The sequence below is a fragment of the Polypterus senegalus genome, chromosome 9 (assembly GCF_016835505.1).
Source record: "Polypterus senegalus isolate Bchr_013 chromosome 9, ASM1683550v1, whole genome shotgun sequence".
Taxonomy (NCBI): Eukaryota; Metazoa; Chordata; class Cladistia; order Polypteriformes; family Polypteridae; genus Polypterus; species Polypterus senegalus.
Window position 1 is genome coordinate 178,110,942 of NC_053162.1, and position 288,358 is coordinate 178,399,299.

General features: G+C 43.5%; 8 protein-coding genes and 1 long non-coding RNA gene across 16 annotated transcripts in view; 3 read left to right on the plus strand and 6 right to left on the minus strand.

Annotated features, from left to right (window-relative positions):
• The first annotated feature begins 5,526 nt into the window (after positions 1–5,526).
• bud13 (BUD13 homolog) lies at positions 5,527–23,371 on the plus strand. The gene is given in 12 exon segments (XM_039764403.1): positions 5,527–5,682; positions 16,020–16,110; positions 16,420–16,504; positions 16,664–16,709; positions 16,808–16,993; positions 16,995–17,224; positions 17,378–17,487; positions 19,925–20,021; positions 20,461–20,587; positions 20,680–20,870; positions 20,964–21,045; positions 21,141–23,371. Coding segments are annotated over 12 exon segments (1,455 nt in total). The 5' UTR covers positions 5,527–5,566; the 3' UTR covers positions 21,235–23,371.
• Positions 21,404–27,190, minus strand: si:dkeyp-69c1.9 (stabilizer of axonemal microtubules 1). The gene is made up of 10 exons (XM_039764404.1): positions 26,756–27,190; positions 26,543–26,655; positions 26,328–26,467; positions 26,015–26,240; positions 25,819–25,941; positions 22,518–22,749; positions 22,074–22,215; positions 21,823–22,005; positions 21,591–21,733; positions 21,404–21,502 (listed from the first exon to the last, which is right to left on the minus strand). Exons 1-10 carry the CDS (start codon positions 26,800–26,802, stop codon positions 21,424–21,426), a joined length of 1,428 nt encoding a protein of 475 aa, XP_039620338.1. The 5' UTR covers positions 26,803–27,190; the 3' UTR covers positions 21,404–21,423.
• A 7,305-nt stretch (positions 27,191–34,495) lies between these two features.
• Positions 34,496–44,648, minus strand: LOC120536062. Of its 3 annotated transcripts, none has more exons than XM_039764405.1 (10): positions 44,352–44,648; positions 38,838–38,877; positions 38,692–38,751; positions 38,478–38,615; positions 38,353–38,399; positions 36,990–37,143; positions 36,771–36,917; positions 36,572–36,692; positions 36,371–36,483; positions 34,496–36,292 (listed from the first exon to the last, which is right to left on the minus strand). In XM_039764405.1, exons 1-10 carry the CDS (start codon positions 44,363–44,365, stop codon positions 36,182–36,184), a joined length of 945 nt encoding a protein of 314 aa, XP_039620339.1. In that variant the 5' UTR covers positions 44,366–44,648; the 3' UTR covers positions 34,496–36,181. The 3 variants fall into 3 exon arrangements, with proteins under 3 accessions (XP_039620339.1, XP_039620342.1, XP_039620341.1); XM_039764408.1 differs by lacking the exon at positions 44,352–44,648 and adding an exon at positions 44,077–44,326 and having other exon boundaries at positions 34,499–36,292; XM_039764407.1 differs by lacking the exon at positions 44,352–44,648 and adding an exon at positions 43,422–44,070 and having other exon boundaries at positions 34,500–36,292.
• Positions 44,649–58,030: 13,382 nt separating this feature from the next.
• On the minus strand, positions 58,031–117,843 carry kmt2a (lysine (K)-specific methyltransferase 2A). Of its 2 annotated transcripts, none has more exons than XM_039764410.1 (36): positions 117,533–117,843; positions 110,166–110,238; positions 77,935–80,972; positions 77,631–77,808; positions 77,305–77,539; positions 77,148–77,212; positions 75,954–76,334; positions 75,800–75,873; positions 75,571–75,696; positions 75,380–75,493; positions 75,151–75,297; positions 74,964–75,059; positions 74,751–74,871; positions 74,554–74,667; positions 74,291–74,475; positions 74,009–74,179; positions 73,821–73,931; positions 73,125–73,198; positions 72,832–73,013; positions 72,633–72,739; positions 72,410–72,547; positions 71,977–72,135; positions 71,781–71,898; positions 71,607–71,685; positions 71,371–71,528; positions 71,158–71,289; positions 67,045–70,528; positions 66,897–66,965; positions 63,719–63,795; positions 63,510–63,635; positions 63,359–63,433; positions 63,105–63,279; positions 62,692–62,799; positions 62,503–62,586; positions 59,710–59,839; positions 58,031–59,624 (listed from the first exon to the last, which is right to left on the minus strand). In XM_039764410.1, exons 1-36 carry the CDS (start codon positions 117,764–117,766, stop codon positions 59,349–59,351), a joined length of 11,214 nt encoding a protein of 3,737 aa, XP_039620344.1. In that variant the 5' UTR covers positions 117,767–117,843; the 3' UTR covers positions 58,031–59,348. The 2 variants fall into 2 exon arrangements, with proteins under 2 accessions (XP_039620344.1, XP_039620343.1); XM_039764409.1 differs by having other exon boundaries at positions 72,832–73,016; positions 117,533–117,842.
• Positions 117,844–134,601: 16,758 nt separating this feature from the next.
• Positions 134,602–147,908, minus strand: atp5l (ATP synthase, H+ transporting, mitochondrial F0 complex, subunit g). The gene is made up of 3 exons (XM_039764411.1): positions 147,756–147,908; positions 142,315–142,475; positions 134,602–134,779 (listed from the first exon to the last, which is right to left on the minus strand). Exons 1-3 carry the CDS (start codon positions 147,817–147,819, stop codon positions 134,681–134,683), a joined length of 324 nt encoding a protein of 107 aa, XP_039620345.1. The 5' UTR covers positions 147,820–147,908; the 3' UTR covers positions 134,602–134,680.
• Positions 147,909–151,307: 3,399 nt separating this feature from the next.
• On the plus strand, positions 151,308–155,103 carry LOC120536065. Of its 3 annotated transcripts, XR_005635008.1 has the most exons (6): positions 151,308–151,480; positions 153,712–153,882; positions 154,302–154,353; positions 154,446–154,499; positions 154,884–154,944; positions 155,035–155,103. It is a non-coding gene; the product is annotated as an uncharacterized LOC120536065 (long non-coding RNA). The 3 variants fall into 3 exon arrangements; XR_005635006.1 differs by lacking the exon at positions 153,712–153,882 and having other exon boundaries at positions 151,313–151,480; XR_005635007.1 differs by lacking the exon at positions 151,308–151,480 and having other exon boundaries at positions 152,725–153,882.
• Positions 155,104–170,602: 15,499 nt separating this feature from the next.
• Positions 170,603–197,821, minus strand: ube4a (ubiquitination factor E4A (UFD2 homolog, yeast)). Of its 3 annotated transcripts, none has more exons than XM_039764413.1 (20): positions 197,710–197,821; positions 186,267–186,420; positions 186,010–186,177; positions 185,817–185,929; positions 182,518–182,670; positions 182,274–182,433; positions 181,988–182,190; positions 181,700–181,891; positions 181,293–181,605; positions 181,087–181,213; positions 180,678–180,985; positions 180,456–180,588; positions 174,815–175,002; positions 174,625–174,725; positions 174,392–174,505; positions 174,118–174,292; positions 171,579–171,759; positions 171,343–171,490; positions 171,072–171,229; positions 170,603–170,898 (listed from the first exon to the last, which is right to left on the minus strand). In XM_039764413.1, the coding sequence occupies exons 2-20, from the start codon at positions 186,373–186,375 to the stop codon at positions 170,763–170,765; spliced, it is 3,180 nt and encodes a 1,059-aa protein (XP_039620347.1). In that variant the 5' UTR covers positions 186,376–186,420; positions 197,710–197,821; the 3' UTR covers positions 170,603–170,762. The 3 variants fall into 3 exon arrangements, with proteins under 3 accessions (XP_039620347.1, XP_039620346.1, XP_039620348.1); XM_039764412.1 differs by having other exon boundaries at positions 186,010–186,180; XM_039764414.1 differs by lacking the exon at positions 186,267–186,420 and having other exon boundaries at positions 186,010–186,180; positions 197,710–197,796.
• Positions 197,822–202,443: 4,622 nt separating this feature from the next.
• Positions 202,444–218,253, minus strand: LOC120535023 (Na(+)/H(+) exchange regulatory cofactor NHE-RF4-like). The gene is made up of 8 exons (XM_039762525.1): positions 218,239–218,253; positions 214,016–214,080; positions 209,089–209,300; positions 204,900–205,107; positions 204,681–204,817; positions 204,405–204,609; positions 203,962–204,158; positions 202,444–203,885 (listed from the first exon to the last, which is right to left on the minus strand). The coding sequence occupies exons 1-8, from the start codon at positions 218,244–218,246 to the stop codon at positions 203,799–203,801; spliced, it is 1,119 nt and encodes a 372-aa protein (XP_039618459.1). The 5' UTR covers positions 218,247–218,253; the 3' UTR covers positions 202,444–203,798.
• An 11,564-nt stretch (positions 218,254–229,817) lies between these two features.
• adamts13 (ADAM metallopeptidase with thrombospondin type 1 motif, 13) overlaps positions 229,818–288,358 on the plus strand; it is a 66,363-nt gene continuing 7,822 nt past the window's right edge. Inside the window, exons 1-25 of the mRNA XM_039764415.1 lie at positions 229,818–229,950; positions 233,989–234,055; positions 236,419–236,558; positions 238,655–238,738; positions 240,477–240,601; positions 241,090–241,236; positions 241,361–241,495; positions 243,385–243,535; positions 244,333–244,437; positions 244,517–244,668; positions 249,120–249,183; positions 258,327–258,453; positions 258,710–258,858; positions 265,437–265,557; positions 265,641–265,721; positions 271,631–271,812; positions 274,151–274,286; positions 274,381–274,510; positions 275,548–275,727; positions 278,040–278,219; positions 278,450–278,654; positions 279,198–279,306; positions 279,589–279,718; positions 280,372–280,551; positions 286,704–286,880. Of these exons, the coding sequence (XP_039620349.1) occupies positions 229,879–229,950; positions 233,989–234,055; positions 236,419–236,558; positions 238,655–238,738; positions 240,477–240,601; positions 241,090–241,236; positions 241,361–241,495; positions 243,385–243,535; positions 244,333–244,437; positions 244,517–244,668; positions 249,120–249,183; positions 258,327–258,453; positions 258,710–258,858; positions 265,437–265,557; positions 265,641–265,721; positions 271,631–271,812; positions 274,151–274,286; positions 274,381–274,510; positions 275,548–275,727; positions 278,040–278,219; positions 278,450–278,654; positions 279,198–279,306; positions 279,589–279,718; positions 280,372–280,551; positions 286,704–286,880 (3,329 nt within the window). The 5' untranslated portion in view covers positions 229,818–229,878. The remainder of the gene's footprint in view (positions 229,951–233,988; positions 234,056–236,418; positions 236,559–238,654; positions 238,739–240,476; positions 240,602–241,089; positions 241,237–241,360; positions 241,496–243,384; positions 243,536–244,332; positions 244,438–244,516; positions 244,669–249,119; positions 249,184–258,326; positions 258,454–258,709; positions 258,859–265,436; positions 265,558–265,640; positions 265,722–271,630; positions 271,813–274,150; positions 274,287–274,380; positions 274,511–275,547; positions 275,728–278,039; positions 278,220–278,449; positions 278,655–279,197; positions 279,307–279,588; positions 279,719–280,371; positions 280,552–286,703; positions 286,881–288,358) is intronic.

Below are 288,358 nucleotides of genomic sequence, written 5' to 3' on the forward strand. Positions count from 1 at the left end.
AAAGCATCAACACTCAGTTTCATTCAAGGCTTTACCGTCCTTCCTTTCATAGACATAAAATAAAACACATTTCCTCTACATGTCCAATAATAATAGTAAACTTGCAGGAACGAGAAAAGCACAAGATGAGAATATTTATGACAAGAGCCTGGACATCAGGATGAGAATGTGCCTTGTCACCCATTACGTGAGCTCGTCTGCCATCCCTCGGTTACACTGGCACACGTTACACTCTGGAGCAAATGCAATGGAGAATATCAATCAATCAATCAACATTTATTTATATAGCACATATTCATACAAAAAAATGTAGCTCAAAGTGCTTTACAAAATGAATAGAAAAATAGAAGACACAATAAAAATAAACATAAGTCAACATTAATTAACATAGAATAAGTAAGGTCCGATGGCCAGGGTGGACAGAAAAAAAAAAAAAAACTCCAGAGGCTGGAGAAAAAAAAATAAAATCTGTAGGGGTTCCAGACCACGAGACCGCCCAGTCCCCTCTGGCAATCTACCTAACATAAGTCAAACAGTCCTCTTTGTATTTAGGGTTTTCATGGAAGGACCTGATGATGATGGTCACGTAGACTTCTGGCTTTCAGTCCATCAATGTTGGTGCATCAGGATGCTTTGAGTAGGTGGTGGTGGCGCAGGCCACCGGAAAAGAAACAGAAGAGAGAGTTGGGGTCAGTATGGATTTTGGAGCCACTGTGAATAGTTATTATGAAGAATTGAACATACAGAGTATCAGTATTAAGTTAAAGTGAAGTTATAAAAGGCCATGTTAAAGTAATAACATGTAATAAAGTAATACCGACAATGTACACCTTCAGAAGTGGAATAAATCGACTGTATACGTAGAACATTTCAGATAAACGATGAATTTTGTTAATCATAAACAATGCAACATAACTATTATATGTGTTGTTACTTTTTATTTATACTCACCAAACGTTACAGATCTACATGGGAAATGAACACAGGTAATATGTTTATAATCATTCTCACTAAAAGACACTGTCAAAATATATTAATGAGAAAATTGAGACACATTGGCCTTTAGGAAATATAAAAAAGTGTGTGCGCTGTCACTTAGGACAGAATGCATTGTTAACGTGACGCACTCTCTACTGACACGATGTCACGAAAAAAAAGAAACAGTGCAGTCCATGCTAACTCAAATCCTCCTTGATGTTTGACCTAATGATTAATTGTCAATATCAAATCGATAAAATCATTTTAAGAAGATGACAAGTCTGCTATAGTCAGTTTAATCAACGCTACTTTTAAAAAGTTTCCTTATACAGAATATAAAACAGAATCTCAATGATACGGGACTCATGAGTAGTAACGAATAATATGTGACACTGAGAAATTATAATTCCTAATAACGGGAACAAGTAAAACTACGACTTCCTAAAACGGACACTGTAAATGTAGGCATTTCAATAAATAATTTAGGAGACTTGTGTGTGCATTTCAATATCGATTTAAGAACTACGTAGGCCACCTGTTGTACTATAAACGGTAGCTCAAGCAGCACTTAACAGTAAATAGTCTAACAGGACAATGACTGACTGAAACGAAGATGCTGCGCCGCAACAATTAAGGTTCACACTGTCGTTCTGCATGTTTAGAAGGTTGGCTGAAACTGTTTATAGCGAATTGTCCCAAGTTGGAAGTGCCATATAGCGATCAGACACGAAAAGACACATTTAGGCATAATGGACAGTAGTATATTTTTCTACAATACAAATTCAGTACGACACCTGGGTCTCCAAACACACAAATATGAAGCTTATTACATTTTACAGTGAAACTCTTTACATACACAATATAATTAGGCGTGTGCCACCTGCCCGACTACGGTGGCCCAACCTTCCCTCGATAGCTCGATTCGCTCACTATCCGTCCAAGCTTGTTAAATGGAGGAATAGAAAAAAAACTTTCACAAGAGGAGGATCAGCGACACGAACCTGAGCGACAACACCACTGAGCCACCTAATCCGGATAATTAACGAGCTCTGCACAACTGAACTACTACTACTGTTCTTACTGCGGCGGATGAAATATGTTGTTTGACATATGCACGTTAAAATGGTTTAATTGATACGAGAGTATCATTGTTGTATTCTCCTAATGAAGACGAAAAAATTATATGTATAGATGTATACTATATGACGTACGGTTTTGAACAAAATTAAGTGTTCCATAAAAAGGTTGAACGATTTACCTAATCTTTTCATATATATATAAAGTTAATATATGACAATATATCTTTGACACTATGTATCAGACAAAGGAAATCACAGCAATCCACAAGAACAATAATTAATTCTCAGCAACTACCTGAATTGTAGCTTAACCATATCAACTGAAATGTGTAATGTCAATACGAATTACAAAATATAACTAGAGAGTTAAGTGTCAGATAGACTCTCAAAATTAAGAGGTCAATGCCTTTCAGTGTGCTGAGGCTTTACAAAGATTCAGTAACCAGTGACCATGTCTGCTCGAAGCCCTATCATGATCCAATCTCGGTACTACGCATGTCTGAGGCTTCTGTAGCCGCGTCATCATCTCAGTAGTACGCATGTCTGAGGCCTCGGTGCCCTGTTCAAAGCCTGTCATGACGCAATCTCATTTGTATGCATGTCTGAGGCTTCAGTAGCCTCGTCATCATCTCAGTAGTACGCATGTCTGAGGCTTCGGTAGCTCCGTCATCATCTCACTAGTACGCATGTCTGAGGCTTCAGAGACTCGTTCAAAGCCCGTCATGACGCAATCTCAGTACTTTGCGCAAAGCTTCCACTCATTATTTATTCAACGAGCTCCCGTTTGAAGTACATATGGCATCAACAGAGTTAAAAAACTCAACAGAATTCCCATTGAAATGAAAGTTTGTAGATGATCAATACATGTTAAATGATCGTGCCCGATAATACGTTGTGGCAAAAAATACAATTATAAATTATACATCATACAAACGCCGACTTGTTGAATGCATAATGCTGCAAAGAAGAGCTTTAGCAATACGGGTGACGACACATCTCTCACTATAATACTCTCCTAAATATCCATTCTTCGCCTCATGCAACGTTTTCATGCAACACTGAAGGTATGTCATATAGTATACATCTATATATAATTGTTTTCGTCTTCAGTACATACATACATGTATACATTAAAAAACATACATTATATACCACCCTCCTGAAAATAGTAGTAGTGCGGCGGTAGCGTTACCGCTTCATACTAAAGCATACGTGGGTTCGGGTCCCACGTCCACCCTCTGTAAATTATGACCCAAAAGAGTCTGATTTTCTTTTTTTTTTTTTTTTATTAAACAGCAAATTTCAGCGTGGACCGGAAGCGAGCAAGGCGAGAACACTAGTAAAGATATATCAAATGGAAATGTGAATCTTGTTTTATGTCTATAACAAAAAAAATATTTGAGTAACGATTTCAACTGTTTTTGTAGTTGTTGATGGCGGGTTTAAATTTTTAAATATTAAATTAATAAGGTGGAATGTGTTCTTGCTTTGAGTGTTAATGTGTTAGTAACTGGGATTGCGCCTCTATTACTGGAAGATTGCTTAGGAATGATACAGACTGGACAACTATGTGTTTTAGGAAATGTTTTATTATTGCACTGTGCTGTGACAAAAACTTTTACTGATCACCTGTCCGGACCTTGAAGATGTGTTCACGAGGGAGGGATGCTGTTGTTAAAAGCAAATGTTTTTCAACAGCAGGTCCAGATGTGTTTATCCGCTGCTTTTTGTTGCCTCAGCACTCAATCTTTAATGCCGACCTTGATATGTGCACTGCTCACATTGGAGTGTCCCGTGTGTGTCGGTGTGCCGGTGACTGATCTGCGCCGTGTCTCTCAGCCTCTCTGATGTGCTCCGGATTGACGCCTTTGAATGTTTGGTGCAGCAGAGCAAATTCAACCTGATCTACCACAGTGGCTTTGTTATCACCTTATTCCAGCGTTTCTCAACCTTTAAGTATTTGCGACCCGAGTTTTCATAGCAGTTTTAATCGCGCCCCCAACATTTTTGAAATGTAGATGCATATTTGATTATACCTACTTAAGTTTTATCGACATTTATCTAACTCTATACAGTATTTATTGTTCTATTATCAGAATGTAGTTTAAGTTAATTTGTTTTGGTTCCAACAGATGTTTTCTTTTTTTCACATCTTCGCGCCCCCTTTTGTTACTTCGCGCCCACAGGTTGAGAACCACTGCCTTATTCAATGGAGGGGTTCATGGACGTCAAATGGCAATGAATAGAAATGGATTAATATAAATACGTGAGCTGCCATCCGCAATTAGACATCACATTTTGATGATTCCCGAACAGATCTCTTATGTGATCCTTCCACAGTATCTCTCAAAATTATTTAGTTCAAATTGGTTATAAAGATTTCAATTCTGATCCTTTTTTATTATTGTTAATTTTGATGAGTCTTTAAGTGGGATCGAACTCGGGCTAGCACTACGTTCAGAATTTGAAAAGCAACCATCTTAGTTAATTGTGCCATTGACGGCGTCATTTCGTTGTAGCTAATTCGTTATTTTCGTGCTCCACAAAATATTGTAAAGTACTAATAAATGAAATATTTCAATACTTGATCGAATAATAACAACTGATTTAAGGATTTCACCTTTTCTTTCTCAAATGTGCTTACCTATATCATGGCAAAGTACAGGGATAAACCATTATTTTCCGTCTACTCCATTTTAATTAAGTCAAACCAAGGAAAACATTTAAGGCTATTAAATGTGATCTCAAGAAAAGATGAGGGTTAATTCTAATACTAATAACAGGAGCGATTATAATGATACAGTGCAAAGGTAAATACTAATTGAAAGAGCCGGGAATCCATGCGTGAGGCGTCTTATTTTAACTCTTGCTAGCGTATAGTGCATTCTGCTTGTCGGCGTTAGTTATTTATATATTGATATTTTTAGACATCAGACACTAGAAGTTGCTGACGAACCCTTCTCTTCGTTGTCAGTCTGTAGCAGCGAAAAAATAAAAGCAATAAGAGTTATAACAGACGTCATTGAAGTGGATCATGAGTTTGTGTAATGTTAATGAAAATGGCCAGGAGGGGTCACTAAAGAGGTGAGTGTCAAATGCTTCGAAGCTTCGATACGATTTCCGACACAATTGCTTCAAACGTTTTGATGCTTCATGAGGCTTCACTCCGCCCATCACTATCTGAAACAACTGACTCTCTTGAAAACTTTGGCCTTGAGGGCGCCTCTCGAAGATTTGTTAGCTGTCTTGCAGTCAGTGTTACCAGCATAGATTCCCCGCTACTGTATAATAAAATATGAGGTACAGATAATGTCACAGAAGAAATAAATACCGAAACAGACTTCTTGTCAGCTTTTTAAATAAAGATTGGACTGTTTGAATTAGAACTTCCGCCCTTTTGTGTTTGCACGCTCGTTACCTCGGCGATGAGGGCGGAAGTAGTGTGACGTATCCCTGCTCATTAGCCAACCACGACGGAGAGGTGGGATTGCAGCATTTCGACGATCAACATGGCGGCAATGTCCAAGGCTGAGTATCTGCAGCGCTACATGACCGGTGGAGATGAGAAGGAGAAGGAGAAAAAGAAAAAGAAAAGGAGTAAAACTGTTCCAAGCGGCGGGAAAGGGTGGGTACTTTTTTTTTGGCATCTCTGGGTGTGCTTCTTAAAGTCAAAACTAACGAGATAGTCTCTCGCCAACAGCAGGTACAGTAGCAAAACACAAGAGCATGAGTGGAGATGACAGCTTTGATTTACAACCGTCGTGAAAGGTCGAGTTTGTGTTTTTATAGCAGAGCAAGTCCATGTCACATTAACAGATTTTACAATTTGTTTTCCGACTGACCATCTCTATTTTGCTTCATACTTGCTGAAAATGTTATTGTACTCATAAGCTAGTGTGCAGAATTGTAGGCGTATTATTATCATTTTTATTATTCATTAGTTTCCGAGGTAAGGAGGCTTTTAAAAGGGGACGTGCCCCGAATTGTACTGTAAAACAAATGCTACTAAAAATGACAATACTCCGTAAGTCATAACTTTGGAGCTTTTAATGCTAAATGCATGACATGTCAACGATTGCTCTTTAATGTCAGATGTCTTTAATGTCTGAAATAGCGGGTCCACAGAGGCAAATTTGACAATTTACGGTTTGCTGAAAATTGTATAAAAATTAGTTTCATGCTTTTATGGCAGCTTCGTCCCTAAATGTCTCCACAGTAAACCACGTTTCAGATTTCAGTAGGTATTGTTCATGTTATAGTTCTTCTTTAGCAACCAGCTGCCTGTCTGAAAGAAGGCAAACTTTTTAATTTGTGATGCAATAAAAATTAAATAAATGAATAATTGCACGCAGGGCCGTCTTAACAGCATTACAGGCCCCCAGGCAACTGCCGAGCGTGTCCATACGTTATAACACGGCCCTGATTGGACGTCTATATTTCAAAGGCATATTGGCAATGTAAGACAAAGTCAACCATAAAAAGAATCAACACCACGGAAAGAGTCTGCTTTAACTAATGCGTAAATGCACAAAATGTGAAGTTGGTACCTTGACCCAAATTATATGTATTTACTGAGGTATCCACCATGGCAGTTTACCCTACAAAGAGAAATACAAAGTGCAGATATATACTAGTTGTAATATAATCACAGATCTATGTGATACAATTGTTAAAAAAATATATATATATCTATCGGTGAATTCATATATGTGTTTTGTGTCTAAATTGTCATTGTTTTTATCTACCTTAACGAAAGGACAAGTGTCTGTCTGTCTGTCTGTCTGGTTCCTGTGTCTCTGTCATTCCAACAGATGGCCCATCATTAACATTGCTTTTGCAAATCCCATAGCAAATGACATATACTCAGCAAAAAAAGAAACGTCCCTTTTCCAGGACTGTGTATTTCAACAATAATGTTTTAAAAATCCAAATAACTTGACAGATCTTCATTGTAAAGGGTTTGTTTTCCATGCATGTTCAATTAACCCTAATCAATGAATTAACATGCACCTGTGGAATGGTCGTTAAGACCTTAACAGCTTACAGAAAGTAGCCATTTAAGGTCACAGTTCTAAAAACGCAGGACACTGAAGAGACTTGTCTACCGACTGTGAAAGATGCCCAGGGTCCCTGCTCATCTGCGTGAACGTGCATTAGGCCTGCTGCAGGGAGGCATGAGGACTGCTGAATAAATTGCCATGTCCGCACTGTGAGACGCCTAAGACAGCGCTACAGGGAGACAGGAAGGACAGCTGATCATCCTCGCAGTGGAAGACCACGTGTAACAACACCTGCACAGGATCGGTACATCCGAATATCACACCTGCGTGACAGGTACAGGATGGCCACAACAACTGCCCGAGTCACACCAGGAACACACAATCCCTCCATCAGTGCTCAGACTGTCCGCAATAGGCTGAGAGAGGCTGGACTGAGGGCTTGTAGGCCTGTTGTAAGGCAGGTCCTTACCAGACATCACCAGAACAATGCCGCCTATGGGCACAAACCCACCTTCACTGGACCAGACAGGAGTGGCAAAAAGTGCTCTTCACTGATGAGTCACGGTTTTGTCTCACATGGGGTGATGGACGGATTCGTGTTTATCGTCGAAGGAATTGAGCACGTCTGGGACCTGTTGGATTGCAGGGTGAGGGCTAGGGCCATTCCCCCCAGAAATGTCCAGAAACTTGCAGGTGCCTTGGTGGAAGAGTGGGGTAACATCTCACAGCAAGAACTGACAAATCTGGTCCAGTCCATGAGGAGGAGATGCACTGCAGTACTTCAAGCAGCTGGTGGCCACACCAGAGACTGACTGGTACTTTGGATTTTGAGCCTCCCTTCATTCAGGGACACATTGTGAAACATTTGTAGTTTATGTCTTATGGTGTTGAGTCTTTTAGTGTTCATACAAATATTTACACATTAAGTTTACTGTAAGTCAGAGGACGTTTCTTTTTTTGCTGAGTATATAACAGAGACATATGCACTGCATTTTCCATTCTAACAAGTGGCACATCACCAGCACTAGCTGTTTCGAATCCCATAACAGAGACATATCTATTGCATGTTGCACTCCAGAACGCGAACACCGAAGTCTCTATTAATTAGTTAGACTGCTAGCATGGCTATTTCTGCCATGTTTTACTAAACACAGTTCTACAACTTAAACAAACCACAGAAAAAAATAAATAAATAAATAAACAAAAGCTCCACAAGATGGTCAGTCGGGAGGCCTCTGTTGATTTCCTGTAGATTGACCCAGCGGTCTTTTCTTTCATCGTGTTTGTTTTATGTACCAGAAGTTTCTAGTGCTTGTATTTTTCAAGTTATGAGATGTTTCTGGATTTTGCACCAGTGTTTATAAAAAAACAAATATAAATATATATAGGGAGTGCGCTCCCCTCGACTTGCTTGTATACTGAATATAAAATCCTACTAATAACCCACAAAGCCTTATTTAACCTCATGCCAAACTACATCAGTGACCTTCTCCATCACTATGTGCCTGTCCGCCCACTAAGGTCCTCTGATTCTGGCCATCTTGTTGTGCCCCCCACTAATCTACACTCCACGGGTGGCAGCAGGGCCTTCAGCTGTATAGCGAGTGCCCAGACTCTGGAATGACATCCCGAAATGAATCCGGTCAGCTGACTCCATGAATTCTTTTAAAAAACAACTCCAAGCTCATCTGTTCAGGAAGACGTTTAGCTCTACTTGACTTCATTCCCCTTCTCTCAGTTTACCTCCATGTCAAGATGCTCATGTAACCTGTGTGTGTGAGAGTGTGTGAGTGTGTGAGAGTGTGTATATGTGTGTGTGTGTGTGTGTGCGAGACCATCAGTTATGTTGTCTGTTAGGCTCTCTCTGAATTCACTGTCTTAATCTTCTTTATTTATTTCTTTGCTTTGTACAATGCTATATACTGTATACCCTGCCATTCTTTCTTATATTCTGTAAGTGCCTTGTGCATGGGAAAGGCGCTATATAAATAAAATGTATTATTATACTGAGATAGAGGAAAAGGTCATCAGAAGCACTTCCAGTTGGGTAATATTTCTCAAATCTCAGATCTCTTTGTTTCTCATCCTAACTAATTGATAATATCGACACACCATCATTTATCTCTGTTTATAATCAAACTTTATATTAAAATGGTGTTTTCGCACTTGGGGAGGTTGAAAATAGTGGTGGAATTTTTTTCTTGATTACATACGCATTACCGAGATTACGTGCAAAGTAAAAAGTATTTCAGTCACCTAAAAACATAGAAAACACAATACTGTATACTATTTGTCGCGATAAACTGCTATAGGTAAGACTGCATTTAGCTACATTTAATTATGATAATGATGGTGGAAATAAAAAAATATATACAACAACATTTATTTCTATAGCACATTTTCATACAAACAGTAGCTCAAAGTGCTCTACATAATAAAGAATAGAAAAATAAAAGACAATAAGAAAATAAAATAAATCAACATTAATTAACATAGAATAAGAGTAAGGTTCAATGGCCAGGGGGGACAGAAAAAACAAAAAAAAAAACTTCAGATGGCTGGAGAAAAAAATAAAATCTGTAGGGATTAAAGGCCACAAGACCACCCAGTCATAAAATGAAATATGTACTTGTAATATTTTTATACTGTATTGAGGATGACTTGTGTTGTTTTGTCCCCCTTCATTTTGAGACCCATTGCACACACAGCCTACCTAGAAAGGGGTCTCTCTTTGAATTGCCTTTCCCGAGGTTTCTTCCATTTTTTTTTTGGGAGTTTTTCTTTGTCTTCTTAAGAGAGTCAAGGCTGGGGGGCTGTCAAGACGCAGGGCCTGTTAAAGCCCATTGCGGCCCTCCTTGTGTGATTTTGGGCTCTACAAAAAATAAATTGTATTGTGCGGCACGGTGGCGCAGTGGTAGCGCTGTTGCCTCGCAGTTAGGAGACAGGAGTTCGCTTCCCGGGTCCTCCCTGCGTGGAGTTTGCATGTTCTCCCCGTGTCTGCGTGGGTTTCCTCCCACAATCCAAAGACATGCAGGTTAGGTGGATTGGCGATTCTAAATTGGCCCTAGCGTGTGCTTGGTGTGTTTGTGTGTGTCCTGTGGTGAGTTGGCACCCTGCCCAGGATTGGTTCCTGCCTTGTGCCCTGTGTTGGCTGGGATTGGCTCCGGCAGACCCCCGTGACCCTGTGTTCGGATTCAGCGGGTTAGAAAATGGATGGATGGTTGTATTGTATTAGCAGGAACACAGCAGGGACGTAGCAGCTTATTGTTTACATGGCATGTTCAATATTTACATGTTATGACTAAGATGATGATACACAAATGAAAATAAAATGATTAATAATTATTGAAAAGAATATACGTTCTATTTAATACAGTTTTTAATATGTACACATTTATATTTCCTTGATTCAAAACATTCAGATGGTTATTTAAATAAAATGCTACTTCCAGTCGAGTAATTTTTCTCAAATTTCATATCTGTTTGCTTTTTATCATCATCAAAATTTGAATCACCTATCTGTAATTGTAACCAAACTTTACTTGAAAATCTGCACAAGTATTCCATGAAGTACCGCGTCCGGTAAAAGTCGATAGGATTCCTTGCCTGAAGAAGGGGCCTGAGTTGCCTCGAAAGCCTCCATATTGTAATCTTTTTAGTTAGCCAATAAAAGGTGTCATTTTGCTTGGCTCTTCTCTACATTCACTTGGGGTACGAAGATCCCCATTCGGTGATATCTTGAATGTTGTTTTGGCCGTTTAAGTCAGAATTTTATTGTACCCTGCACACGTGACACAATGATAACTGCTGTGTCAATGCAGATTTATGAGAGCAAGTGTTCTTGGGGAGCTGTGCCTTTAAGTGGGGCTTGTAAGGATCCAACACGGCTTATGGGAATTTTATTTTTCTACTTAAGACAATTTAAACCAGACATTAAGGGACTTTCATTAGCTTTTTTGGCTAACTAAAAAGATTACAATATGCAAGCTTTCGAGGCAACTCAGTCCCCTTCTTCAAGCAAGATTTAATTAATTACATTTTGCCTGAAGAAGGGGCCTGAGTTGCCTCGAAAGCTTCCATATTGTAATCTTTTTAGTTGGCCAATAAAAGGGGTCATTTTGCTTGACTTTTCTCTTATTTTTGACATACAGCAGGTGTTCAAAATCTCACTTGCTGAGGGCGAAGTGTTTCCTTAATTAACTGTCAAACAATAAAGAGACACAAAGTGAGCCAGCACTTGACCAGCTAGCCTGTGTCCATCGTACAATATCTGAAAAGAAAGAAAGGTGAAGTTCTCAGTAGTGTTGATCTGCTCAGCTCCATCAAACATTTTGATATTTCGTTTAGAAACAAGAAAATCAACGGCTTTGAAAACGTCTGCTGTGGCAGAATGAGAGCAGCAGCACACCATGGAGGTAAATAATTGGGTTTAATTAACAACAGGAATCGTCTTCTAATTAAGAAACTAGTTGGGGAGAAATAGGTTGGAGTTAGCAGGCCATCTGTTGGCTCACATCACGTGTCATTTTGGTTTGGCTGCCATTTAAGGGGAAAAAAAATCAATCAGTTTTTAAAAACGCAGCAATTAAAACAAAAGGATTAGAAGTCAATTATAACAGCAGAAATTGGTAACATATAGATAGATAAATATCATTTTTGGTTTAAGTATCACTTTACGTGGGGGGACCCAAAAGTAACCGGAAATATTTTTAAAACGTGTTTAATTTAATTTTCTGTACAAACTACAATTAGTCTCCTTCAAAGTACTCTTCATTGGCGGAAATACATTTATCTAACCGTTTGTTCCATTGTTCGTTTTAATGCTCTGATCGTTTCTTGTTTTACCTCTTCGACGTCAGCAAAACGCCTTCCTTTCAAGTCTTTTTTCATCCGAGGGAACGAAAAGAACTCACACGGAGCTAAATCCGGCGAGTAGGGTGGGTGGTTCAGGGTTGTCATACCGTTTCAATAGCAATAGTTTCTGTAACACTTTTTTCAAGAAGAAAACAAAATTTCACTGCCGCGCGTTGCTCACGCTAACCGGCCATCGTAAAAAAACGACGCTTGCACAAAACTGCTTTTACAAAATTCACTGAACACAAGCACGACCTTCCAGACCGATGGCACTTGGCAGACTGACTTGTGAGGAGTGTAACGAGATCGCCCAGGGCAGGGGTCCTCAATCACGGTCCTGGAGAGCCGCAGTGGCTGCAGGTTTTTGCTCCAACCCAGTTGCTTAATAAAAAGCACTTATTGCTAAAGTCACACTTCTGCTTCACTTTAGTGATTTTGAGCCCTTTTGTCTTAAACAGCTATTTTAATTGCTCCTTATTATCAATAACATGCAAATGACAAGAGAGAGCAGCATTTCTCCATTTCGCTTATTTACATTTACACCTGTGTGTATTTATCTGCACTATTGGGTTTAATGAAATACTTGGAAGAAAAATGAAGAGAAAAAAGTGAAGGACTGAGAATTACTCGTCCATTTTAGCCTTCAAATCATTTGCATGATAGAAAGGGAAAGAAAATCTAGGATATGAGAATGACCTGACATAGCAGAGTGATTTTAATTTCATAGCTTGTTAGTGCTTTATTGGCAAGAATTGCTTTCTAATTAAGCAACCAGGTCAGAACAAAAACCTGCAGCCACTGCGGCTCTCCAGGACCGGGATTGAGGACCCCTGCCCTAGTGGCCTAACCACGTACTACAAGTACCAACCTAACAACAACAACATTCCGGTTATTTTTGGGTCCCCCCTCGTAATTAGAGAATTTCTGGTAGACATTTGGTGTACACAGTAAATGAATTACTGTACCTGCCTGCTGGTTGAATGAATAAAAAGTGCCTTGTAACTTGATAAATACAAGTCATATGGAGCAGAAATTCTTCTTCCTAAGGGCTCGTTTATACTTCACGCTCTGAACCATACGCACACTCATCATGGCTGCCACGCGTTCCCAGTGTTCATTTGACAGTCTTCTCAGCACGTCCTCAGAAATGAACACGACGCGTTTCTGAGTTGCAGTACAAGCAAAAAGTCGGGGGGTGGAGTGTGATCAAGTCGCAATAATAATAATTCTTTACATTTATATAGCGCTTTTCTCACTCCTCAAAGCACTCCGCAATTGCAGGTTAAGGGCCTTGCTCAACAGAGCAGGGTCCCTATTGGCATTTACGGGATTCGAACCGGCAACCATCCGATTGCCACTGCAGATCCCTAACCTCAGAGCCACCACTCCGCCTTTGAAGGGCTTCATGTCCACATGCTGTGTTTAACAACACACTAATTATTAGCATTTTGAAGTTATAATATGTGCAACCAAGAAGGCATTTGGGATTATGCTGCTTATAATGGCTTGGAAACCAAGTGTGAGGACAGAGTCTCTGTTTACTATCTACATGTGACAGAAAGCCGCTTCGAGGATCCTCTGGGATCGATGTGCACGCTTCGACAAATGGCTCGATGTGGAAAAGCAACATGTCAACATACAAATGCATCCGTGGTGCTTTTATATCCAGGCATCGCATATACCCCAAAGTAATGAGGCGATACATTTTAAAAGTCTCGCAGCAGCATCAGAATGTACGACGGCGTATTTTAACCACAGAGAAAATCATTAAGGACACAGTGAAGAGGTCTATTTTGTGATTAAACTGGAAATTATTTTGGTTTTAATCTCGAAATGTCCACTTTAATCTCGTAGTTTACTTTATCATTAAAGCAGACCGTCGTAAACGTCATCTTAAAACCGACCCGGATGTTAATCGCTACCTGCTGCTCAGGCTTCTTCCTGACCTGACAGCAGCTATCGGCACACAGAACACATCTCATTTATGATATTCCAGCTCTCTGCACATTTAGAATCCTTAGATTTACACTTGATATCACTTTCATGACAAAATGCATTAAAGTATGTGTGTTACATTTTATAAATAAGTTATTAACTCCATTTAAATAATAAATACTGATAATAATTACACACCCAGTAGCAGAGCGGTCACTTCCTTTGTGTTCCCTGCCTGGAGTTAGCATGTTTTCCAGGTGGGTTTCCACACTGGGCTCCAGTTTCCTTCCAAAGACATGAAGTTTTGGGGATTTGGTGCCGTTAAAATGACGCGTGTGTGTGTGCGTGTGTGTGTGCGTGTGTGTGTGCGTGTGTGTGCGCGTGTGTGTGCGTGTGTGCGTGTGTGTGCGTGGTGTGCGTGCGTGTGTGCGTGCGTGTGTGCGTGTGCGTGTGTGTGTGCGTGTGTGTGTGTGTGTGTGTGTGTGTGTGTGTGTGTGTGTGTGTGTGTGTGCGTGCACTTGAATTTACCTTACGATGACCCGATGCCCCATCCAGGGATTTATAAAGTCAAATTCAAAGCAAACTTTATTGTCATCTCGACCACATACAAGTATACAGATAGATGAAGTTGCGAAGCTCAGGGTCCACAGTGTAAAAACATGAAGTGCAATAAAAAATGTAATTAAAAATAGAATTAAAATTTAAACATAAGACAAGACAAAGTAGTAGCAGCAAATTATATTTACTGTTTCTTGTTTCTTTCTTGCACCCGATGCTTGCTGGAATGGACACATCCCCGGATTGATAGATTTTCTCATTAAACATCCTTATCAGAGGTATCGTGGTAAGGTGTCCTCGGAATTTAATGGGACGTTAATGGCAATTCACAACACAGCGAAGCCGAACCTGTTCTCGCCGTGTACTGCCACCACCAGGTTGACATAAAGTACGCGTGTGCACGAGTATAAACAGTACAACGCTGGCGTAGCAGTAACGTCCACTGGAGCACGTCTCGTGTCACGTGAAGTGTAAACCTGGCAATAAGGCTACGTTGAAAACTGGCGAGACGATGCAGGTCCTCTCCCTGCTCCCTCTTCACATCTGGGAGCCTCTCGAACCCAACACCATCGATAGTTATGACCGAATGAGCTGACTGATGGCGACCGGTCACCCATGGAGCAAGGGGATGGTTTAAGAAGGGCTTTTATTGAAAAAGAATTGGAACAAAACCAAAAGCAGCGTCCACAGTGCAGTGCTTAAAACAATCCATTAATAAATAATCCATAAAAACAAGTGAATAGCGGGGGATAAAAACACAAAATCCATTAAAAGCAGAGGTTTATAATGCAGTCACTGGCTTCTTCGTGTTCTTTTCAGTATGACGCCAGCCCACCTCCTTCTTTGTCTCCCCGGCTCACCCATAACTCGCGCAGCCGGCAGAGACGCAGCAGCCACGATTTTCATGCCCCCCGATCCCAGACTTGGCTGCCTCCTCACAGCGCAGCCAGGCCATCCGAGGTCGGCGCTCCTCCCGTCATCCTTCACACACACACCCGCCTGTCATTTCTCGGATGCCTGAGGAGGTCATCCCCACTCCACAGCCCCTAGAGTGCCACAACCTACACTCCATCGTGGGTCCCCTGTTCTTGCTGCCTTTCCTCTCTAGGTGGTCGGATCGTCCTCACCGACTCCTTTTCAGCCGCCTCTTAACCTCAATTCCCTTTCTTTCTATTTTTTCCCCTCTCCATTATTTCTCCCTCCTCACACTCGCGGTTCTCAATTTATACGTGGGGACGTGGCACAGGTGTGGTGATTAGCATCAATTTCCGGACACGGACAATTCCTCACCTGTGCACTTAAGTGGAAACACCCGCGCCAGCCACACTACCACCACGCCCTCCTCCTTAAGCCACAAGTGCGACGATTATTTATTTTAAAAGGCAATGAGCTGCAGACCTCACTTTACCACAACTGGCATGCGTCCATTTTCTTTTTTGTTTCAAGCAATCCTGGATTCTTGGATTATCATTTTGTTTTCTGGCAGTTGATCTGCTTTTTAAAAATGTTCATTTCCTGGGTGTGACAGAAACGTTAAACACATTCTCATTCTCTTCGCTTCAACCCCATTGTCTGTTATTAACTGTTCTCTCTCCCAATATTTTTTCTGTTGCAGCATGAAGATAGTGGATGATGATGTAGACTGGAAGCGCTTTGTACCCGTCGAGATGGATGGAAAGGTTGAAGAAGAGGAGGAGGCGCCTGTGGTAAGCTTATCATTGAGGTGTCTGGGGTTTCCTTCCTCACTGACATTTGTGGAAGATTTCTGTAGACTGGCTGTGGAAGGTCACATCGGTTACTCGCTGGTTTAAAGTATCAAATTCTAGAAGAAGGGCACAAGACCCTCAACGCTGCTCCCCGTTTACAATGCTAACTTGCCTGCAGGTGGTGTAGCTCAAAAAACCGATTCTGAGTTTAACAGAATCGCAGCAAAAAGTTCTGCAAATGGACATATTTTGAGCAGCTGATCTCGGCTCCTGTGCTGTTCTTCATCAGTGTGTTTGTTACCTGTACAGGTAGCTGAAGTTGTAGATGAGAGGCCAAAAGCAGTGAGGCTATTAGAAGAGTTCAGGAACAGCATGCGGTGGAAACTGCTAAGTGGTAAGTGCTTGGCTGAGATGAAACTTGCTCAGTTGTATTGTGTATTTGTTGCTTGCATATATTAGACAATGAAAGAAGGTTTCTAGAGGACAGTTTAAGGCTGAAACGTTGTATGCCAGCGGTGCTACAAAATCAGACTTCTTAAATCTCTCAAAGCAGATCAAATGGAAGACTCCAGAAATGCTGATGAAAGCCAAGACTCGAGGTAAAAAGTGTGCAGTTGATGGTTGTGTGTTATTAGCCTCTCCTGTAGGCTTTCTTATTTTTGCAGACTCGTATGTCTCAGAGGTGTTTATTTCACAGCTCAGGAGTCAGTATACCGAAGAGGATGCAAGGTGGTCCTAGAGTTCAACATCGGTCACCTGACGTTTCAGTTTCTAATAGAAGCCGCCATGATTCCCCAGGCCTGTCGCCTCCGAGGAAAGGCCGTCACGACTCCCCGGACCTGTCGCCTCCGAGGAAAGGCCGCCACGACTCCCCGGACCTGTCGCCCCAGGAAGCGCCGTCAAGACTCCCCGGACCTGTCGCCCCCCAGGAAGCGCCGTCAAGACTCCCCGGACCTGTCGCCCCCCAGGAAGCGCCGTCAAGACTCCCCGGACCTGTCACCCCCCAGGAAGCACCGCCAACACTCTCCGGACCAGTCACCTCCGAGGAGTAAAAGTGAAAAGCAATCTGCATACAAGGTCAGAAGGCCCACTTCACCACAACGGTTACAAGAAGGCAAGTCTTATGATTGTCCGAGGCTAATTTTGCATTGCATAGTTTGTGTTTGTTAAATTTTTAGTCAAATGTAAATTTTGGGTGCATCCAGAATCACAACAGTCACCATCTCCTTTTCTAGGTTTCTAACCTTTTTTTGCTCATCTTTTGCAGCCAATTCTAGTACTGTTACAAAGAACAAACCAACTGAACATTCACCCATTAGACGGAAGTCTCGCTGGTCATCAGAAGTGGTCTCTGCGGACTCTTCAGCCCCTCAGGAGGTAAGTGAGACAGAGGTGTGTATTAGTGCAGTGCTCTTTATGTTTGTAACCTGACAGTCGGTGTGTGTATACACTTTGATAAACACAAAAAAATGCTTTAATGTCAATGTCTAAAAAAAGCCAAATTAAATCCACTGGGATTCGATGTTCCAGTCATAAAATGTGAAATCTTCCAAGGGGAGGTGGTGGGGGAGAGTCTTTCTTTTTTTTTTTGCCGACCCACTCATCTGGAACGACGGTTACACCTCCGAGACCTGCTGCCTGGCAAACTGAGGAAAATTAAGACCACACAAGCCGTACCTCTTCCAATTATTTCCCTAATTTGCGATCAAATAGGCTAAAAGAAAAACCAAAAAGTAGGTAACTTAATAAAGTGAAAAAAAAATATATATATATATATATATATATATATATATAATATACATACATACACAGGTGCTGGTTATAAAATTAGAATATCATGACAAAGTTGATTTATTTCATTCAAAAAGTGAAACTTGTATATTAGATTCATTCATTGCACACAGACTGATGTATTTCAAATGTTTATTTCTTTTCATTTTGATGATTATAACTGACAACTAATGAAAGTCCCAAATTCAGTATCTCGGAAAATTAGAATATCAATTAAGAGCAATGCAAAAAAAGGATTTTTAGAAATGTTGGCCAACTGAAAGGTATGAACATGAAAAGTCTGAGCAGGTACAGCACTCAGTATTTAGTTGGCGTGGATTACTGCAGCAATGCGGTGTGGCATGGAGTCGATCAGTCTGTGGCACTGCTCAGGTGTTATGAGAGCCCATGTTGCTCTGATAGTGGCCTTCAGCTCTTCTGATTTGTTGGGTCTGGCGTATTTCATCTTCCTCTTCACAATACTGAGTCTGAATACTTTCTGTACCCACTGTATGTGTATGCGTGTATATATATATATTTGTGTATATATATGTATGTATGTGTGTGTGTATGTATATATGTATATGTGTATATATATGTATATGTGTGTGTGTATATATATATATATATATATATAATGTGTATATATATGTATGTGTATATGTATGTATATGTTGTTGTGTTCTGAGCAAATTTAATTTTTTTGTAATGTAGCCAAGTTACGTTTAACACTAACATTCACTAACACTGGCCAAGACACTTTACTGTAAATGTTACAAAGCTTGTATCGCAATCCATCGGGCAACATCCGACCACATAGGCGTCCGAGGTCCCATAGGAGTTGAGATATCCCAATTGGAGAACGCGACGTAGTGGATATAACTGGATATAGCGGTGTCACAGCTTAACGCACCCAACGCGATTACAAGTGCTCAATTGCACTTTCTGTCGTCATTTTATTGTCATGGGCAGCACCACCCAATCTCACATTGTTGTGGTGTGATCTCCCTGTACAGTATTTAATCAAAACGGGCACCCTACAGTATGCCATATAGCTTTGCTAAATACCTTAAACAGAGTGGCCCACCTGCACCGAGACGAGTCTTGTCTCGTCTGCCACCCAATAGGCGGCTGCGATCATGTCGCCTGCATTGAGGAGATGTATTAACGAACAAGGGAGATCACTTTCAGCATCTTCTGTAAATGTGAGTACCAGATTTGGTCAGTTTTCTCCACCACGTAATGCAGTCGTCTCAGTGGAGGTTGGCCACTTTTTCGTGGGCTAACCTGTATAATATTGTATTCGCGCAACATCCAAACCGCATAAAGGCCTGTATAACGGAGCATATCGTAGACGTTACGCGGTGCGTGCCTATAGTTTTATTTAGCTGTGTTGTTGTTCACACATGGCACATACAAAAGATGGTTAAGTCCGTTCAGTCGGTCTTTCTATAATTATTTTGGAGAGGAAAAGAAAGATAACTTCAAATTTGTACGAAGTTGTCAAAGTTGGTTTTTATTACAATTTTAATAATCTCACAAATTCTTCAGACATTCGAACAACTAAAAAAAAAAAAAAGACCCCGTATCTATCACCTTTGACTTCCATGTATCTGAAAACTATTTAACACAAGTGACCTGCCCACAAAGCTACAGGACGTTGTCCCTTGTTCTGGAATCCAAATTGCCCGTCCCCAACGCTTATTTTCCTCCAGCTGCAAAGTCGATGCCTCAAATAACGTGAAATAAACCGCAAATAACATATTTTTAATAACTTTAAATCAGATTAGCATTTCAATATGACACAGCCACTCTTTCTCCCAAACAGCCCCCTCTCTTGGCCTGTTAGGTGACCCTCTGAGTGACACAAGTGCTGCTACACGACTCCAATCCAAGCACTGTGCGCCCACATCCGACACATACGGCCGAAGCCTGAACATTTTCAACGAATGGCGCCAAGTTGCATGCAGTGACTTTGAAAGGCATGGATGCCCTTACACTGCTCCCTAGTGGCCACTTTTTGAACTAATGTTGCCTCTTTTAGCAGAACAGTCGTGCAGCAGGGCTGCTGTCGTCGGAGGTTCGCCAGAAGGAGAAAGAGGAGAACCGAAGAAGAGAGCGGGCTGACAAAGTCCTGGAAGGTGAGCACCCTGGTCCTGATAAAAGTCGATTCCAGGTCTTCTGAGAATATAATTTACTTTGTGTACGTTAGCATGTGACTTTGAGGCTCTGCTACTTAGAAATGCGTGAAGAGCGTTCAGTGTGTAGGGTGGCTCAGTGGTAAGCACTGCTGCCTCACTGATCCATTGCTCGGAGTTCATATCTCACACCCAGATGCTGTCTGCATGGAGTCTGCACGTTCCTCCTGTGCAGGAGACGTGTGTGTGTGTTAGGAGAGTTGGTAACTTTTATTTTGTTCCATTGTGACTGTGAGTATTTTTGGGTGGTCCTGATGATCCAGAGCTGATTCCTGCCTTGCACCCAGTGTTGCTGGGACACACACTGGCTAAGCAGGTTTGAGAAAGTATCATTATATTTGGCTTCTCTTCGCTTCCTTTCATGTAACTTTTTGCTCGGCAGCGGAGTCCCAACAGGCAGAGACTGTGGTAAGGGACAAGTCGGGCAAGAAGAAAGTCATTGACCAAGAGCAGGAGGAGGATAAGGAGAAGGCAGAGAAAGCTGAGAAATACGCCCAGTGGGGGAAAGGGTAAGCGAGTCGATGGAGGTGAGCCAGATGAGTAGACGAGCTTTGTTAAGGGGCATACTTGACTAAAGGCACTCGACGTCTTCCACGTACAGGTTGGCACAGGGCAGAATGCAACAGTACAACATGGAGGAGGCCTTGAAGGAGTCCCAGAAGCCTCTGGCACGCCATATCGACGATGAGGACCTCGACAAGATGTTGCGGGAGCAGGAAAGGGAAGGAGATCCTATGGCTGGCTTGCTACGCAAAAAGAAAGAGAAAGAAAACCAGAAGATGGGAATAAAAGGTAAGGAGTGTTTAGGCTGTCGTTCCAGTCGGGGATGAGATGGGTCTGTGCGCTTGGCCTGCTTTGCTCACGGTGTCTCTCACCTTCCTCCAGAGCGGCCAAAGTACAAGGGTCCGGCCCCTCCGCCTAACAGATACAACATTCAGCCAGGCTACCGCTGGGATGGAGTGGACAGGTGAGCAGTTTTTTTTTGGTTTTTTTAAAGAGGGTCCTATCGTGCCATCTGTCTTCTAGCACTGTTGGTTGCTCACTCGTGTCTCCCCCTTCCAGGTCCAATGGCTTTGAAAAACGGCTCTACAGCCGCATGGCAGACAAGAAGGCGACCCAGGAGATTGCGTACAAGTGGAGTGTGGAGAACATGTAGTGGCAAGTGGCTCCCGTTCCAAGGGAATACGGGTTCAGGACTCGGAGCTGAAACAGTGGACATGTAGACATTTTTTTATGTCAAGATTACTATATATTTTTGTTTTTTAAAGCAGTTGTTCATATTTAAAGGTCGTGTTTGTCGGTAAGAAGCACAGTTAGTACGCACAGAACGAGGGTGGGCTCCTACTCATGCTGGTACGTTTTCTTTCAACTGCTGCTTCTGCTTCATGAATATCTGGAGCTGACAGGGTGGTAGAGAAATGGGCCTAAGGAAAGGGGAGAAAGAGAGTAAGTTGGTCAGGTGCCCCTTACGCTCGGTGGCATGATAGGTTGCCATCCTCATCCTGGGCTCACCTGTATGTCTCCTTGTGGACAGTGGTGAAGTCATGCTCCCCTTGAGCCTCCACTGGCTTGTCCTGTGGTTTGCAGCTGGGCACCATCTCGCCATGCTTCTGGTAGAATTGGCACCGATTGGTAGTCTGGCGCTCAAAGCTGCCCTGTATTTAAAATGTCGGCAGCTATTTAAATACACAAAGTGCCAAGATACTGGAGTGGCGCTTTCACACCCTGATATCTCCCCACTCACCAGTGGCCGCACGTAGGTTCCATCATATAGGTCTCCATGTCTTACGTGGGGCTGGACCCCCCAATTCGGGTAGAAGATCTTGTTGGCAGTAGTGTCGTCAAACTTGCCATTTGCTACTCGGAGAGCCGTCCGGGGTCGGTTGATAGACTCTGTGAGAGCCACTGGCATGGACTGAAAAGCAAGCTGTAGAGAGCAAAGTTCATTAATAATTAGAAAAGAGGCAAGTAAGGGGAGAAAGTCGGAGGGCCTACCTTGGTGACGGTGTCTCCATCAAAATGGCCTCCCCGTTCCCACTCGGAAAGCTCCTCCTTCAGCCGTGCTGGTGCGGGCCGCTTATGCTTACGCGTATCCCAGCCTCTGAAAACCTCTCTCTGCTCCGTCCTAAAGTCACCACTGCAGGGATAGAGGATAAAGGATCGTGAGCCGAGACCACCAGTGAGAGGATGTTGCTTTGTGCAACACACATAGGCAATTCCCTGAGATGTCAGGTGACGAGGGCACCGTCAGAAGTGCAACCCTTTTGGCAGGCACTCTCCTGAATTTGCCTTTCTGTTTGATACTCGGCATAACTTAGCAGCCCCTCTCAACCGAGATGGCACAAGAAGGTCTTTGCTTTGAAACAAAAAGCACACCTCCGCCACTCCATGAGCCACACTTGTTAAAAGCAGGACAGGCACTGAGAAGCGTTCACTTACTGGAAGCTGTGGTTGATTGCCAGGTTATCCGCTGGTGGGTAGGCTGGCCTGCTCTTCTCAGGGAGGTACTCCTGAATGGGGTAGTCGGCGCGATACTTGGTGACAGTCTCCATGTGCCCCCCTCTTATCAGAGGCTCATTCTCCGATGGCTTTGGTCTGCCTATCACCCTGGCCTTCTCCAGGGGAAGAGGCTTAAAGGTGATCTGGTGTATGGTCTTCATGTCCTGGTCCCCTGAGCAAGAGTGGACTCGGTGAGCGGCGATGCATCTTTCTCATTGTAAATATTTATACAGCCAATAAAAACATTCCACATTTTCCTCACGTGGTCCGTTTTTGCCGACAGGGAAGTGCAGGGAGAGGAAATGAGAAGGTGAAGATGGGAGTCTGTGATCAGCCCGGTGAGTGGAAGTGTAGTCTGCCTGTGCTTCATACACAGGGCTGTGAAAAGCATTGGCCCCCTTCCTGATTTTTCTCTTTTTGCTGATCCATAATAAACAAATTTAGTATAATGTAAAATAAGACAACTTGGGTAAACACAGTGCACAGCTTTTTAAATGATCATTTGAGTAACTGAAGGAAAAAAAAGCTCACCAACACCAATCTCACCCATGTGAAAAAGTAATTGCCCCCCCATGCTTACACTTTGGCTTGGCTGTGGAGAGACTTCCAAAATTGTTTTAATTCAGCCACACTGGAGGATCTTTGACTATGAACTGTTCATTTAAGGCAGTGGTCGGGGAACCAGGGGTAAATTACCCCAATTGGGGTAAAAGTGATATTTTTGGGGGTAATAAGGACTCAGTAAAGACATAGGTACATAAATAAATAAAAAGCTTGTTTCTTGTTGCAACTTACATTTTTCTTCCTGATCTGTTAACGTGCTAGAAAGTGGCATATCTAAACGAACGCATCTCGTAGAGCAAGTCCACCACTGCCAGCGACTACAATAATTGAAAGTGCCAACACCACCAGGGAGAGACGACTCGAGCGCTTACATCACGATGCCGCTTTGCACGTCGAGACCCTGCTGCCGTAGCCTCAAATAGATTCGCTGCAATATTTTGCTGAAAAACTTCGACGATCAAGGTAAGACAGTGTTGTATTATCACTTTGGTGGCCGGTGATACGTATGTGGTATCATGATTGCGCCGACCGTTGGTGTCCGGTGATACGACGTACTAACCACGTTTTTATCAACCGTTTTTGCTCCATAGCACACCTCGATCCTTATGCATATTTCCTTTTTGGTTTTGGAAATTCAATTAAGAGTATTAGAAAAATAATTTATTGACGTCGTAATCTATTTTTTTTTTTTGCATCGATCTACATTGAATTTTGAAAACGACTGATAAGACTGTATTTGGTAGGAAGTAAAAGTTTTTTCTTAATTTATCGCGAACAATATTTTTTATAACTTTTTGAAAAAAAATTGTGTGTTTTTTATGCAGTCCCTATTACCGCATAAAACCAGTTTTGAGTGTATTTCGAACAGCAAAGTTGGAAATCCGATGCAGGGTGATACATATGGGCAATGCGCAAGCATTTTTTCATAAAGATCCCTAATTTTGATGTCATTGTTGCAAAATGAAACAACACCATTTCGCCAAGTGAATGTTGTTCTTTTATTTTTTTTATTATTAATCCTTTTATTTTTTTATTATATTTGAAAACGAATTCAATAAATAATTTGATTTTAAAAACGATTTTTTTCCTTTCAAATCATGGGGGTAACGAGGACTTAAATCAACACATTTTGGGGTAATGAGTAAGAAAGTTCCCCGACCCCTGATTTAAGGGCCCAGCGTAGCATCTCAAAGGGGCTCAAGTCAGGACAAAACTCCCGTTTTGTTTTCAGCCACTCTGAGGTTAACTTGCCGCATAATAAAAGTGCAATTGAGCTTCACATCGCCGACCAGTGAGTGGACATTCTCCAGAATTGTCTGTATCTGTGCTTCCCTCGATTATGGCAGGTCACCCAGTCCCCCCACCATCACATTACCTCCACTACATTTGCTTGGGGGTTTGACTTGTTAGCTGTAGGCCTGATGTAGCAACACACATCTTGCAGTACATCCACAGATCATTATCCCAAACGTTCTGAGGGGTAATCGAGGTGTTTCGACAAAAAATAATGGCAGACATGTTTTTATGTTCCTCTTGTTTGCCAGTGGCTGTCAGCTTCCAACTGTGGATGCCAATTTTGCCCAGCGTCTTACTAATGGTGGAGTCATGAATGCTGACGCTAACTGACCCAAGTGAGGCTTACGGTCCCATAGATGTTGGTCTGATTTCATCTGCATCTTCCCGGAAGAGTTTCCTATGCGCTTTTGGAGTCGTTTTACTTGGTGGGCCACTCACCCCCGTTCTAAAATTTCTCCATTTGGTGCTGAGAGCTGTCACGGTGGTTTGCTGACTTTGCTTTGTAACCCTTTATCCTGAGGGCGGTATGGTGGCGCAGTGGTAGTGCTGCTGCCTCGCAGTTAGGAGACCCAGGTTCACTCCGCTCCTGCGTGGAGTTTGCACGTTCTCCCCGTGTCTGCGTGGGTTTCCTCTGACAGTCCAAAGACATGCAGGTTAGGTGCATTGGGTATCCTAAATTGTCCCTGGTGTGTGTGCCCTGCAGTGGGCTGGCATCCTGCCCAGGATTTGTTCCTGCCTTGTGCCCTGTGTTGCCTGGGATTGGCTCCAGCAGACCCCGTGACCCTGTGTTAGGATATAGCGGGTTGGACACTGACTGACTGACTGACTCTTTATCCCGACTGATATATTTCAGTAACTTTCTTTTGCTCGAGGCCTGGTGTGCTGAGTGTTGAGACGTTCACACCAACTTCACATTGCTGGACGGGTTCTACTGGAGTGATGCTTCCATTGAGTAGGGCTGGCACAACCAGACTTGGCTTTGTCTCATTTAATCCCTCGGCGTTTAAATTTGCCTCATTGGTCGACTGAGCGCCGACATTTTCACACAAGTGGTTTGGGTGCTGGAGAACTCGACTGATTGTTTTAGAATGGTGTGTTGTGTTTACTCGTATTAAATAAAATTTGTTTGGGGATGAGAAAGTGTTCAGTGTTACGAACGAGCAAAATAGGGGACATCGGGAAGGGGGCAGGTAGTTTTTCACAGCACTGTGCCACCTCACTAAGTGGAGAACCAGCAGAGGGAATTAAAGGTAAGGAGACTAAGGGTTGGTGTAGAGTGGGGGTGTCAGGGGGGCACTGGAGGGGATGGAAGCTGTGAGTGTATTGGTGATTAGTGGGCGCTTGAACCCCCAGACCCCAAAGTCCCCCTGTGCTCCCTTACCTTCGTTTTTGAGGGTGCCAGGCACGGCCTTGATAAGTTCGGGCTTTGATCCCATTTTCTTCACAAATTCTCTCTGTGTGGTGGTCATCATCGCCTCCCTCTGGCCAGGATAGAGCAGGCAGCCTGCAGTGGGCACAGGGGTTACCAGTCTGTTGTTTCCAAGTAACTTGTTGGCCACAGTCGGTGCTCTACTCACCCACGATTGCAGGGAGCTCCCCATAGCGACTTTGGGGTCCCCCCGGTGGCCCACGAAACATCTCCTTGTTGGTGGTGGAGTCGCAGAACCTGACGGAGGCAGCAGGCACCTGGACGTGGGTGCGAGGCCTGGTGACCTTCACTTCCTGGAGCTCCTTGCTGGGGAAATCCTGGCTGTATGCGGTCTGGCCTGCAAAAGGCTCCTTAGGCGGCTTGTGCTTCTCCCTCTGTGGAGCCCGAGAGAGAGGGGGCAGAGTGAGCGGGACCCCCGTGTGTGTAAAAAGAGAGAAAGAGAGAGAGCGGTTAAGACTCACCTGCATGAAGGGTTGTACCCGCTGCGGCTGTTGCTTTTGTGCCACAAACTCCCGTCGATTAGTTGTCTCAAACTGCATGGCTGGAGGATTGGGGTGCATGGGGGTACGCAGGGGCCGCTTGCTGCTGCGAATCCGAACATCTGTAGGTCAAGCAGAGCCAGGGTGAATGAGCAGTTGGCATTACCCATTCCGGCATGTGGGTGGTCAACTCTTACCGTGAGGCTGGGTGAATGTGCTCTGGTAGTGGGTCTGTTGGCATGGAGTGTCCTCATAGCCCAAGGTCACGCTGCTGTGCTTCAGCTTGCAGTCCTTGTGGTGTTTGTGCCGCCTGCAGGGAGAGAGAAAGAGAGAAGAGAAATGAGCAGAGAACGGACAGGAACACGTGTGTCTGTGTGCCCAGTAGCCCGTGCCCACTCTGAGCCACTCACCCGCAGTCGCACAGCTCACACAGGCACGTCGGCTCAGGACGCTCCATTAGTGCTGCACTGTTTGCTGGTTGCTAGGCCCGGACTTTTTGTCTTGCTTGTCGGTTGCCATGGTGTGGCGGCATGTCTTCCTTAACAATGGGCAGTTTGCCTCGGGCGCAGCACTGCCAGCTCAGACTTCTGTGTTACTTTTAACTCCTTTCTGGCCGCCAGTCCGCTCAGTTTATAATGGCGGTGGAGGGGGCGGGTCGCGGTTTAGGTGCCACCACAGCAGGGTCTGCATATAGGATGGATGATGTGAAAGGCACTATATAATGGACAGATAGATGTGAAAGTGCTGTATGATAGATAAAGTCACTACATGGTAGCTATGAAAGGAGCATATAATAGATCTATAGATATAAAAGTACTCTAATAGAGGTAAAGGCACTATCATAACTATAAAAGCGGTATATAATGTAATAGGACTATAAATGAATATATAATATATGTAATAGGACTATACAATAGATAGATATGAATGGAACTATATAACAGATAAAAGGATAATTAGACATGAAAGGCCGCATATCGCTATTATATATCAAATGTACCGGCTGCTTGTCTGTATTTCTGTCCGCTTTCCACGAGAGAACGACTTATCGCATTTAGATCGGTAATAATGAGAGCTGGTCTCGGTACGACAGGCTGGTGTAAGAAATGCGGGTGACATAAAGTCCAAACGACTGTAAGCACGATCAGATGTCTGGTCACGGGAGGTGCCGCTATTAACTCCACGGTGGTACAACTTTCTTTGTAACTCCCTTTCCAATATTGAGGTAAAGATTCATTGCAAGCACCATCTGAACTCTGAAAGTACTTTAATTCCTGTTGCTGTGGTTTTTCCGCAAGGACGCACAGCATTAATGGCTCAAGTGATAAGAGAAAAGGACAAACTATTCTCGCAACGTGCAGCAAGTAAACAAAGGAACGAAAGACGTGCGAAGCCTGAACTTTCACCCGGAAATATGTAGGACAAGTTCTACAAGTGATTTCTAATATTCTGCCATTAGAGGTCGCAATTCAACCTGACAAAGGACTTTTTTGACAATCGGGCTTTTTTTCCCCTATAGTTTCCTTGAACGTTTCGTTTGATTTTCCGACTTCTCTCATCACACTGAGTATCAGAGTTCGCTTGCGGCGCCGATTTATTTGCGCGAATCCGATTGGCACGCAGCGGGCCGAGGGGCGGGGCCCTTCTCACTCTCGCCCCAGCCTCGGGGCGTGTACCTTACATCCGCTTAGCTTGCGAACGAGAGAACTACTTGACTACGGAAGCTTATTAGGGCCAGAGTGAAGAAAAAAAATATATATATATGTCGAGAATAAAGTCGAACAGGTTTCCATCCAAGGAGTTTTTGCGAAAAAATATTTAGCGCTTCAAATTTTTTTACCGATGTAGCTGATGGAAATGCTAATTATCGATAAAATGTTGTACATGTCGACATATTTTTCCGTTTAACGCATAGATTCCATATCGATACTTCAGATGTCGCAAAAACTACATTGGAAACACTTTTTTTGTCGGAAAAAAGGCTTTAACGCAAATAAATGTCACATGATACATTTTCATCACGTGCAATCAAAACGAGAATGGCGGAGCGCTTCGTATGGTCTGATGAAGAGCCTCGTTATTTGTCGTGATGAGCCAATGCAGTAGCGGATAGGCTGGGTCTCCTGCTGCTGAAAGGGGTACCGGAACTCCCTCCACATCAACTGTAGCCTGGGGGAGTCTCTCAGGATGTCTAAATAATACAAAAACCGCAAAGGTAATTTACTGTGCCGGTCAAAATATTTAATGAACCGTGTGTTACATTATCTAAACATTTTTTTTCTTATTATTAAATGGCAGATGTTTTAGCATATATGAGAAATTCTCTCCTTAATATCAACTTTAGTTTTTTTTTTATTAAACGTCGTTATTTTGTATTAATTCAAATTTCAGTTTTAATTAAAAACCTTAAGGGAAGCAGGTTACAGTACTAATTCAGTTGTTATCGCACTGAGAAGGGATGTTGAAAGGTAGGCTCACCTGTACAGATCCGATGCCGCAAACACAGCTGCATCATGGGCACTTCCAGGAGTGCCAACACAAATGTCTCGTATCTGTCATTACAAGGGCCTGGAGAACAACAGACGGCCACCCTTTGCGATTAAAGTAATCGCGGTAGCCTTCCGTCGGGGGAAGAATAGGCACATGCGTGCCATCCAGCGCACCGTAAATCTGTGGCACAAGATGCACCAAGGAATTGCGGTATGCAATTTCATTGGCCTCCGCTACAGTCGGAAGTCTGATATAACGCCGCGTTAATTTTTCTCAGCTCATCGCAGGGTGAATACGAGCAACACATACACTAGCAGGGTCAATTTAGCAGAACAAAACCCCACATCCTACATGACTTTGAAAGGAAAGTGAAGCACGCCGAGTAAACCCACCAGAAAAACGTGCAAACGCAAGGCAGGGAACACCCGGGACCCTCTTTACAGCGAAGCAGCAGCAGCGCAACCTCCACGCCACCGAGCCCTCCACGTGTTCAATAAATGCTTTGATGCAATTCATCATGAAAATGATATCAAGTGTTCATTGGGCAGTATTATCACGAAATGAATGTCTTCTGTGTGGCGATCGCTGTTTGCGCCTCCTCTTAGTGCGGAGGAAGTCAGTTTAAGAAGCGCGTAGCGAACACTTAACACAAAACATTTAATGTGCTACATTAGTTATGACGGAGTTTGAGAAAATCTAGTAAATTAAACATTGATTTTAGGATGACGTTCTACTTTAATTACAAAGTAAACTACGCGAATAAAGTCAACATGTCCACCTTAATCTCGACATATACTTTTTTTTTTCATCACTGTGTCCGTTTTTTTGTCTTTAAAGAATCTGCTTGAACATTCCGGTGGATTTTGCGACTTCTCTCATCACACTAAGCATCAGAGTTCGTTCGTTATTCGCGCTATTCCGTGACAGACTCTGCGGGCCGAAGTGAGGCGGAGGAGGAGGAGGAGGAGGAGGAGGAGGCGGCGACGTGACGTCAGGGGCGGGGCCCCTCATCACTCCCGCGCCAGTCTCTGTTCGAGTCGCTCGACCTCTCGCGACGTTTTGGAGTCCACTTTGCCCCCGCTTAGCTAGCGACACCCGTTTGTTTGTTAAAGTCAGTCCTGTTTCACTACCAGGAGGGCTGAGCTGCGGCGGACAGCAAGTAGGCCTAATAGAGAAATATAAATGTACCATCATATAATAGATGTAAAGGCAGTATATAATCAATATAAAGATACTATATAATAGATGTAAAAGACACTATAGGATTGATGTGAAAGGCAGTATATAATAAATAAATATAAATGTACCATATAATAGATGTAAAAAAAAAAACTATATAATGAATGAATTTAAAGGCACTACATGACAGATATAAAGATAGATATAAAGGTGCTGTATAACAGACAGATGTAAGACACTTTATAGTGGATATTTAGACAGACGTAAAGGCACTATATAATAGACAGATAAGTAGATAGAAAGAACTTTATGTGTTCAATGGGGAGTGTAGCTATTGCAGAAAGACTAGAAATGTTTATAACCTACAACAGCAGCCCCCAATACATCCAACATGGCTAAAGATTAGAGAGCAGTCCTAGTTTTTCTTTCTTTCTTTCTTTCTTTTCTTGTATCAGAAGCAGCAGATCAAGCCAGAGTTCCAAAACTACCAATAAATGAGCACTGGCAGGAGATTTGGAGACGACACAAGAATACGTCCGTCCGATGAGTCGACCAAAGGTTCGCTGCGTTGATTTCATCCCCGTGGGCCTTTGTAGGGCACGGCGGGCACTGGTGCAGGTGGGTTGGCATCTGTTCTTCACTGCGGTCAGAGAGGGTTGACGTTGCTGGAAGTCTCCATCTTGTAAAGTTAGACCCCCCAGAGCACAATCTGATGAGAGAACATCCCACCATCCATCTAGTATGGTGGTCTGGAGGGAGGCGTCCAGGTAGAGGGGGCTGGTGTCGTTCTTTCCCTCCAAGCTGTAGCAGTCGCACTGAGGCGTTATCCAGGCGTATTGCTGTTGGTGTAAAGGAGCCCCCCCATTGTGTTTCTTGACACATCTGCTGAATGAAGTGTTGGCTGAAAGTCCTCCATGTTGGTGTGGTGATGTGCAGCGTTGGTCATAATGGCACTCAGTTTTGCTATGGCCTCCAGAGGGTCCAGTGTGTGTGTCCCTTAGCTGTCTAGTAACTTAGTTTGCTGATTCGGTGGTCCCTTCTTGTAGTGATGTCACCAGGCATCACATCACACCGGCCGTCACAGAGTTGTAGAAGATGTGCAGGACGTCGCTGCTCACATTAAAGGAGCGCAGACTCCTCTAGAAGAAGAAGAGTCTGCTCTGTGTTAAGAGACAAGCCCAGCCTGTCATCGATGTGGACCCCCAGTACTTGTAGGAGTGTCCCTCCTCAACATCTACAACATCTACCAGACATGGAGGCTGTTTGGTGCGGTGAAAGTCAATAAGCAGCTCTTTGGTTTTGCTGATGTTGAGTTGCAGACAATTCTCCAGTGTCTTCCCCCCTTTATACAGAATCATCTGAGACCTTCTGCAAGTGACCTGCTGTTATATTTCTGGTCTGAAAAGCAGACAGGTCTGCTCCTTGTGGTGCGCCAGTGTCACAATGGACCCCACAGGCTCATCCTCCTGTATATCTCTGAGGTGTCCCCTTAACTGGGAGGGCTGGATGGTACTGGAGGTCAAAGAACATCATCCTGACACTGGCCAACTGTGAGGAGCAGACAGATAAGTAACCGCACGCCACCAACTGTTGCTATGGATCAGTGAGGCTTATAAAGTCTACATAATGGCTGCTATTGTGGCAACAAATGACAACATCTTCAGGACGACACATTTTATTGTAAAAGAACTGTCGCCTACACTAACGCGTACGTTTATTGCAGCGTTTTGATGAATCTGAGGTTATAATCTTAGGCTGCTCGATTATAACAATGACATTTCATGACAATGAAACCGCAACCGTAGACGTTTAGTCAAAAATCATAATACTAATAAATATAGGGAGCCCATATAAAAATGGGAATAGCTGCGGAAGAACATGAAGGTAAAGCAGCAGCCTGCTGAAACTGTGAACTGGAGGCGCGTCCTCAGCGGACAGTCGGCGCTCAAGGCTGCGGTGCCTTCAGTCAACCACCAGATGTCGCTGTTTTTAAAGCGCTGAAATGTTTTTTTCGGCCCAATTCGGAAGAAGCCACGAAAGCTTCACGGAGCTCTGACTGCGTTCGCGGCCTCTCAGACACTGACGGTCAATCGGGGAAATAAAATCGCACCTCAGATTGTCCGAGTTGGGACGTAACGCTGACCGCTCCCTTTAGGGGCTGCAGGTGGTTGTTTCTTCATTTGAAGTCGACGATTGCCGAGGAAGCTCTTATTGCTCAAGTGACATTTTTCCGCTTCATTTTAGTGGTCTCACTTGGTAAGGTAAGGTCCCCAATTGCCTGCTCATTTCACTCTTAAATCGCTGCATTCCCAATTTCTAATGGCTCCTTTTTAGCAATAAGATGCAAATCACAAAGGAGCCGGCAGATCATCTTGTGGATTCATCCTGCACTGTCTGGTTTAATAAAACACTTAAAATAAAAATGTGACAGACGGAAAATGATCCGTTCTAGGCATCAAATCATTTGGATGATATCCTTGGAAAGGAAAAAAAAATCTACGATGCCAGAACCTAACATGGCAGAAAAAGGAGCCATAAAATTAAATAAGGCCTGAGATTGGCAAGGATTGGGTTTCTAATTAAGCAATTGGGTTGGAATGAACATCTGTGGCCCTCCAGGACCGCCGCTGCCCACCACCCTGCCTTAGTCGGATGTTTCAAATAAAATCTACAACCTGGTCAACCCAACCTGAAATGGCATTTCATTGGCTGAATTGTATTTGTAGCAAAGTGATACTCATTTATTATATTAATTTTATTCTCTTCTTCTTCTTCCGTAGTTATACTTATTTTTAGATGGGTCGCTGTTATTATTTTCTTTAACTCAATTTCCCTAAAAAAAAGCTCTTTATCTCCATTTGCTTTAATTAACAAAAATACTGTACAATAAGGTCCTTTATCAATATCCTCCAAGCCCGCGTCCGTCTCTTCTCCCAGCTCCAACTCACCGGATGTCGCAGAGCAGTTCATTTGGCACCAGGAGTCGTTGTGATGCGGGGCCCTGCCTGATGGGAGTTCGTCTGTCCGTCCGTCCATCCGGGTCAGTCAGAAGTCTTACAAAGTAGCGATTACTGATTCCAACAGCTCCCCCTTTCAGCACCCACAGAACCTACCGGCACTGCCCCACTGGACTACAGCTCCCATGATGCCCTGTGGGTATGCATATGTGGCAGCCAGTGTGCTGCCATCGGGCGTAGGGGATTAGGGGCGCTGCTCTGAATACTTCATCTCCCCCATTCCTCAATTACATTGGCCTCCCGGCTGGGTAATGAATGGTACCCCCTGTCCCAGTCGCGCTGCCAGCTCATGCCTCCTGTCTGTTTCACTTTGTTGTAGTAAAGGGAGACGCCAGACTTTTCGAAATGTGTCCTGCTCTTCTGGCCGGTGGTCCCATCTTGAAATAATCAAGAAATTCACAGAATTTGACATGTGGGTCATAGTGTCGTAAGATACACATTGATGGGTGGTCTGTTCGTAACGCTGTTGTCTGGCCAAACGTTTGTGGACGCCTGACCATCACGTCTCTGTGGCTCTTCTTTCCATTTCTGTTTGCAGTGCATCAGTGGCAGTTTGTGCCCACTTGTGAGGTCAGGTGCTGCCATTGGATGAGACAACCTGGCTACTCCTAATCAGCCTGACAATTTGCTCCTGAGCTGTTCAGGGGGTTGTGGTAAGGGTTCTGCGCATGGCTTTATGGACCACTGGGGGAACACAGTCATGCTGGAGCACAACAGGACCGTCTCCAAACTGGACGTGCACACTTGTCTAAAACGTCTTTGTCTGCTGTAATGTCAACAGGACCCTTTACTGGTAGCAAGGGATCTGACCCAAACCCTGCCGCTGACCACAAAGGGGGGGAGGGGGGGTCGTGTTCTCCTGGGATCACCCAAGCCCAGCGAGTGAAGCCCAACTCATCACTCCAGAGTCCAATGCTGTACGCCGGTATTACGACCCACCCTGTGCCCTCTTGTTGATGAATGACGAGCTCAATTGTCAGAGCACAGGTGGGTGAATGGATTTTTTGGGGGGGTGTGGGGGGTCGAGCGCAGTCAATAGAGTGGTGGCCCCACTTCACACCCCCACTACCATTATAGCGAATTGTATCACGTGACCAACTGGTGGCAGCCCGTAGCTTTTGCTGCTCGACACTTTCGCTTCACAAAAACGGCACTTCTGCAGTAACTGAGAGGTGCAGATCGAGTGGATCAGAAATTTTACTTGAAGGCTTGTGACAAAAAGGTGACATCCTGTGATGGTGCCACCTTTAAAGTCACGGAGCTCCTGGTCAGTCCGATCCGATTTCCGGCAGTGGAGTTCACGTGGCTTCGTGCTGATTTGAGGTGCCTGATTAACAAGGAAACACCTGAACTCATCAGAAGGGGGTCCACACCCTGCGTATATTGTGAGGCTGAGGTGGGGGTCCGCTGGTGCAGAAACCTGGCATGCATAATTGCACCTCTGGACTGATCACCGAGATTGTAACGGAGGGCAGAAGAAGTTGGTCTGCTAGCGCTTAAACAGAGTGGGCGGGACATAGGAGTGCCTCGGAGCCTGGGTGGGCGGGTCTACATGTTTGAATGGCAGAAGTGCACACATTTAAACAGAGTGGGCGGGACATAGGAGTGCCTGGTGGGTGGGTCTATATGTTTGAATGGCAGAAGTGCACATCATTTACAATCCCGCACAGGCGTAGCGGCATTGCTGTAATCTATAGTCCAACAAAAAGCTCCGTGCTGGGACGATCCTGTGGCACCACTGGCTACTGAGTTTACTTCAATTCCCAGCAATCTGCAGGACCGCACAGGGACCGACAGGTAAAAGACCCTCGCTTTAAAAGGAGCTGCTGTTAAACTTCAGACTTCAATGGGAAACCAACTAGTCCAGGCAAAGGTGCGGCGTGTTTGAAAGATGCCAGTTCAAGTATATGTCATGAGAAACGGCTTTTCCACGTGCTGCTTGCGTGTTTTTATTTGCAGGCTCCGCGTGTAACATGATTCGTATGCCTGTATATCTGATTTCTTGAGTGTTCCGTAGTGCCAGAGCAAGATGTCAGTTTTCAGGCCATATGGCTCCCCGCTTACAGCAGGGCATTTCGAACACACCGAGCACGAGCCTGTTAATACAGAAGTGTGGAGGCAGGAAGAATAACGACATGTATTACTGGAACAAGAAGAAATAAACAATGGAATCGCTAAATCTTTAACTATTAATAGTAATAATACACTTTATTTAGCGGGTTGGATAATTCAAGGATTGATAGATCGCGCCTTTCCCAGACTCCTTATATTTTTCATCCCCAATTGAAACAAATCTGCCAAACAAACAAATCTGTTTTTTTCTGACTTCAGAGGACATGCGCATTATAACAATCCACCACCGCACTACCCAAAAGGTGGGGTCCCTAACCTCTGGAACTCAGTCAGTCATTATCCAAGCCACTATATCCTAACACAGAGTCACGGGGGTCTGTTGGAGCCAATCCCAGCCAACACAGGGCGCAAGGCAGGAAACAAACCCCAGGCAGGGCGCCAGCCCACCACAGGGCACCTCTGGAAGTGGGGGTTCCAATTCTGTTGCACGGCAGAAAGATGGAGGTGCACCTCTGGAAGTGGGGGTTCCAATTCTGTTGCACGGCAGAAAGATGGAGAATACATCTGGTCAATTACCCAGTAACAGGCACCAGTCAGTACAGAAAGTAACTGGCTCAGTTGCCAATCAGTAAAAGATGGGCCAGTACTAAAGTGACAGTGGCAGTGTGCAAAGTGATGGCATCGCATGGGGACTGTAAACACAAGTGTGCATCATGAGAAGTGCTGGCAGGATGGCATTTGTTGAATTAGGCAGCAGTTGCAATTTTGTTTTGTCCGATTTAGTCAACTGCCTCCTCAGCGCCACCTGGTGGATGTTTTACGGTTGTGCCACCTCCTCAGAGACATGCTGTAAAATCTCTCCGCTTCCATCGTCACCTGTCTTATCCAAGAAAGCAGTGGCACAGCCTCAGACTTTGGATGGTAGAGCCTGTGATCGCTTTTGGCCTCCATAACAAACAAACACACACACACACACACACACACACACACACACACACACACACACACACACACACACACACACACACACACACACACACACACTTGCAGGGCATCCTACTCGTCTATTTTTGTCCATCAGCGGCCTTCCATCATGACGTCCATTTGCATGTCCTTCTCGTACTCCAGCCAGTCTTCAGCGTCCTCCTGCAGGGAGCCTTCCAGCCGTGTCAGCATCGCTTCCAGTGCCTGAAAATGAAGACAAGTGAAACTAAGTGAAACTGGGGTGGGGGGAGGAAGAGGAGGGCATGAAGGAGCGAGACGTACGACCTGAGAAAACAGACGACGATGGTAGCGTCGGATTGGGCGGTTCTGGAGGGTGGTGTCCCGCAGTAGGCAGGAGGCGAGGTACTGGTGGCACAGGAGCTCTAGCATGCAGCCTGTGGAGAAAGGATGGCAGAAACGTGAGAACGGGCAATCAGAGAGAAAAAAAAAACAACAAAACCAAATCGACATCCACTGACTAACCGTCCAGAAGTCGGGCCGCCTGCTGCTTCTGGGAGAACAGGCCGTCCTGGGCAGCCATCAGGTCCAGCAGTCCATCCATCTGAAGAGAGTCCATCAGCCTATTAGCAGCGCAGCGCCGGACCTGAGTGAAGACACATGAAGGTGCATTGAGATGAAGATGAAGTGTAAAGTGTCAGGCCAGTGCTATATCCTGGCATACCTGTGCCAGTTGCTGCTGGGAGGTTGCAGAAGTGTGCTCACTCAGCGCCAACCTGACTGCCATCCTTACTTCTTCCTCCACAACTTCAGGGATCAGGTCTTCTTCTAGGAAGGTGTCCACTGCCAACTCATCCATGGCTTCTTGCACCTATATACCAAATATAGCAGGGTGAGCTCAGTGCCAGTTTGACCTACTCTCAACCCCATTTCCCCAACTTACCAGTGCAGGTACCAGAATAGAGACTGTTTCGCTCACAAGCGTTGATGTGCAGTCGTTCAGGGCCGCCCGGGTTAGGTGGCTGTCCACCAGCTGTGCAAGTTCAGCACGGGCATCCTGGTCCCGAGGTACGGCTGGGAACCTCTGCAGATGTTTCCTATGAGATAAAAAATAATAAAATAAAAAAGATGAGAAACTAAAGGGGAGAAGTGACGAGCTGGTGAAGGAAATGAAAAGGAAGAAGGTTATGTCTGTATGTGAACTGGAGATCACCTCTACCCTGTCCCTGTCAGGTGGCACAACTTTGTGGAGCACAAGCTGAACTAACAGGGGGCATCAATGGAAAGAGTAAAGACAAGGGTGCCAGTTGCCAGAGTGGGCACCTGCTGGTCCACTGGTTGCCGATCCCAGTCTTGGAGCCCCTCTGTTGGTGCAGGTTTTTGTTCAAACCAGTCAGCAAGCCCAGTACGAGCCATGGCATACGACAACAAAGACTGAGCAGCTCGACACCAGAAAACTGAAAACCAGGTTTGCTAAATTTTTATTGGATGGTATCGAGTGTTTATGTAAGACCCTGGCACCCCCCCAGCTACTCTCAAAAACCCCTCAAACTGCACTGAAACAGGCAGGAATTGGCTGTCCGCTGCCACTTGAGCTACAAGTTTGCCGGCTCGCAGTGTAACGTGTCTGGCGCCCAATGGCTGATGCAGGCTGCTGACCTGGTGCCGTTAGCTCATTTTCGGTCTTCGCTCTTGTGCAGGAAGTCGGTCAGTTCTTCAAATCTGAGAAGGGAGCGAATGCAGGAGGAGGTCATCGTCACCGCTCGTATGCTGCGTGTGTTTAAGTAGACAATGTAGTGTCTTTACTACAAATGTTTAAAATGAGCCATCTGTTGGAATGACAAATGCAATGCATATGTCTGTGTTATATGCCATTTAGCATGGGATTTATAAAAGCAATGTTAATGTTTCTGTTGTGCCATCTATTCGAATGACAAATGCAATGCATTCATTTATTACAAATACTTGTGATGCGCCTCCTGTTGGAATGAAGCCTAGTAACCAGACAGACACAAAGACAGACACATCCTTTTATGAAGCTGGATATTTGTTGCATGCAATATATTGTTTGGTGCTTGTGTATCGTTTGCTGGTTTGGGGCTTGTACAATTAAGAACTGTCACACATGACAAGAAACTTGAAGTTGGTAAACTTGGCACCAAAGCCAGTGAGGAGTTGTGTCATACCATCTTCTAAGATGTAGAAAGCAGGTGTGGCAGGCACTGTGAAAGGCGCTATATATAATATCTCTGGGTATGTTTCCTTCCACTTTATTCATACTAAATAAAAGCGAAGGTGGCACTCACGCAAAGCGGCGCTGTCCTTCTGCTTGGGTCTTGTCCATCCCAGAGACCTGTTAGTGAAAGACAAGATACGGGCTGGTCACACATCTCTGTGGCCGGCAGAGTCATCAGAACTGAGGCAGACATACCTGAAGAGAAGGCCGTGAGAAGAGCTCGGCTAGCACATCGGGAATCAGCTCATCCACAAGCATGTCGGAGATCAGGGAGTCCACCAGGCTGTCTGCAAAGTGCTGGTCTCGTGTGAAGTGTTCATAGGCTGCCTTGTCCTACAAGAGAAGCCAATCTCAGTCCCATTTCATAAACCTGGGCATCGACCTGCCTGCCCACACCTGGAACACTCACCCTTTGAGCTGCTGCTTCTGCTGCTCTTCTTCTGTCCTTTGGCTCCATTGTAGTACCCGTCTGTAGGGAAACCAGCACAACGATTTCAGTCCGTAAAACTCAACCAGCACTCCCAGAAGACAGTTGTCCACGGGTGGACTACTCACCGGTCGGGATCCTCTTGCATGTCCTCCTTGCACTCGTACCCTGTGGAGTACAGAACAGAACTGCAGCATTCAAACACTAGGTACATACAAGCAAGCAGAAGATGGTGCATTAATGTATATAAATTACTTGGATAGGAATATAAGTAAAAAGCTGGATAAGTTTGAAGACAATACCAAACAAGGTGTAGGGGCAGATATTTGAGAATCCATTGAATCAGCACAGAGGGACTTGGACAGCAGACAGGCAAATTTGTGGACGATGAAATATTAATGTCAGTAAATGTAATGAACAGTAAAAACACGAGGTTTGAATACACAATGGGTGGTCAGAAAATCGAGAGTCCACCTTATGAGAAGGATTTAGGAGTCATAGTGGACTCTAAGGTATCGACTACCAGACAGAGTTCAGAAGCCATTAAGAAGTCTAACAGACTGTCAGGTTATATAGCGCCTTGATGTGTGGAGCACAAGTCACAGGAGGTTCTGCTCAACCTTTATAACACACTGGTGAGGCCTCATCTGGAGTCCTGGGTGCAGTTTGGGTCTCCATAAAGACATTACAGCGTTAGAGAAGGTCCAGAGAAGAGCGACTAGGCTGATTCAGGGCTACAGTGAATGACTGAGGAGGAAAGATTAAAAGAGCTGAGCCTTTACAGGAGATGAAGAGGAGTCCTGACTGGAATGAGTGCAGCGGATCAAGATGGTGACTTTAAAATTAGTTCAAGAACACGGGGACACAGCTGGAAACTTGTTGTTATGGTGTATAAAATCTGTACATTTTGGTTTCTATTATATTTTGTTCAAGACAAGACAACAGATGAACTAAGACAAATTAAAGCAGGTTTTCTTCCCTTACACCTTACTTTTGTTCATAGCTTAGTGCTAATTTGGTTTATTGCCTGGGAAAGGATGCTGAGCTGGTACCTCAGGCTATTGATCATTTTATGGATGGACATCTGGAACAACAAAGTTTAGTTTATAGCCTGGGAGTGCTACCTCAAAGTACATCAAAGGTTTTGTTGTGTGGGAAAACGGACAGTGAATTAATTCATCAATCATTTTGACAGCCAGCCAATCGGGTGCATGTGTTGTGAAACCAAGGCTTGACATCTCATAATAAATATGCCTTGGTTTGGAAAGAAGAGGAGAGAAGCAAAGGGAGGAGAAAGAGAAGAAAAGACAGAAGAAGAAAGAAGAAGAGGAACGGACGAAGACGGCCCTGGTCGTCAGAAAGGCATCATGAACATCGATTGCTAAATCAAACGCCTCCCTGGGACATTCATCCTTGTCATCTGTAACTTTTTCGTAAGCTTTTTCTAAAGACTATATATATTCAGACTTTCCTATCACTACCTATTTTCTAGTATTCTTTGTTCTTGTGGTATTATTATTATTCTTGTAATCAATACCATGCTGCTTTTAACTTTCAATGCTTTGTCTTAATGTCTAGAGTGATTGAAGTAATAAGTTAGATTTCTTTGAGCACCTGGTGACAGCCGGATTTTTGCCATTATTTCTGTGCTGCGAGGTTTATATGGCTGAGAGTGAAGAGCGCTACTCAATAGAAGGGACAATACGATAAAGAAGGTTTTCTTGGCTGATAAATGGCCTATAGTCAAGAGTACTGAGTCTTTGTATGTTTAAATGTATTCTTGTAGACCAAAAGTAATATTTAGGTCTGAGATATCACTAAAACATCGTATGTTGTTCGTGCCGAAAATAAGTAAGTCTCTTGAAGTGCTGAATGACAGGCTGTTACTCCTATAGCACTTGTGTGGTTCAAAGTGCTAAGGGTTAATCAGCGTGTGTGTGTCATTCATGGAGCACTGTTGTGGTTAGGGTCTGTGTGTGTGTTTACCTATGTGTGTGTGTGTGTGTTCATCTTAAAGTGCAACAGTAGACCAACCCGATAACGAACTTGACGAGAACACTTACCCTTGAGGAAACAGGTAAAGGGCAAGTGGAGGGAAATACCACGATAATACACTTGTTAAGGGTAAATTTCACACAAACATTAGGACATGTTCCTTCACATGGGGAACCACACACACACATGGAATAAGGGACCAAGTAGTGTCGCAGACAGTAGGACTTTAGGGACCCTCAAAACTCAGCTTGATGTTATTTTACAAGAATCCGTTGGATAGGACTGTCAAGCTTTGTGGAGCTGAATAGCCTGCTCTCGGCTAGACAATTGTAATTTGGAGGGCCACAGCAAGGGGTCTGAATACTTCTAGAAATGACAGATTTCAGTGTTTGATTTTTAATAATTTTGAAAACATACTTTCATTTTGTCATAATGGGTTATTGAGTGGACAGAGATCATTTGGTCATTTTTTTTTAATCTAACATTTAAAATTTAATCAGTACAGTAAAGTGTGCACAAAGTGAAGGGGTCTGAATACCTTCTGAATCCGTGGTCTGTCTGTCTGTCTGTCTGTCTGTATATAACATTAGAACAATCCAGACGAGACTTGCTGGCCATTCAGCCCAACAAAGCTTATCCACTTATTTCTTCCAAAAAAAAAATCAAGTCGAGTTTTGAAAGTCCCTAACGTATAAAGTAAAGTAAGTCCTTAAATATATATTACACAAACACACACACACTAGCATTCAAAAGTAACTGGGGAGGAGGTGCAGGACTGTGCTGCATGGAGAAGGTTGATCAGGCACATCTATCCCACATACAAGTGGGAAAAGATGAAGCGGAGGAAGACCTCAAATTTTCCCTGTGAAGCATTTTGTACAAAAATTCACTAAAGATGAGGATCTTGTGTTCTCTTTGTAGAAAGGCACAGCATCTCCTAGGCACTGTCAGGATGTTAAAAAGCTACAGCAGGATATCTCGACGTTTATAAGCGGTCAATAGTATAGTGACTTCATTTTATTTTATGAATATGTGCTGGTTAGATTTCTGAATTATAACATAACTCTGGAGTACAAGGGCGTTGTACCGTGCTAGCCATTATGGATGTAGTGAAAAGTTCAGCAAAATGACACCTTTTATTGGCTAACTAGACAGATTACAATATGCGAGCTTTCAAGGCCCCTTCTTTGGCTTGCATGTTGTAATCTGTCTAGTTAGACAATAAAAGGTGTCATTTTGCTGAACTACTCACTACCAGGGCCGGATTAAGACGAAATTGGGCCTGATGCCGCAGCACAATAAAGGCCTATTTTTTCTCGGCATTGGTGCCTGTGCATTCGGCACTCACCGTACAGACACACTCGGACCCACCACTTGTGACACAACCAGCCAGCCTTTATTGAACATGAATAATAATAACAACGTAGTATCGTAACAACTCGAGATTAACATCAAACTATGTAACATCAGCATTCAATAGCAATTGTCTGAAAAGTGCACTTAATGCAGAAAACCTAACAATGAAATACACAAAATGTCGCAATTCTCTTACGAAACAGAGTAAGAAAAAATGAATTTGCAGAGACATTGGGTCAAAGTGACTCAGTTTAGGCTCTTGTGGGTAAAAATTTCTCCACGATTTAAATGTCATAATAGACCAGAATCCTGTCGAGGATTTTAAAAATTCTAAACATCCATGCGGGGCCCTGCGGGCCGGCTTTTAGTTTTACCTTTACAGATAGCCATTTAAATAGCCATCGATTATTACTATACAACTAACTTTCAAGGTGAAAAATTTACTACGTGGCACTTATTGAACAATAATAAAGTGGCAAGAATCCCCAAGATATTGCAAAAAACGCAGCTAAATTACTAAGTGAACTGTTTAACGTAAAATTGATAGCATTAACTTGAAATCTTCAGTTAACAACAAACACAATGGCGTTATAGTTACATCACAGCACAAAGAACAATAGTAACTGTATAATAAGTAACGCTGTGTCTAGGCGTCTGAAAGTCGGACTCCAAATTTCATTCTTATTTTGAGGTTAATATAGCAAAAGAAAACTGTTCAGCTTCTGGAAAATTCTCGTCTGTTTTCATCTGGGCCTATTTCAGGAATGGGCCTAATGCTGCAGCATCAATAGCACCCACCTTAATCCGGCCCTGTTCACAACAGAACTCTGGGAAAGCAGTTTTTGCTGGGGATGTAAGATGTAAGTAAAACTACATGATTCTCTGCAAATAAAAAAGCCATTAAACTTATACATATCTGTAATGAATTCTATTTGTAATTAGTGGCCGTTTTAATTATGTTACTTATTATTTTCCGGCAGTTTGCTTAAATAGAGCTTTTGTAAACTGTAATTGTTTTGATATTTAATAATTACATAAAAAAAGACTCCCTTCTCACACTCGCGTTTTCTTCAACATGGCTGGCATTCATGGAACGCCAGCGGTGCCATTATGAACAGTTTGGACAGCCACAATTGTGCCATTTAGGAATTGGTGGGGGGGGGGGCTTTGGGGGGCGGCCTGTAATTCGTGTCCATTATAGTTCGTTAAAAAGCGCAGTTCGAGTTTTAGGAACAGTAAATAAGATACGCTCCATTGCAATAGAATTTGATTTTTTCAAATGTTCTTTAAATACAGATAATTAAGTAATTAAAAACACACAGAATGATTATAAAAAAAGATTAAAAAAGTAAACTTCTGACCTAGCTGTCCCAGTCCCAGTCAGGCGCTATACAGACGGATTGCTGTTGGTGTAACGGAGTTCCCGTCGCGTTTCTTGACACTCTTCTGCCGAATAATTTGTTAGTTGAAAGTCCTCAGTGTTTGTATTCGTCCAAATCTTTGCGTTTGGGATGCTTTAGGGATCGTCAATAGCCTACCAATAATAATCGTTATACCGAAATATCCACAAAATATTGGATTCTACTCATGTGAGGCTAAGACGACATCTTCCCCGTATTCGCCACGTTGATGCCAGTATACAGTTGACATCTGAATCTTCTTAATAAAATTAAAAAAGCGGACAGGAGGAGTACGGACTGGGCGGGGTATGAGCGCTACTTACAGTCAGACAGCCACCAATCCCAAACCACTCTGGCCATTAACCAATAATACACGAGCTTCGAGATGACTGGGTGTGGCAATGACAGGTGGCTGTTGCAAGGTTCAGCGTATTGCTGACATCGATTATTTGAAGGTAGGAAAAAATGTATTGTATGAAATTGTATGAAATCCAATTTCCATAGGGAGGCAATTAACATGAAAGACACCCCACGTGTTATATTTTTGTCCCCGCGTACTTCTCTCCCACGTTTCCCCCACTACGGCCCTAATGAAATTAGGCGGATTCCCTCTAACCTGGCAATCCCTTGTGGTCAGTGACATCCGGAAGTGAAGCATCAGAAGGCGGGCGAAGCTCGCGCATGCGCAGTAAAGTTGCTGTGCACCTCTCGCCAAGTTGCCATAGTGTTGGAACGCGCGTGTAATCGCTAAAGCCGCGTAGAACCTCGAGTTGAAGTTGCGACGCTCGATATTCGCCATCACCATATACTGGAGTCTGTCTTGGAATTGTTCTTCACACGTGCCAAACACAACGTATTGTTACATCTGCGAGGCAGCAGGCGCTCACTCACCTGCGGCCACTCATTTCGTCGCTGATTCGTAGTTGGCCCGCGCTGGGCTGTTACCGTGGAAACATATGCTGGCTCCGCCCTTGCCTCCGTTCTACTTCCCTGGTTTTGAAGCGCAGGTGTACTAGTGATGGGAAGTTAGGATCATTTTACCGACTCGGACCTTTGAGTCTCGTTCAGAAAAATGAACGAATCTTTTTTTGAGTCATTTCCTCTTTCTGGCTAAGACTGCATTGGTTAAGCTTATGGGGCTGCCACGTGATGAACGAACGACTCGAACCCGAAGACTCGAGAGATGAACTAATCAATTCTGTTTCCGGCTCAGACTGAGTTGGTTAAGCTTATGGGGCTGTCACGTGATGAACGAACGACTCGAAACAGGTGAATCAATAATTCCAATACAGAAACTATAGGAGGTTGCGCAAATGCGCATGCGCGACTGACCGAATCACTCCCACGAGACGACTCGTTCTTCCCGAGTCACATTAAAGATCGTTCAAGAACGACCCATCACTAAGGTGTACATTGGAAGAAAGCGGAAGACTGGAACAGAAGTATTTGTGTTTTTGTAATTGTAAGTTTTTACGATTCAGAACAACGCGGCAACGCTGGCACATTACGAATCTTTCTTACTTCCACCACTTCTTGCATCTTGCATTGAATCTCGCCTGAAGAAGGGGCCTGAGTTGTCTCAAAAGCTTGCATATTGTAATCTTTTTAGTTAGCCAATAAAAGGTGTCATTTTGCTTGACTTTTCTCTACATTCATAATGGCTAACACGGTACAACACCCTAGTACTTCCACCACCTCCGTAACGTATTCTGTGTTTGCACATTCTTGTTCGTTTTCAATGCTGAGACACTTGTCTGCACATTTATGACATTCCGCGTCAACTACTGGAACTCTCTGCTGGCAGGTGTCCCATCTAAGCTGTCATCACAGCTCCATTTGGCTCAGAACTCGACTGTCCAAGTCGTTACCCCGACCCGCAAAAGACAGCACATCACTGCCATTCTGTTCTTCTCCATCTCTCTGCTCCTGTCCGCCCTCAAAGGTCCACCAAATCTGCCCATCTCGTTGAGCCCCAACCTAACCTGCGCTCTAAGGGTGACCGAGCCCCCAGACTTTAAAACGAGCTCCTCGAATGACATCAGCCGACTCGATTCATCCTTTCATAAAAACAACTGAAAGCTCATTTGTCATTTGTTACTCTGACTTTCTATGCCTTCATTAAGTTGACCCTCTCTGTCCAGATGCCCAGGAAGATTTGTGCTTGTACCACAAATTATTGAGGATTTTCTTGTCATATTCTCGTTTTTGTGTTTTGTTCTGGTTTATTTTTCTTTTATTCTATTTCAGTGTTTGCATATGCTCTATTTAATAAAGAGATTTTTTTGTACCCAACTTTGTATATGCCGTCGTTCTTTGTGAATGTCTGTGAAGCGCTTTTGAGGATGGGAAAGGTGCCTTATAAGTAAATTATTATTAATATTAAAGTTTGTTGACCTCTGCCTGATTTCTGAGCAGATTTGTTGTGCTTGTGTTCTTGGAGGCTTCTAGCCACAGTTTGAATACAGAGAGACACTCATTGTGTTCCCATGCACACATAATCGGGTTGAAACGAATAACCTGGTAAAGGCAGAAATCTGGTTTCTTTTTTTTTTTTTTTCCTTTTTTCCTTTTAATTAATTTTATTGCATTCCAAACAATCAAGTTTTTACAAAAAGAAAAATTGAGTTAAGAACAAATCGATCGAGAGAGAGAGAGCAAGCCAAGCGGCTTGAAATTTAAGACCTGTAAACATACCCAAATTAATAAATTCTCTGTGCTTTATTAGATTATTTTAAAATATTACTGATTAGATCCTGCCATGTTTTGAAAAGTCTGTACAGATCCTCTAACTGAGTATTTGATTTTTTCCAATTTCAAATATACTGCTCAAAAGAATTAAAGGAACACTTTTTAATCAGAGTATAGCATAAAGTCAATGAAACTTCTGGGATATTAATCTGGTCAGTTAAGTAGCAGAGGGGTTGTTAATCAGTTTCAGCTGCTGTGGTGTTAATGAAATTAACAACAGATGCACTAGAGGGGCAACAATGAGATGGACCCCCAAAACAGGAATGGTTTAACAGGTGGAGGCCACTGACATTTTTCCCTCCTCATCTTTTCTGACTGTTTCTTCACTAGTTTTGCATTTGGCTACAGTCAGTGTCACTACTGGTAGCATGAGGCGATACCTGGACCCTACAGAGGTTGCACAGGTAGTCCAACTTCTCCAGGATGGCACATCAATACGTGTCATTGCCAGAAGGTTTGCTGTGTCTCCCTGCACAGTCTCAAGGGCATGGAGGAGATTCTAGGAGACAAGCAGTTACTCTAGGAGAGCTGGAGAGGGCCATAGAAGGTCCATAACCCATCAGCAGGACCAGTATCTGCTCCTTTGGGCAAGGAGGAACAGGATGAGCACTGCCAGAGCCCTACAAAATGACCTCCAGCAGGCCACTGGTGTGAATGTCTCTGACCAAACAATCAGAAACAGACTTCATGAGGGTTGCCTGAGGGCCCAAATGTCTACTGCGCCCTGTGCTCACTGCACAGCACCGGGAGCTCAATTGGCATTTGCCATAGAATACCAGAATTGGCAGGTCCACCACTGGCGTCCTGTGCTTTTCACAGATGAGAGCAGGTTCACCCTGAGTATATGTGAAAGACGTGAAAGGGTCAGGAGAAGCCGTGGAGAATATTATGCTGCCTGTAACATCGTTTAGCATGACTGGTTTGGTGGTGGGTCAGTGATGATCTTGGAGGCATATCCATGGAGCGACTCACAGACCTCTACAGGCTAGACAACGGCATCTTGACTGCCATTAGGTATCAGGATGAAATCCTTGGACCCATTGTCAGACCCTACGCTGGTGCAGTAGGTCCTGGTTTCCTCCTAATGCACGACAATGCCCGGCCTCATGTGGCAAGAGTATGCAGGCAGTACCTGGAGGATGAAGGAATTGAAACAATTGAATGGCCTTCACGATCCCCTGACTTAAACCCAATAGAACATCTGTGGGACATTATGTTTCGGTCCATTAGGCGCCGCCAGGTTGCTCCTCAGACTGTACAACAGCTCAGGGATGCCCTCATACAGATCTGGGAGGAAATGCCACAAGACACCATCCGTCGTCTCATTAGGAGCATGCCCCGACGTTGGCAAGCATGCATACAAGCTCGTGGGGGCCACACAAGATACTGAAAAGCATTTTGAGGAGCAGAAATGAAGTTTTTGAAAAAATGGACTAGCCTGCCACATCTTCATTTCACTCTGATTTTAGGGTGTCTACACAATTGAGCCCTCTGTAGGCAGAAAACTTTTATTTCCATTAAAAGACTTGGCATCCTTTTGTTCCTAAGACATTGCCCTGTCGTTATTTGTATAGATATCCAACTTCATATTGAGATCTGATGTATCTAATGTGTTTCTTTAAAGTGTTCCTTTAATTTTTGTGAGCAGTGTAGTATAACACATCAGTTTCCCACGGACTTAAAAGAGGAGAGTTTGGGTTCTTCCAGTTTATCAGAATAAGTCTGCGTGCCAAAAGTGTAGTGAATGCAATCACAGTCTGTTTGTCCTTCTCCACCTTAAACCCATCTGGAAAACCCCAAACACAGCTGTTAATGGTTTAGGAGGGATTGTGACACCAAGGCTGTCTGAAAGGTAATTAGAAATTTTCTTCCAGAATGATGTTAATTTGGTGCAGGCAGAAATCTGGTTTCTTAATAATCTGCATTTACGTACTGTGACAGATAGGGGGCACTATCGCTCCCTTGAACCCTCAGACTTGACTCCAGACACAAGATAAAAGTCCAAATATTGGCTTTATTAATACTGCACAGTGCACAAAGCACCCTGCTCTCACAATACACTAATCAATAAACCAATCCTCCACTCCCGGGCGCGTTGCCAGCCTTCCACCCAGCTCAGCTCCTCGTCTAAGAGTTCCCACAGTCCTTTTATAGTTCCTGACCCGGCAGTGTTTCCCATCCTTCAGTCCATGATTCCTTATCACTTCTGGGTCAGATAAAAAGTCCTTTTCTTCACCCCGGAAGCACGTCATTCCTCTTGTCCATGTGACTCGGATGTACTTCCAGGTCGTAGGGCAAATAATCTTTTCTCCTCCCTGCAGCTCCATCTAGTGGCCCCTGTGGTATCCAACAGGGCTGAGGATGAAAACTCCACTGTAAATTCGTCATTAGATACGGGGGTCTTCCCAGACTGTCTTAAGACTGCTGTAGTTAAACCCCTTCTTAAGAAACATAATCTTGACCCCTCGGCTCTTGAACATTTTAGACCCATCTCTAACCTGCCTTTCTTAAGTAAAGTTCTGGAGAAGGCAGCCATTATGCAGTTAAATGACCACCTAAATAAACCTGCTATTCTTGATAAATTTCAGTCAGGTTTCACAACAAATCACAGCACAGAAACGGCACTCGTTAAAGTAGTAAATGACTTGCGAGTGAATGCAGACAGAGGCCGTCTATCTGTTCTCATCCTCTTAGATCTGAGTGCTGCATTTGATACCATTGATCACAACATTCTTAGAAATCGCCTTAGTCAATGGGTGGGCCTCTCTGGCAGGGTCTTAAATTGGTTTGAATCCTACCTGACAGGGAGAAAATATTTAGTTAGTTGTGGTAATTATACTTCAAAGACCTCTGATATTCTATATGGTGGTCCACAAGGCTCTATCCTGGGTCCGCTGCTCTTCTCAATCTACATGCTTCCGTCAGGTCAGATTATCTCAGGGCACAACGTGAGCTACCACAGCTATGCTGATGACACACAGCTGTACTTATCAATAGCACCTGATGACCCTGATTCTATTGATTCACTAACAGAATGTCTGACTTGTATCTCAGAATGGATGAATAGTAACTTTCTCAAGTTAAATAAAGAAAAAACTGAAATCTTAGTGATTAGCAATAATGGATACAATGAGGCTAATAGAAATAAACTGGATACATTAGGATTAAAAGTCAAGACGGAGGTAAAAAACTTAGAGGTAACCATTGACTGTAATCTGAATTTTAAATCGCATATTAATCAGATCACTAGGACAGCATTTTTTCACTTAAGAAACCAAATCGTAACCTCAGATCCTCAAATGAGTGTCTCCTTAGAATTCCAAGAACAAAACTTAAAAGAAGTGGTGAGGCGGGCGGCCTTCTGCTGTTATGCACCTCAAATCTGGAATAGCCTGCCAATAGGAATTTGCCAGCTGGTACAGTAGAGCACTTTAAAACACTGCTGAAAACACATTACTTTAACATGGCCTTCTCCTAACTTCACTTTAACTTAATCCTGATACTCTGTATGTTCAATTCATCATAATAACTACTCATGGTGGCTCTAAAATCCATACTGACTCCTACTCTCTCTTCTGTTTCTTTTTCCAGTTTCTTTGTGGTGGTGGCCTGTGCCACCTCCACCTACTCAAAGCTTCATGATGCTCCAACAATGATGGATGGATTAAAGGGCAGAAGTCTACTTGACCATCATCATCATCAAGCCCTTCTGTGAGAATCCTAAATCCAAAGAGGACTGTTTCATTTATGTTAGGTAGAATGCCCAGAGGGGACTGGTCAGGTGGTCTCATGGTCTGGAATCCCTACAGATTTTATTTTTTTCTCCAGTTGTCTGGAGTTTTTTTTTGTTTTTTCTGTCCCCCCTGGCCATTGGACCTTACTCTTATTCGATGTTAATTAATGTTGACTTATTTTGTTTTCTTATTGTGTCTTTTATTTTTCTATTCTTTATTATGTAAAGCACTTTGAGCTACTGTGTGTATGAAAATGTGCTATAGAAATAAATGTTGTTGTTGCTGTCCATAATTCCCTGCTGGTATTCGGGGCACCTCCATGCTGCAGGGAGGGCTCCACCTGGCGGTCTGGGGGTATTGGCCGGGATGACCACAGTACGCAAGTACATTTCTAGTCAAGCTGGCATTTCCCATTACTGTCTGGCAGGCTCAGGCATCAACTGAAAGTTTATACCCGCTCCTCTTTGCAGAGTTCCTTCAGCTGTGTGAATGCGTTTGAGGGGAGTCTTGCATGTCAGATCGCACCACAGCATCTTGCTGGGATTCACAGCCAAACTTTGACTTGGCCATTCGTCCTTGGTGGAATTTCAGGTGTGTTTTAGGATCATCGTCATGTTGCAAACATCTAGTTTTAGTCTTCTGACAGATGGCCTCACGTACCCTCTGGTGCAAATAAAGAACTGCTAGTGGATTCTGAGATGGTGATCTGCCTGAACCCTCATGAAGCAAAGCAACCTCAAACCAGAACATTTCTACTACCATGTTTTATGGCTGATATGAAGTACTTCGGGTTATATGGTTAACCCCATTTGTGTTCTGGTACAGTAACCATAGAAGTCTGCCTTTGCCTCCTCTGTTTCACAAGTCCTGGTCATTTCCTAGGTGTTCAATGGCAGACAGTCTTCCCAGATCTTTTCTGGTCTCTTCATAGCTCACCTACCATGTAGATCTTATTTTTGCAGTCTTTCTAATGGATGGCCATCATCAGTGGCAGGAGCTACCTTGAAGGGGGTTGGGGTTAGGGGTCCCATGATGAAACTCCTTTAAGCATCTTGAATTCTGTTCTCTGGCTGAACTTGCTGGGACAACCTGGCATGGACAAGTCGGCAGCTGTTTGAAATCTTCTGGAAAGTGGAATGTGATTTACAGTTACTTGGACAGCTTCTTAAAGTCTCTCCTGTGGAAGTCAACCCGGACACAGGTTCAAACACAACACCCAGTTGATTTACAGAATAAAGTGTGCACAAATCACCAATACACAACACAATCCCTCTCTTTTTTTCCTCTGCCGCCAGTCCATCCGCCTCCACTCCTCTTCAGGCTTTGACCTCGTCCTCCCGACTCTGGCCAAAGAATGGTGGGGACTGGCCCCTTTTTATAGGGCACTCAGAAGGACTCCGGGTGCCCAACAAGCTTCTTCTGGCCACGCTTGAAGTGTAGCCAGATAAGGCCCCGGAAAGGTCCATGCGTCCCCTGGTAGTGGCCACAGGTTCCAACATGCCCTGTGGCCCCACTGGAAACCAACGGGTCTGCCCTTTGTTGGCCAGGGGGAGAAACTGTCCTAAAAATACTCTACCCCCAGTCCTTTCACACTCTGGGCATCCCGGCCTGGTAAGGGTTCCAGGCACCCGCCACACTTGCCAGACTCCTAGTCATCCAGATCCTTCTTTCTGAAGGTCTCCGGCATGGCATGGTCATAACACACGCACACCTCAAACTCGCAACAACAAACTAAAGATCCGAGGATTAAATACGACAAGAGTCACACAGGATCCTCTGTCCTGTTCATCTAATCATTCTAATTTGAGATATTTGATGTGCATATTGGACGGCACGGTGGCGCAGTGGTAGCGCTGCTGCCTCGCAGTTAGGAGACCCGGGTTCGCTTCCCGGGTCCTCCCTGCGTGGAGTTTGCATGTTCTCCCCGTGTCTGCGTGGGTTTCCTCCCACAATCCAAAGACATGCAGGTTAGGTGGATTGGCGATTCTAAATTGGCCCTAGTGTGTGTTTGTGTGTGTCCTGCGGTGGGTTGGCACCCTGCCCAGGATTGGTTCCTGCCTTGTGCCCTGTGTTGGCTAGGATTGGCTCCAGCAGACCCCCGTGACCCTGTATTCGGATTCAGCGGGTTGGACAATGGATGGATGGATGATGTGCATATGGTACATTTTCCTCTTGTTTCATTTTTACTTAAATCATAAGATCAACTACAAAATGTAAATGTGTCATAATGTTTATGTTGCTTTTATCTAAAGATACCGTTTGAATGAAGACCAACTCTTTATATGCCACAAATGTTAAAAAAAAGGGAATTGCAAACAGTTGCAAGTGAAAAAGTAACCCACTTCATGAACGGAGCCTCACATCCACAATAAGGTTTTGGATGATGGGCCTAATAAACAGCCACACCAACTGCTGGGCTTTGAAGGTTCAAAGACTTGAGCTTCTCCTGGCAGTTGCCTACCTACATGCCACACTCTGCCCATTTGTTTCTCTGCAGGTCCCTGCTGTGGTTTTTAACACATTACAGTAAACCCTCGTTTATCTCGGTTAATCCGCTCCAGACAGATAAATGAATTTCCACGAAGTAGGATTCTTAATTTATAAATCTAATATTTTCGCAGTTAGAGCATTGAAAACCTGTTTACGACCTTCTAAATACGTGTTTTTAACATTATTAGAGCCCTCTAGACATGAAATAACACCCTTTAGTCAAAAGTTTAAACTGTGCTCCATGACAAGACAGAGATGACAGTCCTTTCTCACAATTAAAAGAATGCAAACATATCTTCTCTTCAAAGGAGTGCGCGTCAGGAGCAGAGAATGTCAGAGAGAGAGAGAGAAAAGCAAACAATCAAAAATCAACAGGCGATGTTCGGGCTTTTAAGTATGCGAAGCGCCTGCGATAAATTGGCCACAATGAAGGGATCAATGTGAAGGAAGCCTTTCAGCATTTTGTAGAGGAGCGTCCGTATCTTCTAAGCAAACAGCCCTTCCGTCAGGCAGAGAGAGTGAGAGAGACAGAGAAAAGCAAACAATCAAAAATCAATATGGGCTGTTGTGCTTTTAAGTATGCTGAAGCACCGCGATAAAGCGGCATTTTGTAGAGGAGCGTCCGTATCTTCTAAGTAAACAGCCTCTGTGCAAACAGCCCCTCTGCTCACACCCCCTCCGTCAGGAGCAGAGAATGTCAGAGGGAGTGAGAGAGACAGAGACAAGCAAACAATCAAAAATCAATACGTGCTGTTAGAGCTTTGAAGTGTGCAAAGCACCGCGATAAATCAGCCACAATGAAGGGATCAATGTGAAGGAAGCCTTTCAGCATTTTTTAGAGGAGCGTCCGTATCTTCTAAGCCCCTCCGTCAGGCAGACAGAGTGAGAGAGACAGAGAAAAGCAAACAATCAAAAAATCAAAACGGGCTGTTGTGCTTTTAAGTATGCCGAAGCACCGCGATAAAGCGGCATTTTGTAGAGGAGCGTCCGTATCTTCTAAGCAAACAGCCACTGTGCAAACAGCCCCTCTGCTCACACCCCCTCCGTCAGGAGCAGATAATGGGGCCAATCATACGCCGCCCTGATGGTATTGCATGATGGGTAAGTATCTGCCTGTATTTCTGACAGACAGAGAAAAGCAAACAATGAAAAATCAATACGGACTGTAGGCGCTTTTAAGCGGCGCGCGGGAAGCATATCGTATATCATTAAGGATTTTTAGTTAATACGTAATACGTGCTCTGATTGGGTAGCTTCTCACCCATCCGCCAATAGCGTCCCTTGTATGAAATCAACTGGGCAAACAACCTGAGGAAGCATGTAACCTAAATTAAAAGACCCATTGTCCACAGAAATCTGCGAACCAGCGAAAAATCCGTGATATAAATTTAGATGTGCTTACAGTTAAAATCCGCGATGGAGTGAAGCTGCAAAAATCGAAGCGCGATATAGCGAGGGATCACTGTACTTATAGAAAATGCTTTCATTTACCAACCGGAGAATGCAGAGAAGAACTGGAGGAGCACAGGCGTGTCCAGGGGGAGCGGGCATATCCATTTTCTCCTCAGTTTGGAGGGGCACTAGCTTCTACATTATTTCAGAATACGTTCCAACTTTTAGTGATGCATTTGAAATGAAAATAAAAGTACAGGCTGCCAGGAGAGCCCTCAAGGTTTTTAAGAAACGGTCCAACAGTGTGTGTCCATTGTTGTTACACCGCGTTCCAAATTATTATGCAAATTGTATTTAAGTGTCATAAAGGTGAAACATTTTGTTTTTCAATTAAACTCATGGATGGTGTTGTGTCTCAGGGCTCTTTTGATCACTGACATCAATCTCGGACACCTGTGATAATTAGTTTGCCAGGTGAGCCCAATTAAAGGAAAACCAACTAAAGAAGGATGTTCCACATTATTAAGCAGACCACCATTTTCAAGCAATATGGGAAAGAAAAAGGAGATCTGTCTGCTGCCGAAAAGCGTGAAATAGTTGAGTGCCTTCGACAAGGTATGAAAACCTTAGATATTTCACAAAAACTTAAGCATGATCATCGTACTGTTAAAAGATTTGTGGCCGACTCAGAACATACACAGGTTCGCGCGGATAAAAGTCCAAATGAGGAAGGTTTCTGCCAGCCAAATACATCAGATTAAGAGAGCAGCTGCTAAAATGCCATTACAAAGCAGCAAACAGGTATTTGAAGCTGCTGGTGCCTCTGGAGTCCCGTGAACATCAAGGAGCAGGATCCTCCACAGGATTGCAGTTATGCATAAACCTTCTAGTTGGCCACCCCTAACCAGTGCTCACAATCAGAAACGGCTGCAGTGGGCCCAGAACTACATGAAGACTAACTTTCAAACAGTCTTGTTTACAGACGAGTACCGTGCATCCCTGGATGGTCCAGATGGATGGAGTGGTGGATGGTTGGTGGACGGCCACCATGTCCCAACCAGGCTGCGACGTCAGCTAGGAGGTGGTGGAATCATGTTTTGGGCCGGAATCATGGGGAGAGAGCTGGTCCCTGAAGGTGTGAAAATGACCTCTGAAAAGTTATGTGGAGTTTCTGACTCACCACTTTCTTCCAAGGTACAAAAAGAAGAACTGTGCTTTCCATAACAAAATCATCTTCACGCATGACAATGCACCATCTCATGCTGCAAGGAATACCTCTTCATCATTGACTGCTATCGGCATAAAAGGAGAGAAACTCATGGTGTGGCCCCCATCCTATTGAGAACCTTTGGAGCCTCCTCAAGTAAAAGATCTACGAGGGTGGGAGGCAGTTTACATCCAAACAGCAGCTCTGGGAGGCTATCCTGACATCCTGCCAAGAAATTCAAGCAGAAACTCTCCAAAAACTCACAAGTTCAATGGATGCAAGAATTGTGAAGCTGCTATCAAATAAGGGGTCCTGTGTTAATATGGAACTTGACCTGTTAAGATGTTTTTGATTGAAATAGCTTTTGATTTCAGTAAATATGACCTCCTAATGCTGCAAAATTCAACAAATGACCATTTTCAGTTCTTTGCAACCTATAAAATGTTTTGAAACTCTGTTGTGCATGATAATTTGGAATACAGTGACCCCTCGCTCTATCGTGCTTCACTCTATCGCGGATTTTAAATGTAAGCATATCTAAATTTATATCACGGATTTTTTCGCTGGTTCGCGGATTTCTGCGGACACTGTGTCTTTTTAATTTATGGTACATGCTTCCTCAGTTTGTTTGCCCAGTTGATTTCATACAAGGGACGCTATTGGCAGATGGCTGAGAAGCTACCCAATCAGAGCACGTATTACGTATTAAATAAAACTCCTCAATGATATACGATATGCTTCCCGCGCGGTGCTTGATTGTTTGCTTTTCTCGGTCTCTCTCTGCCTGACGGAGGGGCTGTTTGCCTACAGGATACGGATGCTCCTCTACAAAATGCTGCTTTATCGCGGTGCTTCGGCATACTTAAAAGCCCAAAAGCACGTATTGATTTTTTGATTGTTTGCTTTTCTCTCGCTCTCTCTCGGACATTCTCTGCTCCTGATGCGCATTATTTGAAGAGGAAGATATGTTTGCATTCTTTTAATTGTGAGAAAGAACTGTCATCTCTGTCTTGTCATGGAGCACAGTTTAAACGTTTGACTAAAGGGTGTTATTTCATGTTTAGAGGGCTCTAATAATGTTAACAGGGTGGGAGAGTTTATAAGGGCTTAAAATATATAAAAATAACCATACAAACATATGGTTTCTACTTACGGATTTTCATCTATCGCGGGGGGTTCTGGAACACACAACCCCCGCGATCGAGGAGGGATTACTGTAGTGCATTTTAAAGTTTTTCATTTTTGAAAAACATACTGTTAACATTAGGAGGTTTGTCCAGTAACATTCAAATTATACTCTAAATAGCGGACCCGCAACGTAGTATACGCCGCATATTTATTTATTGATGGGTGAACACTTCCTGAAAGACACAGTTGTCCAAATGGGGTGGGTTTGAGGATACGACTGTGAGTGAATGAAAAGATGGAACTCTGGAGAGAGCAACATACAATTGTCCGTGACTGAAAACTGGTTTTGGCAGATACAGGCATATCTTTTTTTATTAATTGTCATTGCAAAGGCGAATCAAACAGGAAATTGTCTGCGTGTAAAGGTAAAAGGCATTTTTGAATCTGATGGGGTCAGGGATATCCGGGGAATAAGGACAGTTTGTGAGGTAGCAGTGATAGACTTAAACTCCAGTACATTGCGGTGAATGCTGGTAACAGAAAGTTTTGTGCCATTACAGAGACCTCTTGCTGGCATGAGATTTCTGAAAAGCATGATGACTGAACCAGAGCCGCTACTCCTCCGCATCGAGAGGAGTCAGATGAGGTGGCTCGGGCATCTGAACAGGATGGTTCAGGAGGTGTTCCGGACACGTCTAACCTGGAGGAGGACCCGGGGAAGACCCAGGACGCGCTGGAGGGACTATGTCTCCTGGTTGGCCTGGGAACGCCTTGGGATTCTCCCGGAAGAGCTGGAAGAAGTGGCGGGGGAGAGGGAAGTCTGGGCCTCTCTGCTTAAGCTGCTGCCCCGCGACCCGACTCGGGATAAGCGGAAGAGGATGGATGGATGGATGACGACTGAACCAATTTTAATTTTGAGTTTATGCGGAGGCATGCCAGTGGGAGTAAGACTGTTAAGAAATTCTTCAGGGAATGAAAGTTGATCTGCGGGATCGTCTGTGATGATGGAGTCAACGCTGGTGAAAGTTACTTCGTCGGTAGGGATAAGTTTCAGTACTTGTTCATTAAGGTGTAGCGAGTCTTCGTTGGTGACACTTAATATAGCTCGCATACTGAATTGTTCTGGAGTGACAGTTGAGAAGTCGATGCCTGGAGAGCAAAGGTAGACGCGGGAGGAGGGTTAGAGTTGGCGGGCGGGGCTTTGTCGTGCGTACCCCATGATGCGGGAGGAGGGTTAGAGTTGGCGGGCGGGGCTCAGTTGTGCATACCAAATGGCCAGGCGACTTGGTCGATTATATATATAAATATATAGAAAAGCAGCCGGAACCGAAAAGAACAATGAAAAGTCAACGTGGCTCAGAGGTGCATGTGGACTGTAGCAGAGACAAAAGCGACTGAGGCTGTGTTTGGCGAGGTGTTGCGTGCGGCACATGAGCAGGTAGTGCGCATGCATCGAGAGCGAGGCTGGACGCGGGAGGAGGATTAGGGTTGGCGGGCTGGGCTCTGTCGTGCATATCCCATGGTCGAGCGACTTAGTCAATTATATATATATAGATGGTTGATGACTCAAAAATTATGCTGACTGCCACTTGCATCAACTATTTAGGAAAATCAGAGAAAAATATCATTTGCATAATAATTTGTAACACCGTGTAAATGACATGGAGATCTGAAGTTACCTACCGTGTTCGCTGTAACGCTAGTCTTGCATGATGACGGATTTATTTTGTACAAAATGAACCATCAAGCAGCTTCCCAATTGTGTTCTTCCTTTCTAGTTGATGAACAGATTTTAAAGGTTACCCTTGGCATCTACCTAATCAAACGCCCACCAGCATTCAAGACAATGAGTAACGAGGAGGACACGGGAACACCAGACAGGGACAGCTTTATTGTTCATTTGAACTGAAATGAGAAAGGAGCGCAGCTCAAAGAGTTCAGAATCCCTGCGCATGCACCCCGGTCTTAATTGGCAAAATGAGGAAAAGAAAAATACAAAGGCTAAAGAAAATAAACATTTATTGTTACAGGTATCAAATTTGGCAGACAGAATACCCCCAAATACACTGACACATATATATATATGTATGTATGCACAGGTATACACACGGGGGGGACATGTGTATGTAGGTGTCTAATTGGTACGGCAATAGAACTGGCTGCACACAAGACGCAAGAAGTGAGATACTGGAAAAAGCAGCAGAAGCAGCAGGAACACAAAGTCTACGGCGGCCAAGGAGAATCGAACGCCGCACATACAGCATGTACGGAGATGGCATCTCCATGTCAAGGAGTGTGAAGTGAGATCTGGTCTTACACAGCCCGTCGCACAGTCACCTACCATGCTATTGCTTTCAAAGTGAACAAAACAGGAAAAGTCAAACAAGAAGCCCTTGTAAGTCAGTGTGCCCAAATTTGGGAGGGCAGTGGCACCCAGCACCCTACTCGGATGCCAGGGTCCAATATACATTCACCTAAAGATGACCTTGCCCAGGTGGACTCACCCCCTCCCTGCATAACCCGTTGACGATTCACCTGGGAAGGCGTAGAAAGCTCCAAAAACAAGGCTGCTCTGCGGCCAAGTTTCTAAGAGACAAGTTCAAACTGGGGAAAAAAGCGGGGTTAAAGTTCATTCAAACTCAAGAGAAAGAAAAAAAAAAAAACAAAACAAAAAAGTGTCAAGACTAAAACTGCCCGCTACGTAAACATGTTCTCTCTAAAAGAAAAAGGGTAATAAAATAAAATTAAAAAAATTACTCAAAATAAATACAACTCACTTGTTAAAAAAATAAAGTTCTCATAAGTGCTTTCCACAATTAAGTGCTTTCTGTCTCATACAAAAATATACATATTTACATCTTCTATTAAAAACACAAGCATGAAACGCAAAGCGGAACTAGTATGGAAGGAGTGACGTGCGGGAGCAGAGCCTCAGGATACCCTTTTCCCACTGCGGTCTCTTAGAAAGTGGGGCAGGGCAAAACAGAGCCGGGTCCACACATCTACCTATCAGTTTCTTTCTCCTCCTGGGTCAGAGAAGTCAAAGGTCTCGTGCTCTACAGCGAGGTCAGGCTGTCTGGCTAGCACTGGTAGCCAGGCCCCAGTACCAGAAGTTCACACAAATTCATGGAATATTACCAATTAAAAATACCAGTGATGACAGAGAAATGGGCGCCAGCGTAGCACACTTCAGTTGAGGAAGCGACGGCACTTCTTGGCTCCACAGTTACAGGGCAGCTTGTTACTGGCATCTTCGATGGGGAACTTGTAGTCATAGGTGAGCTCCTCGCCTTGGTAAATCTTGCGCATTGCGAAGATAACTATGTGCTTCTGCCCATCCACATGGATGACTCGAGAATAGCAGTTGGGCTCGCAGGAGTGGTTAATGAAGCGAGCCGCATTGCCATGCATCGTGGCATCCACTACCTCATAGTCATCAATGCGGAACATATAGCAGCCAATCCCCTGAGGAAGATAGAAAGAGCAGGATAAAGCCCAACATGCAGGAGCTGGTGGACTGGCACCAGAGGCCAGCAGACCTGTATCTCACCTTGCTGTCATAGTACTTCTCCCTCTTGTCAGTCAAGGAAGCGCGAATCACATTTCCAGAATATTCAATCACCATTTCTCCTGCGTCGATATTCCTCTTGCAAAAGAGACCTCTACCATGGATGGCTGACCTGGTGAAAGGTTGAAAACAACTTAAGATGGTAGGCAAGCATAAAGAACAAAAGCGTAACTTCATTTTATTAAGGGCTTTATTTTATTACAGGGCTCTTCACCATTGGTGGTGGTTTAAGTAGATACTGTAATACTAAGTTTCTAGCTCAGGGGGGCCGAGATCAACATAAATAAATTTGATGAATATGAAAAACTGTCTTTTACGTATGCCAACTCTAAATGCTGTAGATACTTAAAAGGATTAGTGAAAGCTTCTCGGCATCCCATTGGGTTAAAAGAAAAACATCTGTCGCTCTGTGATTACCGAGTAGCATTCTGGGAGTCTGGTCTTTAGAGAAGACATGGCTGACATCTAAAATAAGCCATACTGTGCAGGCAAAATCAGCATTTTGGAACTGCAGACACCATCCACCTTAAAAAAAGGACAAGTGTCTATGTATCCATCCATTTGCTTTTGGTTATTCCTACAGACAGCGCATCACAAACATTTGTAGTAATAAAATGTACTTCATTTGTCATTCCAATAGATGGCACGTCACAGATATTAACACTGCTTTTATGAATCCTATACTAAAATGGCATATAACCGAGAGATACAGTATGCATAAACAGGAGTTATTCTGAACAGCATGGGTTCAGAAGAGGTTTGGTCGTGTTTTACTAACATGCTGGAATTCTATGAGGAGGCAACAAAAGGATACGATGAAAGTGGAGCTTATGATATTATTTATCTGGACTTTCAGAAATCATTTGATAAGGTGCCACATGAGAGGTTGGGCATCAAATCGAGTTCAGCGTGATATTTTTAGATGGGTGCAGAATTGGCTCAGACACAGGAAGCAGAGGATGATGGTGCAGAACTGGCCAATGTTAAGAGTGGCGTTCCACAGGGGTCAGTGCTAGGGCCGCTGCTTTTTTTAAATATATATATATACACATACATACATACATATATATATATATATATATACACACATATACACACATATACATACATATATACATATATACACATATACATACATATATATATATATATATATATATATATATATATATATATATATGATTTAGATAGCTGGTTAAGTTTGCAGATGATACCAAGATAGGTGGATTAACAGATAATATGGAATCCGTTATATCATCACAGAAGGACTTGGATAGCATACAGGTTGGGCAGATTTGTGGCAGATGAAATTTAATGTCAGTAAATGTAAAGAATTACACATAGAAAGTAAAAATGTGACGTTTGAATACACAATGGGCGGTCGGAAAATCGAGAGTACACCTTATGAGAAGGATTTAGGAGCCATAGTGGACTCTAAGCTATCGACTTCCCGACAGTGTTCAGAAGCCATTAGGAAGGCTAACAAAATATATACAGTAGCACAATGTGTGGAGTACAAGTCCAAGGAGGTTCTGCTCCACCTTTATAATGCACTGGTGAGGCCTCATCTTGAGTACTGTGTGCAGTTTTGGTCTCCAGGCTACAAAAAGGACATAGCAGCGCTACAAAATGTCCAGAGAAGAGCGACTAGGCTGACTCCAGGGCTACAGGGGTTGAATTATGAGGAAAGATTAAAAGAGCTGAGCCTTTACAGTTTAAACAAAAGAAGATTAAGAGGTGACCTGACTGAAGTGTTTAAAATTATGAAGGGAATTAGTCCAGTGGATCGAGACGGTTATTTTAAAATGAGTTCATCAAGAACACGGGGACACAGTTGGAAACTTGTTAAGAGTAAATTTCGCACAAACATTAGGAAGTTTTTCTTTACACAAAGAACGACAGTTCAATTCTGCCTGTGTTGTAAATTGTTAATTTTGCTCAATTGAATTGCAACAAACTATGAACTACAAATTACAAAAGCAATTTACAGTGGCCTTGAGGGAAACTTGCCAAATTGCATTCTTTCTTTCTTTGTGACCAAACATAACTTATGACCTAAACACATTTGTGTATTCTCTCTTGTTTATCTGACTGTATCCATACATTCTTTTTTTTCTTTCTTGTAATTTATTTGGTACTCTTTGTTTAAGCTGATCAGACATTTTACAACTAAACAGTAAAAAAAGTGGAAACAGCAGGAGACTGCACAGATGAAGTATGACGATTAAAGCTTTTAGGCACAGCCATCCGTCACTATGATAGCTAGCCACTCATATGAGAGTAATGTCACGAGGTTCAGAATCCCACATAGGTGTTTGACATAAACAACAGCCAGAGTAATGTCAAAGGAAGGGATAACCATTACACCTGGGTGTCAAAGAACATGTATTAGACAGATTGCTGAATCTACAAGCTGCCCATGACAACATACTCATTGACATTTCTGATATTCTTCCATTTTCTGGTTGTGGATATTTTTTCCATGCTTTTTTGTATTGCTTTTCTCAAAATATTGGCTAGCTACATGCCATTATAAACAAATATTGATTATTAACTCACTTATTCAAACGGCACAAGTGTCACAAATCAAAATATGGATTTCTTAAAGAGGCAAAATTAAGCCAGATTACCTGGACACGACATCTCTGCACAGGCAATCAATATTTTCAGCCATGTGAGCACTGTCACCAAGTGTGGACTGAAACTGTGACCTGGTGCTTCTTAGCCATTATGCCACATCTCCTGTCCTGGAGAGAAGCAGCTTTGATAGTTTACCTGTAAACTCCCACAGCCTCCTTGGATGTTTTCTTCAAGTGCCTAAAGCGCATGGGCATGGGCAAATCCAAACTTGTGGCTCTCCTGCTCAAGGGGAAAAAAAAATAAAATAAAAATAAATGATTGCCATTGATTCTGCAAAGGTATAGTTTGGTGCCGGGTGTTTTAACCACAGGATGACCAACTAACCGTGCAGATTTTAGTTGTACTTCCTCTTCCTCTTCATCATTTGGACTGTACTCAGGTGGATGCCGATGTCGAGATGTGAGAAAATTAAACATGTCAAACATGGATCGCCTGCATGAGTAAGAGAAGTTACACTCTGAGAGCAGTGTCATAAAAGAAATCCCACATTGAACCTATGCTCCTATTAAGGCCGTGATTATGTGACATTGTTAAACTTGCTAAATCCAATTTAAGGGATCTGTATGGATACAAAAAAAAATCTCAGTATCCATGCAAAAAACATTTTTAGCAAGATTTAGACATAGTGCTTTAAACCCTCCTGAATAAGGATCCAAAAGAGATTTTTGTATGGAAGTAGTTAAGATGTTAGGTAATATAAAGTATTACGACTGCACCAAATAAGCCCATCTATATACCTCTGGTTTACTTCAGCTCTGGCTGCACCATGTGGGTTTAGGGGTGGCTCGTCAGACTCTTGAGGCTTATGGAAGCGAAACTTGTATTTCCTACAGTGTTTAGTGCCATACAGCTGCTCAATCAGAAAGAGGACGGCATCATGAATGACACCCAGCATGCGGAGGCCACTGACACCTGCCAAGAAAATGACAAGCTCTGTAAGAAATGACCGCGAAACACTAGTCAGCAAACAGTGCGTAAGAGCAGTACTAACCTTCAAAGGACAGCTGCCGAAGGCGGGCATTGGACCTTGCTTCTTGGACCTTGTCAGTCAGAGATTTCCATGCATCTGCAAAGGAGATTTGTGATGAGAACATGTAGATGTAGAATAAGGCACCTCTGCTCCAGCAAACCAGCAAACTCACCCTCAATGCTCTCTGAGCAGACCTTGAAGCCGCCATCATCACTGCAGATCTCAAACATGAGACCTTTTATTACCTTGTGATGATGATACTGTTTGGAGGGAGAAGCCTCGTGATCTGCACGGGCCCCTAGGGACATAGCAGAACAAGAGTGTTACTTTTCATGTGCATCAATATTGAGAAAGTTGAAGACCATTTGGAAGACTCCTCACCCAACTCCTGGATCTTCCCTTGCTTTCCTTTCGCATTTTCTGTGGCTTCTGGTTCCTTCAGAAGATTTTGGATGTTTCTGCAACAGCAGATGAAATGTTAACTGCTATATCTTAAATGAATATTCCACCCAAAAATTACATGCATCCGTTACTCAACTCATGTGGGTTGTAGTGATGGCCAAGAAAAATGTTCAATCTTATGTTTTCATGGCGAACAGAGATAATAACAAAAGCTTCTGATAGTATAGCCATCTATGGGGACCACCACTGAATAACAGCAAACAATATTAATACAGTCATAAAAAAATCTCCTGTTACATAATCCACGTCAGTTATCCAGCTGTAAGCTTACAGCATCTAAAATGCACACATTTTTTGTTAAAATAATGTCAAAGAAATATTTTCAGAACACTGCGTGAATAGAAAGTGATGTCAGTAACTTGGATTGTTTCCATGAATCCAGCCTTGGTCCTCATAGATGGCTAATTTACTAGAAACTTTAATCTCAAGTTTTCATAGAGAACAGTGATATAAACTTTTTTTCTTAGCCAACTCTACATACTACCTGGGGTAAGAAAAATATAAATGTCATTTTTGGGCATATCATTCATTTACATTCTAATTTCACTGATCAGAGAGGACACGTTCACTTTTAGAGAGGCAAGAGGGTAAAACAACAAAGATAAGATGACAAAGAAGTACTGGAAGTGCTTTCAAGTGTAGTGTCCCACATCGATGTAATAAGGACTAATCACAATTACTTTTGAAGGTAATTTAAGGTCCACATTCCACAACATCAAATGCAGATAAGAAATGCTTGTTAGAACTGCAATGCTGGCATACCTGGACTCAAGCAGTCAGTGCCTGGTACACACAACTGACTTTTGAGCAATAGAAACTCACTCTCAAGCAGAGGCATTTATGTGATTAAAAACTAAAAGATAAAGGCCATACCAAAGGCTTCATAAGGAGGCAGAATTCATCATGGCAGACTTTTGAATGTGTACTTTTGTGAAAATGAAATGTGAAATTGGTTGTGCAGTGATTGCAAATGGATACATTAGTAATCAATGGAAGTCAGGGTCTAATGCAGAGAGACAGTAAACTACAATGACTATAACAAGGCTATTTGAATATATGTGGCTTTGAAGTGAATGAACTGCGTGTGCACAGATCATACAGGAAAGCTAACATTATTTCAGAGGTCACAAGGAAGGTACAGAACTAATGACTCAAAGAATGATTTTCAGAAGATACGGTAAGACTTTGAAATTAATGCAAACAGATTAATGAATTCTGGGAAGATAACTTTAAAATATTAAGAATGTTATTATGTTATCTATGCATAAGTTTAAGCTCAGAAAAGAAAAAAAACTAACCAGTGTGTATATATGCTTGTGAGAAAATATGGAAATTAATTGTGAATGCTTTGGTGTGCTGGACTGGTAACATCACTTCAACTAAAGCCCACCGAATCAACAAGCTAATTATAAGTGTAGGCTCAGTTATAGGACACACTTTGGACCTTTTGGAGGTAGGAGGAAATTAAAACAAAACGGAGTGACGTTATGAACAATTCTGCACATCCTCTCTCTGACACACCAACACTGAGGAGTTTCAGTCAACAAATTAATCAGCAAAAATGTGTGAAGAAACATGAAGGGGGGCGGGGGGTCCTTTATACCAACAGCAATAGGTCTGTATAGTGCTTCACTGGGAGTGTGACAGCAAAGTCAGAAATTTTCTTTCTTTATCGTCATTCTGTTGTGTGTTCAGAGCAAAGTATGTGTGTGTATTTATTTAAAAAGCATCTGTAAAAAGGCAAATTTCCCCCTGTGGCAAATAAAGTTCAATCTATCTGTCTACATTCAAAGTTTTATTTGCTACATTCTTATAAAGGTGAATGTAACTTCACTACTGAAGGGAAGCTGTCAGTTGTCCGACATCAACCAATTTCCTCTATTAAAAATAGCCATGAAGTTCACCCAATAATGGGGAAGGATTTTATAAAGCATTTTCAGAGATATAATAACTGCCAGAAAGAGAAGACTCTGTCAGATTTGCCATCTACCATCCCTACACTCCCAAGCGTCACAAACCTGGCTTAAAACAACAAAGACTGCAGCAGCTAAAGCTGTAGCTAACTGATATGAAGCTTGCTGTGTGACCGACTTCAGTCATTTAGGTTGTATGTTTTTCAAACCTAACATTTATGCCTGATTTTTCTGCAAACAAACAGGACTAATAATTAAAATAAAGTTTGGGTATTACCTCGCTGAAGTGGTCTTGTTGTTTGTTGACATTTAGCAATGATTAATGAGTTAACATAACAAGCTGTGTTCATACAGGTTACGTTCTTTCAGCAGTAGTGATCACAGTATGGACAGCCACATTCGTGACTCAGCAAGTGAAGGCTTTCAAGCAAACCCTGGGCTTCTGTTAAAATATTTGTGCAGCCCTTTCAGAGACAGCTATCAGGATGCAGGGTGCCACATCCATGAATCCAGACAGGAGTACAGTTCTTGAAACCATAGGTTCTTAAACTATGGGGGTCACGTGTTGTTAGATTTTGGGTTGAAGACCTGCCGTTCACAACTGTAATCAAAAGCGTATGGTTTGTGGAGGGTTTTGCAATGGGTCTCTGTGGGTAGTTTAAGCAAACGCCACTGCTCCACTATGACCTGCATCACCAAGGTGCAATGGGATGACTGTTGGTGGGGATTTTTCAAGGAGAAACAAAAAAATCGTGATAACTGTCGGCTAACCTATCATCGATCATTTGAAATATAAAAAAAGACAAAACTGGATTGTAACAGTGACTAATCAGGTGTGCTTTTAAATGCAAGGGGATTCAGATGGTAAGGATACTGAGCAAGAACCTCTTCTGGCCAGTTTCCTATCCTTGACAAATGTGCCTGAAACGCTATTAAGTGTGGGAGTTCAGCCTCCCAGAAGTCTTCTGGACAAACATAATGGATACTCCTGGATACTGAAACTCAGGCAGGTAAGGACATGGACAACAAGTGCTCATGAAAGTGTAAACGTATGACAAATGTAGGGCTCCCAAAGAGTGATGACTTGCAATAAGCAAATAAAAATACTGAAATGACAGACTGAAATGGATCATACAGAAGAGGAGTGTGACTTTTGGAATGAGAGGTTAAAAGGGCATACTCACGATTTTGGCTCGTCCTTTTGCGGAGAATCACTCTTCTCTGTGGAATCTTTCATGTTGGGAACTGGTTGGCTGCAGATTCACAAAAGAAATGGGTTACACTGGTAGCAAAATGACCCCAAAGCACCCCAAGACCAGACAAAGATAGTACCTGCTGCTGGTCCCTGCCTTGATGTCACTCTCATGCTCTGCTTTGGCAGTTTTGTCCTTAGTGTGGCATGACTTGAGCTTCTTGCTGCTGCCTTTATCCGGAATGGGCTGAATACGTTTGGATTTGGGCTTTCCTTTGGTAGTGGCTAGAGCTTCAGAGCTCTGTGGCTGCTTTAGAGAAACCAAGGTGCTAGCAGCTGGAGCAGAGATTTGCATGCAAGTTTGGGTATTCTCCTGTGGCAGGCTACTTGGCAGAAGGGGGCAGACACTATCCAGGAGTGGACTTAACTGCTGGCACTGCAGTTGGTACTGGCCATCTTGCTCTGCTGAAGAAGGAAGGACACAACCACTGCCGCTATCTGCTGTTGCTGAGCTGCTAAGAGGGGAAAAGTTGCTGGTGCTGGGCTGCAGCGCAACTTGTTCGGAAATTCCCAAATTTTGCTGGCTAGCTTTTAAGAGTATGTTGCCTATGGAGCTACTCAGCTCAGTGGAGCCCAAGGGTCCTGGATTTTGCGTCACAGCAGGAGGCATAGGAACCACATTAAGCATTGACTGGCCAGGCGTCACAAGGTGCGATGAGGAGGAGTCCTGGCCAAGGACAGCAGGTGGTGCTCCCAGGGATGACACAGACTCTAAGTACATAAGACCTGACTTGGGCCGTTTGATAATGTTGGGCACTGTTCGGTGGCCTGCAGCTGGATTGGGCACACTGGCAGACATTGGTGAGGAAAAATTAATAACCGTCATGTTTGGCATAACTTCTGTAGAGGTTACTGCAGTTGAGGCTGCAGAGCGTGCCGGTTTCTTTACCTTGCGCGGCTGCAGTCGTGAAATTGGACGCTTTTTACCGTGGCTGGCACTGGTTACTGGTGGAGAGCTGCCAGTGCTAGGTGGCAAAACAGCAGATGTATTAGCAGCAAGGTCTGAGCGCTGACTGGAATCGGACACCAATATAGATGTATCCCCAATTAGAAGGCCAGGTGCTGAGCTCGGAAGGCCAGGCTGGAAGGTGGTCTGGGCTCCTCCAGGAAAAGGGTGAAGTTGAGAGTGGTGGGTGAGTGGTAACAGTGGTGAAGCAGCCATTCCAGGACTCAGGCCAGCTGCAAAGGCCATTGCATCCATTGGGGGTGCCAGCTGTATCTGTTGAGTCACACCGTTGGGAAGGGTCTGCAGGACGTAGAGCGGCTGCATATGCTGGTTCACAACAATCAACTTTTCAGTGCCAGGTTTGAGGTGCGTGGCTGAGGTCTGAACTGCTGTGCTAGCTACCTGGGCTGTTCCTACATTTTCTGTAGGGCATGTCAAGTACTTCTGAACAGTTGGAGAGGTAGGGACCTGCAGCCCAGGGGTTCCTGAACTCCTGGCTAAATCCTGAGTGACTGGTTCTCCCACTTGTCCGCAAGCCGGGCTCCCCATGTGCTCAGTTGTTCCTTGGCCTTGGATGAAGTGTTCTGGGGTCATGTGCCCATCTGAGGCCTGGCTCTCTCCACCCTGCTGGAGCTCGCTGGGGGCTGAAACAGGCTGCTTGTCAGAGTTCTTATCTACGGAATCGTCACTAGCCAAAGCCAGGATGGGTCGTTCAGGGCCCTCTGTCATTAGGCCACCATGGTTTTGATTGGTTACAGCTGGGCTACGGGTTGTCAAAACAGAGAGGTCAGAGGGTAGTTCCAGTGGAAGCTCAAACTGCTCCTCCCCTGCTATGGTGGCACTAACTCCACCCTCCCCGGGTTCAGCAGAGGGCAGCGGCTGGGGAAAGTCCTCAAAAAGCCCCATGTCTTTTCCTCTGTTTCCATCTAGCCCAAAACCTTCATCCAACGAGAGCAGCTCTGAGGAGGATGACTCGGCTCTCTGGCCCAGAGTCTGTAGGGATGGCGTGTTAAGTACAAATTCCATGATGTCAGAGGGAAGAATGTTGCCACAGTCATCGCTGTTGGTGTTATCAGAGTCTGACTTCAGTAGTTCAGCATTGAGGGACAGCTGAGCCTCAACACCCCCTAGAGGCAAGCAGTCCTTCTTGCTGGTACTACTGCCTGTAGGTTCCTTAACCCTGGGCTCACTCCCTTCCATGTCCATCTTTTCCACACGGGCCTCTTTGCTCTTCCTCTTACTACTGGTTGGAGGCACTTTGTTTGCAGAGGTGGAGGTGCCAGTGGTGCTGATGCTAGCATCACTCTCAGAGCTATCGTCCACTCCATCCAGCTGGCCAATCTGTGGCAGCCCCATCTCTCGTCTTCTACAGCCGTCATCAAGCAGCTCCTCCTCCAAGAAACGGGCACCACTAGGATTAATGACTGTGCGAGTGAAGCTGTAATAAAAAGAGTCTTCATCTTTGCAAGGAGCACCCCGCAACTCTTCTTCCTCCTCTTCACAACTTCCATCCGAGGATGAGGTGCTAATGTCATCCGCCCCATCTACCTGACCCTCTGCCGAGCGCCTGCTCACCCCTCCACTGCTCCTCTTTTTGTCCCCACTGTTGAAGAAAGGAATGTCCTCCTCCCCATAGGAGCGGACACCATAGAAGGGTGTGAGACCAAAGAACATATTAGATCTGGCACGGGCACTGCGGCGAGGATACCGCCGTTTCACAGATACATTGCCATCATCCTCCTGGCACTTGTTGCTGTGACAGAGGTCATCTTTTTGATAGTGACTCTCCTGGTGTTCGTCAGATGAGAAGGGGATGGCACATGGCAGTGAAGAGGAGGACTGTAGGGGTTTGCTGCTATCAGAATCCATCTTTAAGGGTGTCAGGGTTACCTTGACTGTGCGCTTCCGATTGGGCTCTGGTGGTTCCGGCACACATCCCTCCAAGTTGCTGAGTTTGACATCTGGTGAGGATGCACCACCAGACTGAGGTGGTCTTTCCTTTTCTTTCAAGGTCTCTCTGGATGCCCTCAATTTGCTGCGCTTGTCTTTGCTGTTGTGGGAACCTGGAGTGCAGGGTGCAGGAGGAGAGTCATCAGGCTGCCTGCTCTCAGTTGCTTTCCTGCTCCCTTTGACTGGCATATTTGATGATCGATTAGCAGAGAGCTCCTTGCCAGAATTCAGGAAAGCTGCACCAACATGTCCCCGATCTTCTGCTTCATCTGAGTTGACATCTCTTAGAGGTGCTGCTTGGACAGGCTCACTAGCCATCATCACCCTACCTTTTTCATTCCTTGGGCCTACAACTTTGGCCACTGAAGGAGGGGATTGCTCTCCAGTTCTTGTCCTTTCTGTCCCCTCTAAATGGCCAGCTAGGCGCAACTGGTTCTTTTGGACTGAGATAGGGCTTTGAGGAGCACCTTCCTCTTTTGGAGGAGAGGAAGTAGCTGGTCGTGATACAGGGCTCACTAGGTGCTGTGGTGTAGAAGTCACATGAGTCTTAGCAGGGCAAGGAGTAAGAGAGGATGTGCTATGTCGTCTAGAACCAATTTTCTTCAGACTTGAGTTGAGTAGTGGGTCTCCAACCGTCACAATCTCATGCATCACTGGCGTGGGGCTTCCTGTGAGGAAACAGAAAAACAAATTGAAGAGGCTCACCCCTCCTTCCTACCCTCATAATCCTGGTAATCAATCACATGTCAGGACTTAAAATCCTTCCTATTCAGTTGTGTGCCAGCACCAACCACAGTTCATTTGCGTTCATGAGTGGAGAGTTGCTGGACGGTTGTATGCTGGCTGCCCTGCTGATCAATGTAACAAAAAAACCATGAAAAAAAGAAAGCATATGTTCATGATCCACTGTGGTACTCTAAACAAAGGACCACAGAGAACTGTAGCACCTTGGAGATCTCCAAATATAAGCTTAGGGTTATTTTGGACATTTCAAGTACACAGGAATGGGTGAGAGCTGTGGGTTTTATTTGCCTGTTCACATTATTCCCTTATTTGCGGAGGTCAGTCTATTTGTCTTCCAGTTTCTGATACAGTTGTTTGACTCCCTTAAGACGGCAAGTATTGTTTCCAAATTTCAGTCATAAACAAAGCCTTGAAATACACTGCTTTATAGTATACATAGTTTCATAAAAAAAGACTTGATATACAATACTTTTTGAAAATCTTAACCTACACTTTCAATTAACCTATTAGAAAAAAATGCAAAATTGCTTTAAAATTGAAAGATAAGCATTACCGGCTGATGGTAGAGGCCTGGAGCCTGGAGAGCGAAGCAAGTGACCTGTTTTCCTGTTCCAGTAAGGCCCACCTGCCACTTTAAGGGCTGGCTTCTTTGCTGCTGTTGGCACAGTGGCAACTGGCAGATTATCTGTGGCAAAGGAGCACATAAATTACTTTCTGTTGTGCAAAATGGAGAAAGGTCATGTCAAAAATGCTTGGCAAAACTTACCTGTGGCTGCTGGGCTGTGAGGGATGGTCCTGTTGTTCTCATGTTGAACAGTGCTGTTAATGTCAGGTTCCATCACTGGAGGGCAGCAAACCACAATCTTGCATGTGTATACACAGCGCTTGCGAGCATCCTGTGTACTCCAGTACACTCGTGAGCACCTGCAAAGACAAAACGGCATAGCTAAGAGTAGAAAACGGCATCAGTGTCTGCTTGGAATTTAGCAGGTGACAACTTACTGATAGCCAACAGGGAAAAGCTTCTGCTCACAGTCTGAGAGGCTGGTTAGAATCCCAAGGCAATCAATTTTCATGGAGCCTGCAAACAAACATGACACAATAATGAAGCTTCTAGACACCAGGCCGGGACTAACTGCTATGTTCAACGTAGAGTAGGAGGATGGGCACACTCACCTATCATTACTCGTATATTCTCTGGCTCCAAGCCATTGAGAAATTTCCTCCTCAGACTGATGCCTTCAAAGTCAACTAAAATCCGCCGACTAACCTCAAAGCCAGAGTCAGAAAGAACCTGGAAAGAGCAAGCATAATGAGGCAAGCAAAGCTAAAAATGAAGGGCATGGCCTGTAGTCAATGGATAGACACTCACCTCCCCTTTGACTAAGTCACGATGCCGCTGGCAGTAGACCTTTTTGTCCTCCAGGAAGACGCAGTTCTTTAAGCGGGCACACATAAAGTGGTAATTGCTGGTGCAAGATGTTAGGCAACAGCCAACTGTGGCACCAGGACGCTGGCAGTGCTCACATCGCTGAGAAAAAAAAAGGAAAAAAAAAAAAGATAGGTGTGTCGAAATTAGCTTTTCTCACAACCACAGTTCCTTAGAACACCATACTATCAATAAAGGAAATAATTTCCTTAGCACTGGAATTAACCCACACCTCTGTTCAAACAAAGAGGGGAAATAAAGCTGAATTTTAGCTGCATTTCTTCCTTTCACTCTGACACTCACATCTGACTTGCTCCAGGTACATCTCTCCTCTCTGCAACACAACGCCTACAAGATAATTTGAGAAAACACTTACCAGTTGCTTTCCCCGCACCACTGCCATGTGCACATTCTTCAAAGAGCCATCATCATCTTCAAAAACCTCTGCTGACCACAGGGCACAGTTGACATGTGTCCACTCATTCTGGCCGATATACAGCAGCCGGCCACCATCCTGCAGGAAAGGAACAAAGCAAGGTCAATCTAAATTGCTTTGTCTGGAGTAGGTGGTAGAGAAAAGCACTGTATTTCACACTCACATTGCTGTTGTCGTCACCATACTTCAAACACAGCACACACTGCCGGTCATCGTCCACTCCAGGTGGAGGGGCTAACTCTGGACTCTGCTCACGACTCCTATAAGAACCTAACAGCAGTGAAGAATCACAGAAATTTCAATACTATACCTACATGTGGGCAGAGAATGCAAACTCCTACAACCCTATTGCCTTTTCATACCATGTCCATCTACTGGAGAATGGGTCGCTGAAGGAGGAGACAGAGACTCAGTGGCTTTGGGAGCTGGGATGATGTTTTTCATGACAGGGAGTAGTTCAGGCCTGCTGCCTTCTTCACGTTCCTGCAACTGTGCGTAGTTATGGTCCAGTGAGGGGGGCAGTACCGCATTTGGGTGAAGACAACTGCTGTGGGACAGATAGTAGATTAAGACTGTTAGCAATAGTCACAGTACCCCAAAACAGCTTTTTTTGTATCAACCAAGGTGATTGACTCTATAGCTTAATTTCACTTACTTTGAAGAAACTTTGTTTGGTTCCCAGAATCTGGATTCCCTGACATTGAACCACGGAAAAACTCTCTCCATTTGCTGCAACGTGGACAAAAAAATGAGAGAAATGAAGATGATAAAGCAAGATATTCAAACAAACGACTTAATGATACCGTACCTCTTAAATAAATGAGGACTCCCACCATGCAAAATTGTTACCCATGGTCTATACAAAAGCACTAGAAATGGGCTCTACATAAACTGTCTGACACTTTTACGCTCACCTTATGCAAAGCTTCACCATTCCACCCACAATCCAAGGACCCATATGAAGTATTTGATCTCATCTGCCACTCTGAACTTTTTATGGACCTAAGCATTCCAGACTGATGGATGCATATTGGCTTTGCCCTGATCAATGTACAGTATTCTGCTAATTAGGACCTGCACATTTTACTGATTTGTACAAATTATTAAAGTATCTAATTGACCCAAATAAAGGACTTAATTATGGGCATATCAGAAACAAACTAAACAAGATTCCAATGCTCCCTAAAACCACACAACCAACAGAAAGCCAGAGAAAAGACTTGAGCACACTCAACATTTTCTACAGAAATAGGAGATAAAACAGGGTACATCAACAACTGTGGCCATAAATCACTAAAACAGAAGAAATCCAGTAATCAACATATTTACTAACTCCACCCAACAGGCTCACCCGTAAGAAGAAGGATTTCACCATGCTGTTGGCCTTTTTGTTCTCAAGTTGCCCCCCATCACAGTTTATTGCAGTCTGGATAATTTTGACAATGTCATCACTGAACTCCAGCTGTAATGGAAAGAATTGGATAAGCCCGTTTGCAGTGACAGGATGCCTGAGGAGAGGCAAAAAAAAGTTTCTCTTACCACTGAAGCATACTGGCCCTGATCCATCTTCTTCTTGACACCCTCCAGGTCAAGGGGAGACTCACACTGCGGGAGAACCTCAGTAAGCACTGGGGGATCCGGACCCTCAGGTGAGCTGCGGGATGGCAGTGTTTCCTCTGTTTCTGGGTTCAGCTCAGGTGGCTTTACTGACTGTGGGGGTCCGGGTGGAGAGAGGGGTGGTGAGAGAGAGAGATTGGGAGAGAGTCAATTTAAAGTGATACAGTAGACAGAGGGTCCACATCTCTCAGGTTTGGGCCTTACTTGTCGATAGCGCAACAAGTGCGTAGTGGTGCGAGAATTCAGCAATGCAGTGAGGACTCGGCGCACTGAACCCTGTAGCTCTGTCTCCAGGGCTGTTCTCCACTCTGCTGGGTGCTGGTCAGTGCAGTTGATGCACATGTAGGCGATGTTTTCAGGCAGATTAGAAAGCATTTCATACATTTCATCTGGAAAAGTGAAGCACATTCAGAGACCAGAATAGCAAGCTGGACCAACAGCTTCCTTCCCTTGCACCATATGCCCACCTGTTAGATTTTCACACTTGGCATGTACCCAGCGATCACATTTGCCACACTGCATCATTTTGCTTTCATAGTCATCATCATCATAGCACTTGTCACACAGAGGACAAAAGTTTCCTAAGAGAGGGAGAAAAGGCATGAGAGTCCTTGGTAGATGACAACCAGAGAGACAGCAAGGTTCAAAACCAAGGGCATCTCACCTTTAGCAAAGAGTTTGGCACACTCGTGGCACAGAGAAAAATCATGAGACCACTGTGCATCCCAGCCTTTGCCTGGGGTTGTGGCACCACAGCTCTTGCACCGAACACATTTCATACACATCTGCATAGAAACACAGGACAGGCTTACTTATACAATGTGTCCAACCTTGCAGGTTACATCAATGATGGCTGGGAAAGGTACTTTTCAGTTACCCAAACTTTCTTCTTCTTTGATGGGCGTGTTGGGTAGTTGGGACCTAGACATTCAGGATGGTAGCTGTTCCGGCACTTTGTGCACTCCAGGAGTTGCTATGGTAAAGCAGACAGAGATATAAAAACTGCCTCCGACAAGAGAGCCCAACAGTACTTGGAACAATACAAACTAATGCCACCTGCCTACCTTTGCCGCCTGCTGCTGGCGTGCACAAACATAGCAGAATTTGCAACGCCGGCAGCACCAGTTCTCTCTTTGCTCCTCCAGTGGGCGCTCATTCTCCTCCAAACAAAATGTGTGAAAGGGTTCACAGCAAACCTGACAGTAGACAAACTACAGACAGCAGAGGGACATGTGGTCACTGAAGCCAGTTGCTAGGCTGGTATAAGAACACCGTATAAGAACATTAACTCACCTCTACATGTCCACTGCTGGCACACAGGAAACACACCACTCTTGGCATGATTGGCACAGATGTCAGAATGCTCAACCCTCCCAAATCCCAGATGTTTTCTAAGCTGTAGTCTTCCTGCAGGAAGATGAGCACAACATCAGCTCTTTGCACCTGCACCAGCCTAACGTCCGCCCAAGGCACCAGATACACACCTTAAAATCCACTCTGATGCGATGCACTCCATCTGAAGGCACCTTGTGTTTGGTGTTGTTTTCATTCGAGGAAGGGCCCAACACATTTAAAGTACTGTTCTCGGCTTTTGAGGACAGCAACTTTTCCTAAAGGGACATTTAAAAAGAATATTGGGCCTATATTCATGACAAATCAAAGTGCATCATGTGAGTGTGTTACGGATGCAAGGTATTATCTGGAATCACCTACCTTATCCTTGAGCTTTTGCTTAGAGGGCAGGGTATACCGAAGGATTTGTTTCTTTAGCTGTTTAGCCTCAGAGCCTGGAAAGAGGGGCATCGAATCAAAGCAATGCAAGCTGTGGTGTCCTTAACCTTAACTCGACAGATGTTGTCAGACTTACCAGTTTCTGCCGCAGGCAAGACCTTCTTGACTTCACTGTTGTTTGCTGTGCAGTTTTCCACATCCTCATCTAACGATTCTGAGGGCTGTTCGGGGTCAGCACTGGTCACTTCAGCCGGAGCTGAAGTTTGCTGCTGCTTCCGTTCTTTTCGAAACGTGGCAGCTGGAAGAGCTGTGTCTTGAAGTGTCACTGAACACTCTTGCTGGGGGGGCATTTCTTCCAAGGGGACAGATTCAATCTTTCGGAGAGTCGGCTCCTCTCTGGTAATGGTGGCCAATGGTGTCACAACAGTTTTTTGGTTGGCTTCACTGGACTGGCTCTTTGAGAGATGTTGAGACTCTTTTTCCTGGACCCGGTACTTCTTTTTTTCCTTCTTAGATGCTGAAAATAGAAAAAAAAATTTAGGGTTCAAGCAGAAAAAAAAAAGAGTATACACTGGGATATGTATATGTGTGGATGTGTAATTTTTTACAACTACAGGCACACAGAGACTTGTTCTGATCTAATCAGGTATGGATGCACAGGCACAGAATCCACAGAAATGCACACTCAGAGATTCATTCCAATTCAAGATGGTACACTGACTCAGACAGCGATTCTTCCATGGATTCACATTCAAGCAGATATGCCAACGTGTGTGGACATAAGCTTTTATGGACCCGCCCAAAATTGTGAGGACACAGATTTATGTGGACTCATAGTCACAGAGTTTCTTGCTTACTATTGTAGGAGCAAATTGTTTTACAATCCCAGTGATTCATGAAGACACACTTTCACACAGGAGAACACACTTGCACAGAATTAGACAGACACACACGCAAGATTCCTACAGACCCAAGGGAGATTTGTACCCCTGAAAGAAAACAAAATTAGTATCTGTCAAATCTGTCACTTTTTATACCACATTCCTTTAGAATCAAGACATGAGAATTGTTAGAAATGCAAAGATTCCCACAGAGGCAAATACATGCAGAAGTCAAGATTCTGGACTCGCCTCAACACAAAACCACCCCATACTTGCACAGATTTTATACACACGGACATGGTAAGATAGAAAGTGTATAAAATACGACATTACCCCAGGCATATAAAGACACAGGCGTGTTAAAAAAGAAATCCTAGAAGTGAATCTCTTTGTTTTTAAATATTTATGTATGTAGCATTAAATGCAATCAGGGAGCAGGACTCACACACCTTTGGCCTCCTTCTGTAGGAACGCTTTTGAAGGCATCCACTGTAGGTTCTGACATTTCCTCATCCTGTATATGGGGAGGAAAGCAAAGAAGATTGTCACACTGTCAGATACTGGCACCACAGAAGGTGACCACTGAAGTCAGTCAGAGAGCCCTACTTGCAGCACTGCTTCTTTATATTCCGTCCCCCAAACTTTGGCTTGTCCAAGCAGTTGGTGCAGACCCCACAATCCTCGGGAACTTGGCAGCCGGGACATTGCCCACAGCGACGGGACCGACGGCCTTTTTTAACCAGGGGTTCCTGAGGGGTCTTGTGGCGGGTAATTGGTTTCAAAGGCTTATTTGGAGGCGCGCTGGGTTCTGCCTCCTCTGATCCTGCAACTGATGATTTATCTGGGAAAGAGAAAACACTGATCAGAGCACAGCCCCCTCACACAGTGAAACATTATAAAAGCAGCAATGTGGCCAGGCAGAAGACACTCACCATCATTTCCCATGGAAGACAGGATTTTCTCCCTCTCCTCCCAAGGCAAGGCACTAAGGGTGGGCATGTCATCTGGAAACACAGCTCTGTTGCGACCCAGAGCCACTGCAGCACGACGACACACGTGTTTTATGCGAGGACCTTGTACGGACGTCTCAGAAGAATCACTTTCTTGTCCCTATTGACACCAAACACAGAGAGTATGTGATGAAGGACGTTTGTTTGGCTTTGGCATTTAAACTGGGCCCCATGATATAAAACATCTCGTTCATTTAACAGAGACTCAAAACAGCAGCTGCCTCACCTGTGCTTTTGGCTGCTCACTCAACTTCATCGATTTGCTCTTTTCGATCTTATACAGCTGTGCCTTGGCCCTCTTCAGCAAACTTGCCACTCTTCTGTCAGCCACTTGCTGCTTCTCTGCCTGGGCCAGCATTGAGCCAAGGGAGGCAGCGGTGGGTTGTTTGGCAGCTGGAGCTGCTGGCTGGGGGATTGACTGACTGGCAGAAACTACAGGCTGGATGCCTCTTTCCTCTTTACTCCCACTGTCCAATTCGAGGGGACCCCCTCTACTCTTTCTGGAAAGTCGATTTTTGGCAGCGGCAGCTTCTGCTGGCTCAGATGCAAGGTTCCCTTCAGGGTCTGTGGACACAGACTTTTTACGGCCCAGCTTCTTCTGCGTAGGTGACACTGCAGCTGTGATTTCTTCGCTTTCTTTGCCTTCCACAGCACCCTGGGCGTCAAGGACTGCACTTCGACCTTTTTTCTCACGCTCTTTCCGACTGCCAGAATCACGCTTATTCTCTTTCTCTCTCTCACGGTCCCCTTCAGTCAGGGCTTCTCTCTCTGTCTCCTTGCTGCACACCCTCTCTTTGCCACGCTTGCTCACAGGAAACAATGGGTACAGTGGAGAGGATGAGGTGCTGACTCCTGATCCATGTTTCCGGCTGCCGCCAGGCTCTGCCACTCCATCAGCTGGAGAGAAGCTGCTGAAGGCAGGCGAGGTTAAGGCACTAGAGACCAGAGAGCCAAGAGAGGCCTCGGGCATGGAACTGGAGTGTTGAGCCAGTGGCGAGAGCTCCCTGGCATTGGTGCTGTTCTGACTTCCTGATCGGCTGCTTCGTGTCCGCATGGAGTGAGAGGGTGAGCGGGGCTGGGCTGGCAAGGGACTGAAGACACGTCTTTGCCGTCGTGACCTGCTAGCAGAAGAGGAAGAAGAGGAGGACTGCAGTGGGGAAGATGAAGCTATTGGACTGCCTTTGGTAGAGGACTGTGGAGAGGGAAGGGTGAGAGACTCAAAGATACGTGAGTGGGCCTCACTGGGAGTGAAACGAGGTGCACGAAGCAGTGGGCTGCGCTTATGATGCTGGCTCTCAAAGCGCAGGTGGTGATGGTGGTGATGGTGATGATGGTGATGGTGGAGGGGAGAGAAGAGGCGGCCAGATGCTGCTGCTGCGCCGCCAGGGGCAGCAAAACCTGCTGCACCTCCTGAAGGAGGAGGCAACAGGCCAACATCCTCAGGTGTCAAAGGAGGAGGGCGTATGTTGTCAAAGATGGGCTTGCGTATAAGGCCTTCCTTGGCATATTTAGCGGTCGAGAAGTATGGAGTCTCAGAACGGGAGTGCTTTGATGAGATCCAACGGAATGTGGGTTCTCGAAGAATTGACTTGCGCTTTTCTTGCAGTGGGGAGACCACCGCTGATGTGGGCAAAAATGGAGAAATAGTATGTGGAATGATCCAATGAGGGTGGTGGGAGTGATGCTCCACTAAGCCAGTGGCCGCAGTAGAGGCAGAAGCGGCAGGCTGCGTAGGCAAAGAAGGGGCAAGCAAAGGCGGGTGTGGCGGGGAAGAGGAGGAGGAGGCTGTTGAAGAGGCCTGTTGGGAGCCTGCCTGAGGTGGAGATGCAGCAGTTTTCTTTGCACTCTGGAAGCGACGGCTCCGCACAACCCGTTCCTCAAGTCCAGGAGGTGGAGAGAGGGGCCTGGAGACAACATCACGCTCTCCTGGTGAAGAAGGTGAGCCCTGAGTGCCCTCTGAGGCTTGGGAGTCTGTAGAAGTGTCAAGGCTAGGGCTACTGGAACGACTGGACTCCCCAGAGGAAAGCTGCGAGGAATGCTGGGACACAGCACTGGACTTTTCGCTGGAGCCACAGGAGGCTGCACTGCTGCTAAAGCGTCCATTGCTGGCGCAGCTGCTAGCTAAGACTCCACTGGTGGGTGGAGGCGGAGGAGGGAGAGGCAATGAAGCAGGGGGAGAGCTTGCTGCAGCTGCAGAAGATGAAGAAGAGGAGGAAGAAGAGGAGGGAGGAACACCTGATGTTGCCACGGTCTCTAATCGAGCCACTTTGACATGTGGAGGTGGCGACACAAAGCTTGCCTCATCCTCAATGAAGCGCTTTGGAGTCTTAATGATACGTGAGGACACAGTGCTGACCACGGGCATAATGAACTGACGGATGCTTTTCAGTTGTGTCCGCCTCCTCCTCGCTCCCGGCTCCACACCAACTGCCACCCCAGTGGCTGCTTCCTTTTCCATCATTTTCTTCTGCGCTCCTTTTTTGGCGCGCTGCAGCAGTTGCTTGGCGATGGTGGCATCAGTTCTTTTGGTAGGCGGGACGATGCGGACAGGCTTTACACGCCGTGGGCTCTGCCGCACACCCACAGAGCAGCCTCGTCCAGTCCTGGTGGGGGAGGCAGGCACTAAGCATGGCCCAGAGCTGGCAGGAGAAGGGGAGGATCGCAGTTTGGAATGCTGGTCACGCTCGCGGCGGACCCTTGAAATCTTCTGCTCTGTGCCAAATGTTGCTGCGGTTACCACAGCTTTGAGACGCTCACTAGAGGGAGGGCGGCCACGTCTTTTTTGGGTGGCAGGCATGGAGACTCCCTTTCGGCCCATGGCTTTGAGGCGAGGTTTGAGCGCCGCGAGTTTGACAGCACGGAGCCGCTTGATTTTGGGAATGCGGCCAAGTCTGGAAGTTTCATGCTGATGGACTGTCCAGTGTAGCGCCCGCTTGGCCAGCTTTCTTTCCTTAACATCTTCCTGCACTTCCTTCCTGGGTGATCCACCAACACTCTGCAGAGCCGTTTCCCGCTTTTCCTGTGACCCCAAAGGGCTGTGAAGATGCTGGACATCTTTTGAAGCACCTGAGGTAGGGGGTCTTCCTCTTCTCTTCTCACCTAAAGCAGGAGGGCGGCCGGGTGCTTTCTTTCTCTGAGGATGCCTGACAGCAGCAACATCCACTTTACTGGAAGGAGAGTCCAGCAGAGCAGAATTTCTTGGAACTTTAATGACCCTTGGTGGCCGTCCTCTGGGTTTCCGCACTTGCCGTACTCTACCTGAAACTGGAGACAAGCAAAAGTCAGTCAAGAGCATGTGTAGACAGAGCCTAAAATTGGCTGGGAGGAACCACAAACTGCTAGTGTTGGGCTACCATTACACATATGCGCCAGAGGATCACCAAATGAGCTCATCTAAGGTTTGTGGTGCCACCCCATGACAAAAGAAGGCGCTCCCGCTAACAGTCTTGTATCATTTTTACCCTTCACAGCTTCAAGTAACTGTCCCTTGATGCCCCAACTCCTCCAGTATAAAAGGGAGATGTTCCCGGAAGATGGTGTCTCATTTGGACCTGACCACACTAGACATATTGTCTTTATAGAATGCCACCAGAACAATTTAGCTGGCATCAAGCCGACAACTATAGCACAATTGAGAATGTGTTTGGTTTTGATGCTTTTTTGATTGAATTAAAATAAGGTTTTGCCCAGCTGGCACACCAACTGATTCTGGAGTCTTCTTGTCTAATCACTCGCCCTTGCTACACTAGACTCACAGCAACCAAAAGGGTCTTCTTCACTCATACGTGACATGGGTTTGGTATTTTTTTTTTTTTTTTGAGTGTAAACAGTAAAACATTAAGCAAGCTAAACAAGTATACGTTTTCAAACTGAATTTGGACTAATTTTATATGTAGTACACAATCTGGCACAGACATACGCCACTTGTCTTCCAGTGGCATCTGAATACTTGAATCAGCAGTGTCTGGTAATAAGGTGAAAATATTATGAAAAATGCTGTGGTTAACAACACCTTGCAGTTTTTGTAAATGACACCAATTCTAGTTCAATAATCACCATGACTGTCATTTAGGAAATGATGGGAATATAACTCTTATCATTGGCACCGAACCCTGTAGAAATCCAGTGCATTCCAAAGAACGTAAGAAATTTGACAAATAAGAGGAGACCACTCAGTCCATCAGGCTCATTTGTTTAACTAATAGCTAAGCTCTCCCAATAACTTCTCCAGGTTCTTATTAAAATATCTTATTATAAAATGTCTCGGTAGTTTGTTTCTGTAAAGAAGTGCTACCTGGCTTCAGTGTTAACTGGAAGTTAAAAGGGGAAATGCATTTATGTCCCCAAGTATATGATTCACCCTTAATCTGAATGAAGGAGGGTTTTAAATACCTGGATTAGGACCCCACACATATAAGACTTCTTGCAGCAGCCTGATGTTATTTGACATTACAAAATGGCAAAAGCCCTTGCTTATTGAGTAGATAATAAACTGTTAAACTGTTGACAACAAACAGGATGGACAGTATCTGGTACTCTGTGCCTTTCACCAGCCAAAATAGCAATAGGCACCAATCGGGAAATGGTGCATATTTTTAAGTCTTTTAGAGGTACACTGACGCAAGTACTTGAACGTTCATTTTCCATTCTAAAAATAGTCACATTCCTCCATATTTTACTCCCACTACTAGATTCTTTGGTCAATTCTAAACAAGAGAGAAAAGGTAACACTTCTGACCAATCAACAGCTTTCAAATTTTACAGGAGAACACACAAAGTTTGTTTGTCAACTCCAAATAAATAAAACAAAATCTTGACTATTAAAATTCTGAAATCTTAAATCTAAAACTAAAATCGTACAGCTTTCAAGTTATACAGGAGAACACACAGTAATTTCTTTAGTCAGTTCCAAACAGATAAAGTAGGTATTAATAGAAAAATCTAATAAAAAAAATAAAAACACTGCCTCTATACTGTATCCTTTCCTTTGTATAGATTCAAAATGTTTTAAATGGCTGGGAAACAAACCCACAAACAGACAAAAACATTCTGTATGTATCCTCAGTACAAATTCGAGCAGCTTTCAAATGTAAATGAAGGAGAACATAAACAAGACTGACATTTACTCGATTGTGGTCAGCAAAAAAAAAAAAAGAGAGAGAGGCACGAGAAATCTCCATTAGTGCTGCACTTGCTTGGGTCTGGGGCTGTGAAGGTGTTGCATTTGTGTGCACTCTAAAGGATGCCACTGCTTCAGACAGTACAAAACATTAGTGGTATTACCAGGGCCGTCTTAACACATGGGCACGCTGGGCAGTTGCCCGGGGGGCCCCATGCTAATCTTTGTATGTTGTGACTTGCTGTCAATAAATACTATACCAAACTATAAATATCTGTTATTGTGTTACAAGTGGACATTGGTATTCGCCTCTGATTTAGTATCACATAGTTTAAAATGTACCACAATGCACTTGGGATTCCCTTTAAAATGAAGGATACCAAGTTAAGCAAACATATGATGGTGTTTTTTAAGTTATTCTTATTAATTAAGGATCAAGTTCTGCTTTTGTGTGCTCCAATTAGGGTTAGGTTAGGGAAAAGCAGGGTCCTCATGGGCTCTCTCCATATTGCTCATACTCAAACTGACTGCTTCTAGTTCCATGGGTGCCCAGAGATGCACGGGTTCTGGTTAGGGTTAGGGTTGGGGTCAGGGCCGTCTTAATGCATGGGCACGCTGGGCACAAGCATAGGGGGAAGAGAAAAAAGACTGAAACGTAATATTTTGTGCAAGACAATGCTGGACTGGCCTCTAATCCACTGTTTGTTGCTGCCTTACTTTCAAGACTGCTTGTAATGAGAGCTCCAATTATGTTAAAATAACACAGTGGGGTCTTAGAGAAGTAAAAATATTTGGGATGTAGTCAGCTTTGTTGAGCTTTATGTGAAAGGTTATGAAGCTGCAAGAAAAAAAAAAAACACTGCAAGAATTTAATGAAAATGTGCTACAGACATCTCAGAACACTGTGATCACTCTTTTCTAAAATTAAACTCCACAAAATACCCCAAATTATCCAACAAATAGTTGAAATAACCAAAACTCTTTCCAAGAATATGTCAATTATATATCCTGATGCAAAAAATAAAAAGAAATTTGTTTGAAATAGTGTGAACAGTAGCAACAGCCAGCCTGACACGGATACTCATTTCTAAGTTTTGTGGAGAGTGAAACCTGATATAGGAAGAGACTTTACAAACCAGAAAAGAGAAAGCATGTAATGAAGGTCAAAAATGTCCAGCATATAAATCTGTGATTTTCGCAGCAGCATACTGGTGTCAGTCAGTTATTATCCAATCCACCATATCCTAACACAGGGTCACAGAGGTCTGCTGGAGCCAATCCCAGCCAGCACAGGGCGCAAGGCAGGAACAAATCCCCGGGCAGGGCGTCAGCCCACCGCAGGGCACACAACCACCAAGCACACACTAGGGACAATTTAGGATCGCCAATGCACCTAACCTGCATGTCTTTGGACTGTGGGAGGAAACCCACGCAGACACGGGGAGAACATGCAAACTCCACGCAGGGAGGACCCGGGAAGTGAATCCAGGTCTCCTTATTGCGAGGCAACAGCGCTACCCACTGCGTCACCGTGCCGCTAAGTGTACTGGTGTGTAATATTTTATTATCCATCCACCCATTATCCAACCCACTATACCCTAACTACAGGATCACGGGGGCCTGCTGGAGCCAATCCCAGCTAACACAGGGCACAAGGCAGGAAACAAACCCCGGGCAGGGCACCAGCCCACCGCAGGGCACACACATCCACACACCAAGCACAATTTAGAATCGCCAATGCACCTAACCTGCATGTCTTTGAACTGTGGGAGGAAACCCATGCAGACACGGGGAGAACATGCAAACTCCATGCAGGGAGGACCCGGGAAGTGAACCTGGGTCTTCTAAATGCGAGGCAGCAGCGCCACCACTGTGCCACCCTGCATGCTGGTGTGTAATATTTTATTATGTTAAGTGAAATGGAAGAATTACAACATGATAAAAAAAAAAATATATTCTGCTTCTCGAGTATTACTGCAGTTGAGGCAGACACCTGCACAAAAGCAGAAAAAGTGATGCCTACAGAGGAAGAATCTACCAGAGTGATATCAGTCATACAAAAAAAAAAAATCAATAACCTTCTAGCATTCTACAGTTCCTAGCTGCATTCAGATGGAGGGCTTCCTTTTTGATTTACTGCGCTTGGAGACTCTCAACCTGACATACACGCATCACTCCAAGAGTGGTCAAACTGTGTTCAGGGATGCCTAAAATGTGTAAATCTATCAAAGCTGACATTCTGACAAAACCACAATCACTTCTGTACATGTATTGAAACTAAAAATGTACTTCATAGGAGTGGTGCAAGAATAATTTATCAACGCTCAGATGACATACTGTACTATTGAATTGCTTGTAATGTAATATTAATGTTGGTATGCTATAACCACAAGGCAAACGACACTCACACTAAAATACACACACCTGAATGATGCGCAAGTCCTGTTAATGCGAAGCAAGGGAAGCATCAACATAGCATTCACAACCCTCTAAGGAGTACGCTGCTTGAGGGACTGTATGATGAATAGTTATGCAGTCGTCTCAATTACGGAATTATCGTCTATCTGTCAATATAAGAGATGCACTATTGGACTCCGAACTTAAATTGCGATTGAATGAAGGCCTGTTATTTAGCACAGCATGCTCTTGCTAGAGCGGCGGAGAAGACTATCCGTATTACTTTTTAAATAAAGTGTAGCAATCTTTAAAATTGTCAGTTACGGAGTAATTCGCATTTCCTTCGTCATTTAGGTAGCATTTGCCATCTTTGTCTCTTTGTTCAGGTTCAGGTTAACCCTACTGGCATGTAAATGATAAAGTCGGGAGTCAGTCAATCATTTTCTAACCCACTTACTTGTACAGGGCACTAGTCCATCGCAGGGTGAACAAACACACACCTCACCCACACACTAGGATCACCAGTTCTCCTAACCAACATGTCTTTGGCGTGTGGGAGGAAACCAGAGCACCCAGAGGAAACCCACACATGAGGAGAACATGCAAACTCCAGGCTGGAGAAACCAGGGACACAAACCCTGGTTTTCTTCACACGAAGCAGCAGTGCTACCTCTGCACCACAGTGCTGCTCTTAGAGTGGAAGAATTATTATCAACAGCACATCAGACAATGCGAAAATATCTATATACACTATATAATAAAGCACTAAGGTCTGGGTGTACAGTCCCTCAGAGAAATGGGATTGGTCAGTTTGGCTTTGTTGATGCGAAGAAAGAAGATGTGAGAGTGTGAGATGCATCAGGAGGCGTATCAGTGCATGCTGAGAGAGTCGCGTTCAAAGATGGAAAGTATAAAAATGGAAAGGATGTGAGAATAGCACCTCGAAAACAATGACAGAGGCCGAGAAGCAGGCTTTACGGGAATGTGCTCAAGAAATGGAGCGCAGAGAGGTTCTGACACAACGAACACTGAGGAGAAGCACTGAAAGTACACATAAGGGTAACAGCAAATATTTTGACATTATTCTCTAGGCTATCGTAGACAGGTACTGTGACTAGTTTATATATAAAATGTTAAGAGTTGTATCCGTTCATCATGCAATTACTTACAAACCACTGGGAGTTGCTCTTAATTTAAAGTATATGACGTGATGTGCATTGGTACAGCCAAACAATTAGCTATAAGAAAGACTCAACCGCCAATCAAATGCTTGACAGGGTGACAAGGCAGAAAGGAAAAGTATATAGGCAACATCTGCTGGGCATGGGGCACATTGCAGAGGTAGATCATAAGAAGAAAAAAAAGAACAAAACTAGTGCCATCTGCTGACCACCACATAGTGTAGTATCTATACTAATAAAAGGCAAAGCCCTCACTGACTGACTGACTGACTGACTCACTCACTCACTGACTGACTCATCACTAATTCTCCAACTTCCTGTGTAGGTAGAAGGCTGAAATTTGGCAGGCTCATTCCTTACAGCTTACTTACAAAAGTTAGGCAGGTTTCATTTCGAATTTCTACGCATAACGGTCATAACTGGAACCTACTTTCGACCATATATACGGCCATAGCCTGCAGCTCGGTCGCCGTGTGAGACGGAGTTGCGTCCCGCATCATCACGCCTCCCACGTAGTTGAGTGCCTGCCCATATAAGGTAAATATTCGCAAGATCACACAAGAGAGCGGCTCACGTGAACTGACTGTGAACGCAGTACGTAGAGAACAAGGAAGAGCTCCAAAGAGCGCTGAACAAAAAATGCATTACACAATTGAGAAGGCAGCAAAAGAATATGAAGCGAGTGACGCATACAAGCGTATTCATAAGTGCAGCTACTGCGGAAACAAAGCACGGTGTAAACCATAAGTTTAAATTAAGTTCATAGACACGCTGCCGCTGACATTTTTAAAATTGCTGGTGAAGGACTGTGCTTATGCAAACGAAGATGAGATGGTCAGGGATAGACTAGTGTTTGGCACAAACTCAGCAAAAGTGCGACAGAAACTTTTAAATGCCGGGTCTGAGCTAACATTAAATAATTGCTGGTGAAGGACTGTGCTTATGCAAATGAACAAAAAGCAAATGTCACGTTATTTTCAAAATGTTTCCTTTTCTTTTTCATAACTTCTTTAATACACGTCTTCTCCACCGCGAGGCGCGGGTATTCTGCTAGTACAGAGTACAAGTGAGACAAAGATAAACAAATGCCTGTTTAAAGTGACCGGTGCTCGGGTGTTTGAAATGTGAAAGAAAAAGAGAACCACATTAGACAATTATAAACTAGAAGGTCTTTTATTATAGTATAGTATATTGATGGATTCAAGGCCCTAAGTCATGAATAATCTTGTGAGTTTTCGAGTTGCTAATATAAAGAGTTTATGTCCCCCTTCCCATATCCATTCCCCTCACATCATAAATGGCTGTATTTCAAACAATAATCAAAGCCGGATACATATTCTTTGGTTGGTGACCAGAGAAATGATTAATTAGTCCTGATCTAATACTTGCTGTTAAAAGGGAGCATTTCATTTGGCTCCTGTCCCAGTTCATCAGACTGAGTTTGCTTTGCTTATCTATACAATAACAAAGCTAGCCTGGTCACTTTAAAATATATATTTACTGCATACATTTGTCTCAACCTTTCACCTCTAGCCAAGGCATTGCAGCAGCAGACTTGCGTTATAGCAGTTTTAAAAGGAATCCAACATTTCAGCCGGGTAAAACAAAGATTATGTACTTTAAGGGCTTTTAATTCTATCTGAAGTATAATTCAAAAAGGATTCCTATCAACAAATAGAATAAAATTCCATAATGGCCATGTGATCCTTACGATCAAAAAAGAGACGGATACACACCATTATTGCCTGAAAAAAGAATGAGGGCAGCAACCATATTTACTATCAAGCCAAATACAGGAGGCACTTCACTGATGGACAAACAATTAGTCGAGAACAACTGAGAACAGCTAGCACCTTTATCTTGGTCTTAAACAAAAGCTTATGGCGTGATACGTGCTGAGGACACAACACATTGGAGAAGTGATGACCGCCACAATGTACTCAGGGTTCACGTCTTTCTGATGGCTAACTGCTCAAGAAGGCGACATGGCAGAAAGGAAAAGAACACTGGCAACATCTCCTGAGTGCAAGGTGCATTGCTGAAGAAGAACAGCGGCGACACCAGTTGAGCATAAGGTGCATTTTGTTGAGCGTCAAGTACAAGAAACAAAATGCATGAACAACAAAGGCAGATGAATGTCTACGCAAACTGACCTATGCTCCTGACCTCACACCAAACCGATTAGTCCATCCATCCATCCATTATCCAACCCGCTATATCCTAATTACAGGGTCACGGGGGTCTGCTGGAGCCAATCCCAACCAGCACAGGGCGCAAGACAGGAACAAAGCCCGGGCAGGGCACCAGCCCACCAAAGGGCGCACACACACACACACACACCCCAAGCACACACTAGGAACAATTTAGGACCGTCAATGCATCTAACCTGCATGTCTTTGGACTGTGGGAGGAAACCGGAGCAGACACGGGGAGAACATGCAAACTCCACGCAGGGTGGACCCGGGAAGTAGACCCTGGTCTCCTAACTGCAAGGCAGCAGCGCTACCACTGTGCCACCGTGCCGCCTCAACCGATTAGTCTGATCGCAAAATACAATGCTATACACTGTGATGGCGTTAAAAAGAATTCCAGCAGCGACACCTTCTGAGCGTTATGCCAAAATGACTTCCAGCCACATACAAACCAGCACACACAAAATGGAAATATTCAGCTTGCTCTCTGTGAACTACTGGAGGCCTAGGTGTTTGCTAGTCATGGTGCATTACTGCAGAGTTCGAGGATGGGTTGACTGACCAGTGGCCTTTGTGCAAATATAAACTAAATTTTGTTTTTACCAATTTATTCCAATTCTAGTAAATTAACTTATTTTAATAATTTAATGTAAATATTACTCTGGCAAAAGGTCTCTATATACATAGTACATATTGTGTTTTCTGTTCAGCATTGTGTTTTGTGGCCGATAATCCTATACTGTAGTTAGTAGCTTTAATTTCATAAACAGAGTAGACAGGAATTCTTAACCCTTTTGGCCCAGGGTTTTCTGTTTATATGAGAAAATTTATTTTGTGAGATATTCTACCTTTGGGGTGTCTAGGAAGCTCAAAAATGAAAAACACAAAAAATATATATCACTATAATTATACAATAGCTGCCAAATACTTCAATACTATTTGTTTCACTTCCGTGTTTTGTGGACTGTACGCCAGGCTCTCCAGCCTGCGCTAATAGTAGCATGCCTGGTTCTAATGGCTGCAAGCATACCTGTGCTTTACAAAAGCGGCTGCATATTTATGTACTAGTAATAGGATGTCAGGGCTGAAAGGGTTAACTTGTATGTTCAACCATCATGAAGCAATTTGCCACTATATTAGTAACTGTGTGCCATGCCCTCGGTATCAGCATTTGACTCTACAGGAGAAGGACACAACCATAAAAACCACAAACACTAAACTATCAATTGAGAAATGATTCTGTTTACTGAAAATGAGCTGATTTCAAACAACTGATATAAACTAAACAAGTTGCGGCACACAGCTTGGGGTAGTACCCATCCGGGATGCCCAGGAGGACAGGAGGAGGGCTTGTGCCTCCTCTAGACCACGAGGGGACGACCGCCCTAGTTGCTCTGGGGACCTTTGAAGCTCAGCCCTGTAGGGGCCCGTGGTCACCACCAGGGGGCACCCCAATGCCTACATAGGCCCTGAGAAGAGGATCGGGGACACCCGGAGTGCTTCCAGGTACGCAGCTGGCACTTCCGCCACACTGGGGAGTGCCGGTGGAAGGTTGTCGGGAAGCACCTGGAGCACATCCGGGTGACTATAAAAGGGGCCGCCTCCCTTCATTCAAAGCTGGAGTTGGGTGAAGAGAAGGACAGAGCTTGAAGGAGAGGAGTGAAGGCGGCCTGAAGAGAAAGAGGCGTAGTGTGAGACCCGGACTTTAGGGGAGTCTTGGGGGTTTGTGTCTGCACTCATTGTAAATAGAACTGTAAAATTAACGTGTGGTGGTGTTTTAAAACATGTCTACCTGTCTGTGTCCGGGGCTTGTTCCACAAAGTGCAGGCAATAACACAACCTGAATAATAGAATTCAAAGATGAAATAGGTACAGCTTAATAAAAACATAACTAATTAATAAAGGGAACTAAAGGATACATAATGTCATTTAATAGAAATGTATGCCTTGTTTATTTCATCACTGATAGGATAGGATTCTGCATTTTTGTTGTTGCTTAGTAACAATTTAGTTCTCTCATATGCCAACTTGTCTCCCTGTGTGTGGGCTCTTATTCATCACAGTGAGAACAACAGATGTAAATGCCATAATGGATAGACAGACATCCCTGTCAGGTTGGTTGCCGGACCTTTCCCAACCAGGAGGTCATAGCAGAAGGACAGAGGGACACTGCTTCTTGGAGCCATGTATTCCCAACATACATAGAGTGGCAGGATCCCTCTGGTGAAACACCCATGTGTATATCTGCAGGGGTTGTAGTCCTGATGGGCAACCCTATTGAGGTAGCTGGGTGTCACCACCGGAACACTATCCCTACATCAGGGGGCTTCTGTCTGGCCTGGAAATACTTCCAACCTGCAATGCTGTGGCACCGCAAGTACTGCCGGGTCTGACATAAGAAGCCAGCTCATCAGCATCTGGGAGTCGCAGTCAGGAGGAAGAGGACAACACTCGATGAAGAGTGGAAAGAGATGGAAAAGCATTGATAATCTTATACTAGACAGTGTGGACCGACCTGAAAGCCTATCAAGGTATCTTTATAAAATAAAACAGATTTATTTTAACGTGAAGCTGTGTCTGAGGCAGTGGTGTCTGGTGTTCGGAGTTACTGGCACCCCCAGAGTCCACACAGAATACACTTCACATATAGAGGATATCTGATCTTACAGACATAAACAAAAACCCCTTACACAAGATATACAATGAGCCTACAAACTTTTCTTACTCAAGGTTTTGATTGCCAAAGTATTTCCTTAAAAATACTCCTATGAACCTTATCTCCAAATGATATTGTATCAGAACCAAACTATTCTAAAATTAGTGACTTCTATTAAGAGATTTATACTCAAGTGTCTATAATGGACACATCCTGGAAAGATACTGTTATTACTGCCTGTAAAAGCCTGATAGTAGCCATGTGAACTGGCTATACTATTAACCTCAGCAACCTGATTTAAAATGGTTTTAAACCTACTAAAACACACACACACAGAATAACTGACAATTTTTCACTGAAGGGTTAAAAATGGATTAAAAAAAATTTAAATTCAGCTAAAAAAAGTTCACCATGCTAAACAGGAGCTGAGGCAAGAGTGTTATCAATCTTCATAGAAAAGGAGCTCAACTTCAGTTTTTATCCCATGCATCCCCAAAACTCTGCATATGTGATTTCCAGGCTTGCTGATAAACAGCTTTGTAGCTACGACAACAACAACATTTATTTCTATAGCACATTTTCATACAAAAGATGGAGCTCCAATTGCTTTACAGGATGAAGAAAGAGAAAAAAGACAAAATAAATAAGAAAATAAAATTAGGGAACACTAATTAACATAGAATAAAGGTAAGATCCAATGGCCAGGGAGGACAGAAAAAACAAAACAAAAAAACTCCAGACGTCTGGAGAAAAAAAAAAAAATCTGCAGGGGGTTCTGAGACCAGGAGACCACCCAGCCAGCCCCCTCTAGGTATTCTACCAAACATAAATGACCTCAATCAGCCCTCATGGTATTCAGGGCTCACATGGAAGAACTTGATGACGGTCATGTGGACTTCTGGCCTTTAATCCATCGATTTAGAGACATTAAAGTGCTTTGATCGGGTGGTGGTGGCGGCGTAGATTGCTATGCTGACATTGTCATCCAGAGTCCTTCATATTGCATAGTTCAGCAGTCAAGCACAGTGAGGATGTGAAAATAAAATAATCTGAGTCTTAACAGTATAGGGTGGTCCAGATCTAAATATGCAATTTTCATTATGCTATAACTTATTAAGTTTATTACATAGAGAATTCACAAAAAATTATTTTTGTTGCCGATAGATGGCAGCACCTGCCCTGCATTCCAAAATGGCGGGGAGACGGTGGTCAGTCGAACAGCGGGTGCGATGTATTCGCTTTTTCATAATTGTATAGTGTAATTAGATCTGGACCACGCTGTAGTAATTTCATCCAGGGCAGCAGCCATCACACGGGTAGCTTGCATTCTAATGTGACAATCAGTGTAGGAGCTAAAAGGGATCCTTACTCTGCATGCTGAAAAATAGACACCTTGATAAATTTCAGTGCCTTGTGACTTTGCAACAACGAAAGAAAGCCTGAAAAATAACACTCCAGTATTAGTAACTACCAGACGCTTTCATTTCTAAGTCAGAGGTAATGAGACTGAAGGAACACAAAAAGGTCTGGAGACCAGGGTGTGTGGCTTCTCTTCAGATCCCCCGTTTCACAGTGGGGGACATTACTGTGAAGAAGGAGGAGGATGGTAAATAGATTTCTTTGCCGCCTTTCTTTTGGCACAAACTCCAAAGCAGCTTGGTTATGTGGGCCTTCTGGGGGCATGCTTTTAATAAGGACTACACATCATAAAAATGACACACTTGAACCAGCACTGGTTGGGACTGGAATTTCTTTGATGTTGGACGTTCAGCACGCTTCCATTGTTTGAATTGTTGCTTGGATTCTGGGTCATAGTGATATAACCAAGTTTTATCCCCCAAGTTATAAAACCCTTACTAAATTGTCCTTAAGAGTGTTGGATATGGAGATGCTTCATTTCAAGAGTCAGCAATCTAGGCATTTTGATATTTGATTTGATATACTTTATTAATCCCCGAGGGGAAACTGTCTTTTTGCATTGGTGGGTCAGAGCACAGGTTCAGCCATTGCACAGCGCCCATGGAACAATTTTCTGGTTAAGGGCTTTGCTCAAGGGCCCAGCTAAGTAGGATCCCTTCTGGCAGTAATGGTATTTGAACCGGCAACCTTCCAGATACCAGTGCAGATCCTTAGCCACATAGTCACCACTCCTGTGCATCCAACATGCACAGAAATTGACCACTACTAATTGTTCATGATCAATGAATTCAGCTGACCCACAACCAATCTATGTAGTGTCTGCTATCTCAGGTAACATCACTCTTCTATTCTACATTACAATCTGCATCACATCATCAATGTTGAAGGTCAGCCATTCATCGAGTCATTTTCAAGAAGTGTCGGAATTCTGCAGCCTGTCTCTTAACTGTGGTATATGGAGAGGATTGTTCATGGTGTACACTGACTACAATGAATTTTGAAATGCATATTATAATCTTAATATTTATAAGTGGTAGTACGATACCTGATTTTACACAAAATCAAACAAATGCCTGCTTCTATAAAAAAAAATTCAAGATGTCATGGTCATAAATACCTCACAAGAGAGATGCTTGGAATGCTCAGACAAATATAAAGGATTGTGTGATAGTTCAGCAGAAACAAACAGCAACCGGGTCTGAGGATTTCAGCTACAGAAACTCAGAATACGTAGGCTGGATTAGGCAAAGACTTCAGATCTGTACCGTGGATTTAAAACTAACAATCAAACACTCTCCTGTTTTGCTAGCACAAGGCTTTTAGGCTTAATTAAGATCAGAAAGAGTCACAAAATGTAGGGCAAATTATCTTTCAACACATGCCTGGTGTCTATTAATATGAATCCATATCTTGATCCATTATTTTTATATCTTAAATATAAATGTCTACGCTTGGAAATGTGTGTGTCTGTCTGGCCCGGAAGTGAAAGGTGCAGTTGGAGTAAGGGCTCTGCCTCCAAGGAAACAGAAAACTCGCTTAACTGCTAATAACACAAGCAAGGCCAACACGTCAGCAAAACGAAACCTCCGAAGAAAGACAAAGTTGCTTAGACACTAACATCGCCAAAATGGTATCCCTTTTACTAATGCACAAACGATGTTAGCACGTCAGCAAAACTAATCCTCCTAGGAGACAGATGCCCAGAGTAGTTCCTTTCAATTACCTGACATCTCTACATTTCAATTTTTTTCCGATGATTTCAATAGTTTCTAGGACACCGTGCTTTTTACAGCAAGGGCTTACACAGCTAGTATCATATAAGAGTGTAATATTTTGCAGGTAAAAGGAACAACTCCATTTAGCGGAAGGGTTTGAAATTCTGCCAAAAGGATAATATATGAGTCTATCAGTTGACTTAAAACTCAAAATTATTTCTACCTTGTGGCTATAACTCTCCATTCTATTATAATGTAAAAGAGGAGGAGATTTACTGGATATAGCATGATACCTTCAGAATTCCAAAATCATCCTTACTTTAATTTGCAAATTCAGGTAAAGATTAATATTTATACAGGGTCCCAAGCCTTCATCTGAAATACATTTCAGAATTCACAATTTATCAATTTCAGGAACAGTAAAAATGAACAACGTGCTCAACACTGACTAAATGCACGTAATGTATGGTGCCTCGTTCTATCTGGCATATGCTGCAATGGTTACTTGTAGCAACATCTCATTATGAAACTCTATTCCCAGAAATATGTCATGGACTCCACAAAAAAAAAATGACTGGAATGTCTCTCAGTAGATCACAATTATGCCACTACATCTAGACAGACAGTGTGGCGTTGAGGTTAAGACTTTGGACGTCAAACCCTACAGTTGTGGGTTCAAATTCAGCTACTGATACCGTATGACCAAGTAAGATACCTTGGATAAAGGTGTCAGCTAAATAATAAATATAAGAATGCGGTTTTTGAGATTATATAATTTCAAGTTCTATATGAAAGGGCTGAATGCTAATGAGAAAAAGGTAAATGGATTTTAAGGTAAAATAAACAAAAGTTAAACTTAATCATCATCATACATCAGACTGCACATGTGAGGCTTTACACATAGCTTTCCAAGTCTTCTTGGCACTACTCTCGTTAGCTGCTGATGAAGCTCCACAAGAAGTGTTTGAAGTTTTTTTTTTCTGAAGGAGGCAATGAAAATCCTGCTCAGCACTCCTCTTCCTTCTTCGCTTTTAATTAAAATGCACCTCACTTCAAAAGATTCAGCCACAATAAAAGAGACTTCTCATCTTCTCAGAGTAAAAAATGGTAAGTAGGTAATTAACATATTTCAAGATAGCTACAAGGCAGTTACTTCAGAACAGTTAGCTTACTGGTACTTTATGCCATATTATTTTTGATTTTAGGTTAGAAAGCTGCATTAAGGGCAAAACTACCAACATTTTATCTAACTTAATAACATCTCCCAGTTATGTCTTGTGGAAGAAACAGTTCTACTATACAGTGGATTCAAAAGGTATGCAGACCCCTCCTTCACTTTCTGGTTGTGTGCGTTCTGGAGCAGATGAGCTCTCTGTATTTGGCTGTATTCATCGATCCCTCAATTCTGGCCGGTCTCCCTGTCCATGTTGCAAAGAAGCACTCCAAGAACATCATGCTGCCACCAAATGATATTGGGCGGGTGAATGAGCAGTTCCTGGCCTTTGCAAGACATGGTGCTTGGATTTGTGTCCAATGAGTTGAACTTTTGCTCATCAGACCAAAGAATCTTTTTTCTTTTTATCTTGGGAGTCCTTTAAATACTGTTTGGTAAACTCCAAGCACGCAGTCATATGCCTTTTACTCAACATTGGCTTTTGTCTAGCCACTCTACCATAAATACCTGATTGATGGAGTGCAACTAAGATTGTCGACCTTCCAACAAGTTCTACCATCTCAGAAGAGGACTTCTGAAACTCTCTTAGAATGACCAGTGGGTTTTTGGTCACTTCCGTGACTAGGTCCCTTCTTGCCCAGTTACTCAGTTCAACTGGACAGCCAATTTTAGGGAGAGCCCTGATGGTTCCAAACTTCTTCCATTCACAACTATTGATGCCACTCAAACACTCAAAGCTTTACAAATGGTTTAATCCCCACTGCCCTGATGTATGCCATGGAGTTGAAGCAGAAACCTGAAGAACCTTTAAGAAGAATCTGGAGGAGATATTAACTATAAGCTAAACACATGGACTTGATGGATTGAATTTCATTGTCTTGCTTGACAAATTTCTTATGTTCTTATTACAGTCTATACACAGGTACACATGTGCCTTTCAAAATAATGTCTAGTCAATTCACTTCACCACAGGTGGACTCCAGGCACGTTCTGGGCACATCAAGGACAATTAAAGCAAACAGGATGCACCTGAAAAACATTTGCATTGTTGCAGCAAAGAGTCTGAATGCTTTGATGAAAAAGAGATTTTACTTTATTTTTAAAACATTTTCAAATCTTTTTGAAAATACACTTTCGCTTTGTCATCATGGGATATTGAATGTAGAGTGATGGTCAAAAATGGCTTATTTATCCAGTTAAAACAAACACAATAAAGTGTGCAGAACGTGAAGGGGTCTGAAGACTTTTTGAATCCACTGTATCTTTTAGTGTTTGGTCCAAATTAACCGTCATATGGTCAGGGCTTCCAAATAACCTTAGATTGCAGTCCTGAAGTTAGTGCTATGGTTGTGTAATGCACATTTTTTAAAACAGTAACCAATGTTGTAATACATAACTTCTTGGTGCTGTTCATTTAGATGAGCAATTTCATTAGGTTTTTAATTTTAATACTTTCTGGGATATATTATGGGCCTGGCTCTGGAGGTCTCTGAAATGATCTTATCTACCTATAGTAGTGAAGACTTTATTTTACTGTTTTCTAAATATAGTCACCATAAAGCCATAAATTCTTTATTCTGGGCAGTATTTGTGCATCTTCTAGTATGATTTCAAATTTAGCCACCATGTAACCATTATAGATGGAAGGAAATGCATTTCTCTTCTTTATATTTGGTCTTTATGAGACCTTTTCGTCTGAAAGGAAGCTGAAGAAAACCTCTTCTCTTTGCATAGAAGTGCCCCACAGGACTGTGTCTTTACACCACTCCATTAACTGCTGTACATGAATGACCGCAATTCCCACAAAGATAATAGCATTGTTGTGGGTCTCCTCAAATATTATGAGGAGCTTATTTAAAAGAGCAAAGTAATAGAAGTGACAAAATTGTGTTGGCTGAATATGGTTTATGATTTTAAGAACTGGTGTACGTTAAGTGAGGAAAAAGATTCTTCAATTATTATACATCAATGGACATAGTTGGCAATTTCTGGTTCTCTTAAACAGAAGTTTAAAATTTAGAGAAAGTTAAAGAAATCTAGAGCATCACAGGAACCAGTAACCATTTTCTATAAGCCCATTACTGAAAGTGCTCTGATCTTCTCCGCCACAAGTTGTTAGGGTAAAATTCTTTGCAGAGGACAGAAAACAGCCATGGAGTTTCATATGCACCGCTTCGGAAAATTAATGGTTGTTACTTCCTTACTGTAGACTCATTCTAACTTTTCAGAGAGAAGCATAAACCCATTACCCCACCCTGCTGATCCCTGGTAAACTCTCCTTCTGCTTGATCAACGAAGACAAGGATGAACAAAGTTCAAAAAAGTAATTATCCACAAGCCACCAGATACGTAAATTAAACATGTTGGGCTGAAGAATGATCCATAATAATTTCATGATTGTGTGTGTGGTTTTATAAAATTGGGCACTTGTGGGCTGTTCAGAAATAATAGTTACAATTGCTCTTTTTTTTTTTTTAATCTCTATATATAATCTTCATTTGGATCTTGATCTTTGTCCACGAATGAATTAGAAAAAGCAGCACTAGATGGCAGTAGAGAGACAGCTAAAACATAGGCATTGCATTAAGAATCTCCTCCAGGCTTATACTACTGAAGACTGCAGTACGCCAGTCACACCTCAAAGCACAGACATTCAAACTAAACAAATTGCTGTGCTTTAAATTAACTAAAGAGATCTTCATTTAGATCTTGATCTTTGTTTGTCCGCGAATTCCACGCATGTGTAGACCACCTTCCAGTTTAGTGCATTGTTGCTACTCACGGCTGTCAACAATGTGCGAGATTGGAGAAAGGTTGAGAAGAGATCACGAGAGGAAACGACAGCGTTGTGAAAACGAGACGGACTGTGAACGGACAGAAGCAGAAATGCTCCTCCACCACCACATAATTACGATTCGGACAGTGATTCCGAGTAGGCCGTTCCTATCAAATCAATGTCCAGGGGTTTTCTTTTGTAATGTTGTTTCCCTTATAAAAAATCATAATGCTGTGCGATGAATGGCCCAGTTCACGACTGGCAGCCGCGTTTAAACAGGGAGCCCTTCACAGACAACTTTAACACGTGCAACATAGTTGGGCGTACATGGCTAGTATATTATATACTTCATTAATCCCCAAGGGAAAACTGTCTTTATGCATGACTGTTGGCGGTCAAAGCACAGAATCGGCCATTGTACAGCACCCCTGGAGCAACTTTCAGGTTAAGGGCCTTACCCTTATGTTGTTGGTTTGATGTGTAAGTGTCTCTTTCAATCAAATTCCATGTAACTGATTTAGAAATGGCAACAAAGTATATATACTGTATGATACAGTTGTTTTTCACAAAAATATTACAGGGAAAAATTGACAGTCATGGTTGGATACTGTACTTTGTGTGGTGAATTCCATCTTACTTCACATTTGGAAAGGGATATTTTGTCACTTTCTATCCCAAAGCAGTTTTCTCCCGTTATCACAGAGCAATGCATGCTTCAGTCAGATGTGAATTTGCTTTCAGTACATGCCAACTTAGACACTAACAGGTCTTCAACCAGATCACACGGAAAAAGCATTTTCTCATGGGTGTCCTCTTATCATGAAACTAAAGCAGACATCACAAATTAGCAATGCTTGATGTTAAAGCCAAAAAAAAAAAAATCTTATCACATCTCAGCAACAGGAAGAAAAAAACCTTTAATTTAATACATTTTTGTACCATGTTGTTTTATTTAGCCTTAATACATCATCTGGTTTATGGAACATCTCTTTTACCACAACTGTGTATAAATCAAATCTATACAAACTTTTTCTGAATCTGTATTTTAAGTTTTTGGGTGTAGAGACAGAGTGCAAAGTGACACAGTGGCACAGCTGACTCATGGGTGTGAATTTCAAACCTGATCCTTGCCCCTGTACAATTTCCATGTACTTTCCATATACTGTACATTGCATTCAGACATGTCAATTCTTATTTAAACGTGTAACTGAACTACTCAGTTTTATGGTATTTATAGTTTTGTTTTTTTAGGAACACTTAAAGTGAGAATAGAAAAAAAAGCATGCTTGGCACATATCTTCCCATTAAATACTTGAATTTCAAATACTTTCTGGACAGTTAGGCCTAACACCACACCAGGCAACTGTGAAGAAACAGAGGACCTTAAGAGTTTTGTCCTGCATGATAATGAATACAGTATACCGTATGTCTGTGTCCCTCTGTGTGTGCTACAGGAATATGGACAGGATATCAGGACGCTGCTGAGGACGTCCAGCTGGGAAGGCTAAAGGTAGCATTGCTGCGTTATGCAGATGATGTTGTCCTCTTTGCGTCATCGGACTGTGACCTTTGGCACGCGCTCAAGCAATTCACTGCAGAGTGCGAAGAGGCTGGGGTGAGGATTAGCACCTCCACGTATGTTTAAAAAAAAAAAAAAAGTGTGTGAATTGCCCTCTCCACGTGAAGCAGGAGAACAGAACAGCTGCCTTTAATGGAGGATATCAAGTATCTTGGGATCTTGTTTACAAGTAATAGAAAAAAAGGGAATGAGGAATCAACAAGTAGGATTGGAGTTGGAGCAGCATTTCTACAGATGCTGTACCAGTCCATGGTGATGAAATGGCAGCAGAGTCATTCAGCATCCCTGTCCTTGTCTATGGTTATGAGTAATGACTGAAAGAATCAGATGGAAAGCACAAATGAGGTAACTTTGCAGGGTGGATTAGCGGACACTCTGATAACTTGAGACGCTCAGTGATTAAAGATTGCCTCAGCACAGAGTTGCTGCTCCTCCAGATTGAGAGGAGCCAGTTGAGTTGGTTTGGGCATGCTGGAAGAACATCCCCTGAGCGGCTCCACTGCAGCAGACCCAGGAAACACTGGAGGGATTGTATCTTTCAACTGGGAATTCCCCAAGAAAAGCTGGAATCTGTCGCTGGGGATGGGGAAGTCTGGGCTGATCTGTTTGACCTGCTGCTACTGTGAACCTCAACAGGAAAAGCAGTTTCAGAAAAATGAGACCAGGACATGAAGTGGATTGACGTTCCTCTTCTTCGTTAATGTATCTGGTAAGTAGGAGGTCAACAGGGCAACTGAGGAAATGTCCAAAGAATCACTTGAGTCAGAGGATAAGAAGATTTCTTCTACATTTGCTAAAGTTGCAATATTGATTGGGCTTTGAACAGAAATGTGTAAAACAATTTGCTCACATAATTGATGTTTTGATTGGGTTTGAAAATAGACAACAGTGTGCTACCTTTTATATAGCCACAGACTGGAATGGAAGGTCAGCAAATGCCAGATGATCTTTGACTTGGGCTTCATTTCCATGAAATGAATTGTGGAGGGATTATAATTTTTGATTGTTTTTGGGTTAATGATATCAACACAAGAGTAAGTATACAAGGTGATTTAAAAAAGTTTTACAACCGTGAGGGGCCTAGGAACCAATCACATACCAATTGAAAGAGGGGGGGTCAGAGTTTCTGACTGTCACCAGAAGATGGCTACCTTCAGTCTGCAAGGAGATGGCAACCACTGAGCAGAAAGCGTTTTGCTTCCTCCACTTCAATAAGAGTAAATCCGTCATAACTGTGACCATCGCGTTTATGTTGCCTGTACAGCTCGAGGAGGTCTTATGGAGCACTTGTAAAATTACATAAACTTTATGCTCACCTAAACCATTTACAAGTTACTGCATTGTGCTGTAATGATTTATATGTGAAATAAATCATTTTGAAATTGGATGAATCTTTTTGAATAACCCTGTACTTTCCAAATGTATGTGTCAACAACACCTTTTACAGTCAAAAGCATCAGCCTTTGTGCAAAAACTAAAATATTCTATGCATGTATTATTCAGATGTTTACAGTAAGAACTGCCCCACATGTAAAGTAAACAGTGAGCACCTGGATTACACAAGTGCTTATAACCAAGTGCACTGGTTTAATGTTTGCAATGTTGTGTCATGACCTTTTAGTAAACAATGCATTTAAAGTGGCTATAAAACAACTTCTGCCAACATTTATCACAGAAGATACTCCAACTCACACAGCCATTTACACAATGGCAAAGAAATGCAGTGCTCAAAGCTGCAAGTTACTTTTTGGTTATGCATTTATTAGGCCAAAGTATGGCTACCATTCAAATATACACTTGGAATCCTCACAAAGATTAACAAATGCATTAAATGTTAGTTTCAGTGCTGGTTTATACACAGTTCTACATTTTGAATGCTATAGCTTTTACTGTAATTAACCCACTTCTGACATGAACATTTTCCATTAAAGAGTCATGGAAAGCCACTGCTGGTGGTATCAGATACAAATCAGAAGCCTGCCCTGACAGAAGGAGGACACACCACCCAGATAAGCCATCCTCACATTTTAGGGTCACCATTCAACCTAATCCTAGAGTCGCCAAGTCTGGTCTTGGAGGACCACTGTGGCTGCAGGTTTTCATTCTAACCCTTTTCTTAATGAGTGACCTGTTTTTGCTGCTAATTAACTTCTTTTGAACTAATTTTAATTGACTTGCTCTTGAAGACTCAGACCCCTTGTTTCATTTTCCTTATTTAGCAGCCAAACAATAATGAGATACAAAATGAACCAAAACAACTGGTGTCCATCATACAATATCTGAAAATAAAGAAGGATGAAGGTCTCAGGAACGTCGCTCTGCTCAGGCACCCAAAACATTTTAACAGAGCTCCTGGAAAGAGAAAATCCAACAATTTCAGAAATGTCTGCTAATGCACCACGAGAGCAGCAACAAGCCACGTAATTAAAGAACTGGTTTAATTAACAACAAGACTCGGCACCTGATTAAGCAGCTGCTTAGAGTGAAATTAGTTGGAGTTTGAAGCCCTGACTTAGTTGATCTTCTGTTGGTTCCCTCACTTCACAATTCAATTCTGTTCGGGTGCCATTTAAGGAATGAAATGAAGCAATTCAGAGGAATGATGAGGAAATTCAGGGGAGCAAATCTTAAAAAAGCAATTCAATTAAAATTAATTCACAAGAAGTTAATTAGCAGCACAAACAGGACACTCATTAAAAAAGAAAGGGTCAGAATGAAAACCTGCAGCCATGGTGGTCCTCCAGGACCGGACTTGGCGACCCCTGACCTAATCTGCATGTCTTTGAAAATGTGCAAGAAAAAAAATGGTGGAAAATGAAGACATGGAGAGAACATGCAAACTCTATATTGACAAAACTGGGCACTTCAACTGTGGAGCCAGGAGGCAATAGAGCTAACGACAGCATAATCATGGAATAGTTTGACTAAACAATTAATAACTTTTTAAAAACTACAAACATTTAAATGCAAATAACACTGTCATAGACTGCTATCATGGTGCCAGAAGGCTAGTCGAGCGTGGTGTGTAGTTCAGTGGCTATATAAATAATCAGTTCCAACATTTCTTCACTTGTGAGCTGCTGTGATGTAAACTGGTGACCCCAGAATGCTACACACTGCTGTGGCCCGCTTCTATAAACGGGCAAAAAAAAAAAAAGCGCCAGGGGTCAGCAAGTCTCAACACATTTTGCTTGACAGAATACATTCAGTTCAGAGAGTGAACAGCCTCGGGAGGTTGTGCAGTGTATTGTGAACATTTCACAAGTCTTAGGGTGAATCTTAGAACATAATCAATAGGCCTATCTGAGCATTCTGTTCTAATGTTTGTAGACCACCCTGAGGAATGCTAGAATGAAACAATTCCAGGTGTGACAGGTGTTACTGTGACCTGTGTGACCCTGAAGGATGTTAGTTTTCCCTATTGCTTAGGCGACCGTACCGGACTGTGCATTAACAACTGAAGGACCGCTATTGCTGACGCAGAGCTGTTAAAATGCATTATTTTTTCTCTTTCATACTTTACCATATTTGTGCTAAATCCACCCTAAAAGTTGATGTTGTTGAGATCCCTATACCGATTCGCATCACTCTTTTAAAGATAAATTGCCTGCTTTAGTATAGCAGCACACAAGAGTTTAAACTTACAGAAAAATCTGTGTAAATGACAGGATGTATTGGCCAGAAAGAAAAATAGTCAACTACAGTCCATGAGCAGCACATGGGGAGAGAGTGGGAAGGTGTGCGGGTCATTACGTTACCTGGTTCACAGCACAGCACAGGCCCCCTAACCCCCCCCCAAATTGTCAAGGCAGTGTGCTATTGCTTGCCTCCCTTTCAAATAAATGGGAAAGCTGTGCATTCACATAGTTATGAAAGTGACAGAAGCACTTATTCACAAGGCAATCCAAGTTAGTCTGCAAACTGAAACCACAAGGTGATCACTGGCCTTCCTAAAACATTTGCACAGATGAGAAAGTACGTAGTAGCCATCACTTATACTGTAAATGCCCAAGTCAGTCATCCTGTGAAAGAAAATGCAGAATGAAAAGCGACAACTGTCAGAAAGGGTAGGTCTTAGGAGTTATTAGAACTGTATATTTGGTGGACACCTTTATTCAAGGCAACACACAACACTGATACTGCACAAGAGTCTAAGTACATTTATGTTTATTTTTTAACACAAGCACTGGCAGGTTAATGCACTTGCTAAAGGTCACAGTTTATTTACCACTATTAACATGAAACAGCCAAAAACAGGTCCAAAATAAATACCAACTGTGGACATACACAATACATTAGGCATCTCGGCATAATTAAGGAATAAAGACACCAAATTCAAAGGTCAAAAAGTCCCACAAATGAAACATCTGAAGGTCTGACTGAAGCTAAGCACCACAATGACGAGCACAAACAAACGTTTCATTGTTTGTGTGTAATGAGAAGTCAAGCAAAATGACATCTTTTGGTTTACACTTCTCTCTACCATGTCCTGTTCTTGCAAGTTAATCTCCATACACAGGCCACAGATGAGGTAAGCACTGGCACATAATGCTCTTAGGGAGTCCGATGCATGTGATAAAAATCAGGGAAATGCAGATAGCTGAACTGTTTTTTGATTTCCCAGTAACTTTTTAGTCAGTATTTTCTCTTAGCCTTGAGACAAGTCACTGATTTTATACTAAAACTGAACTCCATTCACCCATTTTAGTAACGCTTGTTTTCATGCATAGTTGCGAGTGCCACAGCCTGCATCCTTGCCAGAAATGACAAGGTAAAATAATCAGCCGTACATTAAAAAGATAAAGATATACATGTGAATTACAAGAGGTTATACTTAGGTGAGAAGGGCAATATGAAATTTTATTTCTGTCATTCACAGGTAAAAAAAAAAAGATTGTTTACTGCTCTCTCTAAACAGCTGCAAAACAGTCTGCATTTGTGATGCCACTGCTCTGTTCAGTCTCTTTGGTTTTGTAGTGAACTAATAGTATAATTTGCATAAATATTTTCAAGCTGAACTTCTTCTTTCGGCTGCTCCTGTTAGGGGTTGAAAACAGCGGATCATCGTCTTCCATATCTTCCTGTCCTCGTCATCTTGTTCTGTCACACCCATCACCTGCATGTCCTCTCTCACCACATCCATAAACCTTTTCTTAGGCCTTCCTCTCTTCCTCTTCCCTGGGACCTCTATCCTTAGCATCCTTCTCTCATTATACCCAGCATCTCTCCTCTGCACATGTCCAAACTAACGCAATCTCGCCTCTGACTTTGTCTCCCAACCGTCCAACTTGAGCTGACCCTCTAATGGCCTTATTTATCATTTTCAAGTTGAACAATGTAATTAAAAGGATCAATGAACCAATTAACTAAATGCTAGGCAGGAGCTAGAAACAGGGTACTAAATGGGGAAAAAAAAAAAAAAAAAAAACCCACACACAATGGCCAGGGTAGCCCGTCATGACCAAAGCTGCCCATCACTGATTCAGGCTTCTCAATCCTCTGACATAAAAGGATTTAATATGTACATTGTTCTAATGACTCTTAGACAGATCTACACACACACACACACACACACACACACACACACACACACGTATATATGTATGTATGTATGTATGTATGCATGCATGCATGCATGTCTGGGGCAGCACGGTGGCGCAGTGGGTAGCACTGCTGCCTCACAGTAAGGAGACTCGGGTTCGCTTCCCGGGTCTTCCCTGCGTGGAGTTTGCATGTTCTCCCCATGTCTGCGTGGGTTTCCTCCCACAGTCCAAAGACATGCAGGTTAGGTGCACTGGCAATCCTAAATTGTCCCTGGTGTGTGTGTGTGTGCCCTACGGTGGGCTGGCGCCCTGCCTAGGATTTGTTCCTGCCTCACACCCTGTTTTGGCTGGGATTGGCTCCAGCAGACCCCCAGTGACCCTGTGTAAGGATATAGCAGGTTGAATAATGACTGACTGACTGACTGACTTTGGCCTGACTCTGAACACAATTTATATTAGTATATTAGTGGTGGTAGCTACGTACAGACATTTATCTAAAAAACAATAACTATTAACTTAAGGCTGGTATCTTATCAAAGAATAAAGAAGTGGAGAATACCAGTCTAGAAACATGAACCAGAAACTAGAACCAGACTGACAGCCATTTTGTTCCATTCCAATTAATTACTCTAAAAGAGTATATTTGTGCTTTTTTCCAGGCACTTCTCTGTTCTGCACACACAATATCCATTTTCTTCAATGCTCCAGTATCCTACTAAACAAATTATTAGGAATACATGTAAACCTGCTAATCCATGCAAATATCTAATCAGCCAATCGTGTGGCAGGAGTGCGATGCATACAATCATGTAGATGCAGGTCAGGAGCTTCAGTTAATGTTAACAACAAATAGGGAATAGGGAAAAAATGTGATCTTGATGATTAAGACTGTGGCATGATTGACCTTATGAATGAAAGTTCTGTGGAAAACAACTTGTTGATGACCGCGATCAGAGGAAAATTGGCAGAGTGGTTTGAGCTGACCGAAAGGTTATAGTAACTCTGATAACCTCTCTCTACAACTGTGCCTTCTGAGATGTTTTCTTGTTCGCCACAACACGTTGAATCATGAGGAAGATGGGCTACAACAGTGGACGACAAGATTGGGTTCCATTCATGTTAGCCAAGATTAGAATGCCAAGGGTGCAGTGGTCACAGGCTCTCCCAAAACTGGAATAAGACTGGAAAAATGTAGCCTGGCCTGATGAACCACAATTTCAGCTAAAGCATCCTGTTAATGGGGTCAGAATTTCACACAAACAGCATGAATCCATGCACCCAACAATACAAGTTGATTGTAATGATGTAAGGATTTTTTTCTTGGCACACTTAGGTCATTGCTTGAATGCTGCAGCCTATCTGTGTATTGTTGCTGACCACAGTTTACCCACCTTCTAATGGCTACTTCCAGCAGAATAATGTCACAAACCAAAAGTCATCGCAAAGTGGTTTCATGAACATGGCATGGAGTTCAATGATCTTCAGTGTACCTCTCAATCACTGATTAAATACAACACTTGTGGGATGTGGTAGAATGGAAGATTTACAGAATGAATGTGCAGCTGACACATCATCAGAGTGTGTGTGATGCAATCATGTCAAGGTTGTAAAGTATTCTGAATAATTGGTAGTTTTCTTAATGGACTGAATTTTACAAATTGTGTTGAATAATGTGCAACAAATGCTACCACTTTGTGTAGTCCAGTGTATTTTGCACAGAAAGTGTATATCATACATAACAAAACTCATACAGACAGCTAAGGTGAGAGTTTTAAAAATGGTATACTGCAAAACGATAATTTGACTGCAGTCTTATCATCTGCACAACACAGACTGATCATTCAGAGCCACAATATCAACATGAGCTACTTGAAAGTGTTTCCATTGACGCAAATTCTACTTAGGGAGCGAGAATCAAGCAAGCCAAGAAATTTCACATGTAATTTTAGCGGGATTCTTCAAAGGGTACTGAAAATCCAACAAGCATGTTTGTGGCCAATTCCTGTTGCTATTAGTATCGCAAATTACCTTCACTTGAACTAATTTTCTGAACCTGCCTAATCCAACATACACTCACAATGGGCCAAAGTGTATACTGGCAACACTGGATGGGAGTCAAGCGCAAAAGGTGGATGGGGTGCCAGTACATTCATACTTGGTTAATTTATTGTTGATAAACAAGCTATCCTTAATATCTTTGCAATGTGGAAAGTAGTCAGTATACAGTGCACACCTGCACACAATTGGAACTTACAACTTTTAGGCCAACAGCTATGATGTGATAAATAAGAATTATTATTTACATTTAAATAAAGCTTTCTCACTACTCAGAAAGCTTTACATAGACAGAAAGGGAACTGCTTCAACCACCACTAATGTGTCTACCTGGATGATGCGACAGCAGCCATTATTGCACCTGTATGCTCAGCACACGTGAGCTATTAAGACAGTGAAGGGGTGAGAGAGATAGTTAGCCAATAAAGGGCACGGGATGCTTAGAGGGCCAAAATGGACAAGGCCACAATAGGCAATTTAGCCAGGACATTTTGGGATAAACCCTACTCTTTTAGATGCCCAGGGGTATTTACATGTTCAAAAAAAAAAAAAGGATGGCGCCATATTTACAGCACAGTATCCACATCACTGCTCTGTGACACTGCTTAAGTGCCCCCTGCTGACCTCACCAACATCTCTTGTAGCGGTAATCCTAGCAATATCTAGATGGCCTCTCATCAAAAGTAATGGCTAGTGATCTCAGGACTCTGCTGCCTGCAGTTTACATCTGTTTAATAAAGTATATGACAAAATAAATTCATTGGGTAAAAAAAATGATACATTAAACCAATGGTTCTCAAACTGTGGGGCGGGCTCCCCTTGGGGGGCGCAAAGTAACAAAAAGGGGCGCAAAGATGTGAAAAAAAGAAAACAAGAATCGAAAATATGAAAAATACATCTATTGAAACCAAAACAAATTAACTCAAACTACATTCTGATACTAGAAAAATACATAAAATATGCATTTATGATATATCATTAATTAAAAAAACGAACAAATTGGTATTAGTAGGCTCCTTATTAAAAAAAAAAAAAAAAAAAAAAAAAAAAAAACCTGCGTTATTAAAACTGTTATGAAAACTCGGGTCGCAAATACATAAAGGTTGAGAAATGCTGCATTAAACATACTGGCTCTAAAATAAAATTAACCCTATCTGGGGAATGTGAATTCAAGCCGATTCTAACAACTCGGGTTGAAAAAGGTGCTGTAAGGCTGCAATTCAAATTGGGATACTCATATGAAATCCCCTTTAATACAGGAAAAAAACGTGACCTGCTTTTCAAATAAAGAAGTCACACAATGTAACTTCATGTAAATGCCACCTTCCTTTTGAAAACTGTCCCTGTCTGCTAAGACTGTCCTCTACTGCTCCAAACAGAATACGAATGGGCTTAAAGTGGAGAAGGACAATCAAACAAACTGTGATCGCCTTCACTACACTATTGGCACGCAGACTTATTTTGCTAAACTGGAAGAATCCTAACTCTCCTCTTTTAAGTCAGTGGGTAACTGATGTTTTATATTATTTGAAATTGGGAAAAAAAATCAAATTCTCACTTTGTCTGTGCAGAACTATTTCAAAACCTGGCAGGATCTCATCAATAACATTTTAGAATAAGCTTTTAAACAAGAGAGGAAGCAGATTCTTTCCCCATTTCTTTTTCTTTTCCAATTATCTGTATGCACCTATTAAAAACTCATCAATTTATTTATTTTTACTATTTTCAAGTTTTATTCCATTGGCCATGCTCTCTTTCTCAGGGGTGGGGGTTGATTTGTTTTCAATCCTATTTTTTTTTTTTGTAAAACTGGATCTATTTATATGGAATGATTACAATAAAAGCAATAAAACATAAAAAAATGTTTTAAAAAATGAATAAGAAAACAAGACCTATAAACAAATGGCTCATTTTGTGTCCATTCCCCACCTTTTTGTTGTGTGATCACCTGACAGATGTGTGTGAAAAACATTTAGAATGAGGAAGCAAAAAAAAAAAAAAACTTAAGGTTTAAAGGGATACTACGGAAGACGAGAGTCTTTTTTTTTAATTGTCTGCGAGAAAACAGACTAATTTTATCAAGATGTCGAAAAAATTAAAATTTGTTTTCTTGAGATAATGGAATACTTTTATCACGGTCTCAAGAAAACGAAACTTAACCTTTGCTCCTGGCATATCAGGCTCTCTTAGATTGTGACGCCTATACAGCTGAAGCCTTGCCAACCGTCTTCTTAAATGAACACTTCTGTTTATGCCTTAGTTTACAAAATAATGTATTTCAGCCTGCGTCAGCCCTTGATTGAACAAAAATGTGATGCGCTGATCAATACAGTTCTGCTTTTCTGCCATTTCAAACAGGACGTGGCTTCAATAGGCTAAACATTAAACGTTAGATACAATTATTTCATAATTTCGAGAAAACAAGATCTTTTATTTTAGCGAGGTCTCAATAAAACTTTTCCAATATCTCAGGGGAACAATTAAAAAAAAAAAAAATCAACGATATTGCGCGGCATCTCTCGGCTTCCGTAGGATACTGAGACACTTGTTCTACTTTCCTTAAAAGCACACACTGCTGCATGTTCTCAACATGAAACATGAAGTTCACCAGGAGTGAATTTAGGGAAAACTTTAATTAAGGGGATGTTTACCTGCATTGGGGCGGGTGGAGTTGTGCAATCTTCTCTTTTCGGAGTGCGAGCTGAATCCTACAAATAAGTCTTCCTGCAAGAAAAAAAAAAAAGAAGATAAATAAATAATTTAAATCAAGTTAAAACCAAAGATACTTTTGCATGATGCATATGTGCACATGCAGTTTTTGCCTTAAACAGCAAGAGAGGAAGAGGATTCAGACAAGCAAAGGTCTCATTTGGGCCGAGTTTGGTTTACCAGTGTCTACAAGAGTGTTGGTGCTCAGGGAACTGGGCAGTCTCAAAAGGCTTCATTCTGACAAAGCCGGCTGAGCGAGATCAGGGGCTGGCAGCCGTTGCCTTTGTTTTGGCTCTTTCACATGGAGATGCTCTTCTTGCCCCTCCCCTCAGGAATTTCCAGCCATCTCCGTTTCTGGAAAGGATTTACCAGCTGCCAGCCTACAAGTCCCTGCCACTGGCATCGAGCAACTTCGCACATCCCGTTGCTCTCCAGGGGCTGAGCACAGCACGGCAGGTGATCAATCTGCTTTTTTAGAACAAATGCAGCAGCTGCCCTAACCCATCTGCAGCACGTGAGGGGCTATGCAAGATGTAAACAACGCGAGAAATAACAACAAAAGGAGAGGCCGAGAAGGGGTGGGAGGGGTTGGGGGGTGCCAAGCTGCAAAGACAGGAATGTTGGGAAAAGACAATCAGCCAGGCATTAAATTCAGGGGGGAAGGGGGGATTTAAGGATGATGTGACAAACACAAAGTAAGGGGGAAGAGAGTGCAGATGGGCAGACATAAATGAAAAGAAGCCAGACAGCAAAGACGTGGGACAAGACGGGGGTCAGTCACTACAACGATACTAATCCTGCATCCAGAGTGCCGACAGGGGAGGAGCAAGGGGTCAAGACAGCATAGAGACAAGCAACGGTCCTCGAGACACAAGCCACCATGTTGACCCTGACACTCTTGGTGCAGATTCAGAGGAGGATTATGCACAGGACACCTAAGTGTCCAAACCTGCTCTACATCTGACATTCAGGTAAGAGAACAGGAACCAGGTACAATCAAGTATGCAAAGAGAAATTGGGGATAAAGCACTTGATTAACCAAAATAAGATCACCAGAGCCTAAACTAGATCTGTCTCACCTTCTAGAACTTATCCTGTGTCCCTGAATCCAGTAGAGCAACCTGTTGTGATGGCTGACCACCCGTCAGTTAGTTGAGACAAATCTAGGAAGCCAAGTGCAAGAACAGACAGACCTGATTGGTTAATCGTGGCAGCCTCAAGCTGCAAACATGAAATACCAATGGATGCTGTGTAACTGACAGGTTAAAATGATCTAGGCTGAAAAATATCAACAGAAAAATATAAAAAAACCGAAAAAACGCTTGGAGAGGAAAAAAAAAAAAAAAGAAGGACCAGTGTCTAGTTCCAAAACTGCTCTGAAGGCAACCGAGACGGAGAACTACCAGACCCCCAGCCTGGTAAAGACAGCATGCCCGGTGCAGGGATAACAGCAGTGGACCTCATGTCTGGAAGCCCAATCTGCTGCACATCAGTAACATGTTAAGACAGAACATGAAGCTCTTCTCTATATGCGGGTTAGGGATCTTCAATACCTGCCAGAGCCTTTTAAAAATAAGACAGTTATCACTTCAGGGACTGGCTGAATAGAATATACATGACTGTGTCTGTCACAGCTCAGTTCAGAATTAGCTATTGTTATTGAGCTGGCAGAAATCACTCTGAGTGGCACCATATTTATATGACTTAAAATAAAGGAGAAGTCCTTCAGTTTACTGCAACAGCCAATCACAACAACATATCAAAAAACACCGATTTAATGGGCATAATCTGGCTTAGCCCAAGATGGATGTCTAAAACTCTGAGCTACTCATGTACCATCTGCAACTTTGGAACTCATTAGCTCCCACTTCCTGATGGGTTTCTTGCATCACAATCCCTCCACCTCCATTCCAGAGGTTCACATCAAACAGTAGTTGTGGTGTTTATCCAAGAACCATCCTTGAGCTTGCATTCGCCACACTACCTGCCATACCTTCCCACAGCTTTAAATTACAAAAAAAAAGAAAATACTACCAGGGGTGGCTCATTGTCACCATGCGATTAGACATCCAATTCGAGAAACAGCATAGGTCTAATACCCAGATCCCTTCTCAGTAATCAGCATGTGGTAAACCAAAAGGAACTGCTTTGTGACAGCAACCTGAATCCAGGACAGGCAGGGGCATCTCGCTTAGGTGGCACTGGTTGACAGTTTGCCAGCAACAGTTAGCCGTGTCCTTCCCCACATGCGAGTCCTTGCCTGTCAAGAGGAATACAACAAATAATGCATCCATAAACTGGCATCCGCAGCACACAAGGTGCCCCAGCTGGCAGGACAATCATTAAGATGTATAGCCCTAAAGCAAAAGCCAGCAATCCTCATCACTCCATGACAACAACCACTTGACTCATTCCAAAACTTTGAGTGCGACTATGTGCCAATGAGCTGCAAGGCAATGCATTTTATTGCTTTGAACTTAAGGAGAAATAATTAAATAAAATTTGATATTAAAAAATCTACACTAATGCAAGTGTCATTTGGGGAAAAAAAAAAAGATTTATGTAAAATACATGCATGACTATGGTATGCATCATTAAAAATTTTCATACATATTTCCATGCAGCACCTCTATAGGTATGATTTGACACCCAGCATTTGAATTAAACGGTTTCACAATGTGTGGATGTTCTATTACAGACAAATATAAGAAAAGTCACATTTGTTGTTATGTTTGCAGCGTTAATATGTATAAAGAGAATGACACAGCCAATGAGTGTACATGTGTCCAAGATCAAATTGTGTGAAGAGCAGGGACGGTGCTTTGTGCAGTGCCCACCCACTGGAAAAAACAAAAATCAATAAAAATAAAAATTAAGCATATCTTGACACTTAGTTGGCCTCCTTACATATCCATTTGTAGTAATCTGAGCAACAGCAGACACCAAGGAGGCAGCAAAAACAATTCTGTTTATGTAAAAAAGTGCAAAGTGCTACACAAAGTGCAAAAACAATGTCAATTATAAATACAAGATGGGAGACATTGGCTTAAAGGAAGCGACCTTTGAAAAGGATATTGGGGTTTCCGTTGACACATTTTGATCACCTAAGCAGTGTGCAGAAGCAATTAAAAAGGCAAATAAAATGTTAGGCTATACTGTAAAAGGTTTGGTCATGGAATCTTACAATTGGAGTATATAATACACAAGTGAGGCCGCATCTAGAGTATTGTGTGCAGTTCTGATCACCATGCTACAAAAAAAAATAAATAAAATAAAAAAAAAAAAAAAAGACATAGCAGCACTTGAAGCTATACAGAGGAGATTAGCCAGGTGCATCATGGGAGTTAAGGACATGTCCTGCCGTGAAAGACTCCCAAGAATTAAACTTGTTTAGTCTCGAACAGAAAATGGAGATCCTTAGCCAGGTCTTCAGACCCTCAAAGGCATTGATCAACTAGATCCAGAAAAATTCTTTCAGCTTAACAGTGATTCACATACTCGTGGACACCAGTGGAACTTGAGAAATACATTTAAGACTGTAGAAAGGATGCACTTCTTTACACAAAGGGGTTGTGGGAATCTTGAACAAACTACCAAGCCATGTATTTGAAGGAGAAACCTTGACAACCACAAAGACAACTCTGGATTATATATTAGGACCACTTACTGTACCTATTAGCTAAACAATGCGCTTGATGGACTGAATGGTGTCCTCTAGTCTTTTTTTTCCCAAACTTATTACGTTCTAGTAAGAATAATGCATGAGTGAGAGGAAGTGTCACAGAGAATATTGTGCGATGAGCAGGGGTTTGGGTTGGCTTTGTCCGGCACCGACCCAATGGAAAAAAAATTATAAAAAATAAAAGATTAAGCATATCTTGACACTTCCTTAAATATCCAAATGCCATCCACAGGATGACATTCTAGGATCACCAGCGTGTGGTGGACAGATACCCAGTCCAGACATGCTCCTTGTGATAAATGGAACCAAATGAACACCACCATCATTTATTTCTATTGAACATTTTGATACATGAAAAGCAGCTCAAAGTGGTTCACAATACTAAACAAATACAGTTACAAAAGAAAAGCTGAAAACGTCTTGGTTTTCTTCCTCCTCACCTTTTCCTGCTTCTATGTGGGACTGACATTCCTGATCAGCCTTTTCCATACATCTCAATCCTGCAGCTCCTCCCCAGTCGAATCTTTCCTTCACATCTCTTTTTTTTTTTACTCTATCCATCCACCTCTGCATTGGTCTCTGTCACATTCTCCGCTTCTGTACTTTCATTTCCATCACTCATTTGCCAACATATTCCTTGTCTCTCTCCTCATCACACATCCATACCACTTCACCCTCCTTTCCTGTACTTTAGATATATCTCCAACTTTTTTGTACCTCTAAAATGTCTCATTTTCTTATTCTGTCCTTGCTTGTAACTCCACACATCCATTTCAACATTCTCAATTCTGCCACATCCAGCTTCTTCTCCTACACTGCCTTTACTGCCCATGTTTCAGTGCAATACATCATTGCAGTTCTTAACGCTGCCTTAAAAACACTTACCTTTAACTCTTCGATCACACAATACTCCAGATACCTCCTACCAATTGTTTCACTCACACTGCACTTCGTGGTTATCTGTTCATCTAATTCCTCATTTTGGGCTACCATTGATCCAATACATTTAAACGTATCCAATCTGTTCAATAGCTCTCCCTGCAGGCTAACTTCTAAATCCTCATCATCATTAAACTTCAATTATTCTGTCTTCTTCCTATTTATCTTCAATTCTCTATCGTCCAAAGATTACAATTACTTATAACAGTTGAGAGTGGTAGTTTTCTAACAAACTGAGACTGGCTCAACTGAAAAAAATCCCCAATAGCCTTAGTTCAGCTGTTTTTCCCCCCAATAATATAAACACAATCAACTTGTGTTTTTTACCATATTGTGAAAAAAATTCATCTAAACTCTATTAACAAACATCCTTGTGTGTCTCCGATTTCAACCTGTGCCCATGCAGCAAATACAAGCAATCAAAACAATTAACTGAAGTCATCACAACCTAAACTTCAGGTAACACTCTTTTATCCATCATCAAAACTGTTCACTCGCCTATCAGAACCCAAGAATATAAACAGGGTTAAAGGTATGCCAATATTTTTGAAATGACGGTTCCAAACAACGAAAGGGAGAGAGTTGCTTGAAGACAACGAGGAAGAGGAGAATGAAGAAGTGGCAGACAATTGATATCTGATGAAATATGTGCCACATCCGTACATAATGTATTGATCGATAGGATAACAAGGGCAGAGGCTGGAAGGCTTGCTCAGACAAATGTGAACCACTACACAGTGGCAGCTATCGTCCGCACTTTCAGACAAGAAAACAGGGATAACATTCAGCGTGATGTGGGATGAGGTTTTGGGGCCTGATTCTGCCCAGAGAAGAGAAGAGAAGAGAAGTCCACACTGGTCTTTACAATTTTCCATTCTGGAATATTGCAATGGTATTTGTATTGTATTTTGTTTACTGTGAGGCATGGTATTCTGTAATAGACACCTGTATATATTTTTTCGTTTCACACCATATGTACTGTATGTATATACAGTAAGGACTTCTGTAGGCTTTTCTCATTTCAAACTCATTAATGCAAATACAAACATTTGCCTAAAAAGCCGATTTGTCGTATTTTCGTTATGGCAAAATACAGCATTCATTCCTGCACATGAAAGATTTTCATTGTACTATAAATGTACTCCCTCTAGCATGTTGTGGTTATTAAAAGTGTTTGTGTAACTGACTTCTTGTGTGTCTCATATGATGGCAATTTGATTTTGATGGAAAAGTCAATGTTTTTCGGTGGGACATGGACATTTAAGGTTTGCACAGACGTGGTCTTGAAATTGTGTTGATAGTTTTGGGGAAAAGAGGAATTATTTCAAGAATCATGTATTAGCTATTCACAAACACTGTAATGCCCCACCCCCAGGTGAACTACAAATTAGGGTAAAAAGACCATTGAATTAAACAAAAATTAACAGCCTTGTGAGGGTATCTTAAACCCGGGACAGGCAGGGACACCACCACAGGTTAACCACCAGCAACAGCTTGGTGTGGCCTTTGTCTCGTAGCTCAGTCTCCTCATATGCCGCCATGAGCTTGCATCAGCAGCCCAAAGGGTGCATCAACTGGCAACAGCCACATACACCAGCATACGACAGACACTAATTTAGCGGGCATAATCTGCCTTCACCCAGGCTGGATGTCTGAAAGTCAAAAGGTACACTCATGTATCATGTGCAACTTTGGGAACTCCTTAGCCACCACTTCTTGTCAGGCGTTCTTATGCCCCCCACCCTCCACCTCCAACCCTGAGGGCCACATAAGGCAGTAGTGGTGATGGTGGTGGTGTGTATCTAAGCATAATCTTCTAGCTTGCATTCACCAGACTACCTGCCACACCTCCCACGGTCTTAAATTACAATATCTAGCAAGGGTGGCTTTTTGTCACCAAGCAATTAAGACTTCAAGTTTGAAGAACTGCGCAGGCCTAAATAACCACAGCCCTTCTCTGTAATCGGTATGTGGCAAACCAAAAGGAACAACCTTGGGCCGGCATCGTGAACCCTGAACAGGCAGGGGCAGCTCACTTAGGTGACACTGGTAAACAGATCACCAACAACAATTTGATGTGCCTTTTGCCTCGTGGCTCGGTCTGTTCATATGTGTCCTCTTCAGTCCATCAGAAGCCAGAACTGGCAAGACATTGTTTTTGTATTACCCTAAAGTGAAGGCCAAATTTAAGTAGCACAGCATCACTCCCGTCATGCCCATGCCACAAGCACTTGACTCATTCCAAAACTTCTTTCGCAGCCTTTCCTTTCTAATTATGAATGCCCCCTCCCTCCCCTCACTAAAGCATGCTGCCAAGCATCGTCCCTCAATAGCCACTGGGCACAAAACCCCAGTCCACCAACGGTATTCATGCCAGGCTCGTTTCCTGAGGTCAGAGAGCTCTCCATGGTCCCAATGGGAAGTCTCTCATTTGCCAAACCGTCGGACCCATCCTGGCGTGGCCGGCTCCGCTAACACCACCTGCGAGCAGCGGCCTTATCGATCCGACACCACGGGCATCCCAAGGAGTTGAGGCAAGCCATTGCGCCACACTAATAGGGCGGCACCAGGACCACGCCGGAAAGCCCTGTAGCGCCTGGCAGCAAGAATAGCGGGGGTGCCTCATCAGCACCGCTCCGAGCCCCGCCCCGCCTCAACCCAACCCAACGCGCCCTCGGTCCCGCTCACCTCTCCGCTACTCGAGCCGCTGCTATCTCCAAAAGCTTCCCAAAATCTGCGCAGGTTGTTGCTGATTGCGGCCGAGACCTGCAGCGCCGCGTCGAATCCGGGCTCGAGCCTAAGCGGACTAGCGGAGATCCGAACTCGGGCCGCCCTTCGGCTACTGCCCGCAGCGCCGCTAGCCCCTACTCCACTGCTCCCGCCGGGTCGGGCCGGGAAGCGCCACCGACAGCTGTGCGCCATTTTATACTCTGCCTGCTCTGCCCGCAGCTCGGGGCGCTGAGGGGGCGCGGCCCCAAACCTGAATACTCAAACTCACGGTCAGCGACACAGGAAGGATGAGTGTGCGAAATACAGAGTCCGGGGCGGTGGCCCCAATCCTGCATAGTCATATTTTGTTACAGTGACGCAAATGAGCGCGGTGTGCAAAAGACTGATTTCGGGGCGGAGGAAGTTTGGCCCCTGAACATGAATAATCATGACAAAGCTGGCGACACAGGCGGGAACGTGTGCGCGCCACAGAGTCAGGGGCCGAAGGGGGCGGGGTGGCGTCCATTCCTGCTGCGCAAGAGCTAAGCAAATTATTCCGCGGATCGGGCCCGAAGCCCCGAATCGTGCATTTTAAATACACACGTACGGGAGTAAATGGAAAAAACGGTAAGAATTCAGAGTTCGGGTAGACCCCCCTCCCACCAAAAAAGAAAAAAAATGACTCCGCATAATGAGAACACTCCTCTGAAAAGAGCACGCGAACATGCGTTACTCAGAGTCTGGCGAAGGAGGCGCGGTCCGGAGTGCGACCATGTGCCGCGGAGCTACAAGGCAACACGTTTGATCGGTGTGAACTTAAGAAGAAATGGCTCCAAAAATAACATACAAAATTACAGGGCTGCACGTGGCATCCAAAAAAACGAATAACGTTTGATTGTGGCGCGCATCATTGAAGATTTTCATAATAATGTTCATGCAGCACCTCCATAGGTATGATTTGACATCCAGCGTTTGGATTAAGCGGTTTTTCAAAATGCGTAGATGTATTATTGCAGACATCGTCATCTTCCTCTTAACCTTTTCCCCCACAGCTAGATTAGAATAGATTATACTTTATTTGTTCTCAATGAAAATTCAAATTTTACAGAAGTTCAAAATAAAAATAAAATATTGATTGGCCCCATCATTAAAATCACCCGCCTAATATTGCGCAGATCCCCCCTCCTGCTTCCCAATCTCCACAAGACCTCTGGAGTATCTGTTAAAAGTAGATTAGGTACCACCTTTTGTGCTATCTAATATTAATAATAATTAATTACAGTTAATTACATTTATGTAGTGCTTTTCTCACTACTCAAAGGGTTTTAAATAGGCAGAGTGGAGCCACTTCAATCACCATTAATGTGTAGCACCCACCTGGATGATGCTACCCATTTGATTGGTGTGAACGTAGGAATGCCTCCAAAAATAACATCCAGAAATACAAGGCTGCATGTGACATACGTGTAAAAAAAAAAGAATAATTTAATTAAAATACATGCATGTTTATGGCATCACTGAAAATTTTGATAATTTTCATGCAGTGCCTCCATAGGTATGATATGACACCCAGCATTTGGATTAAGCGGTTTTTCAAAATACGTAGATGTGTTATTAAAGACAGCTTCTTCTTCCTCATAACCTTTTCCCACTGCTAGATTAGAATAGTTTATACTTTATTTCTTCTCAATTTTACAGAATCTCAAAAAAAAAAAAATCACCCGCCTAATATTGTGCAGATCCCCTCTCGTACTTTCTAAACAGCAAGGCCTGAACTCCAGGAGACCTCTGAAATATCTGTTAAAGTAGATTAGATACCACCTTCTGTGCTGTCTAATAATAATAATAACAATTACATTTACTCAAAGTGTTTTACGTAGAGGGGAGCCACTGATGTGTAGCACCCACATGGATGATGTGACACATTTGTTTGGTGTGAACTTAGACGTGGCCCCAAAAATGACATCCAGAAATACAAGGCTGCATGTTACATTCGAAAAAAAAAAGAATTTATTTAAAATACACGCATGGTTATGGCACACATCATTGAAGAGTTTCATAATAATTTTCGGGCAGCGCCTCCCTAAGTATGATTTGACACCCAGCGTTTGAATTAAGAGCTTTTTCAAAATCTGCTGTGGTAACCCCTAACGGGAGCAGCCGAAAGAAGAGGAAGAAGCGGATGTCTTATTACAGACATCTTCTTCCTCGTAACTTTTTCCCACTTCTAGATTAGATTAGATGAATCTTTATTTGTTCTCAATTTAACATTAAAATTTTACAGAAGCTCAATATATACAGTATATATATACTGTATAATGATTAGCCACCCGCCTGACACTGTGTACATCCCCTCTCGTGCTTCCAAAAGAGCAAGGCATGGACTCCACAAGACCTCTGAAGTATCTGTTAAAAGTAGATTAGATACCACCTCATGTGCTATATAATAATAATAATAATAATGAATAACAATTAATTACATTTATGTAGCAATTTTCTCAGTATTCAAATAGATTTACATAGACAGACTGGAGCCACTTCGGTCACCACTAATGTGTAACACCCATCTGATTGGTGTGAACATAGAAATGTCCAAAACTACAAGGCTGCACATGCCACTCAGGAAAAAGAAAAGCATCATTAAAGATTTTCACGACTATCTTCATGCAGTGACTCCATAGGTATGATCTAACACCCAGCTTTTGGTTTATATGTTTTTTCTCGCTGTTTAAATCGCTTTAAATAGACTGATGTGCAGCACTCACCTGGATAATGTGCTAGTAGCCTTTCTTCTGCCAGTACGCTTACCACACATTAGCTATTAGCTAGTAAAATGGTGAGTGTGAGTTAGTTAGTTAGAGACAAGGGATGATTAGGAGGCCAGAATGACTAGGCCGTGGTGGGCAGTTTAGCCTGGGCATCGGGATATCCCCTACTCTTTATGAAAGATGCGCAGGGATCTTTAATGACCTCAGATTGTCAGGACCTCAGTTTTACGTCTCATCCAAAGGACTGCGTCATTTTTACAGCACAGTGTCCCCGTCACTGCACTGTGGGCACTGGAATCCACACGCAGACCACAGGGTATGCGCCCCCTGCTGGCCTCATCAATACCTCTTCCAGCAGCAGCCCTACCTTTTCTTAGTTGGTCTCCCATCCAAGTAGTGGCCGGGCCCAAACATGTGTTAGCTCCAGGTGGATGACCTGTTCTAAAGCACAGGTTGTATGGGTGCTGGCACTTAGACATTAGCAGCAGATCCTTTACGTCTTATAAGTTGCAAAGTAGAGCCTTCATTGATCGAACTTGAGTTTTTTTTGCTCATCCCACAGATGCTCGATCGGATCGAGATCCAGGGAATTTGAAGCTCAAGTCAACACCTTGAACTCTTTGTCTTGTTCTTAATTAATTCTAGAACAATTTTTGCGGTGGCAAAGTGGTAGCGCTGCTGCCTCGCAGTTAGGAGACCCGGGTTTGCTTCCCGGGTCCTCCCTGCGTGGAGTTTGCATGTTCTCCCCGTGTCTGCGTGGGTTTCCTCCGGGCGCTCCGGTTTCCTCCCACAATCCAAAGACATACAGGTTAGGTGGATTGGCGATTCTAAATTGGCCCTAGTGTGTGCTTGGTGTTTGTGTGTGTCCTGCGGTGGGTTGGCACCCTGCCCAGGATTGGTTCCTGCCTTGTGCCCTGTGTTGGCTGGGATTGGCTCCAGCAGACCCCCGTGACCCTGTATTCGGATTCAGCGGGTTAGAAAATGGATAGATGGATGGCATTATCCTGCTGAAAGAATCCGCTGCCATCAGGGAATGAGATTGTCATGAAGGGGTGTACATGGTCTGCAACAATCTTTGGGTAGGTGATTCGGTGAAAGTAATGTCTGCATGAATGGCCAGGATCCAAGGTTTCCCATTAGAGCATTGCTCAGTGCATCACACTCTTTCCACCAACTTGCCTTCTTTCCATAGTGCCTTCTGCTGCCATCTCTTCCCAAGGTGAATGACACACATGTACCTAGCTGTCCACATGACCTAAAAGGAAATGTGATTCATGAGACCAGGCCACCTTCTTCCATTGCTCCATGGTCTAGCACTGAAGCAGATATGCCTATTGTAGGCGGTGGACCAGGGTCACCGTTGGCACTATGACCAGTCTGCGGCTATGCGGCAAGCTGCAATACACTGTGAGTTCTGACACTTTTCTGTTTGTGGACACTACACACTGGACCTGCTCTATTCAGATGTTAATGTTATTAAATACTAGCAAAATACCCGCGCTTCGCAGCGGCAAAGTACTGCCTTAAAATTTTTATTAAGAAGAAAAGTAAACCTTTTTAAACTGAGGGAAAATATACCAATAATTATTTGTTAAGGATCTCTTTGTATACCACATTGTGAGTTCGGCCCTCCGGTTGTAATATGACCAAGCTGTGCACTGAGCTTACTCTTGATCATGTAACGTACAGTTGGCCATGTGAACAGTAATCTTGTTTCAAATCTCACAGCTTGGATTGCTGCTGTCATAATCGGTTTGAGTTTCATGGTTTGTTTCAATGACGACAGTATTTGTAGGACTTGTGTTGAAGTGACATTCGGCATCTGTCAAGCGTTGTAAGTATACAACCAGTTTCATCGATAACTTCACATCCAGCTTTTGAGAGTTTAAACATTCATAAACATCAAAGTGTCCACTACTGAAATCGTCACCTGTGAGTCTAAGATGTTTAAGAGGCATTGGCGGTTGTCCAAAGGTGTAAAATATTTGGCCATTTCGGTACACTTGAAAGCGACAACCAAACAATTCAGTGGCAGCCATCAACTCACATGCAGATCCTTAGGTGAAGGGCTTAAGCATTTCACTCTTCTAGTGCTCCTGTGTAGTCTAATTATCTCCTGTACCGTCATCAGTCCACACCTTGAACCTGTCCCAGTCATTCAATACATAAGACACAATGTTCCTCCGGATATCAAGAGTGAGCCTGATATGGCCGTGGAATATGTAACACAGAGAATGGAAAAGGCAGGTGCCATCTCCGGGCATGGAAACCACTCGGTAAGTGACAGTTCTTTGATCGATGGTGATCACCTCAATAGACATGTTAATGGAGGTACGGTTGGAATGATAAAGGAAATGGGTACCTGAACAATGTAAAGTAAGTCTAAAATACCTACACAATAACTATAATCGTAATAAATGAACAATAAAACAGCGGAGAAGCCGTGGATTAAATAAAAAGACTGTAGTTATCAGTAGGGAGACGTGAATCCCGTGGCAAAGCAAGGAAGGGAATGTAGAGACCGGAGCGACGGACGGTCTTATATAGGCAGGCAGCCAACAACGTGGGAGGCGTTGGGATGGGGGACCCAACGCCGCCACACGGTGACCGAGCTGCAGGCTATGGACGTATATATGTACGTAAGTAGGATTCAGTTAGCACTGGGAACCCTCGTACCAAATTTCTTGAAGATGGGCCCATAGGTAACACAGACTGTTGAAAAGTTCAAAATGGCGGCCGACAATGGCGTCATACCACCAAAATAAGTACGTACATCGGTTTCGGTTAACGCAGGGAAGCTACCTACCAAATTTCGTGAAGATCGGGCCATAAATAAGAAAGTTTAATATGGCGGACGTTGTCGACCGTTATGACCGTCACGCGTAGAATTTCGAAATGAAACCTGCTTAACTTTTGTAAGTAACCTGTAAGGAATGAGCCTGCCAAATGTCAGCCTTCTACCTACACGGGAAGTTGGAGAATTAGTGATGAGTGAGTGAGTGAGGGCTTTGTCTTTTATTAGTATAGATAAACCTGTGCTACAATCTAAGCAGGTCTGACCTCATGGCCAGCTGTTCCTTGGACAATTTTGGTAGGTATTCGTCACCCCATACTGGGAACTCCCCACAAAACCTGCCATTTTGGAGATGCTCTGACCCAATCGTCTAGCCATCATAATTTGGCCCATTTTCTTTGAACACATCTCCTTGAAGAACTGACCGTCCACTTGCTGCCTAATTAATAATACCCCTTGAGAAGGTTCATTTTAATGTTATTGAGTCCACCTGCCAGCGTTTTTAATTCTGTGGCTGATCGGTGTGTATATAAATAACAACAACAACATTTATTTTTAGAGCACGTTTTCATACAAATGACGGAGCTCAAAGTGCTTTACAAGATGAAGAAAGAAAAAAAGAAAAATTTGTGAATATTGATTAACAAAGAATAAAGTAAGACCTGATGGCCAGGGAGGACAGAAAAAAAAAACAAAAAAAAACTCCAGACGGCTGGAGAAAAAAAAAAAAAAAATCTGCAGGGGTTTCCAAGGCCACAAGACCACCCAGCCCCCTTAACATTAATGATCTCAATCGGTCCTCATGGTTTCCAGGCTTTACGTGGAGGAATTAGACGACGATGGTCATGTGGACCTCTGGCCTTCAATCCATCCATAAATTTTACAATAAAATCAAACAACAACCCCACAAACACACATAAGAACTTCTGGCCTGGAAATTAGAGAGCTGCTGCTGTTAAGTGTCTGTAGCACGAGATCATACCTGCTCACATTTAGATTTAATGTCATTAACATTTGAATCGAGCTGGTCCAGTAGGAAGTGTCCATGAATGGAATGGAGTGACAGACGTTGGCTTCCTTGTTTGAAGTCACCAGCATTCAGAATGATTCATCATCAACATACTGGTACAGAGTGAATCATTTCTGTTTGGTGGGTCAGCCAGGATGATATAACTTATTTCATTGGGCAGCAACGTGAACAAATTCAGTGTGTTTCGATCGAGCATTTAGTTTTTATTGTAATGTGCGCCGTTTTTTTTTTTTTTATCATTACTCATTCATATAAATCTCCAGCCCTCCTCCTGCTTTTTCCACTGTGTGTGATGAAACTCTTCTAGCATTAACTCTTTTGGCCCTGGATTTTCTGCTTTTATGGGAAAAATTATTTTGTGAGATATTCTACCTTCAGGGTGTCTAGGAAGTTCAAAAATGAAAGTAACAAAAAATGATCACTGTTATTATACAATAGCTGCCAAATACTTCAATCTTCATGAGGAAATAAAATTGAAAGTGGTACGCACAGTCTGGAAGTGTCCATTTTCACTTCCGTGTTTCGCGGACTGTATGCCAGTCTCTCCAGTCTGTGCTTATAGTAGTACGCCTGGTTCCAACGGCTGCAAATGTACCAGTGCTTTACAAAAACGGCTGCATATCTATGTACTAGTAAAAGGATGTCAGGGCAGAAAGGGTTAAGATAGTGTCTGAAATAAAAGGTATAAGACAGTTCTCCAAAGTTCCCAAAATGTCCCGGGATGTGAATGTGTCATAACTCTCCATGAGATGAAACAATTCATACAACTTATATATAGTGTCAGGGATGCCAGGGGCAACGACCCGGCCGGTACGCCTTGAGGGACCAGAGGAGGGTCTATGTGCACCCTGGATCACGTGGAGGCCGCCATCCTGGTTGCTTTGAGGACCACCAGGGGGCATTCCCGTGCCTTGGGAGCCCTGGACCTCAGCACTTCCGCCACACCAGGAAGTGCTGAGGGGAAGAAGAGCAGGGACACCCGGAGTGCTTCCGGGGATGCAGCCGGCACTTCCGCCACACAGGGGCATGTCGGCGGGTGATTGCCAGAACCCACTTGGAACACATCCGGGTGATAATAAAAGGGGCCGCCTCCCTTCATTCAGGACGAGAGTCGGGAGCAGAGAGGACAGCTTGCTGGAGGAGGCAAGGAGGCGGCCTGAAGTGGAAGAAAGGCAGTGTTGTGGCCAGGACTTTGGGGACTTTTGGGGGTTTTGTGGTGCATTTTGTATATAGTATTGTAAATAAACGTGTTGTGGGTGACATGAACGTGTCCGCCTGTCTGTGTCCGGACCAGCTTCCACAACAGTCCTATGAAAGGTTTGGGACCCCCTCTCAGCCTGCATAATAATTGACTCTCCTTTCAACAAAAAAGATAACAGTGCTATGTCTTTCATTTCCTAGGAACATCTGAGTACTGCAGTGTTTTCCGAACAAAGATTTTTAGTGAAGCCGTATTTAGTTGTATGAAATGAAATCAAATGTGAAGAACTGGCTGTGCACAAATGTGGGTCCCCTTGTCATTTTGCTGATTTGAATGCCTGTCACTGCTCAATGCTGATGACTTGGTTGGATGAGCTTGCTAAACCTTGAACTTCATAGACAGGAGTGTCCAATCATGAGTGGCAAAAGGTATTTAAGGTGGTCAATCGCAAGTTGTGCTTCCCTTTGACTCTCCTCTGAAGAGTGACAGACAGCATGGGATCCTCAAAGCAACTCTCCAAAGATCTGAAAACAAAGATTGTTGAGTCTCCTGGTTTAGGGGAAGGCTACAAAAAGCCATCTCAGAGGTTCAAACTGTCAGTTTCAACTGTAAGGAATGGAATCAGGAAATGGAAGGCCACAGGCACAGTTGCTGTTAAACTCAGCAGGTCTGGCAGGCCGAGAAAAATACAGGAGTGGCACATGAGCAGGATTGTGAGAATGGATACAGACAAGCACAGATCACCTCCACAGACCTGCAAGAACATCTCACTGCAGATGGTGTACCTGTACATCGTTCTACAATTCAGCGCGATTTGCACAAAGAACATCTGTATGGCAGGGTGAGGAGAAAGAAGCCCTTTCTGCACTCACACCACAAACTGAGTCGCTTGTTGTATGCCAATGCTCATTTAGACAAGCCAGATTCAGTTTGGAACAAAGTGCTTTGGACTGATGAGACAAAAATGGAGTTATTTGGTCAGAACAAAAAGCACTTTGCATGATGGAAGAAGAACACCGCATCCCAAGAAAAACACCTGCTACCTGCTGTCACATTTGGTGGAGGGTCCATCATGCTGTGGGGCTGTGTGGCCAGTTCAGGGACTGGGGCCCTTGTTAAAGTCGAGGGTCGGATGAATTCAACCCAATATCAACAAATTCTTCAGGATAATGTTCAAGCATCAGTCACAAAGTTTAAGTTACGCAGGGGTTGGATATTCCAACAAGACGATGACCCAAAACACAGTTGGAAATCTACAAAGGCATTCATGCAGAGGGAGAAGTACAATGTTCTGGAATGGCCGTCACAGTCCCCTGACTTGAATATCATCGGAAATCTATGGGATGATTTGAAACAGGCTGTCCATCAAATTAAACTGAACTGGAGAGATTTTGTAATGAAGAATGGTCAACAACACCTCCATCCAGAATCCAGACACTCGTCAAAGACTATAGGAGGACAGCGTCTGGAGGCTCAAAGGAGCAAAAGGAGGCTCAGCTAAGTATTGATGTCATATCTCTGTTGGGGGGGCCACATTTAGGCACCGGTCTAATTTTGTTATGATGCATATTGTATATTTTCTGTTAATCCAATAAACTTAATGTCACTGCTGACATACTACTGTGTCCATAAGGCATGTCGTGTATTAAAGGAAGTTGCTACTTTGAAAGCTCAGCCAATGAGAAACAAAAATCCAAAGAATTAGGAGGGGTTCCTAATCTTTTTCATGTGACTGTAAAAGCAATCAAACATCTCATTATATGGCGTCCGGCCAGGTCTTAATTCTTTCAACCTGACTTTTATCATCACTGCAGATCATTGCCCTTTCCATCCTTAAATAAACTTCTCCTCTGATTGGGTGTATCACAATACGGGAATATTTAATATAAATTATTTTACATTCCTCAGAATGTAGGGTGTACTCACACTGGCAGTTCGTTCCATGCCCGAGCACATTTGTTGGCGTGTAACCCCGCAAAGTCTTGTTCATTTGACTAGTGTGATGACTCAGTGCCGGGCCAATGGTACTGTGCCCTGGCCTTCTTGCAAGTGGTGTGCCCAGGCATGGTTCAGTATCAGACACAAGCATGGAAAACAATCATGGCGTGAATGATGCGACAAGTCAGATAGTGCAATTCTCATTTCATTTAATATCCTTTGAGTTAAAAACAGGTTTTTATCCTCACTTTACACATGAATGTGAATTGTAGTTGGCAAGAAAAGCTCCAATTTCCTCCCTTGACATCATTTGCCACTGTAAAAGTTTTCTCGTACGTGTAGCACAATTAACAGCACAATGCTGTGCTGCACACTCAATACATCTGTACAAGGGTAGAGCGTCATCCTGCCCTACACAACTCCAAAACAACCACAAAGTAAGGAAAATCGTTTTGGCATGCATGCAGTCACTCCATGTTCGGATCTTGTTTTGGCTTTACACAAAGTCACGTGGTTATGACGAAAGTGTGCCCGGGCCCAGAACGTTCAGTGTAGTGTGAGTGCAGGCCAGTGTGGGGACAAACAAACGGGCCCTTACACTCTCAGATATTAGATGTAGGTAGCCAACAGATCTTTTACGCTCACCCGGTGACATCTCGCAAGCTCACAGATTGTCCGAAAGGCAGCTGAGATGAGCCAGGGCATAGGTCAGTGATGGCAGTCTATTCAAATTGAATTCGTAATAAGCCAAAGTCTTAACATTATTAATTTTAATCACATTCTCATGTGGTGTCGACGTGCCTGGTCAATCTTCTCCATGCAACTCGCTTCTGCACGTCCCTTTTCCTTCAGATCTTCTTTTACTTTATCCATTCACCTCCACTTTGTCCTCCCTCACTATCTCTTCCTTTAGACTTCCAGTCCCATCACTCTTTTGCCAACATCTTGTAAGACTTTCCCGGACCCCACCAGTTGGAAACCACATCTTTATAAAAATGCACACGTTTATTAAACAAATAAAGAGCAGTCCCAACAACACACAGTGCACTCAGCACTAATCACCACAATTCAGACTTCTTTCTCTCTCAGTCCTTGGCTGCCTTTCTTCTCCTCCTGGGAGCTTTATCCTGCTCCTACTCCCGACTCAAACTCCCCGATTGTAGGAAGGCGGCCCTTTTCATTCCCGCCCGGATGTGCTCCAGGTGTCTGATGATGTCCTTCGCACCGGAAGCACTCCAGGCATCCCCGGAAGGCTCTTCCTCCATCTTGAAGAGTGTGGTGGAAGTAAATGTCTCCCAGGTTTCCTGAGGGTTGTGGCGCCCCCTGGCGGGGGCCACGGGTCCCAACGGGTTAGAACCTTCTTGCTTCTTTCCCGTGGTCCTCTCTCAACCCATGGCGGTTGCTTCCTCGTGGCCCGGAGAACATAAAGGCCACCATCTGGTCCTTCCAGGCATAACCCCAGGTTTCTGTGACAATCTTCACAGTCTCTCCTCATCACGTGGCCATACCACTTCAACCTCCTTTCTTGAACTTTCTGAGATATCTCTCCCACTTTTGTTGGACCTCTGATTGTTTCATTTCTTATTCTGTCCTTTTGTTGTAACTCTACACATCCATCTCAATGTTCTCATCTCTGCCACGTCTTCTCCTGCTGTGCTCCCTTTCGCTGCCCATGTCTCAGCTCCATACATCATTGCTGGTCTTAAAACCCTCACCTTTAACCTTCACCTTAATCCACCTGATATCTTCATCTTCTGTTCCATCCACCCTGCACTCTGTGGCTTATCTCTGCACCTGATTCTCCATCTTGGGCTACCACTGATCCCAGCTATTTAAACATCTCCACTGTTTTCAGTAGCTCCTCATGTAGGCTTCTGAATCTTGATCATCATTAAACCTCAAATATTCAGTCTTTTTTCTCTTCTCTTGCCCAATTGATACCGATATCCAGGGTTACTGCCATCTAACTTATGGGAGGGAGAGACAATAACGTGAATATCTTGCTCTCCCCTGCCCCTCCATATCATTGCCGTCCCTGCCAGGTAAGGTTCCCAAGTTAACTGTGGCTGGTATGCAGATCTTCAGGTGTCGTCCCTCACACTTTGTAATAATGATTTTAACTGCACTTCCATCTTAGCTCCTAGACGGCCTTCTTTCAAGAGTTGTCCCATTGGGAGCAGATGATAATTAGCTTGTGAAGTACTGGTGGGTTCTTAATTTCAAAAGGATTCCTGCTCCATACATACAGTACATGAAAATATTGGCAGAGTTTCTTTGTAGCCTTTGTCGATTTTCGTGAAGCGTTCGACTCAGTTTTAGGAATGAGTCTCTTTGTAATTTTACGACAGGGTTGGGGTGAAGTGCCTCAGACAAGTTTGGCCAACAATTCTCTGCTGGACTCTCTCAGTCAACCCCCACAGGAAAGCCAGACCACCTAACTGGCAGGCATCACCTTAACACATGGTTTGGGGGGCAGGTGTGAAGGTATTCTGTGCCCCATTGGTCTGAAGTATGGCTGTTTGGAATTGGCTTGTATCAGAAGCCTTTAAGTACCATGATGTCCTGTTGGCTGTAGGGGTTGGACAGAACATCTAGAAATTTGCTTGCTTTACCTCACTCTCTCTCTCACCAAACTGATGAAGGAGCATCTCACACACCATGAACTGTAAAGGACAACACAATGAAGAGCACAGCTCGGCAGCCACACTGTAAAAAATAAATCTTGCATGTGTGAAAAATAATAATAAAAAATAGCTAACTATACGCAAAATTATCATTACCTTAATTAATAAAAATGGGGTTTACACTTTTTCTTGATTATTTTATTCTAATTCATTAAAAAAATTAAGAATAATGTTAACTTATTATTTTTCTTAAAATGTAAACATTTTTTATAACTTATTCTAAGTAAAAAAACTATACTGTGAATACAACACATTTAAGTTAAGTTAAATTTAATGACAGGACACTATCACATCGAAATGTAATGACACTGCACTTCCTCTCACGTCGATTTCTTGGTCTTTACAACAACACATTCAGCTGTAACGCTTATCCATAATAAGAGCTATTTTACTACGAATGTGTAAGTATAAAGCATATTAATTCCTTAATGAATAACTAATACTTGATTTCATATAGTTACAGACGTGAGCATTTGTTGTATTCACGAAACCTTTCCCTTCATGTGGGAAACATGGCGAGCAAGATAGCGTCTTTCTAACAACTTACCTCGTTGGTTTGCTTTAAAAAGCAAGTACATTTCTCGGACAGTTACGTATGGTCATGTTTTTTTTTTTTTTATCGTTTAAAACTTTTATTTTATGCAGAAAAAGAAAATGACACTTTGAGATAAGTTTGAGAACGATATGGCGTTTGTCCTAAACTACGACCTGTAAACCACCGTCACGGTATTATTTGACCTCTTATTTAATTAGTGTTCTACATACAGTAGGTAACGTATTTTCTGGTTAATTTTGAACACTGTGATTTTATTTAGCGATGTTTGATTTCCTATGTCCTATTTTATTTCAGGATTTTCGCTATCGCATACTGAAAAGTAGTGAAAAGGCGGCCATTCATTTAAGAGGAGATGTTGGTGTAAATGCAGGAAGTGTTTGAAGAGCGGTGCCTGCTGCAGGATTTCACTCTCACTCTCCGTTTCTTTCCCGTTTACCACTCATTCCTGGGACATTATTTGATTGAGAGATACCTTTTGAAGAAAGTTTCAAAAAAGAAAAGATAATTTTCATTGACATTTGAATGTCAGCAATTCAGTAAAAATTATCCTCAGACATTTGATTTAATATTCCTTTGAAAATATAACTCTGTTGTTGTGACTATCTGTGTATGTTCAAATAAATAAAGATACAGTATATGGATTTTTTGCATGTATTTGTTATACAGTCATTACTGTCCAGCGTTGCCGACTCACTTTTTTTGAGTAATTCAAATGAAAATCGAAGTAAAATGAAACCATTTTTGCCACTACTTATATTTAAACAAACTCATTTATTTTAGGTAAATTTGAGTTAATTAATAAATTACGTTTACTCAATAGTGCAGTATATTAAATCTACCCAAAAATATTGCTTGTAATTTATTGCCTTATTTTTTTTTTTAAGTAATTTTAACACGTTATTTTTTACAGTGCATATTGAGATGGGCATGCGACCCGTTCTGAAAGCTGACCACAAATGATGCCTTAACTGGAGACATTTTAAGTAACAAACAAGTCTGTGTGCCGTCTGAAAGTACACATCAGCATTCATCAGTATGTATGGTTGCCAATATTCAAATCTACTTTGCTCATTGCTATTATTTTGAATATTATCAATAATACATTATTTAAATTGTAACTTGTCTTTTACTACACCTAATTGCCTGAGGTTATAAATGTAGAAAGGAAGGTGGTGAGAAGTTATATGGTACAGTACCTTATAAACAGTGGTAGGTCTGGGAGATTTGAGGCATTCTGGGAAAGGGTACACATTAATAATACAAAAGGGGAAAGTGGAGTAATAGAGTGCTCTACCAAGACAAAACAGTTGCTCATGGAGTCCCGAATGAGGATGATCTGCATTCTGAGGAAGCATGAGTAGTTATGGTACTATGGCCATGTGGCTCACAGGACCCTCATTGTTGAGGCCCCGAGTGGCTGGACCAGGCCAAGTGGACACCCACGTAATGCCTGGCTGTGGCAGATAGACGGACCACGTGTCTGCCTGGTGGATTGCCAACTGGGATCCCAAGCTGTTTTCTGTTGTGTGGTGGGTACAGCAACACACTGCACCAGTGCCTGCTCCCCAACCTAATCTGGCAAACCCTCTACAGACTTCAATCAGACAACGAAAAATGACAAATTTCTATTACAATCGAGAACATTTAGACTGTAAAGTGAAGCACACACTTTAATATTACAAATATTTGACACAACTCTTCTGTTATGTCCTTCTTTTTGTAGGTCAAGGCAGCATAGAGATGAGCAACAGTCCCTCAAGGCACAAGCCACCATGTTGACCTCTGACACCCTTGGTGCAGGAGTGTTATGTACAGGACACCAAATCTCCAAACAGGCCTGCTGTACGTCTGACATTTAGAGAACAGGAACCAAAGGCAATCAAGTATGCAAAGAAAAATGAGAAGAAATGGCCTTGCAGAACCTACATGAACATTCGTGAGGTTTACAGAGTAGGCACCCGTGTATATGGAGACACTGGTGAGGTGCTCTGCCAGTGAACAGCATGTGGCGAGGCCACCTCTGCGTGGTATCAAGTCTCAGTCCAGACTCTTTTCATGCGTAGCTCCTAAATGGTGGGACGAGCTGCCCAACTACACCCAAACCTGTCGACTCCCTCAATGTGGATAAGAAGCAAGTGAAGACCCACCTGTCCCGTGAATATCCATATTTGGTTGATTTGTTCTTGCATTAAGTTTAACTGCTTTGTCGATTGTTAATCTATGTTTGTAAATTCATTATTGTAATGGCTGGCAAGAAGAGATAGGCGTCCTTGGACTACTGGAGTGGAAAATGAATAGAATGAGGCAGAAGGTCCCCTGCCTACACAAAGATCTGGGCATAAGATGCCATCTAAGGAATCAGCAGAGGAATATTACCTGACTGGGAGGCCGGTTTAAAGGAAAGACATAGAAGCGGAATTAATGCATGAAGTGGCAAAGTGGAATCAGGTTTTGTGGTCCAACAAAGTCAGTATTGTAAATAGCTTTTGGGAAATCCAGTGGTCGTGTTCTCCAGGCCAAGGAGAAAATGAGAGTTATGATTGTCAGGTGCAAAAACCAACATCTGTCACGGTACGGGGATGAGTCGGTGCCCATGGGATTGCGAGGGCACCATTAATTCATTAAGTTATGTAGGAATTCTGAAAATGCCATAAAGAAGCCAGCTTTTCCACAGACATGCCAGCATTTTCCCCAAACTGCATTCTGCCCGATTACAAGTGTTGACTGTGAAAGCAAAGAGTGCGGCGGCAAAACGGACACTTCTGATCTGTATGGTGCATTATGAAGCACAAAATATGGCAACAAAGACTCCGTACAGTTAACAACCTGCATAATGGAAGAAGGTGGGGAGGAATAGCGCTTGCTAAACGTAAGCATTTGGGCACTGAAGACACGATGGGTTAATGTCCTTAGCATTATGTTTAAGTCAAAAATGTAAAATAAAAATTGTACAACAGAGACATGTAAACACCAAAACAATATAAAGCAGGAAAGGTATGTGTGGTGTCCACTGCTGTACTGATGCACGTCCTGCACGTGATACGTTTTGAAACGGTCACCAACGTACCAGCGCATTTATTTTCACACTTTCCCTGCATTTATTGTTGCTTTCGCCTGACAAGGTAGAATGTCACCACCTGATTGACATCATCGATGTGCCCCTTGTGTTATTGTGGGTTACCACAGCACAAGCCTTAGCGACTTCCACATTTCCAGTGGCACAAACAGCTCCTGCATTGTGGACAGTGCACAGGAGGCTAACGTCTTTATTGTCCAACCACTTGATCGCAAAATATTTTGCCTTTTTGTTACTCACCTACTTGCACCATGGTGAACTTTCAGGTGACCGAATGTACCAGGCATATCATGTTGTTTCAATCATACAGTGCCGTATGCATCCGATTCATAGAGGCAGGCTCTATTGCAGGCACGGAGCTGGACAGTTTGACATCCATGGCAGAGCGACGGGCGCTGAGCAGACTCCCGTCAATCATGGAGAATCCACTGAACAGGATCATCTCCAGACAGAGGAGCAGCTTCAATGACAGACTGCTGTCACGGTCCTGCTGCACTGACAGACTGAGGAGACCCCACACTATGTGACTCTTCAATTCCACCGGGGGGGTAAACATTAACATTATATAAAGTTACTGTCTGTTATACCTGCATTGTTATCACTCTCTAATTTAATATTGGTTTTTATCAGTATGCTGCTGGAGTATGGGAATTGCCTCTTGGGATTAATAAAGTATCTATCTATTCAGGTCAAAAGTTCCGATAACCAGACGTCGTCACTACTGCGCAATTCAACTAATTGTTCACTTTCACTCTGTTCTATAACTGGCTTTACAGCTTCTCGTCTACACACGTTTGTATTTCGGTTGAAAGCTCCATCCTGCTCATGAATAACAATGTATGCCAAAACACATAGAAATATTCATGATCCGTTTGCAGCATAATGCTATTTATCCACTAGATGGCAGCAGAATATTGCCCAACATGTTATTTCGACAGGACGCTGAGATTTGTATTATCGAGACATTTGGGATACAGCTGAACCAATAAAAGATGCAATCATCAGGACATATTCTGTTTAATAACACCATAACTGCTGGTTACAGGATGTACAAAACACACAACGGGACGGGGACCCTGATCACACATTGTAGCCAATCAGGCTTCCCCTTCCAATGACCTCTCCAATGTAGAACCACATGAGGATCTCTGTGGCAACCAGTCCATTCCTTATGGCTTCCTAGAAGGACGAAAGAGAAAACAGAAGCAACAGTCAGTAAGACAGCGTGGACTTCATATTCTTGATTTGTTAATTTATATTCCAACTTGTGTTTATAATCCCAGACCCTCTCCTTTGTGTTCAGAAAATTGCTGCGTAGGTAGTAGGAAGCATGAGAAATAAGCCACTGTGCACTCTCTAAAAAGACGCAATTATCTAGGGGCATCGGATCAAATGTCACTATTTAAATATAAAATGCTACCGTGGCTGTCTGTTTATCTGTCCAGGATTTTAAATCACCTGTAGCTTGCAAACCGTTTCACCTATTGACCTGAAATTTGGTACACATGTACTACGTGATGTCTACTATCCGCTTTCGGGGGGATGATTTTTATTACTCTTCTTATTTTTATTTTATTATAGAATCAACTCTCGGCAGCACGCAGCAGGCGGCGGCGGCGCATGCGTCTGGGCCGTTCTCATTCCCTATCACCTTCGCGGTCACTTCACCTACCTCTTCATATCTTAAATCATTCTTGAGGCAGATTGAAGACTTAAGTGAAAAATTAAAGAAAACGTATTAAGTAATTGCGACACAAAAACTGACTTAATACAGTTTTAACGCAAAAAAAGATGACCACATAAGAAGTGATGGGTGGCATGGTGGCGCAGTGGTAGCGCTGCTGCATCGCAGTTAGGAGACCCGGGTTCGCTTCCCAGGTCCTCCCTGCGTGGAGTTTGCATGTTCTCCCCGTGCCTGGGTTTCCTCCGGGTACTCCGGTTTCCTCCCACAGTCCAAAGACATGCCGGTTAGGTGGATTGGCGATTCTAAATTGGCCCTAGTGTGTGCTTGGTGTGTCCTGCGGTGGGTTGGCACCCTTCCCAGGATTGGTTCCTGCCTTGTGCCCTGTGTTGGCTGGGATTGGCTCCAGCAGACCCCCGTGACCCTGTGTTCGGATTCAGCGGGTTGGAAAATGGATGGATGGACATAAGAAGTGAAGAAGCAGGTGGAGAAAAGAAGAGCTGCTCAGGAAGCAGCAAGCGCATCAACCTCTGAGCAAACGAAAGGTAAACGTACAGAGAAAGAAAGAGGATGAAGACTAGGAATGCTCAGGTCAAGTGGATTCACTGCATGTTATTGTGCAGTGCGCCATTACTGGTTTAAATATAAAACGCTACTGTGGCTGTCCATTTGTCCAGGATTTTATTTTTTTATTTATTTTATAGATTTTATTGTAATCATTCCATACAAATAGATCAATTTTTAAAAAAAAATAGGATTGAAAACAAATCAACCCCCATCCCTGAGAAAGAAAGGATGGCCAACTGAGTAAAACTTAAAACTGAGTGAAACTTGAATTATGGAAGACGGGATTGAACGAGGATATATCGGAGGATGAATGGAGACAAGTTTGTAAAAATTCTCAGAAACAGTTAGGGAGCGTTAGCTTAAAACTACTTCAATATAACTGGTTGATGCAGACTTATATAACTCATGTCAAAATAAATAGGTTTAATAACAATATTCCTGATACATTTTCAAATGCAGAGAGGCTCAGGGTTCATTTGTGCATTGTGTTTGGGAATGTAACATTATTAGAGACTTTTGGGTGGAAGTGATTAATATTACAAAGATAATTGTACCCTTGAATATTCCCTTAGATGCAAAAATGATTTTGCTACATTTATATCCAAAGAACTTTATGAATTTGCGCTGCTGAAGATTTAGTTTAGACTATGCTATATTACAAGCTAAAAGAACGATAGCTCTTAGCTGGAAAAGGCCTGATCCGCCATCTATTGGAACTTGGATTAATGCCATGGCACAGTGTATGGTCATGGAAAAAGTAACATATTTTATTAAAAACAAAATGGATGTATATGAAAAAATATGGAAGCCATTTAAGTACTACATTAACAACAATAATATTGGTCATTTATTACAAGAGGTGTAACTATGTATAATTTTTTATTATTTTTTTTTTTGGAAAAGGTAACTTTTATGTGTAAAGTACAGTAATGTATATTTGGTTTTTGGGTACCTTGCAATATTTTGTTTTGCATTTAAATTGTCTCGTGTAAGAGAATTCTGTGTATATCTATAGGGGAGAAGAGAGTGATGTGCTCTTGTTGGGGTGGGAAATAATTGTGACGAAATGGAAATGTGTTTCTATGTTACCTGTTTTGTATAATTAAAAACAATAAACACATTGTTAAAAAAAACAAAAAAAAAAACTTAAAGCTGGTCAAAATAAATAAATGGAAGACTTAAATAGGCGGATAAAGATAAATGGAGAAGGAAAAGAAATTGGAAAATAATCTGCTTCCTCAGTGCTTTAAGAGCTTATTCTAAAATGTTATTGATGAGATCCTGCCAGGTTTTGAAAAAGTTCTGCACTGATCCTCTAATTGAGAATTTGATTTTTTCCCCCCAATTTCAAATATAAAACATCAGTTACCCACTGACTTAAAAGAGGAGAGTTAGGATTCTCCCAGTTGACCGAGATAAGTCGACATGCCAATAGTGTAGTGAAGGCGTTGTTTGATTGTCCTTCTCCACTTTAAGCCCATTCGTATTCTGTTTGAAGCAGTAGAGGACAGTCTTAGCAGACAGGGACAGTTTTTCAAAAGGAAGGTGGCATTTACATGAAGTTACATTGTGTGACTTCTTTATCTGAAAAGCAGGTCACGATTTTTTCCTGTATTAAAGGGGATTTCATATGAGCATTCCAATTTGAATTGCAGCCTTACAGCACCTTTTTCAACCCGAGTTGTTAGAATCGGCTTGAATTCACATTCCCCAGATAGGGTTAATTTTATTTTAGAGCCAGTATGTTTAATGTATTATTTTTTTTTTTTTACACAATGGATTTATTTTGTCATATACTTTATTAAAGTGATGTAAACTGCAGACAGCACCAGAGTCCTGAGATCACTAGCCATTACTTGGATGGGAGACCATCTAGATACTACTAGGGTTACCACTAGAAGAGATGTTGGCGAGGCCAGCAGGGGGCGCTTACGCTGTGTTCTGTGTGTGGATCCCAGTGCCTCAGAGCAGTGATGTGGTTACTGTGCTGTAAATATGGCGCCATCCTTCAAATGAAATTTAAAAGTTTTTTTTTTTTTGATCATTTAAAGACACTTGGGCATCTTTTGAAAAGAGTAGGGTTTTTCAACCAGAGTTGTTAGAATTGTTTATCCTTCTCCACTTTAAGCCCCCCTGGATGCTCACCAAAAAACAGCCATTTAATGGGTTAGGAGGGATTGTGACCCCAAGGCTGTCTGAAAGGCACTTAAAAATATTTGTCCAGAATGATGTTAATTTGGTGCAGGCCCAAAACATGTGACCCAGTGAGGCTGGGACTTGATTGCAGTGTTCGCGGGTTGGCTCCTACCCTGGAAACATTTTGGACAGTTGTAAGCGAGACAGATGTGCTCGATATATAATTTTGAGTTGAATGTTTGTATGCTTTGTGCATATGGAGCTCGAGTGAATTCTCTGCATTGCTACCTTCCACTCCTTTTCTGAAATATTGAGTGAGAGATCTTTTTCCCAGTGTCCTCTTGGATCTTTGAAAGGGAAGGACTGTAAAATAATTTTATATAATGCAGAAATACTGTCCGACTCCTCGAGACTTAATATTTTTTCCAGCATAGAGGAAGGTGGGAGGTGATGAAAATCTGGCAGGTTCTATTTAACAAAAAGTCTCTAATTTGAAGGTGGTGAAAGAAATGTGTTGCTGGAAAGTTACATTTCAATATAATTGTTCATAGGATGCAAATACGTTGTCTATATAAAGATCTCGAAGTAATTTAATCTCAAATGTTTTCCAGATATTATGCTTGCGAGGGTTGAAAGAGGTGGTTCTCCTGCAGAGGTGACACAGATAGAAGCTTCTCCGTCTTAAAATGCTTTCTACATTGGTTCATATTCTGAGTGAGTGAAGCACAATTGGGTTATTAGTATATCGGTGATAACTTGCATTTATTGGGGCACACAGCAGGGAATATAAAGAAGTACTGCAGGATTTTATTTCTATTGCAGACAAAGCCTGCGTATGTTCATCTATTTGTGTCCAGGTTTTTACAGCTTGTATGTTTGCTGCCCAGGAATAAAACTGAAAGTTGGGTAGAGCCGTGCCACCTTCTGCCTTATGTCTTTGTAGGGTCCAGGATTTTAAATCACGCTCACTCGCAAACCATTTGACCTAGTGACCTGAAATTTGGCACACATATACCAGGTGATGTCTACAATCCGCTTTCAATGTAATGATTGACCTCCAAGATCAAAGGTCAACCCAGGAAGGTGAAGGTCAAAAATCAAATAACCTGTAGCCTGAAATCTGGTACACATACACTATGCTGCACTGCAGCTTTATTTTCAAAGCGAAGAGTTTTGGAATTATTATTCTTTTTAATTTTATTGTAGAATCAAATCTCAGCAGCAGCCAGCAGGGCGTACGGGCGCCGTTCTCATTCCCTACCACCTTTGCCATCATTTCCTCTACCTCTTCATATCTTAAGTCTTCAATCTGCCTCAACAATGATTTAAGTGCCAACTTAAGTGAAAAAATTAAAGAAAATGTACTAAAATTGCAACACAAACACTGACTTGATCAGTTTTAACGCAAAAAGATGCCGATGGAAGAAGAGAAGCGAGTCGCTAGGGTGGAGAAAAGTAGAGCTGTTCAGGAAACGGCAAGCACATCAACCTCTGAGCAAATGAATGATAAACATACAGAGAAAGAGGATAAAAACTAGGAACGATCAAGTCAAGTGGAGTCACTGCACGTTATCGTGTACTGCGCCATTACTGGTTAGGAAATAATCATATTTCTGCTTTATAGAAAAATATTAACATGCTTGATGGAAAATATTTAACAATTTTGACTAACATGCAGTTCGTTCTGGCTAATAATTTTAATCAATTATTTTGTTTTTTCCCCCCAGCAGCAGCCCTACTAAAAATCATGAAGCACTTACTAAATTAAAGAGAAGTACATTTATGGAAGAAAACCAGAAATGACCTCTCCATATAAAATAGAGGGACTCTGCATCAGCTGTGTGTGAGTGGAGTTTGCTAGTTACTGCCATCAGCTTTTTAAAACCCGCAGGTTGAGGGATGGTGAATTTTCTAAGCAAGCAAGCTCGATAAACTGATCAGTCTATTCGTGTGCAAAATGAAAGTTTTAGAGAAAAAAAAAAAATCAAAATACATTTAGATCTCACTAAGCAAACATTCATTATATGTTTACTTTTATGAACACGAAGGATTAGCACCTAAATTTCACTACCCACACACCTGTTTTAGATCAAAGTTTCCAGTGCAAGAGTGACAATTAAATTCACCACATGCACCATTGTCCTGTCACAAGTAGTTGTTCTGCGCTTGCCCATGCAGCAAGTGGAGGATCAAGAGTGCAAGCACCTTGGCTTGTTGGTGTTGCAGAACAGTAACTTTGGATTTAGGACACGCATTTACACTCCTCCTAGAAATGCAGTTGCTGTGTGAATGAGACTGCCACTGCCTAGGAGAAACTGACTTGTAAATTGTGCCAATTCACCATATTCTGTTGGCTCACATTCACCACAAAATGTATTTAAAACTGCCCTCACCCTACTGCTTCAAAGCCTTTTGCAAAAATGTAGGTGGGATGATTGAATAATAAGCAAGTGACACTAGCAATATAATGGGTTTTATAAGGTTACTAGCCATGTTCGTCCAACTACGTTGCGCGTGTTAAAGTTGTCTGTGAAGGGCTCCCTGTTTAAAAGCGGCTGCCAGTCGTGAACTGGGCTCTTCGCCGCACAGCATTACGATTTTTTATAAGGGAAACAAAATTACAAAAGAAAACCCTTGGACATTGATTTGAGAGGAACGGCCTACTCGGAATCACTGTCCGAATCGTAATTATGTGGTGGTGTAGGAGCATTTCTGCTTCTGTCCGTTCATGACGCTGTCGTTTCCTCTCACGATGTCTTCTCAACCTTTCTCCAATCTCGCAGGTTGGTTTGTGGCAATCCAAAGAGTAAGGCAATATACACGGAGCAACGGTTATAAAAGGGGGACACATAGGTATCCAGGCTCTTTAAAGCATAAATAGGGATCACTTCACTGATATGTGAGCAAGCCACGGTACAACTGTGAGACGCGCAGCACTCGCCGGCTACAACGTAACAATAATCATCTCCGGAATGTGCTGTCACGTTGTCATTCATTTTACCTCACTGTCTTGCTTTCATTCATATGTTACGTAGGCACGTACCTTTTATCTTCGGCAATCTCATTCTCTAACCAGGCCTCAGGAGCTAACCAGCGTAACACTGTCCACCACCCCTTTCGTTATTCCGGTACATTGTTGACATCCGTGAGCAACAACAACGCCATAAACTGGAAGGTGGTCTACGCATGCGTGGAATTCGCAGACAAACAAAGATCAAGATCTAAATGAAGATCTCTTTAGTTAATTCAAAGCACAACAATTTGTTTAGTTTGAATGTCTGTGTTTTGAGGTGTGACTGGCGTACTGCAGTCTTCAGTAGTATAAGCCTGGAGGAGATTCTTAATGCAATGCCTATGTTTTAGGTGTCTCTCTACTGCCATCTAGTGCTTCTTTTTCTAATTCATTCACAGACAAAGATCAAGATCCAAATGAAGATTATATATAGAGATTTCAAAGCACTGTAAAGTAGCACAATTTTGCCAATAAAAATAGAAATCATTCCATGTACAGTACACATTTGTTTTTCCACACAATAATGAACACAGGCTTTATAGTATTGTCTGAGAGGCGGAGTTTGCTTAGCAGAAGGCAGCATCTAAGTCTGTCCTCCTGCTGACTGAACTCCACCTCTCAGACAAGTATGTACCCTTGTTTAGACAAATAAATACTTTTAAGAAAAATAAACTGCAAAGTAGCACTATAACTATATTGTTGAGGGACTCTTATCTCTTTGGAGGAAATCTGTTTAGAGTTGAAAAAATACTGGAATTTTGCCCATAAGAATAAATGGAAATGTTCAGCTTAATCTACACACGTTTATTTTGTAAATGGTGTTTCCGGAACAAACGGATTTTTCTTCACCAACAATAAAATGCATACAGTTTACTGCAAGTTCCCACTCCCACTATACACAGTGGGGCTAACACACTGCACTGTGGGTTGCCCAAGTTAATGTACACTGTAGTGGCCTGTAATGAACATCCACATGGACAGCCCTAAACAAGTAATTAGAGAGAAAAGTGTGGCAACAGTGCCATTCTACACATGTGGGGCATAAGCTAGATGTGGGGTATGTTTGAAGTCACCACAATATGTGCCACACAGAGGGGACATTTACCAGCTTTTCTTGTTTTTTTTATTCTTTAGAAAGGGGCAGGTTTCCTTAAATGTTACGCAATGACCATTCTAAATACTTATGATGAAAATACTTATTTTTATAGAGGAAGACACCTAAGGTGGGAGCTCTTTTTCAGTGCTCTGGGAAGCACAGCTACTTTTTAAAAAGGTTTCTACTGTTGTATTAAAAAAAAAAAAATACAAATACCATACCCGCACTGTGACCTGGGAAAGTCGGCCAGCCTGAAATGCTCGGACTAGTCCCTTGGCGCTTTCGATGGCCTTAGGAATTTCTGCTGGAGTAGGTGGCACCAGCTCCACCCTGGCGTAATGCCAAAATGTTGCCAAGCGTGGTCTTGAGTAAGCGACAGTAGCTGAAAAGAAGCAAAGGTGGACTTTATTTGTGGCATCAGTTACACATGTGACTGCAGTAAGGAGAACAACTGCTGTTCTAAAAACAATTCAGAGTACAAAAATCAGTACGAGATGTCAGGGAATACAAATTAAAACTAATGTTAAGGCTTGCATTGATGTACAGTCAACTCCAGACTTACTCCAGCCTCATTTTTTGTCACATTTTTCCTCCCAACAAAAACCTCTCTTTAGTAATATTTTTTCCATTGAAAACACTGATTTGTAAAATATTGGCACTCCCATGATTCTTCATCTGGAAGCAAAAACAAAAACAAAAAAACCCACAACTCTGGGCTTCTTTCAGTAATGTTTAGCTTAGAGAAGAGGGATCTTGGACCACTCCTCCACGCAAACCATTTCCAGTTCTTTAGTATTCTTGGGCTTGTGGGCTGCTCTTCAGTTCACACCACAGGTTTGCACTGGAGTCTAAATTTGGAGACTGAGCCATTGCAATAACTTTGATTTGCATTCTCGCAACCATTTCTCTGTTGATTTTGATGTGTGCTTGGAATCATTATCTTGTTGAAAGGTCCATCCATGACCAAGTTTTAACCTTCCTGCAGAGACGGCAGGTTAATACTCCCCAGCATGTAGTGGAATTTATTCTTCTATTAATCTTGACAAGAGCTGTTCAACATCTCATACCAAAACAGCCCTTCTATGCATTTCCCTTTTTCACACAAAATATGAAGGTGGCGTGCTTGGCCGAAAACTAAGAGGGAAAAAGAATTCTGATTAGTTTAATCTTCTGTATTATTCTTTGACCGCTGGACATCTGCCACAGCACTCAACCAGCACCCCACTCTGCAAGCCTACCAAACTGGGTAGCTCTGAACACAACACATGATCACAACATGAAGCTGCTTTCCTAAAATTTATAACCTACACTTATTAGCTAATTTTCAAAACAAGTCAAAATAAGAATAATAATAATAGCATCCTTCTATATAAAAGCGATCGGGATTGTCCTTCCATCCCGTGAGTGCTACACAGGCGCGGAGTTTCACACACGCCCCGTCCATTTTGCAATGCACGATGGGATTTGTAGTTTTGTTTTTCCAGGTAAAAGATGATTTTCTACTCCAGACTGTGCGATATCTTCTTCTTCTTTCTTACTATATAAAAGTGGTCGGGATTGTCCTTCCGTCCCGTGAGTGGAAAGCGTAGAGGTATTCCGCTTATCACAGACGTACTACTTACAGCTTGCGGTACGAAGAGACATGATGTGAGCAGAGTTCTGGTGCTCCCATCGTTTCCTTGCTTTTGTGCGTGATGCGCTGGAAAAATAGACAAAATTATGTCTCTGGAAATAATTAATGTTGATGGAGTACAAATGCCTCACTGCGTAGTAAATATCAGGGGGGTTCAAAAGGGCGACCTCAATATAGAAAAAAAGTATAAATTTCATCACAAAAATAAACTACGAATATTAAAGTAATACCGCTCAAATGCAATATAACCAAGTGACTGAGTTTGCATAAAATATCAAATTGATCTACATATTGAATTGCCTTAAGAAGTGGTCAACTTAAAAGTCGGTCGCCTTAAAAGGCGGGTCAGCCTAGTAATATTAATAAATATCAACCAAAAAAACGGGTTTGTCGATTTTTGTTTTTCCATAACATCACCAAATTTAACCAAATCAGTCAAAAGTATTTATGAAATTTTGGGACATTTAGTTTATGTATTGGTTACTGACCTAAATGTACAATCCTGCCAAAAGTCATCTTTGAAACTAATTGGGGAAACAGTGCGCTTTGTTGAGAAGTCAGTCAGTCAATTGATTTTATCGATCAGATATATCTCTCTCTCACACACACACAGAGAGTGGGCCATAAGTTTTTATATATATATATATATATATATATAAATTAGTTTCCAACATTTTTTTATATTTTAGATAACCTAAAAAATGCATTTTAATAAAGAGCTGATGATCATGATGATGGCCGGGTCAGGAAGCAATCGAATTTAACAGAAAACGTGGAACGAACATCACACACGAAACATAAATCATCTTAGGGAATGTATCACCAACACCATTACAAGCATAACTCCAGCTGTGCTAATACGTGTTCATCAGCAGTGGCGGACACGTACTGAACTGTGTTTTCAAAACAATGGCAGTCATGTAGAGCAGATGTTCCCAAACTCGGCCCTGGGGACCCCCTGTGGCTACAGGTTTTTGTTCCAACCAATTTCTGTTTTTCATTGGACTTTTAGCCTAATTAAGTGAGTCATTATTTCCCAGTTTGTGTTTTAGAGTCAATGTAGAAATTACAAAACTAAGTTAGGTAGATTTTTATTAAAATGTAGTAAGCAGTTATATGGGGCATATATAGTTTTTTTTTTTTTTTTTTAAAGTCGTAAACAGTATTTTCAACCTAGCTTTCATTCTGCTTTTCGAAGTGTTCTGGTTATTTAATTATTTACTAATTAGCGGACCAGGTCTGACACTGAAGTCATTGCTGCTTTCATCATCCTGGGTGTCTACTATGCTGGTTGTTAATCGTCACTATTAGGGTTAAATGAAGGGAGCAAACTACACAGAAAAAGGGGAAAATAGGAAAACAAAAGAGAGTTAAGCATTTATAGCTCTAGAAAAAATAGAGATATTTCTAAATGTCTTATAAAATGTAAAATCCATACTGTTGTGTTTTTCTGAATGCAGAATAAGAGAAGAGTGAAAAACACCAGCTAATTAAATGAGATCAGTTGTTATCGATTATTATCACCGATTGTGAAGTTGGTTGGAACAAAAACCTGCAGCCACAGGGGGTCCCCACGACTGAGTTTGGGAACCACTGATGTAGAGCATATTATATAAATGAAAATGGTTTTTCATAAAAAAAAAAAAAAGTTTATATTTCCTATGTATAGAAACTTATGGTCCACCCTGTGTGTGTGTGTGTGTGTGTGTGTATGTATATATATATATATGTGTGTTACATAGTTTACTGTCAAATAACGCAAAGAGCATGCGACACATGTTTTGCCTATGATATCTAAAGAGTAGCAGGTTGAGCCAAAAATGTGGAGATACCTTAATATAAGGGAACCGATGTAAACAAGACACTGGAAGAAGGTAACAGAATAATAAATATAACGACATGCTCTAGTAGAGTGGGAAGGTATATGTGTGTTATCAGTCTAGTCCTTGAGTGTTGAAAAGTCTTATGGCAAGAGCAAAGAAACTAGTCCACATTCTGGTAGTGAATGCCTGCCTGAATGCTTTGGTTCACTGTTGCAAATGGCAGGAGGGTGAACAGTTTATGTGAGAGATGTGTTGGGTCCTCCACAATACTGATAGCTTTGTGGATGCAGCGTGTGGTGTGCATGAAGGTGATGGAGGGAAGAGAGATTCTTATGGTCTTTCTGCAGCAGATAGTGAGGACAGATGAGGTCTTGCAATCCACAACAGTGCAACTCCCAAACCAGACAGTGATGATGCTGCGCAGGATGCTCTCAATAGTCCATCTGTAGAAGGTGGTGAGAGTTGGGCTTTCCTCAGCCTTCACAGGAAGTAATGACGCTGCTGAGCTTTCTTGGCTATGGAGCGGGTGTTGAGGGTCCAGGGGAGGTTCTCTGCCAGGTGAACATCAGAAGCATTTGAAGTGCAGCACCACTGGTAGAGGGGGCTACCATGATCTTTGACAGCACAGCCCCACTTATAAATCACATAGATGACTGCACGAAAGCTTGACAGGGAACTCTACTGTATATGTAAGGCTAATGGCATTATCAGATGGGGGAGTGAAGCCCTTAAAGCTAAGTGACACTCCAGGTGAAGTGTACAAGTTCCAGTTTTCTCCTTCATGTCACTTTCCAAGCATAGAAAATATATGGTATATGTATATCTTCAATGACCCTGTCCTGTTATTTCTTCATAATATACACAGGATCTGACTCTTCCTCACTGATTATGCAATGCAACTTCTTTTTCCATGTACTGGTTCTCTCTCTCAGTTGCATTACTGCTGTCAGACTGGTATTCTCCATTAATCGTTTCACTCCTACTACTCCTCTGCCTTTGTCTCTCTTCTGGTTTCCAGTTCCTGTAAGAACCCACTTTAATACTCTTGCCTCTGAAGATCTCCAATCCTTGGTCTTTCTCTCTATATGTTCCTTCAAAAAGTCTCTGTTCTACCTATGCCTGTGTGTGGACTACCAAGACTGGGCAATGTTTCACCGTTCTTGCACCAAAGCTGTGAAATGATCTCAGTGTATCCCTTCAAACTGCACCCGTGTTTCTGCATCTTTTGATAACACACCTTTTGATTACACATTTTGCATCTGCTTTGGATCTCTTCTACAGTACAGCTTTAATTTGACAACGAGTTTAGGATACTAATTTTTGTCTTAGTTTAGTTCTTGGTATAAACTATGCAGTAGTCGAAATACATAGTGTTCGCTTTTTAATCTTACTCTCCGTTGCTATGAAGCCTGCGTCTTCATTTTTGTAAGCATTATAACCCGCTTTGTAAGTCGCCTTACATATAGGCGTCTGCTAAAGAAATAACAAATAAATACAATGTAATGTAGCCCACTCTCAGATTTCATACCTGGTACTAACCTTGGCAATAGTTAACCAAATTTACCTTCGCTCGGGTTTTGTTTTTCTCACGCATTCGACAGTAACAACCATCAACTATACTTAAGGGCAAAGGCAATGATGAGCTCAAAGGCGTCTGAAGATTTCACGGAGTTAGCGGACTGGCTAGTGAAGCGCGTAGAATGCACATTAATGTTTTGATGCGCAGATTATGTGCAACGTTTTGAACTTCAAGCCGAGTCCGTGAAGTACGAGAGTCCTCCCTTTGTACGCATCGCTTCCACTCAGACACTTGCACATGCACACCTGCTCACTTGGACTCATTCAAACTGTATGTCCCCTTAACGTGTATCTGACAGCTAGCCATGTGTGCATTCTTCACTAGCAAGGTATATATTACTGCGAACATATTAGCGGGCCTAACAATTACGGTCTTAAAAACGCAGATAAGCGAGGATATTATGGTATATCACACCTGTGTAATTAATAAATTGATTAAATAAATAATCAACTCAGTTCTGTTGCCTTGCTCCACTTCGTCGAGTCACGGACGAATTCAAACTGCCTCGTTATTACAGAGAACTCTAGGCAGTCGTCCATTGCTCTATGACATTTTAGATACAGTAACATGAATACAACTCGGACTAACAAACGATTTCACTCTACAATGTAGTTCCAGTCCACTTACCATTAATTAGTTTCGGAGTCTTAGTTACGACGGACTGAACGAATTTCTGTGCCGCCTGTGCCATTGCAGATGCCTCTTTTCAGTCACTGCGGCTTTCCTCCCGGCCTTCTGCTGCTGAATGTCACCTCCGTTAGGTAGGACCCCAGATAGCCGCGGTGTGCCTGGCAGCGTTGAAAAGAAGTCGAGTAGGGCAGATATGGAAAAAAAAAATATTACATAGACCTACTAACACAAAGAATACATTATCTGGGAATCGTCAGAACTCAAAAAGGTGAGCAGGAAGATTCTTATTCACCTTCAAGTAGAATTGCAATCTGGCGCAACGAGGCTAACCGCTACAGGGGTCCTTCAAGCCCTGGCGTCGCACGGCGCGATCTTCGCTCCGTCCACTTGCGCCCTCCTTCTGGTGTACGAAGTGCAAATCTGTAGGCTGTTTTGTTTTAAACAAATAATTTTTCTTAAATGCTTTTTATCATATATATATATATATATATATATATATATATATATATATATATATATATATATATATATATATATAGGTCATTCTTATTTTTATGCAAAGAAAATAATCACAACCAAAGTTATTTAAATTAAATGAAACTGAAAATCTTTCCAGGGCAATAGCCTTATTTAACCTTTTTGTTTTGTCGAGATAGAAAAACTTAATAATGCAGTTGTATAATTCAATAAAGAGTGCATACAAAAAGATATAAATGTTGGTACCCATCTGGAGGGTCTCATCTTATGCATATACCACTTTAGCTTGTATAATGATGAAGTTAATCATATAGTGTTAAATAACCTGAAGGAGTCATTATTAAAATGTAACAGTATGTAGAAACTTTCAAGGAGTAGCTCTCTCCCAATTCTTTTTTTTTTCTTTAAAGTTTATAGAAAAAGATCTGGCCAAAAGGAGCGGACGATAAATGTTTGATAAAACTCTGGAGGCCATTTACAAATCATACAAACATCACTGACATCAAGAAGCTTACTGTTGTATTTCAGCCTGGGTTCCTCCCTGACGTGGGGTTCAAATTCTTGCTTTATTTTGGTTTTCTTCACCCTTAAGTCTTTGATTTATGCTGTTACTTGTGTTTATTATTTTCTGTATTCCTAAAGTCAGTCCTGAGGGCTGTTCCACGAAGCGAGCTTATAAAATCGAGGATTATTTGTAATAGCCTCGCTTGAGTTAGCCTAACGGTTCAGCCTAACAGTTCACTTCAGGCTCATTGAGTTCCACGAACAAAATTCAGGTGTATTTAATCTCCGCTAATTCAAGCCAAGCTTGATAAGCGAGGCTCGTGCGCGTCCACGCGATATAAAAGGCAGCCTTGTTAATCGATGCTGGATAAGTAAGAATGGAAACTAAGGAAAGAGCTGCGTTTTTTTCGCAGGCGGAGCAAGAATTATTATTATAAGCCTTTGAGGACTACAAAGCTATAATAACTAGAAAGGGGAACACGAGCTGTATTATCAAAGCTCGTGAGGCTGCATGGCAGAAAATAGCTGACAAGTTAAATGCGTATAAGAACATGATTTTAGTAACTTTTCTGTTAAGGATGTCAAACTATTTAACAACTAAATGAGAACAGTTTCAAGCCTTCAAAATGTATAGTCATTAAAATTTCCTTTTACATATGCATTTTGTTACCAGTTGTAAGGTACTTTAAGGTTATTTTAACACATTGATAAACAGGACAGCACGTTAATTATATGGGTTCATCTTGGATAAAAAGTGATATATAATTGTAATTATTAATATAATTATTAATAATGCTTGGCTTCAGGAGCAACATGAGTGGAACGAAAAGGTCCTGGCAGCAAGTGAAGAATGCGTCATTATTGGCATACGCTCCTGCTGCAGTATTGCCACATTATGCAAAACTGCACAGGCTACTACAATGTCACACGCTCTGTCTGGTGTAACTCTGAGATGCTGCAGGCAGTTAAACCTGGATTTTAACTGTCCAAATGTCATTTCAATGCGTGCCCTTATCTTACAATGGGCATGGTTGAAATGTCTTTCTGCTTGTGTTGCAGGATCTGTATATGGTGTGAGAAGAAACGGTAGACATGGGTATCCTCTGTCACCAAGCAGCACACCAGGAAAAATTCCTATAATGGAAAGTAGACACATTAGACTGTAGTATAATAAACTATAGTATATTTGTGAATTTTAGTTGACTTGCCTTGTCTGAGGCTTTGAGCCAGTGAAGACTCGCGAAAAATTCTGGCATCATGTACTGATCCTGGCCATTTTGCCACAATGTTTGAAATTAGATGTTCAGCAGTGCATACCATCTGAAACATTTTAGGAAATGGTAATGACATACATTGCTAATGTTGGACGACTACACTTTCACCTCTTGTATATAAATGTGAGATATTATCAGTACGCCTCGCAGTTAGGAGACCCGGGTTCGCTTCCCGGGTCCTCCCTGCGTGGAGTTTGCATGTTCTCCCCGTGTCTGCGTGGGTTTCCTCCGGCTACTCCGGTTTCCTCCCACAATCCAAAGACATGCAGGTTAGGTGGATTGGCGATTCTAAATTGGCCCTAGTGTGTGCTTGGTGTGTGGGTGTGTTTGTGTGTGTCCTGCGGTGGGTTGGCACCCTGCCCAGGATTGGTTCCTGCCTTGTGCCCTGTGTTGGCTGGGATTGGCTCCAGCAGACCCCCGTGACCCTGTATTCGGATTCAGCGGGTTAGAAAATGGATGGATGGATGGATTATCAGTACTTACCTGTACATTAATACTGTGATATGATTTGCGGTTTATTTAATCAGGCTCTGTTGGACCTGCTGGAGCCTTTATCCTCACGTGCGTACAGTCAATGGCTCCAATGACGTTAGGAAAGCCTGACAAATTAAATTCAGTTACTTATCAGGTAATGATTTATGTGCTGTAAATGAGTAGATGTTTAAAGATTAAGCACCATTAATTCCAAAGAAAGTTTCCTTAATGGCAAGAATTCCTCGGTGGCCAGGAAAGGTAATGAATATATTTAAAAAGGACTTTAATGCAACGCAAACCTTCCTGATTTCACGGCACACTGTAGCTTTGCTTGAATGTTCAGCATCCCCCACACTGTACAGAAATGAACCACTGGCAAAATAACGCAAAGCGATACACAAAGACTGTGCAACCGTAAGGGCTTTAGAGCGACGTGTGTTTTTAGAAATGTAAGGTTCCAATAACTGACACAAATATGCAATACTGTGTCTACTAAATCTATAGCGCTCGTATAAATAATCATCCGCAAAATGCAACGGATCTATCCTGGGCCGAAGTAACTGTGGAACCTGTTGCCTTAAAGCTCTACGAATGAGCCTCGCTCCCTCATCAACTGGATTATGAATAAATGGGCACGCCATGGTTATTCATGTAAAAGCCTTCAATGCACTCCTTGTCATTTTATACTTTCTAAGTAATTAGAATCGCCTGCATGTAATCTGTAATAATTTTATATTGGAGGGTCGATGTGTGCGAAAGAGGGAGTGAACAGCAGCAGAATAATCGAGAAGCATCCACTTGCAGAGCCACAGCACCATACGTCACCGCAGTTTCAGACCCGCAGTTGTAGACCCGCAGTTTTAGACCCGGAAGTGACGTTACCATTTCTAGGCAAGGCGAAAACAACGCCTCCATTTATCGAACACAAGTCTTAGTTTTTAGCACGAGCGCAGCATTTTTGAGCACGAACAAAATATGACAGAAAACAGCACGGTATTATTGTTGTTGTTGTTATTATTTTTATTATTATTACTACTGTTATTCTTAATATAATTATAAACCTGTACATTTTGCAAAACGTTTTTCAGAACAGTTTGAAAAGTTAACTTTACGTTTACATGTATGTAATCTTTGGCTGGCGAGCTAATTGTTAATGACTGCAACACTGGTTACGGTGGTTTGCCTCGTAAAAACTGGAGAAATCGACACTTAATGTTGCATTGTCAGCAAAATACGATAAAAATGCATTTTGCTCAAAGTTCAGTCTATGTTCTTGATGAACGGAAAATTCCCAATACTTTAAGACGATATTTAACCTAAATTAAGATCTTTTAAGTTTCGTTTTGTTGTTTGTAATATATTTTATAAATTGTATTCATCCATCCATTCATTTCCTAACGAATGTTAACGTAGTGTTTATTTAACTTTTAATTATTTTCTTTTTTGGGGGGTGGGCGCGACTTTTTAATGAAAATGAAACAAACATATTCCTATTCGGTTAAGAAGTGAACATTAAGTCTTCAAATGAGAAAGTAATCTAGGTATAAGCTTCAAAATTCTACACCACTTTATAATAAATTATGTTTTCTTATTTAGCCAGTGAAGTAGTGTCAAATGATGTTGCTTTTAAGAAAGCTGAGAAATTAAAATCCTTTGCCCAAATTGAATGTTCAGAATTTGGTGCATTAGTTAACAAGTCTAAATCTTCCTTCATTTTCTTACTACATTTGTGAAAGATCTTTTCTTTCTCTTTGGTAAGCCACATTTAAGTATTATAAATTAGTTTTTAAATCTTGGATGTGTACCTACATTATTTATATTGGCTAATAACCTCTTCTTAATGTAAAAAAAGAAATCTTTTTAACTGTGATCTATCAAATTATAGACCAATTTTCTAATCTTTCTTGTATTTCTGAAATTTAGAGAAAGGTGTAGGTAAGTGGTTCTCTATATTTTTGCAAATAAAAGTAATCTCTTGTAACATTTTCACCCAGGTACTGCTTTAGTCAAAGTATTCAATGATTTGCACTCCACTGACGAAGGTTGCATTTTAGGCCCATAGTATTACATCTACAGTAAGTGCCACATTTGATACTATAGACCATGATATTCATCTGATCAACTACATGAACCATCTCAGTGTTCTAAAATAGAGGTTTACCTGTTAGAAAGTAGATTCCTTGAAATTTTCATTTGTTGAATTCTAAAAAAAGAAGTGCTAGTCATTGGTTGAAAGCTGCTAAAAATGTCAGTCTGAATGTAACATGTCTGTTGATGGCACCCCTATCACTCACAATGCACTAATTCTAAACTTGGATATATCTACAATGAAAATGATGATCTTTCATTTGATACACATACTAAACATGTATCTAGAGTAGTCTTCATTTTACTTAAGAAATATTGCAAAACTTAGATTATGTTAGCATTCCATGATGCTGAATAACTTATCTGTGCTTTTATTACTTCTACATGGATCACTATAAGGCTTTGTGGCTGATAACAGACTTAATTTAGTTCAAAATACAGCGGCTGAAGAGCTTACAAGAGCCAGGAAATATGAACAGTATATATCACCCCTGTTTTGCTTTCTTTACATTTTCTTTCTGCAAATTTTGTATTTTGTATTGAATTATTAGGTACTGGTGATCACATGTATCACTTTGCATAGTTAAGGATCTCAATATTTGAGTTACCTTTTAATTCCTTACAATCACTCTTACAGGAAGTGGAATATCTTGTTGTCTCTAGAATAAAAAAAGCTGTAGCTGGAAATAAAACAGTAGTTTGTAAAGCACACTGTTTTAGGAACAACCCTGCCAAAGTGGTTTGAGATTCTGACAGTCTGTCAGCCTTCAAATCTAGGATAAAAATATATTTGCTTAGTCAGTCCAATAAGTAAAATTTACAATGAATCTGCATTCCTATTTGTCCTTTGTCTTTTCTTTTTAAACTTGCTATGTTATTTTTAATTTGTGTAAAACAAAACAGACCATTTTTTATTTTGTTCAATTATAATCTGGTACTGACACCAAGATTTTTGTCTCCAGGTTTATGGCCTGGAAATAGTTAAAGCTGCTTTGTGACAATACTAATTGTAAAATGCACAAAATAATTCAAATTTGATTGCTTGATTAAAACAGTTATTTAGTATTGTGAGTGATTACTGTAGATACAGAATTTAAACTTGCTAAAGCTATCCTGCTTTTTTGTCATTTTTATAGAAACACATAACTATTCAATTGGGAGAGTCAGTACCACTGCTGACTCAATGCAACAGATGTTGCACCTTGTTCCATTGTCCTTTTGTAGTGGTAATGTTTTTAAGCCCTCCAAACTGGAAAAATTAAAAAAGCATTTGAAGAGTCATTTCAAGAAGGCAGTTCTCCATGAAGGTAAATTCATTTGAGAGTTTATTTTTAATGTATGTCCAGTACTGGTACATACTGTATACTTTTAACTCGGTATTCTACATTATAACAATTTATACTGTTACACATTTTAGGTTTTGCCATCCACAGATGTGGTTTAGACTGCAGACCATCACAGCATTATCACTGCCCCTACTGCCAGACTACAATATTTTATTTAATTCAAGTGTATATTATAAATATTTAAGTTATCCATCCATCCATCCATTTTCCAACCCGTATATGCAAAATGCCGTCACACTAATATTGATAACACATGCCTACTTTAAGAAGTTGTGCTTATATTCTGCTTACATCAAGATTTTCTTACTCTACCTAAATATCAGCACATATTGGATATTTACATTTGTATGTGTAAGACTTGTTTGTTTGTTTTGTTACAGTAACATGACAAAACGAATATCTTCAGGCACATGGATACTAATTAAAAACAAGGTTAGTTTATAGGAATGTCATTGAGAGGACTACAAGTAATGGACATTCTTTTGTAACTTGCAGTAGGTGATATGAATCCATTTCAATTTCAGAATCTTCCACAGCAGTTGGTTGGGTCAGTGGATTGTGGAGTATTCATGTTGATGGTGAGAAAATCAAAGAAACTTATTTTTAGGTTGGGAATTCTTTAGAATCACTATAAATAAATTGCAATAAGTAGAGTGTGCACTGTACTGTATGCAAATAGATTAAATATTAATTTAAGATAATTCTTTTGTGTGCTCCACAGTATGCTCTGCACCTTGTCTTGGATGCCATTTGACTTCACAGCTGTAAGCTTTCACTTATGTCTCTGATTATTTGTTAATATCTGTTACTGGTTTTAATGTACTTTGTTTTTTCCATCTGCATGGCACTGTGATTTACCCTTGATCAGGAGGTGGTGGTGCTTCATTCTGTTGGAGAATTTTGCTGTTGAAAGGTATCTCCTCTCTCTCTCTCTCTGGCTAACGTGTGAATATTTCTTACAGGACAAAGGCGTTCACTAAAGGGGCACTGGAGAGTGTGAATGAGACCCAGAGCAGTGAGGAGGTATATACTGTATGTAATATCTAATATTATTTAAATAGGCATGTAGAAATACATGTTTTGTTTAATTCTCTTTGTGGTCTTTATCTAAAGGAACCACTAATAAAAAGGGACCTCCACACTGCAGTAAAATGGTTGCACCAACATAGACAGTTGTTCAGAGGTGCCGTGTCTGAGCCCCATTTTCTGGAGATGGAGGAGGACCAAAGCCGAGCTCTCCAGGACATCATCGATACAGTTGAAACTGAAGATTTAATTTTGGCAAAAGAACCCTTTATATTTATTTTTCAGTTTAGGGATGATATGGAACTTTTCACTCAAAAATGTCGGGATAAAATGAAACTTAAAGTAAACTGCATATTTAATGAATCAGTATAATTATTGTCTGTTGCTACATTGATTGTTACTTGTATTTTATTGTGCATTAATACTCTGTTGATTTCAGTTTATAATACTTTGATTTTTCTGTTTTCCTTTGATGGTGGGTAGTTTTGAAAATAAACAATTTAACTGCAAGTCTTTTTGGGTCTATTGCTCATTTAAAGCCCACTTAGTGCTATCTAAAGGCTCCTTTAAAATATTTTTTAAAAATAGTTCATCACAGAACAAACACGAAAATTAGTAAAAATGTCTCCTTTTGGAGATAATGTAGTGTTTTTTTGAGGGTTTCCTTGGAGGACAGAACATTATTTTGGTACAGCAGTGAAAGATTTGAGGTCTTGGACATTATGAAGATGCTGATGTGCAATAATGTAATATTGTGGTTTTCTAAGTCACTAACACATTACTGAAGTACACTCAATGGTAGTTTTAGATAGCCTCACACTTCAGTCCTTCACAAATACAGTAGTTTACAAACCTCATATTTTAATTTCTCTTTGAGAAGCATGAAAGAATTGTGTTGAATCTCAATTTATGATTACATTTTTTCTACGTATGTACTATTGGGACTTTTTTTTTAAATCAGAAGGTCACTTTAGTTTAACAAGCAATGTAAATAACCTGTTTACTCTCAGATCACATTCTATGTGTTTATCAAGCAGAATTTAATATTTTCATTTTCTACACAATACTGTAATAACTGTACGCAGTGAGAAACACAAACACACTCACTATGCATACACACTACAGGTACCATCATTGGTTCCTCTGTGGATTGGACTGTTGAATCGACACAATGGCTGTACATGCTGGGGTCTTTGGCACATGTCATCCCAGTAGCATGTGAGGTGTCACCAATGGTTTACTCTGCTCCTCAAGATGGCTCTGTCTTCTCCCTGTTCCAGCCTCGGTTCAAGGTTGCCCAGATGACAAAAGTATTTTTATGAGATGTTCAATACGTTGAAAAATTGTCTGTGGCCAGCATCCAGCGTAATGTTTTGTCTAAATTCTCCACTCCTCTTTTGTAGAATTAGCGTCCATTATCATTTCTGGCCATGGAATCTCCTCTCTCTGTGCAGGTCACATTGTGCACCAAGGATGTGTCATTTGTTTATACAAACGTGAAGGTCTTCACTGGCCTATTCTGTGTGGCCAGCAGTTGAGATGGGAGCTCTGGCTTATTTTTCCTTATTGAGCTAAGCATTGTTACCTTCATCTTGAGGAGCTCCTGTCCCAGTTTGTGTAAAAGTAAAAGTTATTGCATATGGCGTTGTGGCCATGCAGCTTATGTCATGTCCAGGGTAAGCCTCATGCCTTAATTTCTCACAGGAGTTCCTCCATCTGACTTCCCCTTGTTAATGAAATGACATCCTCTGTGCTTCCCTTGAGCAAGTTATTTGTAGCTTTGGACTGGCTTATCATTTTATGCAGATGATGTTTAGATCTGTTTCAATGTTAAAAGTGACACTTCATCACAGCCTTCTCAGCTCACAATTTGCTTCAGTGAAATTAAATTAAAATTAAAACCTGAACAGAGCAAAACTTTAAAATTAAATTGCAACATAACTTATCTCCTGCAAAGCGGCACTAAAGTGCAACTTAAGAAAACAAGCTCCTCTTCAGCCATTCTGGGTGATGGTCTCATCAGACCTTCTTTTACTGCAAAGAATCTCGGTGTCACTTTGATTCCTCCTTTTCTTATTTCAGCCATGTAAGCCACATTAAGAAACTACCACCTGTGTCACATTTCTTATGTTTGCTCATTCCCGTCCTTTTCTAATGGTGAAAATCTTGTCCCTGCTGTTATCACATCCAGCATTGATTATTGTAAGTCACTACTGGCAGGTGCCACTTCTAATCTTACTGTATATCACAGCTCCAGCTGATTCAAAACTCAACTGCAAGAGTCCTGACAGGGACTGGCAACGCGAGCACATCACAGCCATCCTGCAGCTTCACTGCTCCCTGTGTCTTACAGGATTGAATATCAAATTCTGTTCTTGACCTGCCCACTGAGGTCCTCTCATTCTGTGCCCCCCACTAACCTGCACTCTGTGGGTGACAGCAGGGCCTTCAGCTGTATATAGCGCCCTGACTGTAGAATGACCTCCCAAAATTAATGACATCAGCTGACTCCATTCATTTGTTTTTAACTCATTCGTTTAGGAAGACATTAAACAGACCTGACATTCTGCCCTTTCAGTTTACCCCCTCTATCTGTCCAAGTACTCGGGGTTTGCCTTATCACAAATTATGTTATTTGTTCAAAAATTTGTTGTAGTATTATATGTTGTATATTAGTCTGGATTATTGTTTTTTATTCTATTTGAATGTTTTGTATATCCTGTATTTATCTTTATTTAGTGGAGATATTTGTAGCCAATGTTATATAGGTCTTGTTGTTCTTTCTGAATTTTGGGCATAGGAAGGGTGCTATATAAATACATTAGGGTTATTAATAATATTTTTTTGGTGGCTTATAATAATAAGTGATAAAAACTAGAGAAGTTCAATGTAAGGCAATTAATATATAGCATAATTCAGTGTATAACGTATTGCCGTTTTTCTTCACATACATGTTTAAAAATATTAGATTGGCTAAAATGTTTATTCTTTAAAAAATGTAATCACTTTTATTATTAACGTTTTACTAAAATCTAACGTGGTGCAAACATTGTAATTATACTGTATATTTCGTTTCATGAATGTAAACGAAAAACTATTTTCAAATAACACAGATCTTAACGATTTTAATTTTGTCGACATGTTAAAGAGACCTGCCGAAACCTTCCAAAAGTTATCTTCCGATTCTCCGTTCTCAAACTGCGGTGACGTCAGTTCTGACTTGGAGAAGACTTACTTGCCGAGACCTGCCGAAACCTTCCGAAAGTAATGTTACGAAGTCAGTCCTGAAACGTCACTTCCGGGTCTACAACTGCGGGTCTACAACTGCGGGTCTGAAACTGCGGTGACGTATGGTGCTGTGGCTCTGCAAGTGGATGATATTGGAATAATCCCAGCCCCGCAGAATGTCGTGCTGTGACATCACATGGCTTGTCCAATCATATTCATCAAGCTAAGCTAAACTTCACAAGTAACCTGCCACGGAGCAGGCTTGTCCAAGAGCATATGTTGGCATAGTAATTAAGCGGAGCTTCAGGTTAGCCTCGTTCGTGGAACCGAATTTCGAGAAATTAAGCCGGGAGTATCGAAATAAGACTGGGTTTTGAGGTTAGCTCGCTTCGTGGAACAGCCCTCTGGTCATTTTCATATCCTAGATTTTTTTTTTCCTTTCTAAAGGTATCATCCAAGTGATTTGAAGTCTGAAACCGGATGAGTAATTATCAGTCCTTCATTTTTTTACTTTCTCGTATACGAAGTATAGAGACAGTATTGTAATCGTTCAAAAATTCGATGTCGAAATTTTGATGAATCTCAACGTTTTGGACCTCCCTGGCTTTCTATATGCAAAGTGTTGGGGAAAATATTGGAATCCTCCAAAAATTCCTTTTCTAGATTTTGATGAATCTTGACGTTTTAGACCTCCCTGAGTCTGAAAATACCATTTTTGGAATTATGTCCGTCTCTGTGTGTAAACACGATAACCTGAGTACGCTTTTCACTTAGGTCAACCAACATACATTTCTATCAACGTTTGGGCTATTTCCGCTCACCGGAAGTGGAACTTTAGCTGCAGAATCTGATTTATTCCATTTTTCTTTATTGTTCAATATATTATTAATTTGATTTGATTTGTTGTTGATGGTCCTTTAATGTACATAATATAAAATATAATTACTGTCTTGCAGTTTACTCCCCAAATATCCATCCCCATATCTGAGTATATGAAAGTGTAGGGGAGACCACTCCCGATTTTTCTCTACTTTCCTTCCAAGTATTTAATTAAACCCAATAGTGCACGATAAATACACGCAGGTGTAAGTGGAAACAATCTAAACGGAGAACTGCTGGTTTCTTTTGTCAATTTCATCTTATTGCTAATAAGGAGCAATTAAAAGCCAAGAATACAGCTGTTTTAAGACTTAAATAACTAAAATGAAGCAGAAGTGTTACTTGAGCAATAAGTGCTTCTTGTTAAGCAATTGGGTTGGAACAAAAACACGCAGCCGCTGCGGCCCTCCAGGAACAACTTTGCCCACCGTCAACTTAAGTGTTGTTCGTTTAGTTTTGTGTGTGGTTCCCCAAGAGGCGGAGCCATCTATCCATCACCTCAAGGGACTGCCTTCAACCCCCACAAAGGCGGGGCAACCCACAGGTCCTTGCACTGAAGTTCAAGCGAATGCACTTTTAAATTTCTTGAATTGTGACTTTCTGTGCTTTTTGTGCATCTCAAGATTTTCTGACCTACGCTTTTATTTTTGATTTTGCTGGATTTGCATTTGGGGCTTGTTTGCCTTGCTTTTGCAGGCATTGTGTGTTGAACCTCTTGTGCTCTTTGGCATTTAACTATGTAACACAAAAAAATCCATCCATTCTCCAACCCGCTATATCCTAACACAGGGTCATGGGGGCCTGCTGGAGCCAATCCCAGCCAACACAGGGAACAAGGCAGGAACAAATCCTGGGCAGGGCGCCAGCCCACTGCAGGGCACACACCCATATACCAAGCACACACTAGGGACAATTTAGGATTGTCAATGCACCTAACCTGCATGTCTCTGGACTGTGGGAGGAAACCCACGCAGACATGGGGAGAACATGCAAACTCCACGTAGGGAGGACCAGGGAAGAGAACCTGGGTCTCCTAACTGTGAGACAGCAGCACTACCCACTGCGGCACCGTGCTGCCCATACAGAGAAAATAAATCTTTTATTTATAAAATTCGTCACTGCCCTCTGTGGTACTAGCCAGGTTTTTGATGGGATTTCTCTCTATAGTGGGCAATTTTGGAACAGTTTGGGACTTTCGCACTTCTGGACTGTCAAGCTTCATTACACTTACATAGTGTAAACTGGTTAATATCTGTGCATTCTCCAATTGTGTTATTGATAAAAAACCTATAATCAAATGTCTATATTGAGGAAAAAACTGTAGGTATTGTATTTCATAAAGATATTGTAATTGTGAAGTTATGCTTATTTGCACTCATGAATACATTAGAAAAATGAGTGTTTATGTCACAGTACAAAAATAAAAAGAAAGTAAATTTCAAATGTAACAAATTCCACAATTTATTCATGTATACAATATTTTTCTTAGTCAAGTTAACATGAAAATATTTAGTCAATGTAATATCTTTAAACATCTTCATAAAGAGAACGACTACACGTATTCATTGACGTCCCTAAAACGTCTCGAGTTTTTATCACTCCTTTGTGTTTTCATTTGGTGGTCCGTTGTCTGTCTACTTCTTCTGGTGCATCCTTATGATATCATCAAGCAGTAGTCTTGCGGTCATCATGGTATCATCTTACCATGCCCTCGATATCCTGATGGAATCTTTCACCCTCTTCTTCACTCTCTACTCCAAAGAATTTCAGGGAAAAAATCCAAACGTGAATCCAACAAAGTTAGAATTGAGCCTCAAGTAGTGTGGTGGACAGGAGGCCATTAGGGACCTTCAAAACTCAACTTGATGTTAATTTGGAGGAATGGAATTGTATAGGAGTGGAGAGCTTTGGTGGGCTGAATGGCCTGTTCTCGTCCAGATTGTTCTAATGTACAGTACAACTCCACAGAAAGAGGTGGATTGATGACAAAACAGAGTTGAGAACTTAAAACGATGGCAAAACAGGCTAATATTTCAATATTTCTTAATGAATATAAGTACACACTACTGCTCTTTTCAAACCGCAGAATAAACGAGAGTGAGAAAGCTCAGTCACTTATAAAATGTGATCAATTAGAGGTAAAATGGCGAACTGATTGGGAAACTGATTGGGAAAAAAAAAAAACCCTGCAACCTCAGGGCCCCCCCAGGGGTGGGATTGGAAACCACCGATATAAGCACTTGTGAGGAGATCAACCAACCTGTGATGTTCAGGACAGAAATACACAGGGGTGGGCAAAAGTAGGTCTTCAGTTATGAGCATACAAGGCTGGAAATTTGAGCACTTAAGAGATTGTACCTAAGTGCACTGTGCCATTCTTTTGAGTTAATGTAATAATCATAATCTGCAGGTCTTTATCCATGTGAACAACAGTAAGCCTACCTTTGCCCACCCCTGTATTTTTTGTAAACATTTTTAAGTCCCCAAATTAGATACTTTATTAATCCCAAGGGGAAATTCCCATATTTCAGCAGCAGCATACTGATAAAGAACAATATTAAATTAAAGAGTGATAACAGTGAAGGTATAACAGACAATAACTTTTGTGGACTGTGCCCGGCAGTTTATCCCGGCCAAGTCCCCCAAGCCGCCAGATGGAGCCCTCCCTGCAGTATGGAGGTGCCCCTAAGACCAGCAGGGAGTCATGGACCATGTAGTTTTTATCCTCAGCCCTGCTGGATACCACAGGGGCCGCAAGAGGGAGCTGCAGGGAGGACCAAAGACTTATTTGTACACTATGACCCGGAAGTGATACAAGATCACATGGACTGGGGACTGGGAACACTTACGGGTCAGGGAATATAAAAGGACTGAGGGAACTCCCAGACGGCGAGCTGAGCTGGGTGGTAGGAGGGCAACGCGTCTGGGAGTGGAGGATTGTTCATTGTTGATTATTGATTTATTATTGTGGTTTATGAATAGTGTGGAGTGGAGGGTGCTTAGTGCACATTGTTATAATAAAAAGAATAATTGTAGCACTTTTACCAGGTGTTTGGCGTGGTACCTGAGGGTTCAAGGGAGCACTACTGCCCCCTACTGCGACACTTTGTATAATGTTAACGTTTACCCCCCTGGGTGGAATTGAAGAGTCACATAGTGTGGGGTCTCCTCTGTCAGTGGAGCAGGATGGTGACAGCAGTCTGTCTCTGAAGCTGCTCCTCTGTCTGGAGATGATCCTGTTCAGTGGACGCAGTGGATTCTCCATGACTGACAGGAGTCTGCTCAGTGCCCGTCGCTCTGCCACGGATGTCAAACTGTCCAGCTCCGTGTCTACAATAGAGCCTGCCTTCCTCACCAGTTTGTCCAGGTGTGAGGCGTCCTTCTTCTTTATGCTGCCTCCCCAGCACACCACCGTGTAGAAGAGGGCGCTCACCATAACCGTCTGGTAGAACATCTGCAGCATCTTATTGCAGATGTTGAAGGACGCCAGCCTTCTAATGAAGTATAGTCAGCTGTGTCCTCTCTTACACAGAGCATCAGTATTGGCAGTCCAGTCCAGTTTATCATCCAGCTGCACTCCCAGATATTTAAAGGTCTGCACCCTCTGCACAGTCGCCTCTGATGATCACGAGGTCCATGATTATTAGGGAATGATAAGGCTGAAGAAATTAAATTAGTCTCATGGGGCCAGAAGTGTATTCTCAAACACGAACCAATAAAAAGGCCGTAGTGAATGACGGCAACATCCTGCCTGGCAGAGAACACCAGAACAATCTACACAAGAGCAGGCCATTCAGCCCGACAAAGCTCACCAGTCCTCTCTACTTAATTCTTCTAAAAGACATCAAGTTGAGTTCTGAAAGTCCCTAAAGTCTTACTGTCTACCACACTAGTTGGTCGCTTATTCCAAGTGTCTGTGGTTCTCTGTGTAAAGAAAAACTTCCTAATTTTTGTGAGAAATTTACCCTTAACAAGTTTCCAACTGTGTCCCCGTGTTCTTGTTTAACTCATTTTAAAATAACAGTCTTGATCCACTGGACGAATTCCCTTCATAATTCTAAACACTTCAATCAGGTGTCTTCTTAATCTCCTTTTGCTTAAACTGAAAAGGCTCCGCTCTTTTCATCTTAAAGGCTCCACCCATAGGGTTTCTCCCTTAAAAACCCACCCCCAATTTCTCCAGTCCGTGGGTTTTAAACTGGCGTCAGGGTTTCAATGAGAGAGAGAGAGAGAGCGCGAAAGAGACTGAACAAAACACTCGACAATGAGAGAGAATAATTGTTATCCATGGAGGAAGGAGCTCAGTAGCAAAAGGGAACTGAAGCTTACAAATTAATTTGCACATCGTAATAAGCGCTGCGACACAGAAGACAGACACACACCTAGATGTCGTGCAGCCTCATCTACTGGTGTCGTCTAGAGTGACTGAAGTAATGAAGTAAATTCAGGGCACATGTATGAACAGTGCATACACGCAAACATGTTGCGTACGCCCGTTTCCATGCTCACTTTGAGATGTATATAAAGTATACTTGTCGTAAGGACACGCACATTTTCACGGGACCATGTGTACGCATGTTTCCGCTCAGTTTTGCAAACTGGCACACCCAGCGTTAAAAAGGTGCTACTTTTGCTTTTCTTTTATAGATTTGTTTCACTGACGCAGGGTTTATCAAATACACCGAACTTAACTGCGTATTGTTTACAATTTTAATTCACTGGATTGTAATCATTCTGTAATAATATAATGGTGCACAGAATGGCCAAACTATTCCAGCTACCATAGCTGCTTAAAGACATCGCAGATGGAAGAATTAGAAGAGAGCGTGTATTTAGAAATGATGATGACCGGCTTCTAAGTCGATTTCAATTTCCCAGAGCTCTCCTCTTGACGCTGAGCGCCGAACTGGCACCGGCTTTGCAAAGGCAGACTTTGAGGAATTGTGCTCTACCTGCTCCTTTGCAAGTTCTGTCCACTCTCAGGGAGCTTTTCAACATGAAGTTGCTGACCCATCAGGCATGTCACAAGCATCACAGAGTCGCGCCATGCCAGCTGTATGGGATGGTGTTATCTGCTTGTCATCCAGATAGATAAGGTTTCCTAACACTGTGGTTGAACTGGCAAACATCAAAGCGCGATTCGCAGCAATGTCCGGTTTTCCAAATGTAGTCGGAGCTGCACACACCAGGCCAGGAATTAATCACCAAAAGAATGAGCTGGCATTGCATCATCTACACTGTGTGCACAATTATTAGGCAAGTGAGTATTTTGACCATATCATCATTTTTAATGCGTATATTCCAACTCCAAGCTGTATTAACTTGAATGCTTATTGGATTTAAGCACGTCAGGTGATGTTTATTTGTGTAATGAGGGAGGGTGTGGCCTAAGGAGATCAACACCCTATATCAAGGTGTGCAGAATTATTAGGCAGCTAGCTTTCCTCAGGCAAAATGGGCCAAAAAAGAGATTTAACTGACTCTGAAAAGTCAAAAATTGTAAAAAGTCTTTCAGAGGGATGCAGCACTTTTGGAAGATCACAGAACCATCAAACATTTTGTTGCAAATAGTCAACAGGGTCGCAAGAAACGTGTTGAGAACAAAAGACGCAAATTAGCTGCCAAAGATTTGAGAAGAATCAAACGTGAATCTACCAGGAACCCATTATCCTCCAGTACTTTCATATTCCAGAGCTGCAACCTACCTGGAGTGCCCAGAAGTACAAGGTGTTCAGTGCTCAAAGACATGGCCAAGGTAAGGAGGGCTGAAACCCAACCACCACTGAACAAGAAACATAAGTTGAAACGTCAAAACTGGGCCAAGAAATATCTGAAGACAGATTTTTTCAAAGGTTTTATGGACCGATGAGATGAGAGTGACTCTTGATGGACCAGATGGATGGACCTGTGGATCAGTAATGGGCACAGAGCTCCACTCCAACGTGGAGGTGGGGTACTGGTATGAGCTGGTATTTTTAAAGATGAGCTAGTTGGACCTTTTGCATTGAAGATGAACTCAAAATCAACTCCCAAACCTACTGCCAGTTTTTCAAGACACTTTCTTCAAACAGTGATACAGGAAAAAGACCATGATTTTTATGCAGGCCAATGCTCCATCACTTGCATCGAAGTTCTCCACTGCGTGGCCAGCCAGTAAAGGCCTTAAAGATGAAGGAATAATGACATGGCCCCCCTTCCTCATCTGACCTAAACCCTATCGAGAACTTGTGGGCACTTCTTAAACGCTAGATTTACGGGGAAGAAAAACAATCCACCTCTCTGAAGAGTGTCTGGGAGGCTGTAGTCACTGCTCCACAAAAAGCTGATCGTCAACAGATCAAGAAACTGACAGACTCCATGAATGGAAAGGCTTATGACTGTTATTGGAAAGAAGGGTGGCTCTATTGGTCATTGATTGATTGATTGATTTTTTGAAATGTCAGAGATGTTTATTTGTAAATTTTGAGGTGTTTGTTTATAATTCTCACTATAACAGATGAAAATAAACAAGTGAGATGGGAACATTTTCATTTTTCCTTTAGTTGCATAATAAATCTGCACACTAATAGTTGCCTAATAATTGTGCGCACATATGTATTCCCCTGATGATGTTCACACTCACATTTCCGTTGTGAAACATTCAGGTTTCAGGTTTATTAACATTTTGGATTGACTGATAGCACTGTGTTTGTTCCATATTAAAATTAATCCTCAAAAATACAACTTGCCTAATAATTCTGCGCTCCCTGTATAGTAGGAAGGAGAGGTTGGGAGCATGCATTGATTACAGCGCATTGCTGCACCCACCACACAATGAACTACCCAGACTGGGACCCAAATGCAGCCGTGCAACAGGCGACACCACACTTATAAAAACAGCAACTCTGCACAGTCGCAGGTGCTTTTTCCAGCTAGTGCAGCAAAAGGCTAGCAGTCCTATAAAAGATAGCGAGTCACCTCAAAGCAAAGAGCAGAGAACTGATCCGTTGTGGTGCTCCGTGCCAATGCTACACTATAAAGGCGTCTTCAGAGAATGAATTAGCGTATGTAAATAGAAAGCATTTCCACTATTAATGTGCTGCTCTACTGACCACAGAAAGTGTGTTGCATTGTGTCAGCAGGTAGTGTGCTGCATAATGTGGCACACAATCGTGGCTTGCCCGTCCCTGAAGAGATGTGCTATGATGAACCTGACTCTGACTGTCCAAGTGATCAGCCAAATCAGACAGCGTTACAACTTTGTTTGAATGTAATGAACAGAATCTAAAAACAGGTAATCAGATGCTGCATTTATTTATTTTTTTAACCAATTCATTTCATTTGTGGCCAAGATCACATAGTATAGCCCTTATATTCCTTACTTCATTGACCACATCTCTTACAGCTACAGATTGGATTATGTGACTCCAGAACAGCATCCGTCAGCACACAGCAAGATGGTCGCCCAATGGTTTCTGAGGCAGAGGTGTGTGTGCAGCCAGTGCCCGAAGGTGTGCTTGGCACAGCACAGCAGCACCATAATCACATCCTCTGCACGGGGGGAGGTTCAGCTTTTGTAATATTGTCTGAAAGAGAATAAACACACGGTGGGCTGCGACTCGCTTTTCACGTTGACTGTGATATCTGACCACTTCTTTTTTTATTTTGGGCACCATGCAACTTTCTGAACTTGAACCTTGGAGTGTCTCCACCATAGTTTTTGTTGCTTATGCCAACAAAGAGTTTGTTTTTCTTTGCCTCCACTTCGCATTTGCTGAAATTCTTTTTTTCAACGTGCTTTTCACATTGTCTTTTAACAAAACACTGAACAGAAGGGGCGGGCTATTGATATTGATTTGCATATTCAAATATGCAAAATTCTGGGAGGAGTCGGGGTGGTGCTGTAGGTGCGTGCACGTGCGTCAAATTTCAAACCCACGCAGACACGGGGAGAACATGCAAACTCCATGCAGGGAGAACCCGGGAAGCAAACCCAGGTCTCCTAACTGCGAGGCAGCAGCGCTACCCGCTGTGCCACCGTGCTGCCCTTATATAAATCATTTGGGTGTAAATCAGCAAACCAACCAGAGTAAAATGTATGCATTGATCGACACTGTATGTAAATTCAGCAGTTTATAAAATGAACCCTGATCATTCTGACCAGGCTGTAACAGACTGCTTTTGAACTACGCTCCCTCATTGCATTATGCCGAGGAGTAATCTATACTAATAAAAGGCAAAGCCCTCACTCACTCACTCACTCACTCACTCACTCACTCACTCACTCACTCACTCACTCACTCACTCCTAATTCTCCAACTTCCCGTGTAGGTAGAAGGCTGAAATTTGGCAGGCTCATTCCTTACAGCTTACTTACAAAAGTTGGGCAGGTTTCATTTCGAAATTCTACGCCTAATGGTCATAACTGGAAGGTATTTTCTCCATTAACTGTAATAGAGTTTAGCTGGAAAGACGTGGGGGGCGGAGTTTCGTGTGACATCATCACGCCTCCCACGTAATCATGTGAACATACTGTCAACGCAGTGCGTAGAAAATCAGGAAGACCTCCAAAAAGCGCTTAAGAAAACTTGCATTATATAATTGAGAAGGCAGCGAAAAACAATAAGAAGCGAGCGAGTGACATATACTACCGTATTCATGAGTGCTGCTACCTCGGAAAGAAAGCAAGGTGCAAACCTAAACTTTAAATTAAGTTCATAGACAGGCTACCGCTGGCGTTTCACATGCCCACGGGAATGCGGGATACAAGTTTAATGAGAGGACGAGGATATAAGCGAGAGTTTTGATCACTTTGTAACTAAGTTAAAATTGTAGGTGAAGGGTGTGCTTATGCAAATTCCGAGACTGTGTTTGTGGGGATTGACAGTTAAGGCGGGTGGGGGAGTCACGTCATCATCTCCCCTCCCATTCATCTCATTTCGTTCTTAGCACAAGCACAGCTGAGAAGCTTCGATGCATGTGCTCCATAACGCGTTAAAAATAATGCATTTAATCACACTTTGCATTACAAGCAAAGGGGAGCTTTGTCAATGCATGATTTCCTGGTACACGGATTACTTTGATCAGCGCATCCCGATTCATTTTACCCTCGCACCACCTTAGTTTGAGAAGAAGTATGAAAAATATGAGGTTAACACAGAAAAACAGATCACCAATTCAAGCTTTATGAATAATCGATTAAGCCATCAATATTTGTTTTGGTAAAGCCATCCTCCTTCCATTTTATAAGTTTTCTGCCACTAGCCATGATTAAATGAACAGTAAAAAAGTAAGAGCAAAGCGAGGGTGACTTATTTAGGCAGGCATTTATATGACAGCAACACTCATGACAATGTCAATCATGTTACGTTATTATTAAAAGGTTTCCTTTTCTTTTTCATTACTTCTTTAACACACTACTTTTCCGCTGCGTAGGCGCGGGTATTTTGCTATATATATATATAATATATGAATTACCTCCAAAGAACGCTTAGACTTTTGATATCATGAACGTGTGTACAAAAGGGGTCTCCTGCCCAGCAAAAGTCGAGCAGCCAGCGCGTGCATAGCTGTGCCGGCCTTTGAGACGCTGACTGCGCTTCTGCTTTAAGTCAAAGTGAGCACTTTTAATTTTTCTTCCTCCCCCTGCGCTATAGCCCAGACAAGTGCAAACACGGGACCCCTTTTCTACACCACGGCAAAATAATATTAAGGCGATTCACACTTTCTTTTGCACGTATACGATTATCAGGTCCTCAGCTCGGATTATGAAGATACGCACAGGAGTGGAAGACTGACAGTGCCATCACAGCCGATTAATGGCGGGACGTCTCACCAGTCTACACAAGACCCACTGCGACTGTCCCAGAAGATGCTCATATCGTCAGCGAACACATCTCTCTATACTATATAAAAGGAAAGGCAACTTTCCTTTCTTTACACCTTTTTTCCTTTTATCCCAAACCAAAGCCTTTCTCTCTTAACATTGCAAAGGACACAAAAATAATTTTCTTTAATTGCGGTAAGGCACATTACCAGAGGCACAAATTTGAAAGTTCACATAGAAAATGTAATTTCTATACCACAGCCGTCGTGTAGCGCCTTTCAAAAGGGATCTACTACCGAGAGATGATCCACATACATTTTAGCTGCTGTTAGTTACTTACCTGTTGTGTTACACAGTCTTTAAAATGTAGTTTACCCACAACCACTCCAGTAGTGCTCAATGTACCTGTACTTCTTAAAACGTTAATATTTTACTGTTTAATAACTTATAGACTACATTTTATTATTTTTCCCTTGCAATCAGTGACCAAAGCTATACACACACATATAGACACATACAAACATACACACATATATATAATTTGTGTGTGTGTGTGTATATGTGTATATATATATATATATATATATATATATATATATATATATGACAGCAGCAATCAAGCTGTGATAAAACAGTAAAAAGCAGGCGTGTCAGACGTCGTGGTACATTTTCTGATGCAGCTACCGAAAACAACTTCGTGACGCTGCCACCAAATACACAAAACAATTACATTGACAATCATGTTACGTTATTTTCAAAATGTTTCCTTTTCTTTCTCTTTCCTTCTTTAACACACTACTTCTCCGCTGCCAAGCGCGGGTATTTTGCTATATATATATAGATAGATAGATAGATATATATATAGATAGATATGAGAACAACACTCATATCAATGACAAAACAATTACATTAACAATCATGTTACGTTATTTTTAAAATTTTTCCTTTTCTTTTTCGTACCTTCTTTAACACACTACTTCTCCGCTGCGAAGCGCGGGTATTCTGCTAGTTTAAAGATACAATGAACAGCTTTTCTCCTGCCTGATAACTGAATTGTCCTGTTAGAGGATGTTTCTTTCTATAATAAGACTAGGGGGCCCCCCTGCTCACTTCGCTCACCAACCCCTTCCCCACCCACCAGCGCTACGCATCCCAAGGAGACGTGGTTGCTCCTCCGAAACCCCCTCTTAACCGGTGATACGGTGGGAAACAAATAACAGTTTTTTTTTTTTACCTCCTCTTTCCTCGATCGGCTGCTGCTGCAGTGTCGGGTGATCTTCATCTCGCACGGCGCTTCAAACGTGTGAAAGCCTTTACAACAGCTGTCCTTTTGTCTCACTCCCTTGTCTCTTTTCTCCCCCGGACATCCTCATTATCACTGTTCCGTTATTTCACAGAGAAATATTCTCCGTTTCTTTGCGCTAATGCGATCTTTACTCTCATTTTTGTGAGACTTTCGAATTTTCCTACTTCCATTATCTCTAACCTGCTCTGTATGTGCATCACAAGACTTGCTTCCAAAGGTTGTAAGTATGACGTGACTTTACCATCGCACGGGACGTGAAAGTGTCTCTCGGTCTCTCTTCAAAAGATCACATCTCGTCACAAGATCTATTTATTTTTTTTATAATAGAGAGATGTTAAATTTCGACACACACTTCTGGGAAGACGGCATGTTGGTCATAGAAGCTACAAAGACGCAGAGCAGCAGTGCGCTCAAATGAAAGCATTTTGGGACGACGCTCACCCTTCTTTACAATTTTATTTTGTACACATTGAAACATATGGTCCAGCCAATCACGATTCTTTGTTTGTCTTAAAGCCCGCCCACCCATGACCACATTACGTGACGAGTGCGTTGCAGGTGGCGCGGTCGGGGTGGCACAGCTACGCACCCATAACTCTATGAGCTCTGCTCCATACGCTGCCGCTGTTCTTTGCGCTCCACCAGCCACCTCTGTATCCGGTCTTTCAGCTCGCTGTTGGGCCGAATCTGGTCCATGGTGAGGGGGCTACGATTGAAAGGGTCCGTCTGATCGCTGTAAAAAGTTACAACATACAAAAGGTGTAAACCGACCCAGAATTCTTGGTGGACAGCTTGTCTCCTGGTAAATAAAGGCATCTCTTCTAACAGAGTAAAAAGGAGAAAGATGGCAGCTACAAACAAGTCCTCCTCAAGGTGAGGGCTGCTGTGCTCATCACATGACCTTACCTGAGCAGATGGCGGGCGATGGTGGATCGGTCAACAGTGACACGGGAAGAAGGCAGCAGCACAGGGTCCAGCATAACTGTACTCATGATGGGGTCGAGGAAGTCATCAGGGGCATCGGCGTAGGTCTCCTCCTCTTGCAGCTGGCGGTCAGCAAGAGACTAGTGGACAGAAAACACAACCTGTGAGACCCTCCATTAGCCGCACTCACCAATTCAGACTTGTGCCATAGCTGGTCTGCTGTCTTGGTTGGCGCAGTTTAGAGTTGGTCTACCTTGATCTTATCAGCCAGCAGGCCAAAGGACACAATCATGTCACCCGGCTTGTTGATCTTCTTCAGTACCCTCAGCGTCTGAGCGAAAAGAGTCGGAGAATAAGAGCGGCCATCCTTGGGTACAGTGGCACAAAAGTTCTCCTCGTTGCTGGAAAAGCCCATGAAGACAGAGATGAATGCACGGAGGTCAGCGCTGTTCTGACCCACTGGCTCTGCAGTGCATACGCAAGACTTACCCGAGGTTCAGGTAGATGGTGCAAATGTCCGACACGAGCTGCTGAGGCTTGAAGTCAAACTCGCTGAAGTCCTTCACCTTCAGGGCCCCCATCTTGGGCCCCACCAGATGCTGCAGGAAGTAGTTCAGCATGGAGATGATCCTCTCTGCCAAAAATGGATGCACAAACAAACCACGGATTTCTGAAAGACAGGTTAAAAAAATATAAATCACCAAATGCCCAGTCCATAGCCAACATTCGCATGATGATGCCCTGCTTTTCCTATTGTTTTACCCAGGTGGTAGCATCAAAACAGGACGGGCATCTTGAGTTTGTTTTCTTTTAATTACCTGCTTGATTACAGTGAAGATGAGTGAAAAGATGAATGTGTACAGCATTAACAGCACTCGGAAAGTGACAGTTCTTAAAGTTCCACGCAGACAACCCCGAGATCTCCAACAGCCACCACCCACTTGAATGCTATGAGAGACCCCTTGCCTGGCAAGGGGATGCCAGGGTTACAACGAACTGAAAACAGACGTGAAATATGTAGGAAGACCATCTATGGTTCCAACACAGTCACTGCTCACAGGTTAGTTAGCCAATCAATGTAACGTGTGCACCTTTGGGGATGTTTGAGCACCTCTCTGGCATCAACCTGGCACAGGGTTTGAACCAAGTGTGCAGGACTCCTGCGACAGCGCAGCTTACCACAGTCGGCTGTTTCAAATTTGTGTGCGGGTGAGCGCCGTATTAAATGGACAACACATCCAGGCAGGGCTGGTTCTTGCTACTCCCAGGACATACACAGTATTGGGACCCCCCACCAAATCATTGAATTCAGGTGGTCCAATCACTTCCATGGCCACAGGTATATAACATTGAGCACCTCAGCATGCAGACGGTGTCTACAAACATTTGTGAAAGATTGGGTCAGTCTCAGGAGCTCAGTGAATTCAAGTGTGGTACCGTGATAGGATGCCACCTGGGCAATAAGTCCATACGTGAAATTTCCTCTCTACTTAAATATTCCACGGTCAACTGTTAATGGTATTATAACAAAGTGGAAGGAATTGGGAACAACAGCAACTCAGCCACGAAGATTTTGCCTCATGGGGTGAGGATGATGATGACAAAGGTGAGGTATCAGCCCGAAACTACATGGGAGGTGCTTGTTAATGATCTGAAGACAGTTGGGACCACCACAGACACCAAGAACACCACTGTTTAACACACTTCGCCGTAATGGACTGAAATATTGCAGCGCCCACAAAGTCTCAAGTTTGCCAGTGAACATCCAGGCCTGTGCCTTCTTGAGCAGGGGGACCTTGTGGGCGCTGCAAGATTTCAATTCATTACAGTGTACTGTGTTACCAATGCTGTTCTTAGTGACTGTGATGGTCCCAACTGCCTTCCGATCATCAACAAGCTCCTCCCATGTAGTTTTGGGCTGATACCTCACCTTTCTCATCATCATCCTCCTCATCCCACGAGGCAAGATCTTGCATGGAGCTCCAGCCTAAGGGCGACTGATGGTCATTTTATATTTATCTTCTATTTGGGAATAATCGCACCAGCAGTTGTCACCTTCTCACCAAGCTTCTTACTGATGGTCTTGTAGCCCATCCCAGTGCAGGTCTTGTCCCTGACGTCCTTTGACAGCTTGGTGGTGGACAGGTTGGAATGGAAGAAATTGATTCTGTGGACACCCTACTATAGGGGCCCATGGTTGCCGCCAGGAGGCGCCCCAATGCCTGAGGAGCCCTGGCCCTCAGCACTCAGCACTTCCACTACACCCGGAAGTGCTGATGGGAAGACAACCAGGGATACCCGGAGTGCTCCTGGGTGCTCAGCCGGTACTTCCTTTCACACTTGGGAGTGCCGGCAGCAGCTAATCGGGAGGCACCTGGAGCACATCTGCCTCCCTCCATTCGAGACCTGGAGTCGGGAGGAAGCAAGACGGAGCTCGGGAGGAGAGTAGTGGAGGCGGACCAGAGAAAGAGAGGCATTGTGAGGCCTGGACTTTGTGGGAGTTTTGGGGTTGTGTGCTTCACCTTGTAAATATTAGTGTTGTGGTGCTTAAAAGATGTCTGCCTGTCTGTGCCCGGACTGTGTTCCACAATACATATAAGGAGTTGAGATCAGGAGTGTCTGTGATTGATTGATTGACTGATTGATTGTAATATGTGTGCCAATCTGTGGGAACCAGGATTCTGGCTGGGTTGTAGGGGATCAAATCCTTATTTCACTCAGTGACATGCAAATCAATTTATAACTTTTATGTAATGTTATGTAATTTTCTGGATTTTTGGTTGATTTTCTGTCTCTCTCCATTAAAATGAAACTACCATTAAACTTTGAGAGACTCTTCATTTCTTTGTAAGTGAATAAACTTACAAATTCAGCAGGGGATCAAATCCTTATCCCCCCCCCTACTGTAACTGCTATGATGATTTTCACTGACACATCACCACATCAAAATGTCCTCTGTGTAGGACTCTGAACTGGACAAAAAAAGGGCAAAAATGCATGGAGCATAAAGTTGCTCAAGTCTTCTTACCAGAGGTCAAGAAGGCCAAGGTCCCAATGGTCTCATTGGACATGATGTTGTGAAAGCGAGCGAGCTGAGCAAACATCTGAAGGCTGGATTCCTTCTCCCTGCGAGCGTCAGGTGCCAGCAGGTCCCACTCGCCCTGGTCTCTCTCAATTTGGAGGATCTTGATCTTGCTCAAGTACTGAGGGAGAGAGAGAGAGAGAGGAGGGCAAAGGAACACACGTTGACCTGAACTGTGACTCAGCTTTGCCCAGTACACATGCCTGCTTGAGAAGCATACCTGAATGGCTTCATCCAGCAAGAAGATGGCATCATTCATCAACAAGTTGAGAAAGCGCAGGAACAGTGGAGGATTCATGGCTTCCAGGTTCTCGGATGCATAATCTGCCAGGCTCTAAAACATAAAAGAGTGATTATGCCGAGACGTTAGTTAACAAGAGTGGTCTTGCACTACACCCACCGTAATGACTTTGCCAATTTCAACTCCTTTGTGGAAGCAGAGGCGCTCCTCACCTTTATGCTGTCACGATAGTTCTCTTTTCCCCACATGTACTTCAAGATGGGGTACATTGGCCTGCGGTAGTTGAACTTCTGCTCAAACTGGTGAGGATCCCCTGAAAAGTGTTGACAGAGGAAGCTTCAGAGAATCATTAACCCAATCCCAAAAGACTCAGGCTAACCATCATCATGGAGTTCCAACTACCTGTGAACTCAATGTCGACAAAAACGACAATCAGTGCCTCGGCCAGCTGGGCTGCATACTGGTAAGAGCAGAAGGCTCGCTCCCGTTGGTACATGCTGGTCAGGGTGGGTCCGGTCACCTGCTCCAGGTGGGGCATCACAGCCTCCAGTACTTCAGCAAGTTTGGCTCGAAGGTGTGGGTTCTTCATCCTAGTCAGTATCAAATGAACTTGTCACCAGACTGTCCACTGACCCCCAAGCTCCTTCTCCTCCCCAATGTTTTCCGCATACTGCTCGGCTAAATTTAGTCCTCCAACAATATCAAAGTTGTTCTGCCAATCCTTTCCAATGATGCACCAATAGAAAAGTGCCACCTGTTAAAAGGGCTGCACATCTATGGACTGCTTCATATGACATTCTCCAATAACTCTGCCTCCTTGCCCATGACACAATACCCTCCACTACTTTTTGTTCAATAATGGAAGGTACTGTAACGATTCATTCATTTTCTATACCTGTTTATCCATTTCAGGGTTGTGGGGGCCGCAAGCTATCCTGCATTATAACAATCTGGAAGACAACAGGCCTTTCGGCCCAACAGAGCTTGCCAGTTCTAGCCAATGAATTCTTCCAAATCGCTGAATGGCAGGCACGCAGCAGACGATTTCCCCACTTACAAGTTAGTCACAAGTGTGCAACCTCCTGCACAACAGCTCACTTCTCCTGCTGCAGGAGGAAAACCAACCATAACCTAACAATGAATGGAAGAGAAATGGAATGTAGAATCACTTTGTAGGGATAATGTGTATGAATACAGAGCCCTCCATAATGTTTCGGACAAAGACACATTTCTCCTTGACTTCCCGCTCTGCACCACAGTTTAAAACTACAAATCAAACACTTCAGACATTGTGATTAAAGAGCACACTGCCGACTTTCATTTAAGGGGATCTACAGACATTTCAGTCACACAACATTTTTTCTACATGGTCCGCCATTTCAGGGCACCATAATGTTTGGGACAATTGGTGTCACTGGTCTTTGTGATTCCTAAGAAGGGTTTCCTGGCTTCATAAGAAACATCGGCTTACTTCTACCCTTTGGAGTCTGGAGTTGCCATTGTTCAACATGTGGACAAGAGTTGTGCCAATGAAAGTCAAAGAAGCCATTATGAGGCTGTAAAATAAGAATAAAACCATTGGAGACATTGGTAAAACTTCAGGAATATCATAAAGGAGAAAGAACACACTGGTGGGCTCAGTAATCACAAAGGGACTTGTAGGCTAAGGAAGACCTCCACTGCTGATGACGAATCTGAAGAATCCTCACTGTGATAAAGAAAAAGCCCACAACACCTGCCTGACAGATCAGAAACAGACTTCATGTGGACGTGCAATGGACAACTACTACTTGCAGATGACTTCATGAACAGAAACACAGAGGCCACACTGCAAGATGTAAACCAGAAAAACAGGATGGCAGATTACAGTTTGGGAAAAGGGACTTCAAAGAGCCTACACAATTCTGGAAAAAGGTCTTGTGGTCCAAGGAGATGAAGATGAACCTCATCAGAGTGATGTGGAGACCTAAAGGACCTGCCCGAGATCAAACGTGGACCACCTCATCTGTTAAACATGGCGGTGCTGGGGATGTTATGGCTCTGGTATGTACGGTTGCCACAGGTCCTGGCACACTTCTCTTCATTGATAATATAATTGCTGACAGCGTGGTACAATTAATTCTAAGGTGTGTAGAAACATCTGATCTGTTCAAGTTCAAGTAAAGTCCTCCAAAATCATTGGCCAGTGTTTCATCCCCCAACAAGATAATGAGCCCAACATACTGCTGAGGCAACACAGGAGTTTTTCAAAACTAAAAATGATGGCTTGAATGGCCAAGCCAATCGCCTGATTTAAATCCAACATATGCTGAAGAGACGAGTTAAGGAACCAAGTCCCCCCAAAACAAGATGGCCACATTAGAGGTTTGGCTGAGCATCACCAGAGAATATCCTCAGGACCTGATGATGTCTACGAGTCACAGACTTCAAACAATCGCTGCATGTGAGGGACATGTGACAAAGTCCTAAATATGACTTTAACAGACCTGCCACTGCTGTGTCCCAAACATTATGGCATCCTGAAATGGGGGGGACCGTGTAGAAAAAGTGTGGTGTGACCGAAATGTCTGCAAATCCCCTTAAATGAAAATCTGCACTTTAATCATGTCAGAATTGTTTGATTTGTAATTTTAAACTGTGGAGCAGAGGGAGAGAATAATGGGTTTTTGTTCCAAACATTATGGAGGGCACTATATGTACTCGGTATTTCAATTACACTAAAAGCGCCCTCACTGCTGCTGCATTCTCTGCACATAATAAGGATTCAATATTTTAGTTCACTCAAAGGCAGTGCTTCTTGAACGTTTTTCTTCAAGGCCCAGAACCACCAGCCAGTCTTCCCTTCCCTCTTGTAGAATCACTGCTAACAGTCCTCCTGGTGGTGGGTACCCCTTGGAGGATCGGTGGTAACAGTCATCCCATTTCTCTCTTGGAGTATTGCCAGTGCCAGTCCTCCCCCAGGGTCCCCATTGGGGAATCGCCACCACCAACAGTCCTCCCAGTGGTGGATATCCCTTGAAGGATCGCCAACCACAGTCATCTCATGTCTCCCCCCACCACCATGAAGAATCACCACTCACAGTCATCCCCATGGGTCCTGTTTGGAGAATCACTGACACAAGTAGTGGCGGAGCAAAAGCATTTTCTTAAATTGCCCGTTGCGACTCATCACAAGACACTCTGAAAACCGTACGAGACCCATTCCCATTGAGTACTGTTGTGAATCACGACTCTGCATGACCCAAATTCAGACGTCGCGGCCCATACTTTAAGTATCTACACCAGGGGTCTCCAACAGGTCGCTCACAAGCTATCGGTAGCTCACAATCCCTTTCCAAGTAGCGTGCCAAAGGGTTAATGAATCCTACAACTTGATTAGTCAAATAAGGGGTGGGCGATCTTTCCAAAAAAATCATATCACGATCCACAATCTGAATTGCAATCTATCTCTTCAATGTGGCGTATACTTAAGAGAATATCTGGACTCAAACTCATCAAGACCTAAGTAACACTTTATTTAAAATATCTAACAAAGTTGAATTCAATTGGTCTCTTATTCGCTAGCTAAGCAGAGTTAAGGAAGACGCCCCGAAGCTGGTGAGTGAGTGAGGAAGGCCCCTTCCCCTGACCCGTTGCAGGTCTCTCGGATTCGCGCAAATGAATCGGTAGGGCAAGTGAACTATGACACATAGAGAAATGAGAGAAGTCGCAAAATCAACCGGAATGTTCAAGCAAATTATAGAAAAAAACCCACCTAAATCCGTTAACTAGTTCTCTCATGAAAAGCGGACAAACATACAGACAGAGAGATGTTGGATTTTAAATATTATACATTAGTAAACCTTCAAAATAATGTGCAGTTAAAGTCTCAACAGCATTTCTGGAGCTTAGTAGAGCCAGATAACCATAAGAATCTTCACGAAGCAGCTCAGAAAATGTCTGCTTTGTTTGGGTCTCCATACCTCTGTGAGTCTGACGTGAATGTCATGAAATCAAAGTTCAGAACAAAATGGACAGACGAACATTGAAATGACTCCATAAGAGTGAACCTAAGGGGGCTCCACTCCACCGTACACCTCAGTGCCAGTCATCTGACAAACTAAAACACACATCACGCATGCAACTGGACATGTGAATAAAGTGACACAGTGACGTGTGACAAACTGACAAATGAAGAAGGAATATCTGTGGATTTGGAATTGCATTGTTCCGTTTTGACAGCATTCATGTTTTAATTCAATAGTGTGAGAGACACTAGAAAATATGCATACAGACATACAAAATGCACTTGTAGGTGAACTAAATATTTTTTGTGATGTTTTAATGCAAAATGTGAGTTGTGGACGCCAACATTTTATAAATGTTCAGGCAAAACAAGCGCATTCAGTTTGTTTGGGTTGAAATAAGCTACGAGAAGAAACTTTAGAAAACATGAGTAGTTCTCGGCCATTTTCATTTTGTAAAAGTAGCTCTACATTATATGGACAAAAGTATTGGGACGCCTGACCATTACACCAACAGCGACTTTAATGACATTCCATTCAAATACATAGACTTTAATATGGAGTTGGTCGCCCCTATGCAGCTATAAAAGCTCCCACTCTCCTTGGAAGGCTTTCCACAAGATTTTGGAGTATTGCTGTGGGAATTTGTGCCCATTCATTCTGTTGAGGTCAGGCACTGATGTTGGACGAGAAGGCCTGGCTCGCCACCTCCGTTCCAGTTAATGCCAAAGGTGTTTGATGGGATTGAGGTCAGGGGCTCTGTGCAGGCCCATCAAATTCTTCACCCCCAAACTCGTCCAACCTTGCTTTGAGCAGTGGGGCGCAGTCACACTGGAATAGAAAAGGGCCTTCCCCAAACTGTTTCCACAAATTTGGAAGCATGGTGTTGTCCAAAATGTCTTGTTATGCTGAAGCATTAAGATTGCCTTTTACTGAATGTAAGGGGGGCGAGCCTAAACCAGCCCCACACCATTATCCCTCCTCCACCAAACATCACAGTTGCAATGCAAGTCAGGCAGGTAACGTTCTCCCGGCATCTGCCAAACTCAGACTCGCCCATCTGACTGCCAAAAAGAGAAGTGTGGCTCATCACTCTATAGAACACGTTTCCACTGCTCCACAGTCCAGTGGCAGTGGTCACTAACACCACTCCATCTGACGCTTGGCATTGGACTTGGTGATGTGAGGACTGCATGCAGCTCCTTGGCCATGGAAACCCATTCCATGAAGCTCCTGTCGCACAGTTAATGCCAGTGGAAGTTTGGAGCTGGAATCAGCATGTGTTGGTGACTTTTACGCACCTTAGCAGTCGTTGATCTCATTCTGTGACTTTACGTCGTTTTTCGCCTCATCCTAAACGATTAAACTTTCCAATAATACCACTTACAGTTGACCATGGGGTATCTAGCAGGGATGAAATTACAGGTGGCATCCTATCACAGTACCACACTTGAAGTCACTGAGCTCTCCAGAACGACCCATTTGACATCATAAAGGTTTGTAACTGGAGACTGCATGGCCAGGTGTGTGACCTTATACACCCGTAGCAAAGGGGCTGACTGACACAGCGGAATTCAATCATTATGAGGTGGGTCCCAATACTTTTGTCCATATAGTATATGCTCCAGTGGAAAGGAATGATGTAAAAATAAAAACAGACACCCTGAATTTGTTGGGGTGGGGAGGTTGATTGTCAGTTTGAGAATGCTAAGCTGTGAAAACCATTATTTCCTTTCCATTCAAACCATTTAAAGCACTACAACTTCAGCATACAGAACACATTTCTGAGGTCATAATCCTCTCTACTATGTAAAATTATTTGTCACAACACTTTTCCAGTATCACTTTTCTTTCCCAGCATTGCACGGTTATCTCCTGTGTTTTCTTACAGTACTTTGTGATGGCGCCTTCATTCATTCATGATGGCGCATGGTCTAGTGCCATGTGCATGTGGCACTAGACAAAGACTCATATTACCCACAATTCTTTTTCTTTCTGTTATATCTCCCTTGTTCCTGCCCACTGCTAAGGCCTCTCACCTCTCCACACTGCCCATGAACACAGAGATGAAGTGGAGCGCCTGCTCCAGCGACTCAGCCGATGATTCCAGGACTTCATCTGCAAAGCGCCGCAGGAAGATGAAGAGGTCACCAATATTGTCAGCAAAGAACTCTGTGGACAAAGGGACAACTCCAGGAGTTAAAATGATCAATGATATGCAAGTGAGGCAAAAGCAGAGACAAAGGCATCAATCACCCTACCTGGCACAAAGCACAGCAGGCTGTTGTCAATGGGCTGCAGTGGGAAGGTGAGGGGTACAAACTCGGGCCCATGGTTTCCCAGACTAAACTGCACCAGCACCATGGCAGTGGACACTTGGAGATTAAGGCAGTTTTGCAGCATGTGGGGTTCCGTGGCCGCTGCCTTGGTAGACAGGTAAATGGTCATGAGGCGCTCAAACTGCTCTCGAAGCTGCTCAGATGCAGGGCTGGAGCTCTGCTGGGCCTCACGCCATACACCTTGCAGGCGATGGAGAGACTGGTTCATCTTGAGTATCTGGTCATGGAGCCTTGTTACAAGAGGAGAAGTAAATGTTAGGCAAACAAGAGAGGGCATGTCTAAATAATTGGAACCCGCTGTGCAAGTGGCACCGTGCCAAACATAAGCTACCTGTGGAACCCCAGGTGAAGGGCATACTGTGTGAGGATGAGGTTTTCCGTCAGCAAATTGTATGACTCCGTAAAAGCTGGTTTCTGGTGTGAGGCTGGCGGAATCAATGTGGTCTCCTTGTCCAGTCCTGAAACGGGACGTTCAGTCTCATAAAGCATGTGACCTACCTGACAGTCTCCTACCACCCAATTCCCTTGACTCCTCACCTTTCATATGCACATTTCTACTCCTCCGATCCTCCTCGCTCAGCTCTTTAACGGCACAGTAGGTGGGGTCAAAGGTTAGCAGCTTGTGGGAATTCAGGCGGCAGAAAGGCTGGCAAAGCCTCAGCAGTACTGCACCCAGGTTAAGAAAGAGGGCATCAGAAGCGTATATCTGATTGGCCCAGATTTTGGCTCGACCTGCATTGGCATGTAGACAGCCTCCCAGCCAAGTGAGAAGCAGGTGCCGTGTGTCTGGAGACAGCTGGAATAAGTTCTTCATTATCTGGAACAGCTTCTCATGAAACTTAGTCATAAACTGTAAATTTAAAAAGGGAGGAATACAGAAAAGAGAAGCATCATAAAGGGCATCGCTGGAGGGTAGGTGTGCAACAAAGAAGTGGGGTGCATACCTGGTGAATGTTGGCTTCTTGAACCTTCATCTCTTGTGGGCTGCAGCGTGATGGGTTCAGGAAGTAACCATGGTTCTCTACTACGCCAGGAGTCTTCAGAAGACAGGAGATATTGAGGACTGTGCCCAGCAAGGTCTTTTGGTATTGAATGGCATTGCCAGGATCTCTAGGCTGGATGTACTCGACAAGGACCTGTTCACATGAGCCAGAAGAGTGAGCTAACAGATTCCATGGGAACGAGATAATAGTTAATGTTGGAAGTTACTAGAATATGGGCGTCAGTCCTACCTTGGCAATGCATTCTTTCTGGCTAAAGAACACAAGAATGTCAAGATAGGAGTACAGAAGTAGTTGGCACAACTCTAGATCCCGTACTCGGTTATGCAGTATCTCGAAGATTGGCACCATCACCTCCTTGAAAGTCCGTACCTCCTGGTCAGCCAGCAATGTTACCACTACCTCATCTAAGAATTGAGAGACTTCCTCTAGGCCTGTAACAATGAAGATAAAGAATTGGGTAACTGCCCATCTGGCTGTAATAAAGAGTTCCTCTCGATTTAATAAAATGACTCACTGGCCCCTTTGACTGCTTCCAAAAGTAGGTCTACCATCTGTTCATAGACATTCTGGTTGATGTATATCTCTGGCGTGAGAAGGACAGTGCAGACGTTGGACACAGTCAGGTTCTTACAGCGGACGGCGTAAGGTAGCAGCTTTTCTGGGACTTTGGTAATCTATGAGAAGAACGGGGTAAGCCAGGAGCCATCAGATCAGCAGGCCCCAGATCCATTGGTAAAAATTAACAAGAGACCCCCTACCTCTTCTTTGGCTCTCTGGAAGCAAGCATATAGGTAGTGGACAATGCATTTCTCTCCTGCATCTCGATCAGCAGACAGGTTCAGGGTGCCTGGGGAAGTCATGTAGATCAGATGATTCCCAGGCTCCAGTAACAGCAGCCGGGTGAAGAGAGCCTGCCGACACACACAGGATAGTAAAAACAGTTTGCGGAAAGCGGGATGGCGCAGTCGCCATCCTCTCTTCTGGCTTGTTACTGAAGCCTGGTGCTTATCAATTGTAATCCAAGCCTGCAGGGTACATTGTCAAAGTCATCCTAGAGAATCTGAGGAGGACTGCACATCTACAATGCACTCCACTCCCATAACCCTCAGTCTTCCACACTAGACCTTCACCTCATTCACAAATAATTCTCACAAATATTAACATCTTATCCAGATTCTAAACTTCTTCTTCAATAGCCCAAGGTCTCTTCTTAATTTTTTTCATGGACTCAATTTCCTTGAACTGTTCCATCTCCTTTATTCAAACATTTTTGTAAAAATCCTTCTACCTTAAGTCATGTTTCTTTTGTTTTTCTGGCCCTTTTCCATAAAGTCATTCATAACATAAAACTCTCAATACCACCTAAGGTAATTCAGGAGTTTAGGATGCCAAGTATATCCTTGCCGCATAAGGGGAAAAAAAAAATCAGGAATGGACTCCCCTCAACTTTCTCGTATACTCAGATATGTGGACGGATATTTGAGGCATAAACTGCAAGACAATGATTATATTTTTATATTATGTACATTAAAGGACCATCAACAAGAAATCTAATCAAATTAATATATTGTAACAATTATTATTAAAGTTGAACAAATCGGACTTTGCAGTTACATGTATAAAAAGTAAAGTACCACTTCCGGTTAGCGGAAATAGGTACAAAACGTAGATTTCTATTAACTTTTGGGCTAATACTTGGATGCTAAGTTTGGTTGACCTAAGTGAATGCGTAGTCAAGTTATTGTGTTTACACACACAAACACACACACCCCACACAAAGACAGACACACAGACATAATTCCAAAAATTGTATTTTCGGACTCCGGGAGATCTAAAATGTCGAGATTCATCCAAATCTCAAAATGGGATTTTTGAAGAATTGCAAAACTTTCCCTATACTTCGTATAAGAGAAAGTCAGGGGGCTCTAAAACGTCGAGATTCATCAAAATCTCAACATCGAATTTTTGGAGGATTACAATACTTTCCCCTATATACGAGAAAGTCAGGGAGGTCTAAAACCTCGAGATTCATGAAAATCTTGACATCAAATTTTTGGATGATTACAATACTTTAAACGAGAAACCAAAAAAAAAAAAAAAAAAGAACAGAAAAGGGAGCCAGCGAATCACAGGACACATTCATGAACACACCCACAGAGGGATGATCAAGAATCACATTTTAACCAAACACACACATCATTTAAACAGGAAGAAAAATCTACACGGAGACACACAGAAACTTGTAAACACCACACAAACAATGAGCAGGCACAGGATTCAAAGCCTTAACACTGGATCAATAACACAAATACAGTAACTACTGTACCACTGTAAAAGGCTTCTTCAAATTCTATTTCGGTGGCTGGCATTGGGTTTCACGCTTTTTCAGGTTTTTGCTTTCTGCTCCAAAATCCTAATTCCTATACTACTGCAACACTCAATTCCACCCCAATTTCCTTTTCATTGCATCAACCTCCTCCTCCTTCCTTCCTTTCTTCTGAAATAACCCAAACCCATCAGATTGTGTCATCATCTTCACTTCTACTAAAACCCCCAAATCCCTTCCCATGATTCTACTCCAATGATATCAAGTCCATTCTTGTTCCTTTTTTAAATACCTTTACTCATCCTGGGACTGCCAGAAACCCCTGCATGCCTGTCTATGCCAGGGAAGAGGATCCTTGGAACAATATATTCCAAGTTTTTCCCGAAAACACCTGGAAGAGAGGTGCTATCAGTTGCACCATGACCAAGTGCTGGGGGTTATGGCAGAGGCTACCAGCAAAGGGATCTCTCTTAGTTGGCATCAGCAACCAGTAAAGTGCTCTATTGCTTTTGTCAAGGCCGAAGAGAAGTCGCAACAGACTACGTATCCAACAGGGGGACTTTCGGCAACAGCCCAGGATTGGCAGCTTCAGGTCAAATTGGGGAGTCAGTTGCAATTCCCAAACACCATTGCTGTGACCTCACTCAGGCCTGACATGGTTATTGTGTGATAAATATCAAGGCAGGTGGTCCTGCTGGAATGAACGCTTTCCCTGGGAAGACCAGATGGGAGAGGCATTCAAGAAGAAGAGAGCTAAGATTGTGAGGAACTCGTAGGCGAATGCCAAAGCAGTGGGTAAGAAGACCTGTTCCTACCCCATCAAAGTTGTCTGCTAAGGACTTGCCAGCCAGTTGCTCTGCAGGGCTCTAAAGAAGCTGGGGGTCAGGGGGACTGCACAATAAGAGAGCCTTCAGGAACATCACTGATGCCACTGAGAAAGCATCAAGATGGCTGTGGATCGAAAGGAGCGATCTGTGGACTAAATAAGCTCCACAAGTTGGAGACTGACCACCACTGGCTGGGTCACCTGGGTGAGGGTATATAATGCTGAAAGACCCTAAACACCAGATGACCTCAGATTGCATCACTGATGTGTCTAGGTTGTACTGTAAGGTGTGCTTTCTATACATTCTTCCTAAAAGACCCACACTTCTATCAGTAATATTCCCAAACATGAAGTTCTTCCCCATTTCCTTTGTCAATACTGTAGCCAACTGTTCCAATACCTCACCTCTCCCTCTCATTCTTTTCCAATCCCCTCTTATAACTCTCCTTAACAGTATTCCAATAACCTGTCTCCTGTATCTAATCCCCCAATACCACAGCTACTTCACCAATACCCATCTGCACACAAGATCCACTTTATCATATCACCCATGCTTCTTTTTCTTTCTTATTATTCCAAATTCATTTCCCTTCCTACTCCAATAATCAATCTCCTGCCCCTTTAATTTCGTCATTTTAATTTCCAATACCATCTGCCTTTTCCCTGATTTCTGTATCAAGAACTACGAAACAGGATCAGGAATGCAGTGTGGAAGTAAACAAAACAAGCATCGTAGACAACTTGGTTGCAGCTTGCCCCCTTCAAAAAAATTCACAGCGACTGGATACTGCAACGCCTTTAAACCCGAGTTTGGGAGCGTCAATGGATTACCAGGCATCCTGTCCACCAGATTCAGTGGTAGGGATAACACCAGAGAATGTAACTTCCCTGTCTCTCACGAATACCTGTTGTATGTTGTCCATATCCAGCCAGTCCTGTCCATCCAAGTCTGCTGCCATCTCCTCCAAATAGACACAACGTGGGGGGATTCCATTGCCTCCCTTCAGACTGGGATCACCTGCAACACAGGTGTCATCAGTGATTCGACCGGGTTGTTCCCAGTAACCCAAAGAAACGATGTCGCCCAGTTCTGCTCACTGTTATCCAGTGTAATGAGGAAGACCCGCTGCAGCATGTGATTGATGTTGAGTTGTTCGCACAGCTCCTGTTGGGAACGAAAGGAACAGCTGACCTCGGAAACGGAATCGTCATTCTCCTCAATGCTCTCAGAATTGTCAGATTCTTCACGGCTGCCACCTGATGTATCTGCTGTGACAGAAAGTATACAGAAAGGGAATTTAAGACCGGCGGGGTGAGGGTACGGGCACAGTACAAATATCTGATGTGTTACTTACAGTCTTCCTGCTGCTTACGTATTGAAGCAAAGTGCTTAGCATCAGCTAATGAGCCAAAGAGGGCGGTGAATGGATTCTGGGAGAAGCTTTGGTTACCCTGCTCCGCCATTTCACCAAGAAAACACCTCCATCTGTTCCTCTAACTCGTGGTCACCTGTAGTTACAAAGGAAGGCCACTGCAGAAGAAGGGCACACAAATGGCACTTGTTCCAGGTACAACCAACCCCAATGCACACTTACAAAAATGGAATCGCTCTCTCAGTGCCCTTAGCCTTCAATGGGGCCGGTTTATACTTCACGCTCAGAATGCGTACACATCATGGCTGCCACATTCATTTGACGCGTCCTCTGAGCAGGTCCTCAGAAATGAATTCAACGTGTGTGCGAGTTGTGGTACCAGCAAAAAAAAAAAAAAATCGAGGGTTTGCAGTGTGTTCAAGTCGGACTGTGACGTCAGAGTCTCTGTTTACTACCTACATGTGACAGGAAGCCGCTTTGAGGATCGTACAGGATCAACGTGCCTGCTTTCAAGTTTGATGAATCGTTCAACGTGGTGAAGCAAAATGCCGACATACAAATGCATTCGCGGTGCTTTTATATTCAAGCATCACATATTCCCTAAGGTAATGATGCGATACATTTTAAAGGTCTCACATGCCATCTTCTGTGCCGTCTTTATTATTTTTTTTTTTTTTTGCACCTTCACAACAGCATCAGAATGTACGACGGCGTATTTGAGCTACAGAGCAAAATATTAGGGACACAGAGAAAAGGTCTATTTTGTGACTAAAGCTAATCTCGAAATGTTCACTTTAATCTCGTAGTTTATTTTGTCATTAAAGTAGACCGTCGTAAATGTCATCTTAAAACCGACCCAGTTGTTAATCCCTACATGCTGCTGGGGCTTCCTCCTGAATTGACAGCACCAATTGCCACGCAGAACACATCACATTTATGATATGCCAGCTCTCTGCACATTTAGAATCTGTAGATTTATACTTGATACCACTTTCATGATTAAATGCTATAAAGTATGTATGTTACATTTTACAGATCAATTGTTAATTTCGTTTAAATAATGAATACTGTTAATAATTACACACACGGTGGCAGAGCATTAGTGCTGGCTTCCTCGCAAGGTAGTCACGTTCCTGGTGTTCCCTGCTTGGAGTTTGCATGTTTTCCTGGTGGGTTTCCACACTGGGCTCCAGTTTCTTTCCAAGGACATGCCAGTTTGGGGATTTGGTGATGCTAAAATGACACCAGTGTATGTGTGTGTGCTTGTGTTCACCTTGCGATGAGCTGATGCCCCGTCCAGGGATTGTTTCTGCCTTGTGCCCGATGTGAGTTGGAATGGGCGCACCCCTGTATAATCATTAAACATCCGTCCTTTTTAGAGATATGGTGGCAAGGTGTCCTGGGAATTTAGTGGATGTTTCAGGCAATTCACAACACAGCAAAGCCAAATGTTATTTCACCATGATGATATCACGCACTGCCACCTGGTGGAATCCTCCAGATTTACGTAAAGTACACGCGCAGGTATAAACAGTACACTGCTTGCATCTGCAGGTGAACGCATTGTGTGAAGTATAAACCCGGCCTTAGACTCACAAACGTCAACACAAAGTTGGCACCGGACACTGGCACAAGCCTAAATACCTCTAGATGCTATGCATATATACCCAATTGGCACATGCAAAATCTGCACCTTAAATATGAATCTAAGCACATACACCCAGTTGGCATACACATAATAAAGGGAGTAGCTGTGCGCATAACACCAAATGAACAAACACCAAAATACAACCAGTATCTACTGTATAGTAGGAGTGGACAGTATACCGGTACTGGAAAAATACCAGCATTTATGGGATTTTCGGTACAGGAAGTCAAGCGTCCATTTTCTTGTAAATCCCCCCTTCGCCACCTTCCCTCGACACTTGTTTTTGCAGTTTCAGAGACCTCACAAAATGAAATTGCGACCTTCAATGGGCCCACAATTGCTTTGCCATGACCGGGACTTCACAGAGGACGACTCCATTCCCACCCAAGGCTCTTAAAGCTTCGACAAGATTGGGACTTCATGCCTGATTTAAAAGGAAACGGTTCATAGAGTGTCACAATGACACGCTGCAACCAGGTAGGCGCGTAATTGTACGGCGCACCAGTGAGGTTGTGGAGTTTTCTGTTACTTGCAACTGAACCGGTTTGGTACTGAGGTCTGAAAACTGGTATGGATACCAAAGTCACATTTCCATCTAACACAAACGTACACATACCGGATATACTTGCAGATAAGTCAGGACTTGAAATTATTGTATAAAATTTCTGGTCTTCATCTATAATACGTGACCGTGGCTGTTCGTTTGTCTGTCCAGGATTTTAAATCACCTGTAGCTTGCAAACCGTTTCACCGATTGACTTGAAATTTGGTAAACATATACAGTACTACGTGACGTCTACTACCCGCTTTTGGGGTGATGATTTTTATTACTCTTTTTATTTTTATTTTATTGTAGAATCAACTCTTGGCAGCACGCAGCAGGGCGGCCGTGTGGCACATGCGTACGGTCGCCGTTCTCATTCCCTACCGCCTTCGCTAATCATTCTTGAGGCAGATTGACGACTTAAGTGCCAGCTTAAGTGAAAAATTAAGGAAAACGTACTAAGTAATTGCAATGCCAAAACTAACTTAAATCAGTTTTAACCTGAAAAGATGCGGACGAATGATGAGCAGAAGCGGCTGCTAGGGTGGAGGAAAGAAGAGCTGCTCAGGAAGCAGCAAGCGCATCAACCTCTGAGCAAACGAATGGTAAACGTACAGAGAAAGAGGATGAAGACTAGGAATGGTCAAGTGAAGTGGATTCACTGCATGTTATCGTGCAGTACGCCATTACTGGTATTTTATAAAGTCGGTCGTATAAGTCGATTGCGTAAAACTCCTGCTATTGGTCCAAGAGATTATGATATGCTAACGCCCGCCCACCTGAGAGAGTAACCGCGGAGCACACAGCCTTTATTTTTTCTATGTATTGTGCCTGCGTCACCACACGGTAACACCTGAACTACTCTGAAGCGACGTTTGCACTGATTTGTGTTTTTTGTATCTCACCTTTATCGTAACAGCATCCCTTATCTACGGTGGAGCATTCGATCAGAAGAAAATATGAAGCTGCTTTTAAATTAAACGTCGTTGAAGTAGCGAAACAAATCAGTAACTGCGCTGCTGCAACAAAATTCGATGTGTCTGAGAAACTGATGTGAGATTGGAGGAGGCAAGAAGATGTAAAAAAAAAAAATAATAATTCAGTGTCGTATTTTTGAACGGGCATATAAGTCGGGGTCTGATTTTATGATCGATTTTTCGGGTTTCGAGACCCGACTTATACAGGAGTATATATGGTAAATATCAGGCTGGCAAACACTCCACAGCATATGGGCATTCACGCACATACATCCAGTCAACATACACCAGATTATAAAATATTTTTGACATCGACATACCCAGTTGGTTCTTGTCCAAAAAGTATCTGTACATATACAGGGCCCGCCCCGAGACAAAGACACATTTGTTTCGTGATTTGCCCCTGAATGCCACAATTTTAATTGAAATTTTAAAACTGAAAAGTTAAATTTCAACTCAAAGAATTCACATATGATTAAAGTGCACATTCTCAAATTCCACTAAAGGGGACGTTTATACATTTTGGTTTCGCCAAGTAGACATTACAGCACTTTGTACACACAGATCTCCAAACCTTCCCTCCTGTGCCCCATTAATGTTTGGTGACGTTGGGTTTTATCGGGTGTTTGTGATGACTCAGTTGTCTTTAATCGCTTTATTAGTGCGTGACAAAGAGAGCTTTCAGCATCTTGTCTCGCCTCTAAGCGCCTGATCACCTCAGGGGTCTGCTCCAATCTGAGGCCTGGAGTTGTGCTAGTCAAGGATTCACTCTGGTAGATCCACGAAAGATGCTACAATCACCTCAATTCTTCACAGAGTACCAGCCCACCTGGACAACAGCGGAGGGAATTACGTGCAAATGACTAAATAAGACAGAATTTTATGTGTTCATAGGCAAAAACTTGGCTTTTTTAAATTACTTTGTTACTCACCAAGGGGAAACCATCTTTTTGCATGACCTTTTGGTGGGCCAGAGCACATAGTCAGCCATTGTACGAAGCTCCTGGAGCACTAATATAAGTGAATAACCTGATAACTTAAAACAGGTTAAAGGCCTTGCTCATGGGCCCAACGGAGTAGGATCCCTTCTGGCAGTAACGAGATTTCAACCGGCAACCTCTAACAAGCACTGTACTCCCAACTAGACCCGGTTGTCCCATAGTGTGCGCAAGTGCAATTATCCATAAACCGGCCTGCACTCACAATGCGCTTAACGTTCTGGGCCCGGGCACACTTTGTGTAACAAGATCTGAACACGGAGTGACAGCATGCCTGTCAAAATGATGTGACTTATTTTGCGGTTGATTTGACGTCGTGTAGGGCAGGATGACTCTCTGCCCCCTTACAGATTTATTGAGCGCTAATCATGCTGGACGTCCAAGAAGATTTTTACAGTGACAAATAATGTTAAGGGAGGAACTTGCCAACTACAATTCACGTTCATCTGGAAGGCGAGAATAAAAACCTACATTTAACTCAAAAGATATCTGACTTGTCGCGTCATTCATGTCACGTCTGTTTTCTGTGCTTGGGCGTGTTTAACAATGACACTGTTCCCGAAATTCTACTGAACTGTGCCCAGGCACACGTCTCCCAAGTGGGCCAAGGCACAGTATAGTTGGCCTGGCACTAGTCAAATGAACGAGACTTTGGGTTGTGGTTATATGCAGACAAACATGCTCAGTCACTGAACGAACGGCCACATTGAGTACACCCTTAATAAATAAACAGAACAGAATATGCCATGCGTGTTACCATTGTTGTAAAGGAGACCCTGCAGCGTTTCTTGAGTCCCAGATCCCCCCTGCATGATCTAGCTGTGTTTGCGCGGGTTTTCTTCAGGTGCTCCAGGTTTCCTCCCACAGTCCAATGGCAGGCAGGTAAGGTGGTGTTCACCCTGTGATGGACTGGCACCCAATGCTTGTTGGGGATAGGCTCCAGCCCCCCTCTTACGACTCTGCTCATGACAAAGTGGGTTGGGAAAATGGTATGGTATGTTCATCACCAAAATAATGGTTATATCATAAAACCTGCTGAATAAAAAGCAGGGAATGTTATGCTTGCAGTATATAATGCACTAGTGAGACCCCTGTGCTCCTGTGTGCAGTTCTGGTCACCACACTACAAGAAAGACACAGCAGCACATGAGGCTGTGCAGAGCAGAGCAGCCAAGTGCATCATGGGACTTATGGACATATCCTACTGCATCAGAGTCCGAGAATGAAATGAGTTTAGTCTCGAGCAGAGGAGGCAGCATGGGGACCTCATCCAGGTATTTAAAATCCTCAAAGCCATTGGTAAGGGAGATCCAGCTTAGGGGTAAATCACATCCTAGAGGACACCAGTGAAAGTGCATTTAGAACTGAAGGCAGGGAGTTGTGTCAACCTGGAACAAACTCCCCGAGACATGGATTTGAATTAGAAACCTTTAAGATGTACCTGGATGAGATATTGGGGGGGGCAGCTTAGCTATTAGCTAAACAAACAAGCATGACGGACAGAATGGCTGCCTCTCATTTGTGCATCCCGGGACATGTCCTACTATTACTATTATTATTAAATTATATTCACTTAATTATCAGAACTATTCATGGTAGTTCTAAAATCCTTACTGACCCCTACTCTCTCTTCTGTTTCTTTTCCCGTTTTTTTGTGGTCCTACTCAAAGCACCGTGATGTTAATACATTGATGGATTAAAACCCAGAAGTCTACATGACCATCACCATCAAGTCCTTCCATGAGAACCCTAAATACAAAGAGGACTGTTTCACTTATGTTAGGTAGAATGCCCAGAGAGGGACTGATCAGGTGGTCTCATGGTCTGAAACCCCTGCAGATTTTATTTTTTTTCTCTTTAGCCGTCTGGAGTTTTTTTTTTTGTTTTTTCCTGTCCTCCCTGGCTATCAGGCCTTACTCTTATTCTATGTTAATTAGTGTTGTCTTGTTTTAATTCTCACTTTGTCTTTTATTTATTTCTCTTTCTTCATCATGTAAAGCACTTTGAGCTGCATTATTTGTATGAAAATGTGCTATAGAAATAAATGTTGTTGTTGAAACCAACAGGTCTGATGGACGGAGTGGACGCCTCTCGTTTTCAATTTTCTTGTGTTCTGTGTTCCCTTTAATAAAACCTGAGAATGCATACTTTAATCTTAACTGAATTTAAATGTGTGGCACACTGGGACAAATCATGGAAAAATGATTCCATTTTTATTTATTTATTTTAATTTTGTATTTTTTTCATTTTATTACTATTTAATTTAATATTGTTTCTTTGTATCAGTATACTGCTGCTGGATTATGTGAATTTCCCCTTAGGATTAATAAAGTATCTATCTATCTATCTATCGTATAGTGCTTTATCTATCTATCTATCTATCTATCTGTCTATCTATCTGTCAAACATGATTGTGAGCACTGTGGACCCAAAAGGCATACATTACCTGTCAAAAGGTCCCTATACACATCAACTCAACTGACAAATAGTTACCTGTAAACACACGCCCAGCTGGCATGGAATTTAGTCAAAAATCACCCTATACGGTAATATGAAAAAGTTTGGGAACCCCTCTCATCCTGCATAATAATTGACTCTCCTTCCAACAATAAAGATAACAGTGGTGTGTCTTCATTTCCTAGGAACATCGGAGTACTGGGGTGTTTTCCGAACAAAAAGGTTTTTAGTGAAGCAGTATTTAGTTGTCAATCCATCCATCCATTTTCCAACCCGCTGAATCCGAATACAGGGTCACGGGGGTCTGCTGGAGCCAATCCCAGCCAACACAGGGCACAAGGCAGGAACCAATCCCAGGCAAGGTGCCAACCCACCGCAGGACACACACAAACACACCAAGCACACACCAGGGCCAATTTAGAATCGCCAATCCACCTAACCTGCATGTCTTTGGATTGTGGGAGGAAACCCACGCAGACACGGGGAGAACATGCAAACTCCACGCAGGGAGGATCCGGGAAGTGAACCTGAGTCTCCTAACTGCAAGGCAGCAGCGCTACCACTGTGCCACCGTGCCGCCCCAGTATTTAGTTGTATGAAATTAAATCAAATGTGGGTCCCCTTATCATTGTGCTGATTTGAATGCCTGTCACTGCTCAATGCTGATTACTTGGTTGGATGAGCTCGTCAAGCCTTGAACTTCATAGACAGGAGTGTCCAGTCATGAGTGGTCAAAGGTATTTAAGGTGGTCAATCGCAAGTTGTGCTTCCTTCCCTTTGACTCTCCTCTGAAGAGTGACAGACAGCATGGGATCCTCAAAGCAACTCTCCAAAGATCTGAAAACAAAGATTGTTGAGTCTCCTGGTTTAGGTGAAGGCTACAAAAAGCCATCTCAGAGGTTCAAACTGTCAGTTTCAACTGTAAGGAATGGAATCAGGAAATGGAAGGCCACAGGCACAGTTGCTGTTAAACTAGCAGGTCTGGCAGGCCAAGAAAAATACAGGAGCGGCACATGAGCAGGATTGTGAGAATCGTTACAGACAACCACAGATCACCTCCACAGACCTGCAAGAACATCTCGCTGCTGATTGTGTATCTGTACATCGTTCTACAATTCAGCGCAATTTGCACAAAGAACATCTGTATGGCAGGGTGAGGAGAAAGAAGCCCTTTCTGCACTCACACCACAAACTGAGTCGCTTGTTGTATGTCAATGCTCATTTAGACAAACCAGATTCATTTTGGAACAAAGTGCTTTGGACTGATGAGACAGAAATTGAGTTATTTGGTCAAAACAAAAATCGCTTTGCATAGCGGAAGAAGAACAGCGCATCCCAAGAAAAACACCTGCTACCTCCTGTCAAGATTGAGAGGCGGATCGGTGCGGCATCCTCAGTGATGCGGGCTCTGCATCGGTCTGTTGTGGTGAAAAAGGAGCTGAGCTGTAAGGCAAAGCTCTCAATTTACCAGTCCATCAACGTTCCTACCCTCACCTATGGTCATGAGCTATGGGTAGTGACCGAAAGAACGAGATCGCGAATACAAGCGGCCGAAATGAGTTTCCTCCGCAGGGTGTCTGGGCTTTCCCTTAAAGATAGGGTGAGAAGCTAAGTCATCCGGGAGGGGCTCAGAGTACAGCCGCTGATCCTCCACATCGTGATGCCTCCTGGACGCCTCCCTGGTGAGGTGTTCCGGGCACATCCAACCGGGAGGAGGCCCCGGGGAAGACCCAGGACAGGCTGGAGGGACTATGCCTCCTGGCTGGCCTAGGAACACCTTGGGATTCTCCAGGAAGAGTTGGAAGAAGTGGCCGGGGAGAGGGAAGTCTGGGCCTCTCTGCTCAAGCTGCTACCCCCGTGACCCGACCCCGGATAAGCGGAAGAGGATGGATGGACCTACTGTCAAATTTGGTGGAGGTTCCATCATGCTGTGTGGCTGTGTGGCCAGTTCAGAGACTTGGGCTCTTGTTAAAGTCGAGGGTCGGATGAATTCAACCCAATATCAACAACTTTTTCAGGATAATGTTCAAGCATCAGTCACAAAGTTGAAGTTACGCAAGGGTTGGATATTCCAACAAGACAATGAGCCAAAACACAGTTGGAAATCTACAAAGGCATTCATGCATAAGAGAGAAGTACAATGTTCTGGAATGGCCGTCACAGTCCCCTGACTTGAATATCACTGAAAATCTATGGGATGGTTTGAAGCAGGCTGTTCATTCATGCTCGGCAGCCATCAAATTGAACTGAACTGGAGAAATTTGGTGTGAAGAATGGTCATAAATACCTCCATCCAGAATCCAGACACTCATCACAGGCTATAGGAGGACAGCGTCTGGAGGCTCAAAAGAGCAAAAGGAGGCTCAACTAAGTATTGATGTCATATCTCTGTTGGGGTGCCCACATTTATGCACCTGTCTAATTTTGTTATGATGCATGTTGCATATTTTCTGTTAATCCAATAAACTTAATGTCACTGCTGACATACTACTGTGTCCATAAGGCATGTCAGATAATAAAAGGAAGTTGCTACTTTGAAAGCTCAGCCAATGAGAAACAAAAATCCAAAGAATTAAGAGGGGCTCCAAAACTTTGTCATATGACTGCATATACGAGGGGGGACTCAAAAAGAAACAAGACTGGCTGCCGTGTGGCTGGATGGCGAGTGGAGGGTGTTGGATCAAAGGTCAGTGCTTGTTCTCTCATCACTCGCCAGTCAGTAACCAGACGGACATCTCTGTGAAACGATCTTACGTGTCACACAGTCATTGTTTTATCAGAAGCTGTTCTCGCGATCCTGTCGAAATTGTGATGTCGAATTTCACGGAACAAACAACTTGCTAGAAATTTTGTTTTCTACTTGGCAAAACACCAACGGAATAATTCCGAATTCTTCAGATGGCTTTGAAAAGAGAAGCTCTGAGTCGGCCGAGAGTTTTTGAATGGTTTCTCGCGCTTCAAAAATGGAAATTTAAGCATCAAGGCATCAACCCCATTCTAGACGCCCTTCAAGCTGCCGAACGACAAAAACATTGCAAAAATCCGAGAAAAAATAACTGAAGACTGTCGTTACACAATGGACGAGTTATCAGAAACGACAGGAGTAACAAGGAACTCAGTGGCAGCGCATTTTGACTGAAGACCTGGGCATGAGGCGTGTTTTGGACAAATTTGTCCCCCGTCTGCTAACCAATGACCAGGGGAACACTCAACTCCATGTGTGCAAAGACTTGAAAATGGAGCTTGAAAGTGAGCCAGACTTCTTGTCCAGGGTCATAACAGGTTACTCTGAAACGAAACAAGCATCAAGCCAGTGGAAGAATCCCGATTCATCAAGGCCCAAAAAAACCAGACAGGTGAAATCGAACGTGAAAAACAACACTGATTTGTTTTCTTTGACATTAGAGGTATTGTGCACAAGGAATTCGTTCCAAGGGGTTCAGAGGGTCAACCAAGAGTACTATCTGGGGGTCTTAAGACGGCTGAGAGAGAGAGTGCGGAGGACAAGGCCGAAATTGTGGCAGTCGGGCGAAGTGCTCCTTCACCATGACAATGCCCCGGCACACAAAGAGTTGCGAATTTGTCAGTTTTTGACCAGTCAGGGCATGACACCATGACACTCATGCTCCCCCCCTTATTCACGGGACTTGGCCCTCTGTAACTTTTTCTTGTTCCCCAGAATGAAAAGGGACTTGAAAAGACGCCAATTTAACAGTGTGGAGGACGTGATCACTGCTTCGACTACAGCGCTAAACAGCATCCCAGTTGAAGACTCCCAAAAAGGCTTTGATCAGTAGAAAAGGAGACTGGACAGGTGTGTGTCTTGCAATATTTTAAATAGAATGATTGCTTTTGAAAAAGTCTCATTTTTTTTCGGGTGCCCCCTCGTACATCTTATACTGTATACTTATGCATACATATTCCCATTTGGCATACTCCCAGTAATAACATGCACTATATATTTCATGTCATATTGTAACCTGCCTAATCCAGACCAGGGGCCCCAGGTTACAGAGTGGCTAGCAAAAGGGTGCAAGGCAGAAACAAACCCAGGACCACCACAAGGCTAAAACACACACACACACACACACACACACGCCCTTGAGATTCATTTAACCAATGGGAGGAAATTGCAGCACCTGGTGGAAACCCACACATCCACTGGGAGAACATGCAAACTCCATGCAAGGAGGATTCAGGATGTGAGGCTGCAGCACTACCACTGCGCCACCCTGCACTATACAAAGAGTACAAATATTGCACATTAGCATGCACTCCAGTACACACATGCACTACCTACAAACATAAACCTACCACAATATAAGAAGCAGTTTTATTGGTTTACCCAACTGGCCTTTACTCCAGTACAGGCAGACTTTACATGCACACAGAATATGCCTGAATGGAGGTTCTTAAGCAGACCCCTGTACACCCCGATACCCAGGTGGACCACCACTCGCTCTCTTTGTGTTTAGATATGTAGAGACACCTTAATAGCCAAAGCGTTCGTATAACCTGTCATTATACACATACAACTATGTCTACTTCGCCTATTGAAGTGTGTCCCACTAAACCAGGAATTTGTAACACATACCCAACGTGAGTATTCCTCAATATGCTAATCTGTAATACCCTATAACCAATTCCGATGTATGCCGGACGTAACCGGCCTATTGGCACATATGTGCACTCCACTACAGCTCATAAAACAATTCGATTTGCAAATGGAACAGTACGTGTGATCATGCAAGCTGCCCACCCACACTCTGAGACAAAAACAAACGACACATTCGCAACGAACCTGCGTGTCAGTATTGCCAGTCTATCCTGATATTCCAGAACCGAGGCCTCGGTCTCTCGCGGTCTGCAACAACACAGCGAAAGAAACGTCATCAGGACGCGCCAGAACCTGTGAACTGTCAAACGACGAAGCGGGAATGCGGGAGTGATGTCACGGGCGGGCGTGTCCTTTACAGAGAAGCGGCCCGGGCCAAGCTAACATAGGGGATTAAAGTCCACCAATTTTTAAAACGATACCATTATTTTTCAGGCCATCCGTCGATGATTTGTGTATTTTTTCACGGTGTGATTTGCAGTTTTTCAGAATACAAATTTCCTTGATTTGAGGGTAGTATGAAATTAACAACAGTATGACCAATCAAATACAGCTTACCCGCTATTCTTTTATTGGTCAAAACGTCGCTTGTCTGCTCCGCCCCCTTTTTAGTTCTAAAATAGTGCACGCAGTTTACGAGAAGTTAAATGTAACGCGATGTCATTCAGTGTCACACAGTCACAAAATATTACATTCACTGAATGATTTTATATAATGGCCTTTTCACTGACGTTCCAGATTCATAAATGCTAAGAGGAAGGAAGAGAGGCTGAATAGAACTGGATTATTTCATGTCAAAATGTATTTTTATTTTGGCGTGTTGGTTAATTAATATTTTAACGACTGATGCAATATGAGTTAAGTGAGTGAGTATGGGTACTGTCGTTGCCGGGTAAATGTACGACTGTGGATTCTTCTTCTTCTTCTTCTTGCAGTTGTTAACACTCTGTGGTGCAATACTGCCATCTTCTGTACTGGAGATGGTAACATCAAATCAAAATAAATTTTGTCATATTAAATTACACACAGTGCAAATTGTAGTGAAATGTTTAGTTAAAGAAGCTCAAAAATAAATACGTTATAAAAAAGTAATACTTTTTCATATATTTATTCTCTTTTAGATAGATAGATAGATAGATAGATAGATAGAAGGCACTATATAATAGATAGATAGATAGATAGATAGATAGATAGATAGATAAATAAAAGGCACTATATAATAGATAGATAGATGGATACAAAAGCACTATATAATAGACAGGTAGATAAATATATATAAAAGGCACTATATAATAGATAGATAGATAGATAGATAGATAGATAGATAGATAGATAGATAGATAGATAGATATGAAAGGCACTATATAATAGAGTTCTGATATGTAAAGTGAATCACTTTGGGCCATTTTGGGAGCAAGCATTGGGGAAAAACAATGCTGCATTTTGTATAAAATCCCTCCAGAGTAAACACAATTACTTGACTGGCACAGTTCAATTATTTTTATTTTTCAGCAGAATTATGGGCACCAAGTCATGTAGGGCATCCCAGTGCTGTCCAGTCCAGTGCCTGAGCAAGTGGAAGTGGTAAAGCTGGACATCCGAACCCCTGCAGCGCTACCTGATGAAGTAATTCATTGTTTCATGGTTGGTCAGTACTGGACTGGCTTTCTAGTGCCCAGTGCCAGTCAAAACCTATAGCAGCCCTTTTAGGGTGGAGAGCATTGTCAGTAGAGCAAGCATGGAGTGCACACCACTTAGGTTACATAATTGGTGCCCCTCAATATTCAAAGCAAGTGCCCCTTAACTTTCAGAGATGGTGCCCCTCGGGTGTCTGTGCCCTATACTTCCAGTGGGCTATGCCGTAGCAACAGAAGTGCTCCTGGGTTGTAGGTAAAAGAAGCCACTCATCTTCATCTGGGTGAGTTGGAGTCAGGTGTGGAGGACAGACAAAGCCCACCTGGAGGAGTGGAGGAGAAGAAAGAAAGAAAGAAAAAGAAAGAAAGAAAGAATTGTGGTTGTGCAAATGGTGTTGAGAAGCCTTTTTTTAAGATATTAGATAAATTAAACCTTCTAATTATACCAGAACTTGTGTCTGGGGTTTGGGGTACTGCAACACCCCCTACAGGTCACACACCACATTCCTTCAGAGAAGTCATAAAAGAAAGACGCGAACCTGCCAAGACACAACACCCATTTCTGTTGCCACTCTTGACCTACTTAATAAGTTACACGTTATGCTGAAATCGTTTGAGTGAAGTGCCTTCATTGTACCAAAGTAGAGGCTTCACCATCCTGGCCCACCTTCTCAGATATCTATTGACGTGTCTGAGATTCACCTTTGGAATTTAAAGACCATCCCTGTCTCAACATTGTCTGCTGACAGTCAGAGCTGCCGGGTTTTCAAGTTTAGCATGTAGGGCTCAAACACTGGAATCCAAAGGTCTTTGGACCCCTTCACTTATCACACCTTCCGTTGCAGGTCTACCTTCTGTACCGGAGCCAATGAAGTTCTCGTGGGGTTCGAGTGAGCAGAGTCATAACATCAGGCCTGTCTCGTCCTCAGTGACCGCATTCACGTGTACAGACCTCAACAAATGTGTTGGTACCCCTCCATGACAAAAGAAGGACCCACAATTGTCTGTGAAATAACTTGAAACTCACAAAGGTCATCAGCACTCATCATTGTTTATTCTGTATTTAACATAAATCAGATTTTGCTTTAGAGTTTTGATTCCATAGAATGTTTCAAATAATAACACAAATGAAAACGGCATGGATAAAAATGAAGGGACTCTTAATCTCATATTTTGTTGCACAACTGACAGAGGCCATCACTGCAAATAAACAATTCCTGGTGGTCTCCATGAGACTTCTTCACATGTCTGCAAGTCGTTCGACCCACTCGTCCCAAGCAAACTGCTTCAGCCATATCAGGTTTGAAGGAGGGTCATCTTCAGCCAGCATGTTTCAGATATTCGATGGGATTCAAATCAGAAGGCCACTTCACAATATTCCACTGTTCTTGTGTGCCCTCAGCTGTGTGTTTTGGCTCCTTGTCCTGTTGGAGGGTCCATAATCTGTTACTGAGACGGAGCTTTCTGGTACCAGGCAGGACGTTTCACTCCAAAATGTCTTGATGGTCTTGAGATTTTGTTGTTCCCTGCACAGACTCGAGGCCCCCCTTGTGCCAGACACAGCAGAGCACCCCCAAAACATCAGCAGGCCTCCTCCGTGTCTTACTGCAGGTCTGCTGTTCTTTTCTTTGAAGGCTTCATTTTTTCATCTATGGACGTTGAACTGATGTGACTTGCCAGTGAGCTCCATTTGTGTCTCATCTGTCCAAAGGAGATTCTCCTACAAACACGACGACTTGTCAATATGCATTTTAGCATTCAGTGCAGCTTTTTGATGTTTTACTTTCTTATGTTGAGCCCACCGTCACTGAAAAAGCAACAGATGATGCGATCCGACACTGATGGACCTCAACCTTGGACTTCAGCTTGTATCTCTTTGGAAGTCGTCCTTGGCTTTTTGTCTGCCATTGTCACTGTCCTTCTCCCCATTCTGGGCTCGATTGTCCACTTGCGGCCACATCCAGGCAGGTGGACTACAGTCCCGTGGACCTTCAGCTTCTTCATAATCTTTGCAACTGCAGTCACAGGAGCTTCAAGCTGCTTGGAGATGGTGGTCTTCAAGCCTTTGCCTTTCACATGCTGGTCTGTCATTTAATTTCTGATCCCCTCACACATCTCTCTCTGTTGCTTTCTCTGCTCCATGTTCAGTGTGGGACACACGATGACACCAAACAGCAGAGTCACGGCTTTTCTCCATTTAAATGGGCTGAGTGACTGATTGCACAGTTTGAGACTTGTGTGCTATGAATTCAGGGAAACAACGAGTTTAAAAATCACTCAGTTCCAATTGTTTAGGATTTTTTCTTGCGGTCCCAACAAACGTGTCCAGACCATTGTGGAAGATCTTTGTAGAATAAGCTACACTTGATCTCTTGTCACACTTGCTTTGCTTTACTCGATGACATCACAAAGGCTTGCAGGTGCACAGAGGACAACTGCTTGTCATGTCATCACTTTTCAGGGGGCACACGGCACTTTTTCAATGAGCTGGAAGGGGACCAACAAATTTGTCCATGTCAGTACAACCCAGAAGATTCAATGCTCTGACCATGTTGGTTACCAGTCTCCCCATATGATGCCAGAACAACCAGCAGGAAGGCTCCAAGGCTTCACCAGGAGGCACTGGACATAAAGCTGTTTCTCCTACACGCTACAACAGTCAGGAGGGAGCAGTGTGTCTTGCAGTGAGACTTTCAATGGCATGTGTGATGCCGAGAGCTCATCGTGTGTAATTTCAACAAAGACCATCCAAAACTCAGAGCTCTCATAAAATCTTCTGGGATCTTCTAGGCAGTGAAGAGCTTTACAGCTACAACAGTCCTCAAACACAGCCCAACACATACTAATGTGTCCCCTTGTAACCTTCTCCCACTGACTTGACTGAAATGACTTAAGGCAGCCCACACAGGGTTAATGTCACTATATAGTGACTTAAGAAAGTATTTGGACCCCTTTGCTTTTTTCCAACCATCCACCATTTTCCAAGAACAGAACTCACAGCACTGCTAAATGAGGGCACCAATGTCTCGAAAGTTTCAACTCACTCGGTTCATCAGAGTTTTTGAGTCTGGTGTCTCTGCAGCCTGGAGCCTCCACTCTGAAGATCCAAGTAGGTGTAGACCCTCCACTGCATTATTTGAGTCCCGCAAGCCTCATCTTAACCATACCATAGTGTATGCAGAGGGAGTTCTTGAGGTCTGCACCTAGATGTCAACTCCAACTACTTGGGCCATCCATTGGAGTCTACCCCACCTACTTGGACCACCCATTGGAGTCAATGCCACCCACTTGGAGATCACCCATTGAAGTCTACCCCATCCACATGGACCACCCATTGGAGTCAACTCCACCATCTTGGACCACCCAATGGAATCAACTTCACCATCTTGGACAACCAATTGGAGTCAACTCCTGTAAGTGGCCAGTGGGGTGCACAGTATTTTAATATGCTGGCCTTGGCCCCCCTTTTCCACCCCTTGGAGGTGCCGTGGGTTAAACAGCAGTTTCAAGATGTCCCAATGTAAGTGGATGTGTAGGAGGATGCATGGGAATCTGATATTATGGTTGATGCTTCTGCTGTTCTTGAAATAAAGAAGCTGAAGAAATACAGAAATGTAACAAGCAAGAAATGTCAATGTGATATTTCACTTTTTGATTTTTGATACATTTGAAAAAAATAGTAAACTCTTGTGTTCGCTTTGTCATCCTGGGGTATTGACTGCTGTTTGAGGAGGGGAAAGATGAACTGAAACAATTTTAGTAGAAGGCTGCAGCATAAGAAATTGTGAAAAAAACAGGAAGGGGTCTCTGAATATTTTCCGAATCTACTGGTGTCCCCCATTCCCCTCAAATGTTACTCAATAACTCAACTCCAATACTTCAACTTTAATTTAATGATAGGCCTGCCCAATGCCAATTCATCACATTGAAGAAGTGCTGTCCATTGCTGCACACCCACCCAGAAACAGTTGACCCCCCTTTTACATTTTTGTCCCTCCCTACTGTAGGACTTCATTGTGATAGGACACCACCGTAAATGTTATTCAATGCACTATCTCAAGTATCTCTGGTCCCAGTATAATTCACCATTGGTTATGAGATAGCTCCAACCCCAGTTTCTAAACTCTATGCCACAGTAGACCTCTCCTCCACACCAATCTGTCCATTCATCCATTTCTAAATAGATTCTCCAGATTTAGGTCTCTTGTACTTATCTTGGTGGCCTACCCTTTCTCCCACACCAATCTGTCCATTTGTCCATTTTCTAACCAGATTCTCCTGTTTCAAATTTTCCAGTAGGTATCTTAATGGCATAAAGCAGGTACCGGTCCAGTGCAGGGTATGTTCACACGCAAACGCACTCCCACACTGGACCCAATTGCACAGCTGAAAATTCACCTAAGACGTGTTTTTGGAATGTGGGTGGAGAAGCAGAGTACCTGAAGGGAAGATGCACACAGATATGTGGAGGGCATGTAAACTCCATGCAGACGGTACCCAGGATGGGACTGAGACTGTGACCACTGGAGCTGTGAGACAGCATCACTTACCACTGGACCACTGAGTCACACCTCCAATCTATTAAGTGACGTATCCCCATCATAGCACCTTTCAGATGAAGCTGTGAGGATGCAGAGCTCCTCAGAACGTAGGCACTTTTTCTTGTACCCTGCTTTCTTCTTCCTTCAGTTCCAAGTGGCCCACAAAGGCAAGGGGAGAGAGGTGCAGCTGTAAAGACAACGTTCTTCTAGTGAAAGCTGTTCCCCAACGCACTCTAAAGTGGATCACCATTACTAAAACCTACCTGAGCGTAGAAGTCGCTGCCTTTGCTATCAATGACAGTTAGGGTTACCTGACTGCCACTCGCCCGAATTTTGGCGACTATGTCTTCATGTTCCAAATCATCCACTGGATCTCCATTCACAGCCAGAAGAAGGTCCCCATCACGCATCCCAGCATGCTCAGCTGGGCTTTTCTGATCCACTTCTCGAAGGAAATGAGCTGCAGAGACACAGACGGGGAGTGAAAAGTCGACAGGGTGTGGACCTCAGCTATCTGCTGTCACGAACTGCCTGAAGCTCTGACCCTCGGCCTTCATTTTATATCCCTTGCACTTCTTATCATGTGACTGCTGTGCAATTCGAGTTGCATAACAACAGACACCAATAGGAGGAGACAAGAGAAAACAACGGGCAAAAAGAAGAGCCGGGGACACGTTCGTCCTCAGCCGCTGCCATATTGTCTCACCTATTCTCCCCGCAGACGTCCTCTCTTGACGGAGCAGAAAGCCATAACCCTCTGGTCCCTGTGTCAAGAACAGCTTGTGTGGAAAGTGGGGCAGGTTGCTAGGTTTTGCCATTGCGGGTACTATAGTGATGCCTCTCTGTGTGTAACTCTCCTCGCTGGTACTGTCAATCACCAGCAAGGTCACATGATTGCGGCACTTGCGAACCTGAGGAGGAACAATCCCGGTTAAGAGCGTGTCTCTAAGTCTGGGGTTCACATAGGCTGATCAGGGCTCACCATCTTGTTCAGTGCCGAGCGTGTCAGGTCAGACACATCTGTGCCGTCAATCCAGATCAGTCTGTCTCCATTTTGAACTCCTGCTGCCTCAGCTGGTCCATTGGCTGTTGTGTTGAGAATGACCTTATCCTTCAAACCTGTGGGGGAAAGAAATCAGAGTCAGTAGGCTGAATGGACGTACTGTGCCACCTCCATATGCCACCTCCGGCAAAAACATACCCTCTGTGGGTTGGATGCTGAAACCAAAGCTTGCATTGACATCTGCTGTGATGTAACAAAGTCGAGGAGTTCTGTGGTCCAGGTGAGGTCCATGCATCCATGCCAAAGACCTTAGGTCCATTCCTAGCGCTCGTGCCCGTTCATAGTCTGGTCCAGCCAGTACCAGGAGGGACACCACCAATCCGCTCACTTGGATTCTTTGTACAACCTGCCAGATACACATTGAAGACCACAACACCAGTGAAGAGCACTGAAGATGCAGACAGTGTGGCTTAGTAGTTGAGGAACTGGACTCTAAGCCACCATCCATCAGGAGACTGTGGGATATAATTGACAGTTACAAGAAAAATTTAGGGAACCCTTTGGGATTCCTAATATTCCTGCATTGATTCCTAATGAATTGTGGTTTAATGTGTATCTGTGTCACAATTCTAGACAAACACCACATGACACATACCCAATTGGACTTTTCATGAGCACATTGAGTCATTCTTTACAGTCAGTCACCCCTTGATCTGAATAACTCATCGATCCTCCTTTAGCAGCAACGACCTCCACATATGTTTCCTGTATCTGCTTCTAAGACTGGCACAACATTGAGGATGAATCTCGAACCATTCCTCCTTACAAATCTCTTTCAGTTCCTCCATATTTCTGGGCTGTCTTGATTGCACAGCCCTTGTGTTATCGTGAAATTTCCCCCTACTAACCCTTTACCAATTTTCCTCAAGGATAAGTGTAGTCATCAAGTTCATTACCAGGTAGGTCTACTGTGGCACCTTAAGACTAACACACACACACACACACACACAGATATACACACCCAAACACAGACCCTAACCACAACAGTGCCAAATGAATGATGCATACACAGCTGGTTAATCTCTAGCACTTCAAACCACACAAGTACCCTTATGAATAACACAGACACAACTCGCCACTCTCTGAGCACTTCAAGAGACTTACTTATTATCGGCACAAACAACATACATTGTTTTAAATATATCTCAGACATAAACATTACTCTGGTGTCTTGGAATATTTTTAGACATACAAAGGCTCAACATCCTTGGCTATTGGCCATTTATCAGCCCAGAATGTCTTACTTTACTAGCTGTTCCCTACTATTGGGTGGAGCTTTCACCCTCAGCCTTAATAAACCTTGCAGATCAGAGCGTATGGCAAACTTCCAACTGCCCCAGGTGCTCTTAATATATACTGTACCTTATTACCTCAATCTCTCTAGATATGAAGACAAAGTATAGAAAATTAAAAGCAGTATGATATTTATTATTTGAGTAATAATACCATATAGAACAAGGAATAATAGAAAAAAGACTGATGGTAAAGTCTGGATATATATATATATATATATATATATATATATATAGTGGCGCCAGGAGGACCAGAGGAGGGCTTGTACCTCCTCCAGACCACGAGGGGGCGTCCGTCCTGGTTATGCTGGTGGCCTCGGGTAGGGGCATGGAAGCCCAGCCCTGTAGGGGCCCGTGGCCACCGCCAGGCGCCCACTTCCAGACCATCATCTGCCACATCCGGCCGGGACACCCAGGAGGACCGGAGGAGGGCCTGTATCTCCATCAGACCACGAGGGGGTGTCCGCCCTGGTTACGTTGGTGGCCTCGGGTAGGGGGCATGGAAGCCCAGCCCTGTAGGGGCCCGTGGCCACTGCCAGGCGGCGCCCCGCTGCCTGAACAGCCCTGGAGCCTACAGAAGACTACAGGGGACACCCGGACGGCTTCCGGGTGCGCAGCCGGCACTTCCGCCACACAAGGGCGTGTCTGCGGAGGAGTGCCGGGAAGCAGTTGGAGCCCATCCGGGTTCCCATAAAAGGGAAGGAAGCAAGACAGAGCTGGAGTGAGGACTGGAGGCGGCCACGAAAGAAAGGCAAAAGGTCTGTGTGGCCTGGACTTTGGGGGATCGGTGCTGGAGGCACTGGGGTGTGATTGCACGGTAAACTTGTAAATATTAGTATAAATAAATGGTGTGTGGTGAAATTATGATGTCCGTCTGTCTGTGTCCGGGCGTCACAATATGTGTCACAATATATATATATATTATAAAGAAAATCTTCAGACAAGACAAGACTATTTCCAAGAAATTTTCTCAAGTCCTGCCCTCCTATCCATCATTTCTGGTTTTCGGCCCAAAACCGCGGTCCTCTCACCTCTCATTCGTGTGAATGCCTATGTCAGACACAGTTCCTGCGCTCTCAGCTCTTAGAAATTTTTACATTTTTCCTCACTTTAAGTGCCCAATAAGATAAGACTTATTATGTCCAAATCTTAATGAAGAATTTCATCACAAAGGGTTATCAACAGAAGAAATGAGTACACGGGCAATCCTAGCACTGAGAAACGTTGAAGTCAAACGAATTAATGCAACAATTGTCAAGCGGTTACACGGCAAATTGGTTAAATGCATATCAATAGACTATGCTGAAACAGTTAGTGGTGATGGTGCAGAAGATGAAAACATCAACTTATAATATCCCGCAAAATATCCACAACCGTTAACACCATCTGGCTTCCATCCATCCATCTATTATCCAACCCGCTTTATTCTAACTACAGGGTCAAGGGGGCCCAATCCCAGCCAACACAGGGCGCAAGGCAGGAAACAAACCCCGAGCAGGGCGCCAGCCCACCGCAGCCGTCCGGTCTTCCACCAGCCAAATTACTGTTGAAAGAAGGATGTATTGTAATCTTATTGCGTAATTTATGTCTGAGTGATGGGCTATGCAATAGGACAAGATTAGTTGTATTGAAAATTGGTTGAATAATTGGGTGGCCCTACCAGGATCATAAAGCCCCAGACAACAGAGCTCCTAGGATCATTGAGACATGCAAACCCCTCCACCACAATAAGGTGGCAGTTTGAGGAGGGGTGATGCAATATTGATGAAAAGTTAATTCCATCCATCCATTTTCTAACCCGCTGAATCCAAATAGGGTCATGGGGGTCTGCTGGAGCCAATCCCAGGGCACAAGGCAGGAACCAATCCTGGGCAGGGTGCCAACCCACCACAGGAAACACACACTAGGGCCAATGTAGAATCGCCAACCCACCTAACCTGCATGTCTTTGGATTGTGGGAGGAAACCGGAGAGCCCGGAGGAAACCCACGCAGACACGGGGAGAACATGCAAACTCCACACAGGGAGGACCTGGGAAGTGAACCTGGGTCTCCTAACTGCGAGGCAGCAGCACTACCACTGCACCACCGTGCCGCCCAAGTTAATTCCAAATATTGTTTTTTACTGAAGTTTTACAGTAATAGTGTAATTTTAAAAAGTATTTGCGTGTTAATTTCAAAGCCAAACAGAACAAAAACATATAACACAACGAATAACTCGAGCGCAACATGAAACTTTCAATTTCTTACATTTTACTATTTTTTAATATGGTTGATTACTCGCTGTAATGTAAAATACTTAGTTCTATTATGCATATGCAACAAGTCCCATGAAAATAACAATCTGTTTAAATTGTACATCCGCTTCGCCATACGTGAGAGTGGCAGAGCCGCAAAGTGGCTAGCGGGTAGTGCCTGCCCGAGGGGTTGGAGAACAAAGTGAGCAGGGGGCAAAGCACCCTGGTATTAAAGAGTGAAATGTGTGTGTGAAAACTGAGTCCACTGTCTCCTCATTCATACAAAAATTCCAAGACAAAATGGAGTTTGTTGGTTTTTTTGAGTCTGTTCCTCTACAAGAAAAGTGATGTATATTGTGTGGCCAGGCCGGGGTTAGACTTGGGATTCCCGGTCTGAATAAGCCTCCCAGTCTGGCCCTGGGTGACTCCATGTGCTCAATAAAGACATGAAATGCCCAACTGTGTGTGTGTGTTATTAGTTAAGTCAGATTGGGTTTGTCTAAAATTGGGACTTTAATGAAGATCAGACCACATTGATGAAGATCAGACCCCAATGATGAAGATCAGACCCCAATGATGAAGATCAGACCACTATGAGTCAATGACACAATCCAAGAAATCCCAAAGGCCTCACCGACTTTTTCTTTCGACTCTAAGCAGTTGTGCTAAGCCTCTCGATTTGTAAATTACCTTAGGATGGTTGCTTGATGTAGAAAGGCACTATATAAAATAAAGATTGCTTGTTTGTGTAAGACACTTGGCTAGACATTAAGCCCTTAATAGGGGGACCTCTCACTCACCTTGTAGTGCTCCAGGTGGTCCACAAAGTCCCCGTTGATCTCCAGCACGCGGTCTCCGTCCTGGAGTCCACTGCGTTCTGCGAGGCTCCAGGGCTCCACCTGTCTGATCACATGACCCTCAGTAGCCTCCTCCAGACGCAGGCAGAAGCCAAAAGTCTCCTCGTTGGAGCGCCTCAGGCGGCAGCGCCGGGGAGTGGGGACAAAGTTCACATCTGAAAACGAAGAGGACGATGTCTGAGAGGCCCTGGAGCTGTACCTCTCAAGTAGTTCAGTTCTGGGGTAGGAGGAGGGATAGAGAGGGACCTCCCCAACACACACACACATCCCTGTCTGCAGGCTTTTATTCAAATGAATTTCACAAACCCTGCATCCTTCTTACTTTTAATTTGATCTCAGTGACCCATCAATCTTCTGGAACGTCCCTAAAAATGTGTGTTCTTTCCTATAACTTTAAATGCTTATGATTCTTTTGACATTTTTAACTTTGCCAATTTAATGTTCTTCTTATTATTCTTTACATCCTATGCTTGTGATGTGGTAGAAGGTTCTAGAATAGGATGGAAGGAAGTTGGCCTAAGTCATCAGGATTGTGACTTTGCCTGTCTTAACTCACCACGGATTCTCCAGGGGTTTATTTCTCTTGGAGTTTTTTAGCTGGCCATATGTCAGTTGCAATGTTAGCAGGACCCCATTTATATATAACAAATCGAATGTCTGTCTGTCTGTCTGTCTATCTGTCCGTCTGTTCCGCATACAATCCACACCCTTTGATGGATCTGGATTAAATTGTTCACCATTGCTCTCTAAGACCGTACAGACAACACGGACTACTTTTGACCATATGGATAAACTTTTGACTTGTGAGTGCCAGTGGGTATTTTTGTCCCTAAGTGCTGTAGTTTCTTACATGGAAAAAGGAAGTCCAGCCCTCCATTTATCAGCACTTCTGTTTCATCAGATTAGAACCAGGGGTTCCAGATGAGGTTCCAATGGTCAGAACCTCCTTAGGGAGTCTGCAGGTGTGCCTGACTGTCTTATTTAAGCAGCAGATATCGAGGGTCTGGGGCCTCACGTATAACGCCGTGCGTAGAACTCGCACTATAACATGGCGTAAGCACAAAAGGCGAAATGTGTTTACGCACAGAAAAATCCAGATGCAGGAATCTGTGCGTACTCCAACTTCCACGTCCTTCCGTTACATAAATCCCGATCAGCGTGAAAACTAACGCTCGTGCACGCGCATTATGTAACGCCCCAAATCCTCCCAGAATTACGCCTATTTGAATATGCAAATCAATATAAATCGCCCTTAAGCGCAGCTTCTGTGAAAAGACAATGGGAAAAGCATGGGGAAAATATAAGAATTTCAGCGAATACCAAGTGGAGGCAAAGGAAAAACATACTATTTGTTCAAATAAGCCTGAGTATAATCAACAAAATGAAGTTGGTCGAGTGACATAGCGTGTTGGAGAAACTTGAAAGCTCACATTCACAAAATCGCACAGTGCTGGAAATAAAAAAGAAGTCACATATCAAAGTTGCCGTGAAAAGAGTTGTAGCCCACTGTCTGAGTGTCATATGAAAGCTTATTAGGGTACAGAGAAAAAAGGCACACGGTGGGGAAAAAGCACGAAATGTCAACTTCAATCTCGACATTTCCACTTTAATCATGTAGTTTATTTTGTCATTTAGTAGAACATCATAAACTTCATCTTAAAATCGTTTAATTAACCAGTTTCTCAAATCACATCGTAATTAAAGTAGCACGTTAAATGCTTTGTTTTGTATTTGATCTTCTACTCGTATGTGCTCTGTGTGTGTGAATCACTACTTGCTTCTTAAACTGGCTCTCTTCCTCCAACTGGACACAGAGTCCATTACATTCGTGATATTACAGCTCTCTGAATAACTAAAATACTGAGATGTATACGTGATGTCATTTTCATGATGATAGGAGCTAAAGCACGTTATTAAACATGTTTCACTTCGATGAAATAATTTATTGTCGAAATTTGTCGCTGCGTTTTTTGCTGTGCTGTTATTTTCTCTTTCTGTTTTATATTCAATATATATTGGCGTAGCCGTCCTGCAGTCCTTGCTTTTCTTTCCCCAAGTAACCGATCGCCATACAATCAGCTCTGTAATAGGCGTTAAGCCATCTGTAAGCTTAGCCCGATTCTTCAAAGCGTTTAAAGAACATTGAAATATCTTCGTAGTACATGTTTAATTATTCTATCCTTCACGACACTCCCAGTGAAGAATATAGATTATTTAAATGAAGTTAAAGTTTTATGTGTATAATTTAACAAACATATTTTGCTGCATTTCACCTTAAAAATGATATCGTCATCATATGTAAATACGGGCTTTATAAAGTGGCTCAGGTTGTGAGATATTATAACTGTAGTGCAAGTTTACAGTGAGGTGATTGTACTTATAAGTACAAACAGTTCTACAAGGAGCAATTGATTGAGTGCATTTAAAGTTCTTGGGATTAAACTGTTTCTGAACCGCGAGGTCCGTACAGGAAAGGCTTTAAAACATTTTGCCGTGGCTGAGACAGCGTGTCCATGAAGCTGTATACCGATAATTCTCTTTCCGATCAGCTGCTGCTGTGATTCACACTCAGATACAGTGATATAAATACTCTGAGTCGTGCAGTGAGAGAAATATGGAAAAAGATGATCCGCTGTGGCAACTCCTAACGGGAGGAGCTGAAAGAAGAAGAAGAAGAAGAAGAAGTGAGAGTAACAATACTAAAGCAGTTATGGTATTTGGAATACTATGGCTGTTCCCTGGACCATTATATTGTTACGAGTTAATTACAATCAGATGCATTATACTAATAAACAATATGCGGTTAGTTTCTGTGTATTTATAAAGCGCGTCATGAAAATAATGAGTAATCACACAGGAACAGTACATTGCTTTGACGCTGGGTGCCGGCAGTTTGCAAAAGCGAGCGGAGAACTTGCGTACGACAAGGCATGAGGTACCGTGGAAAAGTGCGTGGCTTTACGCCAAGTGTAGGTTTTATACATTGCGATTTGAACGTAGAAAAGTTCTTACGCAACATTTCTGTGCGTACGCACCGTTTATACATGAGGCCCCTGGTGTTCTCTGTGTGGTGTCCTCATGCCAAGATCGAAAGAGCTCTCTTAATGACCTCAGAAAGAACATTATGGATGCCTAGGAAGGATTGAAAAATGAGGCCAAAATCATCTGGAATCAGTCACTCCATTGCAAGGGAAATCATCTACAAGTGGTGCAGACTTCAAATGACTGCTGATTCATCCAGGACTGGCCCAGGAGCTGACCACCTGATACTAGAAAAGGTCACCAAGAATCCCAAAACTCCATCTGCAGGTTACTCTTGTAACCCTTGGTGTCAAAGTGCAGGCCTCTCCAATCAGAAAGAGAAGAACAAGTGTCACCTGCATGTGAGGAGTGCCAGGGGAAAAAGGCCTTTGCTGTCCAGGAAGAACATCAAAGCGAGATGACAGTTTCACACTGAACATGTAGGCCTTCTGGGACAGTGTGCTCTGGACAGTTGAGCCAAAGAGAGAGTTTGTTTGGATACAGTAACAATAGACATGCTGGACAGCAAACATTTCAGGAGAAGAACCTCTTGCCGGCCATGAAGCATGGTGGGGGATTTAAATGTCCTGGTTTTGGGATTGCTGTGCTACCTCAGGGCTTGGGCAGCTTACAGTCATCATGTCAACTATGAATTCTGCATCCTGTCAAAGTGTGCTTGAGGAGGACGTGAGGCCATCTGTCGGAAAGTTGAAGTTGAACCACTAATGAACATTTCAACACAATCATGAGCCAAAGCATACTAGCAAATTCATCCTGATGGCTCAGAGAACAAGAAATGGAGAGTTATGGATTTGGCCGAGTCAAAGCACGGATTGGGATCCCATTGGAAGTTGGGATTAGAAGCAGACAGAATATACAAGAAAACCCACAAACTTCTTAGCAGCTGAAGGAATTTTTCATTTGGGACTAGGCCGAAAATATCAGGGATTGGTGGGCAAATTTGGAAAAGCCTACAGGAAGTTATTTCTGCTAAAGGGGTTGGTGTTACAAGAATTACCAGGAAGCATCAAAAAGATTTGGGGCAGTCACCCATATATTATGCTAGGCTGCAAAAGGGTAAATGAGTTGTTCACAGGTCAGAGTCCAAAACAGAACTGATTGAGAGGTGTAAAGATGGCGGCTTTAAAGGCTGATACCAGAAGTGACGTCATCGGAACTGGAAATACCATCATCATTGGCACCGAGCCCGGAAGTGATGTCATCATTGGTGCCAGAAACGTGTGGGATTTCCCGTGAGTGGTCTGCAGAGGATCGACAGAGAAAGTCAGTGCACTTCGCCACCCCCTGGTCTGGCGTGGAACTACCATTATTCAGGCCCATGTGCACGTGTGTGACAGAGGTAACGCCAGCTTCTGCAGGCCAAGGGTGGACTTCCTTTCTCCCCCCAGTAGACCATTACATCTTTTAAAACTTTTGTTGAATCGATAAGCAAAGGCAACGTTTGTGTTTTTCATTCAAGTCTACCACAGTTATCTGTAGGTCCTGTTGGCCTGTTCAAATATGCGGAAAAAAATGTGTCCCTCTCCGTGGGGTGTACTTACTTTTTCACACGACATAGAATTTCTGTGTAAGCCTGATCCTGTCTTGTCTGATTTGTTCATTTGATTTCTATCTGGTTTTGGATGTAACTGAGAAGGCCAGCGTCATGTCTTCATGACTAACTAAAAGCCTTGAACCTTCGATTTGGGTGTGAGATCGAGATCATTCCTGACACACTGCTACACATTTAGGCTTCCCTTTGGTTCCCTCTCGGATAGAAGATTATCTGACAATGTGAGCTCGTCTAGGTCACAGTGAGGGCGTCAGAAGCAGAGGTGAGCTCATTTACCTGTTTCCTCTGTGATGACCAGCGCTGGGTTGTCGATGCCAGCCTTGGGATCGAAGGTGAACTTTCTGAGAGGAAGACATGCCAGAGGTCAGTAATCAGTGCAAAGGAGAGCAGTCACACACTACCACCAGGTGGAACTCTCTATGAAGAAGTGTCCACACCTCCATGCATTTGGGGGACAGCTTAACTTCCTGTGAATGACCAGCTATTATTTCCTCCTACAATCTGGTGGCCTTCCTTTGGAATACTCCGTAGGCAGAGGCCCATGAAGAAATTCCCTGAATCACAGGAAAAGCACGACAAGCAAAAGAAGGTGAGCAGGGCCATACTATAGTCTTGTGCAGCTTAACCTGACCATTTTGTTCAATACAAGGTCAGCCCACTTAGGCAACAACACAGTTGTGCTTCCCTTACCCTTCAGGCACAGCCAATCAGCTCTTCAGAGGTCCTGTCTCAAATTATGCAGATGGTTGTCTACATGCCAGCTGCATTTTAAGAAAGGAGAAGAAGAGGAAACCAAAATATGTTTTTGAGGCCTAAACTTTCCATCAACGTAACCACAAGTGCACAAGGTTAGCAGACGTTAAGTCTCACTTTAGTGGATCTCCCTGCGATCAGAGCCAGTCAAAGTCCAGTAACTTATGTAAGTTAAGGTGTCCCATCTGATCCTTGTGTGCCTACAATACTGTGATCAGTCCTCACTTGTGCATGTTCCAAACAAGACGGATACACACCCTGGGAGTGAAGATTCCAAGAAGTGCTAAATTCCAAGTCGTAGGGCCACAATGTGTCCAAACTCTTCTTCAAGTTCCAGTACTAATGTTTCCCTGCAAGTATTGAGACCCCTTCACTTTCTGCACATTTTATTGTGTGGGAGATTTAATTTGAAACAAACAAATTTGCCATTTTTGCCATTCCATCTACAATGAATAACCCTTCATGGCAAAGTGAGATGTTGACAGAAAGGTGTGCAGATTTATTATAACAACATTATAGAACCCTTGCAAAAAGATATGCTTAAATTTATTTTGAAAGGCAGTAAGCTCAGAATAAATAGATCTACACTGACAAGACTCAGTCCTGTGGGAGGTATGCATGACTACCATAGAGCTGCTTCTTCTCCTTTCGGCTGCTCCCGTTAGGGGTTGCTACAGCAGATCATCTTCTTCCATATCTTCCTGTCCTCGTCATCTTGCTCTGTCACACCCATCACCTGCATGTCCTCTCTCACCACATCCATAAACCTTCTCTTAGGCCTTCCTCTTCCCCTCTTGCCTGGCAGCTCTATCCTTAGTACCTTTCTCCCAATATACTCATCATCTCTCCTCTGCACATGTCCAAACCAACGCAATCTCGCCTCTCTGACTTTGTCTCCCAACCGTCCAACTTGAGCTGACCCTCTAATGTCCTCATTTCTAATCCTGTCCATCCTCGTCACACCCTGCACTGTCTCCTGCTTTCTGGTCAGTGCCACCGTCTCCAACCCATGTAACATAGCTGGTCTCACTGCCATCCTGTAGACCTTCCCTTTCACTCTTGCTGATACCCGTCTGTCACAAGTCACTCCTGGCACTCTTCTCCACCCACTCCACCCTGCCTGCACTCTCTTCTTCACCTCTCTTCCTCAGTCCCCATTACTCTGTACTGTTGATCCCAAGTATTTAAACTCATCCATCTTCACCAACTCGACTCCCTCCATCCTCACCATTCCACTGACCTTCCTCTCATTCACACACATGTATTCAGTCTTGGTGGTCCTACTGACCTTCATTCATCTCCTCTGTAGAGCAGATCTCCACCTCTCCAGGATCTCCTCAACCTGCTCCTTTCTCTCACTACAGATCACAATGTCATCAGCAAACATCACAGTCCACGGGGACTCCTGTCTAATCTTGTCTGTCAACCTGAGCCGATCCCTGATGTAATCCCACCTCCGTCACTCCTACTGCAGACCTCACCATGGTCACACTGCCCTCGTTCAAATGCTGTACAACTCTTACGTACTTCTCTGCCACTCCCAACTTCCTCATTCAATACTACAACTCCTCTCAGTCACCCTGTCATTTGCTTTCTCCAGGTCCACAAAGACGCAATGCAACTCCTTCTGGCCTTCTCTCTACTTCTCCATCAACACCCTCAGAGCAAACATCACATCTGTGGTGCTCTTTCCTGGCAAGAAACCATCCTGCTGCTCACTAATCATTACCTCACTTCTTAACCGAGCGTCCACTACTCTTTCCCATAACTTCATGCTGTGGCTCATCAGTTTTATCCCCTGTAGTTACTACAGTCCTGCACATCCCCCTTATTCTTAAATATTGGCACCAGTACACTTCTTCTCCGCTCCTCAGGCATCCTCTCACTTTCCAAGATTCCATTAAACAATCCTGGTTAAAAACTCCCCTGCCATCTCTCCTAAACACCTCCATGTTTCCACAGGTATGTCATCTGGACCAACGGCTTTTCCATTCTTCATCCTCTTCATCGCTGTCCTCACTTCTTCCTTGCTAATCCGTTGCACTTCCTGATTCACTATCTCCACATCATCCAACCTCTTCTCTCTCTCGTTCTCTTCATTCATCAGCCTCTCAAAGTACTCTTTCCATCTGCTCAACACACTCTCCTCACTTGTGAGTACGTTTCCATCTTTATCCTTTATCACCCTATTCTGCTGCTCATCTTTCCCAGTTCAGTCCCTCTGTCTAGCCCACCAGTCCTTTTCTTCCTCTTTAGTGTCCATCCTCTCATACAACTCATCATACTCCTTTTCTTTAGCCTTCACCACCCCTCTCTTCACCTTGTGCCTTATCTCCTTGTACTCTTGTCTACTTTCTGCATCTCTCTGACTATCCCACTTCTTCTTTTCCATCCTCTTCCTCTGTATACTCTCCTGTACTTCCTCATTCCACCACCAGGTTTCCTTTTCCTCCTTCCTCTGTCCAGATGTCACACCAAGCAACCTTCTTGCTGTCACCCTTCCTACCTCTGCTGTAGTTTTCCAGCTGTCTGGCAATTCTTCAATACCACCCAGTGCCTGTCTCACCTCCTTCCTAAACTCAACCTTGCAGTCTTCCTTTTTCAACTTCCACTATTTGATCCTTGGCTCTGCCCTCACTCTCTTCCTCTTCTTGATCTCCAACGTCATCCTACAGACCACCATCCTATGCTGTCTAACTACACTTTCCACTGCCACTACTTTGCAGTCTTCAATCTCCTTCAGATTGACTCTTCTGCATAGGATGTAATCTACATGTGTGCATCTTCCTCCACTCTTGTACGTAACCCTATGTTCCTCCTCTTCTTAAAATACGTATTCACCACAGCCATGTCCATCCTTTTTGCAAAATCCACTATCCTCTGACCTTCTTCATTCTTCTCCTTGACACCATACCTACCAATCACCTCCTTGTCTCTCTGTTCCCTTCACCAACATGTCCATTGAAATCCACTCCAATCACCACTGTCTGTCCCTTGGGTACACTGTTCATCACCTCATCCAACTCACTCCAAAAATCTTCTTTCTCACCCATTGCATACCCAACTTGCGGTGCATATGCACTAACAACATTCATCATCACACCTCCAATTTCCAGCTTCATAATCATCATCACTCTGTCTGACACTCTTTTCACCTCCAAAACACTCTTGACATGCTGTTCCTTCAGAGTAACTCCTACTCCATTTCTCCTCCCATACACACCATGGTAGAACAATCTGAATTCACCTCTGATCCACCTGGCCTTACTCCCTTTCCATTTAGTCTCTTGCACCCACAATATATCAACCTTCCTTCTCTCCATCATGTCTGCTAACTCTCTCTCCTTACCAGTCATACTGCCAACATTCAAAGTTCCTACCCTCAATTCCACTCTCTTTACCTTCCTCCTGTCTTTCTGCCTCCAGACACGTCTCACCCTTCTTCTTCTCCTTCTTCAGCCAACAGTAGCCCAATTTCCGCCAGCACCCTGTTGGCGAACAGTACTGGTGGTAGCCGTTGTTAACCTGGGGCTCCACCGATCCGGTATAGGAATTTGTATTGTTGTCCGCATATTGATTTGGTAAAATTTTACACCGGATGCCCTTCCTGATGTAACCCTCCCCATGTATCCGGGCTTGGGACTGGCACAAGGAAACACACTGGTTTGTATATCCTCTGTGGGTGTGTTCAGTTCATTATAATAATAATAATAATAATAATAGTAATAATAATAAGTTCAACTTACTCAGTCATCTCAATGTAATCACCAGCACCTGCAAGAAGGACAAAGTCCAGTCTAGTAAAGATTTCTCCAAAGTCATGCCACCCATCCTTCTCCTGAAATGCCTATTCCAGTACAGGACTCACCAGGCAAATACAATGGCCCCCACTGTCCAACTGACAGTCCTATTGTTTCCTCTCCCCAGTGCCCACTGCCTTCCATCCCTACTGGTCATGGAGATACCAGCTCCTCTGGTGGTGTCACCAGCTTTCTCCAGAGTGTTCTGCCTTGTCGAGGCACAATTGCTGGCTAATCATTCCTTGAGGTGAATCAGTGCCATTTAAAATGCTGCCTTGACTTACCTGTGCAGAGCTTTGTCGTTCTGGTTGAACGAGCCATGATGAGAGCAGTTCAACAACAGCAAGCAGTCCTGGGTACAAGGTGCAGTCTTGGGGGGAGGGGGTCTTAAGGGCCTCTTATCTCTACGACTCCGCCCAGTTCTCAGAAGGAGATGAGTTTAATGTTTAATCTCCAGAGATGAGAAAGTGATCGGGGTCAACGAGGGACAGTCGGCACCAGACGGCATTCTTCACAGCTGCTGCTTGAGAAGGTTGGCACATGAGGGTCCTCTTACATAACACAGTTCACTTCTTTGCATTTCATAAACGTTTTATTGCCACGCTGGCTCTTTGCCGCTTAATTACAACAAATCTACTGCAGTGAAACTAGCAGACTCAACCTCTCCTATGGTGGACTCAGACCCCGTCACATTGTGCACACTTTACTGTGCCGTCGACTTCATTTGAAATGGAGACACCTGACACACAGTGGGTTCAGAAAGCCCGGACTGGCAGATGTGTGCGAAGTTTCAAGTTGTAGCTATTAGAGGGCCACAACATGTCCAATCTCTTCTTCACGTTACAATTACAAATGTTTCCTCACAGCGAATTTAGGACGTATTAAGACTCCTGATATGTTCTGCACACTTTATTGTGTTGTAGATTTCATTTGAGGTGGATACATTTGCCATTTTTGACCATCCATCTACACTCTTTAACCCAGTGGTCTCAAACTCCGGTCCTGGCTGCAGGTTTTCATTCTAACCCTTTTCTTAATTGGTGACCAGTTTTTGCTGCTAATTAACTCCTTTTCCTTTTATTTTTAATGGACTTTTTAAGATTTATTCCCCTGATTTTCTTCATCGTTCCTCTCAGTTGCTTCATTTCTTTCCTTAAATGGCAGTCTAACAGAAATGAAATGTGAAGTGAGTGAGCCAACAGAAGACCAGCTAAGTCAGGGCCGCAAACTCCAACCAATTTCACTCCAACCAGTTGCTTAATTAGGTGCCGAGTCTTGTCATTCATTAAACCCGTTCTTTAATTCCGTGGCTTGTTGCTGCTCTCACTGTGCAATAGCAGACATTTTCAAAATTGTTGATTTTCAGTCAGTTGGAATGAGTACAGAATGCGGCTGCCAGAAACTTAACTAGGAATAGAAAATCCGAGCACATCACTCCAGTCTTAGTGTCGTTACACTGGTTACCTGTGTCATTTAGAATTGACTTTAAAATACTGCTGAGTGTTTACAAAGCCTTCAATAATCACAATCAATCCTATATTGCGGAATGCCTGTCACCTTACACTCCATGTTGTAACCTTAGATCTTCAAATGAGGGTCTGCTTGTAATTTAAAGAGCTAAACTTAAAAGAAGTGGTGAGCAGCCTTCTGCTGTTATGCATCTAAAACAAGGGTGCTCACACTTTTTCGGCTTGCAAGCTACTTTTAAAATGGCCAGGTCGAAATGATCTACCTACATTAAAAATGCTATATATATACTAAGTATACTTTATACATAAAATATATGTTGTTGCACCTTGCATAACTGAATAACCTTTATGGCACAATAACAATTCAATACATTTATGATCACTACAGTAGTTGGATTTAATAATCGTCATGTGGGAAGAGGCCGACTCGCATAACTAAGTAGAGCCGAATAATGCAGTCAAGGAGCTTTTGAATCCAGACTAGTGAAAAGTGACGGCTGTCCGATTAACTGCCATTTCAGTTCCCTCTCCTTTCTCTTTCTCAGATCGCTTTTTGGAAGGACGTCAGTTTCGTAGTTTTTATGAACAGTTCGAAAGTGCCTTTCCACATTTTCCTTCTTAGGAATAGCAACGATAGACTGGCAGATCAGACAAACGCACTTCGATTGTGACATTGTGAGAATAAAATCCTCTTCCAATTCCACATCCAGCCCATACCCTCCCCAAACCTTTTTTTGAAATCCCTTCTTTAGTCGATATAAATTGGAAGGCTAACTAGATCACAGCCGGAGTTTTGCAGTAGCTCGTGCATTTGATTGTGCAGTGTGTTAGAAGAAAAGAGATCTCAGACTGGCTGCCCTGTATGCCAATCAAGTGGCAAATGCCATAGGGAGGAGATGATAGACTAACGTTTAAAAAATTTTTTTTTGAATTCAACACGATCTACCTGCACTACCTTTGCAATCTCCCGGTTGATCACGATCGATGCATTGGGCACCCCTGATCTAAAATATGGAATTCAAGTTTACTGATAGAAATTCACCAGCACTTTAATAAACTGCTAAAAACTCCTTATTGTAACATGGCTTTATTTTAGTGTAACCCAGATATTCTGTATGTGCATTTAATTATCATTTTTATCATGGCTCCTCAATCCGTACTAACCCTGACATTCTCTGCTGTTCTTTTTCCGGTTTTGTGTGATGCCAATCTGTGCCCCCACCACCTGATCAGGGCACCGTGCTGTCCCTACATTGATGGATTGAAGGCCAGATGAGCGTCATCATCAATTTCTTCCACGCACGTGAAGCCTGAAAGCCATGAGGACTGACTGAGATCATTGATGTTAGGTAGAATGCCCAGTGGGGGCTGGCTGGGTGGTCTTGTGGCACCTAAACAACCTAAATTTTGTTTTTGTTTATCTCCAGCCCTCTGGAGTTTTTATTCTTTGTTTTCTCTGCCCTCCCTGTCCATCAGACCTTACTTTATTCTTTGTTGTTTACTATTGTCTAATCTTATTTTTATATTTTTCTTTCTTAATCTTGTAAAGCACTTTGAGCTACACCATTTGTATGAAAACGTGCTCTAGAAATAAAAGCTGTTGATTTTCTGTTTTCTAAGAGCTGTGGTCAAATGTTTTGTGGACCTGAGCAGATCAACATTCCTGAGACCTTCATCTTTCTTTATTTTCAGATATTGTATGATGGACACAGTGTGCTGGTCCTGTTTGGACTCATTTTATATCTCATTATTGTTTGCCTGCTAACTAAGGAACAAGAAACATTGTTCATCTTTCTGTGCTTTGTCTTCATGTCTATAGAGTGATTGAAGTAACAAGGTAGATTTCTTTGAGCACCTGGTGCAGCCGGAGGTTTTCTATACGCTCCGTGCTGCGGGGTTTATTAAGGCTGAGGATGAGAGCTCCACCCAATAGTAGGGAACAGTATATAAATTAAGGCATTCTTGGCTGATACAGTCATATGAAAAAGTTTGGGAACCCCTCTTAATTTTTTGGATTTTTGTTTATTATTGGCTAAGCTTTCAAAGTAGCAACTTCCTTTTAATATCTGACATGCCTTAAGGACACAATAGTATTTCAGCAATGACATTAAGTTTATTGGATTAACAGGAAATATGCAATATGCATCATAACAAAATGATGTGCATAAATTTGGGCCCCCCAACAGAGATATGACATCAATACTTAGATGAGCCTCCTTTTGCTCCTTTGAGCCTCCAGATGCTGTCCTCCTATAGCCTGTGATGAGTGTCTGGATTCTGGATGGAGGTATTGTTCACCATTCTTCATACAAAATCTCTCCAGTTCAGTTCAATTTGATGGCTGCCCAGCATGGACAGCCTGCTTCATATCATCCCATAGATTTTCAATGATATTCAAGTCAGTGGACTGTGACGGCCATTCCAGGACATTGTACTTCTCCCTCTGCATGAATGCCTTTGTAGATTTCCAACTGTGTTTTGGGTCATTGTCTTGTTGGAATATCCAACCCCTGCGTAACTTCAACTTTGTGACTGATGCTTGAACATTATCCTGAAGAATTTGTTGATATTGGGTTGAATTCATCCGACCCTCGACTTTAACAAGAGCCCCAGTTTCTGAACTGGCCACACAGCTCCACAGCATGATGGACCCTCCACCACATTTGACAGTAGGCTCCAGGTGTTTTTCTTGGAATGCGGTGTTCTTCTTCCGCCATGCAAAGTGCTTTTTGTTCTGACCAAATAACTCAATTTTTGTCTCATCAGTCCAAAGCACTTTGTTCCAAAATGAATCTGGCTTGTCTAAATGAGCATTTGAATACAACAAGTGACTCTGTTTGTGGTGTGAGTGCAGAAAGGGCTTCTTTCTCATCACCCTGCCATACAGATGTTCTTTGTGCAAATTGTGCTGAATTGTAGAACGATGTACAGATACACCATCTGCAGCGAGATGTTCTTACAGGTCTGTGGAGGTGATCTGTGTGTTGTCTCTAACCATTCTCACAATCCTGCTCATGTGCCGCTCCTGTGTTTTTCTTGGCCTGCCAGACCTGCTGGGTTTAACAGCAACTGTGCCTGTGGCCTTCCATTTCCTAATTCCATTCCTTACAGTTGAAACTGACAGTTTAAACCTCTGAGATGGCTTTTTGTAGCCTTCCCCTAAACCAGGAGACTCAACAATCTTTGTTTTCAGATCTTTGGAGAGTTGCATTGAGGATCCCATGCTGTCTGTCACTCTTCAGAGGAGAGTCAAAGGTAAGGAAGCACAACTTGCGATTGACCACCTTAAATACCTTTGACCACTCATGACTGGACACTCCTGTCTATCAAGGTTCAAGGCTTCATGAGCTCATCCAACCAAGTAATCAGCATTGAGCAGTGACAGGCATTCAAATCAGGAACATGACAAGGGCACCCACATTTGTGCACAGCCAGTTGTTCACATTTGATTTAATTTCATACAACTAAATACTGCGTCACTAAAGATCTTTGTTCTGAAAACACTGCAGTGCTCAGATGTTCCTAGGAAATGAAAGACACACCACTGTGATCTTTACTGTTGAAAGGAGAGTCGATTATTATGCATATTGGCTTTGATCCTGACGACTATGCCAAAGGGGCCTGAGCTGCTTCAAAAGCTTACATATTGTAATCTGTTCAGTTAGCCAATGAAAGGTGTCATTTTTGCTTGACTTCTCATTACATCCATAATGGCTAACACAGTACAACGCCCAAAGTACTACACATGACAAATCATCATTTTAGTTCATTTAGATAATGAGAATGAATACACCACGTCATTTTGATGTGTCATTTGTTCTAGGTGATGTGGAGACTGGCCCGGCCACAGACAGGCAGACATGTTGGTTTCACCTCACACACGTTTATTATACATTCTATTTACAGTTCAGTGCACCACAAAACCCCAAAGTCCTGGCCTCTTCACAATGCCTTACTTTCTCTTCAGGCTGCCTCCTTGTGTCCTCCAGCAAGCTCAGTCCACTCCGCTCCCAACTCTCGCCATTGTCTGAAGGGATTCGGCCCATTTATACACACCCGGATGTGCTCCAGGTACTTCCCGGCAATCTCCCACAAACACACCCCAGTGTGGCGTAAGTGCCGGCTGCGTACCTGGAAGCACTCCAGGTGTCCCCAGTCTTTTTCCTCCCGGCCCATCCGGGTGTGGCGGAAGTGCCAAGGTCCAGGGCTCCAAAGGCACGGGGGCACCCCCTGGCGGTGACCACGGGCCCCTACAGGGTTGAGCTTCTAAGCTCTGTAACCATGGCCCCCAAAGGAACCAGGGCGGTTGCCCCCACATGGTCTGGGGAAGGCGTAAGTCCTCCTCCCGTCTTCCTTGGCGTCCTGGCCGGGTTGCCACCCCAGCCATCTCTGACAGTAATCACCTTTTCTTGTCTGCCTGTTCCAATATGTCAAACAAGTTTCCATGGGGTGCACTTACATTTTCACACCACTGTGGTTTCTTTTGTTGCACATTTTTCAGATCCGGCCTTGACATTCTTCAAAAAGTTCCTCAGATGGGGCCATCTACTTTCTTTATCCGCCTCCCATCAGATCTGGATATAAATAATTCATATCCTTGTCCTTGACTCCCCACAAGAATGCTTCAGTTTCTGTCTCAAACATCTTCACATTTTAATAAGTGCAGCTGTTGGTCTCATTTTTCAAAACCTCTAATGTAATCAGATCAAAAGATGTTGCTTTACAGTCCATTTAAAGCTCTCATTCTCAGGGCCGGATGTAGACTTGATAAGGCCCTAAGCTATTTGAGACATGGGGCCCTTTATGACTCCAGATATTCTATGTAAGTGCTAAATGTGATTTGTTTTGGGGGCCCCTAAGAAGGCGGGGGCCCTAAGCTATAGCTTGTGTAGCTTATACGTAAATCCTGCACTGCTCATTCTTATCCTCCATTGCTCTCCATCACATATTTGCTTGCAGTAAACCCAAAGGTCAGGACCTGCTTTTTAGGTTCCACATCACCCACTATTGGGCTGACATGTTCCAAGCATTCCTTCATCACAGATGGCACATGGTGCTTATCCAACCCCTGAACACACAGATCCAACTCCTATAATGATACAGCAAGTGACCCCAGCAGCTTAACTCATCTATCTACCGCAGACTTTTTTCGGACTTTAATTCAGTCCATGTCCGCTGGGATCGCAAATCTGCTAAAAGTTCCAGCCGAAGAACTTCTTGGGCATGAAGCTGGCCACCCTGGAAATCTCGCCATCAGCTTCTCGTGCTAATTTCCTAAATAAACAGCCGAGCAACATATTGGCTTTGATCTTAACGACTATGCCAATTGCTCCTTTATATTACAGTTTACTTCACCCCAATCCCAGCACACACAAACCTCAAAACACTAGGATGTTACAGAACAATCGCACTTTTTACAATGAAGGGTGGTAGGTCAGTCAGTCAGTCATTTTCTAACCTGCTATACCCTAACTCAGGGGTCGGCTAGAGCGAGCCAATCCCAGCCAGCACAGAGTGCAAGGCAGGAACAAATCCCTAGACATGGCACACACACTCATACCAAACACAATTTAGGATTGCCAATGCACCTAACCTGCATGTCTTTGGACTGTGGGAGGAAACCCACGCAGACACGGGGAGAACATGGAAACCCCATGCAGGGAGGACCCGGGAAGCGAACCCAGGTCTTCTTACTGCGTGGCAGCAGCACTACCACTGTGCCACCCTATTAATAAGGTAATTATTATTAAAAAACCTTGTATTTGCACCCAGGACTTGTGCAGGGCCGTCTTAACAGCATTAAAGGCCCAGGCAAAACAGTGCACTGGGGTCCCTACCTACACAAGCACTCAGCAAGTAGATAGATAGATAGATAGATAGATAGATAGATAGATAGATAGATAGATATGAAAGGCACTATATAATAGATAGATAGATAGATAGATAGATAGATAGATAGATAGATAGATAAAGGCACTATACTGTATATTCAATAGATATGAAAGGCACTATATATTAGGGATAGATAGATAGATAGATAGATAGATAGATAGATAGATAGATAGATAGATAGATAGATAGATAGATAGATAGATATGAAAGGCACTATATAATAGATAGATAGATAGATAGGAAAGGCACTATATAATAGATAGATAGATAGATAGATAGATAGATAGATAGATAGATAGATAGATAGATAGATAGATAGATAGATACTTTATTAAGTCACAACATACATAGATTAGCATGGGCTCCCTAAGCTCGAGGGGCCTCAAGTCAACTGCCCAGTGTGCCCATGCGTTAAGTCAACCCTGGACTTGTATCTGTGAGGCTGTGTTTAGGGTTTGGGGTGCTACAACGCCCCCTACTGGTTACAACACCTATTACTGAATCTCAGATATAAATGCAGTAAAGGGCTAAATGGGTTTTAAACATCACAAGCAGCTTTTTTGTAGGAGCCTACGTGCTGTGAAACCTGACCTTCCACTTGAACTGGCAGTGCCCACCACATTGCTATTTCGAGTTTATGGAAAAACCTCAGAAATTAAAATGTTCCTGAAGACTTCAGGAGATGACTGACCAAGCACAAGGCACTTGAGAAGCATAGGCATGCGTACAGATCAAGAGATCCATCCTGCTCCAGCAACCTGCCCACTGCATGGCAGGGGTCAGAGATTATGGACAGTGGCAAGAGCCAGCAAAATGGCTCAAAATCAAACTGTTTATAAATTGAAAACAATAATTGGAGACAAGAGGACAGTTTGAATTAAAAGAGACCCCAGTGGACTGCAGGGGGAACTAGGGAGGCTGCAGTGAAATTGGAGAATTCAGAGGATTCAGCGATTTAAAAGTGGTATCAAGGCTTGGCCAACTCATTTAGTGACCAAAAATAAAAAAAAACAAGAATTGTTGGGTGACAGATGAGTCTGCTTTGATAAAAAAACAAATTTGCAGAGCATTCCAGTCTCGACCTGAGACAAGAAGAGGCAGGAAAATGAAGTTGTTGGGCTGAACTACTAAACACATAAGAAAACATAAGAGGAGACCCTTCAGTCCGTCCAGCTTAGCTTTGTTTAGCTAATATAGGGTTGCCAGACGTCCCTTATACACGGGACATGTCCCATATTTGATCATTTTTTCCCCCGTCCCGTACTGACCTTTCAGGGACACCCAAATGTAGTGAACCCAGGTCTTCTTACTGCGAGGCAGCAGCGCTACCACTGCGCCACCGTGCCAGGGTGGTACTGTAAGTGCAGCTGCTAAACAGTTCAACATGCTGGTTTCAAAACATGTCCATGTGGAGTCTGACATCATGTTCTCCTGATGTCTGTTTGTGCCATATTTTTGTTTTTATGTTTATTGCCTCCTGTTAAAGGGTGGCATGGTGGCACAGTGGTTGGTAGGGCTGCTACCTTGAAGAAAGAGAGAGACCAGGGTTTGCAACCTTGGTCTTCCCTTGTGTGGAGTTTGCATGATTGCCTTGTTTCCACAGATAGAACTTTATTTATGTGGGGTTCCCTCTAGGTGTTCCACAATCCAAAGACACACAGTTTAGGTGAATGAACTGGTGACACTAAATTGTCCTGTGTGTGTGTGTGTGTGTGTGTGTGTGTGTGTGGGTGTGTGTTCACTTTGTGATGCACTGACATTGTGTCCAGGGTTTGTTCCTTCCTTGCATTCTATGCTAGCTGGGATAGACTCCTAATTCCACCCTCCCATAATCTTCGACTGGATTAAGTGGGTTTGAAAATTGACACAATGTGACTCCTGTAAATGAGCCCCAGTGCATGTGAGGACCCTGTATTGGACATTTGCCCTGACCACAGCTGCTTCCTGCCTTGTGCCCAGTGCCGCCCAAATAGGCTCCTGCTCCCTGTCATCCTGAAGTGGATTGAGTGGATATGAATTTGTTTAAAAATTTATGAAGATGATGTTCCACTAAATTAGGTCCTGGAACCAAATCTAGGATTGGCTCCTGCCTGGCCAGTGCTGCTGAGGTAGGCTGCTGCTCCCTGCGATTCACAGTCAGGGTTTGGCAACATTTTACTACATTACGTTATTCCTATAAATTGGTCATGATGCTACCCTAATGACACACCTTACTTTGAGGAGGACTTGGAGGAGAACTCACCTCTCACTGGAGCTAACGTCACTGAGATTAAACTCCTCGGTGACCTGGGCCCTTGCTTAGATGGCAATTGCCCCCGAGATCCTGAAGGCTCCGGATGTTGTTGGGCCGTCTTGGCTGACGCACCTCTTCAACATGGCATTGAGGTTGGGGTCAAACTGGGGTGATAGTCGATCATCTTTAAGAAACTGGACCGGACCGGAGGGTGTGTTCCTACTTTATGGGGTTCACACTAGGAAGGCCTATGCCTGGGTTCTTGGAAAGGAGGGTCCGTCGGATGGTCAAACCTTGGATCCAAGAGGAACAATCTGGATTTCATCCTGGGCACAGAACACTGGACCAGCTTTTAGCCCTCATAAGGATTCTGGAGGGTTCATGGGAGTATGCCCAGCCAGCCTGCATGGGTTTTGTGAACTTGGAAAAAGGCAAACTGCTGTGTCCCTCGGGGTGTCCTGTTTTGGGGTCTTCAGGAGTATGGGGTACCAGGCCTGCTATTGTGGGCTAGTCGGACCTTGTATAACTGGTTTGAAAGCAAAGTTTCTATTGCCGGCTGTAAGTCAGACTCATTCCCAGTGTGTGTGTGAGACTCCACCAGAGCTGCCCTTTTGTCACTGATCCAGTTTGTGATATATGTGGACAAAATATCTAGGCACAGTCAAGGGGTGAAGCGGGTCCAGTTCAGTGACCTCAGGATCACAGCTCTGCTTTTAGCAGATGATGTGGTCCTATTGGCTTTGTAGAAGCCCCAGAGGATGAGTGGGCATCCCACCCAGGATGGAGGCAAATTCCTTACCTGGTCAGGGTGCCATAATGGAAGGATGGAATAAGTGGGGGGGTAACAACCTGGACCCAGATAAGGGGGTAAAAAATGGCTTGGTGGCTACCCAAGGCTGATTCTTGACTTCTAGGGGTCCTAAGCAGTATGCCTGTTTATAGACCCTCTTCACCCCCCTTTTCTGTGTGAGTTTGGGGGCACGTGACTGTCCAAGTGGTGGTGGCCACTTAGCTTGCTTAGGCCCTCACATGGTTATGCCCCCTTTAACTGTGACCAAGGTGGCTTTTTGTATCTGTTGGTAGATCTGTAATGGAAGGAAACACTGGATGGATATCCTGGCCAGGATGGATAGCGGACAGGACTACTAAATGAATGACAGGGGGATACGGCATTCCCCTGGTATGTTACCCATGCACACACCCTCAGGTCATACTGGGAACTGTACTCCTTTTGGGTGAAATCTGCTGGGTCCCACGGGTGCCACCAAGGGCACCTGAAAGGAATGGCTGTCCGGGCTGCAGAAGCTGTCCTGGGTTCGGCATAAAAGGGGCATCCTCATCGCACTTGGAGAGCCAGAGGCAGGAGGAGGAAGAGGAGGAGGAGGAGGAGGACACTTGCTGGAGGAGGTTTGGCAGAAAATGTCTGTTATGAAGGCACAATCTTTAAAGGTTATTTGAACCTGTGAATGGGTTTGTGTGCTTGTGCAAAGATGCCCCCTAGTGGCCACAAACATTAATGATGTTTGCCCCACATGACTGTGTGTCCCATCATGGGCAGCAGGCCCCTCACTCAGGTGGAGCGCCCACATCAGGCACCTGTCAGACTGCAGTTTACACTGGAAGGTCAATCACCTCAGAGGCCCGAGGGGCCGCCACCAATGCAAATAAACAGATTTTGTACAAATATTCATTTGCGCTTGTTAAAATAAAAATAAGGAATTTTGCATTGATTTAGTAAAAAAAAAAGTTTGGGGGTCAACCACACAGCAGGGCACAACACATTATGATAAAGGTATCCCTACCCCGGCAACGGAAGTCTCTTCCTAAAGCCCCCCCACCACCACCACATCGGCCCCCCTTGTCTGCCCCGTGGGAGGTCTGTCACTGATCAACCGAATCCCGCATTTCAACATCCGCTAAATGGGATTGCACAAGTTTGGGCCTCTCTGTGTAAAGGAAATAAGTAGACCACCAGAGACTGGAGCGACAGACATGGCGAGGACGATTCTGCTGCTGATCTCGCTGCTGCTGGGACTGGCGCTGCTGAGGAATCCTGCCAAAGAGGTGAGCCAACCGCAGGGTCACATCTGGGCGATTTGGAGGTGGGGGGGAAGATTAAAGAGTTTCAATCCAGAGACCACTCACATGAGCCACAATAGCTGAGAAATGGGGCCTGTGTGTGTGGTGGTGGGGGTCTCCCTCTAAGTGGCTGGCTGGCTGGCTGTGTGGCACTGTGGGGAGCCACTGTGCTGCCAGGGTCTGGGATGTGGGGCGCTCTACAGCTTGGTACCCTTTAGAAGAGGGTGGTCTCAATTCATAAACAGCACGCTCCAGGTCAGCTGAGAGGAAGAACTTCACCACTTCAGGTCTGCTGGACGTTTTTTTTCAGTCAACGGGTCTGGGAGAGAAGATTGTGAAGGGTGCCATAGAATAATAGTATCGCTTATTAATATAGCGCCTTTCCCATGCTCAAATTCATAAAAGCAAACTTAATGCTGGTTTTGTTATTTGTGACCCAGTGGCAAAATGGTGGGAGATCAATAAGCTTCAGGTCAAGGTATTAATAATGCCCAGCATGTGTGGATGAATGAAAGACACAAGAGGAGTCCAAAGGAATGGTTTGGGGTGTTAACCGGGTCTCCCTTTTGAATCCAACATTCACCTTTACAAACAAACAAGGGTGTAAAACAGAACTTAAAGAATACAACCTTCCTGGCTTTTGTGAGTCGGTGGCGCCATCTTCATTTGAGAGCTCCGTTCTTTAACAAGTCGGGGTCCAAATGAGACGTCCAGATTTTAAAGTGTTATGACAGGAAGGGGCGGGGTCAATTGCCCTCACTGGGCGTCTTCTTGTGGGTGACACAAGAGATGATACTCTTAGCAACAACGCCCCCTCTTGCCCTGGTGTGGTATTGCATGCCTTCAATGTGCCTAGAAGGTGGTCCTCTGACACACGTGCGTGACGCATGAAAGTGAGACTCGTGTGCAGAGCTGGTTGTGAGGCTCAGGGGTTAAAGGCGTCTAAAATAAAATCCGTCAAATTCAAAATTGCTTTTCTTCTTCACTTCATTGTTGTGGACTGGAGAAACAATTTGGTTTAAATCCAAAGTTTGAGCTCATTCACGTGCCGCTGATAAGGTTGCTGAGAATACTATGAATCCTAAGGGTATACGGAGTGTGTGTATATTCTTATGATTAATAGAATATGCATACATAAAATTAATATATCTGTCCATTGCTTCTACCAGTGCCTGGCTGTGTGGCTCAATGGCTAAAGTGGGTAAATGCATCAGACCCCCAGTTCAGACACTCACTCCCAGTTTGTTGATCATTTGAGTGGATTTACTTCCTTGTAACTCTCAGTTCATCTGGTGACAGTGGGATGGTGGCAGGGGGTTCCTGTCGAGTCAAGTCACAGCAAGTCAAGTGGCTTTATTGTCATACCATCGATACAACGTATTGCAGCATACAGTGGCAGAAAAGAACAATGGCCAGGACCACCATGGAGCATAAACACAGGACATGTGCAATGAATGATACTATACAATAGATAGATAGATAGATAGATAGATAGATAGATAGATAGATAGATAGATAGATAGATAGATAGATAGAAAAGGTGCTATATAATAGATAGATAGATAGATAGATAGATAGATAGATAGATAGATAGATAGATAGATAGATAGATAAATTTGAAAGGCACTATATGATAGATAGATAGATAGATAGATAGATAGATAGATAGATAGATAGATAGATAGATAGAAAAGGTGCTATATAATAGATAGATAGATAGATAGATAGATAGAAAAGGTGCTATATAATAGATAGATAGATAGATAGATAGATAGATAGATAGATAGATAGAAAAGGTGCTATATAATAGATAGATAGATAGATAGATAGATAGATAGATAGATAGATAGATAGATAGATAGATAGATAGATAGATAGATAGATAAGTAAATAGTGCCGTGCGGGATTATCTGCCATTCCATCCGGGAGGAAAGGTGGCCCCTTGCCTGGAAGGGAGACCAGAATAATGGCAGAGAAATAAAATTTTTCATACTATACACTCCCCCAAAACCCTAGATGGCAGCCTCCCTGTGGTGCTGCTCCTGCTCTTTTCCCAAACCACTGGGCAGGCTGGGAATTGTAGTTCCATAAGGCCTACCCTGCTCGGTATCATGGGTGCCACCAGGGAGGGGCAGCAGGGCGGAATCATCCTTTTGTTTGGACCTGGAAGGACCCCCTCGGGACCTTGCCCAAACACTGGCAGCACTTCTAGGATCTGGCTTATAAAGAGCCCTCCACCCTCACCTCAGGGAGTCGGAGTCGGGAGAAGGAGGAAGGAGTCACCGTTTGCGTATGGACTGTGCTGTGGAGGGCTTGTAAGGGAAATCGAAGAAATTAAAAAAAAAAACCAAACATTTGAAGCTGTGATTGTGTTTGTGTCAGTTGTGCAATCCCCCAAACCCCCTAGGTTGTTGACAATAGACAATAATAATTTGAAATAGATAGTATAAAATAAACCACCAATAACACAAAACAACAGGAGTGACATCTCTGACTCGTGTACTACACCTAAATAAGCAGCTACTGTAGTAGCAGATCTGTTGGTGGGGGTGCGCAGAATTGAAAGTGTGGACCACCATGGGGTAGAAGCTGTTGCAGAATCATCCAGAACTAATTCAGGTGCTCAGTACCTTCTGCCAGATGGAAGCGGGACAAAGAGACAGTGGGACGGGTGGGAGTAGTCCTTGTCAATGCTGTAGGCTTTGCTGATCCATCGCTTTATGAAGATGTCTTCAGTGTAGGGCACAGACTTGTAGAACCTGGAAGAACTGATTCAGATGTTACAGAACCTTCTTCCAGGTGGGAAAGACAATGGGATGGGTGGGAGTGGTTCTTCCTTGTGTCGCATTATAAAAGTGTCTTAAATGGGGGGGGGTGAGCTGATAGGTCCAAACAATCTTTTCCGTTGTGTGTACTATCCATTGTAGGACTTTACGGTCAGAGACTCTGAAGTTCCTAAACTAGATGGTGACACAGCTGGTCAGAACGCTCTGTGGTGAGAATGGTGGGGGGGGTTTGAGGGGGTGTTAGGCTTGCCTTCTTTCGGCCGCTGAAGGAATTGGAGATGCTGCAGCACCTTCTTGATCACTGAGGTGGTGTTAATGGACCAAGTAAGGTCAGCTGCCAGGTGCACACCATGGAATTTGGTTTGACCAGTTCCACCACAGAGTCTTCGATGTGCAGTGGGGTGTGAAGAGCATGGACATTGCTGAAGTCAATAATTATCTCACTCATCTGATCCATGTTAGGAAACAGATTGTCGAACATGAACCAGTCCACCAACTGTTGTACCGCCATTCTGTAAGCTGATGAGATCCACCACCATTGTGACATCTGGAAACATAATGACAGTGTTAGAGCTGCACATAGCCGTCCAGTTGTGATCCAGCAGAGTGAACAGAAGTGGGTTGAGTACCCAGCCCTGGGGGTCATTGTCATTCACCGTGATGGTTTACTGAAGATGGTGTTTTCTGATGCAGACTGTCTGGGGTTTTTCTGTCAGGAAGTCCAAGACCCAGTTGGATAGAGAAATGCACACCTACCTAGCAGACCCCACTTCCCTGTGAGCTTCAGAAGGATGACGGCATTGAAGGATCAGCTGAAGTCAATGAGAAGCATCCTAGCAGGCAATGTCAACAAGCTTGTGGGAAGTTTTAAACATTGTAAGGCCGTAGCCATCCAGCTGAATGTGCTTTGAAGGTCCTCTCTCCACAGAGGACATTCTTCTGCCTCAGCCTTTGTATATTGGGACTCAAGGACACCCAAATGTAAGACCTCAGAGATGTTGTGAAACAACTGCAATGTGTCATCCACAATTGTATCGATGGTGTTAGGGCCGTACACAGCCGTCCATTTGAAAGTCAGCAGAGTGAGAAGAAGGGGCTGAATTCACAACCATACGGGGCACCAGGGCTCATCATGATGGTGCTGGGGGTGCGGACCAACTTTAACTTTGGCACGTTAAAAACACCAAGGTGTGACCAAAGCCAGCACTAAACATTAATCTGCTTTTCATTCTTCCAGATCTTTGAGAAGCTGCTGCGCTCTGAAGACCCCTCAGTATCCTTTGGCCAGTTGAATCTCAATGAAGGTATGACATCTCACATCTATTATTTCTGGCTTGTGTGCCCAGACTGTTTGCCCAATTTGTCTGCTCTGTAAAAAGACACAGCATTCTATCACCCACTGCACTTGGGTCCCAATCCCGTTGGTTCGGTGTACGGTGGGTGCAGCAACGTGCTATCAGTGCATGCTCCCAGCCTCTCCTCCTCTCCTTATGTAACGATTGATTGGTGCTTCTCTTTTAGATGTAAAACAAGCTTGGAAGGTTTTCACCGTGTAAGGCACTATATAACTTGAAGACTGATTGGCTGATGTCATGTAACGTAAAAGGATAAAGCACAGCACAGATAGACAGAGTGGGCACACCAGATGGTGATCCCCAAATATTGTGAAGTTATTATTGAAAGAGTCCATTAACACTGACAAGACATGTGGGAGTCTATACTAATAAAAGGCAAAGCCCTCACTGACTGACTGACTGACTGACTCACTCACTCACTCAATCACTCACTGACTCATCACTAATTCTCCAACTTCCCGTGTAGGTAGAAGGCTGAAATTTGGCAGGCTCATTCCTTACAGCTTACTTACAAATGTTAAGCAGGTTTCATTTCGAAATTCTACACGTAACGGTCATAACGGTTGACAACGTCCGCCATGTTGAACTCCCTTATTTATGGCCCTATCTTCACGAAATTTGGTAGGCGGCTTCCCTGCGCTAACCGAAACGTACTTACTTTGGTGGTATGACGCCACTGTCAGCTGCCATATTGAACTTTCCAACGTCACTAATTCTTCAACTTCCCATGTAGGTAGAAGGCTGAAATTTGGTACTTATTTCGGTGGTATGATGCCACTGTCGGCCGCCATATTAAACTTTTCAACTGTCTTTGTTACTTATGGGCCCATCTTCAAGAAATTTGGTACGCGGGTTCCCAACGCTAACTGAATCCTACTTACGTACATATATACGTCCATAGCCTGCAGCTCGGTCACCGTATGAGGCGGTGTTCGGTCCCCCATCCCATCGCCTCCCACGTTGTTGGCTGCTTGCCTATATAAGGCCGTCCGTCGCTCCGGTCTCTACATTCCCTTCCTTGCTTCGCCACGGGATTCACGTCTCCCTGCTGATAACTACAGCCTTTTTGTTTAATCCACGGCTTCTCTGCTGTTTTATTGTTCATTTATTACGATTATAGTTGTTGTGTAGGTATTTTAGACTTACTTTACATTGTTCAGGTACCCATTTCCTTTATCATTCCAACCGTACCCCCATTAACATGTCTATCGAGGTGATCACCATCGATCAAAGAACTGTCACTATCTATCTATCTATCGTGATCCTGCCGACTATACTACATACAAGTGGTTTCCATGCCCGGAGATGGCACCTGCCTTTTCCATTCTCTGTGTTACATATTACACGGCCATATCAGGCTCACTCTTGATATCCATTGTGTCTTATGTATTGAATGACTGGGACTGGTTCAAGGGTTTGGACTGATGACGGTACAGGAGATAATTTGACTACACAGGAGCACTAGAAGAGTGAATTGCTTAAGCCCTTCACCTATGGGTCTGCATGTGAGTTGATGGCTGCCGCTGAATTGTTCGGTTGTTGCTTTCAAGTGTACCAAAATGGCCAAATATTTTACACCTTTCGAAACCGCCAATGCCTCTTAAACATCTTAGACTGACAGGTGACGATTTCAGTAGTGGACACTTTGATGTTTATGAATGTTTAAACTCTCAAAAGCTGGATGTGAAGTTATCGATGAAACTGGTTGTGTGCTTACAATGCTTGACAGATGCCGAATGTCTCTTCAACACAAGTCCTGCAAATACTGTCGTCATTGAAACAAACCATGAAACTCAAACCGATTATGACAGCAGCAATCCAAGATTACTGTTTACATGGCCAACTGTACGTTACATGCTCAAGAGTAAGCTCAGCGCACAGCTTGGTCATATTACAACCAGAGGGCCGAACTGACACGTGGTATACAAAGAGATCCTTAACAAATAATTATTGGTATATTATTCCTCAGTTTAAAAAGGTTTAATTTTCTTCTTAATAAAAATTTTAAGGCAGTACTTCGCCGCTGCGAAGAGCGGGTATTTTGCTAGTTAGGAATAAAATGAAGAGGAATCAAATAAATCAGGATTTGGGCCTTGTGGCTGAGGGATTACAGAACAAAGCAAGACATTCAAATGAATGAACACTGTGTCCTGGCTCACCTGGTGACTCGTAGATATATTTTTATTTAATGGGTTTGATAGCAACATGGCATGGGATGTAATGGGAAAGGCGCTCTATACATGCAGTGAATGAGCTATCTCTCCTGCAGACTCTTCTTCCTCACTTATCCTCATCCATTTCCTTCTTGATAGCTGAGGTCCACCTTCGGCAACGAAGAGCAGCTGCAGACACAGAAGTGCGACACCTGGAGCTTCTGGTGGTGGTGGGCGCAGATGTACAGCAGGCTCACCTGGAGGACACAGAGAGATACATCCTCACCAACCTCAACATTGTGAGTAGGAGGGGTGGTCAGATGTTGAGGGTTATAACAGATGCCATCACCACAGGGATCACTCAAAGCAAATAGCCAGGAAGGACCAGCGAGGAAGTACATGATCTTTGTAAGGGCTGGAGTGAAGCTACAGGAGCAGCTGAAGCCTCCAGGAGGTCTACCTGCCATAGCATTAGACTGGCAGCTGATAGCTGACAAAGGGAAACAGCTCAGACTTCCAGACACCATCGCAGAAACCACACTCAGGCCTGACATGGTCCTGGTGTCTGAGAAAGCAAGACAAGTGGTGCTGCTGGAGATGACTGTTCCATGGGAACAACATGTAGGCAAATGAGGCAGCAGCAGCAGGATGGGAATAACGGTCCAGTGTGAGCCCCCTGAATTCAGATGTAGAAACTCTGCAGGTCAATCCGTCTACAGGGCACTCAAGTTCTTTGGAATCATGGGACTGTATAGCAGGAGAATCATCATTAACATCAGAGACATAGCAGAGAGGGCATTGGGATGGCTGTGGATCAAGCTGGTGGATCTGTGGTCCACTCAGACTACTTGGACACAAGCCACAAGTCGATCACTTCTGATGCTCGGTCACCAAGGTGATGGAGTCTGATGTTGAGAGACCCAAAAGATCTGACGACCCCAGGAAACTTTACTGATGATGTGTCCAAGCTGGACTGCAAGGTGTGAGCTAAATCACAATTACATCAGAGGACAGCCATTTGCACTGCTTATCTGTCAGCCCACCAATCCTATTCTTCATTCATTTATCTGTCCATCTAACCCTCCCCCATCCATCGGTTTATCAACCTATTCCTCAAATCTATCTATCCGTCCATCAATTACAGTATATAGTGTCTTCTCTATCTACTTATCTATTATGTAGTGCCTTTCATATCTATCTATCTATCTATCTATCTATCTATCTATCTATCTATCTATCTATCTATCTATCTATCTATCTATCTATCTATCTATCTATCTATCTATCTATCTATCTATCTATCAATTGTGGAAGATCAGCCTCGGCACAGACAGGCAGACACTAATGTTGAAACCCACCACACATTTATTTGCAATTATTTTTTACAACAGTCCCACACACAACCCAGTGTCTTTTCACCAGTCACCCTCAGTGCAGATCTCTCCAATATCTAGTCTTCTTTCACCGCCTCCGCTCCTCTCCTCCGAGCTTCGTCCACTTCCACCTGACTCCGGCTGATGACTGGAGGGAGGTGGCCCTTTTTATGTCCACCCAAACGTGCTCCAGGTGCAATCTGACGAGCTTCCCTGAGGCACTTTCTGGTGTGGCGGAAGTGCCACATAAGCACCCAGAAGCACTCCAGGTGTCCCCGGTAATCCTTCTGCCAGCACCTCCGGGTGAGGAGGAAGTGCTAACGTCCATGGCTTCACAATCGTCCTGGCACCCCCTGGCGGTGGCCATGGGCCCCTATAGGGTTGAGCTTCCATGCTCAATTCCCGTGGCCCCCATACAAGCCAAGGCGGCTGCCCTCTCGTTGTCCAGGGGAGGTATAGTCCCTGTCTCGGCCCTTCTAGGGGTCCCGGCTGGGCACAGCCCCCAGCCGCCTGCCACACCATCTATCTATCTATGTAATGTGATCCTGCCGACTATACTAAATTTCCGTCTAGCCCACCTTGCCCCTCTTGCTGCCAGCATCTCTTTCAGAATTCTGACTGCAGCTGTGGTAATGCAGAAATGGATGGCCTTGGCTGGTTGTCGTCTTCTTCTTCTTCTTACTGTCCTAAGATTTGCAGTTTATTGGTGGGTGCAGTGCTGCCATGTACACATGCGCATGACTTCAAATCTGTGCACATGATTAAGTCGTACTAGAAGTTAGCAGCTGATGTCTCCTTCTGTCTCCTTTAACTTTTGACATTTTTTTGTTGACTGTATGGATATCCTAACAATCAGAAAGTCTCGAACTGTCCCCAGGATAAGAAGTTGTTCACTTTGTGGTCTTCATCAAGTCTAGTCTATCTGAAATGCATTGTTGGGCTAGTTTAACAATTCCTCATATTGTTGTTTTTTTTTAAATCATAGTAAAGACTGCTTGATTGTTTGCTGTGTTCTCTGACAGGCGTCTGAGCTGCTGAGGGACGCGTCACTTGGAGCCAGCCTCCGGGTCCATCTGATACGCATGCTGATTCTGAGTGAGCCGCAGGTGAGCACATCTCTGCTATTGTTTTCTTCCCTCTTTCCTTTTCTCTTCCACTCATTTTGATTGCTATTTCTGTGTAAGTTTTTAGATGTTTAGAGTCCACACTTTCAAATTAGTTCAGCTAATGGTAGTGGGATTTTAGTTCATCTTTCTGTTCTTCCATCGAAGGTTTTAACTACTGGTGGATTCCTGTGCCATGCGAGTGCGATCTTTAAGAATTGCAGCCACCTAAACGAAAAATCAAACCAATAGCCCATGTCTGAGAATGTCATGAACATCCAAAACATACAAAAGCTCCCAAAAACACAAAAGCCAGACCTGCACTTCACACAGCTCTGAAACCAAAAGAGTCAGCCTCCTGCTGTAATGAAATAAGGAATCACATAAACAGGTCTTGGGCACCAAGGTGAACCCCGTAAATGGTAAAGGCAAAAAAAAAATGATTGCAAAAAGAAAACAACAAATGACGTCTTACTCAGAAGGGAGCCTTCATCAGACAGACTAGTTAGCAGTCTGGTGACCCAGAAAGGGTGGGCTCAGGGGAATGGAAACTGAACATGATGTCAGAGATGAAAGGACAGTCACTCGTCCATTCTGTAGAGTGTGGCATTAGGCAACAGTGCCACCTTCTGGGTCAGAGTGCAACCACCATTATATGAGCTCTGAGATTGTTTTCCCAAATGCATCTTTGTGACATTCTCTGTCTATTTGCGGTAAGAATGAAAACAAACACAACTAAAGTGTTGGGGAACTGTGGTGAACGTGTCCTTCTGTCACTGCTTCTGCATAGAGAGAAAGAGATAACACAAATTAGGCAATAGCGGCACCCGCTGGTTAGGAGTGTAATTAAATGAACATGAGCCTGTAAGTTGTCGCCCAATCGCACACATATGACACTATCTATCTATCTATCTATCTATCTATCTATCTATCTATCTATCATATGGTGCCCTTCACATCTATCTATCTATCTATCTATCTATCTATCTATCTATCTATCTATCTATCTATCTATCTATCTATCTATCTATGTAATGTTGTGATCCTGCTGTTCCGCCCACGTGATCTGTAAACACTTATGGGTAAGGCGGAAACCCCATCCCATACGGCTCCTCAGTCTTTGCAGTGCCCCCTTGTGGCACCAGCAGTACCTAACAGGGCTGAGGTAAACAACTCCAAGTCTCATGATGCCCTGTGAGAATCCGGGGCAGCGCTACAACCCAGGGGAGCTGCCATCTAGTGTACTGGGGAAGGCAGTGCCCTAAAGAAGCTGCCTTCCCTGATCCTTCCATCTCTTGGGTGTCCATTACACTATCTATCTATCTATTTACCTGTCATACTGTATAGTTCCTTTCTATCTATTATATAGTGCCTTTCATATCTATCTATCTATCTATCTATCTATCTATCTATCTATCTATCTATCTATCTATCTATCTATCTATCTATCTATAGTAGCTTATTGCCTGCACAGACCCACAGTCAGGCAAATGCTTAAAAATAAAAAAACTAATCCTCTAAAGGTAATGTGTAGAATATGTAAAAAAAACCCTCTGTCACAGGAAAACTAAAGTAAGTTTATTTCATATACAGTATAAATATTTAATAAAGTATTCTAAAAGGATTGTACAAAAACAAAACCAGGCACAAAAAACAAACCAAATAAGTTTGCCCCTAAAGCAGCTGTGCTCACAGTCCAAATGGCGACAGGAGAATCTCAAGGTTTATTTTCAATTCCCAGGTTGACATCCAGATATCCAGCAACATCACATCCTCCTTGATCAGCGTGTGCCAGTGGAGCAGCCGACAGAACCCGGGCAACGACTCTGACCCGCTGCATGCCGACTTAGTCCTTTACATCACCAGGTAATGAAGTGCTGTCGTGGAGCAGCAAGACCGTTTTGAGGGAGCGTCCGAGTTCATTTGACTTTGACTTTATCCAGACTATCAGCGGAGTGCTGTGTGTGTTTGAATCTCCCATAAGACACTGAAAACATGCTGTACTGCATCAGCTTCTGTCCACTGTGGTTACTGCGTAATGTTCAAATTGCCCTACGTATAAACTGTAAATATACAAACAAAACAAACACCTGCAAATACACAATTTATGTTCATATCCGCTTCACATTTATTTCCACAAACAGGCAGTCATATTGAGAACTGGCAAGGGCTGTGCTGCTGCCGCCATTTAAACTCTTTCTTCTTTTTCATCTTACATCTTTATAAATGACAGCCTTCTTGATTCAGCTGCTGGTGATCTCAGCTCATCCTAAATGCACAGAAATGTAAAAAGAGCAGACCTCGACGGCTGCTTCTGCAACTAACATTGGTGATGAGGTGTTTGTGCTTTTCAGGTTTGACCTCGAGCTTCCTGATGGGAACAAGCAAGTGCGCGGTGTCACACAGCTGGGTGGCGCTTGTTCCCATAGCTGGAGTTGTGTCATCACTGAGGACACTGGCTTTGATCTGGGCGTTACTATCGCACATGAGATTGGACACAGGTACGTCATAACACACATCCTCTTATGCACTGTAGGACATCTACCTCCATGTTGTCCTCCCTGTTAAAAATGTTATTACATCCAAACTGAAGAAAACAAGTGCTCTCCTCTGATTGGTTCACAGCTTCGGGATCAATCATGATGGCATCGGCAATGGATGCAAAACTGGGGGCTTCATCATGGCTTCAGAAGGAGGCTACAACAGTGTGGATCTCAGCTGGTCTCAGTGCAGCCGCGAACAGTTCCTTGTCTTCCTCAGGTGAAATAAAGTGGGCCTACTTTTCTGCACCTTAAAATCAAAAGGGTGTTAAAGGTGTTTCGAAAATTCAAGCTATTGTTATTGCTATTGTTTGCTTCTGTTAGAAATTGACTGGGCCTCCATCTGTTTTTTGCACTTGGGCCCGCCTCTTTGTGTCCCTGACTCCACCTCTAATTTTTCCTTTGCCTGCAATTTGCTCCTGGCCCCTCCTCTCTACCTCTGGGCTCCACCTCCAATCTTTTCTTCTGGCTGTTTTTTTGCATTTGCCCCTCCTCTCAGTGTCTGGAGCTCCACCTCCAATCTTTCTTTTTAGCTTCTATTTGCTCCTAACCCCTCCTCTCTGCCTTTGGAGCTCCACCTCTAATCTTTCCTTTTAATTCCTATTTGTCTTTTGGCCCTCCTCTCTCCCTCTGGGCATCACCTTCAATCTTTTCTTTTGACTGTTTTTTGCCCCTGGGCCCACCTCTTGGTATATTGGATTCCACCTCTAACATTGCCTTGTATTTCCTATTTGTCTCTGGCCCATCCTTTCTGCTTCTGGGGCTCCACCTCCAATCTTTTATTCTGACTGTTTTTCTTTTGCACCTGGCCCCTCCTCTCAGTGTCTTGAGGTCCACCTCCAATCATTTAATTTTTAATTCCTATTTCCTCCTATCCCTTCCTCTCTGCCTCTGGGACTCCAGCATCAATGTTTCCTTTTAGTCCCTCTTTATCTCTGGCCCCTCCTCTCAGCCTCTGAGGCTCCACCTCCTGTCTTTTCATATGACTGTTTTTTGACCTGGGTCCCACCTCTTTTTGTTTTGGACTCCTCCTCTAATCTTTCTTTTGCTTGCTATCTGTCTCTGGCTCCTCCTATCTGCTTCTGAGGCTCCACTTCCAATCTTTTCTTCTGACTGTTTTTCCTTTGCACCTGGCCCCTCCTCTCAGTGTCTGGAGGTCCACCTCCAATCTTTACTTTTAACTCCTATTTGCTCCTAGCCCCTCCTCACTGCCTATGGGGCACCACCTCCAATGTTTCCTTTTAATTCCTATTTGTCTCTGGCTCCTCCTCTCTGACTCTGAGGCTCCACCTTCAATCTTTTCATCTGACTGTTTTTCTTTTACACCTGGCCCCTCCTCTCAGTGTCTGGAGCTCCACCTCCAATCTTTCCTTTTAACTCCTATTTGCTCCTAGCCCCTCCTCCTTGCCTATAGGGCTCCACCTCCGATGTTTCATTTTAATCCCTATTTGTCTCTGGCTCCTCCTCTCTGACTCTGAGGCTCCACCTTCAATCGTTTGATCTGACTGTTTTTCTTTTACACCTGGCCCCTCCTCTCTGTCTGGAGCTCCACCTCCAATCTTTCCTTTTAACTCCTATTTGCTCCTAGCCCCTCCTCCTTGCCTATAGGGCTCTACCTCCGATGTTTCATTTTAATCCCTATTTGTCTTTGGCTCCTCCTCTCTGACTCTGAGGCTCCACCTTCAATCTTTTCATCTGACTGTTTTTTGCCACTGGGCCCACCTCTTTGTGTTTCGGACTCCTCCTCTAATCGTTCCATTGCCTGTTATTCATCTCTTGCCCCTCCTCTCTGCCTCTGTGGTGCTGCTGCTGTAAATCATTGGAATGGTATGGGTTTCGTCCGGCATTGACTGTGGCCCATTTATAATGCCACCGCCGCAAACTGCCCCGAGGCTTGGAAACACTGCCTTAGATTAATAAGCCATAATGTCTTGGGAGTTAAAAAGAGGATTGCCATATTCGGCCAATTAAGATATCTTCTTGTAAGGTTGGTAATTGATAAAGACTGACATTGAACTATAGGACTTGTCATAGGAGCCGTTTTCAGCTGATATGAATACCCTGAGTCGTCATTACTTGAGTTTCTTTTCCTTGCATCCTTTCTTTCAGTCAGGGGAAGGCAAATTGTCTGAGTGACCTGCCGGATCTTGAAGGCAGCCTTCCTGGATGGAAGCCAGGGTTATACTACGGTGCAGATGACCAGTGCAAAATTGCCTTTGGCAGAGGAGCCCGAGCCTGCACATTCCAGCGGACTGACATTGTGAGTTTGTCCACATTGGTGCCAGATTTGCAGTATGAAGTGTCAGCGCCCCACGCGCCTTCAGGCCTGTCATGGTAAAGTGTGTGCAAGTCAGGTTGTGGTATACAGTAGGTAGGATGGTGTCCTCCTTCTTTCATCTGAAACTGCACTCAGGCTCCACATGTCAGGAGGGCCAGGGGCTGGCTGGTCACCACAATGTCTCAAAGATGAACTTTGTCCATGTCTCCTTGACCATTTGTTCTCCTTGACAAACAAGGTTTCCATTCACTGGATGTTTTCCATGGCAACTGCACTTTTTGTAGCCTTAGTGACAGACTGAGCAGGTGACAGAGCTGATCAGCTCGGGTCTCAAGAACTCGAGGAATGACTCCATCTGGTCCTGCAGCTTTTTCTGTGTGCCGCTTCCTCGGTTGTCTCCTCACAGTGTTTGGCAGGCTATACCGATGGTCAGAGGTGGGCTCATTACTGGTGGTACCAGTTACCGATTATTACAGTCAGTGACGCAGTAGCCAAGCCCCTCAATATCGTCTCCATTGGACTTGCACATTTCCCAGTCTGTGCAATTTACCTCTTGGATGGTAAGACATTTAATTAAGTGTGTGATCTGCAAAGGCTCCTGTACCCCCAAAGCATTGCACCTACCATCATATGAGGTGAGCCTGCCACGTACCCCATGTGATGTGCTGACATGTCGATCCACATGTTACTCTGAATGTCTTCTGACAGTACCGGCGTCCATCTTCTGTGCCATTCCTCCGCTCCTCTCCCTGTCTTATGGTTCCACTTCTCTCCACCAGGATGTCTGCAGGGTGCTGTCTTGCCATACCAACCCCAGCGACCACAGCAGCTGTACTCGTATGCTCATCCCCCTGCTAGATGGGACCGAGTGCGGGCCTAATAAGGTGAGCGGCCTCGTTCGTTTTCCTAATTTGTGATGCGGCAATGAAGTCATGTTAACGGCTTGTCACTGTCACTCCACAGTGGTGTCTGAAAGGTCGCTGTGTCTCCCCACAAGAGGTCCGCTCTTTGCTTCCAGTCAACGGTGCCTGGTCTGGTTGGACGGCGTTCTCTCCGTGCTCACGCACTTGTGGCGGTGGGGTCACGTTCAGAAGGCGGCAGTGCAATAATCCCAGGTAAGATGAAATAGGTGGTAGCACTGCCACCTGGGCGTGGTAAGGGTCCATATTCAAATTAGTTCAGTTGATAGATAGATAGATAGATAGATAGATAGATAGATAGATAGATAGATAGATAGATAGATATGAAAGGCACTATATAATAGATAGATAGATAGATAGATAGATAGATAGATAGATATGAAAGGCACTATATAATACATAGATAGATAGATATGAAAGGCACTATATAATACATATAGATAGATAGATAGATAATGTGAAAGGCACTATATAATAGATAGATAGATAGATAGATAGATAGATAGATAGATAGATAATGTGAAAGGCACTATATAATAGATAGATAGATAGATAGATAGATAGATAGATAGATAGATAGATAGATAGATAGATAGATAGATATGAAAGGCACTATATAATACATATAGATAGATAGATAGATAGATAGATAGATAGATAGATAGATAGATACTTTATTAATTCACATACTCCAGCAGCAGAATACTGATAATAACAATATTAAATTAAAGAGTGATAACAATGCAGGTATAACAGACAATAACTTTGTATAATGTTAACGTTTTTGGAATTGAAGAGTCGCATAGTGTGGGGTCTTCTCAGTCTGTCGCTGAAGCTGCTCCTCTGTCTGGAGATGATCCTGTTCAGTGGATGCAGTGGATTCTCCATGATTGACAGTTGCCTGCTCAGTGCCCGTCGCTCTGCCACGGATGTCAAACTGTCCAGCTCCGTGCCTACAATACAGCCTGCCTTCCTCACCAGTTTGTCAAGTTGTGAGGCGTCCCTCTTCTTCATGCTGCCTCCCCAGCACACCACCGTGTAGAAGAGGGCGCTCACCACAACCATCTGATAGAACATCTGCAGCATCTTATTACAGATGTTGAAGGATGCCAGCCTTCTAATGAAGTATAGTCAGCTCTGTCCTCTCTTGCACAGAGCATCAGTATTGGCAGTCCAATCCAATTTATCATCCAGCTGCACTCCCAGGTATTTATAGGTCTGTACCCTCTGCACAGTCACCTCTGATGATCACGGGGTCCATGAGGGGCCTGGTCCTCCTAAAATCCACCACCAGTTCCTTGGTTTTGCTGGTGTTCAGGTGTTGGTGGTTTGAGTCGCACCATTTAACAAAGTCCTTGATTAGGTTCCTGTAGTCCTACCCACTCCTGATGCAGCCCACCATAGCAGTGTCGTGAGCGAACTTTTGCACATGGCATGACTCCGAGTCGTATTGGAAGTCCGATGTATATAGATTGAACAGGACCGGAGAAAATCCAGTCCCCTTTGGCACTCCTGTGCTGCTGACCACAATGTCAGACCTGCAGTTCCCGAGACACACATACTGAGGTCTGTCTGTAAGATAGTCTACGATCAATGCCACCAGGTATGAATCTACTGCCATCTCTGTCAGCTTGTCCCTGAGGAGCCGAGGTTGGATGGTGTTGAAGATGCTAGAGAAGTCCAGAAACATAATTCTTACAGCACTACTGCCTCTGTCCAAGTGGGAGAGGGATTGGTGTAGCATGTAGATGATGGCATTCTCCGCTCCCACCTTCTCCTGGTATGCGAACTGCAGAGGGTCGAGGGAGTGGCGGACCTGTGGCCTCAGGTGGTGAAGCACCAGCCGCTCCATGGTCTTCATCACATGTGACGTCAGAACGACAGGCCGGAAGTCATTCAGCTCACCAGGACGTGATACCTTTGGGACTGGGGTGATGCAAGATGTTTTCCAAAGCCTCAGGACTCTCCTCTGTTCCAGGCTCAGGCTGAAGATGCGCTGTAGAGGACTCCCCAGCTCCAGCGCACAGGCCTTCAGCAGTCGTGATGATACTCCATCTGGACCCGCTGCTTTGTTGTGACAAGCTGACAGCTCAAATGCAACTCAACTTCACAAATCACTTCTAATATGATGACATACTGAATGAGCGAGCTTGCCGTACATTAGCAATAATGAGACTTGTGTCAGTAGTGGGATTTTACCTCACTTACTGTGGCAGTACTGGGCACTATATGGCATTAGTGGCAAGTGTGCCCATAGTCGCTGGCTCAACAACCTACAAAGGCAATCTCGTTTCTCCAGTTAGCTGGTAGGTCAATCTCAATTTTTGGTCAGCAGGCTCAGGATTTGTTGAAGTGGACACAGGATGTGGCATTAGAGGTGACGTGTTGTCCTTATCCTTCTGAGCTGGCCTTCTCCGGCACACATGGAAAGACATTCAGCACACTTTTTTTTTTCTTTGTGAGGCCAGATGTGGTTACCTGTGTGTGAAGGATACCGGGGACATCAGCGTACCCCAAATCCCAACACGAATACACACAGTGAGTCCGGGTTCAAATAATGGAAGGTTTAATAAATTCACCTCCACAAAGAGAAGCACAATGACAGGTTGTCTCTCTCCACAAAACGCAATACCTCTACCCAATTCCTCTCACCAATGCATTGCCCTCCTCCAGTTAAGTGTTGCTTACATCCTCCCAGCTCCGACTCACCTGGTCCTTTTTATTAAGGACCCAGGAGTACTTCTGGTGCCCGGGCCACTGCCCGATGGAATTACTGCCGTGTGATACAGACGTCCTGCTTCTCCCAACAGTGCCCCCTTGTGGCATCCATGGTCCCCAGCAGGGCTGTATTGCTGGACTGCACGTCCCAGCATTTCCTACTGGTTCCCAAATGGGTGCCCATATGCAGGGCTGCTGTTCTGGGGGAATAAAAAGTCCCCAGCAATACTGTATCTTCCACTCCATCTCCTCCGGCCATCACTTCCGGGTCTGGCTCCTTCTTTTCTCTTGGTTGGGATGCCCATCTGCCTATTTGGAGCCTCCCACCATCCCTTTATCTGGTGTGGCTGCCCGTCCAATCCGTGTGGCATTCACACCAGTCAACAGAAGGGAAGACCATCATTAGAGTAGAGCTGGGAAGAAGGCTATGAAGAGGCAGCAGAATGGAAAACCAATGGATGGCAGCAGCTGGTAAGCAACTGCAAGGACAGGGGATGGCAGACCTGGCTGCTTCCAATGAAGGTGGGCTGTATGGAGTCTACTGACCAGGATAGGACAGAAGAACAGCAGCAGCATTTTGAAATTTTCACGTCGACTGTTGACGGAGAGAGGTTAGGAGCACACACTGATACAGTGCATTGCCGCACCCACCACACAATAAACCAACTCAGGACCAACCAGGCAATGGGTGATATCTCAGCACCACATTAGCTCAGATGTAGTGGAACAGTGTGAGGTTTTTTTATGGTGGCTGGAGTGCCAATTCTGCCACCAACCGCCAGGTTGGAGGGCCTACATGCAGGGATGGATGCAGATTAACCCATATACCCAGGACGGAGCGGTCGCAGGTTAAGGGCCTTGCTCAAGGGCCCAACAGAGCAGAGACCCTTTTGGCATTTTACGGGATTCGAACGGGCAAACCTTCCGATTGCCAGTGCAGATTCCTAGCCTCAGAGCCACCACTCCACCCGCTGTTGACGGAGCTCCCTGGAAACGTTCATCGCGTGACATCTTCAGATTGACCCTATAAATGCGCCGTTTACACATCCGCGTTTGGATAAATAAGAGACATTGAGTGCGATTCTCGGTGTCTATTGATCTCGTTTTTCTGACCTTCTCCTCGTCTTACAGTTCTGAGTCTCGTGTACGTCTCTGGCTTGGCGAAAGATCGGATTGACTTTTTTAGGTTCGGACCCCTGCATGTACAGTAATTCTTGTTGATCACGTTACGTCTTCTGATCCTTTAATTGAAATTCCCTCTGCTGAAGAAGAACAGTATTTATTTTATTGCTGCAATCACTAAATATATAAAGACACATTATTGAAGTTTAAAATTAACGCATTGCTTAGAAAATTAGAAGAAGATTTAAACAGATGTCAAAGACGGGATGAACACAGTCTTAGAACGCTTACTGTAGATTAGCAATAACGTCACTTTCTCAGGGTCACATTGTGTCAGCAGTGGGATTTTGTAACTCAAGACCTCAGGGTTTGAAGTCTTCTGTGAGCCCGCGGGTGATGCCACTCAACTAGTTACATTGTCCTTCTGATACGCCCGATTAACTGACGCCAAGATGACAATTGGCCATTGTCTCACGAGATTTCCCAGAGCACAGCTACTTGAAGATAAAATCATTGTTTATGCAAGTGATAATATTAATGGTCAAAGTTCAGCATTTTAACACATTCCTGTTCATCATGGCACCTGAGAGTGTTCAAGTTTGGTCTGACATGCAAGCCAGAATGGAGTGGACCTTTCGGTGGGACTCTGCACATATGACAATACAATGACTTGGTGTGGCCTCATCCAGGATGGAGGCTCACTGTCTGGAAATCAACACGGTGACAAAGGTGACAACCTGGACGCATGTAGGATGCTGTCACCTGCTTTGGTTTATTAACCTAAACGTTGCCTGCTTTACTTCTAGGCCGGCATTTGGTGGGCGCAAGTGTGAAGGAAAACACCTGGAGGCCAAGCTCTGTAACCGGCAGGTGGGTCCAGAAATCCTTCTGTTGATCAATCTGAGTTGTGAAACGTCGCCGGGTGTAGAAAAGGAGTGCTAAGTGATCATAGTAGAGGCACGTGGACTGTCAGATCCTTAAGGGGACAGAGAGACAGAATGTCTGGGCTGGGATGATCACCTTTGGGGCAGCATGTGAGGTTTAACTTAAAAGGGCCAGCAGGGGGCAGACTTGCCAGCTCTCGCTTTCAATGATCTTTACTTTTAAATCTCAAATGTCTTCTCCAAGGTCTAAGCTTTAAATCAGTTCAAGAAGTGGAGGGTTGAAACAACTGCTTTGTTGTACAATTAATAATTCAGACAGTCAAGTCCTATGCACCAATGAAGGTGCCTTATAATTTACATATATAAAATAGAATGTCTGCCTGTCTGTCTGTCAGTCTGTCTGTTCCCTATACAATCCTGGACCAAATGTTGCATAGTTGTTCTGTAGGACCATAGAGACAATATAGACAACTTTGGAACTCGAAACGTCAATCCTGAGGCTCCTAGTGTTTTTTTCTTTTCTCTCTGATACTGGTTGCACACCAGTGCCACCTGCTGGCTTAGTGCTAATCCGACACTCTATGACCGATCTGAACAAAAGTTTGAATAGTTGCTCTCTGGAACCATACAGACAAGACAGAATACATTGGAACTCATATTGTTTCCCCTGGGGGTCCCAGTGTTTTTTTTTTTTTCCTGGGTGCTACGCTTTTCACAGCAGTGCCACCTGCTGGCTCAGAACAAGTATTACACTCCTACACCCTTTGACTGATCTGGACCAAATTTTGCATAGTTGTTCTCTAGGACCAAACGAACAAGACAGACTACTTTGGAACCCAACATTTCAGCCCTTGGACTGCCAGTGTTTTTTTTTTCTTTTCTCTGTAATACTGTTTGTACACCAGTGCCACCTGCTGGCATAGAGCAAGTATGCCAACCTGACGCTCTTTGACCAATCTGAGCCAAAGTTTGCACAGTTGCTCTCTAGGACCATACAGATAAGATAGAATACATTGGAACCCAGATTGTTTCCCCTGAGGCTCCCAGTGTTTTATTTTTTTCTCCGTGATACTGTTTGCGCAACAGTGCCACCTGCTGGCTTAGTGCCAATCCCACACTCTATGTCTGGTCTGAACTAAAGTTTTCATAGTTGCTCTCTAGGTCCATACAGACAAGATATACTGCTTTGCAACCCAACATTTCAACCCTGGGGGTCCTAGTGGGGGATTTTCCCGCAGAGTGCTATAATTTGCACACCAGTGCCACCCACTGCCTCAGAGTAAGTACTACAATCCTACACACCCTTTGATGGATCTGGACCAAATGTAGCATAGTTGTTCTCTAGGACCATACAGACAATATAGACAACTTTGTAACTCGAAACGTCAATCCTGAGGCTCCTAGTGTTTTTTTCTTTTCTCTGTGATACTGGTTGCACACCAGTGCCACCTGCTGGCTTAGTGCCAATCTGACACTCTTTGACCGATCTGAACCAAAGTTTGAATAGTTGCTATCTGGAACCATACAGACAAGACAGGAATACATTGTGACTCAAATTGTTTCCCCTGGGGGTCCCAGTGTTTTTTTTTTCCTGGGTGCTACGCTTTTCACACCAGTGCCACCTGCTGGCTCAGAACAAGTATTACACTCCTACATCTTTTGACTGATCTGGACCAAATTTTGCATAGTTCTTCTCTAGGACCAAACAAACAAGACAGACTACTCTGGAACCCAAAGTTTCAGCCTTTGGACTGCCAGTGTTTTTTTTTTCTTTTCTCTGTAATATTGTTTGTACACCAGTGCCACCTGCTGGCATAGAGCAAATATGTCAATCCGACACCCTTTGACCGATCTGAACCAAACTTTGCATAGTTGCTCTCTGGAATCATAAAGACAAGACAGAATACATTGGAACTCAACTTGTTTCCCCTGGGGGTCCCAGTGTCTTTTTTTTTTGTCCTGGGTGCTACACTTTTCACACCAGTGCCAACTGCTGGCTCCGAACAAGTATTACACTCCTACACCTTTTGACTGACCTGGACCAAATTTTGCATAGTTCTTCTCTAGTTGCTGCGTAGGTCCATACAGATAGGATTTACTGCATTGGAACCCAAAATTTCAACCATGGAGGTCCCAGTGGTTCTCTCCCCCAAACACACACAAAGTGCTATGAGTTGCACACCAGCACCACCTGCTGCCTCAGAGCAAGTATTACAATCCGATACACGTTGATCAATCAGGACCAAATCTTGCATAGCTGCTGTCTAGGGTCATATGGATAAACTGCTTTGGAACCCACAATTTTTCTCCTGGCACAGGGAGACATTTTAAGCTCCACAAAGACAACTGAGTGTGACAAACAATAATAATCTCTCTATATAAAATGTGAATGTCTCTCTGTCTGTATGTTCCTTATACAATTCTGCCCCTTTTGACTAATCTGAACCAAATTTTGTTCTCTAAGAGCATACTGACCTGGCAGACTACTTTGGAACACACAATTTGGACCCTGGGGGTCCCAGTGTTTTTTTGTTTTTTTTCCCCCTGTGATTTAGTTTGCACACCAGTGCCCTCTACTGGCTCAGAGCAAGTATTACAATCCTACAATCCCACAATCCTTGCGAATTTGTGACCGATGGTTCACCAATGAGAAAATCTTTGAACTTATATAAACTCTGCTTTACTGTATTAAACCAAATGAGTGGTGAGCCTCCTGGTCCCCACGGTCTCCCACAGCGTCGGCACACCTCTCTACCTGTCCACAGTGCAAATCCCACCGTTGTCACCAATTTCTTTTAGTCTGAAGGTTTGCTCTGGAGTGAGTTGTCGGCAGCCAAGTCGTGATCTCTTGGCTGAGAGGCGAGCACTTTGTGGCGTGAGCGAAATGGTGCACCTCCTGGCGACGTCAGCTGATCTGTGTGTGTGTGTGTGTGTGTATGTGTGGGTGTCAGCCTCCGCCATCTCACATAGTGTCACCACTAAACACGCAGTGAAAGTCGTGAAGACCTGGGCTACACTGGCTGTCCAACCTGATGACACAATCAAAGCTTTCAGTGTCTGTGATGACTTTTCATGAACAGCTTGTCCAGAAGAGAGGTGGCACCAAATGCCACATCCAGATACCAAGAAGAGAAACAGAATAGAGGAGGGTTAATAATAGTTTAGAAATATCATGATACTTACATTTTTTAAAACAGATGGCTAACAAACAGAGTTGCAGTAAGCTCGGCTCATCAGCAGCTCTAGTCAGGGTATGCTGGACTAAAGTTGTGCCTCTTCAGCCGGAGACTGACGGGCCATCTTGTTATATTAGCAGTTAGGTCATCCCACAGCTACGGGGTCCTGTACCTAACAGCTCGACCTCCCACTGTTATTTTATTAATCCTTGGAATTTTAAACAGGCCGCCATCTTGAGAGCTCAATGTATGTTCAGGTTTTTAAGTAATGATAAATAAACAGCATCTCCACCATTTAAGATTTCCAACTAGCGCCAAATCGTCTGCATAGAAGAGTCCCCACGGCAAACCCATTCTGACGTGTTTCCCTCAAGGCTTCGAGCGCCACAATAAGGAGAAGCAGACTCATGATGGACCCTCAATTAATTCCTACCTTGACCTTGACGTCCAAATAGTCGCTATAGCCCACATTGGTCCTGTTTCTCCTTTTAGCACCCACCTACATGGTCATCACTGGTTGCACTAACCATTCCTCAACGCCAGATTCTCTCAAAGCCCATGAGACCACCTCACCAGCTACCCAATCAAAAGCCTTCTCATGGTTGACAAATGCCCACCAATGCTCAGTGTTAAAAAAGGAAGCTTTTTGGAACAAGCAATGGAAGTTGTCGAGTACGTGTTTGAGACGAATTGCGACAAAAAGTGAGAAATCGACAAGACGCCAGGTGTAGGTTATATGGATTTCATACATAGGGAGATTATTATTTGTATCATTATTATACTTTCTACATTTCTGACTTTGTATTTTTAGTGTCTTGCATATTTTATAGTAGAAAGATCAGATTTAATAAATACGTAATTTTTTAAGGCACAAAATGTTTTTTTGGAGAAAAAAATGCAACGCTAAGGAGATTAAGGCCTACCCCAGCTGAACAGCAAGATGGCCTTTAAATGTGACGATAATTAAAGGAAGATTTTAAAATCAGCTTAACTGCATTGTAAGGACTCAAGGACAGGGGTGATGTGTTCCTACTTTCTGTTTTTTGTAATAATTTAGTCTTTTGAACAGACTTCAAGCGTCTTAAAGAGCGAGTTGAACAGCCAGTGAATAACACACGTGTTTTAACTCTTTCAGGGCTGATGTCGACTTTTCTTGAAATTCAGGGGTAGAGGACGGTAATCAGCTGTAAATGACAACAAAACTCATCGTTGCATTATAGTTTGACTTTCCGTTGCTAGAAGGAAAGTTTGCTTCGTTGATTTGACGTCGATTCCCTGTGCATGCATGAGTAGTGAAGAGCAAACGGCGTCTAAAATGGCATCGAACATCTAACGAGAAACCAAAGTGAATGCGCAAAGGAATATACTCCGTGGACAACGTTTTGCACGTCATCGCTGAATCGGACTCTGGCTTGTCGGACTCCAAAAATCCTTCAAAACGGAGATCAAAAACGAAAGTGAGGTATCAGCATCGGCTGATTGTGGTGCTCAACACGTTTGTGTAGCTGATGTCCTACAGCAATGTTCACTTATGATGACAAGCGGTACTAACCAGATCGCTTCACACTGTGACTGCCACCACCACACTCCTGCTCCGCAAAGACAGCCAGCCCGCGACGCATTCCTGCTGGCCATTGAGCCGCCCCCACGCAGCTCCTGCTGCCAGACATGCCAACGGCGGCCGCAGCACGCAGCAACAGACATTTTATGTTAATTTATATGTGAAAACATTGCTTTGTGTGCGTTTCAGAAAATTACTTTTTGGCAAAAATATTTAACCCTTAAAGAGTTAAAGCCCAGCCCCGCTGGTCCTCTTGAGCCGACTGGCACTCCAAAGGTGATCAGCCCGTCCCTGACACCTTAAGTTGATGTCCCATTATGTGACTTCTAGTCAGTGGGAATGTCAAACTGAACGATGGCCGTTGCTGATCTCCCAACTGCACAACTAGGTGGGCAAATTACACGCCTCTGTGATGACTTTCAAATTTCCAAACTCGCTATACTGTATTTCTGACAGCCACACAACAGAGCTGTTGCTGTACAAATTCTTTTACAGGTGTGGAGAGTTCAGTTGTAATCCAGCGTTTCTCAACCTTTAAGTATTTGCGACCCGAGTTTTCATAACAGTTTTAATCGCCCCCCCTAACATTTTTTTGAAACCCTAATGAAATGTATTCCTATATTTTTTGCTGCCGATACCCCGCTACAAGTCGGCCCTCTTCTCTACTGTATTTACACTCACCTAAAGGATTATTAGGAACACCTGTTCAATTTCTCATTAATACAATTATCTAATCAACCAATCACATGGCAGTTGCTTCAATGCATTTAGGGGTGTGGTCCTGGTCAAGACAATCTCCTGAACTCCAAACTGAATGTCAGAATGGCAAAGAAAGGTGATTTAAGCAATTTTGAGCGTGGCATGGTTGTTGGTGCCAGACGGGCCGGTCTGAGTATTTCACAATCTGCTCAGTTACTGGGATTTTCACGCACAACCATTTCTAGGGTTTACAAAGAATGGTGTGAAAAGGGAAAAACATCCAGTATGCGGCAGTCCTGTGGGCGAAAATGCCTTGTTGATGCTAGAGGTCAGAGGAGAATGAATGGGCCGACTGATTCAAGCTGATAGAAGAGCAACTTTGACTGAAATAACCACTCGTTACAACCGAGGTATGCAGCAAAGCATTTGTGAAGCCACAACACGCACAACCTTGAGGCGGATGGGCTACAACAGCAGAAGACCCCACCGGGTACCACTCATCTCCACTACAAATAGGAAAAAGAGGCTACAATTTGCACGAGCTCACCAAAATTGGACAGTTGAAGACTATAAAAATGTCGCCTGGTCTGATGAGTCTCGATTTCTGTTGAGACATTCAAATGGTAGTCAGAATTTGGTGTAAACAGAATGAGAACATGGATCCATCATGCCTTGTTACCACTGTGCAGGCTGCTGGTGGTGGTGGTGGTGTAATGGTGTGGGGGATGTTTTCTTGGCACACTTTAGGCCCCTTAGTGCCAATTGGGCATCATTTAAATGCCACGGGCTACCTGAGCATTGTTTCTGACCATGTCCATCCCTTCATGACCACCATGTACCCATCCTCTGATGGCTACTTCCAGCAGGATAATGCACCATGTCACAAAGCTCGAATCATTTCAAATTGGTTTCTTGAACATGACAATGAGTTCACTGTACTAAAATGGCCCCACAGTCACCAGATCTCAACCCAATAGAGCATCTTTGGGATGTGGTGGAACGGGAGCTTCGTGCCCTGGATGTGCATCTCACAAATCTCCATCAACTGCAAGATGCTATCCTATCAATATGGGCCAACATTTCTAAAGAATGCTTTCAGCACCTTGTTGAATCAATGCCACGTAGAATTAAGGCAGTTCTGAAGGCGAAAGGGGGTCAAACACTGTATTAGTATGGTGGTCCTAATAATCCTTTAGGTCAGTGTATATGCTTCCCCTTGGCCATATTATTCGTAGCTATGGTCTGGGTTATCATTTTTATGCAGATGATACTCAATTCTGCTTCAATGTTAAAAGTGGAACTTCATCAGAGCTCTCTCAGCTCACAACCTGCCTCAGTGAAATTAAAAGGTGGATGGAGCAGAACTCTTTAAAATTAAATTGCAACAAAACTGAACTCCTGCAAATTGGGACTAAAGTGCACCTTAATAAAATGAGCTCCGTCCCAGCCCATCTTGGTGGTGATCTCATCAGACCTGCCTCTTCTGCAACGTTTCACAACCTTTAAGTATTTGCGACCCGAGTTTTCATGACAGTTTTAATCGCGCCCCCCTAACGTTTGTTTGAAAGGAGCCCACTAATACCAGTTTGTTCTTTTTTAATTAATGATCATAGATATCATAGACTGTGGTGGGCTGGCACCCTGCCCGGGGTTTGTTTCCTGCCTTGTTCCCTTGTGTTGGCTGGGATTGGCTCCAACAGACCCCGTGACCCTGTAGTTATAGCGGGTTAGATGATGGATGGATGGATATATCATAGATGCATATTTGATTATACCTACTTAACTTTTATCGACATTTATCTAACTCTATATTTATTTTCCTAGTATCAGAATGTAGTTTAAGTTCATTTGTTTTGGTTTCAATAGATGTATTTTTCATAATTTTGATTCGTTTTCTTTTTTTCACATCTTCGTGCCCCCCTTTTTGTTATTTCGTGTCCCCCTAGGGGGGACCGCCCCACAGTTTGAGAACCACTTCTCTACTGCAAAGAATCTCGGTGTCATTTTTGATTCCCCCCTTTCTAATTCCGCCCACATAAATCACATTAAGAAACTTTATTACTTTCAATCCCGTAACATATCCCGTGTTTGCTCCTTCCTCTCCTTTTCTACTGCTGAGAAATTTGTCCCTGCTTTTATCACGTCCCGCATCGATTATTGTAACTCGGTGCTGGCAGGCGCCCCTTCTAATCTTATATCACAGCTCCAGCTTATTCAAAACTCAGCTGCAAGAGTCCTGACATGAACCAGCAGCAGCGAGCACATCACAGCCATCCTGCTTCGCCTTCACTGGCTCCCTGTGTCTTACAGAATCGAATATAAAATCCTACTAATAACCTACGAAGCCTTAAATAACCTCGCGCCAAACTACATCAGTGACCTTCTCCATCACTATGTGCCTGCCTACCCACGAAGGTCCTCTGATTCTGGCCATCTTGTTGTGCCTCACACTAATCTACACTCCATGGGTGACAGCAGGGCCTTCAGCTGTATAGCGAGTGCCCAGACTCTGGAATGACCTACCAAAATTAATCAGGTCAGCGGACTCCATGAATTCTTTTAAAAAACAACTTCAAACTCATCTGTTCAGGAAGGCTTTTAGCTCTACTTGACTTCATTCCCCTTCTCTCAGTTTACCTCCATGTCAAGATGTTCATGTAACCTGTGTGTGTGTGTGTGTGTGTGTGTGTGTGAGTGTGTGTGAGTGTGAGAGAGTGTGTGTGTGTGTATATGTGTGTGTGTGTATATGTGTATATGTGTGTGTGTGTATATGTGTGTGTGTGTGTGTGTGTGAGAGTGTGTGTGTGTGTATGTGTGTGTATATGTGTGTGTGTGTGTGTGTGTGTATATGTGTGTGTGTGTGTGCGAGACCATCAGTTATGTTGTCTGTTAGGCTCTCTCTGAATTCACTGTCTTAATCTTCTTTTCTTTATTTCTTTGCTTTGTACTGTGCTATAAACTGTATACCCTGCCGTTCTTTCTTATATTCTCTAAGTGCCTTGAGCATGGGAAAGACACTAAAGAAATAAAATGTATTATTATTATTTTATTATTATACCTGCTTAACTTTTATCGACATTTATCTAACTTTATATTTATTTTTCTAGTATCAGAATGTAGTTTAAGTTCATTTGGTTTTTTTTTCAGTAGATGTATTTTTCATATTTTCAATTCTTGTTTTCTTTTTTTTCAGTTCTTCGCGCCCCCCTTTTTTGTTACTTTGTTAGCCCCACAGGTTGAGAGCCGTCGTTGTCATTTCTGCCCCGTTTTCTTTCTTTTTGTCCGTTCTGTTGTGGTACATAAAACACACGACATCAGACAGACGAGCTTTTCTTGCGTTTGGGAGGTCCAAGACCCCCACTTTCCTCATTGCCCGTCATGGCATTACATGCTTTGTACTTCCTACTGTGAGCTCATTGGTCGTCAGCTGTCATGCATGCGGGGCGGGCTGCCCCCTGGCCCCCCCTTCCCCCAAAACGTAACACAAAATCAAACCTGTCCGAGCCTGTTGTGGACTAGCTGGACTGCGACACCGCATGTGTCAGACTACACGACGGGCAGACTGACTGCCTCTGACTCACTAAGGTGACGTAAACGATCATCGTGGCCTTATATTCAATTGGCAGAGGTGCCAAACATGACGGGCCGCAGCACACAGACCCACTTTTCTTCTTCTCTTCTTTTCCTTTGCAGCCTTGCTTGACAATCCAAGTGGACTTCATGGCGGAGCAGTGTTCCCAGACCAACACGGAGCCACTCTTCCTTACCGCAAGAGTGCCATCTTACCACAAGTGGACTCCTGCCCTCGGCTTTGCCGCAGGTGATCTGTGTATCCATCTGGGACTGGCCTGTACTGGGTGGGATAGGAGGCTGAACTTTTCTGTTGGTGGGCTCTTGTCAAAGGCAGCCTGCTGGTGGTCTGGTCCTCTGGTTTCATTTTGCCTGTTCCTTCTGTGTTGATACTGCATTGGCACACCTGCGACCAGCACATGCATGCTGGCAGGTGGCACATGGCTTTGTCTTCTTACTCTTTTTATTTGCTACCATCTCTTCTGTCTCTCTTCTTGTTCCTCCAGGTGACGCTCAGTGCAAACTGCTGTGTCGCTCCGAGGGGAAGAACTTCATGATGAGTCGGGGAAGCCAGTTTATCGATGGGACGCGGTGTGAGCTGGGGAGCCCAACGCTCAGTGCACCGGTTGGCATCTGTGTGGCAGGAGAGTGCAGGGTGAGTGGGGAAAAAAAAAAAAACGAGGTTGGGGGAATGTGTGGGGTTCACATTATTACAGAATATCTCTGAAATAAATAAATAAATCATCCATCCAACCATCCTTCCATTACCCAACCTGCTATGCCCTAATTACAGGGTCACGGGGGTCTGCTGGAGCCAACACAGGGCACAAGGCAGGAAACAAACCCTGGGCAGGGCGCCAGCCCACCGCAGAACACACACCCACACCAGGGACAGTTTAGGATCACCAGTCCACCTAACCTGCATGTCTTTGGACTGCGGAAGGAAACCCACCCAGACACGGGGAGAACATGCAAACTCCACACAGGGTGGTCCCGGGAAGCAAACCAGGTCTCCATACTGCAAGACAGCAGCGTTACCCACTGCACCACCATGCCGCCCATAAATAACTGAGCCACAACATTAAAATGACCTAACATTGTGTGGGTCCCCCTCGTGCCACCAAAACAGCTCTGACATGTTGAGGCATGGACTCCACAAGAGCTCTGAAGGGGTCCCGGCACCAAGACATCAGCAGCAGACCCTTTAACTTCTGTATATTATGAAGGGGGGCTGCCGTGGATTGGACTTGTTGTTCCAGCACATCCCCCAGATGTTCAATCAGATTGAGATCGGGGGAATTTGGTGGCCAAGTCCACACCTCAGACTGTTTGCCATGGGTCCATTATCCCATCGATAGAGGCCACTGCCATCCGTTTGCACAAAGGAGTGCACGTGGTCTGCCACAATCTTTAGATAAGTGGTATTTGTCACAAAGTCACATCGATATAAATGCCAGGACCCAATCAATGCTTCCCCAGCAGAACATTGCCCAGAACATCATACTAACTCCACCAGCTATGTTTCCCGTGGTGCATTCTGCTGCCATCTTTTCCTCAGGCAAATGATGCCCACAGAACTGGCCGTCCAGATGATCTAAAAGAAAATGCGATTCGTCAGACTGGGTCACCTTCTTCCATTGCTCCATGGTCTGCGTCTCAAGCTCATGTGCCCACTGTAGGCGATGGACAGGGGTTAGCATGGGCACTCTGACCAGTCTGTGGCTGCACAGCTTCAGATGCATTCCTCTTATGGCCACCATTAAGAAGCTCTTCTGTGGGATCACACCTGACAAGCTAGCCGACGCTCCCCACTCACATCATTGAGACTTGAGCTTCCATGACACAGTCACCATATACTGGTTACCCTCTATGAACAGACGCAAGGAACATTCAGTGCCCATACAAAGTGTTGGGGTGCCAGCCGGGATGCCCCTCTTTTAATCATTTGTTAAACAGGCACTTGATGGCGCAGTAATGAAAACAAATCAATTATTACTCTTGAGAGCGAGTGAGAATCATGGAGTTCAGTCCTCTTTAGCATTTGGGATACGCCGAGATTTGGGGGTGTCTCACTCTTTGGAAGGGGCTCAGTCAATTGCCCTGCACTCACGGGGCAAAAAAAGAGAAGAGGAAAAAAGAGATGAGCCAGTTAGCAGCGGCGCCCCCTTTCACCCCTCCCGGCTATTACAAACCTTAAGGTGTCCTGCAGACGCACATGTGTGTCACCTTCCTTAGACCTCTTTCAGTAGGTACTACCCCTGCATACTGGGACCAGCCATCAAGACCTGCCATTCTGGAGATGCTCTGACCCCGTCGTCTGGCCATTACAATTTCGACCTTGTCGACGCTGGCCAGATCCTTGCGCTTGCCTGTTTATTCTCCATCCAACAAGTCAACTTCAAGTACTGGCAGATCACTTATTGCCTAATGTGTCGCACCCCGTGACAGGTGCCACTTTAAAAAGTTCTTCAGAGTTATTCACGCCACCTGGCAGTGCTTTTAATGTTGTGGCTGATTGGTGCGTACATACATACACGTGAAAAAGATGTGTCAATAAATCAATCAAAACCCAGTGACACGAGTATAAGTAATTAAATGTTTCAATATTCTGCAGTGGGCTGGCACCCTGCCCGGGGTTTGTTATACCCTGTGCTGGCTGGGATTGGCTCCAGCAGACCCCCGTGACCCTGTAGTTAGGATATAGCGGGTTGGATAATGGATGGATGGATGTTTCAATATTTATGGTTAAGTGCATTGGCGATCCTAAATTGTCCCTAGTGTGTGCTTGTGTATCTATCTATCTATCTATCTATCTATCATATAGTGCCTTTCACATTATCTATCTATCTATCTATCTATCTATCATATAGTGCCTTTCACATCTATCTATCTATCTATCATATAGTGCCTTTCACTCTATCTATCTATCTATCTATCTATCTATCTATTTATCATATAGTGCCTTTCACATCTATCTATCTATCTATCTATCTATCATATAGTGCCTTTCATATCTATCTATCTATCTATCTATCATATAGTGCCTTTTATATCTATCTATTTATCATATAGTGCCTTTCACATCTATCTATCTGTCTATCTATGTATGTATGTTTGTATGTTCAGGACCAAGTGGTGGCTCTGAGGCTGGGGATCTGCACTGGTGAACAGCAGGTTGCCAGTTTAACTCCCTTAAAACGCCAAAAGTGACTTTGCTCCATTGAGCCCTTGAGCAAGGCCAATACCCTCCCTTTCCTGGGCATGACGTTAATCTACATCCAGCCCTACAAGTGGGCCCTCCAGCCTGCAGGGAGGAGCCTGGGGGGGTTGGTGGCAGGATTGGCACTCCAGCCACCAGCCACCATAAAAAACCTCCCACTGTTCCATTCGTCTGAAGTAGTGGGGTGCTGAGGTGTCACCCGTCACATGGCTGCATTCGGGTCCTAACCTGTAGTAAATGTCACTCTGAAGGAGTCAGTGCCTCACCAGCCATGAACCTCACCGCATGTCCCTGCAAGATTGATGAAAGGTGGTCGGTCAGACCTGCCATTTCTGCTCACCTGTTCCTGCATTCTGTATTTCTGCTCGGTTTTCATTGCCGACAGATGCGTTACAAGTTCTCACTTAATGCACTGTTCGGGGTGGAACTCGTTTCTGTCAGCCATGCTCCACTAAAATAGACAATTATTGCGGTGGTCAATCTTAATAAAAAAAAACAAAAACTTATAAAAAGGGGCCTCTCGATTACTAAGGACTGTGTTGAAGTCCCCCCTTTTTCTTCAACAGATGTGAATTTTATGCTCGATAGCCCTCCGACAAATAGGACAGTCACTCAGCCGGTCCCCACACTGCTGACACGTGCCATGGCCGCACATGAAGACCGTATTCTTCATATGATCCAGGCAGACCGGGCACAATGTCTTCTCTTTGATATCCTCCAACTGTTCCTGCAGTTTGCGCACGTCGGCATTCCCGTCAGTGCTCGCGTCGCCTCTCGGGTCCGTGCTGATAGGAGTTGCCGTTGTTGCCCCTCGTCTTGGAGGATCAGTACCCGAATCCTTAACGGGGTCCACATGTAGGGCACCGGTAACGGCACACATTCCCTGCTCGGTTTCCTCATTGGTGGACGTTGCTACATCCGCTTTTCTGATATGCAGGATGTCTGGGTGCAGCTGAGAGCACCCCTGGCATTTCATCTTTTCTTTACAGTTCTTACCAAGGTGTCCCTGTTTGAGACATCGAAAGCATAAACCTTTAGATTTCAAAAAGTCTATTCGGTCTTTGTGTGGCACTTCTTTGATGTTACTGCACTCCGCCAGAATGTGCCACTCACTGCAGAACACGCAGGGTTTTTTAAACGCGTAAGCGGTGGTTGCAGACTTTCGGACCGACGTGTCTCGAGTCCCATTTTCGGGGGCGTCCGTGAAGGTGCTTCTTCTCCGGCGAAACTTCTTTCCTTTTTTCTCGGTGTTGACGTGCCTTCGACATGCACTTCCAAACACAGAATGCAACAGCATTTTAGCCCGCAGGTGGAGAAAGGGAATTAGGTCGGCTATGCCTGCCCTTCTGCCTTCATCTTCTTCAAGATCGAAAGCCACATTTCTCCATTCATCTCGTAAACCAAAAGGGAGTTTCGAGAGCGCAGTACGAACGTTTGAAGTGCTGTTAAAGTCCTTCTCCATGTTTACTTCGGACAAGGCGCCCATACAACTCTCAAGAAAGATGGCATAATCTCTCAGAGCCTCGCCATCATCGCGCTTGATTTGAGGCCACTTCGCTACTTTGTCCAGGTGCGCGAAAATGACGTAGGCCGGGTTGCCATAGTTACTGTCCAGCAGCTTTCTGGCTTGTGCGTAGCCCTGCTCTGCTGGCCCCCGCGTACAACCTATAGCCAGCTCTTGGGGGGCGCGTCTAGTGAACTGTATTAAGTAATCCAGCTTATCTTAAGGGTCTTCTAACACATTGCCTATAACGTGGTCAAAAGCCCTGATGAAGTCGGCATATTCGTAGGGGTCGCCTGAAAATATAGGGATCTCTCTGGGTGGCGCTCGAGGACGTAGTGCAGGAGATTCGTTTTTCTGGGCCAACATTCTAGCGACTTTGGCGATTTCTTTCCGAAATTCGGTTTGCCTCTCCATGAACTCGCGCATATCCCACGAATTGCCCTCGACACTCTGAATGTTGGCCCCTAGGGTGCTTCTTAATTGCTGTTGTCCTTTTGCGTTAGACTTGTCCTCTTCGAGCCTTTGCAAAAGTTTATCGATTTCCGAACGTTCAAGTGCTGCTGTCGCCTCTGATGACAAGTCGCGGGGTTCATCATCCATCTTGCGCGTTAACAGCGGGACACTGGCTTCCTTGCGACCATTATTATCTCGTAGCTGTAACTCGCTGAATTGATTCTCGAGCCGAATATCAGCTTGCCCCGATGTGTTTTCGCTTATTTTGGGACTAAATTCATTCCAAGTCTCAGCTTTGGAGGCGAATGACGACTTTTGCGTTCTCTTTGCTTCCTTTGACAGTAAGAGTATCGACCTGTCATCCCGCTCCTCAGGTTCGCCTCTTATTTTGGGAGAGTCTGTTTCAAGCAGCTCCACTATCCTGGGAAAGTTTGCAGGATCAGCGGTAAGGCTTTCGATTTCAACCGTTAGCTTCGAAGGGTGGTCGTGCTCTTCCTCAAAAAGATCTTTAAGTAGATGTATCTGTTCCGAATTGGAGTGTGCACCCCGATCACCTCTTGCATCTTCTCTCGGACGTCGTACGGACATCTTAAAAATCAAAACTGACGGCGTTTCCAGGCAACAGCAGCTACGTCACAATCGCAACTTTCCTCTCTGCCTTTCTCCAGCAAAAGTAAGTCAAGCTTCTTTATCCTGCGCCAACGGCAGGGACAACCGTCCGCGATGCCCCTTTTCTATTCCATCACAGCCTCTTTAGGGTTCGAGCGCAGCGTCTTGCTTTCAGTTCCGATCACGCATAAAGAGGAGAGAAGAGCACAATGCCTCAGCAGCTCCGCTCTTTCTCTTTCGTGGGCGAGTTCCGGAGTTCAGGTCCTCAGATGCCTGTTTTCCACTTCCAAGTCCTTCGGTGACAGTTGTTCTGACGAAATTTGCAGCTGCGTTTGTTCAAAAAGTACCAAAGTTCTACAGCTTTTAGTTTACTTGATAGGGCAATCACGTGATCGGGAGTTCAAATAATTCCACAGACCAAAGATCTTCGTTTTTAAAGTGTTAGCAAAACAGTTCACACAAAAATAGAAAAAAAAGATATTACAAGGAAAAGAAAAGTTCTTGCTTTAAAACGTTCTATGTAAGGCTCATTTATCTTGATGCGTTTGGTCCTACCGTCGTGAAGAGCGTTAAGCACGTGCGGATAACGGAACGCCAGTCCGGGCTTGCAGTGAGCCTGTCACCTAACTGGCCTCAATAACACTCCGTTTAACAGATAGCGCTAAGAAGGTTCTATTTCATATTAACATACAGGGGGTAACAGATGATACCATATTTTAATAAACTATAAGAAGCTGACATTCTATTATTGAAATTATAAGCAATTCTAACATTAGCTAATAAGATTCTATTTCATATTAACATACAGGGGGTAATAGATGATATCCATCCATCCATCCATTTTCTAACCCGCTGAATCCGAATACAGGGTCACGGGGGTCTGCTGGAGCCAATCCCAGCCAACACAGGACACACAAAAACACACCCACACACCAAGCGCACACTAGGGCCAATTTAGAATCGCCAATCCACCTAACCTGCATGTCTTTGGATTGTGGGAGGAAACCGGAGCGCCCGGAGGAAACCCACGCAGACACGGGGAGAACACGACAGATGATACCATATTTTAATAAACTATAAGAAGCTGACATTCTATTATTGAAATTATAAGCAATTCTAACATTAACATTAAACATTTTAAGGTTGGCTCTTACAAAAGAAATACGCAAACAAAACACATTTAGTTATCTATGCTCACATATCATTGTCTTTTTTATTGCTATATTGTCACATTTCACCATTCATTGATTTACTGGCATAATTATTCCTTTCCATTTGGCTGGCGTGGTAAGGAGCCCCGAGTCCACGTCCTCCGTTTCCCCCACCCTGTTCTTCAGTTGCCCACATTTATTTATTAAAGCTCATGAGAGTCCCATTCCATCCGCCACCCCCAACCCCCAAAGTTACCCACCCGTGATGCTAATCCGGTGGTTTTTATTCTCGGCAGGAGTTTGGCTGTGATGGTGACTTGGACTCTAAGCAGGTGCTGGACGTCTGCGGTGTCTGTGGTGGTAACGGATCTTCATGCACAGAGGTGACGGGCGACTACTCAGAAGGCAGGTCGCGAGGTGAGACGGGGCAGGTGGGCTTTCTTTACTCCATTGTCAGCCTTTGAACTTTATTTCTCAGTGTTGCTTTGTTCTCTTGGCAGAGTATGTCACCTTCCTGACAATCCCACCTAATGCCACAACTGTCCATGTCGTCAACAACAGATCTTTGTTCACCCACCTTGGTAAGTAAAGCCTCCTGCATGGGCGCTATTGATGCCAGGCGGAGGGGTGGGGTGGTTTTGAACATCACTCACACAGACAACATAAGGGGAGTTGAGGGTCTCAGGCTGGAAAAAAAATCCCATTGAGCTGCAGCTGGCACAGATTCTCTGTCGGGGGCTCAGCTGAGTCTGTCAGCGTGCTGGCCCTTCAAAAATAAAATGTGTTGTACTTGAACTTGTGCCTGGCGTCAGTGGCGTAGGAGCGGGCGAAGGGGGCGGTCCACTCGTTTTTGGGGGCGGCATTATTGGCCAAACGGCTCAGTACAATTCGTGTGTAAGCAGCAGGGTTCGGAAAAAGATCACCTATGAATGAAAAAAGTAAAAGTCTCTGATTTTTATCTATAAATGCTTCAAAAAAAATTTCAGACTGTCATTCTGTGACGGCATCAGACACAGCGGTTGAAATTTATGAGACAAGAACAAAAATAAACATTAACATTGAACCGATGATAATTTCTAGTAAGATAAACAACTAATTTACAATTTATAATTTCGTTTCGTTTATCAATCCGAATGCGTTCTCACTCTGCGCAGAAAACATCCCCACCTATCACTTGTACACCACACTGGTTCAGGTTTTCGCAGCGTAATTCTATTAAACTAATCATTAGAACACAACTTATCAGTGCGTCTCTACTAAATTCTTGTCTAGTTAATGTTTATAAATAATTAAATGTGAAAAATTATTGCTGTTTCTCTATACATGAATAGATCTATACAAAATATATCTTAAATTTTCTCAATATATCATTTAAATTTTCTATTTAAACAGGTTAACAAATTCAGATATGTTGAAGGGCGGCAAATTGAAGCACCGCCCCACCCCGAGTGGCACGAAATCGAGCTACGCCAACGGACTACCGTCTGTCTGTGTGGGGTTTGGGCAGCTGGTGCGCCCCCTACAGGCCACAAACATTAAAACGAAAATGTTTACGTATATAGTCACACAAAACTGAGCCTTATAAAAATACTAGGGGGCTTTGCCCCCTGCTCGCTTCGCTTATCCCCACGGTTGCGCTACGGACCAGCCACTTCACGTCTCTGCCACTCGCGTTGCTTCGAACATTTTAAAGCCTGTACAGCCTCCAAGATTTTTTTTTTTATAATAGAGAGACTATTCTAACTTTGAACAATTATTTTCTTTCAGCTTTACTTTAGTGCACACTTTTTTTTTTTTTTTATGAGTCATTGACTGTACTGGGCATGTAACACAATCTGAGTTCATACTTCATCATTACCTGAGAACGAGTTGCACTATCCTCACTCTTTCATGAACAGATCATTACCTGAGAACAAGCTGCACAATTCTCAATCATCTTACTCCAAAAAAACAGTTGCACGATTTTCATTTATTTGATTTATTAATACGTGGGTCTCCGACTCCAGTCCTGGAGTGCTACTGTAGCTGCAGGTTTTCATTCTAACCCTTTTCTTAATTAGTAACTTGTTTTTGCTGCTAATTAATTTTTGCTCCCTTCATTTTAATTGTCTTGTTTTTTAAGATTGGGTTCTCTGAATTGCTTCATTTTTTCCTTAAACGGCACCCAAACAGAAAGGAGATGTGAAGTTACCGAGTCAACAGAAGACCACCTAGGATGGGGTCTCAGACTTGAACCACTTTCACTCCAACCAGTTTTTTAATGTGATGTCAGTTCTTGATGTTCATTAAATCAGCAATTTAATTCCATGGCTTGTCGGTACTCAGCTTTTGGCCATGGCAGGCATTTGCAAAACTGTTGATTTTTAATTTTTCTAAGACCCTCGTCAAAATGTTTTGGTGACCGGAGCAGTGGAGCCTTACTGAGACCTTCACCTTTCATTATTTTTAGATGTTGTATGATGGAAGCAGGTTAGCTGGTCATGTGTTGGCTCATTTTGTATCTCATTATTCTTTGGTCGCTAATTAAGGAAAAATGAACAAATGAAGAGGTCTGAGTCTCAAATAGCAAGTCAGTTATAATGAAGGCAAAAATGTTGATTAGCAGCAAAAACAGGTCACCAATTAAGGAAAGACTTAGAATGAAAAGTAGCACACCAGGACCAGAGTTGGAGACCCCCCACATTAATTATTAACCAGTTATTCTCACTTGTTTAATTCATGAATTAATCATTAACCAATGTGAAGAAATCAAAAGAACAATAAAAAAAGCAAAATAAGCTCAAGCTCAATACAGAACTGAAGTGCAGTAGACGGACAGTCAGAGGAGGAAGTGATGTCAGCAGAGCCGGGACTGGAAGTGAGGCTGTCAGGCGGGACTTCCTTCTGATGGTCTACAGAGGAGAAAAGGAGAGAGAGAGAGAGAGAGAGAGAGAGAACGTGATGTGACGGTGCCGACCCCTAGTCTGGCAGATAATCCCATTCATCCATCCATCCATCATCCAACCCGCTACATCCTAACTACAGGGTCACAGGGGTCTGCTGGAGCCAATCCCAGCCAACACAGGGCACAAGGCAGGAAACAAACCCTGGGCAGGGCGCCAGCCCACTGCAGGGCGTGCACACACCCACACACCAAGGATAATTTAGGATTGCCAATGCACCTAACCTGCATGTCATTGGACTGTGGGAGGAAACTCACGCAGACACAACAACAACAACATTTATTTCTATAGCACATGTTCATACAAATAGTAGCTCCAAGTGCTTTACATAATGAAGAAAAGAAAAATAAAAGACAAAATAAGAAATTAAAATAAGACAACATTAGTTAACATAGAAAAGGAGTAAGGTCTAATGGCCAGGGTGGTCAAAAAAACAGGCTGGAGGAAAAAAAAAATAAAATCTGCAGGGGTTCCAGGCCTCGAGACCACCCAGTCCCCTCTGGGCATTCTACCTAACATGAATGAAACAGTCGTCTTTGGATTTAGGGTTCTCACGGAGTCACTTGATATTGATGGTCATACAGACTTCTGGCTTTTAATCCATCCATCATTGTTGGAACCTCACGGTGCTTTGAGTAGACATCAGAAAAGGAAACAGAAGAGAGAGTAGGGGTTAGTACACGGGGAGAACATGCAAACTCCATGCAGGGAGGACCTGGGTCTACTAACTGTGAGGCAGCAGCGCCACCCACTGCGCCACCGTGCTGCCCTGGCGGATAATCAAACTTATTAAACCCGGAAAACTGTCCCCTAATTGTCTGCGTGTGAAACGCAGAAAACCTGCTGCACGATTCCTATTCATTTGATTTATGAATGACTCATGACCCAAGAACCAGTTGCAAGATTCCCACTCATTTAAATCACAAACTTTTCATTACTTGTGAACCAGTTGCTTGATTTTCATTTATTTTATTTATTAATAAATCATTACCCGAGAACCAGCTGCACGATTCTTTGCCAACAAACAAGTCGCACGATTCCCATTCACTTGTGATTCAGTAACGTAACGTCTTATATTAATTATGCATCTTAAATGTGTTGTCATGCTATGCTTACTGAAACTGGGCAATATCATATGAATTTGCATCATTAATTAATTATATATACAAACACATATGCTTCTATAAAATAATGCATGAATTATTAAATTATGATGCGATCAGACCTGTCCGGACATTAAGTATGCATCCGTGTCTATTCCTCAAAATGAATCAAACAAATTAAATTAAACAAAAGGATTGGTTGACTTAAACGGGTATTTTGAAAAACTTGATTGAGTACAGAGAAGAGAAATTTCTGTCACTACTGACTCTCTGAAGTACATTAGCCTGGAGCCCAGAATATACTGTGTGTATATGTATGTGTATGTGTATATATATATATATGAATCTGTATGTGTATATATATATATATATATGAATCTGTATGTGTATATATATATTTATGAATCTGTATGTGTATATATATATATATATATATATGAATCTGTATGTGTATATATACAGTATATATATGAATCTGTATGTGTATATATATATATATGAATCTGTATGTGTATATATATATATATATAGTAGGGGGCTTTGCCTCCTGCTCACTTCGCTCGCCAATCCCCCCAGCCTGCACTAAGTGCCAGCCACTTTGCGTCTCTGCTGCTCGTGTTGTGAAGAGGGGGGCTGAGTGCACCCCAAGGAGACCCAGTCGCTCCTCCGAGACCCCATTCTTAAACGGTGATACAATGGGAAACAAATACAGTTGTTGTTTTTTTTTTACCTCCACTTTGCTCGATCAGCTGCTGGCTTGCTGCTGCTGCCATGCCGTGTGATCTTTGAACATTTAAAAACCTGTACAGCAGCTGTCCGTTTGTCTCACTGCCTTGTCTCTCTTCTCCCTCAGACATCCTCTGCTCCTGTTGGGGGTCTCGCTCCCGAGATGCCCCCCTATGAATAGGAAGATTTTCTATTCTTTTAACTGAGAGACAGAACTGTCCCCTCCAACTACACACGGATCTCGATTCACTCGCCTAAGAGACTTGTGTTTGTTTGAAGTGTCTGAATAACGTTTCTGTCTCTAAAATCTCTGACAGCGTAGGTGGATTTCACTTTTACCAAACAACTCTTTTTTAATTCTCGTGGATACGCCTCTTCATTGGGAAGAAACACTACTTGATTTTTTCCCTGATGGCAACACGAATTAGACAATCTACAAGTCTCTGACTTAAAGTTTAAATCCTAACAATATATTCGATCTCTTTTCGCTGTTCTGTTATTTCACCGAGTAATAATTTCCATTTGTTTGCGCTTATGCGATCTTTACTATCAGTTTTTTTGAGGCTTTTGAATTTTCATATTTCCATTATCTCTAACCTGCTCTGCATGTGCATCACACCAACGTTTTTGAATTCTTTACGACATTCTACTTTGTCATCTACTCTTTGTCTTTTACTTCCGACCCCGGGTGTGTTTAAATCCCTTGTCTCACAGAACATGAAATTATCTCTCTGATAAAGATTTTTTTAATATAATATTCATATAGGCTTCAGCAGTGATGTCACAGTGGACCTGCCTCTTTGGGTTCCATCGAACAGAAGACATGGTGCACAACTGGAAACATTAAACCATAAATATATATCATACTTAAACACCATAATTAAAAAAAAAAATTCAGAATGACAGAAAATTTGCTATGTAAAATAATCATTAAAAAGTAGCAAAAAATTACCAAGGATAACTGGAAATACACTTAAATCAGGGTAGGCACTGTCATGAAAACGAGTCAGAAAATAATGAGGAGTCTTGAGCCATCGTTACAAATGAAATTCAAACATAGACGTCCGTTATTTACAACAACTGATGGAGCCCCGCGTGCTCCTTTTCAATGTAACATGGCCGACTGAAGAAAGAGTACGAGAAGACGTCTGTTAACCAGCAAGGCTCATTTGCATAGAATGATGACAAACACACCAATCAGCATACAGATAAATGGTGTGTTCTGAAAACACGCCTCTGCTATTAGATTTTACTTAAAGTCCCAAAATATTTAATCATTTAAAAGCTCTGGGTGATGCCTGGTTTAACTGAATAAGACTAGTTAAGCAGGCAGGCATTTTCAAGGACATTTTCCTCTTACAAATCCCAGCTAAAAATGACGAGTACTGTGGCTCAACATGCCCAGATAATTATTTCAATAATATTATATATTTTTTGTTATTTATTTCAAGTCAAAAAATGAAATACTAAGTAGGACTCTGAACTGAATCAAATAGATAAGATAAAGGAGTAAGTGGGTTTAACAAGGGTAAATGCAGTTGAATGACTGATTGTATTTCATTTTGTTTTCCTTTTTTTTTTTACTCACTAAATTAGCCAATAGGAGCCACACTGTTTAAGCTTGTATAGCGCCTTTAGCTCTCTGTGTGTTGGCATTTTAACACTTCTCATTCATGGTACTGTACAACCAATTAAAAACTGCTAATCCTCCCTCTGCAGCCGTCAAGATCAAAAGTCAGTATGTGCTCGCTGGCAAAGGCAGCATCTCAATGAACAGGACCCACCCGTCCACCCTTGAGGACCACCGCATGGACTATAAGCTCTACCTCACCACCGGAAGTCTGCCAAACTCTGAGGAGCTCTTCATCAGAGGGCCTGTGGAGGACGAGACACAGATCCAGGTAGGGGCACACGCACACACACTCACACTCACACACTCACACACAAACACACACGCACACACAAACACACACGCACACGCACGCACACACACACCACACTCACACAAACACACATGTACACAAACAGACACACACTCACACACACACGCAAACACAAACACACATGCATGCACAGACACACGCGCACACACACACAAACACACACACACACAAACACACACACACTCACACACACACGCACACACACACACACACACACACGAACGCTGACACCTAAAAAGAACCAATAGTTGCATACAAATGGGATGTTGTGAGGGTGGCTTATGTGTAATGTAATGTTGTAATCCTGCCGACTACACTAAAATTAATATCTATCTATCTATCTATCTATTATATAGTGCCTTTCATATCTATCTATCTATCTATCTATCTATCTATGTATTATATAGTGCCTTTCATATCTATCTATCTATCTATCTATCTATCTATCTATCTATCTATCTATCTATCTATCTATCTATCTGTCTGTCTGTCTGTCTGTCTGTCTGTCTATCTATCTATCTATCTATCTATCTATCTATCTATCTATGTATTATATAGTGCCTTTCATATCTATCTATCTATCTATCTATCTATCTATCTATCTATCTATCTATCTATCTATCTATCTATCTATCTATTATATAGTGCCTTTCATATCTATCTATCTATCTATCTATCTATCTATCTATCTATCTATCTAACTATCTATCTATCTATGTATTATATAGTGCCTTTCATATCTATCTATCTATCTATCTATCTATCTATCTATCTATCTATCTAGTGTTTGAATTCTGTGAGATATCTCGGTTTAATGAGTCAGGAGTAGTGGGGATACATTCTTGGAGGAGGAGGAAGGAGGAATTGTGATTGGTTTATTTGTACATTTTGATGTGTCTTTGGAAGGATGATCATTGGAAAGGCGCTGTGTTCGAACTCTGTGAGATATTACTGTGTCTGTGGTTTGAGGCTCTTTGGCGCTCCCTTGTGGTTACGATAGATAGATAGATAGATAGATAGATAGATAGATAGATAGATAGATAGATAGATATTAATTTTAATGTAGTCGGCAGGATCACAACATTAGATAGACAGACAGATCGATAGAGAGAAGAACATTTTCTCTTACAGATGCCACACAGAGGTGGCCATCACCAGACACCAGATCTGAGTAGTCGAGAGGGAGCACAGGACCTCACCAGTGCCTCACCAGTGACTCCATATACGTAGCTGCTGACCCACAGACTACTCTGTAGATGAGCATCAAGGATGTGAATGACAAGGAGCCAGCATAGCAATCTGAAGAGAGGAGTGACTTGTGCTCACCTTGACTGTTTGAACACCACGCATGCCGTTACGTTTTGAATTATCAGCAGCTGCCTTGGTGACACAGGCTGGGGCTCCTGCCAGTAGAGAGTCACAGTACTTCAGACGTGACAAGACCAGAGCCTGGGCCAGGACTTGTGCAGCACATTCTGTCAGATTTGATCTGATCTTGCGGATGTTGTATGGAGTGAATCTGCAGGACTGGGTGACCTTAGTGACATGGTCCCTGAAGAACAGCTGGTCAGCAATCACCACCCTAAAGTTACCCACCAACTTGCCAGTTGCTAGTGCTATTGACTTGAGCTGAATAGACAGCTGAATTCAGGTAAGAAGGTCTGTCTTTGCCAGGCTGAGCTGGAGATGGTGTTCCTTCATCCAGGTTGCAATATCAGTGAGACCTGCAGAGATTCCCTCTGGTGGGACCGGCAGGTACAGCTGTGTATCACCAGCAGAGCACTGATAAGAGAAGGAATTGTAATTGAGGATTGGGCTAAGTGAGGAGGTGTATAAGGAGAAGAGGAGAGGACGCCATGCTTGGCTGGTGCATCCTGGACATGCAGTAGGGTCTGCCCAAGAGATGTTGCGGAATGGCGCTAACAATCAGGCCACAGCTGAAGTCACTGAGATCACCTGCTGTCCCCACACTGGTGTTTGATGTGCACATGAACTGAAGCTCCTGACCTGTGTCTGTATGATTTGATGCATTGCGCTGCTGCCACATGATTGGCTGGTTCGGTATTTGCATGCATAAGCAGGTGTACAGGTGGTCCTAAGAATTTGCTCGGTGAGAGCATATTGGAGTTGCTTTTTTTGTTTTAATACACTGAACTGACTTCTTTACAGTCACATAGTAAGCCAGGGTGGGCATTGAAGTAGCAGTTGTGTGGGTTCCAGTCCACTGCCATGACCTCTAAATCAGAGTGTCATCCTCTCAGCAGTCACCTTTTGTCTTTGCCCTTTTCATTTGCAGGTGTTTCGTAAGTACGACAAAGAGTATGGCGAGATCACCAACCCCAACATCACCTACTCCTACTACCTGCCCACCATAAAGTCCACCTTCTCGTGGGTGGCAGTCACCTCAGCTTGCTCTGTTACCTGTGGGGGAGGTGAGCTCTTTACCCCTGGTGTTTGCACTCATCCCTCATTTTTAGACCCCTCATCTCAGTCCTCCTTCTGCTCTGATGTTCTCACACCTCCCAGGAGTACAGAAGACGTCCTACACCTGCGCCGACGCCGGCACAAAGGAAAAGGTGGCAGAGGAAAAATGTAAGGGCATCCCTCAGCCTGCAGTAAAGCACCAGCTCTGCAATGTGAGACCGTGCCCACCCAGGTACAGTAAGCACAAGGGGGCGCTCTTCAGGTCAGACTCAGTGGGCTCGCTTCATAAAATGTGTGATGTCAGATGGAGGGCGGGGCTTTTCATGTGTGCTTAAACAGGCAAAGCAACACAATAGACTTCAATTTGGGTGTTGTGAGCAATGTGTGCCACCAGGTGGTGCTGTTATGGCAAGACTGGAAGTATTTAAATATGGGCTCTTCTATATAGTGACTTTCTCAGTTTATCTTTTTTCCACCTTAATAAAAGGACAGGGTCAGTGTGTCAGTATATCTGTGTGTCTTTCCAGTTGCTATGTCTATGTTATATGCCATTTGGTGATGGGATTCATAAAAAGCAGAACTAATGCTTGTAAAGCGCCATCTGTTGGAGTAACAAATGCAATGCATTTTAGGACAAATATTTAACATGCACCAACTGTTAGAATGGCAAATGTAACGGATTTTATAGCTGCAAGTATTTGACATGCACCAACTGTTAGAATAGCAGATGTAATGCATTTTATGACTCCAAATGTTTGTGTTGCACCAACTGTTGGAATGAGAAGTGCATTTTATTACTCCAAATATGTTTGATGTGTCATCTATTGGAATGACTAATTCAATGCATTTCATTGCTACAAATGTTTGTGAGGCACCATATGTTGGAGTGACAAAAGCAATGCATTTTATGACTTCAAATATTTGTGGTGCGCCATCTGTTGGAACAGCAAATGTATTTCATTACTTCAAGCATTTTTGATGTGCCATTTCTTGGAATGACAAATGCAGCATTTTTTAATACTAAAAAATGATTACTCTGTTTTATTACGCACCATCTGTTAAAATGATAAAAGCAATGCATTTTATAACTACAAGTATTTGTAATACGCCATCTGTTGGAATGACAAATACAATGCATTTTATTACATTGCAAAAGATGGTGCACTGCAATCATTAACACTGAGGTCTATGTCAATTATTTAGAATTCCAAACGTTTTAGACAGGTAGGCACAGCTTACCCAATATATCCAATGTTTCTTTTTGCTCAGGTGGGAGGTGGGCGAGTTTGGACCCTGCACTCTCAGCTGTGGAGGAGGAGTGAGAATGCGGCCGCTGCGTTGTCTAAGGAAGGAGAAGGAGCTGACCGTCAAACTTCCCCATCACAAATGTCCCAGAGAGACCATGCCTGTGTTGACGGAGGTCTGTGGCACAGCTCCCTGCCCAGCCAGGTACCCACTCTTAAAAATGACTGGTGACAGAAGGCAGCTTGATGGCGCCCCCACGTGGGAATGAAATGTACTTAGAAATAAAACAGAAAAAAATCTATCCATGAATCCATTTTCCATGACACAACTGGAAGTAGTAGAAGTTCTGGCAGCACTGGGCACAAAGCAAAAAACCTGGGCAGGCTGAGAGTCCAGCACAAGGCCAACTTAGAGTGAGCACATAAGGTGTGTGTCTTTCTGATCTGATAGGAGGACATGCCATGCAGACAGAGGGAGGCTGTGCAGATGTCACAAGGGCCAGGCAGGAGATCAAACTGAGGCCACCGAGGCTAACAGACGTCAACACTAACCTGCCACTTGGGCTTATCCTGGGTATGAGGAAAAAGCAAATCATTTCTGCCTCATCACTCACAACCCAGGATGGACAGGATTCCAGTCTATCACTGGGCACACTCAGGCATGTGCCCACGTTGAAACAATTTATAGAGTCAGCACTGATCTAAAAGATTGAATCAAGGTCTTTGTAGGCTGTGACAATATGTCACTCAGAAAAAATATAATCAGTGAATAAAAGGTCATGCCCAAACTGGCTTAATCCAGTTTAGGGCTGGGGCGGAGCTTAGCTTGGAATGCAAGGAAGGGAAAAAAACCAACCGCGGGCTCTGTTACTGCAAATGAAAAATAGGAATCATGGGTAAATGTTTAAATATACTCATTACAGTTCAGTTTAACTGAATTATGTGATTATATTGTTTACCAGTTTCATTTATTAATTTAAATGAAATATATGAGGGAAAATCAAAAAGTAAATGCAATTTGAAAATTACGCAGTTACTGTGACGGATAGAAGCGAACGCATCACAACACTATTTGTGGTGGCATACGGGTATCAAAAACGCAGAGTGCAACGCTGTGCCGCTAGTCCAGTGGAAGCCAAAGTCAGACGAACATCGACGCTCCGCTGCAGGAGTACACCATTGAGGAGCAACGCGCCGTAGTGAGATTTCTTTGGGTAGAGGGAGTGAAACTTGCAGAAATTCACCAAAATGTATAGAAAAATAAAAAGACGTGAAAGGAACTACATATGAAAGGCACTATATAATAGATAGATAGATAGATAGATAGATAGATACATATGAAAGGCACTATATAATAGATAGATAGATAGATAGATAGATAGATAGATATGAAAGGCACTATATAATAGATAGATAGATAGATAGATAGATAGATAGATAGATAGATAGATAGATACACTGTAGATAGATAGATAGATAGATAGATAGATAGATAGATAGATAGATAGATAGATAGATATGAAAGGCACTATATAACAGATAGATAGATAGATAGACAGATAGATAGATAGATAGATAGATAGATAGATAGATGCACACACACTATGATCTGAACGCACTCCAGAATGACTAAAAAGTGAAAAAAAATAAAAAAGGAAACTTCTGCCTTGGCAGTCCCAGTCCCAGTGAGTCCCAGTTGGTATAAAGGACCCCCCAGTACTTTCTCGACACACTTCCACTGATGTGTTGGCTGAAAGTCCTCAGTGTTGTTGCATCAGAGAGAAGACGTGCAGCGTTGTTCATGATGGCTCTCAGTTTTCTCTTCATTCTCTCCTTTGCTATGGCCTCCAGGGGGTCCTGAGTGTGTCCTGTAACTGAGCCTTGCCCTTCTCCTTAACTTGTTGATTCGGTGGTCCTCTCCTAAAGTGATGTCACCAGCCCAGCACACCACAGTGGCCATCACAGAGTTGCAGAAGATGTGTAGGACATCATTGCCCACGTTAAAGTAATGCGGTCCCCTAAGGAAGAAGGGTCTGCTCTGCCTTTTCTTCTATAGTTCCTCTGTGTTATGAGACCAGTCCAGTCTGTCATTGATGGGGACCCCTAAGTTCTTGTAGGTGTGGACCACCTGTGCATGCACTCTTTAAGTAGTGACCCGACTTAGAGGCTCATTGGTGCGGTGGAAGTCAGTTTTGCTGATGTTGAGTTGCAGTCAGTTCTCCGAGTTCTCCCCCCTGACTCCCCTCCACTGTCCCTACTGATCATCGATGTTCTTCGCTCTCACACTTTGATTTCAGTTCCTCTTATTTCTAGTATTTTGTTCGGAGCCCTTCAGTGACCTTTTCTGCATTTGCTGCTCTTGTGAACTCGTCTCGCTCCCACGACTCCCTTATAACAAATCAGTCACATCTCAGTTCGCTCCCATCTTTGACTGTCACTATGAATGTATGACCTCCTTATCCATCTTTGGAATTCCTAAATGCTAAGCTTCTTTTTTTTGTTATTTCCCCCCCCCAGCTGGAGAGCTCAAGCTCAGGGGCCCTGCAGCGCCACCTGTGGCGGAGGTGTGTTGCCCCTCCACATTTACTGCGCCAGGGATGCTGGAGCCCAGGAGGAGGCTCTGCCCGATGAAGACTGTGGACATCTCCCCCAGCCAGAAGCCTTTGAGGGATGTGGCACTGCTGCCTGCCCACCCAGGTGATCTTTCAGGGGGGACTTTGGAGTGGTCTTTGTTTCTATTTAATTGTCACTTATGTCATCTCAGCCATGATTATTGCATTGGACTTCTTTCTCTATGACACACCATCCCAGAGGGTCACCTTCATTTGCTGGACATTTGCTGTCACTGAGTGCACATCCAGCCTTGACCAAGGTCCTCTGTCCGCTCTTGTCCTTTGTCACTTGTGATCTCTGATGTCTGTCCCCAGGTGGTCCGTGTCTCATCTTGGCAATTGCTCGGCTATTTGTGGCCCAGGTGTGACTCCCCAGACGTCCATCTGTGTCCAGTCTGTTGACGGCTCAGATATTGAGGTGGACCACGCGATGTGCCCTCCAACAGAGAAGCCCTTGGAATTCCTACCCTGTGTGGTCAGCGTCTGTCCAGTTGGCTGGGACAGCTGGCACAGTTCTGAGGTGAGTCCTCAATGGCCCCCAAAAAGGCTGACGTCCAGTCGCTGGAATTGTCAGGTCTCAGCCAGGGTGGGGTTCAGAATCATGTTGTAGTTCTTAATTTTGGGTTTTGTCTGTGTCTATGAGAGGCCTCTGTTGTGTTCCATGTGTTTTATGTGTTGTCCCCCAAGAGGTGGACCCGGAACTGCCCTCCATTCTCTAAAACTGGAGGGACTCCCACAGTTCCTGGTGGTTCATTTTGAATGCGCGTGGCAGGCGGTGAGTGTTACTTGTTTTTTTTGGGGTATTTTTTCGCCATTTGTGTCCATTTTCCTCTGTTCTTTGACTTTGTCCCTTTCTGCCAACTCCTTTTTTCCCTTCTGTGCTCATCGGAGCCTCATGTACTTGTGATAATAAATCTTCCATTTCCTGAAGACTCTGCGTGACTTTTGCATCTTGCCAGGGTTTTTGATGGGATTTCCCCCTATAGTGGGCATTTTTAGAAATGCTTTGGGACTCCCAGTCCCAGCAGGCCTGACAGTTTTGCTATTCTTGCTCGTTTCTTAGGCCGTCCAGTTTAAGATGACCAAGTCTAAGGATCCCATCTACCTTGATGAGCATCCTGTGTACGTGTGGAGCCCTGTGACTGGACCCTGCTCTGAGACCTGTGGTGGAGGTGACTGACTTTTTACTTTTTGTCAGCGTTCACAAAGTTAGCAGTTCAGTTAGCATCCATGGCAAACTGTGCTGGGGACCGATTGTCCATCTAAAGCTTGAGTGTCAGGAACAGATGAGACCGTCCGGCTCTGCCCTCCACTTCCTCACACCTTCACTCCACCGGTGACACGCTGAGTTAAAGAGAGCCAGGAGTGTCGAGGAAAGACAGAGGAAGAGGAGGAGGAGGAGGAGTTGGGATTGAAAACGACTCACGTTCTGAACTCCTGGGGTTTCTTTTCAGGGCTATCAGAGATCCATTACGTCTGTGTGGAGCACAGAAGCAAGAACCCAATGTCAGAGAAGCTCTGCGAGGAGACAACCCGGCCAGAGACGAGACAGGAGACTTGCAACCCAGAGCCGTGCCCTCCTCAGTAATCAGTAACCATTTTTATTTATGCAGCACATCTCACGAGGTCCTCTGTTTGACTTGGGTTTATGGCGCAACTCGATCCCAGTTAAAGTACACTTGGAGAGAAGTAAAGATGGCGGGGCACCACTGGGATTCATGAAATGTCATATATATACAATATTATATATAAGGTTTGTAACTGGAGACTGCATGGCCATGACTGCATGTGTGACTTTATACACCTGTGCCAAAGGGGCTGACTGGCACACCAGAATTCAATCATTAAGAGGCGGTCCCAATTCTTTTTGTCCATTTAATGTATAATGTGAAAAATTCATCAGACACGGTTGCAAATACCAAGAGAAGGTGCTAGAGTTGAAAGATAAAGGAGAGAGGCGGCATCTGCTAAGCGTCAAAAACACGTGACATGGCAAACTACTGGAACACGCAAACAATTGAGGCAGGAAACTGGGCGTTGGGTGGCCTGGAGGTCCGCATGTTGCTAGTATTAAATAGCACATTACACGGTGAAGCACCAGCCAGCAGCATGGTGTTCTTCTAGTGTCACACAGATGTCCTTGGACCTTGGCCCTCACTAGTTAATTTGAGGAAAGTGCCCAGGTTTCCATGTTCTGAATCTAAATGTGCTGCCATGTTTGTCCTTCTGGCCCACAGGTGGGAACTCCAAGCTTTTGGTCCCTGCAGCGCCTCATGTGGTCAAGGAATGGCAATGCGGGCGGCGCACTGTGTGAGGATGACCAGCAGTGCAATGGTCAGCCAGCCGGAGTCTGTCTGTGATGGTTTGCCCAAACCCACTGAACAGGAGAGCTGCCAGGCTGGTCCCTGTCCTGCAAGGTAAAGTCCCAGTGCTTGATGGTAAACAATCCGGTCGGTACCATGGAGTCACCTTCAACGACGTCCATCCACCCATTCAATATGTGAACCTGCTTATCTAGTTTAGTGTCACAGGGTCACAAGTCTCTTCCTGCAACTTACCTGGGAAGAGGTGCCAGTCCATCACAGGGCACAATCACACGCATACAGAACTGATGGATGTGAGACAAACAGAGGCAGACAGAGACCTGGACGAGCAAAACTAACGGGCAAGCAAAGAACTGAAGCCATTAGATAGATAGATGTGAAAGGCACTATATAATAGATAGATAGATAGATAGATAGATAGATAGATAGATAGATAGATAGATAGATAGATAGATAGATAGATAGATAGAAAGGCACTATATAATAGATAGATGGATAGATAGATAGATAGATAGATAGATAGATAGATAGATAGATAGAAAGGCACTATATAATAGATAGATGGATAGATAGATAGATAGATAGATAGATAGATAGATAGATAGAAAGGCACTATATAATAGATAGATGGATAGATAGATAGATAGATAGATAGATAGATAGATAGATAGATGTGAAAGGCACTATATGATAGATAGATAGATAGATAGATAGATAGATAGATAGATAGATAGATAGATAGATAGATAAAAGGCACTATATAATAGATAGATAGATAGATAGATAGATAGATGTGAAAGGCACTATATGATAGATAGATAGATAGATAGATAGATAGATAGATAGATAGATAGATAGATGAAAGGCACTATATAATAGATAGATAGATAGATAGATAGATAGATAGATAGATAAAAAGATAGATAGATAGATAGATAGATGTGAAAGGCACTATATAATAGATAGATAGATAGATAGATAGATAGATAGATAGATAGATAGATAGATAGATAGATAGATAGATAGATAGATAGATAGATAGATACTTTATTAACCCCAGGGGGAAATTCCCATACTCCAGCAGCAGCATACTGATAAAAAACAATATTAAATTAAAGAGTGATAACAATGCAGGTATAACAGACAATAACTTTATATAATGTTAACATTTCCCCCCCCCCCCGGGTGGAACTAAAGAGTCGCATAGTGTGGGGTCTCCTCAGTCTGTCGCTGAAGCTACTCCTCTGTCTGGAGATGATCCTGTTCAGTGGATGCAGTGGATTCTCCATGATTGACAGTTGCCTGCTCAGTGCCCGTCGCTCTGCCACTGATGTCAAACTGTCCAGCTCCGTGCCTACAATAGAGCCTGCCTTCCTCACCAGTTTGTCAAGTCGTGAGGCGTCCCTCATCTTCATGCTGCCTCCCCAGCACACCACCGTGTAGAAGAGGGCGCTCGCCACAACTGTCTGGTAGAACATCTGCAGCATCTTATTGCAGATGTTGAAGGATGCCAGCCTTCTAAGGAAGTATAGTCGGCTCTGTCTTAGGTGAGGTGAGATGAGAAGGGCTGACCAGGACACAACTGAAGACCCGAACTGCAATTAGTGAGGATCTGGCAAAATTAGCAATCAAAAATCTGAACATAGAAGAGGCAAGAGGGCAAGGGGGTGGACCACTGTGGACACTAGGGGTCATTGTAACCCCTTAAACCCAACATGCAGACATGCAGGACACAAGGTAACAACATTAGAGCATTAGAACACTCCAGCCGAGAACAGGCCATTCAGCCCAACAAAGCTCGCCAGTCCTCTCCACTTATATTTTCCAAAAACGCATCAAGTCGAGTTTTGAAAGTCCCTAAAGTCTTACTGTCTATCACACTAGTTGGTCTCTTATTCCAAGTGTTTATCGTTCTTTGTGTGAAAAAAAACTTCCTAATGTTTGTGCGAAATTAAATCTTCACAAGTCTCCAGCTGTGTCCCCGTGTTCTTGATGATCTCATTTTAAAGTCACCGTCTCGGTCCACTGGACTCATTCCCTTCATCATTCTAAACACATCAGTCAGGTCTCCTCTTCATCTCCTTTAAAGGGTCAGCTCTTTTAATCTTTCCTCATTACTTATCCCCTGTAGCCCTGAATCAGCCTCGTCGCTCTTCTCTGGACCTTCTCTAGTTGCTGTTATGTCTTTTTCGTAGCCTGGAGACCCAAACTACACTCCAGGATGAGGCCTCACCAGTGTGTTATAAAGCTGAGCAGAACCTCCTGTGACTTGTACTCCACACATCAAGGCGCTATATAACCTGACATTCTGTTAGCCTTCTTAATGGCTTCTCAACACTGTCGGGAAGTCAATAGCTTAGAGTCCACTACGACTCCTAAATCCTTCTCATAAGGTGTACAGTGACCCCTCGCTATATCGCACTTCGACTTTCACGGCTTCACTCCATCACAGATTTTATATGTTATCATATCTAAATATATATATCATGGATTTTTCGCTGGTTCGCGGATTTCTGCGGACAATGGGTCTTTTAATTTATGGTACATGCTTCCTCAGTTGGTTTGCCCCGTCGATTTCATACAAGGGACGCTATTGGAAGATGGCTGAGAAGCTACCCAATCGGAGCACGTATTACGTATTAAATAAAACTCCTCAATGATATACGATATGCTTCCCGCGCGGTGCTTCGCATGCTTAAAAGCCCGAACAGCACGTATTAATTTTTGATTGCTTGCTTTTCTCTCTCTCTCTCTCTCTGACATTCTCTGCTCCTGACGCGCACTCCTTTGAAGAGGAAGACATGTTTGCATTCTTTTAATTGTGAGACGGAACTGTCATCTCTGTCTTGTCATGGAGCACAGTTTAAACTTTTGAAAAAGAGACAAATGTTTATCTGCAGTGTTTTAAAGTCCCTGTCTCTACAACCTCCTGTGTTTCTGTGCAAAAATGTGAACCAAGCGTGACAATATGAAAATAACAATGTAAACGTATGGTTTTTACTTCGCGGATTTTCACCTTTCGAGGAGGGATCTGGAACGCAACCCCCGCGATCGAGGAGGGATCACTGTACTTTCGATTTTCTGACCGCCCGTTGTGTTTTCAAACCTCACATTTTGACTTCCTATGTGTAATTCTTTACATTTACTGCCACAAATCTGCCCGAGTCTGTCTGCTGTCCAAGTCCTTCTGTGATGATACAACAGATTCCAATTATCTGCTAATCCACCTATCTTGGTATCATTTGCCGACTTAACCAGCTTGTTACTTATTTTCCTCTCTAATTCATTTCTATATACTGTAATCCCTCCTCGATCGTGGGGGTTGCGTTCCAGAACCCCCCCGAGATAGCTGAAAATCCGTGAAGTAGATGTCTGTATGGTGATTTTTATATATTTTAAGCCCTTATAAACTCTCCCACACTCTTATAAACATTTCCAGGCACAGTTATACAGAATTGAAATTATGTATGTAAACCCACTGTTAATATATATCCATCCATCCATTTTCTAACCCGCTGAATCCGAATACAGGGTCACGGGGGTCTTGTGGAGCCAATCCCAGCCAACACAGGGCACAAGGCAGGAACTAATCCTGGGCAGGGTGCCAACCCACCGCAGGACACACACACACACCAAGCACACACTAGGAACAATTTAGAATCGCCAATCCACCTAACCTGCATGTCTTTGGACTGTGAGAGGAAACCCACGCAGACACGGGGAGAACATGCAAACTCCACGCAGGGAGGACCCGGGAAGCGAACCACCTAGGTCTCCTTACTGCGAGGCAGCAGCGCTACCACTGCGCCACCGTGCCGCCCTGTTTATATACAGTAAAACCTAAATATTATTTTAAAGATGTCGAGCGTCTCCGATATCACATATGTTATAGACATTACGATAGACAGGCCACCAGCAATAAATACGTACAATGCAAGAAAAATTGTATAAAGTAAATGTGTGCACAGTGACACTAATCGTATGTACAATGCACTAAGTACTGTAAGTAGAAAATTAATTCTTGTTACTCACCAACAATGACACGATGACTTGTCCGATAACGATGAGTTTAGTTTTACTGCACAACAGAGGAGAGCGTCACAGCCCTTCTAAAGGAGCCTCTTCAGGCGACTGTGTAGCACTGCCGTTGTTCTTCTTCAATCCAAATCCCTAAAGCAGATTCCATCCAGACTACCGCCTTATTACGTCCACTTACAACTCGTTTTGCACCCTGGTTAAAAGGACACTGCGGCCGTAGATCTTATACTCCTTTCCTCCTTTTTAAATAAAAAGAATCGTAGCCTCATTGAAGCCGTAATGGTGTCCTACAGCGGTGTAGCTTTTCCCTTCCTTCAGCATATCCAAAACTTTTACCTTTTCGGCAATCATTAGCATCTTCTATTGGCGCTTGGGCACGGCCCCTGAAGCAGCAGGAGCAGATCGTTTTGGAGCCATAATGAAGGGCTTGACTACACACAAAGATGAACACAAAAGAGCACAAAAGTGAACTCTTTACACAGCGAAACACGTTGATGCTGAATGAGCGAGACGAGACTTCCTGGTTAACGCAGGGGAACTGAATTCGGCGGTCTGTCGCTGAGCCAATCAGCACACAGGAACTTAACTGCATACTTTGATTGGGTAGCTTCTCAGTCATCCGCCAATAGCGTCCCTTGTATGAAATCAACTGGTCAAACCAACTGAGGAAGCTTGTACAGGAAGTAAAAAGACCCATTGTCCGCAGAACCGGCGAAGTAGTGAGAAATCTGCGTTATATATTTAGATATGCTTACATGTAAAATCCGCGATAGAGTGAATCCGTGAAAGTCGAAGCGCGATATAGCGAGGGGTTACTGTATTAAAAATAGCAGCGGCCCCAGCACTGCCCCCTGCTGGTCACCACTCTTAACATCGGCCAATTCTGATGATGTTCCTCGCACCATCACCCTCTGCCTTCTGTGTCTGAGCCAATCCTACTGCCATCTACACACATCACCCTGAACTGCCACTTCTTTTAGTTTGATGCCAACCCTCTCATGTGGCACCTCATAAAATGTCACGATAAATGATATCACATGATATCTGGTCGTATCATTTTGTTGCCTCCTCCTAGAATTCCGACACGACCTCCCTCTTCTGACCCCACGCTGACTGTCCTGTCCTTGCCAGGTGTTGCTCAATCTTATCCTTAATAATTCCTTCCATTACTTTTCCTGTGATGCCCGTTAAGCTTACTGGCCTCTAGTTGCTCTGATCTGCCCGGTCACCCTTTTTATATAACAGGATGATGTTTGCCATTTTCCAGTCCTTCAGAATCTCTCCAGTGCGCAGTGACTTCCTACAGATACGTGTCAGAGGTTTCTATCTGAACTCGCCAGCCTCCTTAAGCACTTTGTGATAAATCTGATCTGCTCCTGGTGATTTGTTTGACTTCAGCCTATTTAATCTCCGCAGCTCTTCTCTCTCTACATTTCCAACTCCCTCAGTTCCTCCTCAGTAGTCCCAGTTACCTCTGGGCGCTCGTCCACTTGCTCACTCACCAACAAGTTGTTTTGAATTATTTTCTTCTTCTATAAGCACCACAGCCACAGATTAACAGACTGGAGTACACCCTGCACTCAAATCTTCTCTCTTTCTCCTCCCAGCAAGTGTTGTCCACCTCCTCCCGACTCAGTCTCGCTGGCTGGGTTCTCAAAAGTCCCTTATAAATTGCCTGACCCAGAAGTGCTTCTTCTCTCCCGTCCACGTGACCTGCCCGCACTTCCGGGTCAGATGGAGTTTTTAATCATCCCGTTCTAAAGACCTACTAGTACTTCTGGACTCGAAGAGAACCTCATCTCCCATCTTTGTCTTCCCACAGCATCCTCTGGCGGCACCCATGGTACTGAGCAGGGATGTGATAACAAACTCCATGTCCCATGATGCCCTGCAGGAATCCGGGCTGACACCGTTATAATCCATGGAATCTGCTATCATCGTGTCTTGGGGGAGGCAGTGTCCCAAAGTAGCTGCCTTCCACCATCCTTCCATTCTTTGGGTGTCCCGGACATTTGTTACAGCACCAAATGAAGATCCAGTCCTGACCAAAAGTCCATGAGTAGCACTCCATGCAGAGGGGCAACACTGACCCTCCTTCATCACCAACTCCCATCTCTGGACACTCGAACGGCTAAATCGTCATCGCTGGCAGCATCACACAAGGCCCACTCTTACTTCATACTTACCCGTTGCTTTTTGTTCCGCAGGTGGCGCTACCAGTCAGGAGCCTGCAGTGCCTCCTGTGGCGGTGGGCTGATGAGGAGGGTCCTGTACTGCGTGCGCGATGGAGACGGCAGTGAAGAGGTGCTGCCGAATGAGGAGTGCTCGACTACGTCCAAACCCGAGGAGCTGGAGACGTGCAACCCTGAGCCATGCCCACCCAGGTGAGAGGGAAATTTGAAGGGACGCTCGGACGCCAGCCATTTTTTTTTTCATTTATTATGGAAGGAATTGGGATGTCCGTTGTAGACGTCCACGATAAATGAACAAAGCTGTAAAGCAAGAGTTAAGGCCATGTCACATGACACGACTTTCTTTGAGATTTTCAGCCGTGGCCTTCATTTACACATTTAGTGTGCCAGGGAGGCCCTTCCACGGCCGGAAGCTTTTTGAGGGATGTGGCACTGCTGCCCACCCACCCAGGTGGTCTTTCTTTCTATATTGCGCCCCTTTAGCCAGTTGCCGTGGCCCCGTAAAGCCGATCATGAAGTCTGGCGTACCCAGTGAGTCCCTCCAGCTAGTCCACCACTCACCACTCAAACAGGTTTGATTTTTGTCTTCAGTCGTAGTGTTGGCACTGAGTGCACGAGAGCTGACAGCCAATCAGTGCTCAGCTCGAAGTACAATACTTGGAAGGGAAGAATGAGGAACACACAAAGAGAAGATGTTGTGTGCTTTATGTACCACAGCAGAATGGAAAAGCAGAATAAAACAGCGAGTCTGAAGCTGAATTGGCCGTGCCGGTTAACCCTTTTGTGCAGCACTGGCTCCAGCAGGCAGCACGCTATTGGCTGTCAAGGAAAAGGGGCGGGCCCAACCGTGCTGGGAAGTCGTCTTGCAGTTGACACGGCCAGTGAGTTGACGTGCAGTGAGATCAGCGACCGCACTTGGCAGGTCTGACATAACCAATGACTAGAGGTGTCCAGCCTCAGAATTGACAGGTCAGAGGAGAACCCGGAGATGCACGTAAAAGTAAAATGAAAACAAATAAGAACGGAAATAGCAGCTAAAACCTAAACGAGAAAAATCTAGAAATGCACAAAGAAAAGAGCAGCAGTTAGTCCTTTGTTTTAAGGTATTGTCTCTGCAGAGACTCAGAGTGTCAAAGCATGTAATTCCTAAGAAGTTCCAAAAAGCATTTCCAAAAGCGGCCACGAGAGGGGGAAGTAACCCTCAAACCCCTGCTAGCTGTAGGCTGAAGGGCCTTCATTTCCAAACAGGTCAAGTTAGCCCACTAATCTTCCATCCAGAGCCACCAGGCTTAAGGAATCTCACATGAGATCAAGCAGACCAATAGGCTCAAGGTTCGGCCATGTGAAAAAGTAAGTGCACCCCTCAAATCTTGTGGACATTTTTCAACTATTTGAAGAAGCAAACAATGGATCTCCAGGCCGCCAGGGCCTACAGGGGATAAAAGTGGTCTACTTGACTGAAAACACAAGTTGACCAAAATATCAATCAGTTCAATGGGGGAAAAAAGTAAGCCCACCCTTGGCCCAATCCCCTTTAGTAGAAATGACTTCTTGTGGGAGTTTTTTGCAGAACTGCCCACCAGTCTCTGATGTTGACTCCACCACATTCTGACCACTCCAGATCTTTGTGGGGTTTCTTGCATGTTCTGCACAACAACCCCCAAACCACA

Excerpts from the sequence above, each read along its gene's own strand:
- si:dkeyp-69c1.9 (XM_039764404.1), bottom strand. The coding sequence starts at position 26,802 with ATGGAGCGTCCTGAGCCGACGTGCCTGTGTGAGCTGTGCGACTGCGG. Across the intron at positions 25,942-26,014 it reads GGAGCTCCCTGCAATCGTGG|GCTGCCTGCTCTATCCTGGC; the intron begins GTGAGTAGAGCA and ends TGCCCACTGCAG. Across the intron at positions 22,216-22,517 it reads GCAATCAACCACAGCTTCCA|TGGTGACTTTAGGACGGAGC; the intron begins GTAAGTGAACGC and ends CTATCCCTGCAG.
- LOC120536062 (XM_039764405.1), bottom strand. Across the intron at positions 38,752-38,837 it reads ATGCAAGAGGATCCCGACCG|ACGGGTACTACAATGGAGCC; the intron begins GTGAGTAGTCCA and ends GTTTCCCTACAG. Across the intron at positions 37,144-38,352 it reads GAAGGACAGCGCCGCTTTGC|GAAACATCTGCAGAGGTTCC; the intron begins GTGAGTGCCACC and ends TTTATCTCATAG.
- kmt2a (XM_039764409.1), bottom strand. The coding sequence starts at position 117,766 with ATGGCGCACAGCTGTCGGTGGCGCTTCCCGGCCCGACCCGGCGGGAGC. Across the intron at positions 75,060-75,150 it reads GCCAGCAGCAGGCGGCAAAG|CAACTCCTGGAGTGCACAAA; the intron begins GTAGGCAGGTGG and ends GCTTTACCATAG. Across the intron at positions 73,017-73,124 it reads CCAAACAAAGTTTCTTCAAA|CAGTTGTCTTCACCCAAATG; the intron begins GTAAGTGAAATT and ends TCTGTCCCACAG.
- atp5l (XM_039764411.1), bottom strand. The coding sequence starts at position 147,819 with ATGGCACAGGCGGCACAGAAATTCGTTCAGTCCGTCGTAACTAAGACT. Across the intron at positions 142,476-147,755 it reads GACTCCGAAACTAATTAATG|CTACTGTCGCTTACTCAAGA; the intron begins GTAAGTGGACTG and ends GCTTCTTTTCAG. Across the intron at positions 134,780-142,314 it reads TTTCCCAGGTCACAGTGCGG|GAAGCCATAAGGAATGGACT; the intron begins GTATGGTATTTG and ends TCGTCCTTCTAG.
- ube4a (XM_039764412.1), bottom strand. The coding sequence starts at position 186,375 with ATGGCGGAGCAGGGTAACCAAAGCTTCTCCCAGAATCCATTCACCGCC. Across the intron at positions 181,606-181,699 it reads AAGAAGCCAACATTCACCAG|TTTATGACTAAGTTTCATGA; the intron begins GTATGCACCCCA and ends TTAAATTTACAG. Across the intron at positions 171,760-174,117 it reads CTTGGCCTTCTTGACCTCTG|AAATCCGTGGTTTGTTTGTG; the intron begins GTAAGAAGACTT and ends CCTGTCTTTCAG.
- LOC120535023 (XM_039762525.1), bottom strand. Across the intron at positions 209,301-214,015 it reads GGTCATCACAGAGGAAACAG|ATGTGAACTTTGTCCCCACT; the intron begins GTAAATGAGCTC and ends CTTCGTTTTCAG. Across the intron at positions 204,610-204,680 it reads GCTCGGCACTGAACAAGATG|GTTCGCAAGTGCCGCAATCA; the intron begins GTGAGCCCTGAT and ends GTTCCTCCTCAG.